General features: G+C 37.4%; 8 protein-coding genes and 1 long non-coding RNA gene across 10 annotated transcripts; 5 read left to right on the forward strand and 4 right to left on the reverse strand.

Annotated features, from left to right (window-relative positions):
• Nucleotides 1-12541: 12541 nt before the first annotated feature.
• On the reverse strand, nt 12542-65066 carry shisa9a (shisa family member 9a). The gene is made up of 4 exons (XM_048171096.1): nt 63988-65066; nt 62610-62716; nt 27265-27390; nt 12542-15882 (listed from the first exon to the last, which is right to left on the reverse strand). Exons 1-4 carry the CDS (start codon nt 64503-64505, stop codon nt 15479-15481), a joined length of 1155 nt encoding a protein of 384 aa, XP_048027053.1. The 5' UTR covers nt 64506-65066; the 3' UTR covers nt 12542-15478.
• Nucleotides 65067-66259: 1193 nt separating this feature from the next.
• Nucleotides 66260-108463, forward strand: cpped1 (calcineurin-like phosphoesterase domain containing 1). 2 transcript variants are annotated; one of them, XM_048170461.1, is made up of 4 exons: nt 66260-66493; nt 70627-70845; nt 89759-90181; nt 107012-108463. In XM_048170461.1, the coding sequence occupies exons 1-4, from the start codon at nt 66430-66432 to the stop codon at nt 107233-107235; spliced, it is 930 nt and encodes a 309-aa protein (XP_048026418.1). In that variant the 5' UTR covers nt 66260-66429; the 3' UTR covers nt 107236-108463. The 2 variants fall into 2 exon arrangements, with proteins under 2 accessions (XP_048026418.1, XP_048026419.1); XM_048170462.1 differs by lacking the exon at nt 66260-66493 and adding an exon at nt 66572-66699.
• A 20814-nt stretch (nt 108464-129277) lies between these two features.
• On the forward strand, nt 129278-141257 carry ercc4 (excision repair cross-complementation group 4). The gene is given in 12 exon segments (XM_048170977.1): nt 129278-129774; nt 129776-129823; nt 130132-130312; nt 133515-133710; nt 134017-134224; nt 134860-135040; nt 135142-135264; nt 135360-135467; nt 136974-137550; nt 138243-138335; nt 138470-138582; nt 140167-141257. Coding segments are annotated over 12 exon segments (2688 nt in total). The 5' UTR covers nt 129278-129645; the 3' UTR covers nt 140898-141257.
• Nucleotides 141258-142419: 1162 nt separating this feature from the next.
• On the forward strand, nt 142420-178631 carry mrtfba (myocardin related transcription factor Ba). Its single transcript, XM_048170328.1, is given in 18 exon segments — nt 142420-142736; nt 156449-156663; nt 163338-163403; nt 164615-164670; nt 164921-164996; nt 166595-166756; nt 166841-167010; nt 167133-167270; nt 167659-167909; nt 168396-168564; nt 169289-169583; nt 169586-169905; nt 169907-170077; nt 170171-170290; nt 173155-173322; nt 173405-173518; nt 177117-177177; nt 177651-178631. Coding segments are annotated over 17 exon segments (2967 nt in total). The 5' UTR covers nt 142420-142736; nt 156449-156527; the 3' UTR covers nt 178145-178631.
• A 5740-nt stretch (nt 178632-184371) lies between these two features.
• LOC125255998 lies at nt 184372-204009 on the reverse strand. Its single transcript, XM_048171623.1, has 8 exons — nt 203923-204009; nt 196725-196848; nt 190519-190671; nt 189999-190130; nt 189379-189462; nt 189264-189293; nt 188972-189113; nt 184372-185432 (listed from the first exon to the last, which is right to left on the reverse strand). The coding sequence occupies exons 1-8, from the start codon at nt 204007-204009 to the stop codon at nt 185324-185326; spliced, it is 861 nt and encodes a 286-aa protein (XP_048027580.1). The 3' UTR covers nt 184372-185323.
• Nucleotides 204010-206429: 2420 nt separating this feature from the next.
• On the reverse strand, nt 206430-220427 carry ubald1a (UBA-like domain containing 1a). Its single transcript, XM_048171441.1, has 3 exons — nt 219799-220427; nt 219178-219237; nt 206430-208129 (listed from the first exon to the last, which is right to left on the reverse strand). Exons 1-3 carry the CDS (start codon nt 219904-219906, stop codon nt 207830-207832), a joined length of 468 nt encoding a protein of 155 aa, XP_048027398.1. The 5' UTR covers nt 219907-220427; the 3' UTR covers nt 206430-207829.
• Nucleotides 220428-220914: 487 nt separating this feature from the next.
• mgrn1a (mahogunin, ring finger 1a) lies at nt 220915-232181 on the forward strand. Its single transcript, XM_048171440.1, is given in 17 exon segments — nt 220915-221337; nt 221648-221766; nt 221853-221941; nt 222050-222196; nt 223413-223530; nt 223683-223749; nt 223830-223873; nt 225158-225205; nt 225423-225491; nt 225640-225799; nt 226493-226503; nt 226505-226606; nt 227380-227591; nt 227674-227788; nt 228172-228217; nt 228957-229073; nt 231356-232181. Coding segments are annotated over 17 exon segments (1665 nt in total). The 5' UTR covers nt 220915-221249; the 3' UTR covers nt 231469-232181.
• A 638-nt stretch (nt 232182-232819) lies between these two features.
• foxj1b (forkhead box J1b) lies at nt 232820-237290 on the forward strand. The gene is made up of 3 exons (XM_048171415.1): nt 232820-233509; nt 233646-234223; nt 235714-237290. Exons 2-3 carry the CDS (start codon nt 233672-233674, stop codon nt 236512-236514), a joined length of 1353 nt encoding a protein of 450 aa, XP_048027372.1. The 5' UTR covers nt 232820-233509; nt 233646-233671; the 3' UTR covers nt 236515-237290.
• A 556-nt stretch (nt 237291-237846) lies between these two features.
• Nucleotides 237847-240427, reverse strand: LOC125255787. Its single transcript, XR_007181996.1, has 3 exons — nt 240333-240427; nt 240169-240238; nt 237847-239389 (listed from the first exon to the last, which is right to left on the reverse strand). It is a non-coding gene; the product is annotated as an uncharacterized LOC125255787 (long non-coding RNA).
• Between the last annotated feature and the right edge of the window lie 29109 nt (nt 240428-269536).

Raw genomic sequence — 269536 nt, forward strand, 5'->3', positions numbered from 1 at the left:
AATTTTAATATATATAAAGCGTGCAAAGAGAGTCAGTTTGAGATATAGGAGTATTGACATTTGAGTATATACATTTGAGTATTGTATCTTTTTATATAGTTTAACAAAATAAAACAGTATGCTTTGAAATCATAATTGTAGTGCATTGCTTTGTTTTAAACCCCAAACATCTTACTTAAACATTCTTCATTAACAGTTATCCAGTTATTTGTAATAAGCTATGTCGTTAAAAAAAAAAAAATTAAAAGTAGTTTCAATGTATCTAGCTACTTTTTGATAGTAACTTGTAGTGTAGCTAACTACTTTTTCAAAAGGTTAGCTTGACTGTAGGCTAGTTTAACTAGATTCACTTTTTGATTCACTTTCGCGATCAAAGGGGCAGGGCTCTTTATATTCTCTCTGTATATATTATATCATTAACTGTTAATTTTGTATTCATATCTTTCCAGCTAAATATATACAAAACATGATTTAAAAAAAAAAAAAAAAAAAAATCATTATCTTAACCACTTATTGGCTGGTGCCCCAGGGCACTCGCCCAATCCCGTCTATGGATAATCCGGCCCTGCCCTCACTCAACGAGCAGACTATGAGGTAGAGTTCTAAGGCACTGCCCCTGAAGAGCAACTAACACCCCAAATGCATTTAACACCAGGCCTCTGGGTACCGTGGTAAGGAAAGATAAGACTGGTTTACAGCTCAAAGGAATGTAGAGTTTCACTCTGCATTCACTTTGAAACAGACCCTTTTCTATACAGTCCATCCTAATCCTATAACCTCTATATAAAATCACTTCAGATATAATCACTTGTACAATCATGTATAATTTTCTATGTAATCATATGTTATTTTACATGTTTTGCAAACATTTTATGTTTTGCATATGTATTAATTCAAATGCTATTGAAGGAATTATTCAGAATGGCACATTGTAGGTAACCAAGATTACATATATAGCATGTTGGATATCTATGAAATGCAATTTTTGGGTGTTCACACTGCACGTCCTTTTGCAGAGTTAGACGCATTCCTAGGTCAACATACTTTGTTGATCCTGGAACAACATTCCTGTCCAAAAATTTTTTCCTAACCTTATCCCTACCCCTAAACCTAACCCTACCCATAAATTATCCCTAAAATCATAGGTAAATGATAAGTGAATAACACTGATGTAAAAGTACCAAACCCTGGTTGTAAGCCTGGACATAAACTGCAAACTTTTTTTTTTAGAGTGTACTTGGCTAAATCAGGTTCTGCATTCACGCTTGTAGTTTGGTTCTCTTGGTTCTTTTGGTCCGGACCAAAAAAAATGATACGTTCAGTCCTGGTTCGCTTAGTGTTCACACTATGTGTATACATATGATGGTATACAATGTTTATAAAATGTGTAAAGGAGTCAAAACGGCGGCAGAAATGCCTCCGTCAAACACATAAATGAAGATCTGCTTTGAGGAGACACAGTTCTGACACCTTGTACTGAAATTTGACGGGCAACATTGTGACTATGACAAGAAAAAACAGGTATGCTTGAGCATTCTGGCCTTCTCAGGGTCGCATCTCGTGACATCATGTCCTGTTTTTGGTTCGTTCACATGCCTTTGTTCCATGTTGCGTTTATTTTTCAGTCAAACCGCACCAGAGTTTGTTTGGAAGCAGATTGAGACCTATCTTTTCACGAGTCTTGGTCCACATGTTTGGTGCGAACCAGAGTTCAGATGGTAGCATTCATTCACACTTACAGTATTCAAATGAACCACACTTAACAGAGCAATTGCATCAGGTTTGTTTTAATTGAGCCAAACCTGCGAAGTCTGAACACACCCTTAATTTCCTTTATATTCATTTACATTACATTTTGCTAACTCTTTCCCTCCAAAGGAACAACTTCTTATTGGCTCACTCGCCTCCCAAGGGTGTGACATCTTGATGCTTTAAAAGATTACTGATCACAAGATCAAGCCCCCTTCCACTTCTTCCCCTTTGCTGATTCTGAGAAATGGAAGATGAGCTAGAAGTCTTCTAAGGACCCCTAAGTTTGTGCCATGCTGCGGCCTTGTTTTTCCATTCATCATATATCCTCTGACTCAAACTGGTTCCTTTCATCCAGATAACTTCAACAGACATCAACTGGAGCCTCAACAAACTGCATCAGGACACTTCTTTTCAAATTGGTGAGAAATGCATGCATCAAACTTGGCCTTGTTTACACCTAGTATTAAGATGCTTTTTGGTTGATTGGATCACAAGTAGACAAGGGAGACAAATACCGTTTACACCTGTTGTTTTAATCCGTCTCTTTTGTCCACATCCACTTCTGTCCTGATTTCTTCCAGGAAAGGGTCTATGGGCGGGTAAATGCGTGTTATTTTTTTCCTATCTTTTGATCTAATGGACAAAATAAGCTTGAGCAATTTACATATAAACATGCCCAGAGACGACAGAAAATATACAGAGCTTTTGTTTCTGCTCTGATAGCCGCAAGACCACGCCAAACGCAAGTGCATGTTAGAAATCAGGAATGTTGAGAGAACATTGTGTTTTATATGTTTTTCGTTTTCAAACTAAATTTAGATCTTCAGCCGGCAAAGTTTAAATCCCGTTTGGCAAACACGCTTCCCATAATGTTTACACATTAGGTCAGTAGGGGAGAGTAGGCGGTCTTTTGTGGCTGTTCAAATGCATTCGACCACATGAGCGTCTAGGGCCGGGTATTGACACAAATTTCAAAATTTGATTTGGTTTCAATTCACAAGCTTGCAATTCGATTTGATTTCGATTCAGTTCGATTTGATTCAATATTTTGGATATATATCAGGAACAGTACATGGCAATTTTTTCAAGGAAAAAAAAAATCTCAACTATTGCTGTAAACTACATGGAAATTAGCTGGTACTACATTACTATAAAATGCTCCTCTCTAGAGTTAATTTTTCTAGCTGGAAGTTAAGGTCACTAATGGTTTTGTCTGAGGTAAATGTGATGGTATGTGACATTGTTTTCAAGCTGTTTTAATGACGTCTTTCACGGTTGAAACATTCTGAGCTATTCCATGAGACAGGATACGGATTTCGGTAAGTTGTACTGTATCTTTCAACATACCTTGAGGTGTTCATTCATGTTTATTTCACACTGTAACTGGTATTAAAGCAGAGGAGATGATCAGTTCACGTGCGCTTCGCGCTGCCGCCTCTCTTGACCTGAGGCGCTACTGCGATCTGTCACGCCACATTAAACAGCGGTTATTTTTTGAATTTCGTAAGAAAATGGACAGAATTTGAAATCTGAGACTTTGTTTCAAATCAAAAGTAACAAAACACAAAGCTTATTGCCATTTATTGAATCGCTACAGTGTTCTATTCATTCATCAACAGAAAACAGACTAGACTAATCGATTCTTGGGAACTGATTATCGGTTCGTAAAAATGAGAATCAATTAAAATCTAGAAATCGTTATTTTTTAACCAGGCCTAGTCTACACTATGCAAGCAATCCAGTTGAATGCCTTGTCGAATACCTCTGAAAGTGGTCAAAAGTGGACAATTAAGCTCAAAATGTTTTAGACCCAGTTCACACCTGTATTTAGCATCGTCTACTTGTGATCTGATCAACCAAAATGCATCTTAATACCAGGTGTAAGCAGGGCCCTACCCCTTTTAAAGAAGGTTGCGTTAGAACTAAGAAACTGATGGTTTGCTCAAGGCTGTTGATCTGCTGAATTTCAAACAATGCTACAACATCTTGCTTTCCTGTATTATGCTTCAGCTCTCTTTCCATTGCTAAACGGTGTGCATGTACGTGTGTATAGTTTAATGAAGTTAATAAAGTCATGTTCGTGTCACACATAAAGTTGTGTGTGGAGCGTGCTCATATACTGGAGTATCTAATCAGGATGCGATCACAGCTACATGCTCTGAGTAGTACTGTACCCAGTAAGAAAGAGATATTTTTCTGTGACCTTTCTGAGATTTGATAGAAGTGTTCACTGGACGAACAAGTTAACTGATTGAGTATTAATTTTGCTGCATCAAGGTTAATTTCAATAACTGATCCAGATATTTATAATTAATTATAATGAGATAGAATTAATTATTAATATTTCCCTTGAGCTAATTTGCTGCAATAAAATGATCAAAAAAGTAGTCCATACCAATCTTTCACTATAATCTAAAGTCTTCTGAGGTCATAAAATAGTTTTGTGTGAGAAACAGATTGAAATTTAGGTCCTTATTCACTGAAAATCTTGTTCATGTTCAGACAAAAGTAGCGATGCCTGATGCTTGAACTAATTGTTTTTTTTTTAGTCAGTTAATCAGTTGATCCAGTTAACAAAGCCAGTCTTAATGATTCGTTTATGAGTTTAACCAAAGTCCCTTTAAGACAAGTCATTTCACTCGGCGGCCATCTTTGAAACGCCTCTCGGGCATCCTGGGCATCATGCCCTATCTCTTTGAATGGGGAAACATCAAATTCTCCAAAACTGTTTGCCAACCTTACGATTACATTTCATATTTGAAATCACCAATGAAATCTGACAACAGCTGTCTTATAAATGTTTTATCCAAACGCTCAAATCATGACAAAAAACTATTTTTTAGGCTGGATCAAGCTAATGCGCATGCGCAGACCTAAATGCGCGTCTCTTCTGCCATGTTTCAGAGGCGCGCGTCTGACTGTTTCTATAGAAACCGGTGCTTCTAACGGCTGCTGCAGTGACGCGATGACTTTACCAGTCGGCGATTGGCTCTTATTTAGAAGGCGGGACTTATTCCGCCATATTGCGCGTTACACTTTCTCCCATTCAAAACAATACGAGTGACACGTCTTGTGTTATTCTATAGTCTTTGGTTTAACACACTAATTTAATGCTCCAATAGCAGAATTCAACAGTCCATAGAGGGAAAGATAATGAGTGTGTAACTTAAAGTTTGGTTTGTTCCTCATACAAATCTATTGTATGACTTCAAATGTGTATGTGGATCACTATATGATCATTTTAAGGTGCCTTTCTGCCCCTTTTAAAGCTTGAAAGCTTCTGTAATTGCTTGGTGAGAAAGTCGTATGGGTTTGGAACAACATGATGGTGTGTAAATAACAGAATTTTCGTTTTTGGGTAAACCATCCCTTTTAAATATTCTTTTCATAGCTTAGTGAATGAATGTGCAACCCATTTTATTGGTTTGCAACCTAAATTTGTTTGAATATTAACATTTTGCACCAGCAGATATTGAAACCATAAAAAGGCAATAAAGTAAAAAAAAATAATCCTTTTTCTGGAAAATGTAGATAAATATTCCAAATATGTGGAAATAAAATCTCTTTTGTTTTTCTTTCTTTTTTTGGTAAAATGTGTCATACTGTATAGTTTTATATACACAGATAATCTCTCAAGGGGCTGCATCAAACACTAAAGTTCTATGAACTATTGTGCCTCAAGCATGTTAGAGATATAAAAATGGCTTGTGTATAATTAGGTCAGATCTATTCATCTAAATACATTTCATTTTTTGCTCCAGAACATTATCAGCAGACAACATTTATGCTGATATGTGGAGTTATAATTATTCTCTGGAAACCTTCTAGATGCACCATATACGGCTGCAAATGTTGTTTCATAGCGACTTTCACTTTCAACCACTTTCCATAGTTATTTTTATTTTTTTTATTTTTTTTGGAGGGGCGAGATTTTCTCCAGCTGTATTTCAGAGTGTCGGAAATGAGCAAATGAGTATGCTCTTGTGAATCTTTATGGAGATGCTTCACCCTTGGTCAGATCTGATTGGTGTGGAGAGCCCTCACTGCATATGGCAACAGCTGCACATCTCCAGTCTGCATGCATGCCATATACTATGAAGTGTGACAAATACCAGGTGTGTGTTGTTGTGGAAACAAAATAGCAATGAAACTAATTCCAAACTGTTGTATTTGTTCTGTGTTCTTATTCATGCTGATCACTTGAAAAGATCACAGAATATAACTTGTAATATTCATAATTTAATCTCCTAAACAGCTCGTTTGTCTTACAGGGCCCTCACAAAAGGGTACAATCACATTCACATCTCATTGAATAGGGTTCCAGCAGCTTTGTCACCCATTCAGCCATCTGTTAAAGCTGGCTAAGGGCCCAACACAAGGGCACAACCAGTATGGCCAGGTTGGCTCATGCCCGAGGTGTGAAAATTTGCATGAAACAGGAGGAACGTTTACACAACAAGAAACAGCTCCATTATACTGCATACACACTTAAACAACAATGTATGCATCTCCTCTGTATATTATTTGTATTTGATTTTGAGAATGAAGTACCTTTTAGTTTATTTAAGGAGAATTATGTTTAAATCTATATTAAGAAAGTTTCACATTTTAGTTATGATATCATGACCATCATGGACCATATGCAATGTGTTAATTATTTCCCAAGTTCATTAAATGTTAGTTGCTGTGCTAATTAAAAGCTACTTAGACATTAAGTTGAATGTATAATATTTGTTTATAAGTGGAGGGGTGAGCTACTGATGGATGATTGTTTGTTGTGGCTGAGCATGATGAGGAAACTGATGAATCTTTCAGTGACTTGATGGAGTCAGTGCTAAGATTCTTCCCACAGCCATCAGCAAATCTAGTGCAATCCATATTCTTTTGGAAGAAATAACACTGTAAACAATGCAAGAAATTGCTGACTGAGAAAGAAATATGAGAAGCCTGAACTCATAGAAACTTTTAAGTTCAGTAAGATGCATGGGAATTACCTTTTACAGTCAGTACATAAAGTATTTGACTGGCACTTCAGTCTATTGGTGAATACTTTTGGTTTAATTGAGCAATATCACACTAGCAAGAATGCTGATGTAATATTCACAAGAGTGTTGTATAAATCCAATTCACAAAGGTAATTTTGCCTTTATACAGCAGTTCAATAAACAAGAAGTTAATATCGAGTCATTTACATTTAAACACAATATTACCGTTACTTTGTGTTTTGCTCTGTCAGTGAAAATAGTTCTAAACGAAACTGAATTAACTGTTGTGCATTTCTAAGGAACATAGAGTAGCTGTTTTGTTCTTGCTTGAATCAGTGTTTTAGAACAAATTAGTTGAGTTAATGATTCAATGACTCACCCACAAAAATTTGTTTAATTCCTGAATGAATCAGTATGTTTGAATGAATCAGTTGAATAAATGCAATTAATTTACCATTGTGTAGTTCTGAGGAACATACAATAGCTGTTTTGTTCTTGCTTGAATCAGTGTTTTAGAACAAATTGGTTGAGTTAATGATTTAATGACTCACCCATAAAAGCTTGTTTCATTCCTGAATGAATCTCTGTGTTTGAATGAATGAGCTGAATTAATCATTTTGTATTTCTGTGGAACATACAGTAGCTGTTTTGTTCTTGCGTGAATCGTGTGTTTTAGAACAAAGTGGTTGAGTGAATGATTTAATGACTCGTAAAAACTTGGTGTTTTTGAACAAATTGGTTAAATTAATGATTCAGTGACTCGCTCATAATGGTCACCAAATGGTGTAACAATGAAACCTGCAGAAAGAATTACTGAACACCAGGACTCTTCTTGTTCGCGTGAAGTCGTTTGAAGTTGATGCTTTTTGGCAGCTTTCTTATGCTCAATCACTTGTATAACAAATTAAATTACATATCAGCCCTAAATAGGCCTGTTCTGCACCAAAAGTAATTATACAACTTTTTTTTTGCCCACAGGGAAACTTCTGGATTTGAAGACACAGTACTGCTTCAGGTTGTTTTAAGTGCTCAAAATAAATGTAAGAATAAGAGCCCCACAAAAATCTTACTGTCGTCTGAATTTAGATGTGAATAAGTATAGCTGTACCTGTATAGCTGAAATAATCTTCTGCTGCTTTGTGTTCTATTATATTCATGTTCCATTATTAGATATTTCCACAGCTTACACTGAGATAGGATCCTGTCTGGCTAGCATGAATAGGAAGATATATTGTACTGATGAGTATGTTTATGCATGCGCTTGTGTGTGCGTGTGTACCTGAGTCTCTTTGCAGTTTGCTTGATGCCTGCCATTCTAATTGTTTTCTGAGATAAGCAGCATCTCTCAGTGGGATGAAGCTTTATTGTCCCTGAGTGTGGAGCGAATCTCTTCTGTTCTTAGCTGAAGTGTGTGCTGTTTGTGTACTTGCTGTTCTCTCATAATGAGAAACACCATAACATCAATTTAGTGTAATTATTGATATACCTCCTGTGTCATACAGCATGATAGGGCTATACTGCAGTGGTTTTTGGTTGTGCTTGGTTCTGTGCCAGTTGCTATGGTTAACAGATGCTCATAGCCCACATCCAGTGGTTTGGGTTAAAATCTTGTAAGTAACAAGAATAGAATCCTTCAGTCTGTAGAGCCCTGCTTGAACCAACTGATTTACAACGCCAAGTGATTTTTACAGGCTTCAGAACAGAAATATTTAACTTTTTGCCAATTTTTTGCAAGAAGAAACTATTTTGCATATAATAAAAGCGATATTGACTCTCATTTAGTAATGAATGTTGTTAAGTCAGGTTAAAAGACTCAACAACAAAGGCTCGTCTGATGTTTTGATGAATATGCATATAGTTTGTTACCTCTTTAGGTTCTAAACTAAAAAACAATGAGTTTGAAATCTAGTTTGCACTCCAACTTTGTCTTGGGTGATCATTCTTAGTGTTTGGACACTAAGTTGAAACTGCTGAGTATTGTTTGGGGTCTATCTCAGATGATTGCGCTAGTGAATTCCAGAGCATAAACAATGGACGCAGCACTCCCTCCCACTCACTCCTCCATACCACCACCCCCTCTCCACCTATCTACAGTTGTTGCCGTGGAAACATACAAAGAGATTTGTAAGCAGGCGGCTCAAGTTCTGTTGCCATGACAACGGCTGGGTTTCATCAAGGCTTTGGGGGTCTAGTTCTCACAGTTTTTCCAAAATTTGTGACCACCGCCAGATTGTCGACTTCACATTAAACCTGCAGTATAAGCAGTAAATTATTCCTGATTGCGAGGAGGAAATATTCCTTGTTGAAATGGACCGCAGAGCGGGGGCTTATTAAAAGGCGCTTGTGGCGTCTTACGTGACCCAGCTTCTCTTTCTGGATATGCTGTGCAAGACTCATAAATTACCACTGATGAGAAAATTCCTCTTCCTCTGAACATTCATTATGGGCATAAAATGAGAATGGGCTTTATGAAAACCTAATTGTTGGATCTAAAGGCATTAAAATGGCCCATGTGAGCTTCATTTCCGCCGAGCGCTCACCTGTCATAATTTCATCATAACATTATTCAGGAGCACAAATGAAGCTAAAAAAACCTGACAGTAACAAAAAGGTATTATTAAAATTTCCAAAACTGCCACTCAGGTCTTAATTACTGCGGTAGACTAAAGGACCGCTATGAATATTATTACAGCTCAAGTCCCTCCGGTGATGACCTGTCTTACGACCCGTCATGGTTTATGTATCAATCTGAATCTCCAAGTTCTGAGCTTCTTCTGAGGTATACTTTAAAGGGCCGTTCACATAGGAAGCTTTCCAAAAAAATCTAGACAGAGTGCGGCGAAATGGAATAGAATGCAGGGGTCTCTATTTTTTGTTTTTAAAAGATATCTTAAAAATGATGGTCAATTTCTGTCAATTGATTCAGCATCATTATGTGGTCCCTGACATCCTGGCATGGGCATATTACATGCCATAAAATGCTATTTTATTTTATTAAAAATAGATAAATGGCAACATGATGGATGTATGCATACTACACGCCTGCATAGTGCATAACTAAAGGACTATAAAGGAGACTTTTATGGACATAGTCTCTGATGTTCCCAGAGTGTGTATGTGAAGTTTTAGCTTAAAATACACCACAAATAATTTTTTATAGCATGTTAAAATTGCCACTTTTGAGGGGTGAGCAAAAAGGTGCTGTTTTTGTGTGTGTCCCTTTAAATGCAAATGAGCTGGTGCTCCCGGCCCCCTTTCAAGAAGAGGGCAGAGATTCAAGAGCTCATGCTCTAGTATACAGGTGTAGGACAGATTGCCAGAACACCGGCAACAACAAAACAGGACAATCTCACACACTGAAAATGTCAGAAAGTGGTGGTGTACAGCCTTACATGTTCAAACCGGAGTCGTTTGAGTTGAAAAGACTCTTGTTTGTGAAGCATTCCGGTGCCAAATAATAGGCACAAATATAGACCTCACCGATTTTCTTCTGGACATTTCCTTCAAAAATTAAATTTAACCATGATGTCCTCAGTGACTCATATGGCGGGAGTCTATGGAGACTCTTATGTGCATTGGTATATCCCAAAACACAACACTTGTAATGCCTCTTTGGCGCAGACATTGTACAACTCCAGCTGCTACAGTGAGAATACAGAATTGGCGGACTCTGTGCTTCTCACTCAGGGCTGTGTCTATGTTAATAGGGCAGATCGTCACCGGCTTTGGCCAGGGCTTCTCTCTATGATGACGTCATCGTGTGGGGAATCTGAATCAGCTCGATCTCACACACTTCGATGTTCAAATACCTTATAAAAGTGAATTTTGCATAATAGATCCCCTTTAAAATGTAAGTTCTTCATCAAAATTAGTATATATTTTTAAAGTATTGGAATACCCACAGTTGTTCAGTTGAGTTGTTGACTATAGAACTGCTCACACTGATTCAGTCCAATTCATGAATATATAGTTCAGACCAGTTTTGTGAGCCAGTTCAACTGATTCGTTTGAAAGATACAAATGAATGTTTGTAGCAATATCTGTTTCATGAAAAAAGTTGAGTCTTTCCAATGACCCTGTTCACTCACTTTTTTAAAGATTCGTACACGAATCAGGCCGAGTTCTCCAGTGCATCTGTGAACTGATTCTCAGAAGCCAGTCTGTCTAAGCAGCCATAGTTGCAGCCCTTTGACTCAAACTGAGGCCAAAGACATGATGGAAATGCTCGCATTATCTCTGAATCAAAGACCTGAGCTCATCTCATTGGTAAGGCTTGGTGAGGAGTCTCTTGTGTACCCTGCACTGGTTTATTCTCACACAGATAAAGAGAAGCAGTGCTTTGAATTTTTTTTTATGTTTCACATGACCAATCCCAGGATCAGTCATTTGTCTCAGACAGGAAGTTAGTGTTACAGGGGCGAACACTCAGGGGAGAAACAGTGGGAGATAAAAGTGTACCTCATACATAAATATTCATGTCAGTTGTGGATGAGGTTTGAGAAATTGAATCTCATTGCAGTGACTCACCATATGACAGGCGCTAGATCTGCAGACTCAATGTGTTCATAGGGCTTTCAGTAATCATGCCCTTAGACCAAGCAGAGGACTGGTGGGTGCAATGGCTCATCATCTCCATGAACCAGAAAAACTACAACATTGATGGGTAGAATATAGTACTCAGGCTTCAATGTACAGAATCAACTGCAGCAGTGCACACAGCCTCTGTAGAAATACCCATAAGAGATCATTGTCCAAGATGACAGATTGCATCAGTGATTGTTTTGTGCACTTCATTGCGTTCTGGTTTAAACCAGTATGAATGAAAAAGTACTGCTATCTATAAGGACTATAAAGGGGACTTTTTATGGACATAAGTGTCGGATGTTCCCAGAGTGTGTATGTGAAGTTTTAGCTCCAAATACACCACAGATAATTTTTTATAGCATGTTAAATTTGCCACTTTTGAGGGGTCAGCAAAAAGGTGCTGTTTTTGTGTGTGTCCCTTTAAATGCAAATTAGTTGGTGCTCCCGGCCTCCTTTCAAGAAGAGGGCAGAGATTTAAGAGCTCATGCTCCAGTATACAGGTGTAGGACAGATTGCCAGAACACCGGCAACAACAAAACAGGACAATCTCACACACTGAAAATGTCAGAAAGTGGTGGTGTACAGCCTTATATGTTCAAATTCTTGTTTGTGAAGCATTCCGGTGCCAAATAATAGGCACAAACATAGACTTCACTGATTTTCTTCTGGACATTTCCTTTGAAAATGAAATTTAACCACAATGTCCTCAGTGACTCATATGGCGGGAGTCTATCTATCTATCTATCTATCTATCTATCTATCTATCTATCTATCTATCTATCTATCTATCTATCTATCTATCTATCTATCTATCTATCTATCTATCTATCTATCTATCTATCTATCTATCTATCTATCTATCTATCTATCTATCTATCTATCTATCTATAACATTTCTAAAATGGACATTAAATTTGTGTGTACTGCTGTCTATACTTTGTGAAATAACAGCTTAGAAGAACATTGACCTTTTTAACATACAATATGGATGAAATCAACTTGTTTTTTGCATTAGTTTGTCCAAGCAAGCGCTTTTGTCATATAAACATCCTCATTGGTCCAAGTTGAACAAGAGAGATGCGTAATACCTGAGAGCTTAACATTCTACACCTGTACAAATAAAGAAAACCAAAAACCTATAATTGTGAATTTAACAGTAGACAGTCCTAAGTACATAATGATTAAATCAAAGTACAATTAAATGAACCTTCACCAATGAGTTCAGTTTAGAGTATCTTTATTAAATGTCAAATCTATACAAAGACACTGCACAAAAATAGTATTTACATACTGTTTTAAAGTCAGATTATCTGCCATGTGGTGACATATCCTAATGTAAACTCACTGTAAACAAAATGAATTGCACACTCATAGATAAGAACAAGTAGCAATACTGAAACACGAAAAGAAATATATAAGCCCTTGAATCTGATTAGTTTCTCAGTATCCACATTATCATTTTCCAACTTCAAATTAATCATAACCTCATAACAATCAGACTTATCTCAGGCTCAGTCCATTAATCACATTCAATACCATTTCTCAACCTCATTTCTCCCATAATTGAAATTAGGTTGCGCACATAATTTAGAAATTTCTGACTGGAGTATAAAATGCAGGGAGTCAGTGAGTTCTTCATTTTTGTGAATACACTGTGATTTTTGGTCCTAGTCAATGCCTGTGCTTATGTGTATATGTGAAATGAACTAACATAACTTGGACTAATATTCATGCATCAACTGATTTAGCAATGAATCATTTGCATTTGAATAAATTTTGTCCACTAATTTATATTGCCATTATCTAAATACTGTTGTTTCACTGTTTCTGTTCTGGCTTGTACTTTTCTGAACAGTTTTGTATTGCAGCACATATTGTCTATTTAACATTTCTCTTTGTAAGTCACTTTGGATAAAACCATCTGCTAAATGAATAAAGATAAATCTATCACTTTTTGCATTATATTGATACTATTTTAAATTAGAAAAATGTATACTAATCACACTGGTGTTGGCATTCATGACAATACTGTACATCCTATGTATAGAGCCAGATAAGCCTTACAGAATAGTTTTTCTGTAGAATAATATCTTTTGCTTTGTCTCTCCAGTTCATGTAGACGTTGAAGCCATAGTAAAATGCAATGCTCAGCCTGGGTCCTCAACAAACAAATGCAATCGGCCACCCGCTCTCCTAATACAGCGTGTCTGTATGCTGAAAAGGCCGGTTCTGATTCGGTTAACTAGGTCACTTGCACCCTCGATCTTAATTTGCCGAGCAGAACTTTGATTTCTGGCAGCTCAACAAGGCCCCCACAGAAACGGGCTCATTCAATCGCTGGCTGTTTCCAGGCACCTGTTCAGAGGTGAATGTGTGCAGCTGAGGATTGGATTAGCTGACTTATTCTTGCTCAAAGTGCCTGAATCAAATCAATCAGAGTCCTTTCCTTCCCTGCTCCTCATCTGGGACTTCCTCGGAATTGCAGCAGATGAAAGACTTGCTGCCTGTTCCCTGGCTATTTCTAACAAAACACCACAACAGCCTTTGATGGACCTCAGAATTTGGTGTGTGTTATGGGATATTTAAAGGCTTTACGGTGCACAGTTATACTCTATACTTTATTTATTCTCATGCTTCTTTCTATTGTAGCTTTAGTACGTGATGGGGTAAAGGAAAGAATTAAAAAATAAAACTACCATGAATAAATTTGCAAAAGTAAAATTTCATGATGCACAAACAAGCATTTACGGCACTGCTCACTGCATGCACACGACAGAATAACTGAGAAGCATGGAGCAGATAGACATTTTACGGGCAGTGAGGCTGACGGGATCCGTCCTAGACTAGAGTTATTCCACATGATCTGGTTCCCCTGCAATCACGGGGAAGTGCAGGAGCAGGTCAAGTTCTTTGGGTTGATATTTCCAGGTTTACGCATTGCTGAATTAACTCAATTGGATACAACAAAGTTCATCGACCTGTGTACAAAAACCTCACAATGCAAAATCCTGTTAGCATCAAAGACAGCGATGGAAGGGGAAAAATAAAGATGAAGAGAATGAGGAAAGAAAAAGCTTTATTTTATCTTCATGTCCAGAACTACCACTCCATTAAAAAACATTTTGTCTTGAACATACTATTGAATAAAACAAAATAAATAATTATATTTAAATAAATAATGCTGAACACAACAACTTCAACCAGCTACTTCTTGGCACAATGTACTGTATAATCTGCATAAATATATTGGCAATGGTATAAATATACTTTTATGGTCGCATCTGTTTGGGAAAAAAATAAAAAATAAAATGCACCTTCTGTACGACACATTTGTAAAAGTGCAAAAAAACCTTACATGTGGCAGCAGATACAACTACTGATGACATTTTGACAAATATTTCAACATGCTCATATGCGTTTGAGAGTACACATAAAAAAGTAATGCCGAATGTTACGCAAAAAGGAGACCAAACACATATTTCCAAAGACACAAGTTGTGTCCAAGCTTCCGTGTTATTTAACAGTGTTGCTCATGGCATGACAATGCTACCTCGGCATTAAATACTCCATACATGTGACCATCGCTACTAATACTCTTCTGATTTCAAGCGTCATTTGTTTAGTTGCTTGACCGAGGTGCTTTATAATGAGAAAACAAAAGGCACAGCCTCAAACCTAGTGTCTTTTATGCCATCTACATCAAATCAATATCACACCCAGCAAATTTTCTCTATATTATTTCAGATAAGAGCATCACTTTGCTTTTCATACTCCACACCAGCCCTTTAATATCTGGGATCGATAATCCGGTAAGTTTCATTTCTGTAATGTCTCATCTCTCCGTAGCCATTCTTTCCGTACACGTTTATTAGACCTTATTGCTATTGATCTGAATCTTTTCGTGTGCCAATTCTTTACATCTGTTTCCTTTTACCTTTTCATTGACAGAACACAAACACATCATTGTTACAGTGGATATAAATTGTGGTGAACATTTCCAAGTGTCCCTGGCCTCACAGTCAGTGGATGTTATCGTGAGGGCATAACATGCTCACCCCTGTTGTGCCTCCAGTCCACTAGGGGCAGTGTGGAGAGTCCTTTCATGACAATAATCACTTTTGGCTCTCTGCCACTTGCTTTGAAGCGTATTCAGCCTCTTACACAGTCACCTCTGTCTTACTGTTGGTTACAAAGTAGGGTTGCGTTGGTAGGTAATGATGACTGCGGGCAGTGTGTAGCTCATTAACTCGTTCCATCGTGCACATCTTCCTAGGCCCGTAGGTTTTGCGGCGACCTGCAGTCTCTGCGTTCTCCCAGCTCCTCAGCATGCCGGGGTTCGCGATGGTATTGGAGCTGTAGGCCATTGCGGGATGGGCCACATGGGCTTTAATGCTCTTGGGCTTCTGTCCATTTTGCTTGAGGCACGGGACCTCTGTGACGTAAGAAGCCGTGGGCTCCACGTGCTCCATTCTGACTGGATGAAGCGGCAGGCTTCCCTTAGCCGCCAACTCGACCAAGTGGCGGTGTTGCTTGTTGAGAAAATCACCGTTGGCTTTGGCCGCTGATGGCAAGATAGAGAGGAAGAGTGAGGTTAGTTGAGCTCAAGGGAGATTGCAATTGTGTGAAGTTGTCATACATAAAAGGTTCATATAGAGAGAAACTGAATTTTCCATCAGATAGAAGAGTGTTATGTACCCAGTACAAAAAAGCATTATTTGAAATTATGCTACAAAAATGACCTATCACAGGGAGCTATTTAGGAAGAAGTAGAACAGATGCTATTATTTCTAAATTAAAAATTTAAATAGGACTGTTTTGGCACATTAAAACTAACATTATGTTGTTTCTGTAGAAAATGAGGCACACTGTGTACCAACTGTAATGGCTATTTTTGACTGAAAGGATATATTATGAATACTGAAAATATTATACAGATTAAAGAGGTCATGTCATAAATAATAAATCATAAAGATGGATAAAGGGGTCATATGGTAACACTTTATTATAGGGTCTTTTAACTAGTTGCTTATAGCATGCTTATTACTAGAATATTGGCTGTTTATTAGTACATATTAAGTACATATTATTCTGCATGACCTTATTCTACTTTCTTAATCCTGCCCAATACCTAACCTTAACAACTATCTTACTAACTATTAATAAGCAGTAAATTAGGAGTTTATTGAAGGAAAAGTCATAGTTAATAGTGAATATGTGTTCCCTATACTAAAGTGTTACCCGTCATATCATATTTTTTATTATTTAATATTTATATTTGGTAACACTTTATTTTACAGTGTTATTGTTACATATGTTACATGCAGTTAATATAGTAATAACTATAAATTATGCATAATTACATGCAACTAACCCAAAACCAAGCCAAACCCTGATCCTAACCCTATAGTAAGTACATGTAGTTACTTAATATTACTCAGTACTTAAATATATAACTACAGTGTAACAAAGACACCTTAAAATAAAGTGTAACCATATATTTTTATTATTAAACTTTTTTTTTTTTTTACATTTTAACAGTTTTATGTATTTTTTCTCAATAAATCATAATTAAAATACAAAAATATGTAATATTTAAAAAATATATAATAAAAAATAAAGTATGAAGCTTTTAAATATGACCCCTTTAAATCTTTAATTTATTTGAAAAATTAAGATGATATCTATGACATAACATCTGTAACATCTCAATATTAAAGTTGAAATGTAATGGAAATAGTGACAGATTTTTCTTACATATTGTGATGTGCATCCGAGTGAAATGGATTATCGAAAAAGAAATAAAATTGCATCCGTTGGTTGTTGATTGGACGGAGGCAGATCTTAATATGAGCTTGAGGTTCGATTGTAAGAAAGGGGCGTGGTTTAAGCAGGCAAACTAAATGATTGGAGAAGGCTGGCATACATCACCAGAGAGAAGTCTAAAATTTCAGTGGAAGATCGAGTTGAAAAAAACCCCCCAAAAAACACAGTAAGATCAATAACATGCATTTAGAAAATATAGTCATATTTAGACATAGTCATCCTGTCGAAAATAGCCATTTCAAGTTGGTAAACAGCGCAATAGCAAGGTCAGTGTCCCACCTTTCCTGCAGAAACGCACAAGCAGTTAAGGTTTTCAATCTGCGGTCAGTGTAAGTACAGCCTGTCGCATCCCTCTGGGAGATGTGTCCTTTAACCAGGTGATTCATGTTTATAAGAGGATCATTACTCTTAGAGTACCAGGCATCCTAGTGTGACTTCCTCTGTCTACTTTTGATGGTCGGCTGCTTTGACGACCTTGAAGATAAACTTTTCATGCTTAAAACGAGTTTGGTCTGCGGTGTGATGATAAATCTTATTTATCGTGCATCTGCCCCTGTGGGAGAAGACGGAGACGTTGGCACGGTGGACATTTTTTCACAGTTGCTCTGCTCCCTGTATCAGATACACGGATCATCACAACAGACGGGTGAATCAATTACAGTACTCAACAGTGCAATCAAGATGAATTGTGTTTTCGTAACTAGTGCCCCGAGACAGAGTTCAAATATCTATCGGCTCGCAACTCCGTGACTCCACGCATGGAGTTAGTGTCATCGGGATCTCAAAGGGTTTTGGTGGGAGGATATTCTGGTACAGGCCTTTGTTAGAAGCTCCACTTCTCTATGTCGGGTGGAAATCCAATTCTGTGACCTTAGAGATGTATTTGGGGACTGAGAGAGAAGTATTGATTTGTAGAATTGGGACTTATCAGCTCTAACAATTTTGCACCTTTGGGAATTTTCAAGAAGGAGGTAATTAAATAAGAAAAAATAACTATGATGCCAGAGGGTCAGTTTTTCTCTGCTTGATGATTTCATAGTATATATCATCCATGATAAGGTGAAATCAGAACATTTGGCTTGTCTGGTAGGGGCAGTAGGGGAAGCTTGAGGTGACTTCACAGTATAAATGACAGCATCAGTGAGACTGAGTCACATTGATTGAGAAATCCACAGGTGATCATTTGGAGAAACAATAGTAGCAACATACTACAGTTAAACCATGGCATTACATTTATGCATTTAGCAGACACTTTTATCAATAGCAACTTCATGACAGGGTTATAATAGTTTTATGTTTTTATTTTTTTTATTTTGTCTTCAATTTAGTGTTCACTATCATTGTTGGTTTTAGTTTAGTATTATATTTTATTTAGTTTTTATTTTAAATGTCTTTAAAAAAAAAACATTTAAAAAAGTTTAAGATCTTTAGAATTTCAGTCTAGAGCTATTACTATCTAGTCTAGTGGCATTTTCATATTTAATGCGAGTGGGTTGTAAAGATTAAAGAAAGTTTTCAAAAATGCCATGTCATATTATAATATTTTTTTATTTGATTTAGTTTTAAAGTCATGCAAATCTATTGTAGTTTAATTTCAGTTTTCCCAGTTATGTTAGTTTTTATTTTAAATTCAGTATATACACTCACTGTGCACTTTATTAGGTACACCTGGGGCCCGTTTCAGAAAGGAGGTTAAGTAAAAACTCTGAGTATGTAACCCTGAAATGAGGGAAACTCTGGGTTGTCCATTTCAGAAATGGAGGAATATCCATTGGTAACTTACTCTGTGAACCTAACCAGGTCAAGAGCAGGTTTTCTTAGGTAAACCCAGCATTTCTTTCGGTCTCCTCACCCTTTTTAAAGTGCAAGCGATGTTTAAATACTTCATTCATTCATTCACGCTGCAAAAATGCTTGAGTATTTTTGCCTTAGAGTACAAATATCTAAAAATTCATTTAAATCAAGATGCATTTTCTATATAAGAAAAAGATATTTAGGCTTGTTTTCTGGGGGGGAATCTAAATTAAGTACCTTTTACTTAAGTAAAATTATCTGCCAGTGTGGTAATAAAAATAATCTTAATGCAAACGAAAACAAGATTATTCAGAGTGTCTATTACTCAGTGCAAATTTACACTAACTCCGCCCACCAATGTCACACAATATTAAAAAATGACGCGTATGATTCAACGGCTTCAGTGGTGTAAGCAGTAGCGCGTAAGGTGTGTAGAATTGGCTTGTGAAGCGATTGACCCGGGTTTGAGTCCACCTTTTGCCGAGCTTGCTCTTTTCCCTTTTCCCATCACATATCACATCAGAAAGGCATTTATTTTCAATAAAAATTAAGAAGTGGAAGTAAAGTGCCTAATGTGTGAGTGTGAGTGTTTAATAATGATAAAAGTATTTATAATTTTAATAAATATAATCATATACACTCTATGTTATTACTGTATCCTGTTAAAGGGTTAGTTCATCCAAAAATGAAAATAATGTCATTTATTACTCACCCTCATGCCGTCCCACACCCGTAAGACCTTCGTTAATCTTCGGAACGCAAATTAAGATATTTTTGTTGAAATCCGATGACTCAGTGAGGCCTGCATAGCCAGCAATGACATTTCCTCTCTCAAGATCCATTAATGTACTAAAAACATATTTAAATCAGTTCATGTGAGTACAGTGGTTCATTAGTAATATTATAAAGCGACGAGAATATTTTTGGTGTGCCAAAAAAACAAAATAATGACTTATATAGTGATGGCCGATTTCAAAACACTGCTTCATGAAGCTTCGGAGCATAATGAATCAGCGTGTCGAATCAGCTGTTCGGAGCGCCAAAGTCACGTGATGTCAGCAGTTTGCCGATCATCACTATATAAGTCGTTATTTAGTTTTTTTGGCGCACCAAAAATATTTTAGTCGCTTTATAATATTAATATTTAATCACTGTACTCACATGAATTTATTTAAATATGTTTTTAGGACATTAATGGATCTTGAGAGAGGAAATGTCATTGCTCCCTATGCAGGCCTCACGGAGCCAGAAATGTCTTAATTTGTGTTCCGAAGATTAACAAAGGTCTTACAGGTGTGGAACGGCATGAGGGTGAGTAATAAATTACATTATTTTCATTTTTGGGTTCAACAAGTACTGAGGTGCAAATAGTATGTATCTGCCAGTCTAAAGTATAAATAGCATCTAATTACTATGTACACTTATTGCAAAGAACTGCTGCTTTTACATGGTAAATAGAACATATTACTATTTTCTATTTTTCTTAGCATCTACAGCTAATTGCACTGTAAATAGCATCTATCGCTAAGAAAATATGCTATTTCCACTTAGTGTAAATAGCCACTTTCCTTATTTTCTAACCCCATTGGCAGATAATTTGCAAAATAAAAAAATGACTGATGTTCTGTTTTCACCTCTGATATTATAACAGTGATAAGAATTTAACTTGTATTGACTCGGAAGTATGCAGGCCTCTTTTTGTCGGGTACAGTTGCCTTTGTGAATTGTAATATCAGAGCTCCATTGATCATGTCTTTTCATAGTCATAGTGCATGTGCTTAACTCAGAATCAACCTACTCAGAGTTGAAAGACCTAACTCAATTTAACTGTTCTGAAACAGAAATCTCAGAGTTTCCCATTTCAGAGTAAGCCAACTCAGAGTTATTTTTTAACTCAGAGTTGGTTGAACCTCCTTATTGAAACGGGCCCCTGTTCAACTTCTTTTTAACACAAATATCTAATCAGCCAATCACATGGCAGCTCAATGCATTTAGCTATGCAGACATGAGGTGCTATGTAGACATAGTGTACATGAATTCAGGCATTGTTAAGGACAGTAAGGACCCTGGGTCACTACATTGGGACACTGATAACTTTATTTCCAGCGACATGACAACGTCCTCATTGTACAACATCACTACTGATATTTATGAACAACAGCAGAACTGTTATCTTTCTGACATTTTTTAAATGTTATTTAAAGTGCATTGTGATAAATACTTTGCCTGTTACATATACGTGCAACATTTCAGCCATAAATTATAAATGTTATCTAGATCATGTTCATTACCTGTCTAGCGATGTATTTTTATGAAAGGTTTTTGCAATTGGCCGACTTCCAGATAGTGAACTACAAAATAACTCTTTGAACGAACATAAAAAAAATCATGGAAAGGATTTCCACATGATTAAGTTGCTTTATTTCAGCATTATGCAATTCTGTTATTCCAATTTAATGTACTTACGTTGGGTCAACTTAATTTATTAAGGTTGATTCAACTTATTTACTATGGTTGGGCACAGCTTAATTTAATAGTGTCAGCCCAACTAATTTGCAATGTTTTGGAAAATAAATAAAAAGCAACAAATAAATAAATAATAAATTGTTTTCATATACATTGATTTTTACAATTAATTCTTCTTGTTTAATTTTGTGATTTATATAACTTTTGTGATGTTCTGTGTTAGAAATCTAGATGTGATACTGGATTCATCCTAAATTGCCTTAACCAAAAACATTGTAAAGCCTAAATTGATCATAAGTCCATTGATGGCAATGGCTTTACAATCAACATAGGATTACAATGCTTTTGGGAAATGCAACCCAGAGCACTACCACAGTGATTACTTTCTTATTAAAGTAATTTGAAAGTTTGTTAGCAGGTCCTCAACCCCAAGCACAAGTGCAACAATTCACCACAATGGTAACCCTAAAACTATTAATTAACAGAAACTTTTAAATACCAACATAATAGAACAGTAAACATTAAAAAGTCTTTCCATTTTCTCATCTTCCTAAAAACTGCTTAAAATAACACTTTATTTCAACATTTACACTCCTAGTTCAGCCCCTTTGCAAAGCATGATGGGAAGTGAAAATCCTGTTTGATTGAGTCCTGGTTGGGTTTACTTGATTGAAACATGTTATTTCAATATGAAAACATCAAGTTAAGTCAAAGAGTTTCAAGTCGTTTCAAGTCAATTTAATATGAATCAATCACATTTAAACCAGAAACCTGATACAATGGTGTTGAATCAAAATAAATTGGTTTAAATAAAGTGAACAGCATCAAAAAATGTAGTGAGTGTAGGGAGCTGACTGAGATGTAGTTCTGTGGGCAAAAATGCCTTACTGATGCCAGATGGTCAGAGAAAAATGGCCAGATTGGTTCGAGCTGATAGAAAGGCAACAGTAACTCAAATAACCACTCGTTACAACTAAGGTCTGCAGAAGAGCATTTCTGAATGCACAACACGCCAAACATTGAAGCAGATGGGCTACAGCAGCAGAAGACCACAGCGGGTACCACTCCTGTCAGCTAAGAACAGGAAACTGAGGCTACAATTCATATCTGCTAAACAAAATTGGACAATAAAAGATTGGAAAAACATTGTCTGGTCTGATAAGTCTTGATTTCTGCTGCTACATTCAGACATATCAATGGTTCAGGCTGTTGGTGGTGGTGTATGGTGTGGGGGATGTTTTCTTGGCACACTTAGTATTAAACTTAGTATTGTTAAAATGTCACAGCCTACCTGAGTATTGTTGTTTACCATGTCCATCCCTTTATGACCACAGTGTACCCATCTTCTGATGGCTACTTCCAGCAGGATAATGTGCCATCTCACAAATTTCAAATAATCTCAAACTGGTTTCTTGAACATGGTGCCACGGGGACATGAGGGGGTGAATTTTAATGGTGACATAGAATAAATTTTTCAACAAAAATCACAATTGCCAAGTGCATGCTTTCTACCCTTAATATTAGGCTATTATAGCAATATTTACTTAATGACAGTCTGTTTCACAAAATTATATTTTGATTGGCACATTTGAATGCAGCTCTATACTGAGTAGGCTAAAGGTACTGTAGGATGAAATATTTTTTTCATGTTTAGAAGTCTAGATAATTGTTCGTAGTTAGTTGATTACTTCACTGTATTGTTACTGTTTATCACCACGCAATGAGCATGTGTTTTATAGTAAAGAATTAATTACTTTTGGTAGTGGTAGTATCATGGTAACCTGTCTGTATTCATGGCAAAACCACTGAAATTGTGTAACCTAACATAAGAACTATGTTGTCCTAGGCAATTTTCCTTTTTGTTTTATGTAGTAATATTATTCAATGCTCTGCCATCTGTATTTTTCAGAAGATTTTAGTTTCATAGTTGTACATGAATGGGCCATTTATGTTTTTCTATCTGGGGAAATTTTGTGTTATGTAACCGCCCCCTTTCAATACTTCAATACGCCCAGTGGCGGTTCTAGACTCCTGGGGGCTCTATGAAAAACTTTTAGGGGCCCCTGTCAGTGCATTCATAAAACCCCCCAAAATGACCCCAACCCCTTAATCTGTTCTTTCAGAGAGCTGAAACAATAAAAAGAATTACAAACAATAGGACAAATACAACAGAAAAAAGGTACGAATTAAATAAACAATTTAGCCTTTAGCTCAATTTAGGTCCCCCCCCAGACCTGTTCCTGTCTGCGTTTTCATCGTGGTCTAAAGTGGGAAGGTGCTCACTGCAGAGAAAATTTGTGGAGCTTGCATTAGCTCCCCCTCGCTGGACGTTTAGCGAGCGAATGTACAACCACACCCTAATCCTACCCTAACCCTACCCACAACTCTTTCTCTCCACCCCACTGGGCGTCCAAAGAGAAGGAGAGTTCTATCCCTCAAGCCCACTGGATGCCAGAGAGGAGGAGCTGGCCATCAAAGACTCTGCAGTTAGTACCACTTGTCTAAAGTACTGTGAAGATTAGGCAAATTAGGTGACTCAGGACTTCACGTGACCTTTCCAGTTCCCACTGGATTTTCTCCTCTGCACACAAGATTAATAAAGCCTGAACCTCATTGTCGGTCCATCGATTGTATTTTTTAAACTCCACTGTTGATTTGAATAGCAAACAACTTTTACTGCACGCACTGCAACAGTCTTTTAAAAATGGTAGTTGAAATAAAATGCTGCATGGAGGCAACCAATCAAAATGCTGCATGAACTCAACCAATCAGCATGTTCAGCGGCCCAAAGTCTCACCCCCAAATGTTCCTGAACTTTGAAAAAGTGCTTCCTTTGTGAGGGGGGAATTTTTACCTGGAAACTTCATTTAAACCCTGGTCCTTGGGGTCAAAACACACCGAGTACCACCCCTAAGTCCCTAGTTCCTGGAGAAAGTTCCTGCGGTGGAAACCTTCCCTACTCTTTATGTTCACTAAAGACATAACTGAATATGTTTAAATGAAAATTCCCAAAGACAGACATTCTGTTATATTTTTGTGTGTGAATTTTTCCATTTAAGCGCACTCTCGAAACCCCCAATAGCCTATACTTGTCCATGTTTCCCTCCATCTTGGAACGTATGCACAGAAAGCCACTTTTGCAGCTTAATATGCTTTTAACTCCTTTTTAGTATCGATCTAGTCCGGTTACATGATTTGACTGATTTGGATGTTATGTACAAACCCGATTCCAAAAAAGTTGGGACACTGTACAAATTGTGAATAAAAACAGAATGCAATGATGTGGAAGTTTCAAATTTCAATATTTTATTACAGAAAACAACATAGATGACATATCAAATGTTTAAACTGAGAAAATGTATAATTTTAAGGGAAAAATAAGTTGATTTTAAATTTCATGGCATCAACACATCTCAAAAAAGTTGGGACAAGGCCATGTTTACCACTGTGTGGCATCCCCTCTTCTTTTTATAACAGTCTGCAAACGTCTGGGGACTGAGGAGACAAGTTGCTCAAGTTTAGGAATAGGAATGTTGTCCCATTCTTGTCTAATACAGGCTTCTAGTTGCTCAACTGTCTTAGGTCTTCTTTGTCACTTTTTCCTCTTTATGATGCGCCAAATGTTTTCTATGGGTGAAAGATCTGGATTGCAGGCTGGCCATTTCAGTACCCGGATCCTCCTCCTACGTAGCCATGATGTTGTAATTGATGCAGTATGTGGTCTGGTAGTGTCATGTTGGAAAATGCAAGGTCTTCCCTGAAAGAGACGATGTCTGGATGGGAGCATATGTTGTTGCTAGAACTTGGATATACCTTTCAGCATTGATGGTGCCTTTCCAGATGTGTAAGCTGCCCAAGCCACACGCACTCATGCAACCCCATACCATCAGAGATGCAGGCTTCTGAACTGAGCGCTGATAACAACTTGGGTTGTCCTTGTCCTCTTTAGTCCGGATGACATGGCGTCCCAGTTTTCCAAAAAGAACTTCAAAGTTTGATTTGTCTGACCACAGAACAGTTTTCCACTTTGCCACAGTCCATTTTAAATGAGCCTTGGCCCAGAGAAAACGCCTGTGCTTCTGGATCATGTTTAGATATGGCTTCTTTTTTGACCTATAGAGTTTTAGCTGGCAACGGCGAATGGCACGGTGGATTGTGTTCACCGACAATGTTTTCTGGAAGTATTCCTGAGCCCATGTTGTGATTTCCATTACAGTAGCATTCCTGTATGTGATGCAGTGCTGTCTAAGGGCCCGAAGATCACGGGCATCCAGTATGGTTTTCTGGCCTTGACCCTTACGCACAGAGATTGTTGCAGATTCTCTGAATCTTTGGATGATATTATGCACTGTAGATGATGATAACTTCAAACTCTTTGCAATTTTCTCTGAGAAACTCCTTTCTGATATTGCTCCACTATTTTTCGCCGCAGCATTGAGGGAATTGGTGATCCTCTGCCCATCTTGACTTCTGAGAGACACTGCCACTCTGAGAGGCTCTTTTTATACCCAATCATGTTTCCAATTGACCTAATAAGTTGCAAATTGGTCCTCCAGCTGTTCCTTATATGTACATTTAACTTTTCCGGCCTCTTATTGCTACCTGTCCCAACTTTTTTGGAATGTGTAGCATCTCATGAATTCCAAAATGAGCCAATATTTGGCATGACATTTCAAAATGTCTCACTTTCAACATTTGATATGTTATCTATATTCTATTGTGAATAAAATATAAGTTTATGAGATTTGTAAATTATTGCATTCCTTTTTTATTCACAATTTGTACAGTGTCCCAACTTTTTTGGAATCGGGTTTGTAGGAAAGGCAACAGTGCACTGCTTTGAATGCAGTGTTGTGTTTTCATAATTGTTGGAAACCAAAATCAAAAATGAAACTAAAATTCTATTAATCACACAGCACTAGGCATTAAATCATCTCTGAGTACAAGGGGGCCCTATGCAAGTTGCGTACTTTGTGTATTGGGAGGACCGGCACTGCGTACGCCCCTTCTTCAGTGCTCCGCTGGCGCCGGTTCTGCTTGAACATGACAATGAGTTCACTATACTCAAATAGTCTCCACAGTCACCAGATCTCAATCCAGTAGAGCACCTTTTGGATGTGGTGGAACAGAAGATTTGCATCCAACCAATCTGCAGCAACTGTGTGATGCTGCCATGTCAATATGGACTAAAATCTCTGAGGAATTTTTCCAGCACCTTTTTGAATCTTTACCATGAAGAATTAAGGTAGTTCTGAAGGTAAAAAGGGGTCCAACCTGGGGCTAGCAAGGTGTACCTAAACTGGCCTTTGAGTGTATATACATACATTGTTTTCACTTTTATTCAGCAATGTGCATTAAATTGATTAAATATAACAGTAAAGACATGCATAACGGACAAACGTATCACGGTTTCTACAAAAATATTAAACAGCCCAACTGTTTTCAACAGATATAAATGTTTCTTGAGGAACAAATCAGCATATAAGAATGATTTCCGAAGGATCATGTGATAGTGAAGACTGGTGTAATGGCTGCTGAAAATTCAGCTTTGCCATTTTATATATATATATATATATATATATATATATGTTGAGTTTTCCTAATGAGATATACTGCATTTGAATACTCCCAAGCGAACTGTAATGAGGTACAATGACTCTCTTTCCATTCAGATCCGGTGATAAAACACCTCTCAAAGCCTCTTATTCTGGGATTCATTAATCATTTGTAAAATATTCTGCGGTAAATGCTATGTTCAATAAGAGGAATAATTTATGAGTTTTGCACAGGAAAGATCCACATGAGAGTATAACACTGACATACTAAAAATGATCCTTTCGAGTGTACTGTATATCCTTACCCACAGCCTTCAGTGAGGCGTATTTGTTGAACTCTTTTGCCGATTGTTGTTGCTCATAGACATGGGACAGCTGGCTGAGGGCTGGATATTGGTGCGTTTGCATCATGTTGTTTATCTGGCCGCCTTCTGCAAAAAAACAAAAAAAAAAAACATTGTTAAAGGGTTGCATCATTATTTTGTCTTAATTCACAGCATTTTTTTTGTCATCCCTTAATAATATGTCTAGCTTACTGCTGACTAATGTCACTTGGGATTCAGTTGCCACTAATAACAAAAGAGAAACAGACACCTAAAGGCACTAAAACTTTTTGTACATACAGTAGGTTGCAGGCAGAAAACAGAAGAATCAGACTGAATGGATCTGATAACGAGTTGTTTGATGTGCGTATGCGGCTAGTGTCACAACCCGGTCCAATCTGCCTCCTGTGATGTGACAGTCAAAGAATAAGCGATGGTATGTATATACAACCGGTCTCATTGATTTCCTCCCTTGACTTCCTCCGGTTCATAGAGATGAATTGTCAGCGGTGAATGACGATCAAAGAGGTGTAACCTGCGTGGCAGAGCTGTCAACGCAGAGCTCCTGTTGTGACTAATTAATCACTTAGCCCTGCAGCAGGGTTGCTGACACATGTCTGTACTGAGCGCCGTGCAGTGAGTCATGCACACCAGACATCACACAGATTACTGCTCAACAGAGCTTCTGAAAAACACTATAGACTATACTGTACACCCATTAGCGCTTAGTACGCTTGTTTTCTCAAATGTTTTTGTCAAATAATAATAATTATTTTTCTTTTTTTTCTTTTTTTTGCCAGAGCGTGTGGAAATTATTATTTATTTGCTAGTAGTACATCGTTATATCCTTTTATGTAATGTTCAAAATTGAATGATTCAGGGAAAACGGATACTGAACACTTTGTGTGCACCAGTGATGTAAAGTATTTAAGTATCTTTGACAGAGTATCAAGGATATTAGCAAATTTTACTCTCAACTTGACTGATGTTTGTACTCTTTACTCCAATACATTTGTAATGAGTAATGCAATTATACATTACATTTATATTTACATTATTTATATTTACATTATACATTTCATGGCACCTAACTTTTTCTACAGCAGTTCATTTCTGTTACATAAGACATTTCTGTTATTGTGTATTTTTAATCGTTTTTTTTTTTTTTTTTTTTTTTAGCCAGAATTTCATTTCCGTATTTAAAAAAGTCATATTTTCATTAATTTGGTATTTACTGTATGTGTACAGCAAATGTGTTGCAAGTATTCTACCCAAGTCCGAATGAAACACTGTTACTATTTAAAGGGTTAGTTCACCCAAAAAGGAAAATTCCATGTCGTAAGACCTTTGTTCATCTTTGGAATACAAATTAAGATATTTCTGATAAAATCTGATGGCTGTGAGTCCTGCATCGCCAGCAAGACAATTAACACTTTCAATGCCCAGAAAGGTACTGAAGACATATTTAAAACAGTTCATGTGACTACAGTGGTTCAACCTTGAAGGTGCTCTAAGCGATCCTGGGTGGAGTAACTTTCTGTTGACGTTCGAAGTGTTGTCAAACAAAACAGAGGCTAGCTAGACCCTCCCTCCTCCTCCCCTCCCCCTCCCCTCCCCCTCCCCTCCCCCTCCCTCCGTGCTTTCTGAAACAGTCATGAACGCGCATTTAAAATCATTCTTGTCGGTTATTGGCTGGAGCATGTTTATTATGATACTGCACCAGGTAGTTTTTGTTGCCGTTTTTGGAGCTTGTGCCGACTACAGAGACCGCGTTTTTTTTACAGTGTGTTCAGGGGACAGGCAGCTAGCGGATAGTGAGGAGATGTTTGCTGTATGTGACCAAAAATTTTTTGGCCTAAAAATGCGCGACATTTAGAGCGACTTAGAGCACCTTTAATGTTATGAAGAGACGAGAATACTTTTTGTGTGCCAGCAAAACAAAATAACGACTTTATTCAACAATATCTAGTGATGGGCGATTTCAAAACACCACTTCATGAAGCTTTACAAATCTTTTGTTTCGAATCAGTGGTTCGGAGCGTATCAAACTGTCAATGTCACGTGATTTCAGTAAACGAGGCTTTGTTATGTCATAAGTATTTCGAAATTTCAATGTTTCACCACTGGGGGGCGTGACTTTGGCAGTTTGATACACGCTCCGAACCACTGAATCGAAACAAAAGATTTGTAAAGCTTTGAAGCTTCATGAAGCAGTGTTTTGAAATTGCCCATCACTAGATATTGTTGGATATAGTCGTTATTTTGTTTTTTTGGCACACAAAAAGTATTTGCTTCATAACATTAAGGTTGAACCACTGTAGTCACATGAACTGTTTTAAATATGTCTTTAGTACCTTTCTGGGCATTGAAAGTGTTAATTGTCTTGCTGGTGATGCAGGCCTCACTGAGCCATCGGATTTTATGAAAAATTTGTGTTCCGAAGATGAACGAAGGTCTTACAGGTGTAATTAATGACAGAATTTAAATTTTTGGGTGAACTAACCCTTTAATCTCTAACAGGCAAAGGGCAAAGGTCAGCAAGACATTATTAAGTGAGCTGACTGTCCTCCTCCAGTGTTCTCAGAACTGTGACCTCCTCTGTGACCTCAGCAAACTGTAAGTGATGAGATGAGCACATAATAACATTGAGTGGCAAGCCGTGGCACAAGTATGTGTTTCAAGGCTGGCAAGGTCAAAAAGCAAAACAAACTCCATGAAGCCAGAAGAAGCTAATATACAATAATAATAAAAAAGAGATAAACACCTCTTTTTTGAAGAACATTTGTTGGTTTTTCGGGCCAAACCGTTCCTGTTAACCATACATGCTGTTCATTTAGTACACCACAGATTTTGCGGCCTACTCTTTTGAAAATTTGACAGAAGTAGCAGATAAGTGGGAGTGATCCCATGCTTGGTTCTATTCAATTTCCTGGGTATCTTAGTGTTTGTTTTGTTTTGTGTAAGAAGCTGACTCATTTCCACTGGGAGAACTTCCTCCCAAGTGTTTGGTTGCAAATTGCCTTTACACCATCTTCTCCTTGTGCTATCACTCTTGTCATGGCAACACAAGCGTTCATGCTCTGTTTGCAGTGCATGCAGCCAGCCTCTTGTATGGTTTCTACCACCCACATGCTAAGCAAGCTCAGTGTTTGCAATTGATGGACCTTCGGTGTTTGTTCTTGTGTTGTTAAATACCCCATCTCCACTAGCCCGCTGAACAAGGAAACATTAACACACGCATTAATTAGCAATTGTTATCTGACACTGAGGAGAAATATGGTTTTGCTGGGATCACATTCAACTTTGCAATTAGTAGACTGCAGTGTGATCTGCTATGATGGACCGGGTTTAAAAAGATGTAAAACAGCCCATCACAGCCCGCAGAGGATCATCCCTGTCATGTGGATATAATACAGACCCCAGTATGTTTGTCAGTCAAAGTTTAACAGTAACAGCAGCATATTTAGTTGTATTTTATTTGACTTTGTGAGACACATCGCTAACAGCTGTGTATGGGGCAGCTTTTGATGTCATCTATATATCCAGGTTTGCTTTGAGGGAAGGATGATACTTAATGTAATGTACTTTATCCTAATATAGGATTATAAAAACTTTATAAAAACTTTATCCTAAGGAAAAGACAGCTTACAGCAGTTGCTATTTTCAGCAAATGTGAAGAGAGATCACATAATCACAGATTTTTTAATCTGTAGTGACAGCCGAGTTGATCACAGATTTTTTTTTTTTTTTTTTTTTGAGGAGGTAATGAGTTGAAAGACTAAATTCTCTGCAAACTTGCCTACTGTATTACCTAGTGGAAATGTATGTATGTATCAGTGGTGTTCTGAAATGAGGAGACAAAATCCAGTTATTCGTGTTCCAGTTACACTAAATTTTGACATAATTTTCAGGTTAAATATATAAAGTTGAGTTGGCACATAAATCCTGCCTCCTCTTACTCACTCGTTTCAATGCTCCAGATGAATATTGTTGGTGTTACAGGGCTTGAATTTTGCCATGGGATTGTGCATATTGTGCATAATTTTACTCATTCCCACAGATTTTGTGCTCACATAAATCTGCCTCTTAGTACCTAATTGAGTTCTTTTTCACTGCTTATTGTGCTTAAACAGTCAAATACACACAAAATAATGTCAAAATGCCGGTCTTGGCAAGTATGCACGTAAACACGGTCAGTTGTGTTTTAAGTGAACGTAAACAGTTGAGAAAGAAAACCCATGTGTAACAGTATAATGGATCTGTGCATCAGGTCTTAAAGTGACAGCAGCCAAATACCTGCTGCCAAATTATGAGATAATATTAAAAAGATCTATATGGCAGTTTTTCCACATGGTGTCGATGACAAAACTGTGGCCAGTGAAAATGCTGAGTGGCTAGTAACTTTGGAAATCCACTAGCCACAGTGGCTGGTGAGCAAAAAATGTAATGTCTAATATATATATATATATATATATATATATATATATATATATATATATATACGTGTTAATATAATATATATATATATATATATATAGAGAGAGAGAGAGAGAGAGTGAGAGAGATACATACACAGTTATGAATTATGAATTCAGTTATGTAAAATTGGTATTGGTTATTGGTAAGTTAGGTAAATTTTCTTAAATAATGCTAAAATAAAATCTTCATATTCATGCTAAGAATAGTTTGACTAACTTAAAATCAGCCACTTAGCTTATTTTATATTCTAGCTTGTCATCACATGTTTCCATTTGTCACACATCTGACTTGGGTAGACAAGAAATTTGAATATGAATAAACAAAGACCAAGATCACAAGCAAATATAACATTAATCACCGTTATGGTGTCTTCAAAACAATTACAGTGGTGAACAATTAAATGGTTAAAGACAACTTTATAATGTGAATTCACAGTAAAACAAGAGCAGCAAATTACTGGGATGTTAGTAATATTCTGCTGTTAATTCACAAAAATTTGTAAGAAAATGACGCAGCATTCACTGATTTCACAGTAAATTTCTGACTACAGTAACTTATTGTAAAATAATACTACTTAATCCTGTAAATTTCTGGCAATTTTTACTAATTAAAAAACAACATGCATTTTTTATGATCCCTCTTAAAATTATTCACATTTCACATATAGTTTTCACATATACTCTCTGTGCAGGGACACATCTGATTACATTTATTTTGTGATTTTACTGACTTTATTAACTTGACCAGTACTACAGGGAGTGCAGAATTATTAGGCAAGTTGATTTTCTGATCATATTTTTTTCCCAAGCACATTTTACCAATTCCAATCCACATCAATCTTAATAACTACTATTAATATTGTTTTTAATCATTTATAAGTGATATATAATTGTTCATGAAGGCTGGAAATGAAAAATGCCTTATATTCAGGTGTGCAGAATTATTAGGCAAGTTTTCTTTTACAGGCAAAATGAGCCAAAAAAGAGATTTAACTCAGACTGAAAAGTCAAAAATTATTAAATACTCATGAGAAGGACGCAATACTAATGCAATACTAGAAATTGCAAAGTTAAAGCATGACCAAGGGACAGCAAAATGCTCATTGGGTCAGCGGGGTCAGACAAAAACAGGTGGAAAAGAAAAGACACATGTTAACTGCAAAATAATTAAGAATTAAGGTGAAGAATTAAGTGTGAAACCATCAGGAACCCTTTAGTCTCCAGCGCCACCATTTTCCAGAGCTGCAACCTACCTGGAGTCTCCAGAAGTGCAAGGTGTTAGGATCTCAGAGACTTAGGTTAGCTAAAGAATCCTAAAAAATGACCTGCACTTGATAAGAATCACAAGCTGAAGTGTTATAAAATACATGAAGACTGGGTTTTAATAGGGCTTATAGACAGACAGCTTGAGAATGACTCCTGATGGACCAGCACCACATCCTCTTGTACCACTGTTTGAAGAATTTATCCAGAATCTGGCAGTAAGGTGTTTGAGTTCACTTTTAGTCCATCTCTTATCCTGAAATGTCTGTCTTGCAGAGATGGACTAAAAATGATCTTCCAAAACTTACTGCCAATTTCTGGAAGATAAATTCTTCAAACAGTGGTACAAGAGGATGTGGTGCTGGTCCTTCAGGAGTCACTCTCAAGCTGTCGGTTTATAAGGCCTATAAAAACCCAGTCTTCATGTATTTTATAACACTTCAGCTTGTGATTCTTATCAAGTGCGGGTAATTTTTTAGGATTCTTTAGCTAACCTAAGTCTCTGAGATCCTGAGACCTTGCACTTCTGGAGACTCCAGGTAGGTTGCAGTTCTGGAAAATGGTGGCGCTGGAGACTAAAGGGTTCCTGATGGTTTCACACATAATTCTTAATTATTTTGCAGTTAACGTGTCTTTTCTTTTCCACCTGTTTTTGTCTGACCCCGCTGACCCAATGAGCATTTTGCTGTCCCTTGGTCATGCTTTAACTTTGCAATTTCTAGTATTGCATTAGTATTGCGTCCTTCTCATGAGTATTTAATAATTTTTGACTTTTCAGTCTGAGTTAAATCTCTTTTTTTGGCTCATTTTGCCTGTAAAAGAAAACTTGCCTAATAATTCTGCACACCTGAATATAAGGCATTTTTCATTTCCAGCCTTCATGAACAATTATATATCACTTATAAATGATTAAAAACAATATTAATAGTAGTTATTAAGATTGATGTGGATTGGAATTGGTAAAATGTGCTTGGGAAAAAAATATGATCAGAAAATCAACTTGCCTAATAATTCTGCACTCCCTGTATTTGGCACTATTAACAACACCCATTCAAACAGACAGAAGACAGCAGAAGGATAGAAGTATAAGCTGCTCTGAAAAAGTCAGGTCACAATTCATTTTAAATGTGAGGAGAGAACACAATGCTGTGAAACTGCTGCGGATGAGCGATAGAGAAGCAGAGTGTGTGTATGAAAGCTGTTTGCTTCTATCAGGATCTGCTATTGTACTTTAAATGGGCTGGTCTGAGAGTGGCAGAACATTTTTTTTCCTTTAAAAATGAGGTCAAAGTGCACTTGATCGTAAAGGTTTGTTTTTAGTCTTTCACCTCTTGCCTTCTGTGCACAGCTACTCCACACTGCATGACACATGACAAGAGGAGAAAGATAACGTGTAATTACCTACTCCACATGATCATGACTGGAGGTTTAAAAGGGATGTCCGTACTCCTAACTAACATGATCAAATGGGTGAATGCTAATAAAAAGAGCTCAGTTATTACACAATGGGTAAACAATAAAATATACAGTGTAAACCATGTTAAACATTCGTTAATGTGCCAACTCTTAGAGAGTGTGAGATTGGACTGCTTGGTGTTATAAACACTGATGTCCTCATTATACACTCCATATGTTTATTTGTTCACTAGTGCTCATTAGACATGCAGGATGCTGCCTCTCATGAGAAAGCGCCACAGAAATCCACACAGAGTCATTACCAACAACCTACAAATGTCAGAGTATTGTTGCATTTCAAACTGCCTGAAAGTCAGACAAAAGATGAAGCACGATATATTTCAGATCCACTGAGCTGATATGAGAAAGAGTGTGAATTAAAAATGAGAAACCGCCAGGCACTCAAAATGAGAAGAGTATGTGGAAATCTGATTGTGAAAATAATGTATACAGGATTCAACGATAAGAATGTTTTAGCTCAGATTTTGCAAACCCACCACAAATATGAGAAATAACTAAATAATACTAGAATAGATGCTGTGTGTAGATAAGTGTATATGATTATATTTATTAAAATTATAAATGAATGCCGTCTTATTTGGACGTTAATCGTCCTTGTCTCTGAAGCCCTCCCCTACACCTACCCCTAACCCAGTGGTGTGCAGTGGTGTTTTAAAATGAGGAGGCAAAGTCCTCAAATTTTTATATATCAAAATTTTATATATAATTGTATATCCCTTTTACACTTCATTTTCCTAGTTAAATGAACATTACATAAAAAAGAGAGACCAAATACAATTCTATTTAGTATTTTTACAATTGTAATTGTAATGTTCTATTTATTAAAACAAAGTATACATCTCATCAAGTTAGTGTTTTTATTTTATGCATTTTTACATTTATTCCAAAATAATAACTAAAGTCAGTAACAATTAAAATATATATTGTAATTATAATATTAATCTTTTATTTCACCACGCTGATTACGCTCACTAAAACCCCCCGTAGTCATCATGTTTTCAGGCCATTTAAAGTTTGATTTTGACATGACATAAAGTGGTGATATCTAAGTGACAGTTGTTTACTTACTTTTTAATTAGCCTTCCATTAACACCATAATCGTCTTCATTCAGGGCGATCGATGAGAATGCGCACGAAAACAAAAGGCGGGATTTATCGCACAAACCAATCATATCCAATAATAACCGATCAAATTCCAATCATAGCGTGATGGAGGCACTGCCTCTACTCACGTGACTTTCCCCCATTCATTTTCAATTACCCCCACTAAACCCACTGCATGCTTTGTTATAAGTCAATGAGGGGAGAGGAGGCGTGTCTCCCGCTGTAACTTCACCTGCGGGTGTCGCTGTTAAACAGTGTTCCTTTATAAATACTTTTTTGTGTACACTATATTTGCGTTGTTATTTTTTAGTAATATCAATTATTTTCTCATCCAGTTTTTTTGAGGAGACACTGCTTCCCTTGCCTCCTTGGAGGAAACGCCCCTGCCCTAACTCTACCTGATAAGCACTTTATGGTCCCTCTCTATATAGTGTTAAAGTAACACTGAAGCAGTGTTAAAGTTAATGAGATAATTAAGCGATTAATTAAGTGATGATTGAGCATTAGTGATGAACACCTGCTGTTAACAAGCAGAGTCAATGAAGAAAAGAGAAACACAAGAAATACAGCTGACTACAGCACAGTCTTAGATGAAATCACCTGAAGATAAAAGACATATCTCTCAAGATCTCAGCAGAGGAGGATTATCTTTTCTTTAGTGATTCTGATTGTTAACAGCAGGTGTTCATCACTAATGCTCATTCATCACTTAATTAATCGCTTAATTATCTCATTAACTTTACCTCTGCTTTACTTTAACACTATTTAGAGAGGGACCATGTACTCCGAGCAGAGATGATTTAACTCTGGTGATTTTGCTGTGTATGAAAATAATTCAGATCCATTGAAATGATACAAAATAAATGAATAAACAAACAAATAAATAAAACTGTTTTTGCAATTAAGTTAGATAAATAGGTAGATAAATGAATATATGCCTCCACATTTTGATAGAGTGCTATGAGTAAAACAACATTGGATTTAATTTTTAAATACATTCAAGGCCAGGTAATGGACAAAGGTTCTGAAGGTAATCTATTACAGGTTTAAAATACGACTCCTCTTATTATGTAAGGAAAGATCCAGCCACTGCCTGAACACCACTGATAGTCTAAATGCTCCACTGAGTCAGATAAAGAACCACCCAAATATCATTCAGCTAACTAAATCCCCTTGAAAAGCACAGTCTTTTTTGAAAGTATGCAAGGGTTTGCAGAACAGTGCGTGCCTCTGTCATGTCACCCTGTCTAGTTCCAGCACCCTAGTTAATACATTATTGGCCTGAAAAAGAGGCTTTTATTAGATGTAGCACCTTAAGTTATGCATGGGTGTTTTCCTTCATGTATCTGGGTCAGCAGCCTCCTGTGTGTCTAAAACAGCAGATAAACACTGCCAGACTTTACACTGCTGGACAGTGCTGTGCTATTATAATAGATGTCTAGATATTAGGGAAAATGATTACACTTTCATTTGACAGCTTCTACTTCACAATTTCTGATGAGAAAACTCAAAATTGCTCTGCTCTCCAGGAAACACTTGAATCAAGAGGATAGCCATCAACTGAATGGGACAGCAAACACGTCGTATGTGTCCTGTGTTCACTGCAGCTGCTGATTCGTAAAATGTCACCACTTTGATTTGAAAGATCCATCAGTCTTTGTTAGACACATGATGGAAGGACTTTAATGCCTTTTCACCTTTGATTTGAAGTTTGTGTGTGCAGTGATAAAGACACAGCTTACAAAAATATGTTCTAAGAACGTTTAACTTCCCATTAAGTTATAAAACATTATTTCCGAATCTTCTCAGAATGTTCAAAACGTCCACTATCAGTGTAATTAAAAAAAATTGTACTGTTATTGTGTCACAAAATGTAATTTTAAGAGTATTTCAGGTGAGAATGTAGTTGTTTAGCCTCAAATCTGTGGTTTATTTATAAAGATAGTGCCTATTTGAAAATTTGATCTGATGTTTTCGGAGTTATGATATTCAGGCGATCACAGGGTGCTCAGTGCTCATGCACCCTGCTGAGAACAGCCATACCTCGGCTAGTCCTTCTGATGTTTTTCGCTAGCTCTGATGTAATGGTTAAATATGAGATACAATTTGTCTTGTGTATATCTAACAGCAAAGGGAAGTTTCATAACTTTATATATTTATTTAACTTTACCATACCATAAGACTGTAAAGGCCACTCAAGAACAATCTACAACTGATCCCTGAACCAAGCTTAAGTAGATTTGGTTGTATACTTTGGGATGGCTGTTCTGCAGGAAAGTCCATTGATCATCATGCTTCAGTCTCTGCACCAAAGGCATCACCATCTTTGCCAAAATGACTTGATACTTCAAAGAATTCATGATGTCCTTCATATAGTCAAGATTTTCACTTCCTGCATCAGCAAAGCACCCCCCATAACAAGACTGGACCACCTCCACCAGACATACCGCTGTCTGGTGCATATAAAAGAAATTGTTCCCTTTTTGTCAGTTACGTTCAACGTTATGTCTAGTGAAAACATTGGGTCATACTTGGGAGCCCCAATCACCTCTGATTAGAAAAACGATCAATGGAAATCGGCGAGTGAGATTTACATGCCGAGCCACTCCTACCTGGCAACTGAGATTTTTGCTTTGGAGCCACGTGGTTACGCACAGCAATCACTTTTTCCAATCACAAAAGTGCTAAACAAGGGATCTATCTGGGCTGGACAGTTCTGTGCAGTGGTTCTCAATCTTTTTAGAGTGGAGTACCCCCTGAAGGTTCCATCCTATTACCATCCTTCCGCGTACCCCCTCTCTTCCATTTAGACTGCAGTCACACCTTTTCCATTAAGGGACAATATTTGCCCCCTATATATATTTTTCCAGTACATATTTTTACCTTTATGAATAACTTTATAAAATAAATAATGTTTTAAATAAAAAATGTTCAATAAAGAAATATGCAATGATTGTAAAATGAAGTGATACTTTTAAATATTAAACTAAAACCGCCAGTAAGTGGCAGCAAGTCACTGTTTTTATAAGCGAGTCATCAAGCAAGTGGCTGTGAATGAATCATTTACTCTTACGATTCGTTTAAAGCTGCAGAATTCATGTGTTGTAGTTCTGCTGTGGTTTTTGTTAGAAATATTTTTTTTGTTGCAAAATAGAGTAAATACTGACAGTACTGTGTTTAATGTACATTTTGTTTTTTGACCTGTTGTATAATAATGTCACGTTTGCAGTCACGTGGATATTTGGGAACAATTGCATTCTTGCTCGTTATCAACATTAAATACAAGAACTCACACAAGGTATGTTTTTGTATCGAAGAAAGTTTGAGTCTTAAATTGATATCAATCCACTATCAGTGTCTATATTTGTTCTTCATACGAGTAAATGCTAAATCCCCTCTTTTACAAAGGTGCATTGTCGAGAACGGCAGTAATTTAGCACGATTTAAGGCAGCAGATTCTGCACAGAATCTATCATATGCATGCTGCTTCTGTGGATGCAGTCATTTTTGACTACAAAAGATGAGGTAATTTGATTAAATGTAATGCATTTATGCCATTTTGCCAGTTAAAAATATATGCTCGGTTTTAATATTATTTTAAGGTATGGCAGAATTAAATGATTTACTCAGTATTTTGTTCATGTACCTCCTTTTGTCATCTCACGTACCCCCAGGGGTATGCTATGGTGCATTCAGCTGTGTTTCACTGGTGTACTGCACAGATATGTGCAGTGATTCCTCCCTGGGCACTTCAGCATAAAAGAGCAGTTTCCCTAAAAGAGCAAGTGGACAGCGACCACTTTTTAAAGATACCTCTCCGTCCGTGCATTCCTGGATGTCCTGTCCTCACCTGACAGCCACAGTCGCTGTCTCACATGTCTGGGCCATAAGCATGTTGAGACGGTGATTGTGGATGGTTGTGAGAACATGACCATGTCGAAACGGCGGTCGTGACTAGCCTTTCCCGTAAAGGCTAGAGTCTCTTCTCCTCTTACCTAGCCTGCTTCATGTGTGGAAAGCATAGCTGCGAGTGTGGTTAATATGTTGGGAGACCTGAGGGTTACAGTGGGAGTGCTTCCGCTGGGTTAATCCCCACAGACCTCCCGCTCCTCTATGCCTGTGTGACAAATGCAGTTTTGGCTGCTAAGCCTTACAGTGCCTTCACAATGCCCATCCTCCAAGTCCACCAGGCCAAAGCATTCATAATGCAGTTCTTCGGCAACACTGTTGGGGACTTTGCCGGCAGTTCTCGGCAATCCAAAAGCAGACTGAGGCAAAAAAGTAAACATCCTGCCCTGGCGTGACACCTCGTCGCTTGTCACCAAGGGCGCTCCCCTGCGGCTTTTACACCAAAAAGAAACGCTCCGGCGCGGCCAGCTCAACTGTGATGTCGAGTTCCATGCAGGAAAGCGACGCAGCCCATCCCCCAGGCCACCGCTAAACCCTCCAAATGGTCAGCGAAGCAGCCCTGAGATGGACAACCCAGAGATGGAGGGGACCGCTCTTTCTCAGGAGGTGGTGAATGCACCTCTTCTTCCCCCAGAGGAGGGCCAGGTTTAGAATCTTCAAGGACGTTATTCCTGTTCCACCGCTGGCTCAATGGCCAGCAGTATCCAATTTCTCTAAAAAAGAGAGGGGTTTCCTCACTCTCCAGGTCATATGGGGTATGCATTTGCAGCTACTGACACACTGCTTCCTCACTCCCAAAACCCCCTCTTCTCACCATAGGCCAGGAGTTTACGCTTCTGGGACAGACCTTGCTGCTTCCTAACACATCTCCAGCCACTCCCTTGCGGGATCCAAGGAGCCAGGTAAGAGTTATACCACACTCCCTGCCCCTACTTCGGGACAAGGTGCTTCCTGGGCTGGGCCCCAGAGCTCCTCCTCGCTGCCCCTCACAGTACATCGGTTGTCCCTTTGGTGCCACTTGCACGGAGCCTGGGAGCCCATCCCGCTGGCTCATTCAGACAATCAGACTTGGCTACACAATTCAGTTTGCCAGGCGTCCTCCCAGGTTCAGTGGTGTCCTTTTTACCTCGGTGGCAAACAATGATGCCCCTGTCCTATGTGCAGAGATTGTGATCCTGTTGGAACAGTTGGAGTCTGTCCCTCCAGCCAAGATGAAGTCAGGTTTCTCAGTCCTGACTTGTGTACCCAAGAAAAGGGGTGGGTTACTGCCGATCTTGGATCTGCGAGTCTTGAATCGGGCCCTCCACAAACTTCCTGCACAAACTGATGCAGAAACACATTCTCAAGATTGGTTTGCAGTGATCGACCTGTCCCCTTTGGGCTGTCCCTGTCTCCCCATGTCTTCACGAAGGTCGTGGATGCTGCCCTTGAGCAGAATTAGAATTCATTTAGGGGAAAACAGCAGTTCCACTGAAACTATTTCAGAGGCTTCTGGGGAACATGGCATCTGCAGCCACAGTCACGCTGCTGGGATTGTCACATATGAGACCGCTTCAATGCTGGCTACACAGCCGAGTCCCGAGATGGGCATGGCGCCAGTCAGAACGGTGGCATACATCAACCCTCAGGGTGGTCTACATTTATTTCGCATGTTGCAACTCGCCTGCCATCTCCTCTTATGGAGTCAGCAGTGGCTCAGGGCGCTCCATGCCATTTATATTATGGGCAAGCTCAATTTTGCAGCGGACGAACTCTCACGACAGGTCACGCTCCCAGGAGATTGGAGACTCCATCCCCGTGTGGTCAGCTGATCTGGAGTTGATTCAGAGATGCATAGATAGACCTGTTTGCCTCCCTTGAGTCCTCCCATTGCCAGCTGTTCTGTTCCCTGACTGAGGACGAGGAGCAGGTCTTAATGGTGGCACCTTACCAGCCCACCCGGACCTGGTTTTCAGACCTGATGCTCCGCATCACAGCCCCTCCCTGGAGGATTCCCCTGAGTAAAGACCTTCTTTCTCAGGGACAGGGCACCATATGGCACCTGTGTCCAGACCTCTGGAACCTCCACGAAATGGGGCTTCTGGAGGGGACACGGAGGACTAAGTGATCTGCCACCAGAGGTAGCAGACACTGTCACTCAAGCCAGAGCTCCCACTATGAGGTGAGATTGTGCTTTGAAGTGGCATCTGTATGCTGAGTGGTGTTCTTCTCGCTGGGTAGACCCCCGGAAATGCCAGTTTAGCTCAGTGCTTTCTTGCAAGATAGGTTGGATCAGAAGCTGTCCCCCTCCACCTTGAAGGTGTATGTTGCGCTATCGAGGCACATCACGTTGCAGTGTATGGTAGGTCCTTGGGAAAGCACGACCTAATCACCAGGGACCTCTCTGTGGTCTTCTCCGGATTGCAGAGGGCCCCTTTGAGCCGCTGGAGTTACTCGAGATAAAGTTCCTGTCTCTTAAGACAGCACTCCTGACCATGCTCACTTCCATCAACAGGGTGGGGGATCTGCAGGCACTTTTGGTCAGCGAAACATGCCCAGAATTCGGGCATGTTTCTCAGCCTCCTGAGACCCTGGCTTGGATATGTGCTCAATGTTCCCACCATTCCTTTTCGGGACCAGGTGGTGCCCCCTCAGAGTGAGAGCTCACTTCACTGGAGTGTTGGCTCCTCCTAGACGTTGGCGCACAGCGCCTCTCTAGCAGACATCTGCAGAGCTGTGGGCTGGGTGACACCTATATCTCTGCAAGATTTTATAATCTCCGGGTTGAGCCAGGCTCTTGCCATGTGTTAAAGGTGCCCTAGAATCAAAAATTACCTTGGCATAGTTGAATAACAAGAGTTCAGTACATGGAAAAAGACATACATTGAGTTTGAAACTCCATTGCTTTCTCCTTCTTATGTAAATCTCATTTGTTTAAAAGACCTCCGGAAAACAGGCGAATCTCAACATAACACCGACTGTTACGTAACAGTCGGGATCATTAATATGTACGCCCCCAATATTTGCATATGCCAGCCCATGTTCAAGGCATTAAACAAGGGCAGGCAGTATTAAGGTCTGGATCTGTGCACAGCTGAATCATCAGACTAGGTAAGCAAGCAAGAACAATAGCGAAAAATGCCAGATGGAGCAATAATAACTGACATGATCCATGATAACATGATATTTTTAGTGATAGTTGTAAATTGTCTTTCTAAATGTTTTGTTAGCATGTTGCTAATGTACTGTTAAATGTGGTTAAAGTTACCATTGTTTATTACTGTATTCACGGAGACAAGAGCCGTCGCTATTTTCATTATTAAACACAGCTGCAGTCTGTATAATTCATAAACACAACTTCATTCTTTATAAATCTCTCCAACAGTGTGTAATATTAGATTTAGCCATGGAGCACAGCCTCAAACTCAATCAGAATCAAATGTAAACATCCAAATAAATACTATACTCACATGATCCGAAGCATGCATGCAGCATGCATGACGAACATCTTGTAAAGATCCATTTGAGGGTTATATTAGCTGTGTGAACTTTGTTTATGCACTGTATTATAGTCGAGAGCTTGGGGGACAGGGAGCACGAGATTTAAAGGGGCCACAGCCTGAATCAATGCATAGTTAATGATGCCCCAAAATAGGCAGTTAAAAAAATTAATTAAAAAAAAATCTATGGGGTATTTTGAGCTGAAACTTCACAGACATATTCAGGGGTCACCTTAGACTTATATTACATCTTGTGAAAGAACGTTCTAGGGCACCTTTAAGTACAACCAGGTAAACAGCAGGAAGGCTGGATCGGTGTCAAGCTTGTGAGTTCCCCAGTTGATGAACCCTGGATTGAGTTCTTCCAAGCATCCTGGTCTTCCTTGAGTTACCATTGACTTCAGATAAACATCACATTTGTGTTAATTTCTTTTGATTGCTGAGAAAAACAAACAATCAAGACCAGCCCAGATGAGAAAAAGTAACGCACAAGTAACATAATGCATTACTTTCCATAAAAAGTAACCAAGTATTGCAATTCATTACTTTTTTAGGGAGTAATGCAATATTGTAATGCATACTTTTAAAAGTAACTTTCCCAAACACTGATCATAAGTGATGTAAAAGTGATGCAACAGTGACTTCACCCCAGGATCTTGTTTGCATCGCTAGACCAAAGTGAAATCTACAACAAAAAGATCATTTTGAGATTTTAGCAGGTGGAGAAAAATGTGTTTGCATCTGCTTTACCATCTGTCTGTCAATCAAACCTACCCCATCTGTTTGATATCCCCATTTATTACTATTAATATATTTAATACGATTTATCTTTGTGTCATCCACTTCTAAACATCCACTGCAATTGCATCTGCCTGAAAATCCCCAGACTCCTCTGAATGTTTTGAGGTTAAATATGTCAAGGTTATCACAAAGCACATAGACTGAGAACAAGTCAACAATGTGACTATAAGATACCTTTCCAGTTTCTCATTAAAGATGCAGGAGGGTATTTCGGGAGCTGCACATCCCTCTGGGATGGAAGCGGCAGAAGGGCATCTGAGCTCGCAAGTGATATCTTCTGCAAATCAGAGAGGACTATTCTCTGCGTGTCTCCCACTTGCTCTTGACATTAGCAAAGTGCAGCCATGGCAGGAAGAGGGAAACACAGTGATTGCCAGATGTCAAGTATCATCGCCCGTGAGGCACTCATTGCCCTCTCTGTGACACCATTGTTTTGGGGCTTTTGTTGTATGCTGTGTGTACAACTGAGGATGTGGATAGTGAGGTCATATAAGGCTTTTGTTAATTAAGTCCCAATTTGGCTTTTGTCTTCAGGTGTTTGTGAAAATAAAGAATTGTGATGTGATGATTAAAATTGACAATTTTAATGTGATGGATAAAGCATGATCTTCAGCAGTGAATATTCTGTAATATAAAACAGAATAAGCATGAAATAAAGAACTGCATGTCAGATATTTAAATGAAAAAGAAATCAAACAAAACCTAAAACCTTTTCTGTTATTTTTTTAGTTTAAAAAATGACTTTAATTGGTTTAGTGCAAAAGTTTTCAACCACTGTCCTCCAAGGGTATGCGAGGGACTATGCAGAAATGTTAAGAGAAAAATAGTGTAGTAAAAAATATTAAAATAATAATAAAAAATGTACTAATGTAAAAAAACTAGGGAGTATTTAAACTGGGTCTCTTTATGCATTTTACTCAGGCCACTTGTTACTCTTTCCAAATGGATATACAGGTGCTGGTCATATAATTAGAATATCATCAAAAAGTTGATTTATTTCACTAATCCATTCAAAAAGTGAAACTTGTATATTATATTCATTCATTACACACAGACTGATATATTTCAAATGTTTATTTCTTTTAATTTTGATGATTATAACTGACAACTAAGGAAAATCCCAAATTCAGTATCTCAGAAAATTAGAATATTGTGAAAAGGTTCAATATTGAAGACACCTGGTGCCACACTCTAATCAGCTAATTAACTCAAAACACCTGCAAAGGCCTTTAAATGGTCTCTCAGTCTAGTTCTGTAGGCTACACAATCATGAGGAAGACTGCTGACTTGACAGTTGTCCAAAAGACGACCATTGACACCTTGCACAAGGAGGGCAAGACACAAAAGGTCATTGCAAAAGAGGCTGGCTGTTCACAGAGCTCTGTGTCCAAGCACATTAATAGAGAGGCGAAGGGAAGGAAAAGATGTGGTAGAAAAAAGTGTACAAGCAATAGGGATAACCGCACCCTGGAGAGGATTGTGAAACAAAACCCATTCAAAAATGTGGGGGAGATTCACAAAGAGTGGACTGCAGCTGGAGTCAGTGCTTCAAGAACCACTACGCACAGACGTATGCAAGACATGGGTTTCAGCTGTCGCATTCCTTGTGTCAAGCCACTCTTGAACAACAGACAGCGTCAGAAGCGTCTCGCCTGGGCTAAAGACAAAAAGGACTGGACTGCTGCTGAGTGGTCCAAAGTTATGTTCTCTGATGAAAGTAAATTTTGCATTTCCTTTGGAAATCAGGGTCCCAGAGTCTGGAGGAAGAGAGGAGAGGCACACAATCCATGTTGCTTGAGGTCCAGTGTAAAGTTTCCAGTGTGGGGTGCCATGTCATCTGCTGGTGTTGGTCCACTGTGTTTTCTGAGGTCCAAGGTCAACGCAGCCGTATACCAGGAAGTTTTAGAGCACTTCATGCTTCCTGCTGCTGACCAACTTTAAGGAGATGCAGATTTCATTTTCCAACAGGACTTGGCACCTGCACACAGTGCCAAAGCTACCAGTACCTGGTTTAAGGACCATGGTATCCCTGTTCTTAATTGGCCAGCAAACTCGCCTGACCTTAACCCCATAGAAAATCTATGGGGTATTGTGAAGAGGAAGATACGATATGCCAGACCCAACAATGCAGAAGAGCTGAAGACCACTATCAGAGCAACCTGGGCTCTCATAACACCTGAGCAGTGCCACAGACTGATCGACTCCATGCCACGCCGCATTGCGCAACTAAGTATTGAGTGCTGTACATGCTCATACTTTTCATGTTCATACTTTTCAGTTGGCCAAGATTTCTAAAAATCCTTTCTTTGTATTGGTCTTAAGTAATATTCTAATTTGATGAGATACTGAATTTGGGATTTTCCTAAGTTGTCAGTTATGATCATCAAAATTAAAAGAAATAAACATTGAAATATATCAGTCTCTGTGTAATGAATGAATATAATATACAAGTTTCACTTTTTGAATGGAATTAGTGAAATAAATCAACTTTTTGATGATATTCTAATTATATGACCAGCACCTGTATGTCAGTGTATGGAAGTTCAGGAGCTGTGCAATCCACACATGGATGGAGCAATTGAATTTATTTATATCAAATATATTATCGAGATCACCAAAGTCCGAAGTGCTCTAGTGATCTACAAAGCCTCTTCCTGGCATCCTCTCTTGCTCTCTCATTTGGCATTATTTTCCAATAGAAGGATCATTCCAGAATATGAAACGGGGTGACAGCAGCAGTATTGGAGAAACGATGCTGCAAGGCAATGGATCTCATGCCGTTAAATGAAAAACACTGATGCCAAGGCACGCCGTTCTTCCAAGGGTAAAAAATCCTTGTAAAAGGTAATCTCATATGGAACCTCAATATCCCTTTGAGCAAAGTATCAAGCTCTTTTGCCAATGGAAAGCATGAGAACATGAGAGTTCAAGAGATGAGGAGCTTATGAATATCATACATCATGGCAGGATTACCGCGAAACACACTTGCAATGTATACGTCATTACATCAGAGAAAGCTTTACAAAAAAAGTCTGTTAATTGGATATATAAAATAAAAATTTTGAGGATATGCCATGGTGTCATTGTACTGAAAACAACATGTAGCTTTGTCCACCATGACATCAAAATATTTTTTTTCTAATGTGCCCTCATAATATTTAATGAAAATAACTACCCTCTTGCAATGACATCTCTTCTCTGATGACGTGGGCAGTACAACCTGTCATTCACAGTAAGTTGTAAACCACAACAGTCCAATCAGTTCCCATGAACAAATCAAGTCACACCCTACATTTTTTCATTTTTGAGAAGCCGTTTCACTTAGATCACAATAAGGAAGAAAAGACTATCGCAACTTCAGCTTCATGTCAACTTTAACTTTCCTGATATTAGTTAGACCAGTGGTTCTTGGTGGGTCGCAACCCAAAAACTGGATGCACAACATGTTATGTTCTCATGCTCTCATTAATTTTCTTGTGATATTCTTTATTCCCTTTTGGTATTTTCAAAAAGAAGTAGGACAGGAAACAAGCACAACAACTTAGGGGATATCCTAACCAAGTGGATAGAGGCTCGACCCTGATCGCAGGTCTGTTCTGAAAGCAACACTTATTTCAAATATCTATACAATTGTGCATAGTTAGGACAGACATATACCACCTTCACTTGACATATCTATTGTTCCTAATGTCAAAGGCTGTGCATCCAGCCAAACTCGGCTCAGGATTTTGGTGCATATTAATTTGTCACCTGGTAAAAGCAGCAGCCAAATGAGACAGATGCCAATAGGTTGCCTAACATCCTCTCATTCTCGAAAAACCAAAATAAAACCTATGTGAAGAAAAACAATTGATGAAGGCAACATTAGGTGTTCAACTGTGGGTTCACATAAATCACACTTCTGCTGTTGTTTTTGCATTTACAAAAATGTTAGATTTCCTATAATACACTACTGTTTTTATCTTATCTTTTTTCTTCATTTTTTCGAAAGAAGTCTCTTATGCTCACCAAGGATACATTTATTTAATCACAAATACAGTACAAACAGTAATACTCATCCATTCTCCATACCTCTTATCCTCTCTAGGGCTCACACACCAGACACAGACATTCACACTCTCACTTATACCTGTACCTACAGGCAGTTTTTGTTTTTCTAATTCACAATCCTGCATGTCTTTGGACCGTGAGAGAAACCAGAGTAAACCCTACACTGACACATGGAGAACATGCAAACTCCACACAGAAAGGCCTCCTGGCTCTACAGGGACTACTACCCACTGAGCCAACGTGCCACCCAAAACAGTAATATTGTAAAAATATTGTTTAAAATTACTGATTTCTATTTTAAAATGCAATTTCCCTAATGGCAAAGCTTAATTTTCAGCAGCCATTACTCCAGTCTTCAGTGTTAAAGGGTTAGTTCACCCAAAAATGAAATTTCTGTCATGACACACTCACCCTCAGTTGTCCCAAACCTGTAAGAACTTTCTTCATCATCGGAACACAAATTAAGATATTTTTGATGAAATCCGAGGGCATCTGAACCACACATAGGCAGCAACGTCATTGCACGGAGGTCCAGAAAGGTATTAAAGACATCGTTAAAATAGTCACCGTGACTACAGTGGTTCAACCTTAAAGGTGCCCTAGATTGTTTTTTTTACAAGATGTAATATAAGTCCTAGGTGTCCCCTGAATGTGTCTGTGAAGTTTCAGCTCAAAATACCCCATAGACTTTTTTTAATTAATTTTTTTAACTGCCTATTTGGGGCATCATTAACTATGCATTGATTTTTTCAGCACGGCCCCTTTAAGAGATGCGCTCCCTCTGCCCCACGAGTTCTCGACTATAATACAGTGCATTTACAAAGTTCACACAGCTAATATAACCCTCAAATGGATCTTTACAAGATGTTCGTCATGCATGCTGTATGCATGCTTCGAATTATGTGAGTAAAGTATTTATTTAGATGGTTACGTTTGATTCTGTGTGAGTTTGAGGCTATGCTCTGTGGCTAAAGCTAACATTACACACTGTTGGAGAGATTTATAAAGAATGAAGTTGTGTTTATGCATTATACAGACTGCAAGTGTTTAAAAATGAAAATAGCAACGACTCTCGTCTCCGTGAATACAGTAAGAAACGATGGTAACTTTAACCACATTTAACAGTATATTAGCAACATGCTAATGAAACATTTAGAAAGACAATTTACAAATATCACTAAAAATATCATGATATCATGGATCATGTCAGTTATTATTGCTCCATCTGCCATTTTTCGCTGTTGTTCTTGCTTGCTTACCTTGTCTGTGCACAGATCCAGCTGTTAATACTGCCTTTCCTTGTCTAATGCGTCAAATGGGCTGGCATTATGCAAATATTGGGGTCATACATATTAATGATCCCGACTGTTACGTAACAGTCGGTGTTATGTTGAGATCCGAGTGTTTTCCGGAAGTCTTTTAAACAAATGAGATTTACATAAGAAGGAGGAAACAATGGGGTTTGAAACTCAATGTATGTCTTTTCCATGCAATATATACTGAACTGCGGCAGCAACGCACAACGCTGAGAAAGAGAGATATTGTTATTCAACTATGCCGAGGTAAATTCAAATTCTGATTCTAGGGCACCTTTAATGTTATGAAGCGACGAGAATACTTTTTGTGCACAAAAATAACAACTTCATTTAACAATTTGAACTGTTGTCATACACGGCTGACGTAGTGAACACAGTGCAGGCTTCTGTGTTTACGTCTGAACGCCAGCTCCTGTGTCAGCATCACACGTATGCGTCATGCTGCTCACTTATACAGCTTCAGCCAATACTGAGCCGGCGTTTGGACGTAAATACGGAAGCCTTCACTGCATTCACTACGTCAACTGCGTATGAAAACAGTTAAAGGATTAGATCACTTTCAAATTAAAATTTACTAATAATTTACTCACCCCCATGTCATCCAAGATGTTCATGTCCTTCTTTCTTCAGTTGAAAAGAAATTAACCCTCTAAAGCACAGCGTTGCCCTCAGGCAACGGAAAGTTTTCTTAAGCCCTATGTTTAGTACATTTTTCTTTAAATGATTACAATCAATTAGAAAGAGAAAGTACCAAATAACGAGAAAGTACCAAATAACAGTCCAGTAAGGTGTTGGAGTCAATATCAAGCACCATTAAGAGGCAGGGTGTCCTGTTCTAACACATGGTCACAGGAGCACATGGTGTGAGAAGACGGCAATATTATTTGCTTTAGTAATCTTATTTAAAACGACATGAACTGTACATAAAAAATATGTGTGCGTGTATGAAGGTGTAGAGAAGCCTTTTGTCAGGTTTTATGAAGTTTTTTTATTTTGCATGTTCAGAAATTCAGTTTTTCTTTTCGTTGCCTCAGGGCAACGTTGTGCGATAGGGGGTACTTTTTGAGGAGGTTTTAGAGAGTACCTCTCATTGGCCACAATGTATTATAAGAAGGGAAGATGCAAGGTTCCTGGGTGTGCAGGAACACCCAAAGTGATATGCAAAAATTGTAACATACACCACTATGTCTCAGCAGAGAAGAACTGCTTTTTGAAGTTTCGTACAGAGTGAAATCTTATCACATGAAGTACATTATATAGCATAGCACACTACATGATACAGACCTATGCATGTATCAAATTCAATATATCAATGTCTTTCAAGTGTTTTTCCCTTTTTACTTAATGATTTCTTGAATTTTTATTTTTTTTTTTAAATTTGATTTTGATGATAATTTTCTCTATGACTCTGTACCATTGTCGCACAACGAAAAAATATTTTGGGGTTGGGGGAGGGTGGGGGGAATTTTTTTATTTTTTTAATCGATAAAATGTTCCCAAATGAACCAAAAAATTATGTGGAATATTTTTTTTTTCATGTGCCATCAACATGTGTGCAGTAGAGGGTTAAGGTTTTTGAAGAAAACATTCCAGGATTTTTCTCCATATAGTGGACTTCAATGGAGCCCAAACGGTTGAAGGTCAAAATTACAGTTTCAGTGCAGCTTCAAAACATTCTACACGATCCCAGACGAGAAATAAGGGTCTTATCTAGAGAAACCATCACTCATTTTCTTAAAAAGTTTTTAACCATAAATGCTCATCTTGAACTAGCTCTCTTCTTCTTCTTCTCTATTTGAATTCCAGCAGTGTAGACACTAAGTGTATTACTGCCCTCCACAGGTTAAAGTTTGAACTAATTGTTATATACTTGCACTAGAATATTGACAATTAGTTCAAACTTTGACCTGTGGAGGGCAGTAATACACTTAGCAGTGTCTACACTGCTGGAATTCAAATAGAGAAGAAGAAGAGAGCTAGTTCAAGATGAGCATTTATGGTTAAAACGTATAAAATGAAATGAGCGATGGTTTCTCTAGATAAGACCCTTATTTCTCGTCTGGGATCGCTGTAAACTGTAATTTTGACCTTCAACCATTTGGGCTCCATTGAAATCCACTATATGGAGAAAAATCCTGGAATGTTTTCATCAAAAACCTTAATATCTTTTCGACTGAAGAAAGAAAGACATAAACATCTTGGATGACATGGAGGTGAGTAAATTATCACGAAATTTTAATTTGAAAGTGAACTAATCCTTTAAATAAAGTCATTATTTTTGTTTTGTTTTTACACAAAAAAAGTATTCTCAACGCTTCATAACATTAAGGTTGAACCACTGCAGTCACACTCACTATTTTAACACTATCTTTAATACCTTTCTGGAACTCAAAAGGTGCAATGACGTTGCTGCCTATGTGTGGTTCAGATACCCTCGGATTTCATCAAAAATATCTTAATTTGAGTTCTGAAGATGAACGAAGGTTTTACGGGTGTGGAACGACATGAGGGTGAGTGCGTCATGACAGAAATGTAATGACAAAAACTAACCCTTGAACTGATTCATTTCTTTCAGCATTCCTTTTTTCAGCAATTTCTTTAAAAAAAATCTTTCTGAACCCAAACTACACTGTACTGCAATACTATACTAATATATTAACTACAGTATAATTGATTTGAAGGGAAATATTTTTATTTACTTATGCACAGTTTTAATACTTTAGTGTTGGGTGGCCACTCGTGCCCAATTTTAAATCTGGGTCCTGAAGCGAAACCAGTTGAGAGCCACTGAGTTATACTGATTGAATGCATAATAATGCAGCTATAATGATCTTTGTTTAACTTATTATGCTCCTGAGATGGCTGTGGGCCTCCAAACTCTCTTACAAACACACCCCCACACAGGAGTCTATTAACAGCACTGATTCAAACTGCCGATCATCAGATCCATGCACCGTAACACCTGTTTTACAATTAATGCCAGTCATTGCCTTTGGGGGGAAATTTGCCATCACTATAAAATCAGAATAACTTTGCAAGTCTTTCTCTGTTGCTCATTATAAATTCCAACCTGGGTCCTGCCCCTGCCGTCTGGAATTACATTTAATGAAGGAGAATTCAATCATAAACATTCTCATTTTTCACTGTGGTGTTTGATGGAGTGGCACTCATCCATGTTCACTGCATTAAACAAGCACATTCAATTGAATCTAACTTAATCTTGCCTGTAAATCTGCATTTGGATTTCCTTTTGCCCTCTTGGGGAGCTGATTATTCATTAGGGTCTCAACCATGATAAAGAAAGCTGGCTGTCCACTTAAAGTTGAAGTTGAACAGGCAGAGGACAGAAATGATTCCTGTTTCTGTCATGTCATATGATAAACAGTCTGGAGGTGCTAAGTGTTCTGCAGCAAATACATTAATCTGTCATTTTCTCTCGCTGCTGCATGCTACATGAAATGAATTATGCATCGTTTTTGGGCAGTGGTGTGTTGATCTAAGGATTGGAAGCTGTGTGTTTTTGTGCAAGCATGAGCGTGTCCACCATGACAACAGACACAATCGGTCATGTAAAGGGAGAGGAGCGCCGTAAGGAATGATTCAAATCAATGCATACATGAATGACATCTATAGGTGACAAAGGCAGACTGGGATTGATGGTATTCAGTAGGCGCTAACAGTGGAAAACCCCTTCCAATGATGCTTGTTCTCATTGTGCTGTCAGCCAATGTTGGTTTTTGATTAAAAATGTTCTGTAACAGCAGAATTCAATTCTCTTTGGTGTCATTTCAGCATCTTCCATGTGTGTGTTATCAGTCCTGGAAGGTGGCAGCTATCAGTTTGAAACAGGACTGAAATTTTTTCTAGGCAGATGGACATCTGGACAATGGGTATGGTGCAGTAAAGTGAAAAAGAAAAAGTGTTTTCTCCAGCTTCCTTGCTTTGCATGACCAGCAAGTAGAACAATAGCATTCGGACAGCTTTTCTTCCTGTCCATCCATCTTCACTTCTTTAAATCTGCCCTGCACAAAAGCCTTCAGGATCAGCAAATCAAATTTTTGAGTAACTGTTAGCCTCGTGGTGTGAAACACAATACTTGTTTATTGAGTTTTTGATCTATTGCAATACTGAACACTTAGGTCAATAACAAATAAGAATGTCCATGCCAGGTTAAAAAAAAAAACACATGCCACGTAGAAATGTCCTGCTTGTGTGCATGTTTTTATGTGGTTTTAAAAAACTTTTATGCCATTTTTAAGAAATTTATGGTGTAATGAAGTTTAAAGTTAATAGTTCACCCAAAAATGAAAATTATCCCATAATTTTCTCACCCTCAAGCCATCCTAGGTGTATATGACTTTCTTCTTTCAGCCGAACACAATCAGAGTTATATTAAATAAAAAGTTATAATAAATAATATCCTGGCTCTTCCCAGGATATTACGTGTGTATGGTCGTTGCCGGAAGCCAGTGATTAAAGTTTTAAATTCATACTAGTTGCCAAATGTTAAAAAAGCCTGTCTGCAGATATAGTGGGCAGTCGGAGTTGACAGATTTCACAGAAAATCACATAGTGTATGATGGACACAGACAACAGATTTTTTAGTTTTAGACTATAATTCCATTCAGTAGGAGATCAAAAATTTTTAATTAAAAAAAAAAAATTAAAATGAATTAAAAATGATTATTTTTTTATTATTCACGCATCTCCTAGCTTGTTGTGTTCAGATCGACTGGTAGTGTGTAAAGAGACTGTCCTCCTCCAAAAAACGACCCTTTAGGTTTCAAGCACCTTCTTACGACCTATATTTATGTTTTAAAATCATGCGCCCTCTAGCTGACGTAAAAATAATGACAGTGTCGCGTTACGTCTGTCGTCATGAAATGACGAATGACCGTCGTTACCAATCAAAATGCGTGTTCATTTAAATGCAATGTGTGTACATTTTACATGGTCCCTTGCCTGCAATTCGTCCTATTTCAATTTAGCAAAACTCATTTTTTATTAACGACTACACCTACCCCAATCCTAAACCTACCCTTAGTGATTTATAGTGCATATAAACTTAATGAGCACATGCGTTCCCTGGGATCGAACCCATGATTGCATGATTGCATATTGTTGTATATTGCAATGCTCTATCAATATGTGCTATGCAAAACCCGAAATATGACACAGATAAAAGGGTACAATGCATTAAAATGAAAGTGTCCTGTTGTTGATAGGGGTGCAACTTTAGTAAACGCTCCTATGGGTCTTATTTCAGGGAAGTGACAAACAACCTATATTGGTTAGAGCGGTGTTTCCTAACCCTGTTCCTGGAGGCACTCCAACAGTACACATTTTGAATGTCTCCCTTATCTGAACCATATAATTCTGGTCGTGGAGTTTCTACTAACGAACTGATGAGTTGAATCAGGTGTGTTTTATTAGGAAGATTTGGAAAAAATGTGCACTGTTAGAGTGCCTCCAGGAACAGGGTTGGGAAACACTGGGTTAGAGGACATGTTGTGTGTAAACCTTAGTCATTTAGAGTGAGGCCCAGTTTTCTGTGTAACCATTTACAAAGTTGGCAAGTATATGATGTCTAGTGTTCAGATTTTAAAAGTCGTGTAGTGTTTTTGGGGAGTCACACCACATGACTTTTATTTTGCGGACAAAAGTTTCAAATAGTAATAAGCCGTGAATTACCCCCACTACCACCAAAATCAAAATGAATTTTAATACTGAAATTAAAAAAATATTCTGATCATAGAAGAGGTGTATTCAAATCACTGTATGTGTGAAATGCATTATTAATGTATTTAAAAAATGAACAAATAGAATAAAAGATGAACATCACATCATTGACCCATTTAAGAATGAGACAGTATAAAACTCAAAAAAAGAAGCAACCTACATTTACTGTAACATTTAGAATAATTCCAAAATGTAGTATTGTGAGCAATGCTTTCCATTTAGACCTTATGTCAATCACACACTATACTATAATTTTTGCCTTGTTTTTCCACTAGTAATAAAGATCGCTGACAAAAACCCAAAATCGGAGGCAAAATAGAGCACGACTGCTATGTTTGAATTATCAAAGACATGTTCTGGGGGAAGCGCTGATGCCCAAGAGATATTTAGCAGGTCTGCGATCCAAGTCCGGTAGTGTGAAATCTGTTTTGACTGGAACTGACATCGGCAACAGCAATAAGGTATGGTCACATTCATTATTGTTCAGTGAAATTTTGATGGCAAAATCCAGTCATTCAATAGAAATCCACATGATTGGAAATTTTGAGTGAAGGAGAAAGGTTTTCCTGCACAGAATTTGCAATGGGTTCAAGTTGGCCACGCATTCACAACAGAAAACTGCTTGATTTGAAAGTGACTGATGTGTGAGCTGTGCTTCATACACCACTATTGAAAATGGAGCCTTTTTTCCCCACAAAATTTGACTTTACAGAATAGCAGTGGTGATTCTGGCAAAGATTCAATTAACTTCTTCCATTTTAATAATAAAACCATTTAGGAGATCTTCCATTTTAGCAAAATGAATTGTTCTTTTTCCATTTTCTTCTGTAAAAAAAAAAAAAAAAAAATCGTACCAGAATTAAACCTCACATTTATTGATTTATTTGTCATTTTATTAGGATTGGAGCATCAATGATGTGACAATGGGCACCGGGGTTCTGCACGCAAAGTAAAATTAGCATTGGCATCAAGTAACAGACCTGTACAAGCCCCATTTCAGTGACGCACATCAGATGGTCACATGTCTCTCTTCCCCCAATGTGCTGGAAGAAATAGGCTGCCAGCCTGTCCTCTGGGTGTGAAATCAGAGCCAGTTCTCCTTGGTGGAGTTCTCTGAGCGTGGGGAGACCATGCTGACCTGAATGCAATCCCTGTGGGGGGCTTCTGCCATTGTAGCATGGCAGCAATAGTGGCTACGGTCGCTGAGCCAACAGAAATATGCTGCTTGCCTCAAGGAGCATGAACCGTGGCCCAGTAAATGGGATGGGATGGTGCCTCAGGTGGGGGGCCGATATGTTGCAACGTGTACACACGTTCTCCTCTTACACATAGCCAATGCTTGCATCAGTCCAGCGAAAGGAAGAAAAAGGTAGCAGAAAAGGGAGCAAAATGGCTTACACTGTAATTGCAATTTATATTATTAATTATATTATATGTTTTTATTGTATTACCACTGGAATAAACTGCTCAATAAGACATATTCCTGAAGAAAACACTATATGAACACTCTCTATTTGTGATTTGTCTCGCATCTTATGTTCATAAAACAGGACTAGCTTACAAGACTATATAAGATATTATTGCATGCATATTGCATGTGATATTAATTCATCATCTTGTCTGTTTTTGTTCAAACAGAGTCATCTATGAGCAGGTTTATTAACATTAACTAAAATGATCAAAACATGTTTGTTAATTGCATTAAAGCTGAATTCAAATAAAATATAAATAATAGATGAAAAAATGAGAAATGTTGCCTTAGCAAATAACTGAAATATGTTAAGTTGAAGCACTTCAATTATTAACTGGAAATAAATACAAGCTAAAACGGAACTAAAACTACAATTTAAACTGAAATAATCAATTAAACCTTAACAAAAATGAATAAAAATGAGAAAAGCACATAACAAAATGACTGTAAATTGAACTAAAATTAAAACTGAAAGTATGAAAATTAAATCTAATTTAAAATATTAATAAAAATGATAATTTAAAGTATTTTAATAATAAAATAACAGAATGAATGAGTGGCTGTGTCTGGAAACTAAGAAACTGATTTAAGACAGACTTCTGAGGCAAGTGAGTTTTGGTGATAACTAAGCAAATATTTAATGACTACAATAGTAATTTCGCGCTAGAAATGGCATCAGAAGTGGAAAACGGTCAAAAAAGTACATTTACACACAAACTGACCACCAACCGCAACTTTCAGACGCCATCTTCATTTTTTTTAGCTCAACTGTCACAGAATGGAAAGCACAGGATTGTGGGATATCAAAGGCAGCGAAGGATACATCTATGCTGCCTTCAAAAATCGATCAGAGGAAGGAGACAGGAAGTGAAGCTAACATTGGATTCAGATGTGCTTTGATGCCTTCCTACCTTGAAATGCATCTTGGAATTGTCAGCGTGTCGTCACTCACAGTTAGAATCAATGATGCCACAACATTGCACAGCTTTTGGATGTGAAACCACTGAGATTTCAATTCCTGAAGAAATGGGATAACCTTTGAGAATGTGTTGGTTTGTGTTTTTATATACTCAATATTATAGGTTTTTACTGATACTACTGTTTAATATTTTTACTTTTACTATGGTAAGTGTAATATAAGCAGATGCTCAGTCAACTTCTTCTCAAATTTTCACGAACCGGCTTTTAATGTTCCAATATGGTGGACGGCTTACATATAGCGGCCCATAGAAACAGCTGCTAATGAAGCATCGATGTATATCTATGGTGTTGACCACCTGCATTCGTGCACGGTATCAAATGGAGCATACCTAGCTACGTATGTGTTAAAAATTAAAGGGTTAGTTCACCCAAAAATGAAATTTCTGTCATTAATTACTCACCCTCATGTCGTTTCAAACCCATAAGACCTTCTTTCATCTTCGGAACACAAATTAAGATATCACAATTAAGATAGAGTTTTTTTTTTTATTCCCCAAAGAAAGCAACGTAATTACATTCATTCAAGGTCCAGAAAGGTATTAAAGACATTGTTAAAATAGTTCAACTGACTACAGTGGTTCAACCTCAATGTTATGAAGTGACGAGAATACTTTTTGTGTGCAAAAACAAAACAAAAATAATGATTTTATTCAACAATTTGACACAGTGAATGCAGTTGACGCAGTACAGAGTTTCCGTGTTTACGTTCCGAAAACCGGTTCAGTATTGGCCGGCTCCTGCGTCAGCATCACACGCATGTATCGTGGTAAATACGGAAGCACTGCACAGTATTCACTGCGTCAACTGCATAAAAAACTGACAAGGAAGAGAAGAGATTGTTGAATAGTCATTATTTTTGTTTTGTTTATGCGCACAAAAAATATTCTTGTCGCTTCATAACATTGAAGTTGAACCACTGTAGTCACGTGGACTATTTTAATGATGTCTTTATTACCTTTCTTGACCTTGAATGATGGTAATTACATTGCTTTCTATGGGAATAAATAAAAAAAACTATTGGATTTCATCAAAAATATCTTAATCTGTGTTCCGAAGATGAAAGAAGGTCTTACGGTTTTGAAACGACATGAGGGTGTGTACTTAAAGACCTTCAAATTTAATTTTTGGGTGAGCTAACACTTTAAGTATACTTTGGGCTTTATGAAGACAGTCACGTCGCCACTTACAGCATTAGCGTAACAATGTAACATGCAGAAAGACTTACTGTTACATTGTACATTGTACTGTTACATAGATTTAAGAGAATATAAGAAAAAGAATGACTCTTAATGTATGACTTACTGTAATATATTACATAAAGAATTGGTTTTGATATACTGGCTGTGTTCACTTCTGTTGGTGTCAAGAATAACTTGAACTTGTCAAATGAAAACTTTAGGATGTGCGGCAACATTTTAAAGGGCATTAGTGACATTGTCACACAATATTTAATAATAGCATTTCAAAGACAGCACATATCACTTCATGATAAATCGACTTGCCCTATCATCTAAAAGATAATCCATTTTTAGATATTAGTCTTTGGCTTTTATGAAAATGAAGCAGGAGTAAAGTTAAAAGTTAGAGATCTATTTGATGGCTTAAAAGTTAACATGCCTCTAGACATCAAATCATCAGAGTACAAAGGCATGCTTGAACTAGGAATGAACTAGGACAATTCACTGTAAATGGACTTATTGCAAGTAGTGCCAACGGGTAGAATAATCACACGGATGAAGAATGTAATAGGTGAGAAATCCATACTGTTCTTTCCACTTTTTAGTTTTTGTATTAAATTATAGTGAGTTTGGTATGGAAAACAGACATGTTTTATTTCTTGCTTATCCTTTAAGTCCATACAGAACATGCAGACGTATCATCTGCACCTGCATATTTGTAAGCAGATCTTTGTTCAGGTGTTTGCATTGGCACATAGCTCAAAATAAATACAGCGTAATAGATTTCTGCTGTTTCTTTAGGGAAACCCCATTAAGGTAATTAGTTTGAGCTGTGGCACTGGAAAAAGCTCCACTTCATCTGCAAGGTTCAGTTGCTCAGCACGGTGGGAGGAAATGCTTTTGTTCCTTAATTCAGGTCACTGACATGCAGAATTTAACATCCTGTACTGTACAATGATTGAAATCACACTGGGCTTAAGTCTTGATTATTTCATGCCATGACCAAAAATCAAGCATTCTGTAGTCAATACTTCTTTCTTTCTCTTTCTTCTTAAAGCCACGGGTACTCTCATAATGACAAGCTGTGATGGTAATGGAGCACAGTACTATATTCTCCAGAATCCTGGATCATTTCAGAAAAAAAGGTCTAGTGATTTTGCACTTTCAGTGAGGTAACTAGACCCCTTTGATAGGATCATTCAGCACACGGTGGGTGAGCATCTGGATTGTCAGCTTCCCAGAGGAGGAATATGAAGAGATGAGAATGCCCAGAATGCAGATAGTGCTTGATCGGTTTATGTGAAAAAAAAAAAAAAAAAAAATTTCAATGTAAGTCCATATGAGCATGAGCGAATATGATTTTCATGTTGTATGACCTTAAATCTTTAAAACTTTCTCATTTACACATTGCGGCCTGGTTTCACAGACAGGGCTTAGATTAAGCCAGGATTAGGCCTTAGTTCAATTTACCCTTCGGAAAGACCCGCCCCCCTTAGTTACTGTTGCTTTGTCCAACAAGCCATCGCGCTGTCACGCCACACGCAGTGAAAAATACATTGCGGAGGATACTGACAACACATCGACAGACAAGACAGAGCAGGTTACTTATGATAATAAATAAAGTCCCAGCTTTCAAATTGTGTAATTTTTTAAGAAATTCAAACAATAAAAACCGTTTTGTGGCTCTTTAATGTGTCGTGACAATACCGCTGTAGCGCCTCAGCTCAAGCGGCTCGTGAACCAATCATCTCTTCCTACTAGTTAATTTATAGCATCAAATAAACATGAATGAACATGAGAAGGAATGTTGTTTCAAACGCGGAAAGACGTAAATACACACCAAGTTCAAGTCCACCGAGGTTAATCTTCTAACTCCTGACTGCTTTGTCGGACAAAATGGCGGTTTCGGCGTTATGATTGGTTAGATCGCTTAGTCAAACTCCCAGCGAAGGGTCAATTAGGACATTTAAGTAGTTTTTATAAAAAAACATTCATATTGTGCATCTTGAGACAAAACAATGGCACTGACTTATTTCAAGATACGTCAGTGCAAGCTGCTTTCAGTTATAACAGCTCAAACATGCATTTTAGTCTGGGACTAGGCTTAAGTTTTGTCTGTGAAACTGAGTTTTGAAGGTGGGAATCCAGTCTTTAATCTAACTAGCTTTACATACTGAAATAATAACAGCAGTTAACCTCCAGCATATGCAGAGTCTTTTTGTTGTCTCATGTTGAAAGAAACAGTATCATATGAACTTCTATTGTGACACAAAAAGCAAGATTTGTTACAAAATCGGTTACGGTCTGTTGGCATTCAGTATCAGAAACTTTTATCAGCAGTCTTAGCCTTTATTCTTATCTACACTCTTTGATAAATAATTCAAACAACCATCTTTAAAGTATCTTTAAGCTTTAAAACATATCTTTATGTTTTAATTACAAGATATTATGATCTGCTCAACCCGAGAATTCAGAAAACTCTGATGTTCGGGTCCAAGTAATTCTCTGCATAATCACTGGAATTACTTGCTTTTAAGGTGTCTGTTCTCTTGATTTCGGTTCAAATCATTATCTCATACGGAGTAACCCGGAGGACGGTATATTAAATCGCTCGGGTCAGAGGTTAAAAGCAATCCACATAATTATACTCAGGTTTATGGATTAAAAGCCAGTAATGCAAGAATAACGATCATGATCTGTGAATAAGATGTGAGTCAAAACGACTCTTTGAATGACTTTTTTTGTCTAATAGATGACAGAACTAACATTATACTGAGTTCAAGGTAAAAATCTGGGTTACATTTTATTTTAAGGTGTCCGTGTTAAGTACTAGCCTAAGTAATAATAATTAACTACATGTACTTACTATAGGGTTGGGTTAGGAATAAGGGTTGGTTTAGGGTTAGTTGCCTGTAATTCTGCATAATTTGTAGTTATTGCTACAGTAACTACATGTAACATGTTTAACAAGGACACTGTAAAATAAAGTGTTACCAAAACCTGTAAATAAAGCTTGTACTTTATTTGGTGGGACTTTCCATATGTAATGGTTGTCTGCATGTGAATAAGAAACATCATCCACATACTGCTAAAATGTTTCTTATTGTGTTACTATTTTCTTTGTCTTTTTCAATGTGTCTTTTTGTTATTTTAAACCATTAAAGAGTCGTTGCAGGTGCAGTGCAGGTGGATAAATAAAAAATAAAGCAAAAACCCCTCCAGACTCATATGAAAAGGCTCTTTCACAGCACCATTGAGGTTCTGTATAAAGCTTGATTCTTTATGCACCCTTAAAGAAAGAGTTTTATTTAGCACCAAAAAAGGTTGTGCTACTGCTAAAAATCCCACAAATCGAGTGCTCTTAGAACCATTATTTCTATATATTATTGCTCTTAGTATTTGTTACAAAAAATACCATGATGTAGAAGAAAGAGTGAAGAAAGAGTCATGGCAGTGAAAAAAGACTGACATTATCTTTGCAATTAGATGAAAGGGAAATTTCTAGCTACTGACTCACTTCCTTAGTGTCAACCAAAATGGATCCCTCATAGGGGGGGTTTGATATTCTCACTGTATTTTCTGTTATTTCAACACAGATATATTTAGGGAGTAGATAACCACAGAGTGGGTGATGTAATCATTCCAGAATCACAACAAATGAGAGTTTATACATTTATGATAGAGCCATTCATTTGATCCTGGCGTTAAACAATACAGTGCACACAACAGCCCACGGTAGTGGCAATAAATAGGCTTATTTCACAACAGCATTGTGCTCTCAGCATCTCCTTTTCTCTATACACATTTCTATGCTAAGCATAGAATAAGAAAATCAAAAAGTGGTGCAGAACCAACAAAGTTTTGCACCACAAGCAAAACTTTGAATACTTAATATGCGTTATATATGTATCATTTATATGTAATTCAGTACACAAATGCATTATATTGCAGGTATGGTACTGTATATTGAGCACTCGAGCCAGGAGAAACCATGCTTTTAGACTGTTTTAGAACATAAATGTAGTGCATAGTTTATGCTGAGCTCGTGGGAAAAGAGGGGAAGTAGGCTACAATAAACTTACGCATGTTGTTTGCTCTCGCCTGCACAGTGTCATAATGCTGTGTGTGCATTCCGATGGCCTCCTCGTGCTGACCCTGACGGGCGCCTTGCATGACGCTTGCAACGGCTCTGTTGAAGAACAAGCAAGTTGTTAGCTTAGTTTTGCATTGAATTGCCTTTGCATTGTGTAATCGGACTTTATTTAGATATCAGAGCGCAGCTGAACGGCATACAGTGATATAATGTCAGAGGACTGACATCTATTCATTCAGTGCTATTGCAGCCGCTGTCCAGAGTGCTGATTCAAAGAGAGCAGGTTTTTCTGGGAGCCGCTCTTTCAGCAACCTGCACACTGTGGGCTGTGCAGATCTCTTCAGAGGTTTTGACCCACTATATCAGTCGAAACAAGAGATTTACACCTCCACCATTCAAGCTGAGTAACTAAAGGGTAAAAAAACTGACAAGCAGGCGTTATGCAATATGATGTAATACCTAAAATGGTTTGTACAGTTCTCTTGGTTTACATGTGCAAGCTAACCATGCTTTCATGTGGATCTCTTGAGATCTGTGATTCAAGAAAGCCTTTAAAAGAGAGCTTGCATAACACAAATTCATGAATTTAGAAACCATAATGAAGATTCACAGGATTGTTTTTGCTCTAATTAGGCATGAATATGCATGGGCAGGATAGGCATAACAGTAAATGGAGAGCTATGACAACCAACACGTTTGGCTCAAAAGCCACAGAAGATTGGGTTAGTGAGGAAATTCTTTGCCTGGAGATTTATTTTTACCCATTCTTGGCTGAAGTAAACAATTTTCAGACTAAGACGCAATTTGCACACAGTATGTTTTTATTTGCTTTTAATTGTTGGTCGGTGTACACATATACATCAGACCGACATCTTTCACTGTTGCGGTGCTATTTTTTCAGTGTTTCACGCTTTCCTCTTTCTCTCACTTTGCTTTATGTATAGACATCACATCAAAATTATGGCCCAAAACAAATATAAAATATGGCCAGCTGCGAAATGCAATGTCTAGTTGTTTTTGAACGCACGGTGTGTGAATGATTCCTATCAATCACTCACACCGGAGCGTATTTGCCTTCAAGAACAGAGAGATGAAAACAGATTTTTTAAAAGAGAAGTTTAGAACTTCTCTTAACTTGACAAGGCGTCTTACAAATGTAACGCTCATGTCACCACACTCTGAGAAAGCAGCGAGATGCGTCGGAAAGTCAAAGACATCGGTCTAGCTAGCACTGTTTACATTGAGGAATGAGGAAAAACATTAAAAGCAGAGCAGACTAGCACAGCTGCAAAGCATTTACCATAAGCACTTTAACTACATTAAAAGAAAAAAAGAGAGAAAAGCCAACATAACTATCAGTTACTTACCGAGACATGCTCTCTCTGTGAGGTCTGTGAGCCTTTTCTAGTCCAAGTTTGGTAAATATCCCGACCAGTGCCATAATTGCCACTACTCCACATATTATATATACAATCAAGTTTGTTTTATCCTTGGTTGGATCGTGTCTAGGGTCTATGGTTTTCTTATATGGTGTCTGTCCTGTTAACCATACTGGTGTGTCGTAATTTTTACATGTGCTCTGATCCAGTCGAGAGTTTTTATAAGCGCAGCAAAATCGGAAGCCACAAGTGCCGCAACAATATAAATAATTGCCTGTTTGGCAAACGAACGGCGGGTCCCACTGTCCCATGACATCATAGTAACCCCGACATTTGTCCTCAGTGTGTGGAGGTTCAGAAACGCTCTCCTCATCCCGGGACCCATTGGATCCTGAGAGCATTATAAAGCCCTCGAGCTGTTGCTGCTGCGCTTCCCCGTCCGCGCTGCACAGCAGCACCAGAACTTTGACCAAAAAGTATTCTAACAGCAAGACTGTCCATTTCATCCTGTAGTCTCCTGGAGGCTTCCTTGGAAGAACAAACTGAGACAGAGAAACGACCTGGTACTACCACTGACAGCAGGGCATAAATCCACACGAGTGAACAAAGCCATTCGGAGAGGTTTGCATTTTCAAAGGGGTAAATTAAGACTGCAGATTTTTCTAAAGTCCACTCTGACAGCTGTTGATCTCAATACCAATTGTTCTGCTGATTCTCAAGTACTTTTAGCTCCCCGAAAGCACTGCGCCAACTACCCTGAAGGCTGTCTTTGTTTGTGATGATGACAGGAGAGCTGAGGCAGAACTGTGGAGCGCGCGCGCTGAGAGTGGGAGAGACAGTGCGTAAAGGGAAGGAGGAGACATGGGAGGGATCGGACAACAAAAAGTGTCCATGTAGTAAAGAATCACAGTGAAAAGTTGCCGTCTGACTTATATTACTAAATGCAACTTGCAAATGAATATTCCTTATTCTCAGATGCATAAAATAATAACCTACCTTAAAAAAAAAAATCTCAACATGTAGCGTGCAGTTCGCAAACCAACTCCATCACGTGCAACTTGACTGTACGAGAAGAAAATGTTACTGGTTTGTGGTTTCTTTGCGCAATGCGTGGGTCTGCGCCACTCCTTTTCGAGTTGCGTCTCCAGAACAGTGCCTCTATCGTATAACATCGTCTAATTTAAGGGTGCACGATATTAATTCATTTCTGTTCGTTCAATGAACAAAAATGAGCTTGGTGAAATGAGATAGGCTACTTCATGCGTTTGGACAGCGAAAGGATACTTGCGCAGTTCGTCAAAAGTATCCCGATAAAATCTATATTTTTTTCTAGGCTATAAGTAGCCTAGTCGTTATGAAAAACTTAAGTAATAAGGTCTTATTTTGTAACCTTTTATAACATATATAATTATTTTAATCTCATGGTAGAACTGGGAGCGATCCCAAACTTGTAATTTTATTTATTTAGCTAGTTTTGTACCCCTGATCACCATCCACTTCCATTGGAAAAGAGTTGCACAGGCATCGTTTTGTAGGCTATTTCAAGAGGGTGAGTAGGCTAAATTATGACAAAAGTTTAATTTATGGCTCAATATCACTTTAACCACCTATAGCAATTCATTTGTAGATAGCATACAACGTTTCCTATTTAGAATTATGTGAGAAAACAATTCAACTTTTTATATTAAGGATAGGCCTTTGAGCATATTTATAGCTACTTTATGATGAATATATTATGTTTGTGTATGCGCAAAAAAGAAAGAAACATATGCATTAGGCCTACATGAATTAGACTGCTATAAAGCAACCATGATCATGTGTCATCATCGAATCTCACATTTATCTCAAACTTTAATCTGATTTAAAATTCCACCGAGTTATAGGCTTATTGTAAAGAATTACAAAGGATGCTTAGAAATAAACCAAGATTTTTGATTTAGTTAAGTCAATATCCTCACGTTTGTTTATACTTGAACTTTTAAGTTATTTATTTGCGGTTAGTTTATTTAAAAGTTGTATCATATTAGTGGTACTGTCCATATTGTAAGTAGTGTCATTGTCCTTCATTTCGTAAATTTGACACAAAAAAAAAAAAAAAAAAATATATATATATATATATATATATATATATATATATATATATATATATATATATATATATATATATATATATATATATATATATATATCCAGACTGAGCATTAGGGAGCTGATCTTCGATTCGGTTCTAGTCATACGGTGGTTTTCTGGAATCCGAACATTCTCAGACATTGCTAATACATCCCAAACGCATCGATTGAAGAACGTACTATATTAAGTAACTAATGCTTTTATCAGGTTTAGCAACAAACGCCACCATTTTGTTACTTAGCAGAAAAACCAAAACTCCGCGACTGAACAGTTTATTGTTGTACACTATAGTGCGTTTCAATGGCAGGGGACGAAAGTGTCTTTCTGAGGGCGAAGGATCGGAGTTATAAGGGGCTGACAGAAGGTACGGTTAGCTGAGGCTAGCTAACATCGATTTACATTATAGATAATCCTGTTAAACTTTTATTATGACAGTATGTTTTGGTTTCTGGTTTTTCATATGTCTTATAAACACTGCAATTAAAGTTTATAATACTTTGTGCAGTCGTTGACCGGGGTGTCTTTAACAAGCACACTACCGCTTATTTATTACGACTAACAGAGCTTTCAGTAAGTATTCTGTCACTAATAACAAACCACCTGGAAATGTGGCGTAGATAGTTACAGGTCAGTTTAGTTAGAAACTGTAACATGTCACACGACAGGTGATTGGGACACTTTTTGCTATTGAGATGACTTGGAAAAAGTGTCCCAATCAACCTGAAGTCACGCTACTACATCTAAATGCTGTTAGGGCAAGTGGGTTAAAATGGGCTAAATCGGTGATTATCTGGTTTTGCTTTAGGACTGAGATTTAATTTGGTGACCAAATGGTAACCCAAAATCAACGATTGGAATAACAGAAGAAGTGCTGTACTTCAGTCAAGTGATGATAGATTTTCATCACAGTGCATAGTTTGCAAGGACAAACTACCTTTGATATTAAACAAAATATATACATTTAGCATAGTTTCTCCATATCAGAACAATAACCTCACATGACTGCTTAAACGGATAAATCCTCTGATTTTCAACCAGCTTGCTTTGTATAGCTTGCTGCAATGGCAAAGTATTTTTGTAAGCTAACCCAGAAGTTATCATCACCCTGGTTCCCTCTACAAATGTTTCAATTGGCTTTTGGATTATTGCAGAAAATAAGCTCTTTAGCCAATAAAAGTTTATGATTTATTCTCGTTTTGTTTGTCATGACAATCTTTACAAAAGAACACAACTTTTATTAAATTTGAAGCCTAAATACAGTCGGCAGTCGAAAAAGCTAAACATAGGCTATAAACATCAATGTCACCACCTGTAAGCACAGACAACTTTTTCAGTCTTTATTTAAAAACATTTTCCCTTGAAATTTGAGTTAGTATAATTTGCGAGAGCGCAATAAACACAATGATGTTTAACCTCTGTAGTACCATTAGGCCACTTGTTAGCAACTGTTATTTACTTGTTATCAATACAAGTAAAATGCTTTAAAAAAATCACAAGAGGGTTACTGATTTATTATATGTCATGACCTATATGGTCACCGTGATTTTGCCAAGTACGACATGTTCCTGGATTAACATCTTTGTTGATCCTGGATCAACAGTCCAATCAACCAATCAGATTTGAGGGACAAGTTTACTATTTATGTCAAGCTTAGGCTTGCAACCAGGGTTAGGTGCTTCTACATCAATGTTATTCACCTATCTTTCCCCTCTAATTTTAGGGATAAGTTATGGGTAGGATTAGGTTTAGGGATAGGAATAGGGTTAAGACTAAATTTTCAGACTGGAAATATGTTAATATGTTGATCCAGGAACATGTCTTACTTGGCAAAAACACGGTGACCAAAATATATCATGAAAATATCTTGAGCTTGTGTTACCCACAGACCTTATTTCAAGCATTTAATCAAAAACTCATACAAAAAACCCATTGATTTTGACGATGGAACTGGAAGTGCTAAAATGCTAACTTATTTCTGGGTTTTGGCCTACCAAAATATATAATTCTTGCAGCAATCTATTGCTACTACTAATGTTGGTAGTGCCAAAATCAAAAGTGCATTGATGTTTTTAGCAAAAGGGAATGCCACAGCCATTTTTCTCTGTTTTCTCTGGTCACATAGCAGTTTCACCAATCTTGCCAGTGGGGAATTCCCCCTTTAACCTAAAGTTGCGATGTAACAGATGTAGCAACAGATCTTTTTTTCCATTTTGTGACGTACAGTACAGTACAGTACTAGGGAAAAAATATGGCATGTGACATTTTGATTAAAATGAAGAGGCCAAATAAAAACAAAACAATGGAACATAGATGCTTAGGTGAATCGTTTGCGTTCACAATAATATCAGTAAAATGTATTTAGAAAATAGATTTGAAATGTTCATTTCATGCAGACTTTAACCTTTGGTTTTGGTGTTTTTCAGTAAGTGTTTTGTGTCCCTGTGTGGTTTCTCTGCTTCACTGTTTATGTAAATCCAGTCTGAAATCTTCATCTCAGACTAATTTCTTGCTTATTTTTTGCTTTGCACTGGCAGTGTTGACATCTGCAACTTTTTTCCTTTTTTTAATGTGAAAAACCTACAGCAGTGACTGCTGGTGGATGCTGTGTGTTGAGTTGATATTTTAATGCTTTATCACAGGAGGCTTTTATCTTGACTTATGATTAGGTTAGCAGTATTTGAAAGCTCTGGGAGTCATCTGAGATATCCCTCTGATTTATGTTTGCTGAAAGAGGCTTGTGCTTATCGGCTGTCATGGGAGCTTTGTCTGCTCCTCTCAATTCATGTTGTTTAAAGTTGCCTGAAAATAGTTTCCAGTCTCTGGGGACTGTACATGAAAGAGTTAGACAACAAACAAGATTCCAGGCAGCAGATGGTACATTTTAAATGCTTTTTGAGTTGGTCAGATATCATGTGTTTTTATTTATTTTAACCAGGTTTTGTGCTTTCCCAAAGTGATGCTTGGAGCATAGCAAACACTTCATCTTGTTAGAAAGGCAAAACGACTGGATTGAAACAGCTTGGTCGGTCCAAAGGGATTTGTGTTGAAACTTCATGCTGCATTACTAATTAAAATGTAACTCGTTCGAAAACAAAAAAAGTTATTTTAACATAGGTTTTAGTGACAAAATAGGATTTGGAATTGAGAACCGATTCTTATTCAGAATTCCGTCAACGTTTCTGGCACATGCGTTCTTCTGCAGTGGAGACGGAATAGCGTACTGAAATATGCTGACAGAGTTTCCTACTTTACTTATTAAAAAGCAATGCTACACTGCTATCAGATCTACAACATGTAGTCCAGTGGCTGAACAAATGACTCTTATGAGCCAATTCTTTTTAGTGAATCAAAAACATACAACACAACCAGTTTTGTCCAACTCAAAAGAATGACTCTTATGAACTGGTTCTTGTAGTAAATTAAAAACATACAGCGCAACCAGTGTAGCCCCGCCTGGCCACTGAAAGAATGACTGTTATGAGCTGATTCTTTGCAGTGAATTAAACGCAACAACCATCCAACTCCCAAAGGAATGGCTCTTTCGAACTGGTTCTTGTAGTAAATCAAAAACGCACACAGCAACCAGTGTAACCTGGCCACTGAATAAATGACTCTTATGAGCCGGATCTTTGTAGTAATTAACAACATAGAGCGTAACCAGTGTAGTTCTGACTCCCCAATGAATGACTCTTTGTTATGAGCCGGTTATTTTTTGTGAATCAGTAACATTCTGAACAACCAGTGTAGCCCAACTCTCCAAAGAATGACTCCTATAAGCCAGTTGTTTTTATTGAATCAAACACACACATCTCACAATTAATTGTTCAATTAATTAAATCTTTCATTGTTCATTTGACAGTATATAGCTAAAGATAAATCGGAATCATACAAATCTTTCCCCTTCTTGGCTACACTGCTAGGATCAGGAAGAGATAGAAATTCTCTATTTTTCTTTTAGCTCTTGAGGCTTGCTGCTCTGTCAAAAATCTCTTCATAAACTTGGCGTAAGTGAGTATAGAGAAAAGCAAAGACAAGGCTTGTATGATGTTCCCAGCAGGGGTATCCTATTCATTTATATTTTTTTTGACCAAGTTTTAACGCTGGAAGTTTCTCAAAGAAACATGGGTAAGAACTGATTCCGAGCTGTATTTGTGCTGTACACCCTGAGGTGTGAAAATGGACTGTTTTCCTGCAGATTTTGTTTTCTTATAACACAAGAGCTGCTGTGAAGGTGTTATATACAACTGAAGTTTCTATACGACAAGCAAGAGGAACATTTACACACAATCCAGGTGTTAGGGCTGTGCGCTTAGCTGACTCTCTCACTTGAGATAACGATTTTTATAAATGCTTTAAAACAGTTTGATAGTAAGCATCTTATGTAATGTTTAATTACGTAAAGCAGTGTATGCATTATACACAAACAGACCATTAATAATTTAGATTTTTACTGTAGATAGTTTGTCAGTTTCAGTTTTTTTTTCTTATCCTTCCCAGATGAACAGAAGGAGTGGAGCGGGCCTTTTTATTTCATCCAGGCTGCAGACCCTCAGCTGGGCCTGATGAAGGCATGGAGGATTGGTGACTGTGATTCAGGAGGCGATGAATGGACTGAGGAGATCCAGCTCACAAAGCAGGCAATCCAGGCCATCAACAAACTACAGCCCAGACCTCGCTTTATGGTCCTGTGTGGAGACCTGGTCCACGCTATGCCTGGTAAGCTATCTTTTCCACTGAAATAGTTCTGATGGAATGCAAACGGATAGGTTTCTCCAGATATTTTAGTCGTCCTAGGTCAAAATGGCCATCTTGGTGAAGTATTAAAGAGTCCACCCATAAATGAAAACTCTCATCGTCATCATTTACTCAGCCTCATGTCATTTCAAAAATGTATGCATTTGTTTTTTATGTGGAACACAAATATTTTAAAGAATGTTGGATACCAAACAGTTTCGTTCCCATTGACTTCCATTGTATGGACAAAAAATACAGTCAATGGGAAAGAAAATTTGTTTAGTTACCAACATTCTTCAAAAATCTTCTTTTGTTTTTTCATTTTTTGGTGTACTATCCCTTTAAAGTAAACACAGTCATTTGGGGTTTAAGTTAATCTAAGCAGATAAAAAAAATCGATATGTACCAAATAGGGTTGGGTGGTATGACGATATGTATTGTGATGATGAAGATATAAATAATTCCTTACATTTATATAGCGCTTTTCTGGGCACTCAAAGCGCTTTACATATTGAAGGGGGAATCTCCTCAACCACCACCAATGTGCAGCATCCACCTGGATGATGCGACGGCATATTGCGCCAGAACGCCCACCACACACCAGCTTATTGGTGGAGAGGAGACAGAGTGATGAAGCCAATCAGTGTATGGGGATGATTAGGAGGCCATGATGGACAGAGGGCAATGGGCAAGTTTGGCCAGGATGTCGGGGTTACACCCCTACTCTTTTCGAAGGACATCCTGGGATTTTTAATGACCACAGAGAGTCAGGACCTCGGTTTAACGTCTCATCCGAAGGACGGTGCTTTTTGACAGCATGGTGTCCCCATCACTATACTGGGGCGTTAGGACCCACACAGACCACAGGGTGAGCACCCCTGCTGGCATCACTAACACCTATTCCAGCAGCAACCTAGTTTTCCCAGGAGTCTCCCATCCAGGTACTAACCAGGCTCAGCCCTCCTTAGCTTCAGTGGGCAACCAGTCTTGGGCTACAGGGTGATATGGCTGCTACCTGCTAAAGGTTTTGCTGTAAACACTGTAGTGATTATTGCTGTATGAAAATATATCCACGCAGTGCAGGGCTGCTTAAATTTACTGAAACATTAGAGTGATAAAAACATGCATGAATGAGAAAATAAAGTATATGACATGCTTGAAGTTAAAAAGAGTTATTATAGGGATATTATTGGGATTGGGATTGACATGACCAAAATCTTATTTCATTATAAGTAATTTAAAGGTGCAGTATGTAAGAATTTTTTGTATGTAAAAAATCGCCTGTCAATTGCGTCATACCCGCGTTACCCTCGGTTTCCGGTTTTAATTTGTAGAAACCATGGAAACACCAAAGACGCTTGAATATATTACATGTTTTAATAGACAAGGAAACAACTGTTTTGATATATTTATAGGCAGAAAACTAATTATTGTTATATAACTCAACACATTTAATCTTATTGTTTAGATCTAATTTTCTTGATTTTTTGCGAGTACCATCCTTTACCATGCCTCAGAGAAACACACTATTTGTGAAGTAGCTAACATAGCATACTCAGATGCAGCTTTATTTTTAGTAACAGTAATACAGCATTTTCTCCATCATACAATACGTTTTAAAATTAATTCCATGCAATTATTAACACAAGCCATCCAGCATTTAATATATTCTAAAATCGATCTAGCTTACTGCAGTGTGCAACAGTGTCTCACAGCAGCCACCGAGCGAACGCATAACGCTATAACATAATTTTCAACACTCTCAAATGTATCTAATATGATAAACAGAGCTGCTTTACCTCATACTCATGACCGGAAAAGCGGAAGCAGCGCTGGCGACTGTAACATAATAAAAGTTCCGCTGCTCGCGAGGCGTGTGTTGCGCAATTGCTCCAGCGGCCTCGTTCACTCTACTACAGTAACGTTAATAATCGCATCCATGAACATGATTTCTGTCCGAGTCCTATCCCGATTGTTTTTTCTCTCTAGGACATAGCTTACATTTTACCGTAATGTTCTTGCCTACCTGTGTCAAAGTGAAGTAATTGGATTATTTCCATTCTACAAAACAGCCACTCGCTTCTGCCGACGTATTCAGACAGTGACTACACAGCCAACTGGTGCGAAGCTGTGAACTCACGCGCAACTGCACTACAGCTAACGATTTTAAAGAGGCAGCGTTCACTTTTACTTTTAGACGTCAAATTTAGATTTTAAATTCAATATTGATTTAAAAAGAACTGTTGAACTAATTTACAGTATGTAACGCAAGTACATTATAAGTAACTGTAATTAAATTACCTAAAAATGAACAGTAATCTCTTACTTTCCTTTTTCAGTGGATAAGTAATTTAATTACAGTAACGCTTAGTAACGCGTTACACCCAACATTGATTGTGATACTTTTCTAGTATCTTATATCGTGCAACACTAGTTTCCATAGTTCCTGATATCTCCTATATATCCTCTTTTGATTGTGTTCTCTGAGTATTTAAGCCCTGAGTTTTGCTGTTTCGTTTGACTACTCCGTCGTTCGTTTCCTTGATACAGCCACGCACCGTTACAGAAGCTATGTTATTAAGAGAAATTATTAAGGCTAGATACATTGTATTTATTTTGTTAGTATTTAATATAATAGTTTAATTTATGAAATATATAATACTATATGTAGTAATATATAATTTTATTTTTAAATAATAAATAAATAATAATTATTAATTTATTATTTTATGATTGATTATTAATTTTAATAATAATAATATAATTCTTTGTAGATAAAGAAGTTGAGTCACATATTAGTTTTTTGGTAACAAAAGGACACGCAATTTCACAGGTATTGTTGTCGACTACTTGATTGATAGATCAATATAAAAGATTGTATTTGACAGGATTGACAGGTTCATTTCTAGAACAAAAAGGACTGAATTTATTAGACAAAAAGCACACTTTAAGGTTAATTTATTTTACAATTATGATTGAAGAGGGAGAGTTTGTGCTGAGTAGAGTCTCTTTCAAGTTCTTTATTCTTCTGTCGTCTCTAATCTTTGAGGTGGCTGTTATGAAATGGAGCTGTGGACCATCTGCATGAGCTGACTACCTGCAATCTCGACACTTATCTAATTGTCTCAGCTAAAACGGCAAAGCACACTGGGAAATAAAAAATTCACCTCCAAAGACCAGGCGGCAGTTTTCCTACACACATGAATGTGCTGACTGGAAGTCACCTGTGAAGGTGACGAGAGTGTTTATACATTTGGTTTCATGTGTCAGGTGTTTGCGCTAATGTCTTTCGCTTGAGTGCCAGTATCAAAGCAACGGTACATTTAAAGCCGTCGTAAATGTTTCTCACCACATGAATTTAAATCACCCAAATGTTGACAGTAACTGGTTTTTCAATGGCTGACTTATCAGATTATCCCCTTTTAGAATCTGAGGGAACTCTGAAGTGTCATATTTGCTTGATTTAATATGAGCCCAGGTTTGTGGCTTTCCTGCTGAATATAATTTATAGGTCAGGTTATGATAAGCTGCCTGTAAAGGCACAGCCATGGAATTTTATGAGGTTTGAAGACCTTTAAATGGTCTGTCGTCAACACCCATTAGTGTCATGACAGAAGAGCAGGCAGATGATGCCACATGCATTACACGCCATGTCCGTCATGCAGCCTGTCTCCCCTCTCTGCTCTGCATGGGCTTCACCAAACCTACGCCACTTCCTCCTCACCACTTCTTCAATAAAGTCGATATGAAACGGAAGTTGCAATATTCTTTTCTTCACATATTGATGTATATCTGAGTAAAACAGCTTCTCAAACAAGAAAAAAATATATATAGGGGGACTTGATTTGGTCCATGGGGAATTGATTGGATCCGTAAATCATTGTGGCTTGCTATTGCTGTGATCCATTGTAAGTGTTACATAACTACCCGTCTAGGGGTGGGGAGCCAGTAACAAAATAAGAAAATAAATAAGAATAAAAAAAAAAGTCTTGGAGAGAGAACCAGGGCAATCCAACCTCCCGTCCCAGAATCAACACAAACGCCAGTTCACATTAGTTCTTTTTTTAATTGAAAGAATCTCAAAATGTTAACAGAAGAATTGGGAACAAAACTTCAGGGGAGGGCTAGGCCAACATAAACAAAACCCAAACTAACTAACCCAATAATTTTCTAACTTACCTGGACAAAGATAACGCACAAATAAAGTACATAAACCTTCCCTCTCTCCCTCCCTGGCCATAACCAAGAGAAAAAGATAGCAGTATAAACAAAAATGGCACCCTCCCCCTACATTCCCTTAAAGAAAACAGAACATAAAACGTTAGCAAACATAAGCAACGTAAAACAAACAAAATCAAAGAATATTAAACAACATCAATTCTCTCTCTGGCAAAGAGCACACCTAAGTTGTAATACTGAGTGCACTCACTCATACACAATATACAAGAACTACAACCACAAATGAGTCTGGGCCACGGGAGGAAGTGGTTGCCCCGATGAAAAGAAGTCTCTCTCTCTTCTCCAGTATTCCACCACGTCTTATATCCTCACTCCTTCTCGTCAACATCCAATCACCCAGGACCGGACTGAACCCAACTGATTGGAACACCTGTTTCATAACGAGAGAGAAAAAGAACAGGAGAGAGAAAAAGCAAACAACCAATTCCAACACACACCCATTACAACACAATGAATACGTCCTTAGACGTAACACCCCCAACACTAAAGTTTTTTTTTGCCATGCAAAAAAAATAAATAAAACGCATCACTCGTCAGCTCCGCACACTCGGGACAGCGCATCAGCGACCACATTGTCTGAGCCCTTGCGATGTTTAATTTCAAGGTTGTACTCCTGCAAAACAAGTGACCACCGCATCAAACGCTGGTTGGAATTAGACATTTGTGACAAAAACACTAATGGATTGTGATCGGTGTACACTTTAATCGGGCTACAATGACCTCCCAAATACACTTCAAAGTGTCGCAACGCCAGTACCAAGGCCAGCGCCTCCTTCTCAATAGTGCTGTGTTGCGCTGACATTTAGAAAATTTCTTAGAAAAATAACACACGGGATGCTCAAACCCCGAGTCATCCTCTTGCGTCAGCACTCCGCCAGCTCCAACAGCACTCGCATCAACACTCAACTGAAAAGACCGTGCGAAATCAGGAGCTGAGAGAACTGGCGCGTTACACAATAAATCTTTCACTGCAGAGAAAGCGTGATCACACATTTCATTCCAGTCAAATTTTCTTGAAGTGCTAAGAAGGTCAGTCAGTGGGGATACTACCGTTGCGAAATTATAACAAAATCCGCGGTAGTACCCCGCCATTCCCAAAAACCTCCGAAGTTCGCGTTTATTCACAGGTATGGGAAAATCAAGGATTGCACTCACTTTGGCCATCACGGGCTTCACATGCCCCTGACCTACCACCTTACCCAAATACGTGATCACTGCTTTTGCAAATTCGCTTTTTGAAAGATTCAAACGTTAAGGAAGCCTCAGCCAACCGACTGAACACTTGATCTAAACGAGTCACATGATCCACCCAACTGTTCGAATAAATAACTAGATCATCCAGATATGCTTCGCAGTTCGTCACTCCTGATAAAACCCTCTGCATCAGCCGCTGGAAAGTCGCCGGAGCGTTCCGCATCCCGAACGCCATTACATTATATTGCAGAAAGCTATCAGGAGTGACGAACGCAGATATTTCACTAGCACGGGCTGTTAAAGGGACCTGCCAGTACCCCTTAAGGAGATCTAGCTTAGTTACATGAGTGGCAGAACCAATTCGATCCACACAATCTTCAATGCGAGGTAAAGGAAAAGAGTCTGCTTTGGTCACACTATTAACCTTCCGGTAATCCGTGCAAAAACGGAAGGAAGAGTCTGGTTTCTGAACCAACAGACATGGAGAACTCCACGGACTTTGACTATGGACAGCCAACTCATTTTTCAGCAAATACTCCACCTCGTTTTTCATTGCTGTTCGTTTCATTGGATTGAGTCGGTACGGATGTTGCTTTATAGGTAAAGAAGAACCCACATCAATATCATGACACAGGACTGTAGTTCTCCCCAGAACATCGGAGAACAGAGAGGGGTATTTTCGTATCACTCTCACCACATCCTCTCGTTGGCACGCTGACAAATGCTCTAGGTGAGAATCTAAATTGTTCAAAACAACGGAATTCTCCAAACGTACCCCGCAGCCTTGACAGTCCTCCATCACACCATCCTCCTGTACCTGCTCAGCACTCAAATAAATAGGAGTAGCAAGCATTGAGGACAAGGGGATCTGTGTCATCTCTCGCACATGATAGGTTTTAAGCATATTGATGTGACAGACCCGGCTCTTACGTTTACGGTCTGGTGTGCCCACCACATAATCCGTTTCGCTAAGCTTTTTTTCTATCGCATAAGGACCAAAGAATTTCGCTTGAAACGTAGAATCAGGGATGGGAAGTAGAGCAAGAACTAAATCACCCACCTGAAAATTACGCGACACACTTTTTTGGTCAAAGCGCTTCTTCATTTTAGATTGCACGCAAGACAGATGAGCTTTAGCGAACGCACATGCCTGATGTAAACGCTCACGAAAAGAGCTTACATACTCTAGAACCGACACAGGTGAACTAGACTTCTTTAACAACTGCTCACTCAAGAGCTTTAGCGGCCCGCGAACCGTGTGCCCAAACACGAGCTCAACGGGACTAAAGCCCAAAGATTCCTGAACCGACTCACGGATGGCAAACATTAACAACGGCAACCCGTCTACCCAATCCTTACCTGTCTCCACACAGAAGGCACGGAGCATAGACTTTAACGTCTGATGGAACCTTTCAAGAGCTCCCTGCGTTTCTGGGTGGTACGCGCTGGACATTTTATGAGATACTCCCAACTCGGCAAGCGTTTGTGCAAATATTTTTGAGGTCAAATTTGACCCCTGATCAGTCTGGATCACCCGAGGCAGACCAAAAGTGGTACAAAATTTTACCAACTCTTTCACGACTAGAGGAGCTTTAATCGAACGCAGCGGGATAGCTTCTGCATAACGCGTCGCGCAACACATAACTGTCAGAAGATACTGATGCCCAGTTTTCGATTTGGGCAACGGGCCCACACAATCAATAATCAATCTCTCAAAAGGTTCACTTAGCACAGGAATGGGATACAAAGGTGCCAAAGGAATCTTTTGATTCGGCTTCCCTGCACGCTGGCATGTGTCACACGAACGGCAGAAACCTGATACCGCAGATTTTAATCTGGGCCAGAAATAATATTTAGAAACGCGCTGAAACGTTTTCGTGACTCCCAAATGTCCTGACAGAGGATGTTCATGAGCCAGTTTCAAAACTTGCAAACGATACCCAGTTGGTAACACAATCTGATATCTCACCTGCCAGTCTGCCGCATCAGAATGCGGAGGTCTCCATTTGCGCATGAGAACTCCCTCCTCCCAATAATAAGCGGTATTCAATTCAGAGATCTCATTTACATTAACTGCCACCTCAGAACAATTTTGCAGCGTAGGATCAGCCTTCTGGGCTAAAGACAACTGATCTCGACCCACCTGTAAATGAACTCCCTCAGTTATTGGTATTTCTGAACCAGACTTTACTTCAGCCTCTACAACCAAGGTTTTTTTTTTTTCAGACTCAGAATTAACACAAAGGAAAGAGTCAGAGATGTCAATTACATCGTTGAACTTCTTCAATTGCGACCTCGTTACTGCACAAGCTGGGAACACCGTAGGAAACTGAGCAGACAAATCAGACTAAAAGAGGCAGGCATCAGGTCTATTAGCCACCACTGGGCAAGGGAAAACGTTAGCCCCAGCGAGATCATTCCCAAGAATTATACCAACCCCGTCCACAGGTAGATTTGGGCGCACACCCAACTCAACAACTCCTGTCACGAGATCAGATTTTAAGTTAACATTATGGAGTGGAACCTGAACACATCCCATCTCGATACCTCGCACCAAGACATTTCTACCTGTATAGGACTGATCAGTAAAGGGCAAGACATCTTTACACACAAAGGATTGAGCAGACCCGGTATCTCGCACAATCAAAACTGGTTTTATGTCAGAACCACTTACAAGTGATACGGTGCCATGCAGAATAAACGGCCCATAGGTCGAGTCAGATTCAGATATAGACTGAGCAAAAGCCACATGTTTAGTTTTAGCAGCCGCTTTCTGCTTCCAGGCCTTGCAATCAGCAATTAAATGGCCAGGATCTAAACAAAAGAAACAGACCCTGTTCTCCACTGTCCGCCCCGAAGTAAACTGACGGGCTGGCCTTACATTCTTCCCCGGCCTCGAAGTTTGAGGAAACACTCGAGTCTCTTCCCTTGCTACATTAACTATGGGGGAGCTAGTTCGCTCAGAACGTGTAGGGCGATGTGTTAGAATAAATTCGTCCGCTAACACAGCGGCATCAGAAAGAGAATTAACTTTTTGTTCATTCAAATATATTACAACAGCCTCCGGCATACAATTCTTGAACTCCTCCAGTAACAACAACTCCTGGAGTTGCTCAAAGTTAACAACTCGACTGGCTAAACACCACTTTTCAAAAAGTACCCTCTTTTCCCGAGCAAATTCTACACAAGTTTGTTTGAAAGACTTTGAATGAGACCTAAATTTTTGACGATAGGCTTCTGGGCCTAATTTATACGCCCGTAACACTGCCGCTTTAACGATCTCATAATCGAGCGATTGATCTACAGGCAATGAAGCACATACTTCCTGGGCTTTTCCCGTAAGGTTGCATTGCAACAATAAAGCCCACATATCCTTAGGCCACCTTAACTTCACCGCAACACGCTCAAATGCGATGAAGTAGGAATCTACCTCTGCCTCTCTAAAAGGAGGGACCAGCTTAACATACCTACTCGCATCAAAATCAGAATGTTCGGCAGGAAATGGTTGACTTACCGGCGTCGTCGTATCCGAAGGAAGTTTAGTACGAGGAACGGGAGCTGGTTTACTCATTTTCTCGTTCGCTTGTAAATCCAGCTGACGCAGTTTAACAGCGCGCTCGGTCTCGGCTTGAACAACGCGTAGTTTAATTAACTCTGCCTCGCACTCTTGTTTCTTAATCAATAGATCCAACTCTTTCAACTTAACAGCCAATTTAGTTTCATTACACGATTCAGAAGCATCTGCAGTGAGAAAAACCTCCGAAGTACCCACCCCGGCTTCGGACGACTCCTCCCCCTCAACAGGTGCTTCTGATGGATCGGGCATAATACCAGCAGAAACCAATTCATCAAAGAGCTGCTCCTTAATAACTTGTTTAGTAGCCTCTTTTGGAACGTTAATATGAAAGAAATCAGCTATAAGAATTAAATCTTTCTTCCTACAGCGATCATAAACTTCTATCGTAGGATTAAGAGAAAATTCTACCAAATCAAAATCCATACTCTTACAATTAACGCCTCTGCCCCTTCCACAAAATTTCAAAGACTTCCAAACAAACTTTTAGAGAAAGGAGCACTTACCAGCAGATTGAAATGGTGTTTAGCAGCAAGTTTCATACCGGATTCCCTAACAAGAGACACATCTCCAAGTTATCAAATCAATAAACAATTATCACAAACAAATTAGCAAGAAGAAAAAAACAGACGAGCCCCCAATTGTTACATAACTACCCCTAGGGGTGGGAAGCCAGTAACAAAATAAGAAAATAAATAAAAAAATAACTAAAGGAAAAAAAAAAAAATCTTGGAGAGAGAACCGGGGCAATCCAACCTCCCGTCCCAGAATCAACACAAACACCAGTTCAAATTAGTTCTTTTTTTAATTGAAAGAATCTCAAAACGTTAACAGAAGAATTGGGAACAAAACTTCAGGGGAGGGCTAGGCCAACATAACAAACAAAACCCAAACTAACTAACCCAATAATTTTCTAACTTACCTGGACAAAGATAACGCACAAATAAAGTACATAAACCTTCCCTCTCTCCCTCCCTGGCCATAACCAAGAGAAAAAGATAGCAGTATAAACAAAAATGGCACCCTCCCCCTACATTCCCTTAAAGAAAACAGAACATAAAACGTTAGCAAACATAAGCAACGTAAAACAAACAAAATCAAAGAATATTAAACAACATCAATTCTCTCTCTGGCAAAGAGCACACCTAAGTTGTAATACTGAGTGCACTCACTCATACACAATATACAAGAACTACAACCACAAATGAGTCTGGGCCACGGGAGGAAGTGGTTGCCCCGATGAAAAGAAGTCTCTCTCTCTTCTCCAGTATTCCACCACGTCTTATATCCTCACTCCTTCTCGTCAACATCCAATCACACACGACCGGACTGAACCCATCTGACTGGAACACCTGTCTCATAACGAGAGGGAAAAAGAACAGGAGAGAGAAAAAGCAAACAACCAATTCCAACACACACCCATTACAACACAATGAATACGTCCTTAGACGTAACATAAGTAACAGGTTGTCCCACCCTCACGCCAGTAAACACATTATCAGAGAATAAAAGAGATGTTGTTGCAACAGGGAGGGTAAGTTATTTTGATTAAAGATTACGAGGACACATTAATTAAAAAATAATAATAATTTTGTGCATGGATAAATACTGCAGTATTAAAAAAACAAAAACAAGAATTGTAAATTTTGATTTCATGGTGACTTTAAGCATTAGATCTTAGGACTAGCAGAAGTTGGTGAAAGAGAAAGCTCCCTCAAGCTCCCTTTTATTTGCCATTTGCTCATTGTTGATGTTCAATCACAATAAAAGACAGAAAATAATAATACCCACCAGCAGACAAATAAAATAAAAACATGATCTGACAGTGGTGCCCACCCAGGTACAGTAGAGTGCTTTCCACCTCTGTATGAGGCGAGAATTCTCCTGTCCTTCTGGCAAAGGATGCGATAGAGCCTGCCACTCTGGCCGAGATGAAGAAGGGGTTTGACAGCCCTTACTTCATCGTACCAAAGAAGGGAGGTGGGTTGAGACAAATCTTAGATCTGCGAGTTTCAAATCAGGCCCTGTACATGCTTCAGTTCAGAATGCTCACGCAGAAACCCAACCTTTCATGTGTTCAGCATCAAGATTGGTCTATGATTCTATGTTTCTCCTTCGAAGGTCAGGCATATCAGCCCTTCGGGCTGTCCCTACCTTCTCACATCTTCACGAAGGTTGCAGAGGTTGTCCTTGCCTTGTTGAGGGAAGTGGGCATTGGCATACTCAACTACCTCGACAACTGGCTAATCCTAGCTCACTCGCTGAGTTGCTGTGTCCATACAGGGACCTGGTCCTCGAGCACCTAGTACGATTGGGACTTTGAGTCAACTGGGAGAAGAGCAAGCTCTCCTACATGCAGAGCCTCTCTTTTCTCTGTGTGGACTTGGACTTTGGACCATGAAAGCACATCTTTCTCAAGACCGTGCACAGTCAGTGCTGAACTGCTTGAGACTGTTTAAGCACAAAACAGCAGTTCCACTGAAGTATTTTCAGAGGCTCCTTGGGGCATATATCTTCCTCTGCCATGGTCATGCGTGTGGGGTTGATGCATAATATTAAAGTGACTGTGTGCCACTCACATTCCGGGCATCCTCAGTCGCGCAGCCGATGCACTCTCACGATAGGTTACGCTCACGGAGAGTGTATATTCTCTCCACAGGTAGTCCAGCTGATATGGAGTGAGAACTATTGCGAAAGATGAGTTTGATGGAGGAACTCACTACCAGGCCCAATTCTCATGGTATTCCCTGACAGTGACCTCATACAAGTGTATTTTCCACTGTTCTTTGTCCCTCTCAGTAAACCCATTGTCTTCCCCTGGATGGAGCCAGCTCCATCGCCAGGTTGCTGTGAAGCCGGTAGTCTCCCCCTCGTTAGGTGGAGCCCGCCACAGGGACTTTTCCCTATGTAGTACACCCCTCTGGTGAGTCCATAGAATGTATTTTCCACATACTAACCTCCCCCTTCGGGTAGGATGTGGTCTCCGTAGTGTTCCTTTCTCAGTGAGAAGGAGAACGCTTCTCAACATTAACAACCAGGTGTACTCAAGTGTAAAAACAAAAAACTTGAGAAAAATCAGAAGAGGCTTCAGTGACTTTCCCTAGAAGAGGTGAGTTGGTTCCCTTGATTGGGAGACCTGAGATTATTACCCTGGGCATTGGTAGGGCTTGAGTTAGCATAGTTGCACTTGCTGTTGGCACGCAGGGGCTTGACCGCATTTGCACCGCCATGGTTCCTAACGCAGTCCAAGCTGTAAGGTTTAGTATAGGGACCCCTAGTGTCGGTATTTCGACACAACTTTGAAAGTGATCGACAGAAAGGGAACATATCGGTTACTAATATAACCCTCGTTCCCTGATGGAGGGAACGGAGACATTGTGTCTCTCCTGCCACAACTTGATCTGCCTCTGAGGGGTTGAGACGCTGTCTCAGCTCCTCAGAACAAACCTGAAGTATGTAATGCAACCAGCTCGCCTTATATACCCATATGTCTGGGGGCATGGCCTGGCATGCAAATTCCACATGCCAATTCCATTGGCATTTTCTGAATATGTAAGATGAGTTTTGAGGCTCTCAAGGGCGACCCCTAGTGTCAGTATTTTCGACACAATGTCTCTGTTCCCTCCATCAGGTAACAAGTGTTATGTCAGTAACCGAGATGTTATATCTAGACCAGGTTGTTAGCAGGTTTTGACATAGCTTGTATAGCAATTGTTTTTGTTGATTCAAAGAATGTATTTTTCATTTTTGATTTAAAAAAGTTAATTAGGGCTGCACAATATATTTAAAAATAAAATCGATATCGCGATATGTGATTGTCAAATCGCACAGAGTGTGATTTAATTAAATAAATATATGCGCTGCAGAGTGGCACTGCTCATCCACATGCGTACAGCCCTCAATACAGTGCTTTAGCATCTCAGAGGAACATCTTGGTATTGTGAATTAAAGAAAACACCTGACCACAAGCTATGAAAACGAGTTACGTAAATATTAGTACATATATATATATATATATATATATATATATATATATATATATATATATATATATATATATATATATATATAAATTAAATACTTGATTTCTTATTTTACATTACAACTTTATGAATATTATAATATATTTCTTATTTAGCTTAATATAATAAAAATCACTATTATTATTATTATTATTATTATGTTATACTAAATTGGCCAAAAACAGTGGGAATATGCCTTATACAAAATCAAACTCAGGAGAGATTTTTTTTTTTAAATTCAATTTATAGTTACTGAAAGAGGTTTGTGTCAGAAAACTCTTTCAATAACCAAGAAAAGGTTACTGAAAAAAAAAAAAAAAAAACCCTCTGATGTGGAAACATTTTATTCAGAGGTAAAAACTGTCCATTTTTTTTTTTTTTTTTTTTTTTTAATTACCACTTTAGCCTATAAAATATTTTCCCTATCTTTTTTAATTCCTCATCTTTACTGAAGTTATGTTTTATAAATGATCACTCATCCAGCTGCTGCACTGCTGGATGAAAAGATGTTCTTGCCTACCATGGTGTTAACAGTATGGTGCTGTTTTGGAACCACTTGTAAAAATTACATAACCTACAGTTTGTGTCTTTTTTAAGTTATACACATGGCTGGTTGCTGAATAAACTCAGTGCCATGTTAAAAACAAACAAAAATTGTAGTTAGGGTGCAAATAAGTGTTGAAATAGTGGGGTGTGAATTCTGCCTGTATGCAAAAGTGCAAGTGGAAATTATGAGGGTGTGCAAATGAGAAATAAAGGGTTATTTATGATATTCTTCATCTGCACAATCATAATAAAAACAGGGGTGTGTTTCCCATACAACAAGCTTAACTCACTGCTTTACTACCATAGTACAATGCATTGTTGAACAAATCAACTAGCTAGTCACGACTGTTTCCCAAAACCGTACTGTCGCAAACCTGTCGTTCAGCCACATTGGTGAATGATGTCACGCAGGTGGTGGAGTAATAATTTCTTTAAATGAATCTGTTGGAGATCAAATCAATGCTACATTTTTTGCTATAAATTACGGACATGGCATCTGAGGACTAATTCTCATTTTTCTCAGTTATTTTGCTTTATTTCCAGATACAAACCCGGTTCCAAAAATGTTGGGACACTGTACAAATTGTGAATAAAAACAGAAAGCAATGATGTGGAAGTTTCAAATTTCAATATTTTATTTTTCAGAATACAACATAGATGACATATCAAATGTTTAAACAGAGAAAATGTATCATTTTAAGGGAAAAATAAGTTGATTTTAAATTTCATGGCATCAACACATCTCAAAAAAGTTGGGACAAGGCCATGTTTACCACTGTGTGGCATCCCCTCTTCCTTTTATAACAGTCTGCAAACATCTGGGGACTGAGGAGACAAGTTGCTCAAGTTTAAGGAATGGGAATGTTGTCCCATTCTTGTCTAATACAGGCTTCTAGTTGCTCAACTGTCTTAGGTCTTCTTTGTCGCATCTTCCTCTTTATGATGCGCCAAATGTTTTCTGGAAGTATTCCTGAGCCCATGTTGTGATTTCCATTACAGTAGCATTCCTGTATGTGATGCAGTGCCATTTTTCAAAAGGCTTATAAATCATACAGAATGAGGTTTTTATGAGAAAGTAAAAATGTGCACAGTTTTCTGTGATGGGTAGGTTTAGGGGTAGGGGTAGGGGTAGTGTAGGGCGATAGAAAATACGGTTTGTACAGTATAAAAACCATTACGCCTATGGAATGTCCCCACAATTCACAAAAACAACGTGTGTGTGATAAAGTGTATATGTGCGAGATAAAGGTCTCTGCTGTGTTGTTAGTGTTGCAGGCCCCTGGCAGAGTCCTCATTAAATGTCTGGATAGCTTGGGTGTTGGAGCTCCTCCAGAACCTCTCAGTATTGACCCTAAGGCTTTGCTAGGCTTTTTCTGACTGCAGCAATGAGAAGAGGCTACTGTTTGGATGGCAGGGATCCGTAATGATTTTGTTGGCCTTAGTCTCGCTCCACATGTTGTGGTTATCCTGCAGGTTGGGCAGTGCACCCTCGGTGGTGCATTCAGAAGTCAGACCATAACACCTTGTGCAGTTCCTGTGTGGTCCAGCTCACACAGTAGACAGTAATATTACTGGACAGGAGGCTATCAATAGTGCACCTGTAAAAGAATATCTGTATCTTGGGGGCCATCCTGAACTTCTCCTGGGAATAGAGGCATTGCTGTATCTTACTGATCGTTTTTCTTTTGACTTGCATGGGCCTGAAGCATTTATCCTTGAATTCTGCACAGTTTTAAGTAAGTGCTTGCTGTATGTTTTTGATTTAGCTTGTAAACACATTCCACCATATTTCACAATCGTGAAATATGTCAATGTGATATTTGTGAAATTTCACCCCAAAATCATTTATTCACCCTCATGTCATTCCAAAGTGAATGGTGACCAGGGAATGTCAAATTCCAAAAATGACTAAAGGTAAAATAAAAGTAGTGCAAACATATTCCAAGTTTTTTTTACCATGTTTTGGCTTTATATTAGCAACAAATTGTTAAAAAGTCTGTTATTCACAAAAAATCTTTGCCGGAACTTTGTCATTCTCATTCAAATACACTATTTCAAATGTTTAATGCATGCTTGCTGAATAAAAGTAAAAACTTTCTGATCCCAAACTTTCAAAAGATAGTGTATATTCATATATGTCATGTCAAGATGTGTCATGCCATAATTGACATTCAGTGATGCCAAAGGCATTTAGTTTTGCATATCTCATAACCATTTCTGATGCATTTTATTTGAATATGTGCATATTCAATATCACACTAATATTATAAATACATTTCAAAGAATAATTAATTTTCTCTACTTTTATGGACTTTTTTTTGTGTCATTTTTGGAGCTTGACAGCTGGTTACTGTTCACTTACATTGTTGGGTTTGTAATGGTTTGAGGGTGAGTAAAAGAATTGGGTGAAAAGTTTTGAGTGAACTATCCTTTTCGAATCACCGTTGTGTCATTGTATTGGCAAGTCTCGGGTTTGAACAACCCTGTCAGTCAGTATTTCCTTCATTAAACACGTGCTGTGATCCCTTCAAGCCTCATTGGTGACCAAATCTGATTCTGTTTCAGCCATTCTACCTCCTGCGTTCTGCCAGTCATAATGAACAGTGAGCGGCAGCATGTTAGACAAGCAAAGTTCCACACGATAATTGAAGGGCCGCTCTGTGATATCGGCACAGAATCCTTGTGAGCTTTCCGGTTCAAGGACTTCTCCTGGCTAGCAGCAGGAAAGATCATCGAGGGAGGTGATTAGATTTCGAGAGCACTGAACCTGATGCTTTCCTTATGGGGACTATAAAAACGTTTGCCTTGTGCCTGTAGTCTTGTGTGTGCTGCGGTAGGGGACATTTCAGAAGGTGAGGCGGAGAATTTCTCTTCCTTCTGTTTCTCCTTCCACATACGTTAGGCTTTTAATTGCTGTTGAAAGCGTATAAAAGTGAAGTTCTCTGAGGAGCAGCTGCACATCAATGAGCTGACCAGAGGGAAATCAGCTCTGAAAGAGCCCTCTCTTCTCTGTATGTTTAGCTGATAGAGATCTCTTTTGGGAAAGATTTTAATAGGTTTCTGTGGGATTTGGCACTGCTGGGAGAAAGGGGAGACCTGTTGAGTTTGAATGTTATGTAATTCAGAGAGAAAGTCGAAATGAGGCTCAGATCCAGATATTGGGAAATGGCATTGATGACAAAGTAAGACTAGTAATTGACCTATTCACACTAAGAGCACAGGAAAAAGAAGTTGCTTTATCACTGATCATTTTTTTGACTACTTATTTGAAGAAGTATTTCAATTAGGAATGAAAATTATCTAATTTATTGTTACGCGATTCATTTATTATAATTAACTTTTATGTAATTTAACACCTCTATGCATTTCTGCAATGGGTTTTTTTCTGTAATCATGGCAATCATGGTCCTTTGAACTGTCTTATTGAAAAGATCTGTGTGATTATTCTCTTTATAAAAATTTACGAAAAATGTATTTCTAAATTTTTTTTTTAGTGAGGTGCTGGAAAGCATTTAATTCTCTCATTCGACTAAATTCATGGTCTGTTGGTTTAGTTTTCTTTGTCTAGCATTCACAAAACTGCAGTCACTAATGCCAACTCTAATTTCATCTCTGCTACTCATTGAGTTTCAAATTCACAGCAGGCAATTAGCAAGATGCCCTACTTGTCATATTAGAGGTAACCTAAGGCTGTTATTAACGAGCTTCAAAACTCAATGCTTGACAGTCTGCCTTTACTTTAGAGAAATGTGGTTATACTGGATGCTTCCATATCTTCTGCAAGAAACAGAAACTTCATTCTGAATCCTCCACATATCGCCTGCTTCAAGTATTCTTTTGAAGATGGAAGGAGCCATTGAAGATAGTATTTATATACTATCACATGCCTCATGTCTGGCACTGTATCTTATTTTCCACTGAAAACCGACTCTTCCTGCTGTGTTCATTGCTGCTGTGCTCAATATTTCTCCTGAGGATTTAACTGTAGTTTTTTGTAATTTGTAGTCTTTTCTGGTCCTGTTGTGCACAATATTCCAAAAGAAAAAACATCTAAATTTATATATTTTTTTCTTTGGAATAAAGTGAACAAATGTTTAGAAAAAAAAACATATATAGAAGATATAGAAATATATCTAGATCTGCCAAAAATTTAAGGGTTAGTTCACCCAAAAATGAAATTTCGGTCATTACCCACACAGCAGGATACTCCTAGGCGGATCCGCATTCAAGGCGCCAAACCCGCGTGACTGTCAAATTCGTTTTGGCGCCGCCCAGAAGATCAGCTCCGCCTCCGGGTGGCGCCATAAATTCTACTGTCAATCAGCGGATCCTGAGCGGACCCATTTTCGGATCCGCGGACACGCCTTTACTGTAAAGGTTGTAACTTGTATCAATTTGCGGGTGCCAAACGGACCCGCCGCGGAGGTAAGGTTTTAATCGCAGATGCAGTGTGGAGCCACGGCGGGTCCGCGATCCGCCTTTGTTGCGGATCCGTCACTGCGCACAAGTGGACGCCAATACGGGTCCATTTCGCGGATACGTTCCGGAAGCTGCAATACCTCCGCGGCCGCGGAGTCCTTTTGCTGTGTGTACTCACCCTCATGTCGTCCCAAACCCGTAAGACCTTCGTTTGTCTTCGGAACACAAATTAAGATATTTTTGATGAAATCCGAGGGTATCTGATCCACACATAGGCAGCAATGACATTGCACCTTTTGAGGTCCAGAAAGGTACTAAACCCTGACTTCAACATAGTGTAGGGCCAGATCCGGGCCACATCTGGTCCGCGTGTAATCCACATGTACCAGATGTGGGCCAGATCTGGGCCACACTGTGTTGGTGTCTGGGAAGACATAGTTAAAACCGTCGACGTGACTACAGCGGTTCAACCTTAATTTTATGAAGCGACAAGAATACTTTTTATGCGCAAAAGCAAAACAAAAATAATGACTTTATTCAACAAATTCGTCTGACCCCTGTCACACTGCTAAGCTATTTTCGTTGCAGAGCTTCAGTGTTTATGTCTGAACGCAGGCTCACGCATGCCTCGTGCTGGTCAAGTGACCAGAGCGGGCCAATACTGAGCCGCCGTTCGGACGTAAACACTGAAGCTCTGCAACGAAAATTCTGAACAAAAAAACAAAGGTCTTTCGGGTTTGGGACGACATGAGGGTAAGTACTTAATGACAGAAATTTCAATTTTTGGTGAACTAACACTTTACGTCATGAATATCCTGAAAATGGGTTGCATGTGCCATTTCATGTTGACTTTATTAAATGAGGCTTTTCAGACAACAAAAATTCTCTTTTCATTTTTCAGGAAATGAGTTCAGAGAAGAACAGGTTAAGGACCTCAAAGAAGCATTGAGGGGCACTGACCCTGACATTCCTCTTGTGTTCGTCAGCGGCAACCATGACCTTGGCAACACACCCACTCCGGACACCGTGGAGCAGTTCTGCCGTGACTGGGGCGATGATTACTTCAGTTTTTGGGTGGGTGGGGTGTTGTGTTTGGTATTGAACTCTCAGTTCTTCTTCGACTCATCAGGCTGCCCTGAGTTAATGGAGGCCCACGAGGTCTGGCTGGAGAGCCAGCTGCAGAGAGCCATCCAGACCCCCTCCCGCCACGTGCTTGTCTTCCAGCACATTCCGCTCTTCCTCCGTACGCCCGACGAAGAGGATGACTACTTCAACCTGCAGAGGGGAATCAGAGAGTGCTTGATCCAGAGATTCAAACAGGCAGGTGAGAAGAAAGCACTTGAGCCTTACACTTCAAACAAGACAAGTTGCAAGTGTATCATATCATAGAGTATCTATGAGTTTTTTTTGTACACAGTATCTCCACAGTGTCTTCTATAGGATTTTGTTTAGCCTGTTCTCCAAAATAGACTAAATAGTAACTAAAATGATTTTTTTTCCAATATATATATAATTTATTTTTATTTAAATAATTATGAATAATAAACAGATTAAACTGACATAATTTTACAGTTTATTGCAACAAAACACTAAGGGCCCTATCATACACTGGGCGCAATGCGACGCCAGGCGCGACACAAGTGTTTTATGCTAGTTTCAGCCCAGTGCAGTTATCATTTTCACGTCCTGCGCCACGTTATTTACATAGCAAATGCATTTTGGCCCATGGGCGTGCTGGACTGAAAACGAGGTGTGTTCAGGCACATTGTTGGCACGTTACTATTTTGAGGCAACAGAAAACGACTGTGCCATTGACCAACAAAAACCTGGTCTAAAGTCAAGGGCGCAATATTTATTTTGTTATTTAAAGAGCGCGTTAGTAATATACGCCTATATGAGGGTGCACAAAGTGCGTACATTCTGCTTATTATACACACAGGGAAGCGCAGCAGCACACAAACAAGCCAAATATTAAAAATAAAAGGATTACAATGTAAAAGATTCTTATTGTGTGCATAAAGATAAAAATGCTTTGGTGGAATCCCGTAGATGGCCTGCTAGATGGTCGTAGATCCGTTTCCTCACTATAGACGCTAGCGCAACTGGCTTTTAAAGCGAATGGGAGATGAGACTTTGGTTGGTTTATTGCACGTTACGCCCAAAACACCCCCATGACTCATTAAGAGAACAGGGACAACCCTTTTAGACAATGCGCCGGGTGAACGACCATTTTTTCCATCCTTAAACTAACAAAAGTGGACACGCCCTAAGTGCACTTGTGCTGTGCACTTTAGAACATGCGCTTAGATCATTGAAATAGGGCCCAAAAACTTTCATGTTTTCTTCATGTTGTCATGTTGTCACACCGGTAATTATATTGATTTAGAAATTAACATTTTTCGCATTGCTTTCACAAGGCATAAATAGCGGTTTCAGTTCTCAGATCATTTCAAGTCAGACATAAAAATCTGCTTTTCAGTAAGTGCGTAATGCAAGCCAATTCAGCGAGACCCATGATTTGATTCTGATTGATTCACCAAATGGTCTGATTCATTAAAAAAGCAATAATCAATTGATTTGTTCAATAATTAAGCAGCAAGGTTAATATATTGCTATATTAAAGAAGACCTATTATGCCTTTACAAAGTTTTTTTTGCGGTCTACTAGAATAGGTTTTCATGCTTGAATGTTCAAAAAACATTATTTTTCACATATTTCACATTATTACAGCACCTCTTTTCCCAGTCTATCAGTAACGCTCTGGGCTGCGTTTCCCAAAGCGAACTATGGTCGCAAGTTCCGCCGTTACCAATAGAGTTCAATGATACTTATGCCCATATTTTTTAATATATAACTGTTAATATTGTAGGTTTCTGTTTTCTCATTTGTAATATCTGATAAATTATTTGAATAAAATTCAAGGTATTTTACACTAAACATTTTAGAAATATAAGGGCAGATAAAATGTTTATTTTTTTATTTATTTTTTGGTAACAATACAAGACCATGAAATTATTGGTGCAAGTATGCTACAGTAAATGGCACATTTATGGTCAAATGCTGGAATAATGCCTTTGTCCTGCCTGTGGCTCATTATTTATGCTGTGAGTGCCCTGGAGTGCTTTTAAAGGATGTATAATAAAAGCTTTGCAGACAAGAAACTATGCAAGTTGTCCATATACATTTTGGGATTCTGTTATTAGAGTGGACTCTATAAGAGGCATATTGTGCATAGGTTAATTATTGATTTTAGAACTCAGAGAAGGTTGGATCAAAGCGCATGTTGTTTTATTTAACAGCCGTGCTGACTTAAACAGCATACATTACCCAATACTCTATTCTCATGTTGATATTTAATGAGCATTTTTGGGGTTGCTGTTCCTTTTGCTCCCTTTAAATAAAGTTTTTTTTTCCACTATTAACAGGCGATTCAATATTTTAGCCTGAAAGCATTGAATCTGATCAAATTCCTAATTTCCTACACAAGGATTTTATCATGTGGCAGTGTTTATTGTTACAGCTTTCCAATGATATGCTTCTCTAAAAGTGTCAGATTGATTATCTCCATTTATTTTCAGTTATACATCGTAGTAGTTCTGCCACCAGAAACCATTAAACAAGCTTCTGTGCTGTTTATGTAGGAAAAGTAACAAGTAAATCCACTGGGTTGAGGGTTATGTTAGCCATGAGGGAAAAAAAATACTGATCTTCCTTTGTTCCAAAGGTTAGTGTTAAAAAACAACAACATATATTGATCTTTGTATGGACAGAGAGATGCATCATAGTGAATTGATATTGAAAATCACTTTAAAAAAAAAAAAAAAACGGGCAAAACAGGAAGATTCAATCTCTCTAGTCATGAAAAATGTGACATCTTTAATATTAGATTTGAACTTTCATCTCTCATTTTATACATGCTGTGTGATCATAGAAATAGAAAGTAGTGTGTAATGTAAATAAGGACGACACAGAGCGGCTTGATTGGAGGACTGACATATCCACTTCACAGCTTCCTTTTGAATGCCACTTTAACTATTTCCACTTTCCAATTTCTCAATGATCAAAACATGAAGGATACAAAAATGAAAAAAATTAACGGCAATCCTCTTTGAGATCAGAGATCACTGTCAGAGGAAAACACAGCTACTGCCCACAAACTCATTTTCCCGGGCTCCTTGAGCTCGTAGATTTAATATCACAGTGCAAATTATATTTGTGTGATTTAAACCGCATTTTCTAAAAGGCAGCGAGGCTGTGAGAAGATGATCCTTTTTTGAGACATCTGCCTTGGGGGAAAACATGCTGATCACTCCAGATGTCTGTTAGCTTTGAGGTTTGTACAGTGGGTGGCATTTGTAATGAATACATATAATACACACTTCCTGATATCCTGAGCTGTTTACAGACCTATATTCATCTGCTGCACTGACATAGTTGTAGGATACAGTTCAACTCGAATGCCCTGTAATGTCTGTCTGTCAGGTTCTCAGTGCTTTGTGATAAGTTTTGTGTTAATAATAAATATTATTTTGTTGGTGTACACTGAACTGATCTTGTTTTCTGTAGATTCTGGGACATGATCGTAGAGTCTAGTCAGGCCTACAGCTGATCTTGTTTTCTGTAGATGCTGGGACATGAGCATGGACTAGAGTCTAGTCAGGCCTACAGAGAAATTGTTAGTTTAGAATTCTGCAGAAAGCCCCACAGTTGTTCCGTTCTATGTAAGGCTGGCCCACTCTAAGGGTGTGTCTCAATCAGTTCCCTAGCTCCCGAGCTTGTGAATCAGTATATCGTGTACACGAATTCGGGCACTGGTAAGGACAGTAAAAGCTGCTGGTTCACTACACATTGGGACACTTATGACTCTATTTCCGGCGACGTGACAACGTCCTCATTGTACGACATCACTACTGGTATTTATGAACAACAACAGAGCTGATATTTTCTGACATTACTTGTAATGTTATTTAAAGTACATTATGATTAATTATTTGCTTACGTGCAACATTTCAGCCGTGAATAAATTATAAGTGTTAGCTAGATTATGCTCATTAATTTTTAAAAACATCTATCGTATCGTTATGTGTAGTGAGTTGGCTCACGTGATTCAAGTTTCGTGCTTCAGAACTTCCGTTAAGGGAGCATAGTGAGCATCGATGCTCCCTGGTTTTCACGGTGCATTGTGGGACTTTTCAGGGAGCGAACGTTTCAGTGCCCTGGAAGGATTCTGCGATTGAGACAGCCCTTAAAATGGCTGACTCCCTGGTCAGTGCCCTGACTACTGAACTAGGGAGCTGATTGAGACACAGGGTAAAAGATTTTTAAAATATGAAAGACCACAAACATGATGAAAAAAAAATCATAGATTTAACAGATTTGTTCCTATAGTGTGTGGAGCACTGCAATGTGAACAAGCCAGCACACCACACACTAACAGATTCCATTCACAAATAACCAAATTCCTACCTGTGAAAACAAGAAATCTCTTGCGGTCAAACGTGCCTTTAGTGTAATAAAACATGGCAGACGACGGACAAGAAGAAATGGTAAAAAAAATGCTGGGTTAAAAACAAGGCAAAATAGACAAATCCAGCAATTGGGTTGTTTAAACCCAAGTGATTGGATTGTTTTAACCCAGTGACTGGGTTGTTTTAAGCCAGCAATTGTGTTGTTTTAACCCAGTGATAGGGTTGTTTTAACCCAGCAATTGAGTTGTTTTAACCCAGCAATTGGGTTGTTTTAACCCTGCAATGGAGTTGTTTTAACCCAGCGATTGGATTGTTTTAACTCAGTGATTGGGTTGTTTTAATCCAGCGATTGGATTGTTTTAACTCAGCGATTGGGTTGTTTTAACCCAGCAGCAATTGGGTTATTTTGACCCAGTGATTGGGTTGTTTTAACCCAGCAGCAATTGGGTTGTTTTAAGCCAGCGATTGGGTTGTTTTAACCCAGTAGTACCCAACCTGCTGGGTAGTATTAGTATAACTCAACTATTGTTTAAAAATTACTGTATTGCTTGCTTAAAATGAACCCAAAGTATGTTGGAAATTAGCATTTATTAATATGTTTTATAAATGAACATTTATTAATAAGTTTAATAAATAATAATTAAATAATAAATTATTAAATTGTTTATTACTGTTGCCTCTAGTAATTATGCATCTGATTTTTAATTTAGGTTCAATTTAAGCCAACCATATAGTAATTTTTAAACAATAGTTGAGTTAAATAAAACTACCCAGCAGGTTGGGTCAAACATTTACTCCAACTGCTGGGTCAAAACAACCAAATCACTGGGTTTGTCCATATTTAACCCAACTTGGGTTGTTTTTCACCCAGCATTTTTTGGAGTGAGTGTTTGGACTGGTTTTTACAGAAAAAAGCAGTCCAAACACTTATCACCTGATTCTCCAAAGCTTTATAATGGAAGTGCACGGAAACCACCTGTTTGAAGATCGAAAAACAGTGCATCCATCCATCATAAACGTACTCCACACAGCTCTGGGGGGTTAATAAAGGCCTTCTGAAGTGAAGCGATGTGTTTGTGTAAGAAAAAAATCCATATTTAACACATTATAAAGTAAAATATCTAGCTTTCACCAGAACGCCTTCCATATTCAACTTAAGAAAAAAGCATAACTGACGGTTTTTTTTTTTTTTGGACCTTCAAACTGGTGGTTTCCGTGCACTACCATTATAAAGCTTTGGAGCATCAGGGTGATTATTAATATAACTCTGATTGTATTCACCTGAAAGAAGAAATTCATATACACTTAGGATGACTTGAGGGTGAGTAAATCATGGGGTAGTTTTAATTTTAAAGTGAACTAATCCTTTAACCCCTTGCGTGTTTGTTTTACCTAAATACATTCCACACATTTTCCCTCTAAATCAGACACAGAAAAAGAAACCCATAAGATTCTTTTCTTCTCTTTGAGGTCCATTCTAATGGAATCTTTCATAAGGCTTTAATTTGAGCACTGAAGATTGAGCCAATATTTGATTGAGGTTTTTACAGTATGTTTGTGCGCTTTGTTAACACCCTTGATTGAATCTAAAATAGTACTCTTGACAACTGCACTAAACACACAAGCAGAAAGAAAGCTTGTGCTATCTTAAAAGGCAACTTGTGTTTTTGAGCCCCCATTGAACTGTATTATAATGCAAACCATTTCATTTTAAATTACCATTCAAGCGTTTCTCACACTGCCAGTGGTGCTATCTTGTAGTGTGTTAATTAGCAGTGATAAGCCAAGTGTTTCCTCTGCTATTTCAGCTGTCTTAAGGCTCTCATTCAGCACACGCCAGTAGAAATGAGCGCGGGATTTGGTTAATCAACAGAACGCTTGTCATCTGCTGAGAATTGTAGGTAAGCTGGCAAGCATGTTGTTTTAGGCAGACAATGATGAATAGTCTGTTTTGTGGAGGTTACAGTGTAATGGAGTGCCCATTGTTATCAGATATCCTTTAGGAAAGGCTTGGCTGTGTTTTTGTGTATCTCAGTGTCTTGCATCATTATAAGGAGTGTTTCAAGAGCTTAGAAAGATACTGTAACTACAGCCCCATTTGGCAATATCCAACTCTAACTTGATTTGTAATTTGGTTTAATGTTAATTGCAGATGGTAGAAACTTAATTTACTTTGTTGCACTTTGTTGCACTCATAGTTTCTGGCTCAAATATATTTTTTTATAAATTGTCATTTATTTTCCATCAAACTTCTGAATAAAAACTCAATAATTTTTTTTTTTGATACACCAATAATTATGTCATGTTATGGCTTATAAGCAATAAATTACCAATAACGTTAGGTGACGGCAAAGGTAATCTACATATATAATTTGATTAAATAACGGCTTGTTTTGTACTTGAGAGATGTGTGACGTCATACCGGCAAATACATTTGCATGTGAATGTCTCCAAGAGCAAGACATTGACAAATAATTATACTTCGTCGCACAAAAGGCCCCATCCACTGGCGTTCAGTTACTTAACGGTTTATGCAAGCACGTCGCTTCAAAAGCAAATACAACCTATTATAATCACTGACTCTGTATACACTGAATACAATATACAGATGCCCATTCCCTTTCTGACAACAGGACAAATGGAAGAGTGAAAGAAAGTTCACTTTGATACGTCCCATTTAAATAGCTTATATGCATCTCTGTACAGATTTTAAAAGGATCCCGCATCAGAAACAAGTGGATGGTTTATTTTAATGACATCCCAGATCATGTAGGATGATTTTATGTTTGTTCGGAGCATTTTGTTTTGTAAACTCGGCACAGTATAATGGAGAGTTCGTGAAGAAACTTTTGTTGAAAGATCAAGCAGCCAACTGTATTGGATCTGACAGCAGCTGCATCACAAACCGCAAGAAAATGATTTCATAATGCTTTGTCTGTAAACATAACAGTGGCCGTTTACTGACAAGCCTTAAAGGAGCTGTCCCATAAAATTGGATCATTTCAGACAGATGGTCATAATAAGGGTTGAAAATAATTGCTTTTATGCATATATATATATATATATATCTTTTCATGTGACAACACTGAGGAAATGACACTTTGCTACAATGTAAAGTAGTGAGTGTACAGCTTGTATAACAGTGTAAATTTGTTGTCCCCTCAAAATAACTCAACACACAGCCATTAATGTCTAAACCGCTGGCCACAAAAGTGAGTACACCCCTAAGTGAAAATGTCCAAATTGGGCCCAATTAGCCATTTTCTCTCCCCAGTGTTATGTGACTTGTTAGTGTTTCAAGGTCTCCGGTGTGAATGGGGAGCAGGTGTGTTAAATTTGGTGTTATCGTTCTCACTCTCTCATACTGGTCACTGGAAGTTCAACATTGCACCGCATGGCAAACAACTCTCTGAGGATCTGAAAAAAGAATTGTTGCTCTAATACAGCGGTTTAACAGGACAGGTTTCACTCAGAACAGGCCTCGCCATGGTCGACCAAAGAAGTTGAGTGCACGTGCTCAGCGTCATATCCAGAGGTTGTGTTTGGGAAATAGACTTATGAGTGCTGCCAGCATTGCTGCAGAGGTTGAAGGGGTGGGGGGTCAGCCTGTCAGTGCTCAGACCATACGCCACACACTGCATCAAATTGGTCTGCATGGCTGTCGTCCCAGAAGGAAGATGATGCACAAGAAAGCCCGCTAACAGTTTGCTGAAGACAAGCAGACTAAGGACATGGATTACTGGAACCATGTCCTGTGGTCTAATGAGACCAAGATAAACTTATTTGGTTCAGATGGTGTCAAGCGTGTGTGGCGGCAACCAGGTGAGGAGTACAAAGACAAGTGTGTCTTGCCTACAGTCAAGCATGGTGGTGGGAGTGTCATGGTCTGGGGCTGCATGAGTGCTGCCGGCACTGGGGAGCTACAGTTCATTAAAGGAACGTGAATGCCAACATGTACTGTGACATACTGAAGCAGAGCATGATCCCCTCCCTTCGGAGACTGGGCCGCAGGGCAGTATTCCAACATGATAACGACCCCAATCACACCTCCAAGACGACCACTGCCTTGCTAAAGAAGCTGAGGGTACCTAAACCCTATTGAGCATCTGCGGGGCATCCTCAAATGGAAGGCGGAGGAGCGCAAGGTCTCTAACATTTACCAGCTCTGTGATGTCGTCATGGAGGAGTGGAAGAGGACTCCAGTGGCAACCTGTGAAGCTCTGGTGAACTCCATGCCCAAGAGGGTTAAGGCAGTGCTGGAAAATAATGCTGGCCACACAAAATATTGACACTTTGGGCCCAATTTGGACATTTTCACTTAGGGGTGTACTCACTTTTGTGGCCAGCGGTTTAGACATTAATGGCTGTGTGTTGAGTTATTTTGAGGGGACAGCAAATTTACACTGTTATACAAGCTGTATACTCACTACTTTACATTGTAGCAAAGTGCCATTTCTTCAGTGTTGTCACATGAATAGATATATTAAAATGTTTACAAAAATGTGATGGGTGTATTCACTTCTGTGAGATACTGTATATATATATATATATATATATATATATATATATATATATATATATGTGTGTGTGTGTTTTGGTTTTTGTGCAAAAACTTTATTAACATATAAGTGAACCTCAAGGAACATATTAAAATAATAAAAAAAATCCATGTCATGACCCCTTTAAAAGGTTAGTTCACCCAAAAATGAAAATTCTGTCTTTAATTACTCACCCTCATGTCGTTCCAAACCTGTAAGACCTTCGTTTATCTTCGGAACACAAATTAAGATATTTTCGATAAAATCCGAGAGGTATATGACTCCTCCATAGACAGCCATTTAATTACCACTTTCAAGGCCCAGAAAGGTACTAAAGACATTGTTAAAACAGTCCACGTGACTAAAGTAACCTTAATTTTATGAAGCGATGAGAATGCTTTTTGTGCACAAAAACAAAACAAAAATAACGACTTTATTCAACAAATTAGTCTCTTCCCTGTCAGTCTACACTGTTTATGTTGTAGACACAGTGCAGCACTTCTGGGTTCTATGTCAGAACGACGGCTCATTATTGGCCAGCTCCTACGTCAGCATCACATGCATGCATCATGCTGCTCACGTGAACAGCGTTGGCTAATGCTGATGCTGTGTTCCAGACAAGGTTGGACATGGGAATATCCCAAATTAAATGTCCCACTTCAGACCTCAGTGAGTTCCAGTCACTCAAATGTTGACCACATGATGTTGTCATGACACAAAGAGAGCATATCGTGTTTTTGTGTCAATTATGGCAAAATCAAAATAACGTAAAATCGCTTTGAAAAGCAAAAAGGAAGGTAACATTATGAGAACTTAATGTCTAATGTTAAAGTTTGTTTTTATGTTCATATTCATTGGAAGCAGGATGCGCCGGCATCTTGGAAGTGGCGTCAAATGACGCATCTCGCTGAGGTCGGGGTTGATCGATGTACCCCGAGTTCACATGCCAAATGTCCGACTTTGAGTGGCGTTCCAGATGTTATTTCCTAGGAGGAGGTAGGAAAAATCCAAAATCCGATCTGTCTGGAATGGAGCATGAGTCGTGTTCTGACATAGAACACAGAAGCGCTGTACTGTCTATACAAACAGCATAGGAGACGTTGAATAAAGTTGTTATTTTTGTTTTGTTTTTTGCGCACAAAAAGTATTCTCATCACTTCATAAAATTAAGGTTGAATCACTGTACTCACGTGGACTATTTAAACGATGTCTTTTCTACCTTTCTGACCTTGAAAGTGGTAATTAAATTGCTGTCTATGGAGCAGTCAGAGAGCTCTCGGATTTTATCAAAAATATCTTAATTTGTGTGAACAGGTCTTACAGGTTTGGAACGACATGTGGGTGAGTAATTAATGACAGAATCTTCATTTTTGTCTGAACTAACCCTTTAAATAGTCAATATCGATCGATAGCGATAAAATAACAAAAAACACACAAAAATCCACAAGCATATAAGTGACAAACATGTAATGTATCCTTTTTAAATATGTTTTCCCTATGAGAAACAGCTCTGCTGTGTACAGGAATCAGCATGATTGAAATTGCCAAGCACTATGCCAGTCGCCTTTGCATATTTGGATTAAATCATAATTACACTACACACAAAACTCTGTCCCTCATTTAAAGGATCTACAGTGATAAATGGGTGCGATATATGACCGGCATAAGCAATGTTCTCTCTGCACAAAATCATTTTGTACTTCCTTATGTCATGCAAATTATTTCTGGCAGAGTTTTGTGAATAATGTATCCCAGTGGCCTAATGACAGCACACACAAACGGGCAAAAACACACACACACAACCCTCAAACTAAACCGTTAATGCAGTCTGAGTAGTTTGAATAGACGAGACTGAGGATTTACATATCATCCATATCTGGCAGATCCGTTAGTTCTGTGGCTGGGAATAGAGACTTTAGTAGCGCGTTTAGTGTGTCTCCAGAGAACTGAACACAGAACGGCATCATACTTCCTTATTGGACCAAATCTCTGGCTAATTTTATGTGAATGTTATATTTTTAGTACATACTATTCTTTCACATTCTCAGCAAATTTCACCTCTCTCAGCCAAAAGGCAAGTTGATCCCTAGATACTACTATTCTTGCAGTAATGAGCCCATTAATTAACAGGCAGATAAATGGGATTTTCTCAAATGTTTCTACAAGAAGTGAAATAAAAAGCAATTCATGAGATGGAAATAAGTCGCTGAGAGCAGTGGACAAAATTCAAGGGGAATATGGTGTGGAAACAGTACAAAAGGGTGCTATAATATTCTGTGTTCATACTGTAGTACTGCTGTTGGCATTAGTGTAGAATCCCAGAACTCCCAGCGTGATAAAATTTTTTGATCATCTTTAGATGGACATCTCCTTATAAACATGTAGAAACTACTGACTTTACATCAGATCTCCACAACTAAATCCATCACAGCACTGTTTGTTGTTAAGAGATCACAGCTTATTAATCAGCCTGATTACAGGACTGGTGGGAGTATGGACACACTGATATGTTCACAGCCAAAAATCACAACCGAGAAAAGAAGCGACTGCAAAGCGTGCTGAGACACTGTCACAAAATGCAGAAATTTTTATGGCATACAAAGCAAAACAATGTCCAAATGGAGAGACACAGACTAATGTGATTATCTGAACAGAGGAAAATAATGTTTATTTTAAAATCTCAAGATGATAATGGAAATAGACCCTCTGTTATAGCATTAAAAGCAAAATTCATGTTTTTTGTTGTTGTTCTAAGAACTATGTTTTTGATACACTGTGCAATATAAAATAGGCTACCATAAAAAATAGCTATTTTTATAGACATGAAATGTTAAAATGTTGTTTAAGTCTGTCCTATCTCTGAGGTCTTGACTTTATCCTATAGTTAACGTAATACAACAGCATCATTTTTAACTTAACTAGCTAGACTGCATAAGTTAAGCTTTTTATATATGTGTGTGTGTGTGTGTGTGTGTGTGTGTGTGTGTGTGTGTGTGTGTGTGTGTGTATATATATATATATATATATATATATATATATATATATATATATATATATATATATATATATATATATATATATATATATATATATATACACACACACACACTCTGTTACTTTTGTCCCACTTCCCTTTTTCTGGTGTAGTTTTTCCAGTTACTGTTGTTGTTTTTTTTTTTTTATTGTTGTTGTTATTAATTATTATTGTTATTTTTTTTATATAAATTTTGTCAATTTAATGTTTATTCTATTATTCTTATTCTATTTCTATCAACATTTGTTGCACAATTCAGGTTTTTAAACTGTATTTAGCTATGTCCCAAATTTTGCTATCAAGGTTGCAAAAATTGCAAACTTCATAGAACATTTTTTTAACTGCCTATTTTGGGGCATAATTAGAAATGCGCTGATTTAGGCTGCGGCCCCTTTAATTGCTTGCGCCCTCTGCCCCCTCCCGAGTTCTCGATTCTATCATTGCATTATCAAAGTTCACACAGATAATATAACCCTCAAAATGGATCTTTACAAAGTGTTCGTCATGCATGCTGCATGCATACATCGGATTATATGAGTATTGTATTTATTTGGATGTTTACATTTGATTCTGAATGAATTTGAGGCTATGCTCCGTGACTAACGGCTAATGCTACACTGTTGGAGAGATTTATAAAGAATGAAGTTGTGTTTATGAATTATACAGACTGCAAGTGTTTAATAATGAAAATAACGACGACTCTTGTCTCCGTGAATACAGTAATAAACGATGGTAACTTTAACCACATTTAACAGTACATTAGCAACATGCTAACGAAACATTTAGAAAGACAGTTTACAAATATCACTAAAAATATCATGTTATCATGGATCATGTCAGTTATTATTGCTCCATCTGCCATTTTTCGCTATTGTCCTTGCTTGCTTACCTAGTCTGATGATTCAGCTGTGCACAGATCCAGACGTTAATACTGCCTGCCCTTGTCTAATGCCTTGAACATGGGCTTCGGAGGTCTTTTAAACAAATGAGATTTACATAAGATGGAGTTTGAGACTCACTGTATGTCATTTCCATGTACTGAACACTTGTTATTTAACTATGCTGAGGTAAATTCAATTTTTAATTCTAGGGCACCTTTAAAGGCTGAGCACAGCACATACTTTCACTGACCGTTCATAGAAAATCACTTTTTAATAGATTCTTTTTTAATAGGTTCTTTGGTCCCACTTTATATTAGGTGCCTTAACTACTTTGTACTTATATTTAAATTAATCATTTGATACAATGCACTTTTTGTACATACATGTTTTTAGATTGTACTTATATTTTAAAAAATACCTGAATGTAATTACACATGTAATTACTTTCTGTAAATTACATTTATAATTACACTGTTGACCCATCCCTTACACCTTAACCCACCCTTAAACCTACTCATACCACCAAACCGGTCCCTAACCTTACCCGTATTCCACCTCAATAGCAGCAAAAGTGTTTTGCAATACAGTATGAACCCAATAAATACATTGTACTTATTTTTTGATGTAGATACATAGTAGTTAAGGCCACGTAATACAAAAGTGTGACCGATTCATTTTTTTAATACATTCCCACTATTTTGTAGCAGGTTTGAGGTTGATGTGTAGTTACAGTAGATGTATTCAGTCATTAACAGTATTGCATGTCTAATTATTTTATCCGGTAGTGCAGTAGAGAGGATGTCCTTAGAGTAAATGACTTGTTTAAGAAGTGCTTTGATTTTTCTTCCCCCTCCTCAGTTTCACATATGACTTCCCCAGATAATTGGACAATCTTTTTTTATCCACCATGTTTCTGTTGCTTGCTTCCTGTCGAGTGGATTAGAGGTTATGATATGTGAAAGATGCTTGAAATGTGCATAATATTCCTATTAAAGTCATTTAGATAATTCATAATGTTTTGTTCCCTGTTGTTTTAATTGTTTTGGGGAATGTTTCTGCTTTATGTGCTGCGTTGTGCAAGCCTTTAAGTGTCAAGGTAGTTGTAATTGTGTTTGTTTGTGTGGTTTCATTAGCAGAGTTCCTCTCTGTCCAACAGAGCATGCAGATAGCCATCATGTGCATGTGGAACAAGAACAACTAGTGAAATTTAGATGAACACTGACAGCAAGCAACAATCTGTAATTATACCTCTCAACATTGTGTTCCTGCCATAATCAGTTTCTCCTTTCTTCTTCTTTTTTATGCATTTTGGCATGCCATCTTCTGTCTTGCCATCATCCCTGTGGTTTTTGGCACCTTTGCTCTGTCTGAATGAAAAATTCATGTGAGATTTTGTTTCCTGCTTCCAAACGCATCCATTACCTCGGTAAGGGGGTACCACCTTTTCAGAATTCTCTTCAGAAACGAAACCTCGTGTGAACTGTGGAAGAGCCACCAGCCTCACGTCCCTCACAAAAGAGAGAGCTCATTTGTGCCTTTCACTCTGGGTGACTTGTTTGATGAACTATAGTGATTCTGCATTCGGTCCATTGCTTTAAATTCGTGAATGACAGAGCCTCGGCCACTGCTGCAGGGGAGAGATGAGAAGCTTCACAATGGTTATGTAGATCAACAGGGAAACTGATGAATCTGATGCGCCCCCACCATGCCGATGTGGATTTTCAGTCTATCCGTGTGGAGACATGGTCAGTCAGACAGGAAATTAAGTTGATTCAGTTGCAGTGTTGAGTTCATAGCCTCATGTTGGTTTGATCAGGGTCTTGTGTATAAATGTGGTCCACGTTGCAGCTCATATTGGCCAATAACAGACTGCTTAGACTGGAAGAGACCATCTGACCAATGTTTATATACCATTTGTAGTCAGATTTTTTAAATGTTTTTGAAAGAAGTGTCTTATGCTCAACAAAGCTGCATTTATTTGATCAAAAATACAGTAAAACAGTAATATTGTGAAATATTATTCATTTAAAATAAAATTAATATAATATAATATAATGTCCTAGATAAAATATAATGACATATTATTATTATATTTTACTTTAATATGTAATTTATTCCTGTGATCACAAAGCTGAATTTTCAGCATCATTACTCCAGTCTTCAGTGTCACATGATCCTTCAGAAATCATTCTAATATGCTGATTTGCTGCTGAAGAAACATTTCTTCTTCTTTTTTATCATTGTTGAAAACAGTTGTGCTGAGGAAACCTCAAAAAAAAACTAGTAAGCTCAAAAGAACCACATTTATTTGAAATAGAAATCTTTTGTAACATTATAAACATTTACTGTTACTTTTGATTGATTTGATGCATTCTTGCTGAATAAACAATTTTATATATATATAAAAAACTCCGGCAGGGCTGCCCTTTGTCACCGGTCCTGTTCATTATCTTTATGGAAAGGATTTCTAGGCGCAGCCAGGGGCCAGAGGGAGTCCGGTTTGGGGACCATAGGATTTCGTCGCTGCTTTTTGCAGATGATGTTGTCCTGTTGGCTCCATCAAACCAGGACCTTCAGCGTGCACTGGGACAGTTCGCAGCCGAGTGTGAAGCGGCTGGGATGAGAATCAGCACCTCCAAGTCCGAGGCCATGGTTCTCAGCCGGAAAAGGGTGGCTTGCCCCCTTCAGGTTGGTGGAGGAGTTTAAGTATCTTGGGGTCTTGTTCATGAGTAAGGGAAGGACAGAGCGGGAGATTGACAGATGTACCGGTCCGTAGTGGTGAAGAAGGAGCTGAGCTGTGAGGCGAAGCTTTCGATTTACCAGTCAATCTGCGTTCCAACTCTCACCTATGGTCATGAGCTTTGGGTCATGACCGAAAGAATGAGATCCCGGATACAGGCGGTCAAAATGAGTTTCCTCCGTAGGGTGGCTGGGCGCTCCCTTAGAGATAGGGTGAGGAGCTCGGTCACTTGGGAGGAGCTCAGAGTAGAGCCGCTGTTCCTCCACATCGAGAGGAGCCAGCTGAGGTGGCTCGGGCATCTGTTCCGGATGCCTCCTGGACGCCTCCCTAGGGAGGTGTTCCGGGCATGTCCCACTGGGAGGAGGCCCCAGGGAAGACCTAGGACACGCTGGAGGGACTATGCCTCTCGGCTGGCCTGGGAACGCCTCGGAATTCCCCGGAAGAGCTGGAGGAAGTGTCTGGGGAGAGGGAAGTCTGGGCGTTTCTGCTTAGACTGCTGCTCCCGCGACCCGGCCCCGGATAAGCGGAAGAAAATGGATGGATGGATGGATGGATGGATGGATGGATGGATATAAAAAAAAATATTACTTGTCCCAAAGTTTTACAGTACCGCAGCATTTAGCAGTGGTTTATTTGAAATTTTTTGACACAATAAAAGATTTGGAATTAAAAAATAATAATAATTTGACAAGAAGCAGGAAATCACTGTAAAAATTATTTTCATTATTTGTTATTATAACATTTTTTTCTTTTGTCAAATCAACTTAGATAATGTAGTTCAGATAACATAATATTTTGAGTTTCTGTTGATTAAACCAATCGCCTTCATTGTATTAACTCAAATTTTTAATTTCAATGAACTCAAAATTTTAAGGCATCCAGGTAACTTACTTTTTTAAGTTAAACCATCACTTCTTTTTTAGTGAAGACTCTGTAAAAAGCATTTCTATTTTTCCAAAAGTAATAAGTACTCACAAAAAATGAAAATAAAGTGAAATGTTCTGCTAATGGACATCTAGTTTACTTAAATACCTCAAACAAAACTGAATTTCTTTCAGCGATTTAATGTCACTAACATTGCAAGCGTTGGCAAATCCAGCAATTTATTTCATCCTCAAAAAAAGCTTGTATGAACCTGGAAAACACACCTTGGCTTCTAGGTGGATTTGTAAAAAGAAAGTCGCATGTACATACACTTTTATGTAAAGAGTTGCTAGTGTCGTGCTCTACTGTTCAAGCTACAGGAAGTTGTATAGAGTCAGCCAATCAGATTAGAGCTTGCCAGATTGTGAAAGTACTCTCCAATTTTGTATCAGAGGGTCATCAAATGGCCTGTGGGTATCTGTATGTGGGAAGCTGAGACTATGTGATCATGAATTGATTATTTTGTGTGAATTCACTGGGGATATGTTTTATTTTTAATTACATTCAAAATCAAACTGATCTGTTTTTGATGTCATTTGTTAGTGATATCAACCTGTGTCTCATTTCAGGGGTGAAAGCTGTGTTCTCTGGTCACTACCACAGAAATGCAGGGGGATGCCATGATGGGCTGGATATGGTGGTGAGCTCTGCAGTTGGTTGTCAGTTGGGGAATGACACTCACGGTGTGCGAGTGGTGGTAGTTACTGAAGATTACATCATCCATCGCTACCATAGTCTGGATCAATTAACCGAAAGAGGAATGGATGAAGACCTGAAGAAATTGTTGGTTTAAAACCACCTCCAGGTCAATAATCATGTAGTTGTGTCTTCATCTTCAACATTCATTATAGAAACGGAGCCATTGTTTTTACATTTAGAGCTTTCAGGTGTTTTTTTTTACAGGAACGAAAAGAGTCTTATGTTCTGTATACATTAGCAAGCATTAAAAAATTTCAACCAGTGGCACTTTTGATCTTTGATACTCACATCATCTGTCTCCACGCTTTAATCATGCAAATGAGTCTGAAAATTCCTTAAACAGTGAAGTTAAATCACCTCATCATACTAATGGAGTGAGGAGATGCTAGGGTACAATGGTAGTTTAATAGTGCTGAACATTTTGGATGACAGTTTGATGAGTTCACTCCTTGCTCCTCTCTGCTCATTACTCTGTTCTGTCTCTGAGAGGAGGGAAGAGGCAATCTCCATGGTAACTATTGAAAGACATGACTGCGTTGACCGGGACATCGAGTCACTTGTACTGTGGGTGGATCACTGAAAACATAATTGCTGACCTCACCTCACACTTGGACAATTGCAGCCGGGTGTGACTTTGACGGCAGGCATACAGCAATAAAGACATTTTAAATGACCAAGCTCTTGTCTGAATTCAATCTGAGACCTTGTAACTTCTTCCCCAGGGCAATACATGCTAAAATTAAACTGAATGTTTTCCAGTTTTCTCTGGATCTTTCCATGTAATATTTATATGTAATGTCTAATGCTATGATCATGGGGCATTCAAAAGTTTAACCTTTTCATTATAAATGATGTAAAAGACATTCAGTTTGAGTGAAAAGTTGAATTGAAAACTGAACATGATTATCAGAATGTTTTAGTATTTTATTTGTGCTCCTTTGGCTTTAGTGGTGGTGACACTTGAACATCTGACTCACTATACAAAAGTGTCCACGTGATCAATGTTGCAAATTTACGGTAACACTACAATAATGTCTAATCTGTTAACTCATATGAACGAGTAATGAGCAGTTTATTTATTAACCTTTATTAATGTTAGTTAATAAAAGTACATTTGTTCATTGTTTATGTTTAGAGTACATTAACTAATGTTGATGGACACAACTATGATTTATTGTTGTAGTAAATGTTAAAAATAACATTAAGATATTAGTAAATGCTGGAGTATTGTTCGTGTTAGTTAATCTTAACTAGTTAAGTATGGGATAATGTACATCAAGCCGGTTGTTATCTCAGAATAAACCCCGACAGGGTGATCAGGATTTGACTGAGTTTTAATATTTTATTAGCTCAATAAAAGCAAAACATCGATGAAGAAAAAACATTCCTAGCAAGCGGACTTAAGTAACACGGATGAGCCTGTGTTATCTGCTTTCAGCGGTTGTTATCGGGGAATAACATACCGTTGGATGGCGCGATTGACCAATCAGAATCAAGTATTCCACAGAGCCGCTTAATAACTAATGGTAACAGATAAAACCTTATTGTAAAATGTTAGCTAATTTACTTGATTAGTGACCTAAAAATCTGAGCGCAGAATCTGAGCCTGTGTTACCTGCTTTCAGCAGTTGTTATCGGGGAATAACATACCGTTGGATGACGCGATTGACCAATCAGAATCAAGTATTCCACAGAGCCGCTTAATAACTAATGGTAACAGATAAAACCTTATTGTAAAATGTTAGCTAATTTACTTGATTAGTGACCTAGAAATCTGAACGCAGAATCTGAAACATTTCTTATTCATTTTATGTCATATTTCTTTGTTTTAATTGTATAATTGCCAGGTTTAATAGAATTAGATTCAAATAGATTTTGAATTCTGTACATGGTTGTATTTTTGTAAATGATAAAATTAATCAAAAAATGCTTTGTCTGTTGTCTCTATTTTCACAAATGAGCTTTTCATTTAAAGAGGTTTAGGAATATGGATATAGCGCCCCAGAACGCAACTACAATTCACACAAATATATCCGAAATAAACATTTGCAGTAGTCGTTAAAAATCTAGTCGCCACTGTTGCCAGATTTGGAAGATTGATTTGGAAATATTTATTTCCAAATTTGCATAGATTTGGAAATATTTGTGCATACAGATATGATCTCTTGAGATGCCATAAATAAATAGGCCAAGCAAAATATTTAGTGGTCTTTTAATGGTCTTAACCATTTTAATCACAAATCACTGGTCAAGAAATTAGCAATAATTGCACAGATACTGTAAAGTAACTTAGCATGGAATAGCCTTCCCCACCTTGCAGCTTTATACAGGAAGAAGAGTCAGTGTTGTTCCACTCAATGTTAATGGCTTCAAACAGTTCATGAGAAGTTGAAAAATGTCTCCCAGTTTATTTAATGTGAGACCAAATATTCAGTACAGGGTTCAAATATGGACTCTGACCAGGCCAAAACATGAGCTTAATGGACTTGTTCTCAAGCCACTTCTTGGTTGTCTTGTGAGCATTGTCTTGATGGAAAAATAACATCTGATCATTCCTCTTTAGATAACAACTATTCATTTGTGGGAAGCAAGCCATTCAGCAATATTCTCCTGAACTCCAAAGCATTAAAGGGTTAGTTCACCCAAAAATGAAAATTATGTCATTAATGACTCACCCTCATGTCGTTCCAAACCCGTAAGACCTCCGTTCATCTTCAGAACATAGTTTAAGATATTTTAGATTTAGTCTTGAGAGCTTTCTGTCCCTCCATTGAAAATGTATGTTCGGTACACTGTCCATGTCCAGAAAGGTTATAAAAACATCATCAAAGTAGTCCATGTGACATCAGAGAGTCAGTTAGAATTTGTTGAAGCATCGAAAATATATTTTGGTCCAAAAATAACAAAAACTACGACTTTATTCAGCATTGTATTCTCTTCCGGAATCCTTTCCATTGAATTGATTCCATTGAATTGATTCCATTGAATCGTTGGTAATGCACTTTTACGTTGCCGTGGTTGTTTTTGGCGATTAGGACATCCGCGACATTTTGAAGCATCGAAAATACATTTTGGTCCAAAAATAACAAAAACTACAACTTTACTCAGCATTGTATTCTCTTCCGGGATCCTTTCCATTGAATTGATTCCATTGAATCCTTTCATCTGTCGGCGTTGGTAATGCACTTTTATGTCGCCGTGGTTGTTTTTAGCGATTAGGACATCCACGACATTTTGAAGCATCGAAAATACATTTTGGTCTAAAAATAACAAAAACTACAACTTTATTCAGCATTGTATTCTCTTCCGGGTCTGTTGTCAATCCGCATTCACGACTCCGCTTCTTCTTCTTCTTCTTCTTCTTTCCTGTTTAACGGCAGTTGGCATCCAGCTTATTGGTGCATTACCGCCCCCTTCTGCTCCGGAGTGTGGTTCACGACTCCGCAGTGACGCTGCTGACGTGTTATCCGGTGCGCCCGAGCTTCGTTTACAGTCTGAGGGAGACGCACGCTGTATTCAAGCAATTCTACATTGTTTGTATTTTGGTATTGCTATATTTTTTAAAATGGTGCATAAGTGTGCATGTCGCAGATGTCCTAATCGCCAAAAACAACGACGTAAAAGTGCATTACCAACGCCAACAGATGAAAGGATTCAATGGAATAAATTCAATGGAATCAATTAAATGGAAAGGATTCCGGAAGAGAATACAACTGCTGAATGAAGTCGTAGTTTTTGTTATTTTTGGACCAAAATGTATTTTCGATGCTTCAAAAAATTCTAACTAACCCACTGATGTCACATGGACTACTTTGATGAAGTTTTTATTACCTTCTCTGGACATGGACAGTTATACCGTACATACATTTTTAATAGAGGGACAGAAAGCTCTCGGACTAAATCTAAAAGTATCTTAAACTGTGTTTCCGAAGATGAACGGAGGTCTTACGGGTTTGGAACGACATGAGGGTGAGTCATTAATGACATAATTTTCATTTTTGGGTGAACTAACCCTTTAAATGACTTTTCACAGAGAAGTAGTTCACCAATACCAGCAGTTAAAAGGCTCCCCACACAATGACTCCTCTTCATCTATGCTTCACTCTGGTAGAGATGCATTTATTATATATTTCTCAGCAGATTTTTGAAGTCACCGCTCTGGAGCATCACAATGCAACTCGTGTTTCATTGTGATTTATCACTCCACACACAATTTCCCATTTTCGGCCAAAAACTTAATTCTGTCTTTGATGTTTTTCTGAGACAGCAATGGCATTTTAAGAAGCATTAGCTTAAATTTTGCTCATTTCCTGACCAATAATTTGTGGTTAAGACAATTAAAAGGTTAGTGTTTAGCCACTTTGGCTTGGCCTTTTTTTTGTGCCCAGGAATGTACATCTAAAGTGCATGCTCTTGTAATGCCTGATTCACAAAACTTTGAACTCGCTCATGATTTGCTAGCGATTTGAATCAGACTCACTCGCTCAGTAAATAGTTAGAGCTGTTACTGAATTCACAGCTGTCTCCCTCACTGAAACGTGGGTCATTTTTCAATTAGGCCTATTGTATGTCCTATGTCAGATTGAAATGAACCAAAAACTGTCACTGTCTAGGTATATAAGACTTATTATTCTATTTACTGACTTCTTGTTCATTTGACAGTGTATAATTAACAATATGTCAATATACAGTACAGTCCAAAAGTTTGGAACCACTAAGATTTTTAATGTTTTTAAAAGAAGTTTCGTCTGCTCACCAAGGCTACATTTATTTAATTAAAAATACAGTAAAAACAGTAATATTGTGAAATATTATTACAATTTAAAATAACTGTTTTCTATTTGAATATATTTCACAAAGTAATTTATTCCTGTGATGCAAAGCTGAATTTTCAGCATCATTACTCCAGTCTTCAGTGTCACATGATCCTTCAGAAATCATTCTAATATGCTGATCTGCTGCTCAAGAAACATTTAATGTGTACAATTTTACAAAATATTTGTATACAATATTTTTTTTCAGGATTATTTGATGAATAGAAAGTTCAAAAGAACAGTGTTTATCTGAAATCTAATCTTTTGTAACATTATAAATGTCTTTACTGCCACTTTTGATTGATTTAATGCATCCTTGCTGAATAAAAGTATTCATTTCTTTAATTTCTTTTCAAAAAAATAAAAATTCTTACTGACCCCAAACTTTTGAACGGTAGTGTATAATGCTACAGAAACTTTGTATTTCAGATAAATGCTGTTCTTTTGAACTTTCTATTCATCAAGGAATCCTGAAAAAAAGTACACAACTGTTTTCAACATTGAAAATAATCATAAATGTTTATTGAGCAGCAAATCAGCATATTAGAATGATTTCTGAAGGATCATGTGACACTGAAAACTGGAGTAATGGCTGCTGAAAATTCAGCTTTGCATCACAGGAATAAATTACTTTGTCAAATATATTTAAATAGTACACAGTTATTTTAAATTGTAATAATATTTCACAATATTACTGTTTTTTACTGTATTTTTAATTAAATAAATGTAGCCTTGGTGAGCAGACGAAACTTCTTTTAAAAACATTAAAAATCTTAGTGGTTCCAAACTTTTGGACTGTACTGTATCTAAAACAAAGACATTCAAGACATTCTTTTTTACTAAAAATATTACTGGTCTGTAACACGGTTAGTAGATGTGGGAAGAAGGAGGCGGGAACCGGCGAACGTTCAACAAAAGTTTAATCTCAAAATAAACAAAGAACAAAACGAAAGTAATGCCGGCAGACCCTCGCGGACGTCTGCCGGCCACACAAACATAATAAAACATAAAATAAAGTCCAGGCCTGGTCCTCTCTCGTCCTTCACTGATGTCGCTCCTCCTTTTATGCCACCGGAGCTCCTCCGTGAGAGACTCGAGGCCGGCACGCCTCGCAGGTGACGCTCATTATCACTCGCGTCACCGGCCTCGCGCCGTTCCCTCACGGCTCTCGCCCGCCCTGCTCGTCACATGGTCATTGCTTAGAGAGCTCCAATTGTTAGATGGAGACGACAGTTAGGAAAACTCGGTTTGGGCATAAAACTAAGGCAGCTGACATGTTGAAGTACAATATTTAACTTTTTTATTCAAACAAGCAGTAATATTGGTAACACTCTACAATAAGGTTTCAATTGTTCGCTCATTAGGGCCCGAGCATCGGTGGTGTGAGGACCCTATTGGAATTGCTCCGTTTCTTCTTCTTCTTCTCCAGAAATGAATCGCATTTTTCAGGATCTAACATGCTTGTAAACTCATGAAACTTTGCACACGCGTCATAAGTGGTGAAAATTTATGTCTGATATGGGTTTCAGAATTAGGTGTGGGAAAATGGCTCGATAGCACAACCTACAAAATTTCAACAAAGTGCGCCTCATGCTACATTTCACGTACAGGTTTGAAATTCGGTACAGACGTGTAACAGCCCAATACCTACAAAAAAAGTCTCCTGGAGCAAAATCTGAAAACCAAAAGGGAAGTCAGATAATTTGAATTTTCTCAGCAAAATTTGTGCTGAGATGTTGTATTTTAACGAACTCCTCCTAGAGCTTTAATCAGATCAACATCATATTTGGTCAGTCTAATCTAAAGGCCTTTGCGAAGTTAACTTCACATGTGTGATAAGAGTTCCTGGCCTGAAGACATTCTACATGCCAATATTCAGTTATTTATAGCGCCACCTCCTGGCAACAAGAAATGGCATGCTTTATACCGTAATTCACTCCCAGAAACACATTTAAATATGCCATGAAGTACCAAACATGTTAGAAACACGTTAAATCATGCAACACCTGGCTAAGTGCTAATGTATGTGATTAACGCCACGAAACAGGAAGTTTACTGTAACTCAGGCATACAATGTCAGATCTGCTCCAAACTTCACTTTGATAATATTCCTGGTCTGAAGATATCTTCATGGCAATATTCAGTTATAGTCAAAGCACCACCTGCTGGCAGCAGGAAGTGTGGCACATCAAAATGACTTCCCTTCTCCCTCAAAATGACCTTCCCTCTTAAATGCATGTCACTGTTTTCCCAAGGCCACCGGTTGGTGGTGGCCCCAGGTGTGAGGGCCTTTTCAACGCTGCTTGCAGCTTTAATTATTATTGTAATGTTATGTGCTTTGAGACATTAGATAATTGAATGCCGTCTCTTCGTGACGCTTTGCAGACTCTGCTGTGTGCATTCAGTCTTTTTAAGGAGGGGTGGCTTTGGAGAGTGCTCTGAAGAGAGGGGGGGATCTCATGCTTTCAAAGCTAGCTTGCTATTGCTAGCCTCTCTGAAACTGCCTACCCTACATTTTACATGAACAAACAATGAATTATACTTTTACAGCATTTATTAATCTTGGTTAAGGTTAATCTCAACATTTACTTGTACATTTTTAAGATCCAAAGTCGTAGTTAACAGTTATTTACAGAAGAGGATTAGGGCCAAGCAATAATAAAAAAATAAAACCATCTCGAGATTAAAGTTGTTAAATTTTGAGAAAAAACTCGTTAAATTTCGAGAAAAAAGTCGAAATAAAATGTTGAGAATAAACTCGTTAAATTACGAGAAAAAACTCGTTAAATTTTGAGAAAAAGGTTGAGATAAAATGTTGATAATAAACTCATTAAATTACAAGAAAAAACTCGTTCAAATTTCAAGAAAAAAGTCCGAGATAAAATGTTGAGAATAAACTCATTAAATTATGAGAAAAAAGTCGTTAAATTACGAGAACAAATTCGTTACGATTTAATGACTTTATTCTTAACATTTTATCTCGACTTTTTTTCTTGAAATTTAACGACTTTTTTTCTCGAAATTTAACAAATTTGTTCTCATAATCTAACGACTTTTTTCTCGTAATTTAATGACTTTATTCTCAACATTTTATCTTCGACTTTTTTCTTGAAATGTAACGAGTTTTTTCTCGTAATTTAACGAGTTTATTCTCAACATTTTCTCTCGACTTTTTTCTCGAAATTTAACGACTTTTTTTCTCATAATTTAACGAATTTGTTCTCATAATCTAACGAGTTTTTTCTCGTAATTTAACGAGTTTATTCTCAACATTTTATCTCGACTTTTTTCTCGAAATTTAATGACTTTTTTTCTCATAATTTAACGAATTTGTTCTCATAATCTAACGAGTTTTTTCTCATAATTTAACAAGTTTTTTCTCGAAATTTAACAACTTTAATCTCAAGATGGTTTTATTTTTTTTATTATTGCTTGGCCCTAATCCTCTTCCATAGTTATTGCACTATGAAGTAACATGAACATTTTTATTAACTAACATTAACAAAGGCAGATAAATGCTTTAAGGATATTGCACATTGTTAGTTCATGTTAGTCAATGCATTAATAAAGGTTAATGAGACCTTATTGTAAAGTGTTACTGAAATATTCTTATAAAACTTATTTATGATAATGATATTTAAATGGTACTAATACAGTCAGGATCACTAGAGTGACACACCCACGATTCAGTGTTTCATCCATTACACAAAACAAACTTTCCCATTGCTAGCAGCTCACTACACAGACCTGATTCAGTGAACCTAGACATAAAATGTCCCCTGTCATGTTACCTTATTTTCTCTCCAGCTACTTCCTGTAGCAGCTGTTGTATATTGAAAGCATCTTCCTGTGCTTTTTGTTCTGATCTCAAGCCCGAGGGCAAGTAATCAGCATGTCATTCTAAGATAGCATGCAGTACTCAAGGATGTACAACATAATACGATTTGTCCAGGTCAGTGACTACACCATAGTAATGGCCTCCTTTTTTTACATCGATAATTTGGATATGTCACAGTAAGTCAGCTGTAAAGAGTTACGCAGGTTTCTCTTTTACTGAGTTTTTAACTTAAGAAATTATTAGGCCATTGGTCAGTTTATAAAGCAGTTTTTCTTGCCCATCCCAGATGCTTCTCACACAGACAGGGAGCAGAGCATGTAGATGCATTCAGCTTTGGAACAGGAGGACATTTGACATTTAGCAGGTTGGTTTTCTTCACACAGCAGAATGAACTCCTACACTGAGTAAATCACAGGGCATCAACAGCCTGACATATAAACCACCAATAATAACCACCTGCCGAATGGCCAAAACTGGCTTTATAAATTGCTATTTTGAAGTGTAAAATATCCTTTAAACAACAGTTAATTCCTGCTAGACCAAACAGATTTGTATGAACATTTAAATGTTATATTAAATCAATTAGTTTGTGGGATTCTGGTTGGTGATGGGGATTTTTCAGTGATTTTACTGCAGGTTACATCCAGACGCCAATAGATGGCGACAAGTGAACATCTTTAAGAGTGAGTCATTCAACCGATTCATTCTAAATACTGATTCATTCAGGAACAGAAGCATGTCACTGACTGCGTTCCACTCCACTTTTAGACACACTCACAAACGTCCCTAAGCACTTCCCCTCAGGTGAATCCCTGCCGCCATTTTGAAGTGCGTTCCACTTCGTGAAGTGGACAAGGGAAGTTTATAAGGACAGACCCTCACTCCCTCGATTTTGACCGAGAGAGCGAGTCTACTTCATATGTACACTTCAGGCTGCTCCATATACTACAATGCAACGCGATTGTGATGTCACCGCATATCACATTTAATTTACCCCACCACAAACAACTCTATGATATATGAATAAATTCTTTTTTTAAATATTTAAAACAACCCAAACACACCAAGATACACATAGAATGCTGCATTAAACAATTTTGTTAGGGAAAAAAATAAATAACTCCATAGCAGATTCCGAGTGATCAAGGGCTTAGGACGTTCCAATTCAGCCCATTGCAAACATTCCGCCAGTAGTGGGCACACATGCAATGTAAGCAATGACATACATCCGAGTCAACAAGACTGAGGGAAGTTTGCGAGGGAAGGGCATAAAAAAAAAAACTGAACGCAGCCACTGTCTTTATGACTGAGTCATTGAATCATTCACTCACAGATTATTTAAAGTAACCATAAAATCAAAATTGACCATTCTTTTTTTTTTTTTTAAATGGAATATTGCAGTAGCTTATTAATTATAAATTATTTATTCCATGCACATCATTATTTTATTTTATTTATTTATTTACTTTTTGCCCTCTTAATCTCCCTCTTGCAGTGACATCTCTTCTCTGATGACGTGTTTACTGGCATGAGGACAGGACAACCTATCATATTTACATAAGATCACAGCAATAGCAAATGACAACAATCCAATCAATTACCAATTGACAAAATCTAGTACCGCCCTACATTTGTTCTTGTTTGAGAAAGCCGTTTCACCCAGATACACATCACAATGGGGAAGAAAAGATTATTGCAATTTCCATTTCATGCCAACTTTAAAAAAGCAATGATTAATTTAGGGATGAAGTGAATTATTACCGAGTCACTAAATCACAATTGAAAAATGCTGATTCATTCAGGAATGAAACACCATTATGTTGCTCTGAGACAAGCAACGATTCTATCAATGCATTGTTTGGAACTGTTTGCATTCTTGTAGCAAAACAAATTTGGCAATTATTGTATCTAAAATGTAAGTCATTGAATATGAGAATTTTCAGATCCGATTTGAGCTTCGGAACACATTATAACTATAAACATTTGTGGCTTGACTGTATGTGGCTGCCAGACCGGATGTGATGTATTTAAACTTTGTAACAACTTTGAATGTAAAGTGAGATTTACCAAATTTTCTTTCACTAAAATGTTATTTTATAAATACTATTTCATGTAAAATGTGTGGTTGTATATACTTTTCTCCAAGATAATTATTTACATTGATTAGTCGTAAAAAACCTGGCTGTTTGGCTTTCAGATGTATTAGCGGCCAACACTATTTCTGTAAAATGTGCGATTATGAATAATTTTCTCAGAGGTAATTATTTACGTTGATTAAGCCTTCAGATGTATTGGTGGTCATTTTATTCATTTATTTTACCTTGGTGAGTCAAGTGGAAGGTAATGGCTCACAACCAATTTGAAAGTTCCCTGCGACTGCCACAAGAGGACAAGATGTGACAGTCATACGCAAATGTCGGAGAAAGTGGAAAGGCAGCCTAATGTTGACATGAAATGGAAAATGTGAGTCTTTTCTTCCCTGTTGTGACAAATATCCAAGTGAAATGGTAATAATGTAAAAAAAATATAAATAAAATAATGTAGGGCAGGACTTGATTTTGTCCATTGTGAATTGATTGGATCCTTGGATCATTGTGGCTTGCTATTATTGTGATCTCATGTAATTGTGACAGTCCTGCCCTCATGCCAGTAAACATCATCAGAGTAGAGAAAAGATGTTTCAAGAAGGAGGGGAAGTTATTTTGATTAAAGGTGCCGTAGAACGTCTTTTTAAAAGATGTAATATAGTCTAAGGCGTCCCCTGAATGTGTCTGTGAAGTTTCAGCTCAAAATACCCCATAGATTTTTTTTTTATTCATTTTTTTAACTGCCTATTTTGGGGCATCATTAAATATGAGCCGATTTAGGCTCCTTTAAATGCTCATGCTCCCCGCGCACAGAGCTCGCGCTTGCCTTAAACAGTGCATAAACAAAGTTTACACAGCTAATGTAACCCTCAAAATGGATCTTTACAAAGTGTTCGTCATGCAACATGTCTAATCGCGTAAGTATGGTATTTATTTGGATGTTTACATTTGATTCTGAATGAGTTTGAGGCTATGCTCCGTGGCTAAAGCTAACATTACACACTGTTGGAGAGATTTATAAAGAATAAAGTTGTGTTTATGAATTATACAGACTGCAAGTGTTTAAAAATGAAAATAACGACGGCTCTCTTGTCTCCGTGAATACAGTAAGAAACGATGGTAACTTTAACCACATTTAACAGTACATTAGCAACATGCTAACAAAACATTTAGAAAGACAATTTACAAATATCACTAAAAATATCATGTTATCATGGATCATGACAGTTATTATCGCTCCATCTGCCTTTTTTTCGCTGTTGTTCTTGCTTGCTTACCTAGTCTGATGATTCAGCTGTGCACAGATCCAGACGTTAATACTGGCTGCCCTTGTTTAATGCCTTGAACATGGGCTGGCATATGCAAATATTGGGGGCGTACACCCAGACTGTTACGTAATAGTCGGTGTTATGTTGAGATTCGCCTGTTTGTCTTTTAAACAAATGAGATTTATATAAGAAGGAGGAAACAATGGAGTTTGAGACTCACTGTATGTCATTTCCATGTACTGAACTCTTGTTATTCAACTATGCCGAGGTAAATTCAATTTTCAATTCGATGTCACCTTTAAAGATTACAAGGCTCGTGGATTTTTAAAAAATAATTATGTGCATGGATAAATCCTTTATAATAAATCCAGCAATATTCACTAAAAAAGGGAAAGAAATGAATTGTTAATTTTGATTTCATGGTGACTTTAATACCTAGAAAAAGCCATCCTTTAGCATTCCCATTCAGCCAGACAATCCTTGACACCTCATTGTATCCTAATTAAAATGTCCTCTTTTCCAACGAAATAAAGTTTATGAAGAGATAACTTTCCACAAGCCAACACTTTAGGTTGTCAGTCAGCCGTCACACAGAATTTGACAGATTGCTGTACTGTCTGCCCATCTGCGCATGCTATTTCAGTGGAGTTGGACAGTAATAGACTCATTTTCAGTATGCACTGAGGTGGAGGGCACATTAGCAAACACACTCAGACACACACTACATCATTAAGATGCCTCATTGGCATTGCAAAATGACTTGGTCTATAAATACCTGTCTAAATAAGACTAGAAAACCCTATTAATTTTCGATGGGTTGAGATGTTTAACCTCAAAACGTGCTTTTCATAATGCTGTGGAATGTGTGAACTTAATTGTGACCTTGTGTTGTTTATCCTCCTGAGCTCTGTGATTAATTTTGTATCTTTAATTGGAATTTCAACTAATTTTTAACATAAAAATGACTTGCGCTATTCATACAGAAGGTTCTATATTTTACATTGTACATGCACATTAATCCCTTTCTTACTGGTTCTTTTAAAATCCAGTAAGAATGCTAATGCGGATAATCTGCCACCACATTTTCTCACACCGGGCAGCCTTGATTTTCATCCTCTGTTTCAATTAGATTATTACACATGATATTAAAATTTGGATAAAGGGAATTTCAGAAATAGGCTAATTGTATTTATTTATTTATAAAAAAAAAAAAAAAAAAGCGCCTCTAGACTTATCAGCCGCACTGCAGTTTGGTTTCAACACTAAGAGCTCCATTTTTAAATTCATTGGCATAAAAACTGTCTGATCAAATGGAGCAGCTGTAGTAATTTGTAAAAATATGAAATATGTTTCCACTTTCAACCACAAACTATTTATTTGTTCTACTGAAATGCACTTTCTTTATTAGTGACTCACTGCAGTGCATGTAGAATGTGTGAGATTCTTTCCCAAAACACTCTCTATTACTGATAGATCACTTATCATGTAACTAGCCAGTTTATTTTGTATGAAGGTTTAAATTTCCCATGAGAATGTTCACTCGGTTGTTTTTGAGTTTACTTCATCAGGGTCACACTGTTCTCACTCTAACTTCATTTCAGTGATGTGCAAACCAAATATCCTGCAGTGTTATTCATGCACCTTGGTGACTAATCCAATTTGTTTGTGGTAGGCTCTGTCTTAAAGGCGATGTATCCTTTCAACTAACTCTCAGTCTTTCCACTCTCCAAAAATTTTAAATGAACGTTCACCTAAAAATGAATATTCTGTCATCATTTACTTACGCTCATGTCATTCCAAACCTGTATGATTTCTTTCTTTTGTAGAAAACAAAAGAAGATATTTTGAAAAAATCAGTAGGGATTCATGTTATTTTTGACACCATTGACATCTTATATGAACAAAAACCTCTTCAGAAGGTTTAATCTTCTTTTATGTTCCACAGAAGAAAGAAAGTAAGCCATACAGGTTTGGATGAATATGAGTAAATGATGAAAGAATGTTGTTTTTGGGGTGAACTATTCCTTTAACCCTATACTGTGTCATATTTGATATGCAAATTTCTAAGGCCTCTGTATTATCATCATAATAAAAACTTTGCTGAAAAACCTGTTCTCCAGAATCCACGAAGTGCCTTCTGTTGTCTGACTGATAGTTTATGTTTTTAAGCAAGCTAAAGGCCTTTTAGTATAATTCTAAAAACATCCTCTGTCCGGTCATGGTACATATGTCTTTTTGCTGTGAAATCTGATTTTTTATAAAGTAAATATAAGAATAACTTATATTAAAATATTTCAAGATGAACATTTACTGGATTGAAGCAACTTAAAGATGTATTGTCAGTGACATAAACATGTTTTCTGCTTCAGTTGGTGTGGTGTTTAATCAAATTGTTTCTAGATTAATATGCAGAGTGCATCATTTGATCAGCACATGGGAAACTATGTGAACGAGTGCTGATTCTGATTGGATTACAAGAGCAGGCTGATTGGTATAAAAGAAGGGAAGAAGCTTCTTATTCATTGTGTTAGCAATTGTTACCTCCAAAGAAAGATGTGCAGCCATCATCGCTTTGCATCAAAATGGCCTCACATGCAAGGAAACTGCAGCAAAGAATATTGCACCTGAAAGAACCATTTACCGGATCGTCAAGAACTTCAAGGAGAGAGGTTCAACTGCAGTGAAGAAGGCTTCAGGACATCCCAGAGCATTCAGCAAGTGCCAGGACTGTCTCCTCCTGAGGAATCAGCTTTGGAATTGTGTCACCACCAGTGCAAAGCTGCTCAATATTGACATCCACACACACACTGAGGCAAAGACTTTTGGACAACGGCCTGATGTCAAGAAGCACAGCAAAGAAGTCACTTCTCTCCAAGAAAAACATCAATTCTGCAAGGATTGGACAGCAGAAGCAAATATATTTTCTCAGATGAAGCAGATTTGGACATTCCGACTGTTTGGGACATCTGGAAAATTGATTGTATGGTGAAGAAATGGTGAGAGCTACCATGAGTCCAGTGTCGTGCAAACACTGTTGCTTTTCATCCAAGGGAGGCTCTCTCACAATTCTGGCCAAAAACACTGCCATGAATAAAGAGTGGTATCAAAACGTCCTGCAAGAGCAACTTCTTCCAACTATCCAGGAGCAATATAGTGATAATCCGTGCATTTGTGAGCATTATGTGGCACCTTGTCACAAGGCAAGAGTGGTAATGGCTTGGAGATCATTACATTGAAATTTTGGATCTGTAACCAGGCAACTCTCTGGATCTTAATTCCATAGAGAACCTGTGGTCAGTCCTTAAAAGGTGAGTGGACAAGCAGAAGCCCACAAACTGTGATCAACTCTGAGAACTAATAAGGCAAGAATGGATCGCCATCAGTCAGGATTTGAAGCTGATACCCAGCATGCCATAGTGAATTGCAGAGGTTATGAAAAAGAAGGGTCAACACTGTAATTATTGACTCTTTGCACATATTGAATGTTTTCGCCTTTAAATGTGCCCTAGATTCAAAAATGTAATTTACCTCGGCATAGTTAAATAACAAGAGTTCAGTACATGGAAAAGACATACAGTGAGTCTCAAACTCCATTGTTTCCTCCTTCTTATATAAATCTCATTTGTTTAAAAGACCTCCGAAGAACAGGCGAATCTCAACATAACACAGACTGTTACGTAACAGTCAGGGTGTACACCCCCAATATTTCCATATGCCAGCCCATGTTCGAGGCATTACACAAGGGCAGCCAGTGTTAACGTCTGGATGTGCAGAGCTAAATCATCAGACTAAGTAAGCAAGCAAGGACAATAGCAAAAAATGGCCAGATGGAGCAATAATAACTGACATGATTCATGATAATCATGATATTTTTAGTGATATTTGTAAATTGTCTTTCTAAATGTTTCGTTAGCATATTGCTAATGTACTGTTAAATGTGGTTAAAGTTACCATCATTTCTTACTGTATTCACGGAGACAAGAGCCGTCGCTATTTTCATTTTTAAACACTTGCAGTCTGTATAATGCATAAACACAACTTCATTCTTTATAAATCTCTCCAACAGTGTAGCATTAGCCTGTTAGCCACGGAGCACAGCCTCAAACTCATTCAGAATCAATGTAAACATCAAAATAAACACTGTGCTTACGCGGTTAGACATGCTGCATGCGAACACTTTGTTAAGATCCATTTTGAGGGTTATAATAGCTGTTTGAACTTTTTTTATGTTGTTTAAGGGAAGCGCGAGCTCTTGGGGCGTGGAGCACGAGATTTAAAGGGCCACACACCCTGAATCGGCTCATTTCTAATTATGCCCCAAAATAGGCAGTTAAAAAAATGAATTAAAAAAAATCTATTGGGTATTTTGAGCTAAAACTTCACAGACACATTCAGGGGACACCTTAGACTTATATTACATCTTTTAAAAAAAAGTTCTAGGGCACCATTAAAACTTATGAAATGCTTTTTGTTATCCAGTATAGAAAGATGTGACAAAATAATCTAAAACTGAATCAGAAAACTTTGCGAAAGACAAAGTTTATGTCACTGCCAATATTTTTGGCAACGGCTGTAGGTTTATTTGATTGTCCATACAGTTTTTTAAAATCATGTTAAAATGTCAGTGTCAGATATTATACAATTCTTAATTTCCGGTCTGTGTTTGTTGAATGGGTCTGGTAGTAACCAAAGCCACTGGAAGGCAAACCTGCAAGGTTTAGCCAAAAAAGCGTAACGGCTAAAGCTAACACCCCGCCCCCCCGGCGGTACGCAGGGAAGGAGACCAGAGGCTGTTTTTTGAATGGATGTCAATGGATGAGAGGATTCACTATGCTGATTAAACAGCTTTTGTGGGGAAATAGCTAATCATTTAATTAATAGACAGTCTGTTTGCCAATCTTCAGCATGTTTTAAGATGATAAAAATTTATTTTTTTAAGAGAAGGCAGACTAGGGAATGTTGCGACTGACGTAACTGCCATTACCTGATAGGCTGAGAGGTGCCGCATGTGATTAAGTTAGCCGTTACGCTTTCTCCAATGGTAAGAAATACAGACCCTCTTATCTCCCCATTATATACAATCTCTGGTAGTGATTCAATCTCTGTCGCATTTAAGTTTGGCCAAGTAACGGTTCTTTTCTTCTACTGGTAACCCAAAATAATACTGGCTAGACATAGTTTTAACTTGTTAGCTAATGAAATTTAGGCCTACTTGTTATTTATTTTGCTTGTTAACAGAAATAATCTACTCTAGAGGGACTCTGTTGTTATTGATTCTTTGGAAGTCTACCGGGGGCCTGTACCATGAAGCCGGATTAGCTGGCTAGCCAGGTAAAGTTTCAGATTAGTTTGCACCAATCCTGGGTTTTAGGTACCATGAAAGTGACTTGGCTTTTAACAGTGTTCATCACCATAGTAACTTACGCTTCACAGCTAACTTGCTCCGGGGCAGGTTATTTTCTGGTTTAGAGATCTCAAACCGAAATTGGACCAATCAGATGTGAGCAAACTGACACTGACAGATCCAATGCAATAAAGTCACTGCCCCAGTTTCTCTTCCTCCAACTTAAAGGTCACTATATAGCAAAAAAAATATTTAACAATGAAATTGTCTGGCTTTAATGATTATTACTTAGAATTATTTTATGATTTATATAATTATTATATGATCTATATTATTATTAGTCCATTACACACAAGCAATTTTAGTTTAACAGTTATTAATAAGCATTTTGTTTTAATGAATATTAATATATACAGATCATATGTAATATAAATAAGCTGTAAATAAACTTTAAATATGATGTGACCTTACATGTTTGAGTCTCTGTCACTATATATAGAGTGCCTCACATGGTGCCTCAGGGATGACGCATTTTTGTAGGCAAAATCCGGAAGCGAGTTAGCATTTTAGAACTTCCGGTTCCAACGCCGTCAAGTTTATGGGTTTTTTGAATGGGTTTTTGCTAAATCGCCTGAAATAAGGTCTGTGGTTAACAAAGCCTCTAAATACTTTCACGTTTTGATCTATGACATAAAACACACCAGTTATAATACACTTGTGATTTTTTAAAACTTTTACTGTGTCTTAAAATCGGCGGTTGCTAACAAATTGCTAAAAGGGACTACTTCCTTTGGCGGGGACTTTAGACGTCATCATTAAAAACGGACATTTTGGACAGCATGTCTCATGAAAAAGTGGATAAGTATTAATAACAGCGCAGATCATATTAAATAAAGTTGTTTTCTAAATAAAGTTTGAGGAAGCTTGGTGGTGACGACGTTGATCCGCGACTATGGTGTGCTGTAGTCCTACTGTTAGCTTTTTATATCTGACAACTTTATTTAGGCTTCAAAATCTATAAATGTTGTGTTAACTTGTAAAGATTATCTTGATAGACAAAACGTGTAAGTGTCATAACCCTTTGTTAAGCACAGAGCTTATTTTCTGCGATTTTCCAAAAGTCTATGGGAAAAATGCATAGGCTTTCAACCGAGGGAACCCGTGCGCCGCTAACTTCCGGGTTGGCCTACAAAAACGCGTCATCCCTGAGGTACTCTATTATCAACTATATAAACTAACTTCACAAGTTTCACTTGCACTGATAGAGCAAGACACTTTCTTTTATCTGTCCTCTTTCATGGACAAGTATTTTCATCAGTGTAAATTAGTTTAAATACTTCATTTTCTTCAGTCTCTTAACCTTCAGCAAAAGAGTTTTGAATCACGCTGGCTCTTTCGTGAGAAGTGAATGTGATTGGCTGTTCACTACTGATGTCACGCATTCATGTGCACAAGCTCCACAAACTCAGGATCAAAGCCTGAGTTGACAGAGGAAGTTGATGATTAGCATCATGGTGCCAACAAAGCCGGATTTGAGTGGTTTGGTTCTGTCAACTCGAAACTTATCCTATAACCCTAAGTTTGTTCAACTACCATCATGGTACGAGCCCCAGAAATTAAGTTTGGGCCACAAAATGTTTGTTTATGTTGTTGCTGTTGAAACCGTCATAAAATCCTGATGTATCAAATATGATACTCAAAAAAAAAAAAAAAAAAAAAACAATATAAGCAGACTTTTTGTCTAAAGGTTCAATAAATCGTTTAATTTCAAGATTTTTCTGACTTATTTACATGTCAGGCTTCACAGGGTTGCAGCAGCAGAGCAGGAACCCTGTTTACAGTGAGTTGAACATTTGGACTTGGTTTTTAATGAGTCATTGACATAACTCTGTTTAAGCAGTGCACCTCCTGTCACCCTTTGAAAAGAATGCCAAAATCCAGCTGCTCTCTGAGCCGGCGTCTTTTCCTGCCTCCATTAATCTCATATGCTTCTTGACATGCCCAGTCACTGCAATCCTCCACTACTGATTGGGACGACTGTTTGTTTGCTCTCCTCTTGCTCTCCCCTCCTCCTCGTCTTTCTGACATGGTGATGTTTTCAGAATGCCTCATATTAAACTTTGAACCAGGCGGAATAAAAGGTTCATCCTGCCTTACTTACACTTCCACCATTAGGGCTTTCTCTCCTCAAGTGCTTAGTCAGTGACCTCAAAAAACAAAACAAGTCTCTGAAGAGCAGGACTCTTATTTATTTATTTATTTATTTTTTTTTTTTTTTGCTTTCTGCCACTCAGAACACCCAGATGCAAAGAATGGACAAGTGGTGCTCTTTCATGTTATTTGAGGTTACTTGTCCTTAATTTCAAACAAAAAAACTAGAGCACTTGATGAATTAAGGGCTTCCTGAGATACATTCTGTACATGCTTTTTCCCTTTCTATTCATCTTTAGCAAACAGCAAATGTGTGAAATAAATAATGAAAGTGTCAAACTGACAGAAGAATGCACTTAAGATTACTGAACATAACCTTGAGAGATGCAGACCTGGAATCCACTATTATTTCACTCTATCTTGACACGGTGTCAATATAGAAAGCTAAATTTCACACCTTTACATTTACATGGATAAATACTGTATAGAGTCTGGCATGTGTGGTATAGCAGTTATATATTTCATGTTCATAAAAGTGTCCAGAGAGGCATGGAATCTAACAGGAGCTGGTGGATATGGAGAACTTCTAACTAATGCATCTGTTTGCATAGATTTTGTATATTTGCTACAGAATGTTTTTGTGTAATTAGGTTGATACTTGATAGCAATGTGAAAATGCTTTTCTCTCTATTTTCTCAGAATGCGGAAAAAAGGTTTATCTATGAAAACATCATTGTACATGTTATATTCTTCATAATAGCTCTTTAAACCCATTTCCTATTTATTTTTACGCATGCCCCACTTAAACTGTGATAAACACTCTTTCAGCAGCTCTCTACACTGAAGTGCTCTACTGCTCTCTCAAGGCCATTAAGTAGCAATGCACCCACTCATAGTGATTCATTCGGATTTCTGCAGCCTTCTCAAATATTTGCAGAGGAATAGAATAGAATAGAATAGAATAGAATAGAATAGAATAGAATAGAATAGAATAGAATAGAATAGAATTTTACAGCTTTTGGACATACATGAGACATGGTCTGGTGGTGTACTACCTGTACTGAGACATACAGTCAAACCAAAAATTATTCAGACATTTTTGATATTTTTGATATATTTTTACTAGTGGGTGCAGGACACTATAGTTCATTTATGTAAGTGATGATGGCAAAATAAAGTAAACTGTGACATATTATACCAAAGAAATCTTCATACAGTGGACTAACAGTAAAATTGATAAAAATTTGGAACCAAAAATTATTCAGACACTTTGAACTGACCATGTTTTGCTGAAGTGTTATCTGATATAATTAAGATTATTTTTTTCTGACACAGTTTAACTTTGAGATCTTGTCATATTTTATTACCTTTTTTTTTTTTTAACTATAGTTAATAAACTGTTAATAAATGAAATGTTCAAGGTGTCTGAATAAATTTTGGTTTGACTGTACAATAAATGCTTACTATAAACAAATCCGGAGAATTGGTGGGATGAATGGAGCATATTTAAAATAAGACATAAGGGGAAAAACATTAAAAAAAATCCTCATGGTAGATCATAAGTATGACATAAAAAGGCATAATTATGATAAAAATGTTATGATTATAACTTTTATGCAGAATTATGACTTTGTTTCTCATAATTTATGTCATAAGGTGGCCAATTATCACATAATTTGACTTTATCTGTGATTTTTTCTTTCTTTTTATGTAATAATTTTAACTTTTTTACGCATAATTATACTTAATATATATAAATTTGAGTGTTTTCCTCATAATTTCAACTATTTATCTCACAATTATGACTTTTTTTTTGTTATAATAATGTTTTTAGCAAAGCATGTTTGTTTTTGTTTTGTTTTTTCTTATGTGGCAATAATAGGCTTCCATACATCACAGTACTTTAGGAATTAAATCCAAGCAGGAAGCCATAAGCAAATAAATATCTCTCTTCATACACAAGTGTTTACCGTTTATAGGAGTACACATTCTATAAAGTTCAGCCTCCATAAAAAATAAAAATAAAAAGTTCAATGCAATTTCTAAAACATGGAATATTAACTTGCTTTCATTTTTAATGACCTGGGCCCAGTTGTTCAAAAAATAATCTGATCGAATTTCTGCTATCAGATTGAATCAAATCTTAGAAAAAGGTTTATTCAAAAGAAAAAAGGATTCTGAAATCAGATTAGATCACAAAATCCAATCTTTTGGCACAATCATCAAAGATGAACCAGTCAATAGGTAACTCCAATGGCTTCCAAACAGTTGAAGGAGAATACGAAAATGCTGTTTTGGCGGAAGCACTTAGAAGACAGACATTTGTTTATATAAAGCATATACAGTTGTATTTTTTTGAAAATGACCGATCGTTTTGCTAGATTAGACCCTTATTCCTCGTCTGGTATCGTTTAAAGCTCTTTGAAGCTGCACTGAAACTGTAATTTTGACCTTCAACCGTCAGGAGGCCATTGAAGTCCACTATAAGGAGAATAATCCTGGAATGTTTTCATCAAAAACCTTAATTACTTTTCGACTGAAGAAAGAAAGACATGGACATCTTGGATGACATGGGGGTGAGTAAATTATCAGGAAAAGTTTATTTGAAAGTGGACTAATCCTTTAAATCGTTCTTGGGTTTTTGTGTTTTTACCTCCCGCGCAGGAGGTGGCGCTAATATAAATTAACATTCTAAGCACCGCGAAGTCACGTGACACAACAATACGCCTTTTTGAAACAGTAAAGAGGACGAGTTAAACTTGTGTAATATGAAGTAATATGAAACAATATAAACAAAATACGTTTTGCCCAGCTCTTTTTATGTGCACTATCGGCAAAATATAAACAGTAGGTTTATTCCTCGGCTCGTCCAGATAAAATGCAGTAACGTTAGACGAACTCTTAAGGAGTATATATTCGTGTTATCCAGCAAACCAGACACAATGAATCAGTATTTCCGTACTTGAAATCTAGATAATAGTTTTAATCAGTCGCTCATAAAGATGGCGAGTGCGCTGCTGGAGTATGAGACGGAGATGTTTCTGAGTGTGTTCAGCACAGATGGACTGCTGATCACAGCTGAGGGGCTCGGGATGGACCGCATTCTCTTACACTTCATGAGGGTGTATTCAGAGGAAGGGCAGTCTGGTGCTCTTATTAAACACAACCACTCCTGAACAGGTGAGACAGGTGCTATACTACAACTGATCTACAGAAAGGGAGGATAGGGTTCGTTGACATGGCAAATCAAGAATTCGACAGCAGTGTGTTATGTCTTACATATTTTACATTTAGCTAATTCTTTTAATTTTATGCATGCGGTTTTATATCTTCATAAGTGAACTGCAAAGCTAAAAGGTGATACAAATGTTTGTATTGAATGAGAAAGGTACATCGTCTACATAAATATGGTACAGTAGGCTTTATAGGGTTAAAGTGATTCAATAATAATGATTAAAGTTCAGATGAAATGTATATGCCTGTTGAAGGAGTATTTTACAGAGCAGCTCCGTGCTGAAGGGGTGAGCCATCTTCCCCAGACTGTGACCAGTGATGTGCAGAGCTCTGACAGATATAATGTATACACTAAAGGAGGAGTTCTCTTTGTGACCAGCCGCATCTTAGTTGTGGACTTCCTTACGGACAGAATTCCTGCTCACCTCATAACAGGTCAGAGGAAGGTTGTGGGGAAAATAAAGCTGTTTTTATTACAATTGAATTATAAAGAAGTTTTTTCAATAATGTGTTGCTGGACTATGGAAGCACATGTGTAGCAATATTCAATTTAAAATGTAATATGTAAAATGGCAATGCATTTCTGTATTTAAAGGGTTAGTTCACCCAAAAATGAAAATAATGTAATTTATTACTCACCCTCATTCCGTTCCACACCTGTAAGACCTTCGTTAATCTTCGTTTCATTAGCATCCACAATTTTCACTCCAATACAACACGGTCCCTTCCAAATTAAGTTTTTTGTTTGTTTGTTTGTTGTTTTTTTTGGATATTACAATTTGTTGATGCTTCATTCAAGCCTGGAGAAGGCCTCGAACTGATGCAGGATCTGTGCAAGAATGGATTCACCTTTCAAGAAATTCTTCCCTCGCTGTCTTGCGTGAAAGGACATCGCCTGAGATGTGGATGAAGCGCTATGGCCAGATCCAGCTAGGCCAAGAATGATGCTTTGGTGTTTTGTCTCAAATATTTTTGTTCGTGTAATATATTATATTTAGAATATGTTCTAATTTTCAGTGCAAAATATAACCTTTGGAAAGGCATTGATGTATTGAATGGTTTTACAATATGGTGAGAAATAAATATTTTCATCAAGTGCAGTCTGATGTTTATATATATATATATTCATGTACTTTACTCTAACAATATCTCTGAAAAAATCAAACCCAGACTATATAATTAGAAAAGTATAAATGTTACAAGTGTTTAAGATTGAGCACAGCAGTGTGTAAATGAATCAAACAGAATCAGAATGTATGAACCATGTGTGTTCCTTACGGTGTCAAAGTTGGGTTTTGTTAAATTAATGTAAAGTTTTGAATGAAGTGTTTCATTTTGCAAATGATCTGAAGTGTTGTGCTACTTTGGTGTAGGGTTGTGTTAATTGTGTGTAGTGTTTTGACAAACCGGGCCCTGTTTTCAAAATTGTGCTTAAGCAATCGTAAAAAACTGTAAATGCGCGCAAGAGCCTTAAAGGGACAGACAACAAATGATGTGACTTGTCCTTAAAGGGACAGTTCAACCAAAAATGAAAATTCTGTCACTCTAAACTAGATCCAAACCTGTATTAAGTTACCCACTTTCTTAAAAAAAAACAAAAAAAACTTGTATGTAAACAACTTCTATGTTGAGTAAATAATGATTGAATTTCCCCTTTTTTTCAATTTCTTTAATACAGTAGCTTTAACAAGAAACTCATAAGAATTGTGATATATAAATTGCAATTCTGATTTTTTTCCTCAGAATTGCAAGCTTATATATGATGTTTTATTAACAAAGTTTGGGAGGAGCATGTTCAGATAATGAACCTAATTAGCACAGGTGGAGAGCATTCAGTTAATCAACTCAACCATTGTCAAGGGGTATGAATTCACCTCTGTTCATCTGAGAGTTTATCAGCATCCCTCCTCCACCCCATCTCCTCACTCATAGTTCTATCTACTTTTACCACACCGGGTGGAGTACTCTGGGTTTGGGCCAAAATTTGAGCTCTGAGCCCTCTCCCCGGACAGCACGCCAAATACGCATAACTTTACTCTATTTAATTATATGGATATGTGAACTCGTGAACTATAATATATTGTATATATTCTGACTTTAAGCCACAATTACGATCCATATAATCCTTTTTTTTTTCACTCATTGTAAAATTTATTTTTATAATATTCTCTCTATATTATGATTTTACTCAAGTAATGATTCATAAAAAATTAAAACCAAAACTAGTATGGATTAATTGTTAACATTAGGGATAAGAAAGCTGCAAACACTTTTAATTTATTTCCAAAATTAATGTACAAATGATTTTGTTCCTCTTCCGGGTTAAAATAGATGCAAATGCAATAGGAGGATTAAAATGTTAAGTACAGTAGAGGTCTTTCATGACGCTCCATATGTAATGTGAATTTGATAGGTCTTGATATAAAATAAACAGTGCTAGTTCTTGAAAGTCCTTGAATCTGGTGTCGTGGGAACCCTATTTATTTTGATTTTTTGGCGCACCAAAAATATTCTCGTCACTTTATAATATTAATATTGAACCACTGTACTCACTTGAACTGATTTAAATATGTTTTTAGTACCTTTATGGATCTTGAGAGAGGAAATGTCATTGCTGGCTATGCAAGCCTCAACAAAAATATCTTAATTTGTGTTCCGAAGATTAACAAAGGTCTTACGGGTGTGGAACAGCATGAGGGTGAGTAATAAATGACAGAATTTTCATTTTTGGGTGAACTAACCCTTTAAATTTACATTTTTGTTATTATATGTGCAATGTTTGGAGCAAAATGATTATTGTCTTTACGCAATGATTGACAGGGCGGGGCGGAGACTGAATCGGCTCGAAATACATTTTCCAATCCACATTAAATTTTGCTACATTAATTGTGGGATATTTCATGAAAATGCAATCATAACTGAGTTCAAATGCAATTAAAAATAAAAATAACATTTAAATGGTCATTTTGCTACAGTTTTTTCTTGAATATTTTAAACATATATAATAATTTCTATAATACATTTTAATTTTAATTTTGCTACTTATAAAGTAGGGCTGCACGATTAATTGCACGAGATTGTCATGCGTGTCTCATCAGTAAAGCCGGTTCTGTGATTAGCGGTAAATGTCCATCACCTGCTTTCAAATGGAGCGGCACTTAATATACAGAGCCGTAGTTCGCGGACAAGCTACGCAATATCGTGTTCATAATCGCAGATGAATCGCTTTCGATTACGAACGCGATATTGCGTAGCTTGTCCGCGAACTACGGCTCTGTATATTAAGTGCCACTCCATTTGAAAGCAGGTGATGGACATTTACCGCTAATCACAGAACCGGCTTTACTGACGAGACACGCATGACAAAAGCATGCGATTAATCGTGCAGCCCTATTATAAAGCATTAAAATACATGTTTAAATTATATGTTAAAACTAGTGTAGGAAATAGCAAATGTAAATTATATTATTGAATTTGAATGATCATTTTGCTCCAAACATTGCACATATAGTATGGAAAATGTAAATTTAAATACAGAAATGCATTGCCATTTTACATATTGCATTGCCATTTTGCATATTACATTTTAAATTAAATTCCTTACTGGACTGAATAATATTATTGTGTATTTGCTCAGGAATCTTGGTGTATCGTGCCCATAAGATCATTGAGTCTTGTCAGGAGGCTTTCATTCTAAGACTTTATAGGCAGAAAAACAAGACTGGGTTCATCAAGGCCTTTACGGACAAGGCCACATCCTTCTCTTCTGGCTTCTGTAAAGTCGAACGTGTCATGAGAAACCTGTTTGTGAAGAAGCTTTTTCTTTGGCCAAGGTATGGTGGCTTTATTTTTAAATTTTTAAATTTTTAAATGCATGTTTGAGCTGCTTTAACTGAAAGTAACTTGTGTTGACAGATCTTAAAATATGTCAGTGCCATTTTTTTTGTCTCAAGATGCACACCAGTAATGTTTTTGTCTTGTAAACGTTTATAAAAGCTATTTAAATGCCCTAATTGAACTAAGGCCTAATCCTGGCTTAGGCTAAGCCCTGTCTGTGAAACCGAGCCATAGGGTATTTGATTTTTGGGGGTGAATGTTTTATAAATCTTGTGTATTTGCAACATGATTTTATCTGCTAGATTCCAAGCATCAGTAAACACAACACTGGACAAACACAAGCCGGATGTGGTGGAGCTGCATGTGTCTTTGACTCCAGCGATGAGAGCCATTCAGAGCTCTATTTTGGACATTATGAATGCCTGCTTGAAAGAGCTGAAGCGCTACAATCCCACTCTGGAAGCAGAAGACCTCTCTCTGGAGAACAGCCTGGGCACTTCCTTTGAGAAAGTGAGAAATCCTCATATTCACTGTTTAATTTGTTTTTTTTATTTTTACATTTTTGACTCTACCTTAGATTTTAGTTCTTAAATTATGTCTGTGGATATTATTAATAGTTACAAATAAATTGTATTTATGTTTTTATTTATTTTTATAATAATAACACCCTGAGCACTTCCAGAGAAAGTGAAAAATTCATAGAGCTGTACGTTGATAATACTGTATAACATTACAAAAAAATCACAATACCACTAAAATAAACTATAATAAAATTAATAATAATAGTTATTATAACTACAACATATTTATAATATTTTATATTTATATTTTACAATTTAATTTATTTGTTTCATTTTACTTTGACCATGCTTATTAATAATGGCTATATGTAAGTATTATTTAATGCTATAAATAAATGATTATAATTTTTTTTATATTAATTTGAAATTGTATACATTGCTGAGCAAATACTGTATATAGGCAATTATTTAAAACACACACACACACACACACACACACACATATATATATATATATATATATATATATATATATATATATATATATATATATATATATATATATATAAACTGATGTGAGTTGTTGTAAATTGTAAGTTGCTGATCATGTTTTTCCATATGTAGACAATTCGTCATTACCTTGACCCACTGTGGCATCAGCTGGGGTCCAGGACCAAGTCTCTCGTTCAGGACCTGAAGATTTTAAGAACTCTTCTTCTCTACCTCACTCAGTATGACTGTGTCACCTTCCTCAATCTGCTGGAGTCTTTGAGAACCAGCCAGAAAAGCTTTGGTAGTAATTCAGGTACAGTCAGCTGATCTGTTGCTCTATTTGTAACTCTTCAGAGATGGAGTAAATCATAGTCTGTAGACTCACCTGATTCTTTTTGTTCCATTCTGAATCAGGTTGGTTATTCCTGGACTCAAGCACATCAATGTTTATAAATGCTCGCAGCCGTGTGTATCGCATTCAGGAGTCAAAGAAGAAACTGAAAGTTGGAGAGACTGACCAGAAACAGAGTTCTCTAGGTACAATATTTCATGTATTATGTGTTTACATACTTATTTCCTTTTTTAAACATAGGCATGCTAGTATCTTCTTTTCTGTTTGTGTTTAAAACTAGCCCCTCCAAAAAGAGAGCTTGTGCTTGAGAAAAATCCAAAGTGGGAAGCACTAACAGAGGTGCTACAGGAGATTGAGAAAGAAAACAGCAGCTCTGAATGTGAACCAGGTAAAACCATTTCATTTCAACAGTAAATCAACAGTACATTGTTTCATGACTTGCATTCATATGCAAAGCATCAAGGCCCTGTTTACACCTGGTATTAAGATGCGTTTTGGTCGATTGGAACACAAGTGGATGATGCTAAATACAGGTTTAAACAGGGTCTGAAACATTTTGAGCTTGTCCACTTTCAACCACTGCCAGAGGTAGTCGAAAACGCATTCGACCGGATTGCTTTCATAGTGTAAACGCTCATGTGGTCGAATATGTTTGGATGTGTTCGAACAGCTGCAAAAGACCACCTACTCTCCGCCTACTGACTTAAAGGATTAGTTCACTTTCAAATTAAAATTTCCTGATAATTTACTCACCCCCATGTCATCCAAGATGTTCATGTCTTTCTTCAGTCGAAAAGAAATGAAGGTTTTTGATGAAAACATTCCATTTTTTTCCATATAATGGACTTCAATGGCCTCCAAATGGTTGAAGGTCAAAATTACAGTTTCAGTGCCGCTTCAAAGCATTATACGCGATCCCAGATGTGAAATAAGGGTCTTATCTAGAGAAACGTTTGCTCATTTTCTAAAAAATAAATACAAATTTTATACACTTTAAACATAAATGCTTATCTTGAACTAGCTCTCTCTTCTTCTTCTCTATTTGAATTCCGGCAGTGTAGATGCTGCTAAGTGTATTACTGCCCTCCACAGGTAAAAGTTTGAACTAAATTGTCATATACAATATGCTTGTGCAAGTTATAACAATTAGTTCAAACTTTGACCCAAGATGAGCATTTATGGTTAAAACGTTTTTTTTTTTTTTTTTTTTTTTTTTTGAAAATGAGTGATGGTCTGGGATTGCGATTTGAAGCTGCACTGAAACTGTAATTTTGACCTTCAACCGTTTGGGGTCCATTGAAGTCCACTACATGGAGAAAAATTCTGGAATGTTTTAATCAAAAACCTTCATTTCTTTTCGAAAATAAGAAAGAAGGACATGGACATCTTGGATGACATGGGGGTGAGTAAATTATCAGGAAATTTTCATTTGAAAGTGAACTAATCCTTTAATGTGTCAACATTATGGGAAGTGCGCTAGCTAGATGAGATTTAAATTTTGTCCGCTGAAGACCCGGGTTTGGTTTGAAGATGAAAAATGTGCCAAGCACAATGTTCTCTCACCATTCCTGATTTGTAACATGCACTCAAAGCATTCGGCGTGGTCTTGCAGCTATCAGAGCAGTAATGAAAGCTGCAAATGTAAATTGTGTGGGCATATTTAGATTGAAAGATCAAAATATCTGAAAAAGCCCATACATTTACCCACCCATAGACCCTATCCCTCGCCGAAATCAGGACAGAAGGGGTTGAAACTGGACAAAAGAGACGGATTACAACATCTGGTGTAAACGGGAATGTGTTTCCCTCATCCACTTGTGATCCAATCGACCAAAACACATCTTAATACCAGGTGTAAACAGGGCCTAAGTTAAATTTGTTCTCTGTACATCAGGCCGTGTGTTGATATGTGCCAGTGATGACAGAACATGTGCTCAGCTGAAGGAATATATCCAAAAAGGAGCAGAACACCTACTGAATCGCCTTTATTCACGCACCATTGGGAAAGAAGATCCTCAGCCTGATCTACTGAAGTTTGACAAAGGCTGGCCCAAGAAGGACAGCGCTAAGAGCAAAGGGAAGAATGGGCAGCCGAAAAGACCCAAAGCTAAATCAAAGAGACCAACAAAGATCGAGAGACCGTCGAGAGACTCTCAGATGGAGGGGCAGGAAGATGGAGCTGAAAAAGACCTGATTGGGAACAGTGAAGATGAAGGAGGACTGGCTGAAGAGGTGGAGGAGGAAGAGGAAGAAGAAGAGATACTTTTAGATCTCTCTTCGGATGACTACTATGGAATTCTTAAAGAGCCACTGACTGTCATTCACCCACTGAAGGGTTGCAGCGACCCCTACAGTTTGACACGGGTGTTGCATGAGGTTGACCCCATGTTTGTTGTTTTGTATGATGCTGAACTCAGTTTTGTGCGGCAACTGGAGATTTATAAAGCTAGCAGGCCAGGAAAACCTCTCCGGTGCGTATATTGGCATGGAGCAAATGTATATACTAAGAAACACTTGGCAGTACTCACATTACACTACTGTTCAAAAATGTAGGCTTGGTCATTTGAAATCTTTTTAATGTTTTTGAAAGCTGCTCATCAAGGCTGTATTTATTTGATTAAAATACAGTAAAAACAGTAATGATGTGAAATATTATTACAATTTAAAATAACTGTTTTCTATTTAAATATATTTTAAAATGTAATTTAATCCTGTTATGGCAAAGCTGAATTTTCAACAGCCATTACTCCAGTCTTCAGCGAAAGTCATTCTAATGTGCTGTTTTGTGCTCCAGAAACATTTCTTATTATTATCAATCAAAATTATTTTTGTGGAAACTGTGATTTAAATTTTTTTTCTTCATGATTTTGAATGAATAGAATGTTCAACAGAACAGCATTTGTTTAAAATAGAAATGTTTTGTAACAAATGTTTTTACTATCACTTTTGATCAATTTAATGCATCCTCGATAAATACAAATTAATAAAAGTATTAATTTCTTATAAAAAAAAAATCATACTTTCCCCAAACTTTTGAACGGTACTGTATTCATTTATATACTTATATATATTTATAATATTAATAATTGATCTGGTTTACTTATATAAATAAATAATATAAAAAATATTATGTACTATTTATATTATTTTTTTCCTCTTTTAGTGTGTATTTTCTTATATATGGAGGTTCAACAGAAGAACAAAGGTATCTTACAGTTTTGAGCAAAGAGAAACAAGCATTTGAGCACCTCATAAGGTTAGCAGAATATATCCTGTTTTCTGAGAAATTGAGTTCAATACCATTCATATTTTTTGTGACAACACTCATTTTAAAAGCTTCTCTCTCTCTCTCTCTCTCTCTCTCTCTCTCTCTCTCTCTCTTTAAAATAGGGAAAAAGCCAGTATGGTTGTGCCAGAAGAGAGAGAAGGTAGAGAGGACACCAATCTAGATCTTGTCCGCAGTCAGGAACCCGCCAGTGCCACCACCAACACCCGCAAAGCAGGTAAACCTCCACCATTCCACCTGAAATATTCACGCAACACATTTTTATTAGTTCACAATGTCTAATGTGCTGATAGAAAATAGTCATCTGTCTAAATAAATAGAATATCTGTGCCATATTGGGTTTCAGCCACTAGTAGAGGGTATACTATACGTAATGTTGTTGTGACGCCCAAGTTTATTTGTAGAATTAATTTTTTTTAGAATTTAAAGGGGTCATGAAGTGAGAAATCAAATTTTCCTTTTCTATTAAAACATCCTTTACGTTTCAGAACTCAAAACTTCCTTGTTAGTCCAAAAAACGCTTCTATTGAAACCAAGCTCTGCAAACAACTCGTTTCGGATTTTGTCACATTATGACATAATAGTGTGATGAAAGACCGCCTCTGCAGAATCAGATCAGTGCCTACTTCAGCATCATTGCTACTTTGGCCCCGCCCACCGGTGCGTTAGTAAGATGAGAAGGAGAGAGAGAGATACAGGATTGCTAAACTAAAAATAATGTCTCAGTAGAGCATTGATTGTTTGTTCGGTTCATTTCACTGTAGATTCTTTGGTAAAGCAATTTTGGTATAGGCTTTGCAAACAGACTTTTACTTTAAGATATGGACCTGACAGCCATTCAACAATATAAATAAGTAACTGTTAATTCTAATGCCTGATCTGTGATTTCTGATATGTAATGATTCATGTACAGTCAGATGTTCTTTGTCTCGTTTATTGCTGTTTGTGTCAGTAAATCAAGCCAGTGACTAAACAGTCAACTTCACATTGTTTCTCTTAGTAGCCTGAAAATAATCTGTTTTTTATATTGTGATTAAATTATATACAGAAAGTGATCAAATGACCCTCCCTTGATAATCACTGGAGCTGTCAATCAAACAGTGCGATTTTATCAGTGAGTGAGTTCTGGATTATAACTCCCATTATAATCACTGACACTGTCTACACTGCACAATGAATGTTCTTATATCATGTTTGCACTGTTAGTTATGATGAAAGCATTTATGAGAGTGCAGAAATCGAGTTGCTCTGCCAAGATCACTGCTTTCATGCGCTAAACAGACGTCTGTCATCGGCAATGCTCATCCGTTCATGCGACGTGAGTAGATCCAAATATAATGCTATTATCAACACTTTTGTTTAACACGATGGTTTAATCTCGACAGCTTTAATGGTAAAAACGTAGTAAAAGTTGTCAAAAGAGTTTCACATATAATAATTATTTCATATGAAATGATGTTAGCCAATCACAGCAGTGGGCGTTAACTTTGAAGTCTCACAGCAGACACGCCCCTTCCAACAGAGCATTCAGGGTAGAAAATGGCCTCTAATTTCTATATTATGACATTTTTTTTTTTTTTTTTAAAAATCTTACTAACGTTATAAGTGCACATTAGGAAACATTATGACAAAAAATGAAATTCATGACCCCTTTAATTTAGCTAAAATAGTCTAGAATTGAATGAAACCATTTATGGGTTATGGGTCATAGTATTAATGTGATCAGTTTACTGGTAACAATTGTTCATCTCTATTGTGCATGCTTGAAAACCTTTTGCAAACATTTTTTTTCTTTAATTAGGAGGTCGTGAAGAAGTTAAAGAGCCTCATCGAATCATAGTTGACATGAGAGAGTTCCGCAGTGAGCTCCCTTCCCTTCTGCATCAACGTGGTCTCGACATTGAACCGGTCACCTTAGAGGTTGGCGACTACATATTGACTTCTGAGATCTGCGTAGAGCGCAAAAGTGTCAGTGACCTCATTGGTTCCCTGCAGAGTGGGCGTCTCTACACTCAATGCCTCTCTATGAGTCGATTCTATCGTCGCCCTGTGCTGCTTATCGAGTTTGACCCCGCGAAGCCTTTCTCCCTTGTGGCCCGCAGTGACTTTCGTCAGGAGATCTCTGCCAGCGACGTCACCTCCAAACTGACCCTCCTCACCCTCCATTTCCCTCGCTTGAGGCTGCTCTGGTGCCCGTCTCCCTATGTGACAGCAGAGCTGTTTCAGGAGCTCAAAAACGGCCGCCCAGAGCCTGACGCCGCCGCAGCTCAGGCCGTTACGGCGGAATCAGAGACCGTGACAGAGTCAGCAGACCTGTACAATCCCGGACCTTACGACTTCTTGCTTCGTATGCCTGGAGTCAGTGTAAAAAATTTCAAGAGCCTTATAAAGCACGCTTCCTGTCTGGCTGATCTTATAACATTTAGCCAGGAAAGGCTCAGTGAGATATTGGGTAGTAGCAGCAATGCCAGACAGCTTTATGAATTTCTGCACAATTCCATGAATGTGGTGCCTGTTCAGAAGAACAAGTAGATATTATCAAAAGAAAGAAAAGTATTTTGTGCTGTAATCTCAGGTTTGGTAATTGTGCCTTGTCAAAGGAGTTTTATATTCATATTTATTGTGAAATTGTTACATAAGAAGCAGTGAATGAATTATTGTATTCCTGAATATTTAAATACCTTTTCAATTGTAGTTTTGTAATGACTTGTGATGTAGCATATAGATAGGTGCGTATTGCAGATAACTAGACATTTAAATACAGTTATTTGCTAATCAGATGTTTGATTTTTTTTATCTTGGCATTGGCTGGAGGCAAATTTCCACATATTTCCACTCTTAGAAAATGTTAAAGGTTTTTATCAAGATTAAAATAAAGTATTTCTGCCATTATCTCTGTGTATTCAAAATGTAACATAGTAAATGTAACTTAACTTAGTATAGTTCACCGAAAAAAAAAAATTCTGCCATTTACTTGTCCTTGATGTTGTTCCAAAACTATAAGACTTATTTGACTATTTTCACATTGACTCAGTTTTTCCATACAAACGAAGTTTAATTATTTTGGGGGTTAACTGTACCTTTAACTAATATTATGTAAATTAACATTTGTAATAAATTAATAATAATAAATTAATATAATTCATTTATTAATTTGTAATAAATTAATATACACTACCGGTCAAAAGTTTGGAAACATTACTATTTTTAATGTTTTTGAACAAAGTCTCTTATGCTTATTAAGGCTGCATTTATTTCATAATACATACAGAAAAAACAATAATATTGTGAAATATTACAATTTAAACTTATGGTTTTCTATTTTAATATAATTTATTTATGTGATGCAAAGCTGAATTTTCAGCATCATTTCTCCAGTCTTCAGTGTCACATGATCCTTCAGAAATCATTCTAATATGCTGATTTGATACTCAGTTATTATCAATGTTTGAAACATTTGTGTTGCTTAATATTTTTTTGGAAACTGTGATACTTTTTCCAGGATTCATTGATGAATAAAAGGTTAAAAAGAACAGCATTTATTCAAAATATAAATCTTTTCTAACAATATAAATCGTTATCACTTTTTATCAATTTAACACATCCGTGCTGAATAATAGTATTAATTTCTTTCAAAAAAAAAAAAAAAAAAGAGAAAAAATTACTGACCCCAAACTTTTGAACAGTAGTGTATATTCTTACAAAATATTTCTATTTTAAATAAATGTTGATATTTTTTTACTTTTTATTAATCAAAGAATCCTGAAATTTCCAACATTGATAATAAATCAGCATATTAGAATGATTTCTGAAGGATCATGTGACACTGAAGACTGGAGTAATGATGCTGACAATTCAGCTTTGCATCACAGAAATAAATTATATTTTAAAGTATATTAAAATAGAAAACCATAATTTTAAATTGTAATAACATTTCACAATATTTTAGTTTTTTCTGTATTTATTATGAAATAAATGCAGCCTTAATGAGCATAATAGACTTGGTTCAAAAACATTAAAAATAGTAATGTTTCCAAACTTTTGACTGGTAGTGTATATAAAAATATGTAATAAAAAAAGTACGTTATATTATAACATACAAAAAGGCAGGAACAACAATAGCGCCCCCTTATGGTGATTGGCCTCACACACCTCTCACCCTGTTTTCGTCACTGAGTTCAGACGAACACACCAGCAGCGGCCATCTTACTTCCTCAAAAAAAAAAAAAAAAAAAAAAAAAAAAAAAACTTCAGTCCCAAAGAAAAACAGAATCAATCCCTGGATACATGGGTGACCACATCAATGACAGTTATGGAGCATTAAACCAAGGGGCTACGACAAGCAAGCTAGACGCAGCTATAGGGAACAGGGTAAGAAGCGACATCATATGACAGTAAATGATTTAATGTGTAGCGTTGGAGTTTTCGTGCTAGCCTGTTTGCTCATGTGAGGATTGAGCCATTGACACATGATTGTCATGTCGTGATATACACGCTAAAATAAAAACATTAACGCGATATAGTTTAAATATTCTTGGCTGAGCTTTAGATTACTTGTAAATCGTGAAATATTAGATGCTTGCAGTAGGCTAGTAGCATGCTAACTTACAGTATTGTCTGTAAACATTGAGTTGTGATGTGTGTGGATCAATAACTGCTGTTTCACTTGATGTTTATGTTAAGACAGTGGGCTTTACATGTTGAGCCCTTCAGTATCAGATACAGCAGGCCCAGGAGGAAGGGTCTGTTGATGATCTAATAATCTAAGTTAAACACACTGCAAGTTTTTGCATCCTGTTTGTATCTCTTTGACTCTCTTGGTGAAACAGAAACTCCTGAATGAGAGTCAACAACCTGATAGATCTGCTGTCTTCAAACAACTCGTGAGATATATACAGGTGTAACTTTATACGGGAAGCTCTGTGAACACTAACGTTAGACTCCACTCCACTTCATGTCATCGCAAGTGATGAATGTCTGAAATCAAATACTCTGTAGTGCTGCTTGTATGCTAGATTTATGCTCTGTGATGTGGTTTTGATTTGAAATGAATTATCGACAACCAAATCAATATTTCACCTGCTAAAAAAAATGTTTTTATGATACGCAAATGTTGTTTTTAATCCTTGTGTTGCCTAGAATTTTTTTTAACAGTTATTACAAATTTATGCTAAAATGTTGTAAATTTAAACTGAAACATAAAAATAAAAGCTAATTCAAAATACGAATTAAAGCCGTAATATGTTTTTTTTTTATTTCTTCGGTAAAATATCCAAAAACCTCTAGTCCAGTGTTATAAATTTTGTTCGCTTGAGTACTTACAATATCCCACATGTTTTCAACTATTTGTAAATCGTGAGAAAATCGCGACTTTAACCAAGGATATGGGACGTGTCCGGGAGTCGCCTGTCAATTGCGTCATATGTTATCCTCGGTTTTATTTTGTAGAAACCATGGAAACACCAAAGACGCTTTAATATATTACGTGTTTTATTAGACAAGGGAACAACTGTTTGGTCACGTTTATAGACAGTAAACGAATTATTGTTATGTGTCTCAACATTTTTAGTCTTATTGTTTAAATCTGGTTTTCTGAGAATACCATGCTTTTATCATGCCTCAGAGAAAAACTATTTTGTCAGATGGCTAATACAGCATTTTCTCCATCATACAATAGCCTACATTTTAAAATGAATTGCATGCCATTTATTTATCAACACAAGAAAAAACTAAACACATTTATCCACTGGGTTCTTATAATAAACCCACATTTATTAATATGATATTCTAATATAGATCTAGCGTACTGCAGTGTGCAACAGTGTCTCACAGCAGCCGCCAAGCAAACGCACAGAGTAACGTTATAACATAATTTTCAACACAGTCAAATGTCTCTAATATGATAAACAGAGCTATGTTACCTCATACTTATGACCGGAAAAGCGGAAGCGGTGGTTGCGGCATAATAAGAGCTCCCCTGTTCGCGAGGTGTGTGCATGTCACGTCCGTCTCTAATTATCGCTCCAGCGACCTCGTTCAGCTCCAACAGCACTCGCCCTGCTCTGCTTCATACTACAGTAACATTAATAATCTCATCCATGAACATGATTTCTGCCCGTGTCCTATCAGATTCTTTTCCACTGACTGTGAGGTGAAGACGACATCTCCCACGATTCCACGCTCAAACTCGGCGTCATCAAGCTACACCCTAGTGGCGAAAGATTTACATATTGTAGCTTAAATAGCATATAAATAATACTAAAAGCACAGCACTGATTTTGCTGCAGTCTAGCATTTATTTGGCTGCAGTGGTAAGTTGGTAACTTTATTTTTGTGTCATTTGTATTCCTTCTTTTTTTTATATAGTTTGTGATATATCTTATTGGCAGACCCACAGCAGTACAGCTATTGACCCCTTTGTAAATCTCACTTGACTTTGGGATGTGCACTGTGGAAACTGACTGTAAATTTTACATTTATGCATATCAACAGACAACTAGGATTGATCAACAAAACATTTTAGTATACATATGTAAACATTTTATTGATTCCCTTCAGGTATTATTAATGGACCATTGGTAAAAAAATTAAACTTAAAGTTTGCCTTTAACCCTCTTTGAGGAAGTTGAGCACAAGTGCTGGGTTAAATAAACTAAACATTTATCCTGTGCCAGCCCACCTTGTTGCTTTCCTTTGATGAACACATGGAAGTCATTGCTCATGTTTCCAGCACCACACATGAAAAGGATCAAGCATCTGGGTTTGCTTTTTAATTGGAGTTTGATATTTTCCAGAGTATTTAGTCATGGCTCATAGTATGCTGTCTCAGCAGAATCAGGTTCAGATCCCTGACATTGAAGCCACTTGCGACAGATTAAATGTTGGCCACTGTGAAGGAGAAGCTATGGTGGTGGTAATAGGTTGAATGGGGAACTAGAGCTCGAGGGCACACCTTCCTAAAGGAAAACCAAGTGTTGTAACTTCCTTACTAGAACAATGCTTGTTGCAACAGATATGAAACAAGAACTTGTTCAGTTATTAAAGTCACTTTGTGGTCAGTTGATGCTTGATCTGTATGTTGGTCATCAGGGTATGAAATGCTATTTCATTGTTGTTTTTAACAGTGTTGTGTTGAACGATGTTCCTGACATTTTACACCTGTAAAATATAATCCATTTTAAGCTCAAATGTAATACCTGAAATGAAATGCTGAGATTTAGCAATGCCAGCTTGATTTTGAAGGCTGTTTTTTGGTTTGTATTTTGGAATGGTGGTTATCAGTTATTACAAACTCACCCTCGTGTCATTTCAAAAGACGTTTTTTGTTTTTCTGAGCACAAATTAATATATTTTTAGTATTTTCTTATCATTTTTGTCCATCCATTGAAAGAACATCTCTCTGTACTACCACTTGCTGCTCACATCAAGTTCAAGGCATTGATGCTTGCTTACAAATCTACCACAGGCTCAGCACCCTCCTACTTCCACTCACTCTTACGAGTCTACATCCCTACCAGAAGACTGCGATCAGTAAAGAGCGACGGCTTGTTGTACTATCACAGAGAGGCACAAAATCACTCTCCAGAACATTTTTGTTCACTGTTCCTTGCTGGTGAAATGATCTACCTGCCTTCATCCAGAATGCAGAATCCCTGGCAACATTCAAAAACATGAAAAGATGAAAACTCATCTCTTTCGTGACCACTTAACCTCATTGTAAAAAAAAAAAAAAAAAAAAAAAAAAAAAAAAATTCTTTGCTTTCACTTCCTTTAATCCCTCCCTATTTTAGCTTATACTACTATATACAGCAATGTTGGAAACTTTGTTTTGTGAGCACTTCTTGTCTCTTCACAATGAATCGCTTTCTGTATTCCTCACTTGTAAATCGCTTTGGAAAAAAGCATCTGCAAAATAAATAAATGTAAATGTGAACATACTCACACTATCAACATTTCCAAGCTTCAAAAAGTTCTCAAAATCTATATCAATCGAGTTTAATCCAAGTCTTCTTAAGAGACACCTTCAGATTTATTTTATACTTTTATTCGCATATAAACACTGATCAACGCACATACGTAGAGCTCATCAAATAGGGTAAAGATGGAAGCGCAAACATGCTTGCTTGACGCGCCAGAACCAATGAGGTTTGTTCTCAAGTATATATGGTGTAGCGAAGTCTTTACTTTTTGAAGCTTGAAATATTGGTTGTGTGGACAGAAATGATGAGAGAATCAGAATATCAAAAATATCTTAATTTGTGTTCAGAATATGAACAAAAATATGGAACATGAGGGTGAGTAAGTGATGACAGAATTTTCATTTTTGGGTGAGCTATCCCTTCACATAACTTCACCTGGTGGGCGAAAATATATTATCCTTATTTTTTTCAAGAAAATCACGATTCACGATTTTTTCATGTGGTTTTAGTATTTTGCAAGTGACTGAGCAGTACACTGCGTTCCAAATTATTATGCAATTGACATTTCAGTTAGATTTCAGTACAATAAACATTCAGATTTTAGTTTTTCTAAGAAAATGTTTGTTTGTTTATTTATCCATGACTTTTTAGATAACTGGTATCAATCTCAGACAAAATAATTTGCCAGATCTATGGAAACCCTACTTAGAGGTTGTTCCACATTATTAAGCAAGTCACAGTTCTCATGCAATATGAGGAGGAAAGAAAGATCTTTCTGAAGATGAAAAGCATGAAATGATCCAATGTTGTGCAAAAGGCATGAAAACAACTAATATTGTGTGAAACTTAATGGAGATTATCGAATTATCATAAGATTTGTGAGTGATTTAGAGCACAGCAGAACTCGGTCAGATAAAGGCTTATTAATGAAAGTTCCTATCAAAAAAATTTATTGTACTAAAAGGGCAGCTATAAAAAAAGCCAGTGTTGAGCAGCAAACAGGTATTTGAAGCTGCTGGTGTCTCTGGAGTCTTGAGAACCTCACCATGCAGGCTGGCAGTTGTGCGTAAAGATGCATTTTAGACACCACTAACCAAACCTCACAAAGAGAAACATTTACAGTGGGTGTATAAATACATTTTCAAACAGTTTTATTGCTTTGGTGTTTTTTTGCAGCATGGGATAGTGCATAGTGCGTTGTACAATAGTGCATTGTACTATGCACTATCCTCCTTTTTATACTATAGCTGAAAATGGCCAGTTATGAACTCCACATATCTTGCAAAAGTCATTTTAATACCCTCCATTTCACTTCCCAATAATCCAGCACAAATCATCACCCACGAGCTCCTTGCTGACGTCACAGTCTTGTTGGAACGTGGTGGCCATTCACCAACCATCCAGAAATCCATCCATTTAGACCATCCATTGTAGTACGGCATTAGTCAGTGAATAAAACTATTTAAAAATGAGTCTTCATGTATTTCTACACCCACTGTAAATGTTTCTCTTTGTGAGGTTTGGTTTGGAGTGGCTAAAGTGCATCTTTACACACAACTGCCAGCCTGCATGGAGAGCTTTTTGAGACTCCAGAGACACCAGGAGCTTCAAATACCTGTTTGCTGCTCAACACTGGCTTTTTTTATAGCTGCCCTTTTAATACAATTCATTTTTTTGGCAGGAACTTTCCTCAATTTGCCTTTATCTGACCGAGTTCTGCTGTGCTCTAAATCACTCACAAATCTTATGATAATTCGATGATCTCCATTAAGTTTCACACAATATTAATTGTTTTCATGCCTTTTGCACAACATTGCACCATTTCATGCTTTTCATCTTCAAAAAGATCTTTCTTCCTCCCCATATTGCATGAGAACTGTGACTTGCTTAATAATGTGGAACAACCTCTAAGTAGGGTTTCCATAGATCTGGCAAATTATTTTGTCTGAGATTGATACCAGTTATCTAAAAAGACATGGATAAATAAACGAACAAACATTTTCTTAGAAAAACTAAAATCTGAATGTTTTTTGTACAGAAATCTTACTGATTTGTCTCTTGCATAATAATTTGGAACGCAGTGTATAGCCAAACTAATTTCCCTATTTTAAAAATGTTGCCACAAGGTAACAGAATATAAAAGATAAAAGAATGACAGACCATTTAGGCCAAAGTAGGGGTGGGCGAAGATGAAAATCTTTATTTCATTATTTTATCTTTGTTATTAAAAGTAAGAACAAATATGCACATTGCAAATACATTATAATATACAAATGAAATAAACACAAGTAGGTGTGTACTATTTAACAGTAGCCTAGTATTCAAGTAAGAAATTGAATAAACGTAAAAATAAAACACTACAAAGATTTCACTGTATAAATTATATTAAAAAATCTTATTAAAAATAAGTTATTCAGAATTAAGTTATATTTTTTTTGTTTGATTAACATTAATTAAGCAGTAGCAGGTTTATTATTTGGCTGCTGTCACTTTAAGACCTCATGCGCGGACCTAATATACAGACACACATCCAGTTTTCTCCCAACTGTTTACGTTCACTTAGGGCATAACTGACTGTGTTTATGTAAACCCTGTGTGTATTTGAGAGTTTAAGCGCAATAAAAAGTACGGAACTTTCTTCTCCCAATATATACACAGACTCACTGCTGTGAGCAACGAAGACATGCTGCTGCTGTACAATATAGCGTACGTGAATTACCCATAGCAGATCTATACAGGTGGAGCTGGAGAACGTAGAGGGTTTCTGAAAACACATTGCACTGCTACAGAAAATGCTGACCAAGTATTTAAAAAGGTTGAGCAGCGAGCTCATTGGCTACTAATACATCAGGAACCAATCAGCTGTGCCCTACAGAGAATGATGTGATTGCAAGTAGAGTTTATCAACCTGTACCATCTAGGGCCCTGTTTACACCTGTTATTAAAGGATTAGTTCACTTTCAAATTAAAATTTCCTGATAATTTACTCACCCCCATGTCATCCAAGATGTTCATGTCTGTCTGTCTTCAGTCAAAAAGAAATTAAGGTTTTTCATTCCATGACTTTTCTCCTTATAGTGGACTTCAATGGCCTCCAAACGGTTGAAGGTCAAAATTACAGTTTCAATCCAGCTTCAAAGCATTCTACGTGATCCCAGACGAGGAATAAGGGTCTTATTTAGCAAAACCATTGCTCATTTTCTAAAAAAAAAAAATAATAATTTTTTTTTAGACATTTTAACAATAAATGCTCATCTTGAACTAGCTCTCTTCTTCTTCTCTATTTGAATTCCAGCAGTGTAGACGCTGCTAAGTGGATTACTGCCCTCCACAGGTCAAAGTTTGAACTAATTGTTATATACAATATGCTAGTGCAAGTATATAACAATTAGTTCAAACTTTGACCTGTGGAGGGCAGTAATACACTTAGCAGTGCCTATACTGCCGGAATTCAAATAGAGAAGAAGAAGAAGAGAGTTAGTTCAAGATGAGCATTTATGGTTAAAACGTATGTAATTTTAAATTTATATACAATTATATACAATTGTTTCTCTAGATAAGACCTTTATTCCTCGTCTGGTATCGTTTAAAGCCCTTTGAAGCTGCACTGCGCTGCACCATCTGGAGGCCTTTGAAGTCCACTATATGGAGAAAAATCCTGGAATGTTTTCATCAAAAACCTTAATTTCTTTTCGACTGAAGAAAGAAAGACCAAGACATCTTGGATGACATGGGGGTGAGTAAATTATCAGGAAATTTTAATTTGAAAGTGAACTAATCCTTGATGCGTTTTGGTCTGTTGGATCACAAGTAGACGAGGCAGACACATACCTGACATGCAAATCAGGATTGGTGAGAGAACATTGTGTTTGGTACATTTTTTTTTATCTTCAAACCAAACTTGTGTCTTCAGCTGACAAAGTTTAAGTTCTCTCTAGCTAGTGTGCTTCCCGTATTTTCGCATTAAATCAGTAGGTGGAGAGTAGGCGCTCTTTTTTGGTTGTTTAAATGCATTGGACCACATGAGGGTGTACACTATGAAAGCAATCCGGTCAAATGCATTTTCGACTACCTCTGAAAGTGGTTGAAAGTGGACAAGCTCAAAACTTTTTGCACCCTGTTTACACCTGTATTTAGTGTCGTCCACTTGTGATCCGATGGACCAAAACGCATCTTAATACTAGGTGGAAACAGGGCCTAGAGTTTCATGACAGAACTTTGTATTTTTGAGCAAAAATGTCCAGATCTTTTTTTAGTACTTCAACTTAGACTAAAGAAAAATGAGAAATGTTGCCTCGGAAACTAGCTGAAATAAAATAAATTTGAGTTTTTTATATTTTATTTGATTTCAGTTAAAGGATTAGTCCACTTTTAAATACACTTTTCCTGATAAATTTACTCACCCCCATGTCATCCAAGATGTTCATGTCTTTCTTTCGTCAGTCGAAAAGAAATGAAGGTTTTTGAGGAAAACATTCCAGGTTTATTCTCCTTACAGTGGATTTCAATGGCTACCAACAGATTGAAGGTCAAAATTACAGTTTCAGTGCAGCTTCAAGGGCTTTAAACGATACCAGATGAGTAATAAGGGTCTTATTTGGCGAATCGATAGGTCATTTTCGGAAAAAATACAACCGTTTATGCTTTATAAACAAAATATCGCCTTGAACGTACTTTCCGCTTCCGCATTCTTCATAACGCTTACGCTGAATGTTCTACGGAAAGAACGCGCCGCCAGTTTCGTTTTTTTTCCGTAACTTGAATAGGGAAGGTGTAGGACATTCAGCGTAAGCGTTATGAAGAATGCGGAAGCGGAAAGTACGTTCAAGGCGATATTTTGTTTATAAAGCATAAACGGTTGTATTTTTTTCGAAAATGACCTATCGATTCACCAAATAAGACCCTTATTACTCATCTGGTATCGTTTAAAGCCCTTGAAGCTGCACTGAAACTGTAATTTTGACCTTCAATCTGTTGGTAGCCATTGAAATCCACTGTAAGGAGAATAATCCTGGAATGTTTTCCTCAAAAACCTTCATTTCTTTTCGACTGACGAAAGAAAGAGATGAACATCTTGGATGACATGGGGGTGAGTAAATTTATCAGGAAAAGTGTATTTAAAAGTGGACTAATCCTTTAATATTCAATTTATTTCAACGAAATAAAATATTTATTTCTGATGTTTTAGCTTTAGTTAACATTAACACTAGTGTTTGCTAGTCTTTTGGGTGAACTACTACACCCTTAATTCGTAGCCATGATAATTGCTGTTTGATAACTTTACTGAATCAATTTTGACAGATAGCTTGCCATTCACTGGTATAGTGTGATGTGTATGTGGTTTGAGGGCAGTATGGGAAATGGTTTAGCCATGAGCTTTAACAGAGTGGCTTGCCAGAAACAACAGACCACAGAAGCAGCACAGCCCTGAGCTCTATTCTTATGTAAGATATACATTGTTATTGTAACTGTCTTTAGAGTAGAGAGATGTATTTGTATCTCATAGATCACTGTACCACATTTTTAATGTGGTGTATGCCAGATGTGGGCTGTTTGAATGTTTTTCTTTGCTACAGTAGTCCACATCAGTAACGTTCATGCTTTTGTACGGTTTCATAACCAAAATGTTTTTATTATTACTGAAGAATATACTGATATTTTTAAATAAATAAATTTTTTTAAATTTTTATTTTACATTTTAATACACACAAACATAAGCCCTATGTTTTATTAACATCAATTTAAATTGTAGAGGTAAATTTTGCCATGGCAAGTTCACGGTTCATGGTGTTGGAAATCTCAGAAGCATAGACCAGGAGACTTTGGGATCTCTTGAAGCAGAAGTTACTCTTTATTGAGAAACACGCTGTGCGTCGCTGTGGTCATCCAAAATCTAACTAAGGCAGTGACTTGGTAGTTCATATACATTCAAGGGGGAGGGATACATAGAGTAGGGGTGTGGACAATCTAAACAAAGGATGCAAATGCAGTACAGGAATCAGATCATTGCCTACATTTCCCAGCCATGATCTAATCAGCATAAATGTGTCATTCAAATGCATAGGTGCTAATCCAATCAGTCTGGCAGTATCACCTATACCTTTACATTATCATAGAGACAAAAGCACAGCTGTATCTTGAGCTGGTCATGCCACATGGTCAGGAAATGCATGAGACAAAAGGTTAGTGTCTCAGACACCTGGTCTGCCTGCCTTGCCACAATATACATAAAGTTTTCAGTTCATATACTATTACATTGGAACCTAAATATAACATAGAACAAATTTGTAATCCCACAATGGTCAGCTTGTTGCTTTGTGTTGCATCACCATTGCTTGTGGCAGTGGATATGCCACAGATTGAGCTAATTATATACAAACAGTGCCTAAAACTAACTTTTTGGCATTTTGACAGTTTTGTTTGAATATGTCTTAAGTCCAAGAGACTGTGAAAGAGAGCTCAATTCAGTATTCTCTAGCTGTCTGAGACGGGGATTTCCGGGCGCAATGTTTGCACACACGATTGACACCATTTCATATACTCGCCAACACCAATTTTTACTTGCATTTAGCACTTGGCAAGTCTTAATTGTAGACCCTGTGTGCAAATACTCACATGTGCATTACATCATATGCTCATTAAAAAAAATCTATATTCTATTTATTTCAAAATAAGTAACTACACATAAAACAATATTTAGTATGACATTACAAATGAACATCAAGTTAAGATTTTGATGGTAAAATAGCTAATAAATTAGAGATTATCATTATAGTTTAGTTTGTCCAAATTATTTTAAATTATACGAAATGGGTAAATGTATGACAAGGTACAAAAACACTATCCGTTTTTGTGATTTCACTGTAATTACTATTAAGCATCATTCTGAATATTGATATGCAAAATTAAACATTTTAAATCTGTTTGATAATGAGGGCTGTTTGGTCAAATGGATTGTTTCTCTGAAAAAAAGATTGCAATTTGAGAGCAAATATACAGCAAATACTGTATTTTGACCGAACATTATGAAAAGGTTGAAAATGTTGGTATTTGCACTATGTATTATACAGGTATTTTATACCTTTTACATATTTTCAAATAATGAAGCCATTTTTAGTCTTTCAATACTTTACTCATCTGTCACAATAATGTGATTTTTTTTTTCATCTTAATTTGTTTAATAAAACAAATTAAGTTTAAATACATTAAATAGAAACATTTCCTTTGTCAAAAGTGTTACAAGTGTTTTTTATGCTTGTATTTATACATGAATATATACAAAATACATGCTAAAACTTTTTAGTGTAGTTTAGATTTGACCCTGTCCTATATGAGTGTTCACTAAAGAGCTGCAGAGAGAGAGAGAGAGAGAGAGAGAGAGAGAGAGAGAGAGAATGACAACAGCTTGAGTTTATTTGTGTGGGAGGCTGTTGTATCCTAGCAACAGTCACTATCAAGGACTAATAGCAGACTTCATTACACATACAGTGTGCTGAATGTTGGCACACTGCCATTCAAAACATAATCAATTTGTGTATTGTGTTGTCTATCAACCAAAAGATATTACAGAGTGTGAGAAATTCAGAAATGAAGAGGACGAGTAGATGACATTTGCTGGTGTGTTATGTAAGAATGCACTGAGGCATGGCCTGGTAGTATTGCATCTGCACGCTTTTTTTGTGTGTGAGTGTTTGTTTGTAGTACGTCATGTTCAGATCCTTGATTGGTTATCTTGGTTTGGGTCATTATTACTCATTGTGCTGTGTATTTTATTTTTATTCATATGGGTAACATCCAGTTTTGTCATATGGAGGGCTTTGCTAATGCAAAAATGTTTTTTGTTATTAAAAAGAACAGAGACGCTTTACGTTTTTCAAATAGGTAGTTGTATTCAGATACAAAATACTACAGAATTTGAAAAATTAAATTAAAAACAAACAAAAAAAAAGTCTTCACTGTATGCTTTAAATATGCATGATCCTTATTTAAACTGCTATTATTCAGTTTATAGCAGTGAGTGAGTTTCTCCTTTTTTCTGTTATTTGGTTAACAGTTAGGATATACTTATATAAATATACTTGTATTTGACCGTGTATTTAACCATATACACATAAATATACTTGTACTTATGTGTATTTGACCATTTAAATGCAGTAAGCCGCGACAGAGAACTCAGCTCGGGACTGCAGGTGGCTTTCTGTGTGTATTCTTTTTCTTGGCTTGTTGGGTAATAACCCTCTTTAAAACATCATGTCCCACACTTTACTTTCTCACTCATGCATGTTTCTTTATCACTCTAACGTGTCATTCTAACTTTAGGTAGTACTATTATGACACTCTTTGTAATTATTATACCTTTAAATGGCAAATTATGCAGGAACAACAAAAAAAAATACAACATTGTTGATTTGCTATTGTATTCAGCGATCGCAGAATAAAAAAAAATGAAGGACTGGTTGATAAGTATGCTAATGTTCTCTTTACTCAGAGGTTATATCAGGCCATGCAGTTTTCTTCCAATATTATCCGTCTCCATGTTCAAACATGCCTTTGAAACTTTATTAGTTCAGTGACCGCATGTCCCACAATGTTTTACTCAATACATTTTTGTGTAAATGGCCTGAGTCATTGATAACCCAGTAAAAACAGCTGGCATTCCTATAAAACCTGCTATTCCCTTTGAAAAGCTGGATCAGATCTTATAGGCAGCTGAAAGGGACAATTATTTACAATTTTTATTTATAAGGTTTTTTTTTTGTTTGTTTGTTTTTTTTTTAATGGAGGTTGTATTTGGAAAACTACAGGAAGAGAAAAAGTACAGGTTGGGTATATATATATATATATATATATATATATATATATATATATATATATATATATATATATATATATATAATATATATATATACAATGCCCTCCAAAAGTTTGGAAACACCTCTGGCAAAGTGTGGTTTTGGACGATATCAGCATAAATCCTTATAATTTTTTGGTGAAAATACATTAAAGTAACTTCACATTATCATTGAAGACCAGCAATAATAATTTTCATTTTGATTGCATAATAATGGCAATATATACATGTCAAAGGCAGACATGCCCCTTTGCCAGCTGTGATGCCTGGTTACTGGTTTAAACTTGGCCCAGGTTTGTAAAAGATTTTTGGGTCAGCACACCTTAATAGCTTCAACAATTGATTGCCAATTACGTTTAGAATACAGTGAACCAATCAGAACTCAGTTTAGGTCAGAATGCTGCTAATGGTGAAAATTTAAGTTTTTTCTATGTGTATACTGTTTATGTAATAAAATGTTGTTTCTTATCAGTGCAAAATTATCACAAATTAAAAAGGATTCATGCCAATATTGTCCAAAACCCCACTTTTCTAGGGCGTTTCCAAACTTTTGGAGGGCAGTGTGTGTATATATATATTTTGGAAGCTGAATCTGATGTTTTATTTTTTTTATTTTTTTTTACAGATGACAGCTAGAAAACCAAATCCCTCATTGGCAAAATAGAGTTGTTTGCTAAACAAAATCCATCACTGTCCCCTTGTGCGGAAATATTCCTGCATTTTATGTTTAAGATCAGTTGCTGAATTAATCTGCCACTAAAATTTTTGTTTGTTAAATTAGCAGCATAAAAATTAGCCTCTCAATTCCCATGTGACAGGAGGTTTTGAATGTCGGATGTTTCATGGGAATGAATGATTGTGGTTTGTGCTGATGTGGTCTCTAGGTATTCTGGCATTTTACAGCACCATGGTGAGCACTCTGTTTATGTTTTTACTGGTTTCACGTCTAAACCACTGGGATGATGTAAAGTTGAAGTAATGATAGGCTAGCAAACACAACGTCTATTCATTCACCGTCTGTGGAGAGGCTCATTTTTATTATTTGTTAGCACTTTGATAGATGTGCAACAGGAGAAACTGTATATGCCACAGATTCAACACATCCTCTGTGTTTTTGGTTGTTTCGTATGGCTAAAGTGATATTACAGACCCTACCACATCCTTGACCTATTACATCATTCCCAAAAGCTCCATTTCAATTATGTTTTCAAGTATTACTAATACACAGCCTGCAATCATTGGACCAACTTTATTAATTTTTTGCTGTTCACCTTTTTCGTCACCTGAATATATACTGTCTTTGTCTTTTGCAGAAACTGAAGTGAGGAGCTTCCTGTGACCGCATCTTCTGCTGATCTCCAGCGAGACTCTTTGACTCCTCATTGAGGAGACATGGAGGACCAGGGGGATGCTGGGATTGAGGGTTTGTTGGCACCCAGCCCACAAAGTGAGGCTGTAATCCATGAGATGGGTGAACTAACCCTGCACCCCAACCAGAGGCTGCCCCCTCTCAACGAGCGCAAAAATGGTAAGTCACTTGCTGTGTGTTTGAATGCTGAAGCTCGTGATTATGGTTGGGGCGTTTTTCTTTTTTAACATTAAAGCATGTTAACCTATTACACCCAATAATCAAAATAATTAACTTTTAAAATAGCATCATATGACCCCTTTAATAACACTGTTAAATGTAATCCTTTCTTAAACCTCAAAATAAAAATCCATTTTCAGACTGTTCATTATAGCAGTGTTTCCCAACCTTTTTCTTTCCACGGCACAGTTTTGATAAGTTAAAGGTGCCCTAGAATCAAAAATTGAATTTACCTCGGCATAGCTGAATAACAAGAGTTCAGTACATGGAAAAGACATACAGTGAGTCTCAAACACCATAGCTTCCTCCTTCTTATATAAATCTCATTTGTTTAAAAGACCTCCAGAAAACAGGCAAATCTCAACATAACACCGACTGTTACGTAACAGTCGGGATCATTAGTATGTACGCCCCCAATATTTGCATTGCCAGCTCATATTCAAGGCATTACACAAGCCAGTATTAACATCTGGATGTGCACAGCTGAATCATCAGACTAGGTAAGCAAGCAGGAACAACAGCGAAAAATGGCAGTTGGAGCAATAATAACTGACATGATCCATGATTACATGATATTTTTAGTGATATTTGTAAATTGTCTTTCTAAATGTTTCGTTAGCATGTTGCTAATGTACTGTTAAATGTGGTTAAAGTTACCATCGTTTATTACTGTATTCGCGGAGACAAGAGCCGTCGCTATTTTCATTTTTAAACACTTAGCTTTAGCCACAGCACCATCAAACTCATTCAGAATTAAATGTAAACATCCAAATAAATACTATACTCACATGATCCGATCCCTGCATGCAGCATGCATGACGAACATCTTGTAAAGATCCATTTGAGGGTTATATTAGCTGTGTGAACTTTGTTTATGCACTGTATAACTGCACTTATAGTCGAGAGCTCGGCGGAGGGCAGGGAGCGAGAGATTTAAAGGGGCCGCGCAGCCTGAATCGGTGTATAGTTAATGATGCCACAAAATAGGCAGTTAAAAAAAATAATTTAAAAAAATCTATGGGGTATTTTGAGCTGAAACTTCACAGACACATTCAGGGGACACCTTAGACTTATATTACATCTTTTGAAAAGACGTTCTACGGCACCTTAAAAAAAAAAAAACACGGCATACCACTATGCACTAAAACAACAGAACTGTTGGGATATTCTATTAAAAGTAGTACTCACATTTAATGTGAAACTTGAGCTCAAGTCAGGTAGGAACACAATAAAGTAACATTTTATGAAAATCAAGCTTAAATTATTTTATTTTATTTTATTTTTGGCATTTGGTAATTTTCCACACTTGACAACCTGCCACAGCACACTAATTGAGAAACACTGGATTATAGTGTTTTCCATGCTTAAATTCACTTGTAAAACCAACACTTGTTCAGAGGTTTGGGGTCCATAAGATTTTTTTAATTTTTTTGAAATGCGTCTCTTGTTCTCACCAAATCTGCATTTATTTGATCTGCAATTCAAAATAGCTGTTTTATATTATATTTTATATTATTTATTTATTTGGTAATATTACTTTTGTAACATTATAAATGGCTTTACTGTCATATTTGATCAATTTAATGCATCCTTGTGGAATAAAAAAGACCCCAAACTTTTAAACAGTAGTGTATATTTAGACAAAATAGTATAGCATTTTAAAGGGTTAATTCACCCAAAAATGAAATTTCTGTTATTAATTACTCACTCTCATGTTGTTCCAACCTATAAGACCTTTGTTTATCTTCAGAACATATTTTTGATTAAATCCGAGGGTATCTGATCCACACATAGGCAGCAACGTCATTGCACTTTTTGACATCCAGAAAGGTAGTTGGTTAAAATAGTCAACGTTATTACAGTGGTTCAACCTTAATGTTATGAAGCGACGAGAATAGTTTTTGTGCGCAAAAACAAAACAAAAATAATGACTTTGTTCAACAATTTGAACCATTGTCATTCATAGTGAACTCAGTGCAGGCTTCCTTGTTTACATCCGATCGCCGGCTCATTATTGGCCGGATTCTGTGTCAGCATCACATGCATGCGTCGTGCTGCTCACGTATTCAGCTTCAGCCAATACTGAGTTGGCATTTGGACGTAAACAAGGAAGCCTGCACTGAGTTCACTACGTATGACAGTGGTTCAAATTGTTCAACAAACTCATTATTTTTGTTTTGTTTATGCGCACAAAAAGTATTCTCGTCGGTTCATAAAATTGAGGTTGAAGCACTGTAGTCACATGAACTATTTTAACCATGTTTTCAATGACGTTGCTGCCTATGTGTGGATACCCTTGGATTTCATCCAAAAATATCTTAATTTGTGTTCCGAAGATGAACAAAGGTCTTACGGGTTTGGAACGACATGAGAGTGAGTAATTAATGCTAGAAATGTTATTTTTGGGTGAACTAACCCTTTAATATCAGCCTTTTATCAGCCATAATGTCAAAATAAAAACAGGTGGTGAAGATGTTTGTTTACCTACAGCTCAGACAAATCAGTATCTGAAGCCTGCTTTATACTTGACACATCAGATGCTGGGAAATGGCAGGCTTGTGAGAATTTGTCTTTAAGCAGTACAGAGTTGTACTAAGATGTTGTTTGTCGGCCAACGAAATCAGGATCTAAATCAAGATATCTGATTTAGATGTCCCTCTTGGCTAAATGTTCATCATTAGTCTCTTTTTTTTCTTCTTATTTTGAGATTTAAAAGTTGCCCATGTTCTGAAATGGTATTCATTCCCCGGTTGTAATCACAGGCTGCATAAATTCAGCTATTTCATTTTGGCACTCTGACTTTGCTGCCTAGTTCAATTCATGCCACATCCTGATTAGTTTTGTCTCTATTTCCAGGTGATTATATAATGTTTTATTTCTGTACCTGTTGAAAAAGAGAAGCTCTTTTTCCATTCTGTCACCATCAGTCCTCCTTGCACAGAAGCAGCCTCCAGAATCTTGACATTTCTTTGCCTCTTAGTTTGAGTGCAGACATTTGATTGACATGTGAAAGGTCACAGGACAGCGCTGTGTGTATGCGGTGGCTCGCAGCTCTGTGAGGGCTGCTCCTCTAGGTCTCTAGCTATGCTGAGGTCACACCGTCACAGCGAGTGGAAATGTAAACGACTTTGGCAGAGCATGGCCCGTGTCAGTTACTCATCCTCTGGCTGTCTGTCAAACAAGAAGTTTACAATGTTGATGAAGACGAGGGTTATTTCAGCTGAGAGCCAATTGTTTTTTGCTGCTTTCAAATCTTATAAATAAAGTATTCATGATCTATTTGTCCTTACGGAGAAAGTTAATTGTTGTGCACTTTTTAATGATCTAGATATGAACTTTCAGTGGCAGGGAGGGGTTAAATTTTGCCTGGTCTTTCTGCTCCCTCCTTTCTGTCTGCTGCTGGAGCAGAGATGTTGTGTCCTCTGAGGGAGCCCCAGTTTCACTGGAACTACTAACAGTGAATGGAGAGTCCTGAAGAACGAAGTCCTTGTGCTTTTTTCACAAAGCTCTGGTGCTGTCAGGAGCCCACGCTGAGATACTCTGAGCGTACGGCAGGACGGGCAGACGGCATGGCCTGCTTAGGACTGGAGACTCACAACACCTGCAGAGGAAACATCATATCAGGTTCTGCGGCTTGCTGCTCGACTCTGAGAGGTGGATATCATCCTGTCGCTGAGGGCATATAGGTTTAGTTGATTTTGAATAGCTTTTATTGGCTTCCTGATGCTTTGTTGATTAAGCTTGCTTAGGTCTAATGGAAATTAGTTTGATGGCATTAGGAAAAAGAAAGCTAGAATTATCTCTCTGTTAATGAGAGAGCTAATGTGCATTTCTCTGTGGATAATCAAGGTTGAGAATGCCCATCAGATGCACAACAGGAAAGTCAGAGATTGTTCTAGATAATGTCATCTACATCTGAGCAGTAGATCCGGCATAGATTGGCATGATAAGGATGTATAAAGCTACTTATTTTCAAAATTGTCTAGTTAGGTCTTAAGGAAGTCTATTTTGGCTGGTTTCAGGTTCACCTCAGCATGATTGGATGCATTTCATGGTGGTTGTTTATGTAAGATGAATTGCTGAATGGAACAGAATGCAGGAGTCTCGAGATTAATCATTTTTCACTTGACACCGTCTTAAAAACAGATGGTGGAATGCTCAAAACACAGCATTAGATGTGATGCGACAACCCAAGATGTCTGTCTGAATGTCTGATTCTGTAGTAAGGAATGAATGTAAAGAGGCTGAAAACTGTCTATCGGGTAAAAAACAGTACACTGATTAAACACCAAAAATATCAATATCAGGATTATTAGTTTTATTTTCATTTTTTATAAATTATATTACATTACATTTCGAACTTTTGGGGTTGGTAAGATTTTGTTTTGTTTTTAAAAGAAGTCTCTTATTCTAACCTAAGCTGCATTCATTTGATCAAAAATACAGTAAAAGCTATATATTATAAAATGTAATTTATTTCTTTGATGGCAAAGCTGAATTTTCACTAGCTGTATCCAGTCTTCAGTGTCACATGATCCTTCAAAAATCGTTGTAATATGCTGATTTGGTGTCCAAGAAACGTTTTTTATTATTATCTTTGTTGAAAACATTTGTGCTGATTAATATTTTTGTGGATTTTTTCCAGGATTTTGTTCAAAAGAACAGCGTTTATTTGAAATAGAAATCTTTTTTAAAATTATAAATGTGACCCTGGACCACAAAACCGGTCATAATTGTCAATTTTTTGAAATTGAGAATTATACATCATCTGAAAGCTGAATAAATAAGCTTTCCATTGATGTATGGTTTGACAATATGTATTGTTGGACAATGATGTATGGATAGGACAATATTTGGCCAAGATACAAATATTTTAAAATCTGGAATCAGAGGGTGCAAAAAAATCTAAATATTGAGAAAATCCCTTTTAAAGTTGTCCAAATGAAGTCCTTAGCAATGCATATCCACTCACAAAAATACATTTTTGATATATTTATGGTAGGAAATTTATAAAATATCTTCATGGAACATGATCTTTACTTCATATCCTAATGATTTTTGGCATAAAAGAAAAATCGATAATTTTGACCCATACATTGTGTTGTATTGCTACAAATATACCCGTGCAACTGGTTTTGTGTTAAGGGATCACAAATGTCTTTACAATCACTTTTGATCAACTTAATGTGGTCTTGGTAAATAAAAGAATTAATTTCTTTTGAAAAAAACAAAAACAAAATCTTACTGACCCCAAACATTTGAATGGTAGTGAATATATAACTATTATTATAAAGTAATATAACGCAATTCATTTATTTATAGCTATTATTATGTAGTACTCTGTTCATTACAGCTGTTTTGAAACCACTAAGTCACTTTGTTTGCCATGTTTGAACAGACTCAAATCTTTGAAGGGATCTGAAACTCAAGACAGTATGATCTCAACACTCTTTCAGATCCTTTCAAAGATTTTTTACATTACCAGGATGATGTAAGACATTTTGCTCATCTTATGGAACAACCCAACCCAAAATGCTACAATGTTATGTTGTGCAGTCAAGGAGATCTAAACGATTTTTTCTTCTGTGAACCAAGTGTAGTCAGGGCATCAGGAATGCTGAAGGCCCCATTATTATCTCCTTCATGGAACATTTTATCTTCTTCTCAAAGCTGACGTGTCAATTTCTCAGTCATACAGACTATTAATGCAGTCACTGTTAGTGTTTATACAGTTCACTTTGGTGTCACAAGTGGTGCAGAAATTGCACACTTAAGCTTTAAGTGCACAGATTCATAGTGAAAACGGTAGATTACCAATTATGTGTCTTCAGCACTCTCCAGAGTTTCGTTTGCTCGACCTCAGCTGAACTTGTTACCAGTTAACTGACTCATAGTGGGTGAAAAAATTGTTTTTCAGACAGACTTAATCTCTCTGTTCCTTCAGTTTGACATGCAGAACATAAATTTTACGTTTATGAATTTGACACTGGCAGACTTAAAGCAAATATTTTATCAGTATGGATAATGTATGTGCTACTACCATGTTGAGCTACAAGAACTGAACTTTAACAACAACAAGAAAAAATTGTTTAATCTTTGACTAAAATTGTATCATGCTATTGGCATGTGTGTCGTGCAGCTGTATTGCACCGGCTGACATACATTTTTAAAATCCCAGCTAATGGTGCTCATGATTTTTGATAAATGTCAGATGTTATCATGTTGCCTTTCTGACCAATTTGAGTTGTTTTTATAATCAGCCAAGTAAATCCGGGAGGCTCAGCCAAGAGGACAAAGAAAAATGTCTTGAGAATTTTCCCAGGAAGTCTTCCAAACAGCACCCTTCAAAAAGGGTCGATCAAGAGCCTGTTGTTTTGGTAGCAGGAAGAACGTCTAGTTTTTTTTTTTTTTTTTAAATGGTGACTCTTATGTAATTCTAGAGAGGAAATGTGTGTGATTTCAGTTGTGCTAAAGGTTAGATTTCCCTTTGTTGTCTATGTTGGTGTGTAGGTGTGCTAATCATGTGGAGAAGTCCCATTCTGTGTGTAGTGTCGACAAGCCTGTTCTAGGGGTTGGGTCAAGAACATAACACTGCCTCTGCTTCTTTCCAACAGTTCTCCAGCTGAGACTACAGCAGAGACGCACCCGCGAGCAGCTCGTTGATCAGGGCATCATGCCACGTGAGTACAGTCCCTGCCATCTAATACTGCTGCCTATGCCAGCATAGAAGAGACAAAGATGATTCATATTTACCCTTTTATGAAAACTGCTACTAAACATTACTTCTTTAACCAAATATGTAAAAACATCCTGAAATGCCATTTTGCAACCCATTTTTTCTTTATCATCAGAAAAAAATGTATGGTGGAATTTTATCCATCATGAATTAATTGGATTGTGAAAAGTGGGTGTTACATACTGACTGGAGGGGAGGGGGTTAAAAGTAAGAGGCACTCATGACCACTTTTAAGAGGCAAAACCTAAAATTTTGATAGTGGAAAGTTCACTTTAGCAAGCTGCTCCCGAAATGAATACTAAACGAACTTTGTTTTGGCCTAATTTTGTTCGAAATAACGTCACACAAGTTCGTTCTTCAATTTCGCTTGAAGTAAATCTGGACCTTAAATGTGAATTTTTTTTCACTTTATTTAAAATTATTTAAAAGTGTTACTTCTGATCAAATTTTGAATGTGCACTACTGTTCAAAAGTTAAGGGTTGGTAATATTTTCTTTTCAAAAGAAATGAATAGTTTTATTCAGCAAGATTGATAAAAGATTTCTTTTAAACTTTCATGGTTTCCACATAAATATTGCCATGCTTTAAGTCGTGTGAAGGAGCATTCATGTTTTTGTGTGTTTAAGAGAGGAAATCAGTTGGTGCTGTGGTTTTTTTGTACCACATCTGCTTTTGAATCAGTTGTTTATTCTCGCTCATCACCGTAGTTCACAGCCTGGCATGGCTGACCAATGCATATGGTAATTTTTCAAACGTTCACCTCAGCTTATTCTGTTATTGCTCATAACCACTTTTCCGTTCAACAAAGTCACTGAGCAGTGTATGAGATCTCACATTTTTTCCTCTGGCCATCTCCGAGCTGGTTGATGGGATTACACTGCGTGCTGTCTCATAACTCAATGTAATATCAGGCACAGATTCTGCTGGGATTAAGAGGTAGCTGTCTGGTCCTGAAGGGCACAGGGTAGTCTGTGTGCTAATCTCTGTGTGGGCTCTCCATCTCCTCTCTGAGTAATATATGAGACAAGGCACTACAACATTTAGAAAGAATGGGGGAGATGAAAGAGCCATGTGTGTTTGAAGTGTGTGGGTGACGGCCTTGTGTGCTCATGAGACTGATACTCTTCTTGTGTGTGTGTCTGTGTGACTTTACAGCCCTGAAGAGCCCTGCAGCGTTTCACGAACAGATCCGCAGCCTTGAAAGAGCCAGGGTAAGAGCAGGGCACCAGGCCCCAGTCCTCCTCCACTTTCCACTGATCCTCCATGAAACCTCTTCAGGGGTCCCCAGCTTTCAGTAATGGGACACATGTGAACCTCTGAGTTGATTTAATAGCTTAAGCCTTCTGTAAATGTGTTTGTTATTTGCAAAGCACAGAGGAGATCATTATAATGGTTAGTTTATGATCCCTGAATTACAGGGGGGTTTCGTTTTCTGAAACTCTGTATCCTTTCTCTCTGTAGACTGAAAATTTCCTAAAGCACAAAATACGCAGCCGCCCAGAAAGGGCCGAGTTGGTCCGCATGCACATCTTACAAGGTAATCCTCTATTCACAAGACATGCAATGGCTGCTAATCTGCATGCTGGGAAAAAAATGTTGAATCTACTCTTTTCTAAACAAAGCTGTAGCTGTAGCTTGTTAGTAGAGCCAGGTGTCAATACAGATTTTCTGTTTCAATTCTGAATCCCGAACTATTGATTCAGTTTGATTTGAGGCTTTTCTGATTTATTTGGGTATATTTCAGACAGTTATATGTCCATTATAACATGTTATGAACATGATTTTACATGTATGTGAATAAATTCTCTCTCTGCTAATGCTGATATATTTAAGGAGCAGTGTTTCAAACCAGTAATGCATCTTTTTGAAATATTCATTAAAAGAACCAGTTTATAATTGTCATTTGTTTCAGGAATCTGGCTACACTAGTTGCGGTATATGTTTTTGATTTAATAAAAAGAACTGGTTTGTTAGAGTCATTTGTCTGGGAATCGGGCTACACTGATCATGTTGTATGTTTGCCTGTGAGGACAACTTACAGGGTTAGTTCACACAAAAATGGAAAATTCAATTTCATTAACTAATGTTGTTCCAAACCCATAAAACTTTCATTCGTCTTCGAAACACAAATGAAGATATTTTTAATAAAACCTGAGAGATTTCTGTCCATTCATTGAAAGTCCGTTCCACCAAAACTGAGACACATCAAAAAGTTCAATTTCACGTATACTCGCTTGCTTGACGCATTCCATACTTGCTTGACGCGTGAGAACCAATGAGGTTTGTTCTTGCGTGTTATGCAAGCACATTTGAATTTCTGAAATATCCAGTTACAGATGTTTTGTTTTAGCAAGCAAGTTTGGTTGAGCATCTGTTGGCCATAATTTGATGAGCTCTATAAATGTGCGATGATCGATGTTTATATGTGAATAAAAAAAAAAAAAAACTAAATTAAATCTGTTCATTATAAGATTGTGTCTCTTCAGAAGACTTGGGTTAAATCGCTCAATTCATATGCATTACTTTTTTTGGTCTCTTTATGAACTTTTTATGTGTCAAATTTGGGTGGACTGGACTCTCAAGTTTTATTAAAAATAACTTCATTTGTGTTTCAAAGATGTATGAAAGTCATATGATTGAATGTTGATGTATGAATTTTCATTTTTGGGTGAATTAACCCTTTAATAAAAAGATTTTTCTTGCCGTATTTTTTTTTTATTATTATTATTATTACACCAGATTCATTACAGACTGCAGACTCACATTCACAACTGTGGTAAAATATGATTTATTTTGCAATGGCGCTGAAGATTCAGTAGTAGTGGCATACATTCATTAGTTGGGATAGTGCCAAAACTGATACAGGAGAGCCTAACTTGGTACATTATGAAAATATTAATTTCCCCAAACTATGCAGTAAACTTTGTTCAGCATAAAGCAGTGATATATTCAGGACAGCTTAATTCCTTTAAAGCAAGAATAATTCATGTTCATCAGGGTTGGGCAGTTGCCGTACTTGTCTTGTTTACTGCTGTGATTGAGTTGACCGTTGTGTGATTGTTGTGGTGGTTGAGGACAAGTGTGGGTTTGAGTGATTGCAGCACTGATTATCATTGGTTTTTGGTGGTTTGGCAGAGACTGTGGCGGAGCCTTCTCTGCAGGCCACCCAGCTGAAACTCAAGAGAGCTCGATTGGCTGATGACTTAAATGAAAAGATCGCTCAACGCCCCGGCCCCATGGAGCTGGTGGAGAAAAACATCCTACCCGTGGACTCCAGCGTCAAGGAAGCCATCATTGGTGAAAATGCACACTATGATTATGGAATTAAATTGGGGTAAAATTGCACGTGTATGAATTATGTCCTTCGTGTTCATCGGGTAGATGGTCAGATGCAGTACCCCAGAATTCTAGACGAACCAATAGATGAGGACAGTGGAGATGCGTTTTCACCTGAGCAGCCAGGCAGTCAGGAGTCCCAGGGATCTGCAGCCTCACCTGGGGAGGTCCGGACCATAGAGGAGTCCTCACCCGTGCCCAATAACTTGTTACAGGTAGTCCTCCCTCTTTCTTTTGACTTCAGGAATAGAACACAGGGAGCTCATGGTGCCAAAATACAGAATTTGGTGATTCAAGTTTTACAGTACACTGAGATTCATTATTTTTGTTTTCACAGTACTTTCCTGCAGTCACCACCACTTCGACAGATTTCCTTAAACCTTTTTCCACCAGTGAGCAATCAGTTAGCCCTCCAGCACCCATACCACAGCTAGTCACCGTGGCCCCTGTGAAGTCTGGGCCCACCCTTGTAAAGGTCAGTAAAGAAAAATGGCTTCTATAGTCAGGAAAAAACAACAAAAATTGATTCAATCTCCTTGATTTAGGTCTGTGGATCTCAACCTTTTTTACTTCAAGGCCCCCCATCACCCACAACAATATTTGAAGCCCCCCAATCACATTTTATAACCAATATAATATTTAGCTTGGCATAATTAGAAAATGGTATATTTGTTATAAATGAACCAAGTAAGTTTTTTAGTTATTTTAGCTTATTTTAATACTTGTTTTGCTCTCATTTAAATTAAGTCATCTTGAGGCCCCTTTGAAAGTTTATTGAGGACCCCTAATAGGCCCCGGCCCCCTGGTTGCGAACCACTGACTAAGATGTAATGCATAATGGTAAATCTCTGTTCAATCTACAGCAGAGTCAGCCTAAGCTACCTGGGGACAAGAGCCGTAGCAAGAAGAGCAAGGAGGCCAAGCCACGTGTGAAAAAGTTGAAATATCATCAGTACATTCCCCCAGACCAGAAACAAGAACCCAACCAAGCCCCAATGGACTCTTCATATGCTCGTTTACTACAACAACAGCAGCTATTTTTGCAGCTACAGATCCTGAGCCAACAGCAACAGCAGCACTACAACTACCAGACCATCCTTCCTGCACCTCTCAAGTAAGCAAGGAGTTTGTAATCTATGTATCAGGCCCTGTTGTGTTCGGTATGTACTGCTTTGCCAATCGGTGAATACAAACCATTTGGCCTTTGTCTTGCTTAATTTGGCAAAGGTCATCTTTTGCTTTTGAAGTCAGCCTGGATGTGTTTTGTCAACCATTAGTATAATGGCTGCATATGAATGGTTTTAGGTGGAAAATGTCTAAAAACATTTTTGCTGCCGGTGGCACTCAGGACCATTACCTATTTTCCAATAACAAATCCTGTTTAGTGATTTACATTAATGGTAGGAAGTCGATGAGGTTATTCCTCTGCTTCCTTTTCCAACTCTTGTGCAAGATTTATTTTGACTGTCGTTGTTTTCTGCTGCTGCATTGTTGGTGGTGTTTATTTATTGTGAACAAGGGTCAGAGAACCAAATTGTTCCTGCTGTGATGTTAAGTGTTCTTCCTCCCCTCTTTTCCCATCTGCTTCCCTCCTCACCAGGCCTGTGATAGAGGGCCAAAACAGCAGTGCCACAGTCGCTATTAACAGCACCAGCAGCCTTCCTGCCTCAATTGTGGTGTCTCTGCCCACAGCAACACCTGTGCGGCCCAATAGCACCCTTTCCAACCGTAAGGCTGGCACACTACCAGCCAACTTGGAGGAGATGAAGGTACAGAGAGTTTCTGATTATACACCAAAAATGTAATCAATAATAGAAAAGCTACTGTTAAAACGTTTGAGGTTAGTGTGTTTTTTTTTGTTTGTTTGTTTGTTTTTTGTTCAGTGGTTTTGAAAGAAGTCTCATATGCTCATCAAGACTAGATTTATTAGAATTTTTTTTTTTTTTGTTTTAATACATTTTAAAATTTCATTTCATATTAGAATGATTTCTGAAGGATCATGCAGCAGTCATTACAGCAGACATTAGTCCAGTGATTTTGATTAATAGAATTTTCAACAGAACAGCATTTATTTGAAATAGAAATTTTTTGTAACATAATAAATGTCTTCTCTCTTACTTTTGATAAATTTAACACACCCTGCTGAATAAAAGTATTAATTTCTGTAAAAAAAAAAAAAAAACGTACTGACGCCAAATGTTTGAATGGTTGTGTATAATAAATCAAATACAATAAAAAAAACATATTTAATTATAAAAAATAAATCCAAATAAAAAAGCTAATATGACTTTTCCATTATGCTAAATTTGATTCAGCTGGTTTTGTCTACAATAAATATGCATAATATATATAAATATGTGTGACTGAATTCAGATGATTATTAACAGTTTATATGGTGATGCATGTGGTAATCCAGAAATCACTTTTATTTTCTGTATAGAGCTTATATTTATAGAGTTAATAGCTTCCCTAATAATTCATGTATTTTGGTAGGTGGCAGAGCTGAAAATGGAATTAAAGTTACGTGGTCTTCCAGTGTCAGGAACAAAAACAGACCTTATTGAACGACTTAAGCCTTTCCAAGAAAACCCTGTAACTACTGCACACAACAACTGCACAGGACCCAACAACACACAGCCCTGCAGCACACCTATGGAGGTGTCCAGCATCACTACAAGCCTCTCCCCCATCCAGCAGCCCACTGAAAATATGAGCTCCACTCCACCTGTGTCTCCTGGTTCTTCAGAGCTTCACAACAGAGAAGAAACATCCATGCAGGGACAGGCAGAGGCCCAAAACCACAGTTTAGTAAAGGCAAGCTCCTGTTCCCTGAGGAGCAAGACCGGAGACTACACGAAAAAGAGCGACAGATCGAGGAACTGCTGCGTAAACTGGAGCAAGAGCAGAAGCTGGTGGAGGAACTGAAGATGCAGCTGGAGGTGGAGAAAAGGAGTGGTCAAGTCATTCCACCTGTTGAAAATTTTTCCAGTCCACCCACCATGTTGGCATCTGTCAAAACAGAAAACACTGTCCCTCCCAACTGCACACTGAGTTCACACACTACACCAACGCTGGTGAAGCTCGAGGAAGCCCACCCCAAGCCAGGTGACAGCTACCCCTCTCCATCAGTTCATTATCAGCCACCAAGGGGTGCCACAGGTCATAGGGCAGCCCCAGACTCTGCTAACCACTCCGCATGGGGGCACTCAGATCCTTCTTCCAATGCCCTTGGCGAATAATACCACTACCATCCAGCTGCCCAACACTAATGTCAAACTACAGGTAACAAAAAAAACATACATACTGCTTTCTATTTGTTATATACTTTGTAAACTTGCGTCAATACTCAATTTAATTTCCATGTCTTTTTTTCAGCCAGTCTTGCAGGCTGTTTCTCCATCAGGCACAGGTCTAATTCAGACCCCCCAGCTACAGCCCACCAAAGCAGAGAGTCCTACATCACAACAGCTGCTCAGTCACAACCACATAGTTCAGGTCTGTTTCATGATTGAATGTAAAAATGTTCCTTTAGACTATATAATGTAACAAATATGAGATAATTACTATTACCATATTGTTCTGAATATAAGACTATAAGATTTAACTTGTACTTTTAATGAAATTTTGGTAGGCTACATGATTTTCACTATGAGATGGATAGCCTAATTGTTACATAAGTTATATAAGTTAATTTTTAAATGTGATCGTTGGACCATACTTTCAATACAAAAACTAAATTATGAAAAATATGCAATATTTTCAAATAAAGCGTTTTCATAAAAAAAAAAAAAAAATTGACATAAAATACAAGATTTGGTCTTCAAAAAGCCTTTTTCCAAATGGTACATCTGGAAAAAGGGGGCATTCGTCTTAAAATGAGGATCATCTTATATTCGGAACAATACGATATTAACGTTATTATTAATGATTAATATTATTAGTATTATCATTAATATTAATTTTTAAAAATTGATCAAAAGTATATCACTGTTTCCACCAAAAAATATTAAGCAGCACAACTTTACCATCACAGGAAGAAATTACTTTTTAAAATATATTTAAAAAAATAAACACTTATTTCAAATTGTAATAATATTTTAAAAATTATATTCCTGTTTTACTGTATGCAGCCCTGGTGAGCATAAGAGACTTTCAAAACTATTAAAAATTTTACCTGACCCCAAACATTTAAATGGTAATGTATGTGTAATTTTTATAATATATTTACTTACTTTTTGATATTATGTTATATTCTAACACATTATTATATTATTAATTTGTAGCGTCAAATGAACATAATTTATGTGGTTGAATCTGCTCTGTTTACTCAGTATAACTGAGCTAATACAGGTGCTGGTCATATAATTAGAATATCATCAAAAAGTTGATTTCTTTCACTAATTCCATTCAAAAAGTGAAACTTATATATTATATTCATTCATTACACACAGACTGATATATTTCAAATGTTTATTTCTTTTAATTTTGATGATTATAACTGAAAATCCCAAATTCAGTATCTCAGAAAATTAGAATATTGTGAAACGGTTCAATATTGAAGACACCTGGTGCCACAGTCTAATCAGCTAATTAACTCAAAACACCTGCAAAGGCCTTTAAATGGTCTCTCAGTCTAGTTCTGTAGGCTACACAATCATGGGGAAGACTGCTGACTTGACAGTTGTCCAAAAGACGACCATTGACACCTTGCACAAGGAGGGCATGACACAAAAGGTCATTGCAAAAGAGGCTGGCTGTTCAAAGAGCTCTGTGTCCAAGCACATTAAGAGAGGCGAAGGGAAGGAAAAGATGTGGTAGAAAAAAGTGTACAAGCAATAGGGATAACCGCACCCTGGAGAGGATTGTGAAACAAAACCCATTCAAAAATGTGGGGGAGATTCACAAAGAGTGGACTGCAGTTGGAGTCAGTGCTTCAAGAACCACTACGCACAGATGTATGCAAGACATGGGTTTCAGGGGTGCCATGTCATCTGCTGGTGTTGGTCCACTGTGTTTTCTGAGGTCCAAGGTCAACGCAGCCGTATACCAGGAAGTTTTAGAGCACTTCATGCTTCCTGCTGCTGACCAACTTTATGGAGATGCAGATTTCATTTTCCAACAGGACTTGGCACCTGCACACAGTGCCAAAGCTACCAGTACCTGGTTTAGGACCATGGTATCCCTGTTCTTAATTGGCCAGCAAACTCGCCTGACCTTAACCCCATAGAAAATCTATGGGATATTGTGAAGAGGAAGATACGATATGCCAGACCCAACAATGCAGAAGAGCTGAAGGCCACTATCAGAGCAACCTGGGCTCTCATAACACCTGAGCAGTGCCACAGACTGATCGACTCCATGCCACGCCGCATTGCTGCAGTAATTCAGGCAAAAGGAGCCCCAACTAAGTATTGAGTGCTGTACATGCTCATACTTTTTATGTTCATACTTTTCATTTGGCCAAGATTTCTAAAAATCCTATTGGTCTAAAAATATTGGTCTTAAGTAATATTCTAATTTTCTGAGATACTGAATTTGGGATTTTCCTTAGTTGTCAGTTATAATCATCAAAATTAAAAGAAATAAACATTTGAAATATATCAGTCTGTGTGTAATGAATGAATATAATATACAAGTTTCACTTTTTGAATGGAATTAGTGAAATAAATCAACTTTAAAAAAAAATGTCCAACCACTTACCGTAAAAAAGGAGCAGACACTGTTGTCAGTGATGTTGATCTCAAAATTACCAAATGTCAGCCAATTAATCGGCCTGGCTTATATATCACAACTTTTATCCACACTACAGATTTTTTTTTTTTTTTTTTTTTTTTTTTTTTTTGCGTATTGAATGACTATGGAACCTGAGTAAGAACAGTATCAGTGCCAGCAGGAGCAATCAGAACAAGTGAACATTATCTGTGAGCTCTGGGATCATCTAGTTTTTGTCTGTTCAGTGGAGTCATTCATCAGCGAGATGGATGGGAGTCACTGCTCTCATTTCTTTCTAGGCTTTCACTCTACTGTAATTGGCCTGTCCTGGCAACAGGGCAGCATGCTAAGGTTTCCCATAGATGCCCATTCCTTTGGCATAGTGAATGAACCTGGCTTGATTCCTGGATGACCAGAGTAACCAGAGCTCATTGCTTGTGATGAGCTGATAACATTTTTATTGACAGTCGCGCATGACCTGCCACATGCCAACGTGACCCGAGGTGGCTTGTTCTTGTACTATGCAGCCTCCGATTAAAGGGCGGACAGAAGATTATAACATAAACCAAGCTGTTAAGCATATGCTCTCTATGATGCTAGTGGGTGTTTCTGAATGCTCACGGCCTATTGGTTTACTCTTTACCCAGACTCTGCCTGTGGGCACCACCGAGAGGTCAGGTTTCCAGCACAGTAACAGTGAGAACCCAGCAGGTCTGGAGATACCTCAGTGCTTCCTCAGCAGCTCCCCAGAGAACAGGATCTCACCTCAGACGTCCCCCATCCCAACATCCATTATCAATGGGCCACTAAACAAGGTAGCACATCCTGCTCTTATTGAGATTTTTAGTGTTGCTGTTCTGTTCGGCCTTGAATGTTCACTCACATTTTTATGCCCAGACCTTCATCCAGCAGTCCCCGGTTTTCAACCAGACGCCCAAGAACAGAGAGCCGCCCCGCTATGAGGAGGCCGTCAAACAGACCCGCAGCCTACAGAATCCCGCTGTCTCAGAGGTGATGTATCTCTGTTTTTTATATACAGTCGTGCTCAAAATTATTCATACCCTTGGTAAATATGAGCAAAGAAGTCTGTGAAAATAAATCTGCATCATTCATACTTTTGATCTTTTATTTAAAAAAATCTACAAAAATCCAACTTTTCATTGGAGAATAAAAATTTTAAATGGGGGGGAAAATCTCATTATGAGAGAAATGTTTTTCTCTAATACACACTGCTCACAATTAATCATACCCTTTTATTCAATACTTTTTGCAACCTCCTTTTCCCAAGATAACAGCTCAGAGTCTTCACCTATAATGCCTGATGAGTTTGGAGAACACCTGACAAGAGATCAGAGACCATTCCTCCATACAGAATCTCTCCAGATCCTTCAGATTCCAGCTCCATGTTGGTGCTTCTTCTCTTCTTCTCTATCTGAACAAGATGTCCAGGACCTCCAGCAGAAAAATAGTCCCACAACATTAAAGATACTGCAGTATATTTCATTGTACACATGACAGGGGGTACTTTTTACCCCTGTGTGCACCAAACCCATTCTAAGTGTTTGCTGATAAAAAAAGCTAATTTTTTTGCTTCATCTGACCATAGAACATTTGAAAAGTAACTGACACTTCTGGAAATTCAAACAGGATGGGTTATATAGTCAGATGAAGCAATAAAATAGCTTTTTTAGCAGCAAACACTTAAGATGGGTTTGGTGCACACAGGGGTAAAAAGTATCCTATGTGTACAATGAAATATACTGCTGTATCTTTAATGTTGTGGGCCTATTTTTCTGCTGGAGGTCCTGGACATCTTGTTCAGATACATGGCATCATGGAGTCTATCAAATACCAACAGATAAAAAATCTAAACCTGACTGTCCCTATTAGAAGTCTTATAATGGGCCATGGTTGGATCTTCCATCAGGACAATGATCCAAAACAAACATCAAAACCAACACAAAAATGTGTCACTGAACACGAAACCAAGCTTCTGCCATGACCATCCCAGTCCTCTGACCTGAACTCTAAAGAAACTGTGTGGAATGAACTGAAGAGAAGAAGCACCAACATGGAGCTGGAATCTGAAGGATCTGGAGAGATTCTGTATGGAGGAATGGTCTCTGATCTCTTGTCAGGTGTTCTCCAAACTCATCAGGCATTATAGGTGAAGACTCAGAGCTGTTATCTTGGGAAAAGGAGGTTGCAAAAAGTATTGAATAAAAGGGTATGATTAATTGTGAGCAGTGTATTAGAGAAAAACATTTCTCTCTTAATGAGATTTTCCCCCCATTTAAAATTATTATTCTCCAATGAAAGGTTGGATTTTTGTAGATTTTTTAAATAAAAGATCAAAATTATTAACGATGCAGATTCATTTTCACAGCCTTTTTTGGTCATATTTACCAAGGGTATGAATAATTTTGAGCACAACTGTATCTACGCATGCTCTTACACATACTGGGTTGAATACTTGGTTGTTTCAGCAGGTAGTCTTACCTCAACTAAAGATTAACTCATGTTGTTCCAGTCCTGTATTATTTTCTTTCTTCTGTAAAACACAAAATGAGGTCTTAAGCGAATGTCTGATCCTCCGTTTTTCAAACACGGAATGGAAATGGTGACACCGCCAAGCTCCAAAATAGAGAAAAAAACACTGTCCATCTAGTCCATCTCAAGTGGTCCAATGGAGGTGGCTTAACCATTTTTAACCCTTTCATTCATAAATTTATGAGTTTTTTAAGGTGATCATTTTCATATTATTAGGAGTGATAATCTTTATGCACCTCATTATCTAATTTAGATTCTGGGAATCAAGATCCGATTCTACATTCCGATCTAAACTTTTTAATATAATTTTACCGACTTATATCAAGTGTATGAATTTTATTAAATTATTTATATAAGTACATTTTAAAAATAATTACAAATGAATAATAATAAATCAAAACAATTAAATGTCAATTATTGCAAAGCAGATATAAAGTAATAAAGGGGAACAAAGAAACACATTACAGGCAATAAATAAAAAGTGCTTTCAGTATCAAATATTGCTTGAAGTATCTGAATGTTTTCCAGATGAGGGCAATGATGGATTTCTCAGCAAAATTGGTGTCAGGAACAAAAACAGACCTTATTGAATGACTTGAGCCTTTCCAAGAAAACCCTGTGACTACTGCACCCAGCAACTGCACAGGACCTAACACACAGCCCTGCAGCACACCTATGCATTCACACTAATGCACAGATATGTTTTAAAATATCAGATGTTTTGTCCTGTCTTTCAAGACATAACTGAAGTTTTGACACATCACAGCCACAATAATGATATATGACTGATGTATCAGTTTTATTTAAATTTTTTGCTTTTTATTCAAAATACTCACACACCTTGTTGACTAGATTGATGTTAAGACTCCGATATTACAATTCTCAGATATTTATAAATAAATATGTTTTTTTCTTTTAAACACATGTTACTTGGTCAGCACCATCATGTTAGTTTACATTGCAACGCATTAAATTAGAGTCTTTCAGATTTACAAAAGTTAAATTTATCCACTTCTCCCGAAAGACATGAAAGTAAGTGACCGGGCAACTGGGAAGAAAAATAGAGTACATTTTATAGTTAACAATGGGTTTCTGACATGAATAAAATACGACTTCAAATAATGTACTTATATAGTACTTATATGTATTTAAATGTCTGGAAAATAACATTATGTGGTTGAAAACATTGAACAGTGATATATGACAAGCGTTATGTGGTTGTAAACATTGAACAGTGATATATGACAAGCTCTAGGTGAGTCTCTCTCTGGCTCAGCACCAGTCAAAGTGTGAAGGCAGGTTTGAATTTAGCAGTTCTAATCACACTGGTGTTATCTCGCGCTCCAGGGACCAGCCTAGAGTGACCACACCGGTGTGATCGCTCGTATCAAAGGGTTAATTTTGAATTTTTAAGGTGGTTACCATTATGTATTGGTATTGGAAAACATTTAGCATATTCTTGTTCCTTAGGCTTTGAATTTATGTCCAAATTTAATGATCAAGATCGCTCAAAGTTCCACTAATAAGGTTAGTTTACAATGGGAAAGGATTATCTTAGTTTAGTTCCGTTTGATTTTCATATTTTGTTTTTACTTGTGTACTATCATATTATTGTATGACTTGTTTCTGTAAAGAAACTACTTAAAGGTGTTGTAAAAACGCTGTTAAAGGTGCTATATAATGCTTCCACTCCCACACCCAGATACACTTACACACACACACGTACACACACACAAATATATGCATACACGAGTTATCAGAATGGACTTGTCATGTTGTCTGTTGATATGTAAGTTTGCTTGTTTGCCTCGGTTATTTTATATCTGTCACATGTAAATACTGTCACAATCTTTGTTTTTGTAAAAAAGGTGCTATATAATACTTTATATTTCCTGAAAACTATCCCTTTAAGACTCATTGTTTGCAGTTAACCAGAGGCACTACTGTACTTTCCATTGTTTACTGCTGTAATTTAGTTAATCATTTCTTAATTTTGTTTGACCTTTCTTCTGTGCTGTCCTTGAACTGAAAAGCCATTTTATTTTTTGTCGGTCCGCAGATTCCCACAGCGACAAGTCAACAGATGGATGATCTCTTTGACATTTTAATAGAAAGTGGAGGTGAGTTTGTCATATTGTTGCAGACTACAGTAGGCGTGCATAAGGTCACTTCCATTTGTCCACAACTCTCACTATAAATCCAGAGTCAGATTATATTTCACGATTGATAATCGTGGGTACGGAGGATGAGAAGGTCAGACCCATCTTGGCAGTTAAGCTACATTTCTCACAAGCCCCCTTTTCAGCGCTGACTGCTGTAACAGTCTCCTAGATTCGGTGACAAATAGACTACCATTAAAAAGTTTGGGGTCAATAAGATTTGACATTAAAGGATGCATTAAAAGTAACATTAAAGATATTTATAAGCAGAGCTTAAAATGAACACTTGCCAAGCGCCAAAGACATTTACAAATCTTACTGACCTTAAACTTTTGAACAGTTTTTTTGTAGTTGTTGTTGTTTGTTTTTGTTTTTTTGTATGAAAATTTCAACTTTTATTAAGTTCTTGTTCCACCCCATTTTGTTTTCTGCAGAGATTACTCCCTTTAGTCAACAGGACCCATCTGTGCCTAAGATGATGCCCGTCACGGCCAGCATCACCACCCTGCCTATCAACACCGCCCTGTCCCGACCGCCCGCTCAGGTGCAGATGGCACCCCCTCCGGCGCTCATTATGGAGCCTATGCCCAGCCTGGCCTCCCTGGACTCCGATAACCAGTTGGAGGCTTTGCTGGAGGGCACGCTCGTTGGGGACGCAGAGCCGGAGCAGAGGACTTTGGGCCTGTTAGAGGAGCTGCAAAACCAGATGCTGGAGCAGCCAAACTCCCCAATGGACACTTGTGAGATGAGTTTCACTGACCCACCTGCGCCTTCCTCCTCCGCCCTGTCCTTTTGTCTCCAAGACACCGGCCTGGACAACATGGAGTGGCTGGACCTCACTATGCCCGGGCCTATAGGTGGACTCAACCCGCTGGGCATCACTTCTGAATTCCTAGACACTCATGACCTGCAGCTGCACTGGGAGTGAAAGGAATCACTTCCAACACAATTAAACTTTCACTCGCACAACAAGCCGTCTGTCTGTGGGGCGTACAGTAGGGAAGTTGGGATCGTCTGTGTGGCGGTGGTTCACATCTGGCAGCTTCATGTGACTAGACTTCACTTCACTTATGCTGGTTCTATATACCATCTGTTCTTGTTCACATTAACGCTCTTGTTTGATCAGAGATCAGAATAGACACAAGAGTCTTGTGGGTAATGCTGGCTAGTTCCTGAATGTGCTCTCTTTGCTGTGCCATACTGAGAGGGAGCTGCTTTTGGGCAGATTGAATTCTGCTGTATTGCTATTTCGCTTTTTGTTTTTTTCATTCATGTGCCATTGACATCAGATTGATTGCAGTCAGTCTATAAATATGGCTAATTTTGAGGGAAGGCTGACGATTCCAGACATAGTGGCATCGGAGTAGACTTTGCTTTGTTTGCACAAAATTAAAAATGACCTTGATTAACAATGCCATTAGTGCTGCGGTCCATAAGCGTGAGTGTCCGTTTGGAGGATGAGAATGTCAGACTCATCCTGGCAGTCAAGCTACATTTCCCAGAAGCCCCTTTTTCAATGGCGACTGCAAGATTCGGTGGCAGATACACTACCATTCAAAAGTTTGGGGTCCATAAGAATTTTGGCAAATAAAGACATTAAAGGGTTAGTTCAGACAAAAATGAAAATTCTATCATTAAGTACTCACCCTCATGTCATTCACCTTCGTTCATCTTCGGAACACAAATTAAGATATTTTTGATAAAATCCGATGGCTCAGTGAGGCCGCATTGCCAGCAAGATAATTAAGCCCAGAAAGCTACTAAAGACATATTTAAAACAGTTCATGTGACTACAGTGGTTCAACCTTAATGTTATGAAGTGACGAGAATACTTTTTGTGCACCAAAAAAACTAAATAATGACTTTATTCAACAATATAATGATGGGCGATTTCAAAATGCTATTTCCTGAAGCTTCGAAGTTTTACAAATCTTTTGTTTCGAATCAGTGGTTCGGAGTGTGTATCAAACTATCAAAGTCACGTGAACCATTGAAATTTCGAAACACTTATGATATAACAAAGCCTCGTTTACTGAAATCACATGACTTTGGCAGTTTGATACACGGTCCGAACCACGTCACAAGTGTTAATTGTCTTGCTGGCAGTGCGGGTCTAACTGAGCCATCGGATTTTATGAAAAATATCTTAATTTGTGTTCCACAGATGAACGAAGGTCTTACGGGTGTGGAACGACATGAAGGTGAGTAATTAATGACAGAATTTTAATTTTTGGGTTAACTAACCCTTTAATGTTGCAAGTCATTTCTATTTCAAATAAATGCTGTTCTTTTGAACTTTATATATCAATAAAAGAATCCTGAAAAAAATATATATTACAGTTTCCACAAAAATATTAAGCAGCATAAGAGATGCACCGATATATCGGCCAATAATCGGTATCGGCCGATAAAAGCAAATTTTTACAGTATCGGCTATTGGCCGATAGTTTAAAAATAGCCGATAGTCAGGGCCGTTATATCCTGTCAATCAAAAGAGGGCAGGAAAATGCACTGAATTTGTGCTTTGTGTAAAGAAAATACTAAGAAACCAGTTTTACTGTTCAATATTAATAGTAATTAATATGAATTAATAACATTCAGAAAGTTAAGAAATATTAATTTAATCTTCAGAATTAGATAATGTGTGTTAATTTGAGTAATGTGTTTGTTTATAACTGCTACCCGTTACTCTGAAACAAGTTGATGAAATGGAGAGAATAAATTTTTTATTTGCATTTTCAAAATATAGTGATTAATTATTAAAAAAGAAACTCCAGGTTTGCTGTGCTTGTTTGTAGTGCTGTAAAATGAAATTTGTAATTTAAATTTATTATTTATAATGAAATTATCAGTAATTTAAAATAAATTATAAAAAGCAGAACCCCCAAACTATTGGTATGGGTATCGGCAGATATCACTCTGAATAATCGGCTATCGGTATCGGTGGAGAAATTTAGTATCGGAGCATCTCTGTTGTTTTCAACAATGATCTCACAATATTACAAATAAAATAAATGCAGCCTTAGCGGGCATAAGAGACTTCATTATGACTTCAAACATCAAAAATTACCCTAAATGTTTGAACGGTGGTGTAGTTTGATGCAGAATACCCTCTCTTTCTTTATGTAATCTAATTTTAAAGACAGTCATATTGTTTGAAGGATGACTGACTGCACACCAGAGGAATCAATTCATGGTTTATTCATGATTTAAGTAGCTGGAATATCAGATTTTCCGTAAACATAAATGGCCAATCTTGGATTTTTTGAGTTTGCAAAGAGCATTTGGCTTGATGCGGACTGAGAATCGCAGACAGATTCATTTCTTCATTCCTAGACACATGAAGACTTAATTTATGTCATGGATCAGCTCTCAGTTTCAGCCAAATGAAAAAATAAATAACGTCCAATTTTGATTAACAGGTGATCGGTTGTGAAACGGTCTGAAATGAATCAAATTTGATGTAAATAATCTATGAGAACAGCTATTTGTATAAAAAAAAAAAGAAAAGAAAAAAGCAAAAAGAAAAACTGTCACGTCTGACTTGTTGGATGTCCAACCCCTTGTTTGTGTGTATGTGAATTTGAAGTGTATTCGTCACTTCAGTGGAATGTTGTGTGTTCGACTCAATTGATTTTAGGTGCATCATACTGTAAGGACTTTCCAGAAATTTTTCCCACACTTTTCTCAGTTTGGTTCGCACAGTGGTCACTATATTTTGCGTTATGTGCTTCTTATTGATGCCATGGAACAAAGCTCCGTTAGTGACGCTGCTTTTAGAAAGAGATTATGTAAATGAAGCCATCAGAAGTGACAACTGACACTAAATACAATGATCTCTCTAACAGCACCATATGTTACGTATGAACACAGAGGATCTTCGTACTGTTTATTCCTCCTGTAAATGGAGTTTTGAAAATGCAAAGCTCTCTGGGGTTGTTTCAGAAGCAAACCAGATGGTTGAATTGGTTACTGTTGACTTTACTGCATGTTAAATGTCACTGGCAGCTTAATAATTCGTTTGTTGAGGGAGTCTGAGAACGTAATGATCCAGATTTGTCTGCTTTCATTGTTCTGAAAATTTTAGCAGGCCTGTTTTGTCAGGTTCTTGTACTAAATATCTGTGTGTGGGTGCATGTGTTTGTATGCTTGAGCGTCTTTGTCTGTTTTACTGCCTTTTTGTTCGAAATCAGACCATCCAAATGAAGTATCTGTGTAAATGAATAACATTATATATATATATTTGAAAATATCTTGGCAGCATGTGAATAATCAAATTGATGTGATATCTTTCAGAGAAACTTCCTCTTGTTGATTTTCTTTTGTTTAGCCCTTTCTGATTTTATCTATGCTTTTCTTTCATGATGTTGTCAGCCACCTCATGGAAAAAATTTTATTCGTATATATATATCCTGCTCTGACGTGACTCCTTTCCATTCAGCAAGGCAGTACTCGTCCACTGGCTTTGAACTCACCTCTCTCAGATGTGAAGCGAGTTTTGTTTGATCCAAAGGGGGTTTCAATTATACGTTATTTGTACAAGATGTACAGCACTTTTCCTGCTGCAGTGACGAACTGCTCATCACAGTTAGATCAAACGCACAGCGTTAAAGCACCTTTACAGATTAGCTTTTATAAAAGAAAACTTTTATCAGCTTTTTGTGCTTCAGTGTTACATGTGTCGTCCGCTCAGAAGTCGGATGATTAACGATGCTCATCGGCTTAGTTTTTAAGGCTTTGTACTGTTTGCTCTGCATACTGTCCAAATTGTGGCCTCTCCAGGGAAGTAAAAATGCCAAATACTAGTCTCAACTAGTATAATCATTCACTGCTGTGTGTAGCTATGGGGACAAATTTATAAGGAATAATACATGTGTCTGACTGTTCAGAGCCATTTTTGGCGTTACTGACCGCTGTTATTATGCAGCCTGGAGCAATTTTTTATGTATCCCTATTAAACTATTATTCTGACAAGCAAGTGAAGGAGAAAGAATAGTATACACTGACATTGCTAGGTTTCCATCATGTGATGCCTCTGGGTTTCAAATGACCAAAGAGGCCAAATATTGTACTATGCCACTTCATGTAGATATATACACTACCTTCAAAAGTTTGGGGTCAGTTTTTTTTAAAGAAATTAATACCTTTATTCAGCAAGGATGCATAAAATTGTTTAAAAGTATCAGTAAAGACATTTACACTGTTAGAAAATATTTCTATTTCAAATAAATGCTGCTCTTTCTGCTCATCAAATAATTCTGAAAAAAGGTTTCCACAAAAATATTAAGCAGCACAATTGTTTTCAACGTTGATAGTAATATGCTTTTTATTTCTTAAAGGTGCAATGTGTAAAATTTGGGAGGATCTATTTACAGAAATGCAATGTTTTCAGTGGTGTATGGAGATCCCTTACATAATGAACCGTTATGTTTTTATTACCTTAGAATGAGCCATTTATATCTACTAGGGCTGGGCGATAAATCGCCATCACCTGCTTTCAAATGGAGTGCCATTTAATAGACAGAACCGTAGATCACTGACAAGCTACGCAATATCGCGTTCATTATCGCAGATGAATCGCCTTCGATAATGAACGCGATATTGCGTAGCTTGTCAGTGAACTACGGCTCTTTCTATTAAATGCTGCTCCATTTGAAAGCAGGTGATGGCGATTTAGCGGTAATCAGGGAACCGGCTTTACTGACGAAATGCGCGTGACAATCGCATGCGATATATATCGCCCAGCCCTAATATCTACATACACTGCGGGTTCCACCTCTATGTCAAGTCGTCATTTTGCGCGGCATGTTTCTAGAGCAGCCCTAAATGGACAAACACTCTACAGAGTGCGTTTTATCACTACGTTGTTCTTCTAAATCGTTCATTTTTTTTTTTTTGAGGCAGCTTGCATCGTCACTACGTTGAATACACGCAAAGAAGTAGTAGTAGTAGTCGTCTGGTTCATCAGAAGCAGAGACCGTTCTTTGTTAGAAGTAAAAAGAAACCTCATTGCTTGGCTGGCTAACGTTGTCTCTGCTGTCTCAGACCACGACATCTTTGACTTGTGTCGGCCAGACGGCCACTGTAGCTTCTCTATTTTGCTTCAAAAGGGAGGGCTGATGCCGCTTAAATTTACACACTGCACCTTTAAGCAGCAAATCTGCATATTAGAATGATTTCTGAAGGATCATGTGACACTGAAGACTGGAGTAATGTTGCTGAAAATTCAGCTTTGACATCACAGGAATAAATTACATTTTAAAACTTATTTAAAATAGGCTGATAAAATAAATGCAGCCTTTGTGAGCAGAGAATAATTCTTTCAGAATCATTGAAAAATCTTACTGATTCCAAACTTTTGTACGGTAGTGAAGGTGGTTGAGGATTTTTCTGGGAGAAAATGTTTAATCTTTATTGGATTTAGTTGATTGTAAAAAGGTTGGAGATGAAGATTTGATACAAGTGTCACGTTTGCTGTTTGATAGTGCAGTTGGAGAGTAAAGCAATAACTTGCATTTTATATACAGTGCTGTATTGTATACGGTATATGCAGTAGATGAGATATCGGAGCATCTCTTCAGTTTTACGTCATCTATTTGCATGGAAGTCTGTTGTGGCTGAGCTCTGGAAACCTGTGGCTTGCGTTTTTGCCATTGAGGATGTCAAAGCTCAGCTCCTGTTAGGCTTCATGTAGAGATTTAGGATTCCTAATTCCTCATTTTCAACAACGTCTGCTGGACTCATCTAGATATCATGCTCTTTATCAAATATTAATGTATATTATGTATCAGTGGTGATGACACTGGGCGATATTTCCTGCCGCCTTTGAACGTGCTCCAAAGCGGGAGATCAATCATCATTTGTATGCCATATGTTTTGCACATTGTGTACATATTTCAATGGATGTAGTACATATTTTTATACATGTTTGGCGCATCCATGAGCTATATTTTGTGAATAGTTTTAAAGATACAAGTATATATACGCCATCACATGTCAATAGATGTATTGTGAAAATACTGTCGTAGAGGATGTTTTAGAGTCTCTTAAATATATCAAAGGAATGACATGCAAAACTGTGTCTGTTATTATTTATCATAAGAGATGTCGAAACAACAGTTATTTTTATATTCTGAATGTTTAATATTACACATCTTTTTAAGCTGAAATTGGACTCTTTGGGTCTTCCATGATGTATTAGAATGTTTCATGTACAAAAAACAAATCCATTGTTTTCATAGTGACATTTAATACAATATATTTACTATAACTATTCTTCAGGCTCATTTACCTGACTATTACATGAATGCAACTAGTATTACATTTAAGAGAAACATGAATGTCACTCAAATCTGGCCATTTCAGTTTGAATATCAGTAAGAAAAGACATTGCATTGATACATCTTTTGTCTCGAGGGCTTGGATTGTTATCCAGATCATTGTTACTATCCACATTGCTCATGCCTGTATACTTTTTTCATTTTATTTGTACTTTTATAGGCTTATTTTAATTTGGGGGAAACTTTTATTGCACTACATTTTAGAAAAGTAAAAAGAAAAATGTAATTTTGAAATGACTAGAGACCCACTCCAAGGCATGATAATGATGTTGGTGAAATAATTTATTCTTTTCAACTGGTTGAAGCATTGTGACAGTCATTCAATTTAACTCATCCAACTGTATGGCAAAGAACTCTGATTCAGTCTAATAGGAGTGAGTCTCGAGTGGTTAATAAACCACTGATTTGGTCATATCTGACTCAAAATGAGCCAATAGTACATGATTTGTGCACTTCTTCCAACACTACTCATGACTGATTATATCACCCTAAAAGCATGTCTATTGGAAGAGGTTAATACAAATGACTGGTGGCCACTAGCACAGTTATTAATTGCTTGACTACGGTTGAATTCATTTGTATATACAGTCTCTCAAAGCCTACATATTGACTTCCCAAACAATTCTGTCAACAGGATAGAGATAAAAATCCCTCTCTCTGAAAAACAGGCTCAAACAGCACTGACAGTGTCTTGGGTCCAGCTTCAGGTTCTTCTGATGTATTTATAGTCATGGTCTCACAGATCAGGAACTGTTTTATTCTATGCTTCAAATCCTATTTACTTCACAGATGTTTTTATGGCAGGACGGACAAATGTGGCTGACATCTTTGAAGCGATCCATACAGAAGGGGATCAGGCAACATCCAGCCAGACACCTGTGCCAGAAACAAAACAATGACAATATAAATGTTCTTTATTCTGACACTGTAGAATCTGTTTTAAGCAGTTTAATTGCCTGCTTAGCAGATTCACACACAGAGAGGAACTCCTTGAATAATGAAGAACAGTTATTCAATAATGAACAATACAACATGTACAGTGCCCTCCACAATTATTGGTACCCTTATTAAATATGAGCAAAGGTGGCTGTGAAAATAAATCTGCATTGTTTATCCTTTTGATCTTTCATTCAAAAAATTCACAAAATTCTAACCTTTCATTGAAGGAAAACAGTTGAAAGTGGGGGGAAACTCACATTATGAAATAAATGTTTTTCTCCAATACATGTTGGCCACAATTATTGGCACCCCTAGAAATTCCCATTCATATTTACATTTTTTTAACACACCAGGGTGACTAGGAGCATGAGATTGTCCAGCCATGACTTCCTGTTCCACAGGAGTATAAACATGAGGAAACACAAATGCCAAATTCCCGTAATCATTCATCACAATGAGAAAAACCAAAGAAAATAGTTCTGATGTGCAGCAAAAGATTGTTGAGCTTCACAAAATAGAAAATGGCTGTAAGAAAATACCTAAAACATTGAAAATTCCCATTTCCACTATCAGGGCAATAATTAAGAAGTTCCAATCAACTAAACATGTTACAAATCTGCTTGGAAGAGGACGTGTGTCTAAATCGCCCTAATGTGAAGTGAGGAGGAAAGTTTGAGTGGACAAAGACTCTCCAAGGATCACAGCTGGAGAATTGCAGAGAATTAGTTGAGTTGCTCAGAAAGCCTAAAAAAATGATCAAACAGCACCTACATCCCCACAAGTTGTTCGGGAGGGTTTCAAGAAAAATCCTCTGCTCTCATCCAGAAACAATCTCCAGCATATTCAGTTGTCAGACAAGACTGGAACTTCAAACTGGACTGGCTGTATGAAGAAATGGTTCTATGGTCAGATGAAACTAAAAAAAGAGCTTTTTGGCGTGTTTTAGAGAAAAACATTTATTTCATGTGATTCCCCCCACCCATTGCTCATAATTACAGGGTGCCAATAATGGCACTGTTTGAATAATACAAGCGCTTGAACATTTGCCTAGTTAGTGTTTTGAACTGCTGGATCAGAAATGCGTAAGCTCATTACCTATTTTTTTCCTTTTATGGATACAGTCAGTTCACGATCCGTCACACTAATCTGATATAGGAACTGCAATAAATCAGAATTGGCACTAATCTGCAGTTAATGTTGTACAAGGAATCTTTGAATCATTAATTTCTTCAAAAACCTACTCATTCAGCGACAAATTAAAGGCATTCCACACAAAAATGAAAATTGTCATCTGTTACCCTCATGTCTTTACAAATCCAGCCTATATCTTTATTCTGTGAAGCATAATTTTGAGAAATGTCTATTTTTTTTAGTTTAGTTCAGATTTTTAAAAATGTCTTTTGTGTTCCACAGAAGAAAGTACACACTCTAAAAATAATGTTGGCTCAAGAAAAAAAAAAAAAAAAAAAAAAAATAACGCAACAGTTTGCATATTTTGTGAATTTATCAAACAACAAGCTACATTGAGTTGGAATTTAATTAGCATAAACACAAAGTTTTAAATTGATTTACTCAAAAAAATAGTCGCTCCAACACCTGAGTTGTAGCCCTGGAACCAATAGCATCTTGTCTATTTCAATTCAATTCTGAATACATTTTAAAATTTTGTTTTTTGTTTATAAATCATTGCATAGTATGGCTCCATTGCATTTGGTGGATTTGATTGAGAAATATGAGCCAAAATGGTCTTTAAGGTAGCTGACCAGCTGACTTTGACGATCTAAAACTAAATGGAGAATGGAGATCGGCTTTTGTAGCATGGCCAAAACTTTGGAATGATACCCTTTTTCCATGGCACCCACACAGGTTTTTAAACACAGCTTATGAATACCTCCTCATTAGCATTTAATGGGGTATAGAAATTGTTTGTGTAAAACAAACATCTATTTGTGGTTTTAGTGTTGTGTTTTTATGGTTGTGTCTTTGTGTTTACATATTGTACACCTTTGGTAAATGGTCAGTTGTGTAAAAGTGCTTAATAAAAAAAAAAAGGGTGTGGGCCCTTTAAATCTCATGCTCCTGCCCCAAGAGCTCGCGCTTGCTTAAAAAAATATAAAAAAGTTCAAACAGCTAATATAAACCTCAAAATGATCTTTACAAAGTGTTCTCATGCAGCTGACGAACTAATCCGTAAGTACAGTGTTTATTTTGATGTTTACATTGATTCTGAATGAGTTTGAGGCTATGCTCTGGCTAAGCTAATCCACTGTTGGAGAGATTTATAAAGAATGAAGTTGTGTTTATGCATTATACAGACCAAGTGTTTAAAAATGAAAATAGCGACGGCTCTTGTCTCCGTGAATACAGTAAGAAATTATGGTAACTACCAAGAATTAGCAAATGCTAAGAAACATTTAGAAAGACAATTTACAAAGATCAGCTGAATCTGAAGAGAAGCATCAGCATGGAGCTGGAATCTGAATTTTTTGGATCTGGAAAGATTCTGTATGAAGAAACTGCCTGCCCTTGTCTAATGGCCTTTCATATGTTGAACATGGGCTGGCATATGCAAATATTGGGGGCGTACACCCCGACTGTTACGTAACAGTCTGTGTTATGTTGAGATTCGCCTGTTCTTCAGAGGTCTTTTAAACAAATGAGATTTATATAAGAAGGAGGAAACAATGGAGTTTGAAACTCAGTGTATGTCTTTTCCATGTACCGAACTCTTGTTATTTAACTATGCAGAGGTAAATTCAATTTTTGAATCTAGGGCACCTTTAAATGTCAAACATAACAGCATTAAAAACTAACTGTTTTTCCCTTCACTAAAAACAAATAAATTAGCTCTTAATTTCAACATTTATTCTCCTTATCCAGTCCTATGAAAAGCATGCAGGGAACTAGAAATCCACTGCCTTATTTCTGAAGTTATCAAGACAATTTCATTAAGTTACTACAACTTTTTTTTTTTAAGCCAATTAACGCAGATATTTGAGTTTAAATTACAGACGATATTAAGTTGATGTAATGATCAACATTATTATGTCAACAGAACTCTACAAAATAATGTTTGCAACTTAAACATTTTAATTAAAACAATAAATTAGAATTTTTAACTTGCAAACATGCATTTTTTTGAATTACTGAATTACTTTTTAGAGTGCAGGTTTGGAACACCATGAAGGAAAGATGACAGAATTTTCATTTTTGGTTGAACTAGTCTTTAAAGTGACTGTATTAATGAGTGAGTCGTTGAATCATCCACTCGATTTATATAAAAACATTCATTTAGCCTGTGTGTGTTGCTCGGCAATGCACATTTACTTCTGCTGTGTTTTCTTTTCATCTAACTATTTCCACTGGTGGAGCAAAAATAGACATGAGCTGGCAATACTGTGACTAAAACAAAGTTATTCTTGTTTACTGAACAGTTACATTAAAACAGAGTACAGTTACATTTGTAGAGTACTCACCCCACCACAGACAAGAGACAGCAAAAGAGGAAGGCATTGCTGCCCACTTTATAGTGAATCTCGGTGGTGACAGTCTTATGGCAAGAAGGGCATTGCACTTTGGCAGGAGACATAGTGACATCGTCCAGGTTTATTACAGCTTCTGGGAATGCAAAACACGTTCATTTTGTTTGTTTATTCATCATATGCAAACCATTTCTAAGGGAATCTTAATCCAAAACATTTGTCAAGAGGTTTTTGCCTTGCAGAGTGTCACTTGTGAAGATTGTGCAACATAAATGTATTATCTTACCTGTGTTATCACTGATAGGGGAAAGAGTTCCTGAAGGAGAAATGTAGTCTTTGGATTGGTGAGTATGTCATACAAAATAATTCATGTTACATTTACAATATAACTATTATTTTACCTGTGTTTCCCTCTTGCAGAGAAAAGATAGGGGAAATAATTTCTTTGGGAGTAACAGGGAGAATGTAGAGTCCTTGGACTGGACCTTGAATTGAGTCACGGAGAGTATATAATACAAGATAAATAATGCTACATTTGCATACTAATGACTGAAAATGTTCCATAAAAGCAACAGTCTCACAAAACATAATGCTTTTTGTGTGTGTTTTTCTTAAAGAGTATTGTTTAATTGAAATTTCCTCTGTTCTGAATTTTTATATTATATATACATATCATGAAATGTGTTTTGAGGACAGATTTACATAATGAGCAGTAAATATAAAATATGTACTTTGTGCTTTGGAGGTCTAAATAAAAAATGAAGCATTAAAATTTATGATGTTTTTCCCCTTAGAAATGTAATTGACTAAAAATACTTAGTATGTAGCATTTTTGTAGTATTTAGTTAAAATATTCGCTAGTTAGTAAAAGAAGTTTCATTAGGACTTGAGTCATTTAAGTCATTTGAAATATATAATATTATATTATATTATTATTTTGCACAAAGCTTGTTTCTGCATTTCTGTTGCTGTTGTGTGAGTGTGTGTGTGTTTTTTTTTTTTTTTTATAATCGAAACATGCCTTTGTCTGTGGCCTGTATTGTAAAACATTGGCTTTTTTTCTGAATAAGATCCTTCTCTTTTTGCTCCAGTAACTTCAACTCCTCCTCTATTCTGTCCAGTTCTGAAGGGCCCTCTTCATTTGCAAGGTATCCTAAAAGCAAAAAATATGTAAAAATGTAAAACAACCAAATTATTGTTTGCACTAACTAGTCAAATGTAAGCATGAAGATGGATGACATCCAAGAATGAACTTTTTGAGTGCAATTTGAATGCTCATTTCCTAGGAAAGTAGGTGCAGCTCCTTTATTATTAAGAGAGAAGGAGTAATTGCACTCCTGTTGTTTGCATGTTTTATTGCTTAGTGAAATAGCCAAATGTTGTTGTTCCTGCACTGAAGTCTTTGAGGAAACTGAGTGGTTTATAATACCTCTAGTAATGTTCCCATTGATCAAACTAATCAAGGTACATTTTATTGTTATTATTTAAAGGTCAGTCATTTCTTCTTCATCATCATTCTTAATTAAGTGTTTTTTCTTTACCTTCTATTTTGTTCTTCTTCTTTTGGATCTCCTGTAGAAACTGAAGCCGGTTTTGGAGCTGTTGTCGTCTGAAGAGGATGGTCCACAGGTCTGTGGTATCTTCATCCTGTTTCAGGGCCCTTGTGGCAACACTGCGGTCATAGTACTGCTGCCCTACAGGCCAAAATACATAGATTTTACAATCTAATTTGTACATATTAACAATAAGAGAAACACCACAAAGTCCAAAAACTGTTCTTCATTTGCAACCATCTGTGGATTTGCAGCCGCAATAATATGTTATCAAGCCATTTAAAGTGATCTGGATTTCTGCATTGTTTTACTAAAAATGTGGTAATTAAGTAAATGAACCCTTGAATTTAGTAAATTGTAGATCCTCCTTCAGCGCCAAACATCTCCTGAATCTTCTTCATAAGACTTTTTTCCTCTAAACAAAGGGTTGTGTATTTTTGCCCAAAAGCTTTCGTCTCAGCTGTCCACAGAACATTTTTCCACAAGCATTGTGGAATATCCAGGTGCCAAACATGAGACACGCCTCAATATTGCTTTAGACTGCAGTGGTTATGTTTTATCCTTTCATAAACACCATTTTTGTTCAGTGTTTTTCTGATGGTGGACACATGAACAACGACTTTAGCAGTTTATGAAGATCTTTTGCTGTTGTCCTTGGGTTCTTTTTCTCACCTCTTTCAGGATTTCTACCTCTAGGGAATAGCAAAAATCCAGAAATTTCCACAGTGATTTATGAACTTGGTCTTTAGAAAAGCTTTTGTAGCCTTTCCCAGCTTTGTGCATCTCTGTCATGTGTTTTAGGGTCCTGTGATAGCACTAACCAATCTTTCTTGAGAAGAACAAACTTGTTAGTAACAATTTTGTTGTGCCTTTTAGGGCAACTGTTTAACCAACACTTCCAATCTCATCTCCTTAATTTACTCCTTTTGGAGTTTACTTTTGGTTCACTTACTTCCTCCACCCTGTTCTGTGAATAATCACTCAGTGTCTGTTTGTGTGTGTTAGTTTAGTCAGATTGTGTTTGTCTATATTTGTGAGTTGAATTAAGATCATATTACATTGTATGACTCAATCAATAGGGCTGCACAATATTGGAAAAAACTGACATTGCAATATTTAGTTTTTCTGCGATATTGTGACGTGAAAACAGTTTCACCACATGACTTGAATGGCTCTATTTGAAAAGACTTAATCATTCTAGAATGATTGGTGTGATTTTGTAGGGAAGTGAATCTGCATAGAAAGTAATAAACAAATTACAGGCATTTAGATACAATAGAATACAAATGAAATAAACAGTTTTATGTTTTTCAGTTAAGTCTAGCAGTATTCGGTAACACTTTATTTTACAGAGTCGTAGTTACATTGTAATTACTCAAATAAGTATTGAGTACTATTAATTAACTACATGTACCTACTATAGAGAAACAGTCACAAATGTGATGTTTTTCTAGTCAATTTTGCTTATTAGTATGGTTGAAATTAAATCATTGAAGATCAGCAGCAAAGACATTGGTTAATAAAGTGAGATTAAATACATAAAGTATATTTGTTTACTTTAATATATTTAATTATTGCAGGTTTGTGCAATATTCTGAGATTGCATTTCACTGTTTCTATTCATTTTGAGGAATACTGACTCTGTTTTTGTGCAAGTGAAGATGAGTAAATGCTTTATAGTTCAATGCTTCTGCACTTACTTCTCGATTTCTCTCAATATGGGGATAGGAGAGTCATGGGATATCAGTCAATACATGGGAAAACAAAGTAACTTACTATACTTTACTAGTTACTTGAAAAAAGTAATCTGATTACGTAACTCAGGTTACTTGTAATGCGTTACCCCCAACACTGCACTTTACTATTAGTGATTAAAGGGCAGGGGCTCGACCACAATATTTTAGATAAATATAAATCGTGACAGAGAGCTGCCAACAGGTTCTAAACATGTGAAGATCTTCATTATGGTTTTAAAAGTATCTCAAGACACACCTTATTAAAGTGACTATAAAGGGTTTTTTCAGTATTTATTTATTTGACATTTTTAGTAATACATAATTTCTTTTGTCATAGACTTTACCCATAATAAAGAATAATGTGTGTGTCATAACCACTGATTTGTATATAGATGTTTCTAGATAGGCTTTCTCAGGTGTGATAGTGATGGTTTTGACTACACATGTACAGCCTACAAGATTTTTAATCTTTTTTTGGAAACATTTTTTTTTCAGGGAAAATTTGCGTTGGCAAACAAATATGCCACAAACATTTCCCAGCCAAATTCCATTGAATTCCTCTTTGTGGCTGTTAGATACAGATAATTTCGGACTTTCTTATTATTGCACTTACCCAAATGCAAACTTCACTACTGCTCTCACTGTGAAAAATCAAAAGTTGAGAAAACTTCAAAGTTTAAGGCAACAAACTTCAGCAGATTTTTGTGTTTTTGTAGGAGATTTTTGTGTTTTCTCAACTTTTTGTTGTATAAACTGAATACAACAAGTTGAGAAAACTCAAAAACCTGCTGAAGTTTGTTGTCTTAAACTTTTAAGTTTTCTCAACTTTTGATTTTTTACAGAATGTACAGTAAAGGTCAACCATACACAATCAACATTTGATTATGTAGGTAATACAATGTGTTGCCATTTTTAGTCTTTCTGTTGATCTCATTCATGCTTACCAGGAAATGTAAAAAATAATATGTTCCTTTAACCTGCAGCAGACTTTTTTAATCTTTGAAGAAATTAAAAGTTTTGTAAAGAAATTATCAAATACATTTTTACAAATTCTGTTACTTAACATGAATTTATATTAAGTATTATATTTATATTATTAAATTTGCCAGGAATGTAAAAGTGAATATCTACTGTAAATTGTTTACATGCAGAAGAGTTGCACTAAATTTGAAACAATGCAAAAGCATGAAAAAGTAAGAATTAGATGTTGATGTAGATTTTCATTTTTTATTTTTTTTTTTGTAAAGCAACAAGGTGTTTAGTCAATTCGTGCGTCATTACATTGTACAAACAGTATGTGCGTATTACTTGTTCAGTTTTCAGTGTATCAGGAAACATTTATGATGAACATAAGCACATTTAAATGATCAATAAAAAAAACATTGTCCATAAATAAAAACGGTTTAATATTTAAATGATGGGAACATCGCATTACCTGTTGGCACTAGAATGCTGTGTTTATTTGGTGAGTCACAGTCCAGTTCCAGTCCTGGAAATGTTGACAATATTGAAGAATGATGGAGAATGATCAGATTACTCAATTTTTTTTATTCTTCTCGCAGTCCTTGTTCAGCAGTTCTCCTTATGCTGGAGCGTTTTGCAGTCTTTGAATACTTCCCCATAATCCCTTATGCCTTCATCCTCATACTGGTGTAAATGTCAATCATAATGATATAAAGAACAAAAATAAAATGAATAATTATAAATTATCGCAGAAAGCTTCACAGTAAATGACATCCAATCGTTCAGATAATATTCACCTATCCTTCACCGTTTCTGTTGTGAGAACTGAACAAGCCACAATGCGATTTCCATATTGGTTTGAATGTATTTTCATAATCAAATTTGCAGTAAAGGATGACATTCTGACGGTAAACTGGTTTGTATGTGTATGGTAAATGGTTACTTGTTAAATGGTTTGCTTGTTTCAGAATGTATGACAATGTACTTCCTTTTAGATTAGTATACTGTATATGTTTGACTGTGTTTGGTGTAAAAGCATTTTAATTGATGAGGAACACCATGAAAAATCATGAGCACTGTAGCATTATTTATTTTTAGGTCATAACATAATGTTTTTTACATTTTTATATTTTATTTCAGGTATTTTTAAGTGACATCATGTTAACTTTCATTAGGACGCTTCATTCAAAAGTGTTCCAAAATAAGTTGACTAAAATCAACACATCATTAATTCTTTCTTTCCTGTCGGTCACCTCTAGAGGTCAGACTTTCACAGTGACAGAGTAAACGCTGTGGCGGAAAAGGTGTTCTGTACTGCTGATGTCATTGGTTTAGCTCATTTGAATTTGCAAATATGATTTTGAATGTGAACTTAAAGAAATAGAATTAAAATAAATGAAATCCATATACAAATGAAATCTGCTTTAGTGGCTATTGATTGTTTGACAGATTTGCTAGACTACCTTAGTTTAGAGCAGGGGTGCCCAAACTTGGTCCTGGAGGGCCACTGTCCTGCAGAGTTTAGCTCCAACCTTCCACAACACACCTGCCTGGAAGTTTCCTGTATGCCTAAAAACCTTGATTAGCTGGTGTGTTTAATTGGGGTTGAAGCTAAACTTTGCAGGACAGTGGCCCTCCAGGAGCAGGATTGGACACCCTTGGTTTAGAGAAATGTATCTAAAGCAGTATTTTAGTATCGTTGATATAGCATACTATTACAGTTTTTGTTAATATTTTGGATTTTATTTTTATATTTTCTGTTTTAGATTTTAATTTTAGTCAAAATTGTATTCTATAGTTTGAAAACACACAAACACACCTATACACCGATCAGGCATAACATTATGACCACCTTCCTAATATTGAGTTGGTCCCACTTTTGCTACCAAAACAGCCCTGACCCATTGAGGCATGGACTCCACTAGACCATTGAAGGTGTGCTGTGGTATCTGGCACCAAGATGTTAGCAGCAGATCCTTAAATCCTGTAAGTTGCGAGGTGTTTGTTCTGCACATCCCACAGATGCTGGATTGGATTGAGATATGGGGAATTTGGAGGAAAATTCAACACCTCAAACTCGTGCTCCTCAAACCATTCCTGAACCATTTTTGCTTTGTGGCAGGGCGCATTATCCTGCTGAAAGAGGCCACAGCCACCAGGGAATACCGTTTCCATGAAAGGGTGTACATGGTCTGCAACAATGCAGTGTCAAAGTAACATCCACATGGATGACAGAACCCAAGGTTTCCCAGTAGAACATTTCCCAAAACTGCCTCTGCTGGCTTGCCTTCTTCCCATAGTGCATCCTGGTGCCATGTGTTCCCCAGGTAAGTGACACACACGCACCCGGCCATCCACATGATGTAAAAGAAAACATAACTCATCAGACCAGGCTTGTTCCATTGCTCTGTGGTCCAGTTCTGATGCTCACGTGTCCACTGTTGCCGCTTTCGGTGATGGACAGGGGTCAGCATGGGCAACCTGACTGGTCTGCGGCTATGCAGCCCTATACGCCTCAAACTGTGATGCACTGTGTATTCTGACACCTCTTATCAGAACCAGAATCTTGAGCAATTTGAGCTACAGTAAGTCAGTGTTATTCCCTCCACCTGTCAGTGGTCATAATGTTATGCCTGATTGGTGTGTGTATTCTGACATCTTTCTTAATTTATTTAATTAAAAATATCAGAAAAATTATTACAATTCAACCAGAATCTTGAGAATTTCAGCATCATTACTCCAGTCTTCAGTGTCACATGATCCTTCAGAAATCATTCTAGAAACATTCATTATTATTATCAGTAGCTCATTTATTTAAAATAGAATATCTTTTGGCCAATCAGTGTTATTCCCTCCACCTGTCAGTGGAACTTTTTATTCATCATCATAATGTTATGCCTGATTGGTGTGTGTGTGTGTATATACATACACACACACATATATATATATATATATATATATATATATATATATATATATATATTAGTATTTTTAGTATTAGTTTTAATTAATGATAATAACCCTGTAAAGTGTTGAGGATATTTCTAGTAGCCGAATCAATCTGAATTGAAAGGTAGTAAGTTATTAAATTCTGTATCACCCAATTCTGGAGTCATTGTGAGCTTGTCTATGTTCAGGTGGTCGATGTGTTTTGTGTGTGTGTGTATAATAGAGGGGAGGGATGTTTGTCCAAACATGTGTCCATTGGTGCTCATTGAGCATGTCTGTGAAACATTGAGAGCCACTTCCTGTCTAAGAGGAAGCAGCTGGAGTTGAGCAGTGAGTGGGGAATGAAAAGCCTGACACATGAGAGCCGGCTGCTGGACGGCACTGCTGCAAACCCCTATATATATCCCTTGTCCCTCCATTATTAACAATCCAAACCTCCTCCCCACTGTTTCTCTTCCTTTTGCTCTATTATCCTCTGATATATCATTTTATTTCAGCTCTTTTTTTCGCTGTTCTATCTATAGCATTGCATAATATGTCACAGACAAACCGGGACGTCCAGTCTCTGCTGCAGGCACATGTGCCAAACGTGATCTAGGATGATGACATCACCGGGGGGCGGTGCTTGAACAGGCAATCGGATGAAGTGGGGTGGGAGGGACAAGGGGGACTAAAACAGTAAGCAAAGGAAAAGAAAGAAGTTATGCAAATATTGTTGCACTGCTCAAAGTTGCTGCAGTCTTTAATCTGTCTGGTTTCACAAACAGAGCTTTATTAAGGCAGGAGTAGGCCTTAGTTAAAATGAATCTTGAGACAAAACAATGGCACTGACATGTTTTAAGGTATGTCAGTGGAAGTTGCTTTCAGCAGCTCAAACATGCATTTTAGTCTGGGATTAGGCTTAAATCTTGTCTGTGGCAATGAAGTCATTGTGTTGCTAACAGCAACTGTTGGTGTTGATTAGTTCACTGCATTATGGCAGGGGTGTCCAAACTCGGTTTAGTTCCAACTTTCCTCAACACACCTGTCTGGAAGTTTCTAGTTTGCCTAAGACCTTGATTAGCTGGTTTGGTGTGATTAATTGGGGTTGGAGCTAAACTTTGCAGGACACTGGCCCTCCATACTTAAAATCCTTTTTGGATTTGAACACAGTGGCTTTTTACATCTTTAAAGTTATTGACTATTGTTTTTTTTGTGTGTGTGTGTTTGTTTGTTTTCATGGAATATAGCTGTAGGCTTATTTACTATAGCAATAAATGATTTATCCATGCATAAACTGTATATATGATGTTTTATTCTACAATGTAAATTACACACACCCATAACAAAAACACAAATTTTGAAGCAGTTATGTTCATTTTTTAAATTGTACGTTTTTAACTAACGTAACTAGATAAGACAGCTTGGGGTGTGAGTGTGAGCTGTGTATGTTGTAGAACAAAACGTCAAAGTATTGTCAAGTTATGTTCAAATCTCATTGTAAAACCCCTGGAAAATCTCACCACAAGGAACCAGCAGCGAATTAGATTTCCGGGATCTTCTGACGTCAAACCTGTATCACTCCATAGGGAAGAAAAGGCTATCGCAACTTCTGTTTCATGCCGACTTTAAAGGGTTAATTCACCCAAAAATGACATTTCTGTCATTATTATTCATGAAAATTCTGTTAATTAATTAATTACTCAAACTCATGTCGTTCCAAACCTGTAAGACCTTCGTTCATCTTCGGAACACAAATTAAGATATTTTTGATTTTTTGGGTTTCTGAACTACACATAGGCAGCAATGTCATTGCACCTTTTGAGGTCCAGAAAGGTATTAAAGACATCGTTAAAATAGTCAACGTGACTACAGTGGTTCAACCTTAATGTTATGAAGCGACGAGAATACTTTTTGTGCACAAAAACAAAACAAAAATAACAAATTTATTTAAAAATTTGAGCTGTTGTCATGCACAGTTGACGTAGGGAAAGCAGTGCAGTGTTTACGTCTGAACGGCGACTCATTATTGGCCGGCTCCCGTGTCAGCATCACACGCATGTGTTGTGCTGCTCACGTGTACGGTGTCAGCCAATACTGAGCCGGCGTTCAGATGTAAACACGAAAGCGCTGCTCTGCATTCACTACGTCAACTGCGTATAACACCAGTTCAAATTTGTGTTCTGAAGATGAAAGGTCTTACGGGTTTAAATGTCTCTCAATATTTTAATTTCTGTCCTCCTTTAAAAAACCATAATGGTCCATTTATTTGTGAACTCAGTCATTCAAATTCGCATAGGCTATGATTACTCATTGGAATGCAATTGACTGGAGTTGAATAGTCTTTGCAGCTTAATGACGGATGGCAGAGAATCACTGCAGATAGTGCTGTGAGCGACTGCTGGTGAGGCAGCTGTGCTGATTTGTCTGTGACGTTGTTCTAATCTGCTGCGAGCGAGTCGGTGCAGACCCTCAGAAGCCAGGGCAGGAGGGAACGTGCGCATATGTAAACATGGGGGAGGAAGAGAGCGGACAAATCAGATCTTCAATGGGCAGAGAGACAAGAGATCTGCTTAGATCTGCAGTCATTACCCCCGTCTGACCAAACACAAATGTATCTACTGTACATGTACTCAGATGTATACCACATGGACTGTGTCTTTAGGAGTCAGACACTCGTTTGAGATATAATACAACAAATTCCTGTGGCTCAAACAGAGGATGGCACTAGCAAGGCCAAGGTCATGGATTTAATTTACTGAATATTAAGGAATCACAGGATTAGATTGTTTTGAAATATATGAAAATAGAAAATTGTTACTTTCAATTGTAAGAATATTGTAAGAATATTTCAGAATTTCTCACTGACCCCAAACTTTTGAGCGGTATAATGTAGGCTATATTATTTCAAATTTTCTTTAAAAATACTTTTATAAAACAAATATTCTTGCAAATATCAAATGAAAAAATATATAAAATTGGATCATTCTTTTGTGGTGGGCCACGTTTTAATGTATAAATTGATTAAAAACAATACCTTGAAAGCCAAGCATTAAAGCATTTGTGCATAAATGTAATGTTATACTAATTATTATTAATCTGTTTAATGAGAGTGTAGCACTGTTCTCTTTGAGTTTTCTGTCTTTTTCAGCTCTGTCAGATTTTGTCTGGTTAGTATGATCTAGTTAGCCATTGCTGGTAAATCAGGCTCAGTAATAAGGATGGCCCGCTGGCCCAGTCTTTGTGAGAAAGTTTAACTTGTCAGAATAGTTTACTTGCCCTTTCGGGCCACTGCTGCATTAGTTTACTTGCCCTTTCGGGCCACTGCTGCATTGACACATAAAATTGTACTTTCATTGATTTTGTATCCATCTTTCAAACATAAATGTTTGGGTGTATTCAACATTGGTGTTGCAAATTCTGCATTTTTTAAAACTACATACAGAGCATATGCCATCGTTTTCTAGGCAAAGTGCTGAAAATTCAGCTTTTGGATGACCGTTATTGAAGGGCTTGGGATTGTGTGTGTTCTTGTACCACCAGTCAGCATCATGATGTCATATTCCTGCTGCTTCAGAGTGATTAGTCACATGGAATTCTGGCTCAGGAGTTTGGCTTTAAAAAAAGTGCCCAGAACTGACAGCCGTGAGCAGAGATACCAACAGGAAGGTCACAGGAAGGAGACATGCTTCCAGCTTCGAGGTGGGCCACTGAGCTGAACGGGTGTTGTATGTGTTAATGCAGCAATCAAATCTCTCACTTATCATATCCTGCTGACTCATGCCCACTCATTCATTCTAGCCCAAACTCAGGCTCCTGGAGTGGCAGTGTGAGTCATCTGATATCAAACCTTTTCTGATTCATGAGAAGTCTCTTATGCTCACTAAGACTGCATTTATTTGACCAAAGTACTATAAACAGTATTATTTTGAAATATTATTATTATTTAAAACAAGTGTTTTGTATTTTAATATATTTTAAAATGTAATTTATTCTTGTGATGGCAAAGCTGAATTTATTTTTAGCAGCCATTACAGTCTTTAGTGTCACATGATCCTTCAGAAATCATTCTGATTTGGTGTTCAAGAAACATTTCTTATCATCACTGTTGAAAACAGTTGTGCTGCTAATATTTTTGTGCAACATTTTAGCAGGATTCTTTGATGAATATAAAGTTCAAAAGAACAACATTTATAAAGAAATATTTTGTAACATAAATGTTATTACTGTCACTTTTAATCAATTTAATGCATCCTTGCTAGCATTAGGCAAAAAATGTAAGTTTTAAATCCTCCTTTAATGTTGTTTATGTGTCTATCTGGTGTTATTTTAACATGCTTTAAAGGGTTAGTTCACCCAAAAATGAAAATTACATCATTAATTACTTACCCTCATGTCGTTCCACACCTGTAAGACCGTTGTTCATCTTCGGAACACAAATTAAGATATTTTTGATAAAATCCAATGGCTTAGTGAGGCCTGCATCGCCAGCAATAACACTCCCTTTTTCAAAGCCCATAAAGCTACTAAAAACATATTTAAAACAGTTCATGTGACTACAGTGGTTCAACTTTAATATTATAAAGCGACGAGAATACTTTCTGTGCACCAAAAATAACAAAATAGCGACTTTATTCCACAATATCTAGTGATGGGCGATTTCAAAACACTGCTTCATTAAGCTTCGAAGCTTTACGAATCATTTGTGTCGAATCAGAGGTTCAGAGCGCCAAAATCACATGATTGCAGTATACGAGGCTTCGTTACGTCAGTGTTTTGAAACTTCAATAGAGTACCTCAGGGATGACGTGTTTTTGTAGGCCAACCCGGAAGTTATCGGCGATCGAAAGCCTATGCATTTTTCCCATAGACTTTTGGAAAATCGCAGAAAATAAGCTCTGTGTTTAACAAAGGGTTATGACACTTACACATTTTGTCTAGCAAGATAATCTTTACAAGTTAAAACAACATTTATACATTTTGAAGCCTAAATAAAGTGGTCAGATATAAAAAGCTAACAGTAGGCTATAAACGGTCTACAGCACACCATGGTCGCGGATCAACGTCACCACCACCAAGCGTCCTCAAACTGTATTTAAAAAAACGTTATTTAAAAACATGCTCGCTGTTTATGATCTGCGCTGTGTATGAATACTTATCCACTTTTTCATGAGAAATGCTGTCCAAATGTCCTGTTTATCATGATGACGTCTAAAGTCCCCGCCAAAGGAAGTAGTCCATTTTAGCACTTTGTTAGCAACCACCGTTTTTAAGACACAGTAAAGGTTTAAAAAAATCTCAAGTGGGTTATAACTGGTGTGTTTTATGTCATAGATCAAAACGTGAAAATATTTAGAGGCTTTGTTAACCACAGACCTTATTTCAGGCGATTTAGCAAAAACCCGCTAAAAAAACCCATAGACTTTACGGCGTTGGAACCGGAAGCCCTAAAATCCTAACTCGTTCCGGGTTTTGCCTACAAAAATGCGTCATCCCTGAGGTACTCTATCCGCTTGTTAAGTCGTGAGTAAGGAACGCCGTTTCCGGGTCCAAGCCTCGACTCATTTCACTTGAGAATGCCATTGACGGCCGTTTATGAGCGCTATTTATTCATATTAAACATCAATCATTTTAAAAAGTTAAACATTTTAAATACTTACAGTCTACACAACAGTCTCCGTGCTCACAGCGTCACATACATTAATATTTTAACAATTTATAAAAGATGAATCATTGTCTGGCCATCTGGAATTTTGGTATGGAGATAGTTATGATTATAATTTTTTTGTAGTATTACACCACATCGTGTGTGTATATTAGCACCATTTGTTGTTTTCTTGTGGTTTGAGATTAGGAGCGTTAGGACCCGGAAGCGCTGCAGCGTGACGTCACACTACCCCCGAATAGTTCACGTTACTCCGGCAGTTTGATACCAAGCGGCAACCTCCCCCTGTTTCTTGTGAAGCCAATACGGAAGTGAATTAAACTGCAATTCATCGACTGGCCGCTAGGGACAGGCTGCAGAAGTGAGCAGAATCTCATTGACCATCATGTTAAATTAGCCAAGTTTACAGCAGAAAAAAACATGTTTACAGTCTGGTTCATATTGTGGTTTTGGTCTATACTGCGAATTTGCCCTTCATGACAACTCTGAGGGGGGTGAATTTTTTTATAGCTCATCAGTTTAAATTATATTAAGCCTTAAAGTTCTGCATAATTAAGGGCGTGTTCACTTGAGTGACAGGTATGCCGCTGCTGTCTGTGAGCCGTCATGTTACCTCAGCAGCTCATTTCAGCCGCTGAATTTGGCATCTCACTCGTATTTGTGCTTTTTTCTGTATTATTTTATACAATATATGGCTTGCTGCATACTCGAGACAGATGTCAGTCTGTGTAAAGTTACATGTGCTCGCATGCGGAACACACGTTGTTGGATCGTCGTGGCATTGGCTAAAAGTTTTGTTCCTGAGATTTACTACAACGACAATACCAGGAGGATATACAACTCCGACAGCACTGCTTGGATATAACTAAAACTGCTGCACTATTTTGAAAAATTATACTTTGGATACGTGCTCATTAGTTTGAGAGAACATTTGAGAGATATACATCTGGTACATATATATATATATATATATATATATATATATATATATATATAACCCAAGTGCCACGGAATGGATTCATCTCGCGATCTCTATTTCATTATAAAGGTATGAAATCCCATTTGATTTGTGTTATTTGCACACCCAACACAAATTAATTAGCCTACTGGTGTTGGAGCATCTATAACGTTATCGTAAAAAAAATCACCGTAGATTGACAGTAATCCTTTAGTACTTTCTAATGATATTGCTATGTTTATTAATATTTTAGATAGTATCTAAGATAGATAGCTAGGGCGGGCGTGGTTTCAGCAACAAGTCGCATGGGCTCCAACTTTGTCCCGCCTCTTTGCCCATTTTCAGTTATCCGTGAGTGACGTGCGGTCACGTGCAGCTAAGATGGCCGCGGCCTCATTTGCGCGTCAAAACTGCTATTCAGAACTCTATGGGTGACGTCACGGACACTACGTCCATATTTTTTTACAGTCTATGTTTGATACACGCTCCGAACCACTGATTCCACTGACCACTGAGGTTATCCCAGTATATTTTTTCTGTTGATATGAATAATCGGGTAGATTTAGCAATATGGTGGGCGTATGATGCATATTACGATGTTATGATGAACTAAGCCTTTCTCCACTGAAGTTCTGAGTTGTTCAAAGCGTTTCTAAGGATACTGACTGTAAGAAGGCAGCTGTCTGACTCGTGAATGTGAACATGGTTTGTGTAACATTAGCAACACATTATTAGCTGTTTGATAATGTAGTAAACGAAAACGCTAATCATATTAATTACCGCTATGTGTCCGACGTTGTAAAAAAGTGATACCATTGTGCAGCGTTTACATCAAGTGGATCTCGTCTGAGCTCGTGCGAGTGAGTGGAGGCGGGGCTAATTATCATATTCATAGATCCGTGTATATTAAATGAGGCAAGGGTGTAGTTACATTCAAGCTATTTTAAGGCATTAAGATTTTTTTTTTTTTTCCACAGGAAAAAAAAAGTTTAAATATGTAATTTTGGTGATCAAATATGAGTTTTATTTACTACAGGGGGACTTTCGTTTCCTTTTTCCTTTTTTTTTTTTGAAAACCAGAATGCCGAACCTTTTCTGGTTCGTTAAGATGCGGCTCCTCCCCTACCTCATCACAACCTTACCGCAAACTCCTTTTCAAAATGCAGCACGATGTTCACACTTAGCAGGAAGACATCTGCGCTGTCCTTCTCCCCTGCTATGCAGAACATTGTGCCTTGAACTTCGAGCTGTGCCAGTGATAACATGGGAACAGAGTGGAGAACGGGTGACCATTTCAGAGACTAAGATTGAGAGTGCTTCTATAGTGCTTCTAGTCAGAGTGGTCGAAATTTACATTTTACTACAGATCAAATTCAAGTTCTGTGAGATGGCTGTGAATTGGCTGTGAACCTAGGCCAAGGTTCACCTGGCAAACCACAGCACCATGCATGCCAACACCGGTTTACTTGGCAACGTTTCGGTTTCCAAGTCACGCCCTGAAAAACACAAACACAGAGAACAGTAGCGCGCCGTGACGAAGAGACGGCGAGAGGGAGGAAGCAGACTGAGATTGGACTCAATTCAAGTACTCTCTCTCTCTATGTTTGATTCAGAGGTGAAACAAGGACGTCCAACCTGCTGACCTCTCCACACGTACTCATCAGTAGAGTGGCCATGGGTTAAGCAGGCGATAACTTCTGTAGAAAAAGACCTGCTGTAAGCCTATGCTTATAGTATATCATATATTTCAATGTAATCCAAATGACCATATTATTTTTCTTAAAGCTGCAGTCTGTAACTTTTTTTGGTTAAAAATTATTCAAAATCAATTTTTGAGCAAGTACATAACCGGCCAGTGTTCAAATCTCCTTACCTTAGCCCGATTCACAATGGTATAAGCTTGTAATAATGTTTTATAATACGGGTGGTACTGGTTGTTTTCCGCAGGAAATTCGAGCATGCGGCCATTTGTCTTTGCGTCATCTCGTCACGTCTGTATATAATAGAGGAGTCCCAGCTAGCAGGTTATATGGCATGTGAGGATGCTGCAGGTGACGTATCATTTATAGCCTTTTCTCACAGCAGCTGCAATAATTAAACATAATTTTGATGGCGGATTATAATCCTGAAAGGTCCAAATGACAATCATCAGTGACACCTGGAGATTCACCCATAGTCAAAAGCAAAAGACTTCAGACTGCAGTTGGAGTGGCTACAGAAATTGAAACCTACAGGTAACACTAATACACACTAAATACACAGTCACGAAATGCTGATGTTGTTAACATTAACAATTTGTGAACAAAGTATAACAACAATAATTTGCATGGTTTGACGTGATCCGAGCTAAGTGATTGTTAGAATTAATCAACATTGACAGCACCGTTTATTGCTTTTTTCTCAGTTAGTCAGAACAGAAGTGGCAGACATGTTACTCACTTGTTCAGATGTCATTTTCCATGTGAAAATTCCTATTTTGGTCATACTTCCAAGACTTAGAATCTGTGATTCTGAAGTACAGTATCCACAGCGGTGCGGTGACTGACAGCAAACATTAGATTTATCTGTGCTGAAGAGCCGTGCCCATACACAACCCACGTAAAGATGATAATTCCGCAAATAACTGCAATTGCAGTTTTCAAACAGAGATGGCGACAAAGAGGTAAAACTTACAGACTGCAGCTTTAAACAGTTTTTTTTTTCTTTTGTAAACTGTAAAATGTAAATTTGTATATTTAAACGTTTTAAAAACGTGACATGTTTGCTTGAGAAAAATGTAATACATTACCTTTCAAAAGTTGGGTCAGTAATTTTTTTCAAACGTTTTTAAATAAGTCTCTTATGCTCACCAAGACTGCATTTATTTGATGGAAAAATACAGTAAAACCCATATTATTTTGAAATATTATTACAATTTAAAATAACTGTTTTCTGTTAAATATATTTTAGATTGTCATTTATTCCTGTGAACAAAGCTGAATGTTCAGCATCATTACTCCAGTCTTTAGTGTCACATGACCCTTCAGAAAACTTTCTAATATGCTGATTTACTGTTTAAGAAACATTTCTCATCAATGTTGAAAATATTTTTGTGGAAATCATGATACTATTTCTCCAGGATTCTTTGATGAATGGAAAGTTCAAAAGAACAGCATTTATTTAAAATATATTTTTAATAAATTATAAATGTTATTACTGTCACTTTTGATCAATAATGCATCTTGCTGGCATTAGTTAGAAATTAAGTATTAATTTCTTCGACCCTTTTGAAGATTTTTACTTGAAAACCAGAATACCAAATACAAAATACTAAGAAAATTGCTCAGATCCTAATGATCCCTGCTTGTAAGAATTTATAGTCAGTTCATAATGTTATGATGATTTGACATCGTGTTTTCTACATACAGCATGTGCCTTCAGAGTAAAGGGGAAATTGAAAGTAATATTTTTCTCCTGTTAGCCTCAAAATTCTCACTTCCTCACTTTAAGTAATTTGTATCATCTTGTAAGTGCAAGTATGAGAATTCAGTAATAATAATAACAACTAGTAGTAATATTTCTATAAAACCTTCTTATAAGCTGACCTGTACAATCACAGTATCACAACAACAAACAATGGACAATCAGTTCAGGAACAGAAGTCACACCATAGGACATACAATATTTATTTAGGAACACAAACAATGATAAGTTAATTATCAGGTAGTCCACAAATATTGTGGGAATGGTATCAATACAGTCAAACAGGGGAAAACATACATGGAAAACCATTTGGGAACAAGTGACCCCAAAAGAAAAAAGTTTGATCAGAAATTGGTGCAAATAGAAAATAAAACAAAAATTAATTTTTTAAATAGGTTAAATGACAGCATTGCTTCTTGAAAATTGTTTTCATCCTGTAAGAAATTATTTATTAAGATTTTTTTTCTTCAGATTTAGCATTTTTACATAAAGGATGATACAAAAGAAGATGGGGCCAGAATTACAACTTTGAGAGTTGAGATCCATTTTCTCAAACTGCCATTGAGACAGAATTCCCTAAAAGCGTTCATGTAGAATTCCCCCAAAAAGCAAGAAACTACAAAATATGATATACATACTGTATGAATACATCATGCAAAGTGGCAAGTCTGCTTACAAACATGTTGTATAGTAGTCTGTTTTAATGTAGCTTTAGCGGCATGGATTTACTCTTCCCAACTAAGAAACAACAGTCTGATAAACACACCTAAACCGGCTAACCAGCTCCCCCAAAACAGATTTAAATAAAACTAAGAACCAGGAGTATAAAATATCCAGATCTTTCAGAATCAATTTTCAGACCAATCTTTACAATCTTTGAGGACATCAATGAGTTACTGCATAATGGACAAAGCAAAGCATCATGGAAAATCCGTTTCGAGTTTGAAAAAAGTGTGTTCAACTAGTGAGATTCCCTGATTGGTTGAGTAGAGTCAGGTGACCAGTGAGGTACGAAAAAAGTCCCATTATCCAACGGGGAAGAGAAAATGTAAGTCCGATACACAATGTTTTGAGTGTGTAAGTCTCACACACTGTACACATGAACGCTTGCATTACTAGTTAGTTAGAAACCGCAAAAACAGATCGCTAATCCACATGCAACGTCTTGCATAAAGAACACCGGATAAAAGAATAAAAAGTAAAATGTGAGAAAAGTTGCTGCCTTAGATGCTAGACGTCCATCTTTGAGAAAATACCAGAAATAATCCACGGGTGCAATGATCATCATAGTCCCATATACGTTAAACTACTCTTTTATTATAGAAAAAAAACCTCGGTAAAATTTCAGTTGCTCTCTTTCTTAGTAATACAATGTGCGCTTGTTTCTTTATTTCTCTTATTACCTTCGTGTTGGCTTTCGCTCCTCTTCTGTAAATGTCCATGTTGCTTGGTTATTCTTGGTGTAGCTCTCTCCCCCTCCATGTTTAGTGAGTGAGAGTAAAACGAGTGCCCCTGACCCTCCCCTAACCCTCGCTCCCCTCCCATCGCCCGTGTGAGGGTGGGGAGGAAGCCGTGTAGTCCAGGCCCTCATCTCTCGGCCTCCATGGCGACGCTGGCCTTCTGTTCGGTTGCAGCTTGCTGGTTGACAGCTGAGGGCCAGCCTGGGGGCGGGTGGGCCTGTTGCGGGGAAGGCCCCTGAGTCCATAAGCCCTGCTGGTTGGGCACGGGTGGGGTCATGCCCCAGCTGACCGGAGGTGGAGGGGGCGAGGTGGCCATGCTGGGACTGCTGCTGCTGTTGAAGCTTTCCGAGGCTTTGAGTCGCGAGAACATGGTGAGGGCGTCTGGGAAGTTTGGTGGTGTCGCGGGTGTGTTGGCGGGAGTACACATCTGAAAACAAATCACACATGTGTTATTGGATAATGCACATAATTGTTATAATTAGAGTTGTCAAGTACCGACTTTGTTACCAAGCGGTACTGAAATTTTAAAAATGTGACACGTTGAGCGCTGTTGAGTGGATTCGTAAACACCTCTGATTGGCCATTGTGTTGATGCGCTCATCAGATATGTCTGTGATTGGCTACAATGATCAAGAATGGGAGGGTTTGAAAGCACATGGAAGTGTTTGAATTTGAAAGCCGGTGTCTATCAGCGGACTGGTCCGTGTGTATCTGTGTAAGAGCTCTGTGAAGAGCATCGAGGAATATTTACAGCGTTTTTGAAGTGTTGATCATTGAAGCCAATCACAGACATATCCAATGAGCGCGTCAACAAAGTGTCACATTTTTAAAATTTCAGTACCGACGTGGTACTGAAATCTGTTCTTTTGACAACTCTAGTTCTAATTAAAGGGGTAGTTCATCCAAAAATGACAATCCTTTCATCATTTATTCGCTTTGAAGCTTTACGAATCTTTTGTTTCGAATCAGTGGTTCGGGGCATGTAAACTACCAAAGTCACGTGATTTCAGTAAAGGAGGCTTTGTTATGTCATAAGTGTTTCGACATTTCGATGGTTCACGTGACTTTGACAGTTTGATACACACTCCGAACCACTGGTTCGAAAAAAAAGATTCATAAAGCTTCGAAGCTTCATGAAGCAGTGTTTTGAAATCGTCCATCACTAGATATTGTTGATTAATGTCGTTATTTTATTTTATTTTATTTTTTTGGCACACAAAAAGTATTCTCATCACTTCATAACATTAAGGTTGAACCACTGTAGTCACATGAACTGTTTTAAATATGTCTTTAGTAGCTTTCTGGGCATTGAAAGTGATAATTGTCTTGCTGTCAATGGAGGCCTCATTAAGCCATCAGATTTTATCAAAAATATAATTTGTGTTCTGAAGATAAACAAAGGTCTTACAGGTGTGGAACGACATGAGGGTGAGTAATTAATGACAGTTTTCATTTTTGGGTGAACTAACCCTTTAATGTTTTTGTAAAAACTTGAAATATGAATCTTTCATTATAAATGTCTTTAATATCACTTTTGATGCATCATGAATAAAAGTATTCATTAATTTAAAAAAAAAATCTTACTGACCTCAAATTTTTGAACTGGAGTGTGTATTAATTTTGACATCATACATTTAATAAAATTAAACCAAAGTTAACCAGATTTTGCTCCACCTATAAAATTCCTTTTTGGCTGATGTCATATACCCCTCACGCATACTGATATCATTTAAAAGACCACTTTTCATGATCCAATCAATTCCCAATGGATAAACTTAGGTTCTGTCTTTTACAGATTACATTAGTAAATTGAGCTGTGAAAACATTTAATGTTGACTACTAAAATGCATTTTAAACTGTCTGACAAACAGCTAAAATATTTTACAGTGTCAATATTAAATTTTGCTAAATTGTCCCTGCAGATCACTCCGACATTCCCTCCCTTCCTTCGCATTCTTTCTGCCTGTGCTGATTGGTGCTCTTCTAACAGTTTTACTTCCTGTTTCTCATCTATGCCCTGGCATCATGAGAATGTTGCGATGTTCTGCTACTCCATTACATTGGTGACCTCCCCATTGTCCTCTATGAACTCGCTGTCCTCTGTCCATGGCAAAACTCACATTTACAGAGGTACACAATAGGCCTCATTAAAGCACCCCCGCCATCCTGCAATGTTTTCAGTGGAAGGACAACACCACCAGAATAGACATCATTTCAAAGGCTGCCACAAATGCACACATGAGCAGTCTGTGGGTTGAATTAGGACTAATACGTGGAGAGAAATCTAGAGATTTTGTGAATGAAAGCTAAATGAATGGACAGTGTTTCTTTGGGATACATCCTGATGTGCCCTTGCACAGGTATATCCATATTGTCTTACTGCAGCGATCAAATCAGCATCTGTGTCCCATCCTGTCAGCAACCTTGAATCCTGCCGTCTACAGTTTTTATTGACCCATCAGTAAGGATATCTCGCCAAAAACCACAATCACCCCATTGTGGCCGGTCAAAAGTCTCAAATGGACCTCAGTGTCCCTAGATGGCTTTAATTCACTAAAGGGTTTACAAAGTCTGAGGGATTTTAAAAAAAAGCTATGAAGCTGTTACACAGGCTTCAAATGGCACTGGGAGGTGTTTTTGAGAGTCACATAAAATGGCATCTAGTAATACATCAGCTGTCTGGACAGCTGCTACAGATGTGGAGAAGGTCAGTGGCTTAACACGGCCGTCAAACTGAGAGCAGATGCATCTGCAGATCCTCCATAATTCAGAAACATCGACAAAGCATGTTTCAAGAGATGCAGTGTACATAACAAACATGCTCTAGCCAACAGCTGGGTTGCTATGGAAATATTTTGGTTGTGAGGACAGATCTGTTGATGAGAAATGAGGTCAGAGTTGGCGTAGAAAAACAGAACCTGTGGTGCTCAGCCCAGTCCACTTTGTTACACTGCATTTTTGATTCTTACACTTCATTTACTTGGAAACCTAGTGAATGTTTAACTGTATTTGTCTGTTTTGGGACACTGTTAAAGCTGAAGTGTACATTTCTGTGCTACCAGCAGAAATGTGTGTTTGTTCCTAAACACACCCCTGTCTTCCACTGGTTGATCAAAAAGATAGCCCCGCCCCAAACTCACACCATTGGATGAACCGATGTTGAAGTTTTTCTGGTTGGAATTCTAAAACAAAGAATGTTTAGATTAGGGCTGGGCGATATATCGCATGCAATTGTCACGCGCATTTCGTCAGTAAAGCCGGTTCCCTGATTACCGCTAAATCGCCATCACCTGCTTTCAAATGGAGCGGCATTTAATAGACAGAGCCGTAGATCACTGACAAGCTACGCAATATCGCGTTCATTATCGAAGGCGATTCATCTGCGATAATGAACGCGATATTGCGTAGCTTGTCAGTGATCTACGGCTCTGTCTATTAAATGCCGCTCCATTTGAAAGCAGGTAATGGCGATTTAGCGGTAATCAGGGAACCGGCTTACTGACGAAATGCGCGTGAAAATCGCATGCGATATATCGCCCAGCCCTAGTTTAGATGGTACACTCAAATAAAACTCTGAACAATGTACTGTGAAGGAATTTTCCATATTGTTTTTTTTACAGGTATTTTGAATTATGCATTGCATTGTGATATATTTTATGGTTAAAGGAAATGTATAAACTTAAAGGATAATGTCCTGGTGGAAAATTACCACTACCTCTTTTGTTTTTCAACAGATTTTTTTTTTTGTACAGACCAACATGTTAATACTTTTTAGGGAAATCAACTAACAAATGGCTTGCTTGTTTTTGTCTCTAAGTTCAGTCAGAAAAAAATCTCTTCGAAACTCTTTAACTTTAAAGCACATTGCACTTTTGAGTGGTTTCTATGTTTTAAAACATAGAGTGCAACAGTGCCAGCCCAATTTTTTAGCGACCTTGGTTCCAAAAGAATTTTTCCCATATGGTATTTTTAAAAAAAGTCTTCAGTAAAGAATTATAACTATGAACCAAACCAACCAGCATGACAAACTTTGATTTAAAGGAAAATTCTATTTGAAAATCACTGAAAATGGCAAAGGTACAAGACTGCTTCAGTGAGGGAAAGAACTACAATCCCATTAAGCATTGCTAGTAACAATGGAAAAATACGAGTTTAAAAATGGTTGATTATGTATATAGTAACATTACGTTTATTGCAAAATATGCATTATGCATATTATATATATAAAGTGTGTGTGTGTGTGTGTGTGTGTGTGTATAGGGACACTCTTTTACACCAAGTGTTCATTCGACACAATTGCTTGTTTCGATTATCTAATTTCATTGCAGACTCATGGGTAATGTAGTTTTTACCAGAAATTCCACTGTTAAACAATTATTTTTAAAAATAAGTTTAAATAATGCAGGCTAAATGCTTCAACAAAAGCACATACCATTGATGAACAACCTCGTAGTTTTAGTTTTATAACTTATTGTTGCAAATCAATTCCCCTATGGAGAAAATGAATGGTATGTTTACTTCCTGAACCCAACTGTTGGACTCTAAAAGACACTGGCAATGATCTAGGTCAAATGTGGGACTTGGAATGGAAACATACATCTTTTTGCATCAACAATGTTGTGCGACTCCAAAATAGACATCATTGTCTGGCCATTTCCAACCTGAACCAATGCAAAAACATGCCGTTTTAAACACATTAAAGTGAAATCAGCATGTTTGGTATTCCAAGTGCATCCGTAAGCATTGCATGTCCATCAGGAAAAAAAAGAAGATAAAGAGCATCAATTGTGTTTCCCTTTCTATTGTTCAAGTAGCCAGACTGTTCCAATCCAGAAACAAGCGGTGGAGGGATTTACGGATTTCACGTGAGCTTGAGAAAAACACTCCCCCGTTCCACTGGAAATAGCTGAAAATGAATAACGTAAAACAAAGGAGAGCTTTCAAATTCCTTTGAACTGAAACAGTGACGCAATTTACCACTCCATGCTTATACTGTAGCTCGGAGGTTCTACTACAACCACTGTTTTGCATCCTTACATGCATGTATACATGACTCAGGGCTGGAATTATGGAAAGTGAACACATTGTGGCAGATGGCATATAAAATATAATGATAACGATGGTAATGAGATAATTGAAGGTTCACTGCAGCGTTCCATTGTAACACAGAACGGCAGCTGCCTGATCTGCTTTACTTGTATCTGTGAGTCTCTGAGAGAAAAAGAGACACTGGAAGGTATCGTCAAGCAGGCACACAATGCCTTCAGGAGGCGCTTTGATTTTTAAAACAGTAATTTGTAATCACATGCTGCAGAGATGAAGAGGTTTTTCTGATCTCTGCACTCTATTATACTGCGTGTGTGAGTGTCTGTTCAATTGTTTGCACATATGTGAGCAAATTATCTCTCGGTTTGAGGCTTGATTATTAACCTGAGTGTTGACACAGTAAAGAGGGATTTTAGAGCAAAACAATAGACAAGTATTGTCTGAAAATGGATGCTTTTTAATGGTGAAAACAAGACTTGATGAACACTTACTGTATGTTCAAATCAAGGACACGACTGGCCAATTCTGGCTGCAGTGTCCTCTGCCAAGTTATGTGCATCGTAAAACAGCAAAAGTTGTTCAATCAGAGCAGTTTAAATGGCGTCCAACTGAAAGACATCATGGAGAGATATGACATTCTCTGTCTAAGAGCATTTTTAGAGGCCTTAAAATCACAATGAAACAGAAGTAGTGACAAATCTTTTCTTCTATATTTTGATGTACACCCGAGTGTACTGAAACAGCTTATTGAAAGAAAAATGTAGGGCTGGGACTTGGTTCTATTGTGATTGGATTGCAAGATGTGTGCGGGCATTTAAAAAATAGGGTAAATTTTCATTTCATGCTTTTTAAACCAGTGGTTCCCAACCACGTTCCTGGAGGCCCCCCAACACTGCATATTTTGTATCTCTCCTTTGTCTGACACACACATTTCAGGTCTTGGAGTCTCTACTAATGAGCTGATGATCTGAATCAGGTGTGTTTGATAAAGGAGACATGGAAAACATGCAGTGTTGGGGGAAATGTGGTTGGGAACCACTGCTTTAAACTGCCCTCAGTTGTCTGGACCCAGTATAGGTCATAAATCCCACCCTCTCCATGTAATCTAACGGGATGTGAGACAATCTAAACAATTAAATTACACTTCAAATATTTTTTTCAATGATGGATTCTGTCATTTTATGTTTGATGCAAGTTCAAGTGTTGTTTTTTTTTAATAAGTTTGGTTTTAGTTAGTTATTTGATGCTATAAAAATGGGAGTGTGACATCTATGATTGACAGCTTCTCTGAGTGAACTGAGATGGCAACTTTTTTGGGGGTCTTTTAAATATGTGGTTAGTAGTTGTATTTACCTTATTTTAACAAGCCTCTTGTCATACTGCAATCAGCAGACATCAAAATTGGAGCAGTCAGGCTACTTAAAAAAGGTTCGGGGGCATGTGCTTGCGATTGACTCTACAGGAGTGTGGGCGAGACCTTCGTACCGCAGCTCCACTTCGTTCACTACTGCATAGACTCGGGTCCCGAATCAGCGCAAGATGTCAGCGCCCTATTGGGAAACTGGCAGCTTCACTTTTCTACAATGGAAGAGAGTCAAGGTGCGTCGTCCATTTTATTTTACAGTCTATGGGCCATGTTAATCTACCAAACCTCACTGTCTTGGCTTCACACGTGCATTACACATTGCTTCTTCATGCATTTGTGATGCATGCTAGGAAACAATGCTTGTAAATGTGGTTTACTTTCTCTGGCACCCTAATAACACAAAGCATGAAATCAACTCGGGGCCAGATGCTTCAGTTCAAACCTAATCATTGTCTCGGACTTTGCATACATTGACTTTTGACATTCCAGTGGTTTTTTTTTAAACATCTCAACCTATATTTTTTCCTTTATAATGTTTCACACAGTCTGATTGTCCCACTTCCCCAATTCACAGCCTCCACAAGAGAGAACATCTGCTTTCTTTTATAGGCAACATGACTGTAAGGTCATCAAGATAAGGAGCTTCGCTCCATAATCATTTTAATCAAACTGTCAGTTAACTGCTATAAACTCATCATTACTCTAACCTTTCCCCACCTCTGTCTGTAAGGATTGTATCCAAGAATTAAAATATTGCCTATTCTTTCTTAGGTCACACCCAGGAACAAACCACAGTTAAAGTTACCAGAACTTGTACCCCTCCCTATCAGCCCCAATGCCAGGAAAAGAGCCTTTTCTACTCTTTGTTTGTTAAATCCTGTTTTAATTACTGTACTTTAACCAGAGGATAACTGGGCACCAAGGCATTTCTTCTTTTTTTTTTTTCTTTGGAGGTGACTGCATGGTCAGAGCTTCAGTGGACACAAAAAAATCCTTGGGAAAATTTTATTTCTCAAAATGTGGAATTTTTTTTTATCCTTTTTGTTATCGAACCACAAATTCTGCTTATGTTTGATTTCAAATATATTTTACTGGATTATAGAAATCAATAAAACAGATTTATATTTTTTGTTAATAATCAATTACATAAATTAAATTAGAATCTGCAATTGAAAAAACACTAAATATTTGGTTAAAGGGTTAGTTCACCCAAAAATGAAAATGATCCCATAATTTACTCATCCTCAAGCCATCCTAGGTGTATATGACTTTCTTCTTTCAGTCAAACACAATCAGAGTTATATTAAAAAATATTCTGGCTCTTCGAAGCTTTGTAATTGGAGTGAATAGTAACCAATATTTTGAAGCCCAAAAATCCATCTATCATAAAAGTACTCCAAATGGCTCCAGGTGTGTTTGTAAGAAAAATATCTATATTTATAACTTTATAAACTAGAATCACTGGCTTCCGTGGATCGATTCCGCCCAGAAGAGTGAACTTTGACCTTATGCATGATGTATTGACGATAGAGCAGAGGATAGAGCAAAACAAAACACCAGTCATGAATTAGAAGTCTAAAACGAGAATTTTTAAAGAGAAATGTTGGAGGAACTTGAGTTTTTTTGCTCAGCTCTATTTGTTTGAACCGCAAGAGGCGTATACTCACACCTAAGCTTACGCTACCCCTACATCCTACATCATACGCCAGAACTCGACGTGAATGTGCAGACGGATGTTACCGGAAGCTAGTGATTGTAGTCTATAAAGTTATAAATATGGATATTTTTCTTACAAAAACGCATCACTTCGCTTCAGAAGGCCTTTATTAACCACCTGGAGCCGTATGAATTATTTTTATGAATAGTTTTTGGGCTTCAAAATATTGATTACTATTCACTTCCATTATAAAGCTTGGAAAAGCCAGAATATTTTTAATATAACTCTGATTGTGTTTGACTGAATGAAAAAAGTCATATACACCTAGGATGGCTTGAGGGTGAGTAAATTATGGGATAATTTTAATTTTTGGGTGAACTAACCCTGCATTGCATACCCTGCAGTGTGACTGGTTACTGATCTGCTGTAATAACAAAAAATGTCCTTTGTAATATAATATGATTACAAAAATTAAGTTTGAAAGACCCTGTCTGGTGAGATATCAATTTCTGTTTTAAGTATTAGGCTCAGCGTGTGAGTTATGAGCTAACGTTGTCAGAAATTAGAACTACAGCAGCAGGGTCACTCTAGGAGACAAACATCTAATATTACATCATGATCTTAGCCCTTGACAACTTGCCCATTCGCAACAATCATTTCCCACTAATTAATGTATATTAGTAAAATTACTGAACAGCAATGCATACAGATGTTAAGCTTCAGGGAGGCATGAACATGTGGTAAACATTAATTGGGGCTGTGATGTTGTGCTTTAAAAATAAACACTTGAAGGAGTCCTTCACGCAAAAAAACTCTCACTCACTCTCGTGTTGAGTAAATGATTTTATGTTCAAAGACTAGTCACCATCAGTGATTCATTTACAACAGCCAATTCAGAAATCCTGTTTACTTAGGAACTCTCCAAACGAGACTACAGGGCCAAACTAACATTAAAGAACACTCTGTGACGTAAGCACACAAGTCTGTTGATTTTTTCATACACTTATGACTTCACTGTCAATCAGAATTAGTGTGCCAGTGCAGGGGAAATTGTGGCGCTAACTTGATTAGGACTGCATAACTAATAACATTAGAAAGTGTTGGCTGCGATGCAACATTTATAAAAAAAAAATAAAAAAAACCCCACACACCTCTGCTTCTTGTGCTTTCACCTGGAACTATATAAATTGTGATGCAGCAGACAAACTATCCTGTGTTTAGTGTTAAACACTAATCCTATAGGTACTCTTTTTCTTCCCCCAATGCCTTTATGACCCATACTCACATCAATAAACCTCAAACAGACACAAACATGGGGTGATCTGATATCCGAAATATTGCACAACATTGTGTACTGATGTGTAATATGTAACTGAAATAGATCTCAAAGATTGTCAACTTCTAATTATATTATTATTATTATTGTTATTATTATTATTATTATTATGAACCAGTCTGACTGTCATTGAAAATAACTGACTCGAAAGAACGATTCACTCACAATTCAAACATTGCTGACTTACAAGCATGTTTTATTCTATACAAGAACATTATCTACCAGATAAAATGTTTAACAACAAAGGATAACTATAAAATATTATCTTCAAAAACTTCCATCACTTAATTATTTTATTAATTTCCAAGACATTTCCAGGTCTGAACAACACCATTTAATTAAAAATGTACCACAAACACTTTATAATAAAGTTCAATTTGTTAACATTAGTTCTACATTAGTTAACATGAACTAACAATGAAAAATAATTTTAAAGCACTTATCAATCTAAGAGTACGTTTACACGATGTACCAAAAACGGAACGACAACATCAAAGCGATCCCCGTTCACACAAATCTGCGAATATGATTAAAAACGCTGTTTTATGCAGCCAGACCAGTAGTTGGCGATGTCACTTCGTAAAGAAACACTCACCGTTTTCACAAATAGAGTACCTCAGGGATGATGTGTTTTTGTAGGCCAACCCGGAAGTTAGCGGCGCATGGGTTCCCTCGATCGAAAGCCTATGCATTTTTCCCATAGACTTTTGGAAAATCGCAAAAAATAAGCTGTGTTTAATAAAGGGTTATGACACTTACACGCTTTGTCTATCAAGATAATCTTTACAAGTTAACACAACATTTATACATTTTGAAGCCTAAATAAAGTTGACAGATATAAAAAGCTAACAGAAGGCTATAAACGGACTACAGCACAACATGGTCGCGGATCAACGTCACCACCATCAAGCTTCCTCAAACTTTATTTAGAAAACAACTTTATTTAAAAACATGCTCGCTGATTATGATCTGCGCTGTTATGAATACTTATCCACTTTTTCATGAGTAATGCTGTCCAAATGTCCTGTTTGTCATGATGACGTCTAAAGTCCCCGCCAAAGGAAGTAGTCCCTTTTAGCAACCGCCGTTTTTAAGACACAATAAAGGTTTAAAAAAAAAAAAAAAAAAAAAAAAATCACAAGTGAGTTATAACTGGTGTGTTTTATGTCATAGATCAAAAACGTGAAAATATTTAGAGGCTTTGTTAACCACAGACCTTATTTCAGGCGATTTAGCAAAAAACGATAAAAAAACCCCCCATAGAATTTAGAGCAATGGAACCGGAAGTCCTAAAATGCTAACTCGCTTCCGGGTTTTGCCTACAAAAACACGTCATCTCTGAGGTACTCTATTCACGTTTTTGTAGTTGACATGGAGACGATAACAGTATCGTTTTCAAAAACTTGCACTTTGAGTCCCGTTTGCGTACATGAAAGGCTGAAATGCATAAAGTTTTTTTTTTTTTTTTAAGTTTAAAATGGTGTCGTGTAAGCGGCCCCTAAGTTCATGTCCATTTCATAACTTACTAAAACATTATTAAGATCAAAAGCTGTGAATGTTAACATTACCTACTAATACCTGATTGTAAAGTGTTACCGATATACCTAATATTTAAAGGTTTTTCAGTATTGTAGAAACCAGCTGTGACAGTGGGATATTCCAGAACTCCAACATCATGATGTATATGTTTCTTTTTAAAAAGGAGTTAAACACTAACCCTAGTCAAGAAGACACTGATTGTTGCTTGACCGATGAAATCCCACATCCGTGATACGTTAACCTTGCGGCCATTATTTCATTTCAGTTATGCTGCATGCAACACTGAAATACTGCCTACCTCGGCACACTACAGTAATAACAGTGAACACAGCGCCTGTGTGTGTGTTTATTTCTGGAAGCCCCGTCTCTCCGCAACATGGCCGACACTATGGCTACAGCTTTACATTGTTATTGTTACAGCCACGATATAAACTGAGCACGTATAGTCGCATAACAAACACATGTAACAGAAAAAAAAATCATTTAATAAAGTAAACACTTATAAACATAGATGGCGGCTTTTATACTCACCATTTGATGATGGTGACCGTAAGGTATATTTGTCTCTTGAAAGAAGGCACTAAGGGCTGTCTGTGAATGAGAGATCATAACACAACATTACTTCACATGCTGTGTTATAGTAATATTTAAGCACACTGATATCACGCTAGACCGCGGAACTGTTGGGGTTTCACTTATTTTAGCGAGCTGATAATGGATCTAGGTTTTGAATCAAATGAGAAACGAAAGCACAACATTGTATCAGTGTTGAGCTCTACTGGAGTGTAATCTGTCAGCGGTCATCTTCATTGCATAATAGCATGGGAAGCTAGTACAGTGTGTCATGGGGAAGGATTATAGTATTTAATCTGGAGTAAACTCTAATTGGATAGTAGTCTATCTCTGTTGAGCTTTTCGCCATTATAGCCTACTATAGGTGTATTTAAGTGCCGTTTTATCACAAAAATAAAACATGCAGGCGGTATTAATAGACTTTAAATGCCCAACGATGAAAATAAAACTTGTTTGGGTCATTGTTATTAGTCATCACTGGGAATGGCAACTAGACACGCGATAGAGTAGCTATATAGTGCATCACATAAACAATGCACTAGTGTAGGGCATGCATAGTGTGCTATCCGCTGCGCTTACCTCAAACTGCCAATGTGCCGCTTGCAAAAGCTGTTTCGCCTGGTCTGCGGCACATCCAGCTGTCAGGACGAACTGGTTTATCATAACTTGATGTTTGAGTTCATCCATATTCGCTGGTGTTTATTTCCGAGCCACGAACAATAGTGTTTTACCCCGGACAGGATTTTTGAGATTTAGTCTCTCCGCTTTTCTCCTTCAGTCGTCCACCATTACAGCCGGTTGAGCAAACACAAATATTTACTGTAGGAGCGCTGGTGTAACGAGCGCCAGATGATTGACAGCGTGAGGCAGCCAATCAGAGAGGGGTGGAGGTCATGGGAATTGTATGCGTAGGGATTCCACGTTTATTGTGTTTCTGATGACACTGCATTAGTTTGGCGTATATGTTGAAGCGCTTGAGGTGGCTGTTTACGGTTTCGATCATACAAAGTGAAATTATCCTTTGTTAAACAGAGAAAATGCGTATATAAACAACACGACAAGGATAATAGTGCATGTTTAAGTTGCTCTTTAAACACCAAAACTCCATATCCCGTCATGCAACGCTTTGTTTGTTAGGTTCTAGAAGGCAGAATTTATGAATGACGGTCGCTCCCGTCCAATTCCCATTCGAGCTATGCCACTACTTCTCCAAATATGGTAAACAAATCTTCCAACACCAATTAAATCACTTGCATCTTAGCAGAAGACCAACTGATGTACTCTAGCGCAATCCTTTGTACTGTTAATAGTAAGCATATGACGACAACTTTTACATGACGTCGCGTTTACTTTTAATAACAGAGTGCGCTTGTCAAAATGATATGTTTTGACTAAAAAAAAAAAAAAAACGTATCACATCTTTAACACAAATACGGAATAAACAATACAAATTCAATCCTGCTCGATCCATCTATGATATTAGTTTGTCTGTTATAAAATAAGATTTTAGACAATAGGCGAAATTACCATTTTCAGCACTGGCATTTAAATAAAATAAAAAATATCATGTGAATCATAAACATAACTCATGTCAAAAGGCGAATTAATGTTTCTTTTGTGGTGTGCATATCTTCTGTTCAAGTCAGCTGAGACCACGATGGACGGTAGACACAGGTACAACATATCCCAATATCCTTTGCTCTCAGAAAATCCCATCTCGCGAGAATATGGGTTCTTCATAAGACAGTCTTCTCCAATAGTCTTGTTTTTGTTTTTATTTTGTTCACCGATGAAACGTCGTGTATTTGACGTCTACTTGTGAGTTAACGGGTTTTATGTAAGTCGGTTTGGTTTGTCGGAAGAGCAAGAACGAAGATACAGAAGTTGATTTCTTTTGTTCGCAGTTCTTTTTGTCGCCAGAGATGGGAATGTTTCCATAGCGGAGGAAGCAAACGGTTTCCAGCGAACTGTCCAAATAATCCTTCTTTTATCTACATACAGCACTCTTCAGCAGCCATTAACACTTAAACATGGGTTCAATACTAAGCCGAAGGATTGCTGGTGTTGAAGACATCGATATTCAAGCCAATTCAGCGTACAGATATCCCCCCAAATCAGGTAAAACGTCACTTAAGTGAAATGTTGACAACATTAGCTGCATTACAAAATCTAATATTGTTTGTATTTTACCATTCATAGGCCGTTACCTATTCATTTTGTTCTTTTACATATCAAAAATCTGTTATTTACTGTATGTTTCATGTTTTCTGCGTTTGAAATCTACTTTGGCAGTGTTCGGCTGTTATAATGTGTAAAAAAAAATATACTAATGTGAAGTCCACTTGGATGCATTGAAACATCATCCAGTGTCAACTCTGTCTAGTGACCACATCTATCCTAGATAATCTCCCTAATGTCTTTATTGCAGGAAATTACTTCACCAGTCATTTTTTCATGGGTGGAGAAAAGTTCGACACACCCCATCCAGAGGGATATCTTTTTGGGGAAAATATGGATTTGAATTTCCTTGGCAACAGACCTGTGCAGGTGACCAAACGAAACCGCCACCTCAAAACTTTCAAGAGTCTGACACTGTCATCCTCACACTTATGTTTTTGTCCTGTTTTCCACAGTTTCCCTATGTGACACCAGCTCCACATGAGCCTGTCAAGACTCTGAGGAGTTTGGTGAACATCAGGAAGGATTCTTTACGACTTGTCAGGTACATTGTGAATATAAGTCATGGTTTGAAGGGGCTGCTGATGATGCCACAATGTAGACTATATGCTGAATCAAGAGAGCTGTGACAACCAACTTTTGTTTTTTGCAGGTATAAGGATGATTCTGACAGCACACCTGAGGACACAGGAGAGCCCAGGGTGCTTTACAGTGTTGAGTTCTGCTTTGATACTGATGCCAGAGTGGCTATTACATTATACTGTCAAGCCTTTGAGGAGTTTGCCAATGGGATGGCAATGTAAGTTTCCACTGAGTAGTGCATTTCGTAAAGTTTCTGCAGTTGAATGATGCTAAATCAGCTAGTTTGTTCTGTTCACATTTGTAGCTAAGTGAATTTCTTACAGGGAAAAAGATTAGATGATATGTATAAACTTAAGTGTCATGTGATTGATAGCCTCAGTTGCTTTAAAGTCCCATATGAGCCATTTGATCCCAAAGAAACTTAACCCATTGGCATCTAGACAACAACTTCATTGGAAACAGTGGCACTCGGTCTAAATACAAAATCTTTTGACCAATCTTTTCTACTTCGTCTAAACACAAAAGATTAATGCTTACGCTGTGTTGAAAACCCTGTAACAACTTTGGTGGGGTTTTTTTGGTGTCCTTTTAAAAATTGCTTGTAAATTGCTCATTATTCTATATTATCACCAAATATTGTATTCACTCTTTTTGTCAACTTGTTTTCTTTCAGTTAGGACAGGATTTGAATTTCTTTTTGAAACTCATTGATCTTCATTGATCTGAGCCTAATTGATCTGAGGATAAAGTTCATCTCTTTGAAATAGAAAGCCTATGAAAAAATGAACATGTGTGTGTGCATATATCCACTGATGCACAGGTTCGGACCTGTGTATGCGTAGATACATGCACACTCACTCTTTGCAAGCACACATGTACAAATGTGAACATGTTCAGGAGAACACTAATTGTTTCTCTTATATTTGATCTCCCCTATTCATTTTCAATGGATGGTCATTTTTGACCAATGTAAGCTCAGGTCAGTGAGGCCTACAATCAGTCAGTTTCAAAAATAAATACAAAACTTGTACTAATTGAAAGAAAACAAGTTTTCATGTTTTCATCGAATCCAATATTTGGTGATATAGCATAACAAGAGATCTATAAGCTATTTTTTTGTAGGGTGCTCATTTTTGACCAGGAACATCACAAGTGTAACAAGGTGGAATAAAATTACAAAAATTGTCCTAAAAATTTTGGGAAGTTGTTATATTCTGTGTGAGTGAAATCAGTAAGTTTTAGTCCAATGCGATAACATTAACATTTCCAGGAAAAAAAAAAATCCTCTCTGGGTCAAAATGACCCGAACACAACAATAAGGGTTAAACGCTTTTACATTGGTCACCATGTTTGAAATGTGCATTACTAGTAACTGATACCATCAGTTATGCTCAGACTTGTTGGTGATAATCACTACAATTTTCTTTTTAAAGATACAGCCCCAAGAGCCCTTCAATGGTGTCTGAGACGGTCCATTATAAGAGAGGGATTAATCAGCAATTTTGTCTGCCATCTTTCAAGATTGATTTCACTAAATGGAAACCTGAAGAGGTGTGATTTTCTAAGATTATGTTTTTGTAGAGACTCATTTGCATCAGTGCCATCTCATCAAGGCCTTTCTGCTGTAAAAGAACTATGTTTTTTAAAGAAAGTTAGGTGTGTCATGTCTTTTTTTATTATTAAAAATTCATATTTATCTGTAGCTGAACTTTGATCTGGACAAGGGCGTTTTCCCTTTGGTGGTCCAAGCAATAGTGGATGATGGAGATGGTTGGTGAAAAATTATAATCATAATTATGTAATATCATTACATACTGCTGTCTCACAAAACATTTTCTTTTCTTTTACAGATGTCACAGGGCACGCACATGTTCTCTTGGCAGCTTTTGAAAGGGTGTGTATTTCTTGAGATTTGTTTTCTGCTCAAGAATGTCAGCTGGACTGAAAGCTTGCAAGCATTTGTTCATGTTTTATAACATTGAGTAAGTCATTAACCAAGCAGGTTTTTATGTAGTCAGTTTGAGATTTATGAAACCCATGGTCTTGGAAACCCTGGAATCATGGAATTTTAAAATTGTTTAATAAAAAAAGGCCTGGAAGAAGTCATGTAAATTAAAATCTTTAAAAAAAAGTTTGTTGATCAAAAGGAGAAAATGTTTTGTAGCCATTGTAGAAAAATGAACGTAGATAGAATCAAATCAATTTAGATTTATTGCATAGAGCAAAAGAGCCCACAGAGTGCATCATACAAAGTTTCATACATTTTTATTAACATAGACTAGTTAGACTAATATATGAAGAGATGTTTAAAAGTAGTGCATTAATGTGTTTTTATCGGTTTTAAGAACTATAAACTACTGCTTTTAACTAATTTGAAAAGATTTGATTAATCTTGGCTTAAAGTTTTAGTTCACCTAAAAATGAAAATTCTGTCATTACTCCCCTCATGTTGTTACACAAATGAAGATCTTCTGTCCCTCCATAGACAGCTACACGACTGCCACTTTGACGCTTCAAAAAGTTCATAAAGAGATCGTAAAACTAATCCATATGAATTGAGCGGTTTAGTCCAAATTTTTCAGGTTCGGTTGAGCTTTTATGTTCACTGATCAACGTTTAAATGTGAATAAAAGCATACATTTAATCTGTTCATCATATAAAGCGATCAAATCTATTAAGGAAAATTTAGACTAAAGCACTCAATTCATATAGGTAAGTTTTACGATCTCTTTATGAACTTTTTGAAGCGTCAAAGTGGTAGTTGCATAGCTGTCTCTATGCAGGGACAGAAAGCTCTCAGATTTTATCAAAAAATCTTCGTTTGTGTTCCAAAGATTAAAAAAAATGTCCTATGGGTTTGGAATGACATGAGGGTGAGATGACAGCATTTTCACTTTTAGGTGAATTAATTTTAATCATGTTGCTGATGTAATTATGATGTTAAATGTTGTCTAAGAAGTAGAGGTGAAAGAGGTAGGTAATAAAACATTATTTTTCCGATCAGCACTAATGTTATTAATGGAAATATTCACAGGTGTCTTCATTAGCCATCTCCTAATAAGACAGAAGGCTAATCTTGATACTCGCATTCTTTTTTCTTTTTCTTTTCTTTTTTCCCTTGCCAGCTTGTTCTGTTGTTTTTATTATAGTAATACTATATATATTCCCTCATTTACAGCATGTTGATGGCAGTTTCTCAGTGAAGCCTTTGAAACAGAAGCAAATCGTAAGTATTTTTGCATCTCATATTTCTCATTGTATTTCTCATTTCTCACAGCTTTGATTCACCTGCAGTCGTACACGCTTATCCACTCCACATGTGTGGAAGCAGTAATCAGGCCATGTCACTTCATGAGAAAGATAATCAATGGTCATTTTGATCAGTGTTGTTTCCCCAGCTAGTAATCCGCATTTCACTTACGTATCGCATGCTCATCTTTTAGGTGGACCGTGTGAGCTATCTGCTGCAGGAGATTTATGGCATTGAAAACCGGAACAATCAGGAGACAAAGGTAAATCATGTCACTAAGCCAGAAAAATTAAGGGCAGATGAGATGATGTGCCTGACTGGTTTCTGGTAATACAATATCCATCCTGCTATTTCCTGTCCCTGATTTCATGCACTATTTTACAATGTTTTCTTTTGTCTCCTCTCTTCAGTCCACAGAGGACGAGAACAGTGACAACAGCAGCGAGTGTGTGGTTTGTTTATCAGACCTGCGTGACACACTGATTCTCCCTTGCAGGCACCTGTGTCTGTGCAATGCCTGTGCTGACACACTGCGTTACCAGGCCAACAACTGCCCTATCTGCAGACTGCGTAAGTGCTCATTAATCAACGCCTGAGCTTCCTGTATTGTTCCTCCATTATTATTCAGATTTGTTCCGCTGAATGAGTCGAACCTTTAAAGTGGGTATTGGCCATAAAGATAAAAGGCTGAGTGATGATTTTTTTAAAAATCTGATATGGTCTGATTTACCATTGTGCTTTTATTCCCCTTTTCATTGTTCTTATTAGTGATGAATAGTCCCTAGTGCATCATTGATCCTGCATGCAGTGCAGATCATGTGACTGTTGAAGAACAGTGCCATCTGCTGAGGATGTCATGTAATAATGATTATTAGGTTTAGTATTACTTGTGTGAAGAAGTTATAGAGAAGCTCATTTTCAGTGAATTTATGAAGAAGAAAAAATTCTGTTATATAATTTAAGCAGAAACATGCTAATAAGAAACTATATACAGCAGGACTGCCGTGATTTGCCAGGTTTTTGTGTATTTGTGTAAAGTGTGTTTTTGCTCTATAGAACTTCTGCACTGAGAGAATGTGTACTGATTTTGCTTTAAAAGACCAGCTGTGCAAATATTTACCCCCTTTTTGTAGCCAAATGAATCTGGTAACACTTAAGAGTGTCCATGTGAAAATGCAGCACCTGTGTTTGTTTATGCACACTGCATTTATTTGTGTCCTTTTTTCCCCCACATGACCTTCCTTTCTGCTCTCACTGCCCCAGCATTCAGAGCCTCTGCTCCAGATCCGAGCCGTGAGAAAGAAAACTGCCGCCACTCTCTCCCCAGTTTCCTTTAGCCCAGTGTTGTCCCAGAGCTCTGACCATACTGAGCATTCGGTAAAATTCACACTCACATTTCATCCTGTACTCAAATTAATACATCATGGATCCATTTCAACTGTGTTGCTACAGTAGTATTGATTTTGTCCAGTCAAATCATGCTTCGCATTTGACTCCAGTACAGTTATGACTGGTGTTTTAGGTTTCAGTGGCGCATAAATGCCTCATTCCAAACATCCAGGATGTTGGACAAATTTGGTTTTGATTTTTTTTTTTTTTTTTCGGCGTATGGCGACACGTAAACTACCATTCAAAAAGTTTGGAGTCGGTAAGACTTTTAAAAGCTCGCCGGATCTGCGTTTATTTGATCAGAAATACAGTAAAAACAGTAATATTGTGAAATGTTATTATAATTTAAAATAACTGTTTACCTAATGTAATTTATTACTGATGGCAAAGCTGAATTTACTCCAGTCTTCAGTGTCACATGATCCTTCAGAAATCATTTTAATATGCTGATTTGGTGCTCAAAAAAAACAAACACTTATCAATGTTGAAAACATTTGTGCTGCTTAATTTTTGTGTGAAATCCATGATGTATAGAAAGTACAAAAGCATTTATTTGAAATAAAATAAAAAATTTAACTGTCACTCTTGATCAACTTTTTTAATGTACAGTTTATATAATAAAAGAATTAACTTCCTTAATACATAAATTACTGACCCCAAATTGGTAGGAGAGATGTATGTTGTAAGACAAACTTCACTCTGGCAATAAGTCTGAAGTTTACTAACAACACACTTTTTTTTTTTTTTTTATTGAATCTCAGAATGCTGATAACATCCCTCCTGGCTATGAGCCTATCTCCCTGCTTGAAGCCCTGAACGGGGTTCAACCTGTGTCTCCTACAATCCCATCAGCACCTCTCTATGAGGAGATCCAGTTTTCTGGGGAGATGGGAGATCCCCTCAACCTGACTGGGCGGCAGCAAAATGCAGATCCCGCATCAATGAAGGGAAAAGGTAGCAAGTCACCAGACGGGTAAGTCACTATTGTGAAAATACTCTCTGAAAATGCTCAAGTAATGTTTTATTTTTTTCATTGATATGTGTGGTGTTTCCAGGTCTACACGTTCTCCGTCATCCCCCATACAGGAGGAGGAAGATGAGGAGAGGATGTCAGAGCTCTCTGATGCCCAGCCTCAGTCTGTTCTGCCCTGCAGTCTCAGTCCCACTGAGGTCAGACTTTATCACTTCCTTACCTGCGCTTGTTAAATGATGTCCACTCTTTATTTTAAGATGACGTAGTTACACGTTACTATAATAATAACTGTAAATAATGTATAATTACAAGTGTCCGAGAATCTGTGGCATAAATATTGTACAATAGTTTCTTTAGAAATGCATTTCCTCTAAACGTTTGTTGTGTTTTGTCTGTGACTCATGACATGGATGAGCTGATCGTGTAATACCATGGATTAGTTTGCATAGATCTGTGTGTTTTAACTGGTTGCATACGACTGATAAAGATATGCAAACTAGTAAACCTCCTACACTGATGTGTCAGTTCATCATTTCCTACAACTTGTAAAAACGGCTCATTCTATTTTATTTCCCAAAAGGCCACAGCAGAGGGTGTGTCCACCAATCCTGGTTTCCCAAATTCAGGTTAGCAAATTTGCATTTAAATGAAACATTTCATGTCAGTACTGGAAGTCCTCAAATAACATGGCCAGCGGTATTACAGGAATACAAATCAGATATATGATATAATGAATGAATGAGGCATTTATATAGCGCTTTCCTATGTACAACTGTACACCCAAAGCGCTTTACAATCATATCAGGGGTCTCTCCTCATCCACCACCAGTGTGCAGCATCCACTTGGATGATGCGACGGCAGCCACAGTACAACGGCGCCAGTGCGCTCACCACACATGAGCTGTAGGTGAAGAGGAGAGAGAGTGAAAGAGCCAATTCAATGGATGGGGATTATTAGTGATTGGCTGTGATTGGTAAGGGCCTATGGAGGGAATTTGGCCAGGACACCGGGGGTTACACCCCTACTCTTTACGAGAAGTGCCATGGGATTTTTAATGACCACAGAGAGTCAGGACCTCAGTTTAACGTCTCATCCGAAGGACGGGATATAATGTTAATATATTCTGTATGATTTAAAGTATATAATATGAACATTCTGACTGAGGCCGTCAGAGTGTGGCGTTGGAGAAGAAGATCTGAAGATGTTATGAGGGGAGTAATGACAGAATGAGGGGAGTAATGACAGAATTTTCATTTTTAGGTGAACTAAAACTTTAAGCCAAGATGAATCAAATCTTTTCAAATTAGTTAAAAGCAGTAGTTTATAGTTCTTAAAAGAAGATGTTAATCATGTGATGTTGGCAGGTTCCGAGAGCAGATCACTGGGTGTGTCTGTGAGTGAAATTCTACAGGACTGCCACAGTGAGCGCAGCAGCCTGAGCCGGACAGAAAGTGACCCCTCCGCAGATCTGGCCCTGCCTGGTGAGCCACAATCCTGACACTCTCATTTAGTCTGCCAAAACTCATATTATAGGAATTGTTCCTTGAGTCCATTTTTGAGGGTGGGGTGTCTTTCATCCACTGATAAACCCTTGTTCTGTTGACTTTGAGAAAATGCAAAAGAGCAAAGTTGGAGAAGCACGTTTTTTTAGCACGTGTGGCAGAACTAATGCTGTGCTGCTGTGTGAACCTTCTGTGATTGCTGCTTCTTTGCACAGCAATTCATTAATGCTTCTCTTTAAAGGGTTAGTTTACCCAAAAATGAAATTTCTGTCATTAATTACTTACCCTCATTTCGTTCCCTTAAGACCTTCATTCATCTTCGGAACACAAATTAAGATATTTTTGATTAAATCCGAGAGATTTCTGACCTGGTTTTGCACACAAAAAGTATTGCCACTTCATAATATTAAGGTTGAACCACTTCACATGGACTATTTTAACGATGTCTTTACTACCTTTCTGGGCCTTGAAATTTGTTATGACATTCCTGTCTATAGGGAGGTCAGAAACCTCTGGGATTTCATCAAAAATATCTTAATTTGTGTTCTGAAAATGAACAAAGGTCTTATGGGTTTGGAACGACATTTTTTTTTTTTTATTAATGACAATTTAATTTTTGGGTGAACTAACCCTTTAAATGCATTTTTACTGTTCTCTTAAAGTATAATTTACATTCCTTCTACATACTAGAAAATTCTCAAGTGAATTACTAAGATGTACTCAGTAGGGGTGTAAATATTTCCTCTGACAATTTGGTTGTGATTCTTCATGTAAAATCATGACATCAGAAATGTTAGCAGTTCTATTAGGTCATTTTTAATTTAAAATAAATTGTTTAAAAATATGTTTTCATACACAAATATAACTAGAGGGGTAATTTACCACATAATTTAATATTATTTTAAACTTAGAACACAGTATTTGAGTTTTTAATAAGAAACGAATAATATATTGTTTATTATTTTAGTATTTGAATTGAATTATAGTAATTAAACTAGATTAAGTTGAATTTCCTTCTTACATTAATGCATCACTTTTCATACCCCTTGTAATTTTACATGTAATGAAGAATATCTTTGGAAGTCCATTTTCACCACACAAGAAAAAAGCTTTAGTAAATCATAATTTTAACATAAACAGTAAAAAGTTGAAATTATTACATAAGTTGAAATTGAGATGAAAGATAAATTGACTTGATTTATTTGTCATTATTGACTTTCTATCTCATAAATCTCACAATTACTTAGTATTTCATAATTTTGACTTTTATGTCATAATTATGATTTACCAAAGCATCATTTTTTCCCCTTTATGTGGCAGAAATGGCCTTAAAGTATTGTTGCTGTGTGTCTGATGCATGTCTGTCTAATGCTGTGCTGTCTCCTAACCCTCTCTCTTTCTTACTCTAACTCGGCTTTGCTCTTAACACACGTAGCGTCTGAGTCATGGTCCACTGCTGTAGAGGAATGTTGACTCTGGTAGGTCATCAATGTCATGAATAATTCACATTTACTGGTTTTCTTTTTTTTTTTCTTTTTCCTACCAGTCACTTTGTAAAATTCAGTTCATAATAGTTATTCATGAGTCACATTTAGAAAAGTTTAGAAACACCTTTCATACTTTTATAATGACTTTTTCACATTTTAGAATAATAGTAAACTCAATAAAACTGAAATGGCACAAATGGATCTATGGTTTGTAATGGTGTGTGTTCACACTTGGTGCGATTGCTCTGTTAGTGCGGTTCATACCAAACAAGCAGAGACCCCTGAAAAGAAACAAACTCTGTTGCTATTCAACTGAAATAATAAACACAACATGGACCAAAGACATATAAACTAAACTAAAACAGGACGTGATGTCACAAGATGTGACCCTAAAAAGGACAGAATGCTCAAGCCTACCCGTTTTTTCTCATTATAGTCGCTATGTTGCCCATTATAGTTCAGTACGGGAAGGACCAGGACTAAATGTATAATTTTCTTTTTTGATCCAGACCAAGAGAGCCAAACTACAAGTGTGAACACACCCTAAGTGTCCATCTGTTATACACACTTCTGTACTATTTGGCCCAACTCATCCCTTTCAAATCAGTTGTAATTAAAGTTGTAAAGAACTAATTTGTCAGCTCAATTGGCCTACAAAACTGATTTCAACCATAAGCTCTTTTAAAATCAAAAGGTTTTCATGAGAAATATACATTTCCAACTACTCCAAATTCTCTGCTCAGTCTCATTTCACCTGTCTTCACCCTTCCTCAGGGTCATCAGAGTCCATAGAAAGCCTGAAGAGTCAGAGCACCAGCAGCTCCAGTCAGCCTCTGCTCTGCGTCCCCAGCACCCTCCGCATGGAAGATGAGCGTCTCGCTTCATAAACGTCCCCCGCTGTGCCAGTTTCATCAACCCGCTGTCTCAATCATCACTACGCAAATACGCAAACATTACCTTGTCTCAATTCAGACGATTACTTCTTTAGTATCACAATCAAAGTCTTATGTTGAAGAGTCCAAGACATTTCTCTGTGAAGTAGAAACATTATACAGGAGTTTTAACGCACTAGCTTCAAGAAAACTTTATAAAGAAATGACGTTTATAAGACTGTACTAGCTTTTGCTTTGAGACTACAGAACTTTTGAATGGTTTAAATGCTTTTAATGAATGCCCAGCCTCTTTGAAGTATGCAGCTTCATTGTGATTTTTGACTGTGTACTTGATACGTTTTTATTGTTTTCTGTAGTCGGCAAATGAACACTAAGTGCGTCAGATTGCAGTCTGATACTGACGGATAGTATAATCAGTTACCCAGTTGGAAGTAGTCATCTATGTCTATATCTTATATATTTGTTCTGTGCCTTACAGTACTGTGTGGCTGTCCCTTTGTCCTCCCGTTGAAACATACAAAGTGGGAAGCTGTAGCACTTTTTGAAGCTTTAATGAGTAGTTTATAGAGGGATCTGCCATCATTTACAGTGACATATCTGATGCTTTTTAGTGATATCACTGCTGCTTATCTATGTCAGGCACCTTTCAAAATGATGTATATTTGTATGTAGTCAGATTGTTTTATCATAAAGTGTTGTGCACTAAATATGAGTCACTGTGGTTATTTTAAGGTATAAATTATATGGATTTTTTTTTTTTCATGATCCTGCTGGTATAAACCCTAATTCTAATAGCTACATTAAAGAAATATTAAAAATGAAGCAAATCTTAAAGGGGATAGTTCCATAGTTCCAAACCTGTATGAATTTCTTTCTTTCTTTTACAATGAATCGATGAGGCCCATCAACTGTTTGTTTACTGACATTCTTCATAATATATTCTTTTGTGTTCGGCAGAAGAAAGAAATTCATACAGGTTTGGAACAACTTGAGGGTGAGTAAATGATGACAGAATTTTCATTTTTGGGTGAACTAACCCTTTAATGATGGATGGATGGATGGATAGAGGGCTTCGCTTATTGCATTGTAGAGACCATGTTTAGCCAGATGATGGCAGTGTATTCACTGTTTTAGTAATACGCTCACTCATTGAGACAGACGAAATGGTATTTATGCTGTAGTTTCTCCAGTCACCTTAAGTATTTTACCAAATACAGCGCCCAACTTTGTGTAGGCTTGCTGAGAAAACGGTTATATGTTTGACAATGTGGTGTGTAAGCTAATGCTTGGACTGTGTAAAGAGAGGGCAGAGGTCTCGTCAGGCGGGATGAGTGGCGCGCTCCTTTCATTGCGCGTCACTGTTTTCATCTGTGCGCCTTTCTACTACTCGTGGCGCGCGCGTATAGAATATAACCAACGACTTTTTAACGACTTACCCCAGGCATGTAACGTTAACAATGTTAAGAGGACAACTGAGTTCGCGATAAAACAGACAGATAAAAAAGATGAAGATGATAATAGTACATAGAATGTAAAAATAGTTATAAATATACCAGTTCAAAGGCGGCATTTCAGTCAAGAAAGATTTGTCAGTTCACAAGGTTTAAAATCATAGTAATTTAATAAATTACTAATTTCAATAAATAAACACCTGTCACATTTCTCCTGGATCTGTGGTTGAATACACTCCTCGCGCAGGGACAATGACATGTTCAACTCTGGAAGGTCTCAGCCAATCAGAGGGCGTCAACATTTAAAGGGCTATTAAGAAACAGGCAAAACGGCGCAGTGCAAAGCCTGCATCTCATTTCTCTCCTATTCATTCGCTTACGAAACAGTAAATGTGCTTCTACATGGCTTTCTCTAAGACAGGATTGGAATGCTACTTTTCGCAGTAGATATCAGGACATGTCCGATTTTGTGGATGCGCTCGTTTATCTGCTGCACTTGTTGCGCTGAGGCAAACAGGCTGAATCTAACGGACTGAGAGATACTCACCGCTACAGTTCAAACCGACGAGGTTTTCATTTCGCAGGTAGGCATTTAATTTGACGGATTTCATTGCCTAACCCTGTGGTGGATTATACGCTTATAATAATACAAGTTTTTCAGTTACATTTTTATTTAGCCGTTATTTTCGAATTTTCAAGCAACGTGTCTGTGTTTCACAGAACAAAACATTAACGTCGCGTCCACTATGCCAGTGTTAATGAGTCCTGAGATAGCGAATAAATTCAAAGAGAAATGGATGATGCTTCATCCGGAGGACCAGGACAATGTCAGCGGCTCTGTTCACTTTGACGACAGTCTCACCAGTCTGCACTGGCTGCAGAACTTCTCCATCCTCAGTGCCAATCCCGAGAGGACTCCCAGCTCCGGCTGCCACCCGCAACACCTCTTCTACCACAAAAACCAACTGGGGGGCACCGACTCGCCCTCCAGCCCGCCCGCCGGAGATACCGCCGCCTCAGGGATGCCACAAACACCTGGGAATCCCACAACGTCCTGCAGCAATTTGGCGAATTCATACACGCACCAGCAAGCGGGACACTACATAACAGCGCAAACAAATCCTTCGGAGGAGATCGACTATAAAACAAACCGCCACGTGAAGCCACCGTATTCATATGCCACTCTGATTTGCATGGCAATGCAAGCTAGTAACAAAACCAAAATCACTTTGTCAGCCATTTACAGCTGGATCACTGAGAATTTCTGCTACTACAGATACGCGGAGCCAAGTTGGCAGGTAATTTCACCGATCATTTATTTATCTTTGAGAATCAATGTTTTTTTTTTTTTTTTCTGAATTGAAATTCAGTTGTAGGAGATGTGTGTCTTTTTTGTGCAACAGGTGCACCGACCATACGATTCCTCTTACATTCAGGTTCCTTAACGGTTCCATTAATCGATTATTTTAGTACCTTTGGGGTTTTTTATCAACACATCAGAAATTAATTTAATAGCTACATTAAAGAAGTGTTTACTTTTTAAACCTTTAGAATCAAACATAACGAAAGTACGTTATCCTAATAACTTGCGGTTCAAAGGGAGTCGAATTAATCCAGTAACCGCTCTGACCAATTCATTCAATTTCAAGCTTTTTGATTCACAAAAAAGAGCCGGCTCATAACAATCATTAGTGATTCACGTGATTCACTAAAAAGGAAGTAACGTAGTTAATTGATAGTCTGACTACATTTGCAACTCAAAAAGATTCACTAAAAAGAAACGACTCCTAAGAGTCATCAGAATAGAATACTTTGCTCTGTATATTTCTGATTCTCACTAAAAAGAAGTGGCTCACAAAAGTCATTGTTCTTTTGGTTATCATACCACACTTGTTACGCTGTATCAGTATGAGTCATTCGTTCGAGAATCAAATTAACAGTATTAGCTGGTGTCTGTTAATCTTGTTCTGTCAATACAGCACTATCAAAACATTGAGCCAAACAGCAAACAGCCAGTCTTGTGCACTCATCTGAGATGTGTTAAGGTAGGGTGACTAATGATGGAAGCTGAGACCACGATACCCAAAAGCACTGGGTTTCCTGAGGCCTCCTTCCATAATGAGGGATCCTTAAGGGAGTCACTGGTCATGTGAAACTAGTCGTGCTGCATTACTAGAGAGCATTATTCACCGCATTTCTTCTCCTGTACACACAATATTCCCCTCCCCCTTTTGTCTCTGTCTCACACACACACACACACACACACACAGTGAAGCAATGAAACACGACACCTCTACCTGTTGCACAATGGGATTTTATAGGAGCCTTTATGGTCTTCTTCTGCCTAGAAGTTATTGCATTTATGTCCTACATTCTAAATATTACCATAATGTTGGCTCTACATTCAAACAGCTTAATTTAATTATCATAAAAATATTTTATAGTGATTTTAAGAACACATGAAATAATCACCAAATGTTTCTGCTAGTGTGCGCAAATTAAAAGCGTGAACTAAGGATACTTATTTATACGTAACGTCACTGATCTCATGATTTGGTTCTGATCTCACAGTATTATGGTATTATCAGACATGAATAGGTTTGGAGTTGTTCCTTATTAATGTTCCATTACCATATCTGATGCTAAACTAAATGTCTAAAATTTATTTTTGGGTGTACACAATAAATATTATTGCATTTTTGTATTGTGAAATATTGTGACATGATATATTGTTATACCCTTATGAATAAATATTATAAACCTGCTGATTTTTCTCCTTTTCTTTCAGAATTCAATCCGCCATAACTTGTCCCTGAACAAGTGCTTCATGAAAGTGCCCAGGCAGAAAGATGAGCCAGGAAAAGGAGGCTTTTGGCAGATCGACCCACAGTACGCTGACATGTTCGTCAATGGCGTTTTCAAGCGGCGGCGAATGCCTGCCACAAACTTCAATACCCAGAGACAGAGCAAAATGTTATCCTCTCCCAGCTCTTCGTACGGCTCTCAGTGCAACCAGACTGGCCAACAAATGGGAATGGGCCACTTCCAAGGACCTGTCCCGGGAAACAAACGCAAGCAAGTCTTCTCCAAACGAGGCAGCAAGTTGGCCAGAGTCTCCAAAAGCCCTCTGTTAACCACCGACATCAAAACTTCAGACGTACTGAGAGGAGATTTTGACCTGGCGTCTGTTTTTGACGATGTGCTTAGTGGGAATGACAGCACCTTTGAAGATTTGGATATCAACACAGCGCTGAGCTCTCTAGGATGCGAGATGGAGCTATCTTCACAGAACCAGCATGGGTCTGGCTACAGCAATGAGGACGAGCAGGCTTGTGCTTACCTTGAGGCCAACGGCATGATGGGATGCAACATGGAGGACTTTCACCAGCAGCACCACCAGCAAGTTCAGGTCCATCCGCAATATTATGAGGGAATGTTCTCGGATCAGGTTCACCAGCATCAGCAGCACCCCTGGGAGATTAAAGAGGAAGTCCAAGCCATTCCAGTTTCCCTGGATCATGGCTATGGGCTTTGTGAGGGATTCTTCTCTGAGATGCAGCTCTGGGAAAGAGCGGAGTCATATCTGTGAACACGTCTGAATGCATATGCACTGACTTTGCTGGTCTGAAGACCTAATGACTTTTGTTTTGCTACATTAGCATAATGAATTACTGAGGATGTGAAAGGTTATATGTAATTATTCTTTGTACTTCTTTTGCATTTTTTAAGACCTATACTGATTCATTTATAATCACCCCTGATCTTTGAATTCTTGATTTTTTTTTTTTTTTTTTTTTGGAAATTTTCTCAAGATGATTAAATATTGCTGTGGGACAAATGTAGTTATTTAGGATAGTGGCATTTTGTTCCTGTATTGATTAATCCATCTAATATATTCATTTTAGTTTACTTGATATTTTAGGCAATGTCATGCTTTATATAAGTCTAACAAAAAATAAAACATAAATATAAATCACATATTTGTGGGAAAAGGGATGCAACAAGCCAAAGTGCTTCACAAAAAAAAAAAAAAATAATAATAATATAAAATAAAAAATAAAAAAATGGCACAAGCACTTTGAAACGTTAGCTCAGTTTGTTGCCCAGCGATTTAGCCTCATAATTTATTTTCTCTTTTAAGCTGATATTCTATGAAAGTGCAAATTGTCCCACAAGAGCTCTTCAATGTTTCAGAATGTAATGCATTAGTCTCAGATTTACCATGAATTGTGGGTGGCAATCTCACGAGGCAATGACTGTTCTAGAAGTGTACTTGTATCGGTTCTTTGAGAAATGGACTAAAACATGCAACATGAAACAAAATATATTCTGTACTTGAATAAAAAGATCAATCTGTACAACTTTTTTCAGTCTATTGCTATTGATTTTTGAATATTGAATTACATGTGATAGGTTCTTTATACAATTAATAAAACATGTACATTGTTTTTTAGCATTATGTTTGCGTTTCTTTTTCTTTAAAATTCCATATACAAATAAGTAAGTGATTAATAGTGTACGTTTAAAGACATTTATGAGAATAATAAGCATTATCAAACCTATGTACTCTCAATATGATACTTATATTTAAAATTCTACCTAAGAATTTATCTATAAATGAATCAATTTCTCAGAATTATTTGATAAATATAAAAGTTTTTAGTTTACATGCAAAAGCACTTGCCTCAATTAGCACTTCACAGACTACACATTCTCTATGATTTAGCCAATCTATTTCAAGGTGAAAATTTCCTAGTGATGTCTCATTGACTTCACTAGCTATTATTGTAGTCAGACTGTATTTTGATTCTGGTTGGTACTCATATTTTTCTAAATATGTCTAATTAAAAACTGCTTTTACAGCACATATACTCAAACAGGCATCCATCTTATCCGTGACCCTTTTCACGTGGCTATTTGTGATTTATTGTCAGAGTGGTTTGATTATTGACATGGACAATACAGTACAAGCATGCCCAGACTGGCCCGCATTTCTCTAATTGCCGTCAGTTTCACAAATAACTGTAATACTGTTGAGCTTCTATACGTCAGCATGAGGTGTCAAAGAACATAAAGCACGTCTGAATTGACAATCGCTAGTATATTACCATAGATATATCTATCTATACAAATATTGGCAAATGTTGACAATGGTTTAGTATAGTTTATAGTATTGATTGTAGTTTGCTTTTGCATTGTCCCTTGTTTTTGGCTGTCCATCTTTATTTTAAAGGAGTTTCTGCGGCGCTCAGATGAAGCAGTCAAAGAGGAGGACAGGAATGCCTTTTCCCAGCTAGCAGGGAATGTTTTCAGAACTTTGGCTAACATTCTGACAAGGTTCTTTCAAAGTTATGAACAAACATTCTTCCAGTAACGTTAATAGTTATATGTTCATTCAAAGTTATCTGGTCTTTAATTATATTCTCAAAACGTTAGCACAAAAACATTATTTATACATTGTTCATGGACATTCATCTGACATTTTTTTAAATGATACTACATTTCAGATTGTTCAAAGAACATAAAAGTAATGTTCATATAACGTTGCGAAATTATAAAACTGAATGTTTCCTTAACATTCACACAGTAAAAATATGTTTTTAAAACATTTAAACTGGACATTTTGAATGTTCAGAGGAAATTCAGAAATAACGTTAATTTAATATGGATGAACATTAACAAAATGTTCTTTGGACATATTTTGTTAGTCAGGTTTTAGTTTACTTTCTTTCGAGTTAATTTCCTTGAAGTGCCTCCCACCTTGAAAAATCCAGCTGACTTGAATATCTGTGAAAATCCACTGCATTTGAGGGAAAAAATAATACTTTCACACTTAAAATCTCTTTTTAATGAAAAAGAAAAAAGGAAAGGGAGGATTAGTCAATTTCATCGGCTCTGCCTCCTTCTGTTGGAGGTCATATTCAGAGATCCTTCTGAATCTGTGGAGTAAATCACATTCCTTGAACATCAGGGAGAAGCAGGGTTGGTAATCCCAAATCGCTGTGCCCCACAATGCCATGGTCATGGCAAGGACACATATTAATACAGAGTCACATGCATCTATATGTACACAACCTCTGCAGTTCACGCGTTCTGTGTCCCTGTGTAGACAGAGGTGGGTTAGTGCCGTGATTGCGGTGTAGGCAGGGTGAGAGGGGAGGTGTGGGGTGAGGAGCTGTGTGCTTCTCAGAGGATGGGTTTTTGTGGAGGAGGGATGGGAGAACTCCTTGACGCTGGAGATAACACTATCTCCCCAGAGGCAGAGACTCCTGCCTGTATTTACACGGGTGCTGTCGCTGCTCTGGCCCCGCATACGGACATGTCAGCGGGAACAAGGACGGCTGTCACGGCAGGGCATCGCCACGCTGCTTTATGTCCCCCCGGGCACTGCTGGCAGCCCCTGATTACAGGTATTATGTGGGCATGTCAGCCAGATCACACAGAGAGATGTGTCAGCCATTCTGCTGGAAAAGTCAGCAAAACATTGGCATCAGCACTCAATGTGTGTATTTTTCACACTGAAACCTACTTGAAAATCATTTGGTTGGATTATGTCAAATTTATATTTGGGTCAATGACATAACACTCATTTTATGTTTGTTTGTTTTATCTATATTAAATTATACACAAAATGACTTAAATAGGCCTACAACTCTAGATTTTTTTATAGCAGGCACAAGCCCAAAAAGTCAGGGTGATACAATTGTCCTGAAGGAAAATGTGCCTCATTAAAGGGATAGTTCACCCAAAAATGAAATTATGTCATCATTTACTCAAGTTGTTCCAAACCTGTATGAATTTCTTTCTTCTGCTGAACATAAAAGAAGATATTCTAACCCTGACAGCAACATAGTGTCGGCCCAGATCCGGCCCACATCTGGTCTGCATGTAATCCACATGTACCAGATGTGGGCCAGATCTGGGCCACACTATGTTGCTGTCTGGGAAAGATTGTGGGTAACCAAACAGCTGACACATTAAGGAAAAAAATACTATGGAAGTCAATGGGGCCCATTAACTGTTTGGTTACCGATATTCTTCAAAATATCTTCTTTTGTGTTCAGTAGAAGAAAGAAATTCATACAGGTTTGGAACAACTTGAGGATGAGTATATATGATAAAATTTTCATTATTGGGTGAACTATCCACCTTGTTATTAGCGACACTGGTGGATGTTAAATGAACTGCAGGCAGCAACTTATTGCTCGTTCTTTGCTTAGAAGTAAAAAGAAGATCGAAATACCTTTGTAGCCATATACTGTTAATGATCATCCAGACACCGTCCACGCTGCATCCACGCTGCTGAGAGCGACCTTTAGATGAATATGTAAATATGTGCTGCGCACTTTCTTCACAGTTAAAGGGTTAGTTCACCCAAAAATGAAAATTATATCATTAATGACTCACCCTCATGTCGTTCCAAACCCGTAAGACCTCCGTCCTCCATTCCATCTTCGGAACACAGTTTAAGGAATGGAATGGAAATCAATGGAGTCAATTTAATGGAATCAATTCAATGGAAAGGATTCCGGAAGAGAATACAATGCTGAATAAAGTCATAGTTTTTTGTTATTTTTGGACCAAAATGTATTTTCGATGCTTCAAAAACTTCTAACTAACCCACTGATGTCACATGGACTACTTTGATGATGTTTTTATTACCTTTCTGGACATGGACAGTGCACCGTACCTACATTTTCAATGGAGGGACAGAAAGCTTTCGGTGTTCCGAAAATGAACGGAGGTCTTACGTGTTTGGAACGACATGAGGGTGAGTCATTAATGACATAATTTTCATTTTTGGGTGAACTAACCCTTTAAGAAAGCATCTGATCATAGCGATATAGATAATTTGCACAAGCTCTGCAATTCAACGGAGTCATGTCGACAGATGAGGAAATTAAAATTACAATGTTATGATAGTTTGATTATAAAGTAGTCTATATTTGAGACTATAGAATAGGATATAGATCTGGCTATATTTGAATAAATCCCTTTTCTTTGTATGACAGAATAGTTCTTTCAGCATGTGTCATGAAACGGAAGAGAGGCTTTCGGGAGCGCGCTTAAATGTCACATCCTTTTGATTTTCCCTGCCAAAACGTCCAGAGTCCTTCACATAAAAATCAGTCAACTACAGGTTTTAATAAACAACCTAGGAAGACGGGGAAGGTCTCGTTTTTTTAATTTTCATTACAAGTTACAAGTTACAGTGGCAATCATTTAACACAGTGGCAATAAAAAAGCGCTTATTAGGCCTACATGACAGTTATTACATAGCCCATTTAAAAGAATTAAATTCTTGAAAAGGAGGCTTTTCAAGCATTTGCAAGTACAAGTAGTTTGGCATAATCTTAGAAAAAAATATAACAAAACTGCTTCACTCCTTATTAGTAATTTAAAATAAAAATAAGTATCTTATGATGAATTGCTTGTTGCATTCCTCATTTATAAGTCACTTTAGATAAAATGAATAAATGTAAAATATCAGATAAATTGGCCCATTTAGCAAGATATAATGTAATCAAATATAAATAAAATCATAAAGTAGTAGTACTTCTTGGTTTGATTAAATATAATGGGAAAGAGTTATTTATTTGATTTTGTCTACCAACTTTCTCACAGAAGACTCTTTATATAATATAAGTATGTTCAACTTTATCCGCATACATACATCATGTAGGGAGATATTTGCTATATAGCTTATCACAACTGTTTAACTGCTTGAATCACCACAAAATGTGGACTATATTATCACACAGCACTAATCTGCTACATGCAGCTATAAAGCATGAAGATATTAACATATTATAGACATTATTAACATCATGATTTTCTGCACTCTAAAAACTAATTCAGAGGACCTTTAGTCATTACTTAAATATATATATTGTTGTGAAATAAAATAAAATGCTGTTAGACTTTTTACTTGTAACTGTTACTATTTTATTGAGCTTGGATGACACACAAATTGTGCCTATTGATTCGATATACTATCATGACTTGTCATAGTTTAACATTTTCAGTTAATCAAAAATGTATTTAATTTTAAGTTCTGTTAATGTAAAATACAATCTGATGATGTGTAAACGTGTTTAATTGTTTTGAATTTGAAACTTCTTTTAATTTAGACGAACTTAAGTTAAGTGAAACTGGGCTGGGATTTATATTTCCCATCATGCTTTGCCCATGGCACTTGAAAGGGAGAGTAAATGCTAAAATTAAGTGTTATATAATGTTTTTTTGCACAAGATTAATGGTAAGGGAGATTTAGCAGTAATTAGTGTTTTGTTATGCTAATTTAGAAGAGTTTCTGTTAATGTGGGTTTTTGGAGATTTACCATCATGGTGACAAGCGGTGCTTGGTAAGTTCATGTTACTTAGAAATGCGTTTTATTGTGTCCAAAAACCGTCTTCACCTTACTTAAAACATTATGTTGGATCAACTTAAATAGTTGCATTCATGTTGACAATTATTAAGTTCATGTTACTTAGAAATGTGTTTTTATTGTGGCAAAAAAACGTCTTCACCTTACTTAAAACATTACGTTGGATCAAAATATTGCTTTGAATTAATGTAATTCTCCCAATTGGCTTAAGTTAAAAATTCTAGTGGAAAACGTTAACATATTTTTTTTTGTTGAACCAATGTTTTATTTTTTAGAGTGTGTTATGCTGCTTTAAAACATTATATATTGTGAAAAGTGCTATACAAATGAATTTAACTTGACTTGAAGGTATCATTTCATCATGGGGTTCTTTATAAATTCCTTTCATACGTTCAAAGCTTGAGGAAATTTTTTCTGTTAATATCGTTGGCTGTCACAGATGCAGCCAGTGAACAATTGGAATACACAGAGCCCCATAGTGATTGTGCCTAATCTTATTTAAAGCTTTACTTAGCCAAACAAACCTTTTCATTCCAGGCCTGGATTGGCCAGTGGTCACCAACAGAACAAGGTTAAAGGGCAAAGGTAATAAAATGACTCTTATCTCACACAACTACAGAGCACTCAGTGGGATGATGTTCTCTGATGGATCTGCATCAGTGATAATACACCAATTCAGTGTGTCTTTTGGTGTGCTTGAGAACACCACATTACAAAAACAAACAAATATTGCTATAATCGTGTAAAACATCTTCACAGAGCATTTTATACACTATTGAATCAGAATTAGAAAATATTGATCGGAGTTAGAAGATTAGTATTAGAAGCGGAATATGGCTTGTAACAAATGCTTATTTTTGTGCTTCTAAAAGCCTTAATAAATAAACATTTTTATGCAAATTATTTTGATTATTGTTGGGCCTATGTAGTTCATGTAAATCAGTTCATGCCAAAGTCAGCTGCTGGAGGGCCACAGTCCTGCAGAGTTTAGTCCCGTGCTCCAACACACATACATGTAGTTTTCAAATAATCTAATAAAGACTTTGGTTAGCTGGATCAGATGCATTTAATTATGGTTGATGGACTGTGGCTCTCCAGGAACTGAGTTTTGCATCCCTGATGTAAATATGAATACATTTTAATATAAAGAATATTTTTATACTGTGTTATACTGTGAGAAATCAAATTCGCCTTGATCTTTTGACATATAAGAGGTATTTATACCATTAAAACAAATTCAAAGCAGATCCCATTATAATCACTGATGCTGTCTACACTGGAAACAGTATACAAATGCGCTTTCAGTTTCTGACATACTTCACACACTTGAGTCTGTCTACAGCTTGTTTGTGTCTCTGTACAGATGTCAAAAGGATCCCAACATCGGAAACAAGTGGATGTTTTATTTTAATGGCACTCCGGATCATGTCGGAGTATTATTGGGAGGTTTGTGCAGAGCATTTTGTTTTGTAAATGAGGCACAGTGTAATGGAGAGTTTGCAAAGAAACATCTGACAGCAGCTGCATCACAAACCGTAAGTAAATGATTTCATGATGCTTTTTCTGTAAATGACGGATTTATATGGATATAAACAATGCAATAGCAAGTGGGAATTGATACTGTTTCCTATAATGACATTAACCAATCATAATAGTGGCCACTTACTGACAAGCTTTAAAGGGGTGGTTCATTGCGATTTCACTTTTTTAACTTTAGTTAGTGTGTAATGTTGCTGTTTGAGCATAAACAAAGTCTGCAAAGTTATGATGCTCAAAGTTCAATGCAAAGGGAGACATTTTCAATCGTTTTTTAAGGACTACAACAAACTGCTGGTAGGGACTACAACGAACTTCTTCCCGGGTTGGTGACATCACTAACCCTAAAATTTACATAAACCCTGCCCCCGAGACCACACAACAAAGGGGTGAGGCCATGTTATTGCAATACAGTATGTAACACAAATGCAATAGCATGTCATAAAAGCAAGACAAATGACAAATTATAACAGTAATTAAACTATACCTGTTCTTTCTTCATGCAGCATATATTCTCTGGCTCTGTAGGATCTTACAACAGTTCCCACACGAGCGATTTATATATTATCATGACAGAATATGCTAATCAATGACTTTAAGATACTCCACATCAGTTACATAAATTCATCAACTAACCATTTAGAAACGTCCTGTTGCATTCTACATGTTGTCATTTCTTCTTGAGTCTCTCCATCATTGTCTGACTCCGGTTTGAATATAAAAGGCTGAACAGTTTCTAACATTTTTAGTGAGTCTGAGGTAATTGGAGCTACTAACACAAGCTCTTAAAAATTGCCCTCTTCGAAGGAGCAGCAGCTCATTTGCATTTAAGGGACACACAAAAACTGAGTGTTTTTGCTCTCCCTCAAAAAGTGACAAATTTAATATGCTATAAAAAATTATCTGTGGGGTATATTGAGTTGAAACTTCACATATACGGAAGAGGATTAGTACCAAGCAATTATAAAATAATAAAACCATCTTGAGATTAAAGTTGTTAAATTATGAGAAAAAACTCGTTAAATTTCAAGAAAAAAGTCGAAATAAAATGCTGAGAATAAACTCGTTAAATTACGAGAAAAAAACTAGTTAAATTTCGAGAAAAAAGTCGAGATAAAATGTTGAGAATAAAGTAATTAAATTACGAGAAAAAAGTCGTTAAATTACGAGAACAAATTCATTAAATTATGAGAAAAATGTTGTTAAATTTCGAGAAAAAAGTTGAGATAAAATGTTGAGAATAAAGTCATTAAATTAACGAATTTATTCTCGTAATTTAACAACTTTTTTCTCGTAATTTAATGACTTTATTCTCAACATTTTATCTCAACTTTTTTCTCGAAATTTAACAAGTTTTTTCTCCTGATTTAATGAATTTGTTCTCGTAATTTAATGACTTTATTCTCAACATTTTATCTCGACTTTTTTCTCGAAATTTAACGAGTTTTTCTCGTAATTTAATGAGTTTATTCTCAACATTTTATCTCGACTTTTTTCTTGAAATTTAACGAGTTTTTTTCTCGTAATTCTTATTGAAATTATAAATGAACCTCATGGAACATACTAAAATAATAAAAAAAAATCCATGTCATGACCCCTTTAAAGCAGCAATGAAACAGACAAAGCAACAGATCTTTTGTTTATGGATTATCATTTTTAAAGAAAAATGTAGGGCGGGGACCTGGTTTAGGCATCGGATTTGATTGTAAGATGTGGGCGTTGCACTCAAAAGTGGAGACGGATGAATGTGAGCTTGCAGGCACAAAATTAAGTGGATTATTAGCCCTGCATACATCACCAGAGAGAAGTCTGCCGTTTTCACTGGAAATGTTGGACGACGGATCTTATATTTAGGAAATTTAGGACATATTTAGGAAAATATAAGACATTTTTAGGTCGAAAAATAAAAATAAAATGTTTGTGTGGATAACTTGTTCACAATGAAATCATTTAGAAAAAGATCGTGTGAATTTACATTTTATGCCAACATTAAGAATCACTGATCTAGCCAATGTTTAAACCTCACTTACCATTTTAGAATCAGTTGTACTTTCACTTGTAATTTTATTCTATACAGGCTAGTTTTGTTACCTACATCTCTGCTACAATTGCCAGCTTTATTTTATGCTCCTTGATGTGCTAATTTTAGTGATTGTGTGGAAACCCACAAATAGGCACATGTTGCAATAAACTGTGCTACGCTGCACTGTTTACATGTGTTTGGGATGAGGTCTTTTCACTGATGTCTGAACGAATGGAGATGCTATTAGGGGACACTTCAGATGGGTGAAGAGCCCATTCAGAGGCCGCCTTATGTGCAGACATTGAATAGCCTCTTTTTGTCTCCTAAATATGTCACTGTAGATTTACCTTACCTCAGAGTAATAATACCAGAGCAATTTCTGATGCATAATGATTTGATTGCATTATGAAGACATTATGTCATACGGTGAGATTTCAGGTTATTGGTTGTGGAGGTCATATGAAATGATTTATCTTATTGATACATCTTAACTGTGCTTAAATTCAAGCAGCGGGCAGAAAGAGCATTTCACAAATGCAGCGTACCGAAAATATGGCTCTCTGGGTACGAGCCACAGCCGTGATTGGAATGCAGAATTAGTCAACACAGTCCTCCTAAATGTCACTCCTGCCTGCTCCTTTCATTTCTTCTCCATATCCTTTGTGGGTTGCTATAAAGCATGGTGCAGGCCTAGGACGGGTTGGCAGGGTGGCTGGTGAAAAGCATTCCTCAGGGGTTTCTTAGATCTCTGTGGCTGAGCGAGAGAGAGCAGCCAGAGGGCAGAGTGTCGGGACGCCCAGAACCAGAGGCAGTGCCCTGGAGCCCGGCCACACACTCTGCCTCATGCCAGCAAGCAAAGAGAGAAAACAAATGCAGTGCCATTCTCTGAATCTTTTACCGCCTAACCAGCTCGCTTAGACTCCATTTATATTGGGGAGATATTTTGTGTCTCTAGTTTGAGGATATAGATCTCTGAATTATTTGGGTATCACTCAAAGACCGCAAGAATCTGACATTTCTGTGTCCTATTAAAGGGATAGTTCATTCAAAAAATTAAATTACTCACCCTCATGTTGTTCCAAACCCATATGACTTGCTTTTTTCCATGGAACACAAAAGGAGACATTTTGAAGAATGTTTCCACTGCTCTTTTCCATACAAAGAAAGTGGATGGGGACAAAAAACATTAGTCCATACAATGATACCATACAGTTGTGTGATGTATGACACTAAAAATATTGGTTGAAAAATGAAAACAAAAGAATCAGGGAGTCGCAACATGACATTTTACAATCTTGCCATGTCATAAAAAGATTCAATCTGATATTTTATGACGTTTGAGCTTGTCTGCAGTGGTCCTCTCTATGATATAAAAAAGTATGTTCGCTGTATATAGTCTGAATGTGTGTAGCATGAATGTTATCTGGACGTACTACATTCGTCATGTCATCAATGTCATTTGACCTACAAGCATCAGTTGTGTTGCTTCCCTGCCATTCAACAATCCTCTTCTGTGCCCTCATGGGATAGTATGGATGTGCACTTCAAAACTGTGGATAACTGTGGATAAAGGAATAGAAAAATGAGTATAATGTGATTGACCTAAAGAATGCCTTTCTTGTTTCACAGAGAAAGCCTTGAGGGTTTGAAATGACATGAACGTGAGTAAACAGTGATTTTTTTTTTTTTTAGGAGAATTATCCATTTAAAGGGTTAGTTCACCCAAAAAATGAAAATTCTGTCATTAATTACTCACCCTCACATCGTTTTAAACCCGTAAGATCTTCATTCACCTTCGGAACACAAATTAAGATATTTTTTATGAAATCCGAGAGGTATATGTCTCCTCCATAAACAGCAATTTAGCCACCACTTTCAAGGTGGTACTAAAGACATCATTAAAACAGTCGAGCGGCGAGAATACTTTTTGTGCACAAAAACAAAACAAAAATAACAACTTTATTCAACAATCTCTTCTCTTTCCTGTCATTATCCTATTTACATAGTAAGCACAGTGAAGGTTTCCATGTTTATGTCCGAATGCTGGCTCTGTATTGGTCAAAGCTGATCACGTGAGCAGCACGACGCATGCGTGTGACGCTGACGCAGGAGCCGGCCTGGAAGCATAGAACATAGAACCTGGAAGCGCTGGACATAAACAACGCATGAGAATGACACAGAAGAGAAGACATTGTTGAATAAAGTCGTTCACAAAAAGCATTCTTGTTGCTTCATAAAATTAAGGTTGAACCACTACAGTCACGTCAACTGTTTTAACGATGTCTTTAGTACCTTTCTGGACCTTGAAAGTGGTGGTTAAATTGCTGTCTATGGAGTCCTATAGGATTTCATCAAAAACATCTTAATTTGTGTTCCAAAGATAAACGAAGGTGTGAAATGACATGAGGGTGAGTAATTAATGACAGAAATGTTCATTTTTGGGTGCCCTGACAGCAACATAGTGTCGGCACAGATCCGGCCCACATCTGGTCCGCATGTAATCCACATGTACCAGATGTGGGCCTGATCTAGGCCACACTATGTTGCTGTCTGGATGAACTAACCCTTTAATAATTGTAGTTTCTACAGATATATCAAGTGATTAAAGTGTTCCACAATATGTGTTAGCATGGTCCGCAACGTTTAATTCACCTTTCTCTCATTTCCACACTGCTGCTTTTCTTTTATCCGTATCTTATATGATTAGCTGTGCTTTGCCTTGTGCGCGATCACGTTTAGCACTTTTTAAACTACGCTTATCCTTTTCTCATTAAAGCCAGCTGCATGTCATTGCTTCTCCTTAATCACATACTGCAATGATCTCAGCTGCTATCACCTGCCTGCTGGTTTGGCCCTGTTCAAACTCTCTCCTCCTACACTGTCTGGGTGAGTGGGCCGGGAGCAAATCTCATTTGCTTTAGCACTCACACTAAATCAGTGAGAGAAATAGCACCTGATTGCATAAGCATGACTCCACATGGGGAAATGTGAGCCTCGGTCTTCGACACCTCCGTAGAACGTGTCGCTCCTCTCCTTCATAATTGATGACCGACCCGCACGTTGCGTGTACGGGCTCTGTGCCGAGATGAGGTGTCCAGAAGCTTAAATGAGCTTGAACTTGACACTCGGCTCAGAACAGAAGCCCATGCACAATGGATTGTGTCTCCTTCAAATCCAGCTAATTGAGTGAAGTCATTGTGTAGGTTTTCAACCGGGAATGGGTGGAACACTTTAAAGTGCTTTAAAGTGTCTCCTCCATACCTTTCAAGACATCTTGTGTATTTGTAGTATTCAAATTTTTGATAAATCTGTACAAATAATCAACATACGTTCTTTTTGGTCTCCTGCAAGTGTATCTTATATTCACAGGTGATGGTCTGACGTTTGTCATTGAGCTTTAGTTGTTTTCTGTTTGTCAAAAAGAAAGATTTCTTCTTTCGAGGCGGTGCACATAGAAGCTCTCTGGAGATGCATCATTTGTATGTACATACTACACCCCTGTGGCTGTAAGAATGCTATGGGACTCTGTGCTTTTGGGAAAAGAATCGTGTTATGTCATCTAAAATTAAAGAGTGTAAAAACATCAGTTCAGAATATTGTTCTCTTTCCATGTCAATCGAGAGCTTATAATGACAATGTGTGTGTAAATTATTAAACGTAGAATATTAATCACTCTATTCATGATGTTCCCGTGAGTTTGCTCGCTGAACTGAGCCTCCTATTGTGCGAGCAGTGCACAGCTGATGTGTAAATGCTCTGTAAGTTAGATTATAAAACTGCCAGCGCTCTGAATCAGAGAGGTGGTGCAGTGCAGATATACTTGCTGATACCTAAGAGAGGGGTAGAGCAAACATCAGCCTATTCCTGTAGAGCAAACACTACCACCAGGGCTTCATTAAAACTGATTGGACCCACAGGGACCACACCTGTTCCGGGCAGGTTGGGATCACACACACACACACACACACACACACACATGCTCTGTGGCTTCAGCTTTCAGGGGAACTGGGTTAATACACTGCTAATACACAATCATGAGAACACGAGTACTCTGGATTCTCAGAAGCAGTGGGAATCTCTGGAAAGTGCACTGCATGGATATTCCCTGCACTTCCATGTGTGCGCTTTCATACTCCCTCAGTTTCCTGTAATCAAGCTGACAGCAGGTGGATATAGGGGGCACAGGTCACATGACATCCTTCCATAGTATTGGTGCATTCAAGTTATGTTGGAAAGATCGTATTTATGAAGTGAACGCACATGAACACCACCACAGTTTCGTAATTACAAGTGGGGTGATTATTTCTCGTGACACAATATGGTGGTGGCAGTGTCCTTATGTGGGGCTGCATGAGTGCTGCTGGTGTCGGGGAGCTGCATTTCATTGATGGCATCATGAATTCACAGATGTACTGCTCTATACTGAAAGAGAAGATGCTACCATCACTCTGTGCTCTTGGTCGTCGTGCACTTTTCCAACATGACAATGATCCTAAACACACATCTAAGGCCACTGTTGGATTTTTGAAGAAGAACAGGGTGAAAGTGATTCAGTGGCTCCTGATCTGAACGCAATCGAACACCTATGGGGAATTCTGAAGAGACAAGTTGAGCATCACTCTCCATCCAGCATCCAGTCTCTAAAAGAGGTTATTCTTGAAGAATGGAAAAAGATAGATGTTGCAAAATGTCGCCAACTTGTTCATTCCATACCTAGAAGACTTGGTGCTGTCATTAAAAATCATGGAGGCCATACAAAGTACTGGACGTAGTAGTTTTTGTTGTGGGGTGTACTCATTTTTGCATCACACTAATTTGAGTAAAACTGAAAAATGTGTAATTAAGTTATATTATTAACCTTACTTTCATGTTATAAGTTAAACAGATGTTATATTAAACTTAGTCTTGTCAACATTTTGGAAATTGCTTTTATGTTCATTGAGATATTGTTTAAAATGTTACTTTTCAAAGGGGGTGTTCTCATTTACGCTGAGCACTGTATATAGTTGTTAAGACTTAGATTTGTTACCTGAATTCAAACTGAATGAGTGGAATAAACTTAAAGCTGCAGTCCGCAACTTTTTTGGTTAAAAATTATCCAAAATCAACTTTTGAACAAGTACATAACCAGCCAGTGTTCAAAACTATCTAATTATCTTGTCTCGATTCACAACAGTAAGCTTGTAATAATGTTTTATAATAAGAGCGATATGGCGGATTTCCGCTGGAAATTTGAGCATGCAGCAGTTCCTCTGTGCGTCATTACATCACATCCGTAAACAAAGGAAGGAGTCCAGGCTAATCGGTTTTATCACGTGAGGACGCAGCTGGTAGCGGCACATTTATAGCCTGTTCTCACAGCAGCTGAAATAATTAAACTTATCATTTTGATGGCGGATTGTAATCCAGAAAGATCCAGAAAGATCCAAATGACAATCATCAATGACAACTGGAGATTCACCCATAGTCAAAAAGCAAAAGACTTGGACTGTGGAGTGGCTACAGACATTGAAATCTACAGGTAACACTAATACACACTAAATACACATAGTCACGCAATGCTGATGTTGTTAACAATAACAATTTGAGAACAATATAACAGTAATAATAATTTGCACGGTTTGGCATGATCCGAGCTAAACGATCGTTAGATTTAATCATCATTAGCAGCACGATTTATTGTAGGCCTAATGCTTTTTTCCTCAGTTGGTCAAAACAAAAGTGGCAGACATGTTACTTACTTGTTCAGATGATATTTTCCAGTGAAAATCTTATATTGGTCATACTTTCAAGACATAGAATCTGTGATTCTGAAGTATCCACACCGGTGCGGTGATTGACAGCAAGCATTAGATTCATCCGCGCTGACGAGCTGTGCCGAAGCACAACGCACGTACAGATAACTGTGCCGCATATGACTGCAATCGCATGTTTCAAACAGAGATGGCGACAAAGAGGAAAAACTGCGGACAGCAGCTTTAAAATCTTTCAGTTGCGTTTACTCTAATGATTGACTAAAACAACAGTAGGTAACACTTTATTTTATTTTACTTACATGTACTTACTATAGTAATAACAGTAAATTATGCATAATTACAAGTAGCCTAACTAACCCTAACTCTATAGTAAGTACATGCAGTTAATTAATATTACCCCTTACTTATTTAAGTACAATGTAACTACGTCACCTTAAAATAAAGTGTAACCCAACACTAATATATAAGTGGATTTAACTTAATGTATATGAGTTTACAGTGCTCATACTTATTGGCTTTAAAACTTAAAACCAATAAGGTTTCCTCAGTTACCGTAACTTAAGGTTTTACAGTGACTATGCCTTTTTAAAAGCTTTTTCCAAAGTTTTTTTTTTACTAAATGCTAGTTAAAAACAAGCACCAACAAATGCAGTTTATTTGGATCCGTGTGTTAACATTGTTGGTTAGTTGCGTCAGTGTGAACCAGCCTTAAAGAGACAGCTCACTCAAAAATGAAAATTGTGTCATCATTTACTACCCTCATCTTGTTCCAAACCTGTAGACTTTCATTCCTCTGTGGAAAACAAAGGAGGATATTTTGAAAAAGGGCTCGGTGCCCATTTAATGAAAATCAGTGATGTCCAATGGGCCTCATTGACATTTAAAACGTCTTCTTTTGTGTTCCACAGAAGTAAGAAAGTCATAGTTCGGAACAACATGAAGGTGAATAAATGACAGAATTTTTCCATTAACATTACAAGCTCTAAACACACATACAGATACGCATGAATTCACATACAAATGTACATACAGTCATAAACAGTCAAACGTACAGTCAGTACAATAGCACAGTAGGGTAGAAGTGAACACCTCTGACGACTCAGAGCCTTGTAATTGGGCCCAGGAGGACTGAGGTGGATAATAGTTCTCCTGTGGGACGGAGACGAGAAGTAAAGGGGGAGAAAGATGGGGAAGCCGAAGCAAGGAAATATATGTGATTTGTGTTTACCCGTGTGTTAAGTACTGCACTGTTTATAATTAAATACATGTTGTTTGACAACACATCACACTGACAAGAAACAAAATGTTACTGCATAGTCATTTGAGAAGAAACAAACACCAGGTTAAAATGTTAACTTACCACAATGCCAGCTTGTATTTTGTTTATTGTGATGTATGTGTTATCTAGTAGCTTGGCTGGTAGAGCATGAAGGGTTCGATTCCCAGGGAACACACACACTGATAAAATGTGTGCCCTGAAGGTTGCTTGGCTTAACAATGTCTGCTAAATAAAAAGAAATTATATTGCATTTGGCACACATGGTAGCACATACAGTATGTACAAGGAATTATTGGCTCATGGATGCCCATATTTCAAGGAAAGCCTGCTCTGGGTCTTGTCCCATTCCCTCTACACTTTCATGTCTGTTCTATACTACGCAATATATTAAAGGCCAAATAAATAATACTTTTAACTAGTATCTTTGTTTGTATCTAAGTATCCTTAAAACATTATACACTCACCTGATAGATAGGCTAATGCAATATTGAAACATATTGAAACATATACTAGCCTAAATGTATATACGAATGTAAGCGTTAAAGAAAAGGTGAAAAAATCAGCCAATACGATAAGACAAAACACAATTACACTCAGTATACATTCTCTTAACACATAACTAAATATTATTAGATATCTTGTTTTAAGGGTGTTTGTTTATGGAGACAAAGAAATTAAGAATATGATTTTTTGCAGCGCAAGAGAGAATGATTTGAAACAAATATTCTCCAACATGTCCTCCAACCAATAGGCTATGCCCTTATAGGTCATTTGTCACTTCTCTGAAATACGACGCATAGGATCGTTTACTAAAGTTGCGCCCCTATCGACAACAGGACACTTTCATTTTAATGCATTGTACCCTTTTATCTGTGTCATATTTCAGGTTTTGCGCAGCTCAATTGGTAGAGCATTGCAATATACAACAATATGCAATCATGTGATCATGCGATCGTAGGTTCGATCCCAGGCATGTGCTCATAAAGTGTATATGCACTATAAATTACTAAGGGTAGGTTTAGGTTTGGAGTAGGTGTAGTCATTAATAAAAAAAAGAGTTCATTATTTTTACGCCAGCTAGAGGGCGCATGACTTTAAAACGTAGATATAGGTCGTAATAAGGTGCTTGGAAAAAATTACCTATAGGGTCATTAAAATGAAATAGCCCTGTTGTCGATAGTCCTGTTGTCGATAGGGGCGCAACTGACCTATAGGGTCATTTTTTGGAGGAGGACAGTCTCATATAAACATATGAACAATGTACAAAATGTTTACATTATAGAAATGTTTGTTATACAGTAAGAATATCTAAACAGCTTTAGATAATAGTAAAATTGTAAAATATAAGACTTGTTTTGTAGAATAGATCACACTTTATTTTAAGGTGAAGTTGTTACAATGTAATTACACAAATAAATATTGAGTAATATTAATTAACTTCATGTACTTACTACAAGGCTAAGGTTAGAGTTGGGTTTAAGGTCAGATGCTTGTAATTATGATGATTTACGGTTATTACTATATACATACATCTAACATAAGTGACAAATTAAAGGGTTAGTTCACCCAAAAATGAAAATAATGTCATTTATTACTCACCCTCATGTCGTTCTACACCCATAAGACCTTCGTTCATCTTCGGAACACAAATTAAGATTTTTTGATAAAATTCGATGGCTCAGTGAGTCCTCCATTAACAGCAAGACAATTATAACTTTCAAATGCCCAGAAAGCTACTAAAGACATATTTAAAACAGGTCATGTGACTACAGTGGTTCTACGTTAATATTATAAAGCTACAAGAATACTTTTTCTGCACTAAAAAAAACAAAATAACGACTTTAATTAACAATATCCAGTGATGGGTGATTTCAAAACACTGCTTCAAAGCTTTATGAATCTTTTGTTTTGAATCAGTGGTTCGTGATTTCAGTAAACGAGGCTTTGTTTGCGTGATCCGAACTGCTGATTAGAAACAAAAGATTTCTAAAGCTTCGAAGCAGTGTTTTAAAAGCGACCATCACTAGATATTGTTTAATAAAGTTGTTAATTTGTTTTTTGGCGCACAAAAAGTATTCTCGTTGCTTTATAATATTAAGGTAGAACCACTGTAGTCACATGACCTGTTTTAAATATGTTATTAGTACCTTTCTGGATCTTGAGAGGTTGAGTGACATTGCTGTCAATAGAGGTCTCACTGAGCCATCGGATTTCATCAAAAATATCTTAATTTGTGTTCCGAACGAAGGTTTTACGGGTGTAGAACGACATAATTTTCATTTTTGTGTGAACTAACCCTTTAAGTTTTTGTAAGACATTTTGTATTAAAGGGGTTCATCCAAAAATAAAGTTATCATCATTTACTCACCCTTATGTTGTCCTAACCTTTTGGTTCATACAGTGGAAGTCAATGGGCAACAAAAAGTTTAGTTGCCAACATTTTTCATAATATCTATACTCTTATTTGCCACTGAAGAAAAAAAGTCAAAACAAGTTTTAACTTGCATAATTTTGCTTAGGTACATTTTTATTTTTAAGCTTAGAGGTGCCAATACATATATCAGTTTTATTTTTGACAGTCAGTGAATGTGAATTTAATCAGTTCAATGAATTTTAAGTACATGGCAAAAAAAAAAAAAAGTTAAAAAAAGTTTATTGCTTGACGTGAGAGTGTTTTCACCATAAATATATTCTGTCATTGGCTGAAGGGGCTTATGATGCTGAGATGTCTCTGTGGGCTTTACAGGTTTGTTGCACAGATGCATAATTAGAGGACAGGGGATAGAAGGATGGGTAAGGAGGAAAGAAAATTACATGCATTGGGCCAGTCTAATGATAGTAGTGGTATCAAATATCATGAGGTGAACAGGAGTGAGAGTCCTGTGGGTCCTGTACTTTCCAATCACAGTTTTCACATAGGACAGCTACACGTCACTCTCCCTGACCAGGTAAGACCGGCCACTGAAACAGAAAGCCACGGTCTGAAATCATGCCAGATATTAGCTTCACAAGCCAAACTGAAAGAACATTGTGTATAGAAGAAGACAGAACCACCACAGCTTTAGCGAAAGAGTTTAGAGACCATCCAAGATCTGTCATTTGACTGCTAACACCACAGCAGTTGTCCTTACTCAGGGAATCAAAAGATGCAGCAAAACAACTGCGATTTATTTGAGCCAACAAGCTGAAATTGACAAAGCAGCCTTTGACTAAGATGCAGTTTTGTTGTTCTGACGTGCATATTTTGTGGAAAAGCAGCAGCTGTAAAAAAGCAGATCATTCCAAGAGATTTGGAAGTTTAGATTCACACTTTCCAATTCAAAGAGGACTATGAGGACTGCACTGTTCTTCATAATGAGCCGAATTGACTTCATTCCAAACAAAACCAGCCTGCTGCCCTGTGCCAGTCTCGAAAACACTCGGGAACATGCAAAAGATACTCTGCGTTCAGTATTCAAAATAATGCTAAAGATTCACGTCCATTGCGATCTTGAGTACTTGCATAGGAAATGCAAAGATGTTTATTAAAAGCTGATCACAATGTACATGCCTTCGTGAAGTTCAGCCTGTTCCTGAAGAGCTCCTGTGTGCCATTTATATGTATTTTGCAAATTGTTCTGGCCTTTTGGCCAGTTGAAGTCATTGAAAAGATGTGTGTGCAGACTTTTAACTTGCCTCCCTATTGAAGTCTCAGACAGATAGTGCCCAGACTGCTCTCTGTGGACCAGTATAGTGTTCGAATAGAAAACTTGAGCAAAACAAGCCATGCAGTCCTGCAGTACAGTACAATATGTGCTGCTTGTGTGGACGAGAACTATTTATCACAGTGGATTTAATGTGCTTGATTAGTAACTATTTGCAAAATGACCTTCATCTGCCATGACAGAGTCAAATTTTCAAAATTAAGAAATTATTATTAATGCAAATCTTATTATATTATATTATTAATTAAACATTTGGGTGGTCATTAAAGCGTTGCTGCTTGCCAAGGTGAAAAAGTACATTTAAAAAATGGGATAGTTAAAAAAAATCAAGCCAAGTCAGGTCAGGTTTATATATACACCGATCAGGCATTATGACCACTAACAGATGAAGTGAATAACACTGATTATCTCTTCATCACGGCATCTGTTAGCGGGTGGGGTATATTAGGCAGCAAGTGAACATATTGTCCTCAAAGTTGACATGTTAGAAGCAGGAAAAATGGGCAAGTGTACGGATTTGAGCAAGTTTGACATGGGCCAAATTGTGATGGCTAGATGACTGGGTCAGAGCATCTCCAAAACTGCAGCTCTTGTGGGGTGTTCCCGGTCAGTATCTATCAAAAGTGGTCCAAGGAAGGAACATTGGTGAACTGATGACGGGGTCATGGGCAGCCAAGGATCACTGATGCACGTGGGGAGCAAAGGCTGGGTTGTGTTTTCTGATCCAACAGATGAGCTACTGTAGCTCAATCTGCTCAAGAAGTTAATGCTGGATCTAATAGAAAGGTGTCAGAATACACAGTGCATCGCAGTTTGCCGTAGACCAATCAGGGTGCCCATGCTGACCCTTGTCCATCACCGAGAGTGCCAACAACGGCATGTGAGCATCAGAACTGAACCACGGAGCAATGGAAGAAGGTGGTCTGGTCTGGTGAATCATGTTTTCTTTTACATTAAGTGGATGGCCGGGTGCGTGTGCGTCACTTACCAGGGGAACACATGACACCAGGATGCACTATGGGAAGAAGGCAAGCCGGCGGAGGCAGTGTGATGCTTTGGGCAATGTTCTGCTGGGAAACCTTGGGTCCTGCCATCCGTGTTGCATCCATGTTGCTGACCATGTACAGCCTTTCATGGAAACGGTATTCCCTCGTGGCTGTGGCCTCTTTCAGCAGGATAATGCACTCTGCCACAAAGCAAAAATGGTTCAGGAATGGTCTTAGGAGCACAACAATGAGTTTGAGGTGTTGATTTGGCCTCCAAATTCCCCAGATCTCAATCCAATTGAGCATCTGTAGGATGTGCTGAACAAACTAGTCCGATCCATGGAGGCCCCACCTCGCAACTTACAGGACTTAAAGGATCTGCTGCTAACATCTTGGTGCCAGATACCACAGCACACCTTTAGGGGTCTAGTGGAGTCCTATGCCTCAAAAGGAGGACCAACACAATAGCTGGTTTTGTCCGTACAATGAAAGTCAGTGGGATACAAAAAAAAAAAAAAACGCATCCCACACAATTCACAATAGTACCACAATCCATAATAGTATTCATAAGAGTAATGCTGTATGAGCACAATTTTTAACAAATTATTATTAGTAGTAGTATCACTGCAAAAGTAGGTAAAAGATTTTCCTTTGTTTAATGGACACAATTTTTGGGCATTGCTACACAGCTTATTAAATGCTTCAATAAAAAGCTGCTGTCATAAAAGCTCCTTGAACACGTTGTTTTCCCTCTCAGGGTGGGGTCTGATGGAAGGGGAGTTGCTGCCTGTCTGTTGTGTTGTGATTCCGGCCCTCTCAGTCTCTCTCCATCTCTTATCCTTTAAATGTGTATCCTGGCTCCCTGATTCTGATTTAGCATTACAATGGAGGCCTGCTGAGCTACCTCCCAAGGCTGAGCCTCGTCCACCGGTGTGTTCATTCACTCGAGCGACTCACATCGCATTGTAAAGCTCTTGTTAAGAGTCTGGAGCGAACGGATGAGCCTCATCTTTAAACGGGGACAATGCATGCCTGATTTACCATACGGTCGTGCAGCGGATGGCACGCCTGTTAGTTTTATGAGACGGCTCAAGTTTGTGTGGCGCTTTCAAAGGCGAGGGCCACTGTTTTGGATGTGTTACACTTGAAAGAAATGGACAAGAATGAACTGTCTGGTGTGCGTGACTGGATATCCTTTAAAGTGTAGGAGAGACCGTGGCTAAGTGTCAAACAGGACAGGTTAAATCTCAGTACCTATAAGGTTTTGAGACCAATTGTACACCTATCTTGAGAAATATTCACCAGAGTAAAAACTATAGCTACAGCTTTTCCTGGTCTCTATATTAATAAAACAGTTACAGCTTTTCCTGGTCTCAATTTTTCACTTGAGCTTTTATGGCAAACAATTGGATAATCTTTAAATAGGGTTCTTGATGGATAGATGATTGTGATTTTGCAGAAGTAATCTTCCTCTGAACTTTGAGTTTCGTTATGAGGTGATCTGTCAGCTTTGAAGGCAACTCTTGATTATCCTGTTTGAAAACCACTCCAGCTGAAATCAGCAAAGCTGTAATTTAGCTGGCAGGCCATTCACTGAGAGCTGGCTGGTATAATGTTCCACGTGCCTTGTCCTTGGGAGGGCTTCTCAAACATGTCCGAACTCGCCCTGGCAATATTATGCCTGCATCAACTCTCTCACCTTAGAATGACTTGCAAAGGATGGTCAACGAAATCATAGTACAGAATATCTTGCTCACACTGCATGAAAAATCACGTGGTTTATGAATGGTTCCAAGAAACGTCCTTTATTGAAGCAGGAAATGCTGTTCTGCTCTGTTATCTCCATCTGGAAATTAATTCAGCTGGAGTTAAACAGTTGAGGTGGGATGAATAGGGGTAAGGGCTCAGCAAGACTGGGAAAATCATGTTCACCACACTGAACTTAGTGATTCCAATTTAATTCTGATAGAAGTTATATGACTGAAAGCGATAGATAGATAGATAGATAGATAGATAGATAGATAGATAGATAGATAGATAGATAGATAGATAGATAGATAGATAGATAGATAGATGATAGATAGATAGATAGATAGATGATAGATAGATAGATAGATAGATAGATAGATAGATAGATAGATAGATAGATAGATAGAGAGATAGATAGATGTTTTGTCTCCATGTGGGAAAACAGCTTATAAATAATACGAAATGATGTTTTTTGAAAATGTAAAAATGCAGAATGTTTTCGGTGATGGAATAGGTTTAGGGTTAGGGCATAGAATATATATATGTGTGTGTGTGTGTGTGTTTATATGATTTATGAGGACACAAATTTGTATAATAACATGGGCATTACATGGGTATTACAACATAAAGATGGTTTATGAGGACATTTCCTGAGTCCTCATAATTAAAATGGCTTAAAAAACATACTAAACCAAGCTTTATTAAAAATGTAAAAATTCAGAAAGTTTTCTGTGATGGTTAGGTTTAGGGGTTGTGTTAGTGTAGAGGGACAGAATATACAGTTTGTACAGTATAAAAACCATTACATCTATGGAATGTCCTCATAATGAAAGAAGCACCAATGTGTGTGTGTGTGTGTGTGTGTGTGTGTGTGTGTGTGTGTGTGTGTGTGTGTGTGTGGTTTATATGATTTATGAGGACACAAATTTGTATAATAACATAGGCATTGCACTGGTGTTACAATGTAAATGTGGTTTGCGAGGACATTTCCTGTGTCCTCAATTAAAATGGCTTAAAAACATACTAAACAATGTTTTATTAAAAATGTAAAAATGCAGAAAGTTTTCTGTGATGGGTAGGTTTAGGGGTTCGGTTAGTGTAGTAGAGGGACAAAATATACAGTTTGTACAGTATAAAAACCATTACATCCATGGAATGTCCTCATAATGATAGATGCACCAATGTGTGTGTGTGTGTGTGTGTGTGTGTGTGTGTGTGTGTGTGTGTGTGTGTGTGTGTGTGTGTGTGTGTGAGGGCAACTGCTCCGGTGTGTGCTGGCTGAGAACCTATAATCACTATGATAGAACCTATTACATTCTCATGAGGTCTGATGAAAGAAGAGCTGAATGAAGGCCCTACCTACACATCTTACAGGAGAATCTGTGAAAGCTGAACATGTCAGATGTAATAAAACAACCAATTTAAATGTAAAGGGAAAAAGCAGTTGTGTGGTTATTCAAAATGCTCCAGTCTTGGATCTCTCATTACTGCAGCTGATGAGCCTTAATGAAGTACTTGAAGGTGTTAAGAGATGAATATTCTTAATCTTAATGTTAATCAGATGGCTCACAACAAACTAGCTTGGGATCCATGACTTTATATAGTGCTTATGGATGACCAACAGCATTAGCATTAGCATTAGCAACAACAGTGTTATGGACAGTTGTGGCATTCTTTATAACTAAATATCTGTTGTCTGTCTGCACTTATTTAGCATGACCTCCTCAGAGAGAGACATTTCAATATCGTTGACAACCTCATGCTCTATCCAATCCTTTCATAACACTGATCCAGCACAGAATAATCTGAGACACAAGCCGCACTTCAGGTCGAGGCAAGCCCACACATGCTCTGTTTACTTATTAGACACGCTAGTTGTGAGGGAGAACAATGCACCATTCCTCAGCACAATGGGTCAAATGGTGTTCGGGAGGTCCAGCTCGTAATACTTTGTTTTTCCGGTTATGAAAATGGATACTTATGCATCATTAGAATGGCCACTTTTCGGGTGGGTGGGGGTGCGATAACCACTGACATGCTGCAGAACCAGTATTACATTTACGCGTTTGAGTTCCAGACACCGTCAGGATATAAAATATATATAAAAAATAAAATATATTAATATATATAAAATATATTACACCATCAGGATGTATATATACAATATATTATAAAATAATAAAGATTTTTTTTAAATGTAAAAAAACAATACTGTGAAAAAACCCATATAAAACAAGTTATTCATACAAACTTAATAGATTCAAAGATGTTTTGTTAAAACATTTTTAACATTTAAATCACAAAACAACTATGTTTAAATTAATATTAACAACTCTAACTATTATTATATTATATATACTTAATAATAAATAATAACTATATAATAATAATGTGTATTATGTGTAATTGTTTCATCTTCAGCATATCAGTCATCAGACACTTACAACCAATTTTTATCCATTTCAATCATAAAAAGTAATATTAGTTGATCTCTAATCTCATTTTGCTTTCTTTCCTTAGAAAAAGGAACAGTAAAACAAAGTACGTATCTCTCGTTGGTAATCACTGGTCTAATGTTTACTCACATATTTGCTTGTCAAATATTTAATGCATGTTTTCTTGAGGCAATTGTCAGAATATGTGCATGGATAATTGGATGTATATAAACAAATGTCAGTTTGGTTATAATAGAAATTGATTACCAGCTGTGCATCTGCTCTGTTGAGGTCACTGATTTTTCATCGAGAGGGCATTGTGTGGGCTTAGAGGAGCTTCGTTAAAATCGTCCCTAACTAGCAGAAATGTAATTTACAAACAGAGGGCTGCGGAGCCAAGAATGAAGAGTTGAGGATCAGTGCTTCTGGGGGAGACAGAGCCCTCACAGCCTGAGGCCTGGATCTGACAGCTGAGTAGGCAAATGAAAGATCCAGAGGAGATGGAAAGAATGACGGTTAACTCTTGAAACACTGGAGAACTGACAGGGCTGCCACACAGAATAGAGTGTAAATGGTAATTGAGTTAATAGAACCCTGGTTGTAAATGATTAGTTGATACTTGTTTAAGGGTATTACAGAGGGAATACCCTTAAACAATGTTTAAATTGCACTCCATGTTCCATTTATGCACCATTTATACATTTCCCAGGTTAAAGGTTCAAAAGATTGGGGTCATTAAGATTTTCTTTTTAAAGAAACCGACACCTTTATTCAGCAAGGACACATTATTGATCAAATTGATCAAAAGTGACAGTAAAGACATTTAAAATAGAAAACAGTTACTTTATATTGGAATAATATTTCACAATATTACAGTTTTTACTCTATTTTTTTATCAAATAATTGCAGCTTTGTTAATCATAAGAGACTTCTTTTAAAACATAAAAACTTTTGAATGGTAGTGTATATGGATCACCATTTACTTTACACTATCATCAGCAACAACAACAAAACTACTACTACTACTACTACTATTAACATACTATAACCAAGTCACATCAAAGTCTCATTCAACTTTATGCATTTCTAAAATATTTTTACATTTCCTCAGAAATAGTCACAGTTTATTTGCTTAGTTACCTTCTTCTTGGACTATTCCTTGGTAAACAGAACATGTGACATGAAGGTCAAAGGGTCACTCAGAGATAATTTTACATTGTCCTCCTGTACTTTACTTTGTATTTACTTATTATTATTATTTCTCAACAGTCAATTATTTTCTAATCCAACGTTTTTGGAGGATGCATCTCAGACAAAACAGCCATGAAGGACTGCCATAAATTATTATAAACCTAAATGTCAATGTAAACCCTTGTGATGTGTGTTTGCTATTAAAAAATCTAATTAATTGAGGTTTCAATCACTTTTATTGGTTTTAATTACCTTCACTAGATAATAAACTCAATTTCATAGTGATTTCAATGGACTGTATTTAGCGTGTTTCGACAGATAACCATTTAAATTAATCTACCTGATGCCTCTTGCCCCCTCGAAAATGACGGGGGCAAGGCACAGGTGGCAGATAGGCCACATTTTGCGACCAGGGGCTCCTCTCTCTCCACTGAGCCATGACTGCGGTGTCTGAAGCAGGTGCGTGGTATCCATCCAGCTCCCCTCCCCCCGGCTTGTTCACCTGTAAGCCCCTGACTTGCAGCCGTGGCTCTGGGGGTCTGCTGCGGCCTACGTGCTCATCTGAGGGACAATGAGGATAGACAGCCTGCCACTGACCACCTGCTGTGCAGCTGCCAGGTTCCTGTTTCAGAATCGGCTTTCAGCCCCCCCCCCCATCCCTCCCATCCTTTACCCCTCTGCCTGCAGTATGACTCCTCTGCCTGATCAAATGGAGGTACGGCACACACTGCCATTTATTATCCCTATCACAGCAGTGCTGGAACATGACTTACAGCCAGAGATGCATGATATAACAATACCATATCGGTTGTTCGGCTGATATTAGAATTTATTTTGGATTGGTAGATATTGAATATTTTATTATGCTCAAATTCACTTGTAGCTTGTATTGTTGCTTGTATTCACTAAGTATTCAACAATATTTTTTATTTAATATCGGATGAGAACTGATTTGAGCTGGATGTTGATATCACTGTTTTCTGCAGATAGCTGAACTGAATTAATTTCATAATTAATGATCTTTACACAGTTTGCAAATGGAACTGGATCAACACCGAACTGACTTCAGCTGAACAATGACAGTTTTTGACGCGAACTGAACTGAGCTGGACGATGACATCACTAATAATAAATTATCTTTACAATGGAACTGAACTGACTTCAGCCTAACAATGACACTTTTTCCTTTTTAGGGCTGCTTTACAGCAGAACTGAACTCTGTTTGCAATTATTATTTTCCTGTTGATCACTGAAAAGCGGCTTTGAAACAGTCTGTTTTGTATAAAGCACTATAGTAATAAAGGTGAATTGACTTGAATTGTAGCATTTAAAATAATTGATTTTACATACTGTTTTATTCAGACAAATTTGCAGATAATTTTAATATCTGCCACAATAATTATTAGCTTATTATCAGACAGAATTTTAATATCATAACACACTGTAAAACCGAACCGTGAAATTAATTAAATTAAATGAGTTTGTTTCACTCAAATTATAATGAAATTTCATTGTACTTAATAGAAAAAAGTTGCATGAACTCAAAATTTCATTGTAGTAAGCTGAACTTAATATGATTGATTTCTAAGATTCCCAGCATGCTTTGTGTCAGACCATATAAATAACTGTTGAAATCAAGTGTTATTTTGTGTGTTTTTTCACAAGATTAACATATGGAGATATAAGTTAATGCTTAATGTTGTGTTATGTTGGGATTCAGGGGGGTTCTGTTATGTTAGTTTTGTAGGGTTACCACTGTGGTGAAGAGTAGAGCCTATGGTTAGGTTGAGGATGAGCTTCAAAAACATTTAAAGGATTAGTTCACTTTTAAATAAACTTTTCCTGATAATTTACTCACCCCCATGTCATCCAAGATGTCCATGTCTTTCTTTCTTCAGTCGAAAAGAAATTAAACTTTTTGATGAAAAAATTCCAGGATTTTTCTCCTTATAGTAGACTTCAATGGGCACCAAACAGTTGAAGGTCAAAATTAGTTTCAATGCAGCTTCAAATTGTTCTACACAATCCCAGATGAGAAATAATGGTCTTATCTAGTGAAACCATTGCTCATTTTCTGAAATTTTTTTAAAATTATATAAGTTTTAACCTTAAATGCTCATCTTGAACTAGCTCTCTTCTTCTTCTTCTCTATTTGAATGTCAGCAGTGTAGACGCTGCTAAGCGTATTACTGCCCTCCACAGGCCAAAGCTTGAAATAATTGTTATATACTATTGAACTAGCATATTCCATATAAAAATTTGTTCAAACTTTGACCTGTGGAGGGCAGTAATACGCTTAGCAGTGTCTACACTGCTGGAATTCAAATAGAGAAGAAGAAGAGAGCTAGTTCAAGATGAGCATTTAAGGTTAAAACTTATATAATTTTAATTTTTTTTAAGAAAATGAGCAATGGTTTCACTAGATAAGACCCTTATTTCTCATCTGGGATCGTGTTGAATAATTTGAAGCTGCAGTGAAACTAATTTTGACCTTCAACTGTTTGGTGCCCATTGAAGTCTACTATAAGGAGAAAAATCCTGGAATGTTTTCATCAAAAACTTTAATTTCTTTTCGACTAAAGAAAGAAAGACATGGACATCCTGGATGACATGGGGGTGAGTAAATTATCAGGAAAAGTTTATTTAAAAGTGAACTAATCCTTTAAGACCACATATGTTGTTTGATTACATATATACATGTAATGACAGTCTCTCTGATAGTTATAATAGCATGTGTTATTTGCTATGTAACATTTAACCAAGATCTGAATGTGATGTTTATGTAAATTAACTGTATGTAATTAACATTATGATGAGTTGGGCAAGGGCTGCTGGTGACGGGATTGTTAGTGAGAGACACCTGTGCACCACACTGGCCTTGATCCGCTTCCATGGCTCTCAGCCCCGCCCCACTTGTCACAAAAATTTTAAGTTCTACCAACTTTAAAAAAATGAGTTAGTTTACTTAAATGTATTGAGGTAATAAGTTTCCTCAAATGTTTTGAGTATTCTGAACTTATTGGGTTTTACAGTGCATATTAACACCTCAAAACATACAAAGTCACCATTTTTGAGGTTTTGTGGTGAGCCTGGTCTGAAAGGAAGTTGATTTTGTATTTAACTTTCTATTTTGGGAATTTTTTTGTATAAAAATGTTGACAGGAAAGAGAGCAGCATTGGAACTAGATAAGGTGCATCTGGAGCATGTGATAACCACTGTACCACCGATTCGTGAAGATCTCAAACTAATAAAATGACTCTTTTTTTCTTTTTTTTTTACATAGCCTACCTGGAGTGCAGGATGTCTCAAATCACTGATCAGAAGTGTGGTTAATCTGTCAACAGCTGGAAGACAAAAATGTCCCCTGTTTGACCAGAGGGGTCAACTGTTAAATCTCATAAACGTTCACAATCAGCCAAGCCAAACAGTATGTGACATCTTTATGCATCACACAGTGGTTCTCAGCCTGGGGGCCAGAACCCACTAGTACACCTTTTCCACCAACAAGGTTCTGGTACGGGTTCCTGGTTTGTGTCCGTTCCTGCTCAACTTCAACTCCGGCCCTAAAAACTTGCTGGTCTCTAAGATCAAGGGAGTGGGGCCAGAGAAATGCTGACGCTGTCTTGTTGAGCAGTGTAATAATGTTGCACTATATTGCTCTTTATATCTAAATATATAATATGCATGTGAGAGAGACCCAGCATGCAAGATGATGAGTGAATCAATGGTCTCAGTTTCAATTTATCTCCGAAAAGGACAGATGGGAAGTAGCACAAGTCGACAAAGAAAAGTGCCTTTCAGATTGGTGTGACATGGTTTGAGGCTTTGTTAACGTCCATACCTACCCCAAACCCTAAATCTACCCTTAAAACAATGCAAATATAGCGTTGGAAACACAATCTGATAGGTAGCATTATTCATCAAGAAGACACTAGAATCACTCTCGGTACTGTGAGTGCACTGCCTGCAAAAACACCGGGGTGCAAAATTTTTTTTTTATACTGGTTATAGTCAGGTAAACAACACAAAGTAGTGTTACGTCACCGTTTGTTCCTCAAGTCTATGGAAGTTCGCCTGGCCGAGAACAGGGTCTGGCTCCAAAACGCAAACCATTTTGATGGAAAAGCATCAAACTTCCAAGGATAATCCAAGATTAATATTATTAAAAATTAAAATGCTAAAAGTTTCTGTTTGTTTCCTAGTTTCCGTTTTTTAAAAAGAGATTTGTCTTTCTGAAAAAGTTTTACAATATACGAGAAACTAAAACCACATCAAAGCAAATTTGTGATACTGATAATATTAACTTAATGGAAGTGACTTCTACTTCCATTTAATGGATCATTTGGATCATTTCAAGTCATGCTGAAGAACGTTATCAGGTTTTACACAAACTAGTGGAGCTCATGCAGTGCAAGTGCTGCTATCAATTTGAATAGTTTTGCTAATAGGTTGTAATAAATTTAAAAAAAACATATAAAATAGAAAAATAGAAAAAGAAGCATTTTCACTATAGACTTTGGTATTTTTCTGTATTATTCCATTAAAAAATATGCATAAATCAGAAAAATGTTTGTATTCACATTTTTGTTCCTATGGAGTCAATTTAAGAAGCACTATTTTAAAGAAAAATCAGATGAGGATGCAATAAACCCGAAATCAAGGATATTAGAGAGAGATTGTTAGGTAGAGACGTCACAGCACTGTATCTCAAATATTCCCTCTTTTGGAGAGCGGCCCGCTAATCAGCAAATAGCTGTTATGCACAAATGAAGTAGTGGGATTAGAGGATCCCCCTGCATGTTGATTTGATTCTGATCAATGATTTGCGATATGGCCCTCTTACCCTAAAATTACCATGTCTATAGGCCAGTGGATGGAGAGGCTGGGGGCTGGGGGAGAGATGGCTAATTTCCTCTGAAGTGCCTCTGTGAGGTTTGATGTATAGAGCTGCTAAAAAGATCTGATTGCAGCGCTTCCCTCAGCTGCTCCTTTGTCCTTATCGGGGAAGAAGTGGTCAGGTTAGCGAAGAAGTTAAAACACATGCAGTATGATGGCATGGAATGCTGGGAATTGTTCCTTGTGACTGATCTGAGAGTTTATGCCACAGTGGCACTGTTTGTGAACAGCAGCAGAAGAGCACTTGAGCGACCACTGCAAACCAGAGCCCAGCGCACACATTAATTACCTAGCTTTTAATTACCATTTCGGGTAAACTAACACAGGGTTTGCTGTGTAGTGTTTGCTACATTAAGGGAAATGGGGGATGGGAGACTTGTAATTAGCATAGTTCACAATAGAAGAGCCTTTTTCTCTTGTTTTTTTTTTACAGGAGGTGGAGGAGAGACGTTGGACCGTGAAGATGGAGCTCTATTAATGCAGTGATGTGCTCTCCAGACTCCCGCAGATCCTTCAGGCTGATGGCAGGCAGCGCGGTGCACGCGAACCGTGAACCTCCCCCACACACTTACGGCACAAAGAGCTGCTCTGAGATCAGGGCCAATCATTCTCTGTCACAGATGAGTATGCAAACACATGCAGCTGTCTGAGGAACAGACGTCTGAGCGCACGTGTCGGGTTTTTGCAGAAATGGAAAAAATAGGGAAAATGTTCTATTATATTTCTAATATACTATATATTGATAAGTCTGATATTCGACTGATGAGAGTTTGGACGTGATATCTATTGTTCATTCATATCAATATTAGTATTCATTATGACTCACAAAAAAAGAGAGCTGACTTGCTTTTTATTGTGTACACAGACAGCTTCCTAACTGAAATGATGATTTTGGTACTGTAATTCTTACAAATGAAAATTCTTGTACAAAGTGAACTGAGGCACGACTCACATTTCAATAGTCTGTGCCATTAGCATGTTGCTAAGCTAACACTGCAACACTATAACAGTGATGTTGAAACTTTTTGATGCCCTCATTGACCCTAAAATATGATGATCCATGCAAAGGACCCTATTCCTAAAATATAAATGCATCTACGTAGCTTCATATATATATATATATATATATATATATATATATATACACACACACACACACACACAATGGCATGAAAAAGTATGTGAACCCCTTGCAGAATCTGTGAAAATAAGAATTATTTTAATAAAATAAGAGGGATAATAAAAAATGCATGTTATTTTTTGTTTAGTACTGTCCTGAGTAAGATATTTTACATAAAAGATGTTTGCATTTAGTTCACAAGACAAAACAATAGCTGAATTTATTAGAATAACCCCATTCATAAGTATGTGAACCATTGATTCTCAATACTGTGTGTGGTTACCTGATGATCTACGACTGCTTTTATGTTTTGTGATGGTTGTTCATGAGTCTCTTGTTTGTCCTGAGCAGTTAAACTGAGCTCTGTTCTTCAGAAAAATCCTCCAGGTCCTGCAGATTCATCAGTTTTCAAGCATTTTTGCATATTTTAACCCTTTCCAGCAGTGGCTGAATGATTTTGAGATCTGTGTTTTCATACTGAGGATAACTGAGGGACTCAAACACAACTATTAAAAAAGGTTCAAACATTCACTGATGCTCCACAAC

The sequence above is a fragment of the Megalobrama amblycephala genome, linkage group LG20, assembly GCF_018812025.1.
Source record: "Megalobrama amblycephala isolate DHTTF-2021 linkage group LG20, ASM1881202v1, whole genome shotgun sequence".
NCBI lineage: Eukaryota > Metazoa > Chordata > Actinopteri > Cypriniformes > Xenocyprididae > Megalobrama > Megalobrama amblycephala.

What these genes read in the sequence shown, in the direction of transcription:
- ubald1a (XM_048171441.1), bottom strand. Translation starts at nt 219,906, where the DNA reads ATGGATGAACTCAAACATCAAGTTATGATAAACCAGTTCGTCCTGACA. An exon ending in CGGCACATTGGCAGTTTGAG is followed by an intron (nt 219,238 to 219,798) that starts GTAAGCGCAGCG and finishes TCTCATTCACAG; the next exon opens with ACAGCCCTTAGTGCCTTCTT. An exon ending in ACGGTCACCATCATCAAATG is followed by an intron (nt 208,130 to 219,177) that starts GTGAGTATAAAA and finishes ATTTGTTTTCAG; the next exon opens with ATGTGTACTCCCGCCAACAC.
- foxj1b (XM_048171415.1), top strand. Translation starts at nt 233,672, where the DNA reads ATGCCAGTGTTAATGAGTCCTGAGATAGCGAATAAATTCAAAGAGAAA. An exon ending in ACGCGGAGCCAAGTTGGCAG is followed by an intron (nt 234,224 to 235,713) that starts GTAATTTCACCG and finishes CTTTTCTTTCAG; the next exon opens with AATTCAATCCGCCATAACTT.
- shisa9a (XM_048171096.1), bottom strand. Translation starts at nt 64,505, where the DNA reads ATGAAATGGACAGTCTTGCTGTTAGAATACTTTTTGGTCAAAGTTCTG. An exon ending in CACAGAGAGAGCATGTCTCG is followed by an intron (nt 62,717 to 63,987) that starts GTAAGTAACTGA and finishes GTTCTTCAACAG; the next exon opens with AGCCGTTGCAAGCGTCATGC. An exon ending in CGCCTCACTGAAGGCTGTGG is followed by an intron (nt 15,883 to 27,264) that starts GTAAGGATATAC and finishes TCTTGCCATCAG; the next exon opens with CGGCCAAAGCCAACGGTGAT.
- LOC125255998 (XM_048171623.1), bottom strand. Translation starts at nt 204,009, where the DNA reads ATGTTCTGCATAGCAGGGGAGAAGGACAGCGCAGATGTCTTCCTGCTA. An exon ending in GAGACTGGACGTCCCGGTTT is followed by an intron (nt 190,672 to 196,724) that starts GTCTGTGACATA and finishes TTTGGCCTGTAG; the next exon opens with GGCAGCAGTACTATGACCGC. An exon ending in GAAGAAGAACAAAATAGAAG is followed by an intron (nt 190,131 to 190,518) that starts GTAAAGAAAAAA and finishes TTTTGCTTTTAG; the next exon opens with GATACCTTGCAAATGAAGAG.
- cpped1 (XM_048170461.1), top strand. Translation starts at nt 66,430, where the DNA reads ATGGCAGGGGACGAAAGTGTCTTTCTGAGGGCGAAGGATCGGAGTTAT. An exon ending in CCTGGTCCACGCTATGCCTG is followed by an intron (nt 70,846 to 89,758) that starts GTAAGCTATCTT and finishes TTCATTTTTCAG; the next exon opens with GAAATGAGTTCAGAGAAGAA. An exon ending in CCAGAGATTCAAACAGGCAG is followed by an intron (nt 90,182 to 107,011) that starts GTGAGAAGAAAG and finishes GTCTCATTTCAG; the next exon opens with GGGTGAAAGCTGTGTTCTCT.